This window comes from Mesoplodon mirus, assembly GCF_964341445.2.
Source record: "Mesoplodon mirus genome assembly, chromosome: 6".
Classification (NCBI taxonomy): domain Eukaryota; kingdom Metazoa; phylum Chordata; class Mammalia; order Artiodactyla; family Ziphiidae; genus Mesoplodon; species Mesoplodon mirus.
Window position 1 is genome coordinate 52,894,331 of NC_138982.1, and position 288,358 is coordinate 53,182,688.

Consider the following 288,358-nt stretch of genomic DNA (forward strand, 5'->3'; position numbering starts at 1 on the left):
GTGGCGCAGTGGTTGAGAGTCCGCCTGCCGATGCAGGGGATACGGGTTCGTGCCCCGGTCTGGGAGGATCCCATATGCCGCGGAGCGGCTGGGCCCGTGAGCCATGGCCGCTGAGCCTGTGCGTCCGGAGCCTGTGCTCCGCAATGGGAGAGGCCACAACAGTGAGAGGCCCGCGTACAGCAAAAAAAAAAAAAAAAAAAAAAAAAAAAAATGAAAATTTCGGGCTTCCCTGGTGGCGCAGTGGTTGAGAGTCTGCCTGCCGATGCAGGGGACACGGGTTCGTGCCCCGGTCCGGGAAGATCCCACGTGCCGAGGAGCGGCTGGGCCCGTGAGCCATGGCCGCTGAGCCTGTGCGTCCGGAGCCTGTGCTCCGCAATGGGAGAGGCCACAACAGTGAGAGGCCCGTGTATCGCAAAAAAAAAAAAAAAAAAAAAAAATGAAATTTTCAAGTCAACAAATATTTAATGATCACCAGCAACATGGGACAATCTGTACCAGGAGCTATAAAATTCTTACTCTCAAAGAATTAATTGGCGGTGGAGGGAGGAAAAGGAGACAAGCACTCAAATGCACAGCTACCATTTATTGAACATCTACTGTGAAAAACAATATGATTAAAAATTTATATATAATATGTAAAATATTTACAAATGCTTTGCAAGATAGATATTATCCTCAGTTAACAAAGAGACTAAATGTTTAGAATGGTTGAATAAATTGCTCAAAGCCTCACAGCTCAGGAGGAAATGAACCCAGCCCCCTTCCTCTTGCATTTATTGGATCAGCTTGATCCCAGGGGCCTCGTAAAGCAAAAGGAGCAAAAGGACACTCTTTTCCCTTCTACTTTCTCCCATGTATCTTCAAGAACACCAAGAGTTCATTGGCATGGATTTGGCCCTTAAAAGTAGAAGCTTTTAGCAATTGACTGCAAAGGAATAAAATTAGTTCCATCTTTGAAACTGGAATATCTGCTAAACCCCTTGTGGGAGAATTCACTCCTTGAGCGAAGACTTACCATTATCAATCCTTCTATATTGAAAATCTTTCTCCTGAACTCTCAGGAGCATAGGTAAATCAGCACTTAAAAAACAACTGCTTAATGACAGAATATGTAAAAAAGATTTAGCATTCTAAGAGAAGTTATATATTAAAAAAAATCGACTCTTTAATGTTGAAAATAACATATTGTGCAATGTGTTCAGAAGCCTAAAATGTTAAGATGTGGATAAAATTATGAGTTTTACTCTAAACATTTAATGAATTATATAATAAATCATCGTTGACTAAATAAAACTGAAGACTTGACCAGTTGTATGTTGATCAAATTTGGCATATACATGTATCTTTTTTTTTTAATGTGAGTAAAACAAGCTAAACACTCACTTTCTTCACTTTAGCAGTTAATTCTTGACTGAATTATTGAAAAATTAAATTTACACTCCTATTATTTAGCTATGGAAATTCAACTTACATGTTTTAATTTAAAAAAAATAAGAAAGCTAATGAGGCCACTAGATGTGAGAAGTCTAGGAATTATGTCTTCAGAGGTTCACTGACTCTGCTTAAGAGGACAGCAACAAGAGGAAGGTTCAGCCAAAGAACTTCACTGAAGTGAAAGAGCCACACAACTAACCACACCCCCTATTTCCTGTATATTCCCGGAAGGGGAAAATATCCAACAAACTGAACATGGAGATTACATTATAACACTTTTAGTGTACACAACACCAGCTTTCCTGAAAGTTGGGGGAAAGTTGTCCACGTTTTTCTTTTAGTAGCCAAAAAGGACTATGTTTAGAAGTAAATAATGATGCAATTTGGTCCATTCACATCTCTCTATATGTAGAGAAATTAGAGAAAATCATTTAGCACATTTAATCAGTTATTTGCTTTGTACAGAGACATACATGTATAGAATTGTCAAAATCCCCTCATTGTTAGGTAAGGCCTGGAATAAAATGGCAAAATTGGGGCTTAGCATCCAACCTGCTCCCTCTGGCCACACCCTGGGCCCTGGCCAGTGGTAGGTCCCAGTGGAGGAAGGTGTATCTAGTTCTAATTGGTCCACCCAGAAGAGATACAAAGACCTGGGTTTGCTGGCTGAGGCCCTCGATGGCCCTGGTCTCATGAGTAAGAAGGACAAAGGAAGTAACCCAGAAAGAGACTTTCTCATGCGGGCATAGGAATAACTGTATCAACTGGCCCTCCTGAGCTCTGTGCATTCTGGACAGCACGGATCTGAGGCTGCAGAGTATAGGGCCACATACTTGGTGCTTTGCTAGAGGGAGTGGGATGGACCTATTCCTGCACAAAACATGCAATTCTTTGCCAGAAGGTGTTTATATGACTGGCCTGGCTCTCAAAGAATATCACCTTATTTGTCTGCTGAAAACCATAGACCCCTGGCCAATACTACTTTATGGCTCTAATGGGAAAAATACTCAATAACTTGCTCTCTTCCCACCTCCTCATAGTTGTTTTCTTCCCCCTTGACCCTAAGTACTCCTTGACCTAGAATCCCAGGGTGTTAGAAATTGAGAATCCTTTGAGACCAAACCTGGCCACCTCTTGCTTTCTGCATGATAGAACTGAAGCCACTTTGCCCTTTCTGCCCCCACTTAATTCTTCTGATATCCGCTCATATTTTATATCATTCACAGCTTTTGGAAAATATGAGTTAAAAAATTTGCTTACTGCAAATCTTGCTCTGCCTAGTCTCAACCCAAAACTAAGGAGTATGAGAAGAGCAAGAAAGAACATGAGAAATCTACATGTTTTGAAAATTTAAAGCATCGGTGACATTCATTATATTATTTGTATGCCATACAAACCTTTTATTTCCTTAGTTAAAAACTTCTTTGAGAGTAGGGGCTGTGTCTTTTACATGATCTTTTAATATATATGGATTCTAGCACAGCATCATGAATGCCTAGGAGTATAATAAGTGTTATTTGTTGACGATGAGCCACTCTATCCCCTGGCCTCCTAGGAGGGTCCCACATAATCATCCCAGACAGACAAGAATCCATCCTGCTTTGAAAGACCTACAGGGAGTGAGAATCTAAACCTTCTTCCATAACTCATTTCAGTGTCTAATAAAGCTTAGTGTCTGCTGGAAGATTCTTCCCAAGAAGGTGGCATTTGGGAATGTTGCAGAGTAAAAGCTGAACTTCTTCTAAGGCCTTGGAGCCAGTCACTTGAATGACTAAGAACTATCCTGGGGGAATGGGTGGGTGCTGGTGGGGAAGGTAGTCATATGAGGAAGAAAAAAGGCAGAGATTAGGTTTCTTTGCAGCTCAGAGGAAGTGGCATTATTCACACTTGCTAGTAGAACTGCCCAGTGTTAAGGATTTGGGTTGGGTAGAAGTCAGGAAGCTGTGGAGCTGGGGAGAGCTCTATGATGGAGGAAGGCGAGTCTGCCACTGGCTACCCAGCTGTTTACATCCCTCCCTGGAGCTGACTATGATGATAAAATTGCCATTAGTATTCCCCATTAATATTCCATGGTCATCAGTGTTAGTTCCTGTTAACAGGAAAGGAATACGCATACCCTAGCCATGCTACAAATGAGATGAATGCTTCCTTTGCAGTGTGTGTGTGTGTGTGCACACACACATGTGCAGATGAAAGGGTTTGTGGAGGTGCAGACCTGGAGTGACAGGAGGTGAATAAAAGAAGGATTAGAAGGACGCTAGCAACCTCTCAGGCCAAAGCAGACTCAAGCAAGTGGTCCAAATCAGGGCTGAAAATCAAAGCAGATGCCCAAAGGAACTGCAAATTCAGTGGAAGCCTAGGACAGGAAGTGGGAGGGCAGACTTGGAGGCAGAATAAGGATTGAAGTGAGGAAGTGCAGGTCAGAGAAAGTAGGCCTGCTGAGATATCTGGCACTGGAAGGGATGAAACAGAACTGAGCCTCCAGGAAAATGGGTTGAAAGATGGAGTTGAGAAGTAAGTTTCAGCCCAATGGTTGGGATACATGGCAGGGCTTCCATCCACCCTGTGCCCGTGTCCTGGGCTAGTGGAAGGGCTCAGGAGTGCTGTGAGCAGAGGACCTAGGCTGAAGGAAGGCATGTTGGTGGCCAGGCCTCCCTGCCAGGGGCCTGGGATGAAATGCAACCAGATGAAGTAGGTGCCACTGGTTAGATCTGAGAAAGTATTTGGACCGGGAAAAACCAAGACAGTTTTCAAATTCTGTTGTGCCCTGATTGTCTGGAAGAGAGAACAAGGCCTGCATCTAGCTAGAAGCTTGTTTTGCGGTAGCTGAGACCAGGCAAGGTTGGGGCACACAAGGCCTGTGGAGGGAACTGGTACCTCAACGACAACCAAGTAATCAGTCACTTAGAATCTAAGTCAGTTTGGGTGAAAAGCGCCCTGGTCCACCGTGCCTTAGACAGTCCTTCTCAGGGTCCCCACAAACAGAGAAGGCAGCTGATTGGAGAACAGTAGGAAGCAGTGGAATTAAAACCCTAGGATAACACAAGAAGCCCTAAGTGGTATTAAGAGCTTGGAGAGGAAGTGTGGGTGGACGGGTAAGTCATAACTAGTGGCTTGTAAGCCTTCTAAGGACTGTCAACCCCTTGGAACAGAACAAAAGCTCCATTCACTTGTTCCAGCCCCTGTTTCTTGTTAGCTCCCACAAGTCATTTTCCATAGCCCTGCAGGAACCTGATGTTAGTTTGCTCAAATTGTAAATGATTTATTTTATGAATGCTGAATAACAGGACCATGCTTAAAGGAAATAATCTTCACATATAAGAATCCCTGATCTGCTCCCTAAACACTTTTCTTCCCTCCCTTGTGTGTGTGTGTGTGTGTGGTGTGTTGATTGGAACATCTGTTCTAGATATCAGCATCATCTTTATTTTTTTTTTTTTTTTTTTCTTTTTGCGGTATGCGGGCCTCTCACTGTTGTGGCCTCTCCCGTTGCGGAGCACAGGCTCCGGATGCGCAGGCCCAGCGGCCATGGCTCACGGGCCCAGCCGCTCCGCGGCATATGGGATCCTCCCAGACCGGGGCACGAACCCGCATCCCCTGCATCGGCAGGCGGACTCTCAACCACTGCGCCACCAGGGAGGCCCCAGCATCATCTTTAAAGCACACATTTTGAGGAGCTTTCACGTCAAAAACTTGAATTCAAGTCCAAAACTGGCCAGAGCCCTAAATACCATTCCTGCTTTTCTTGGCACTTTCCAATTTCTTTGGCAAATATCTGTGAAAAATAATGGAATACCATTTATTAAACATTTTGGTTATAGTGGGCCTTTTGTACATTTTTGCTTATGTGTTATTATGTACCTGTTTTACATTAAATCAAGCGGGAGCATTTAACATATTTACCAAATGCAAACCCGATCTGAGACAATACTGGGATTTCTATAACACTATATTAGCTCAAATATTTCCTCTATAAATCAGGGATATATTTATACCTATATATCTATAGATATAGATATATGAGATTATATGCTTTAGAAAACAATGTTTTACCACAAACTGATCTAGGCTTAAGAAATTGTGAGGGTGTGGGTATGGATCTTACTTATTACTACTATCCTGATCTCATATTTTTAAAAGATTAGAGAGAAAGGAATCCTTTTTCTATATTTTGGGTGCATTTTGTAATCCTCTTATTTAAGCACTTCTCAAAGTTCTCATCCTGCTACCCTTAATGGTAGAATGTGTGCCCCTGTAGGCTGACTGGGGTGAAGGATGGGGTTGGGGGAGTCTGAGGGGGGGCCCTACATTTGTTGCCCACAGATCAAAAGGTCTTTAGAATGTCTTTTATTTGAAAACTCCATAATATCTCTTGGTTATGCTATAAAAATACATCCCCACACACAATACACCCATGAATAAACCAACCCTTCAGAACAGTATACTCTGTTTATCTAAAAGCATTGTTTCTTATGTTCCTACTAATTTATCAGATGGAATAGTTTGGCATCATGCTTACGCATAGGTTTGGTTTTGTTTTGTTTTGTTCCTAGTCAATTTTGAAAGTGGTAAACTTGTACACAGTGTTCTAAAAGACTCCAAATGAAAAGCTGATCTACTGTTCATATAGACGTATATAATAATAACAGCTCACCTTGAGTGCTTTCTCTGTGCCTTGTACATTAATAAATAAAACAAGCATAATCTTTGCCATTAAGAAGTTCATGGTTTAGGGAACCCTCCTACACTGTTGGTGGGAATGTAAATTGGTACAGCTGCTATGGAGAACAGTACGGAGTCTCCTTAAAAACAACTAAAAATAGAGCTAACATATGACCCAGCAATCCCACTCCTAGGCATATATCCAGAGAAAACCATAATTCAAAAAGATACATGCACCCTGATGTTCACTGCAGCACATTTACAATAGCCAGGACATGGAAGCAACCTAAATGTCCATTGACAGAGGAATGGATAAAGAAGATGTGGTAGATATATAAAATGAAATATTATTCAGCCATAAAAAATGAAAGTGACATTTGCAGAGACGTGGATGGACCTAGGGGCTGTCATACAGAGTGAAGTAAGAAAGAGAAAAACAAATATCGTATAATATTGCTTATATGTGAAATCTAGAAAAATGGTGGAGATGAACTTATTTGCAAAGCAGAAATAGAGGCACAGATATAGAGAACAAATTTATGGTTACCAAGGTGGGAAGGAGGGAGTGGGATGAATTGGGAGATTGAGACTGACATATGTACACTACTATATATAAAATAGATAATTAATGAGAACCTACTGTATAGCACAGGGAACTCTACTCAGTGCTCTGTGGTGACCTAAATGTGAAGGAAATCGGAAAAAGTGTGGATATATGTATATGTATGACTGATTCACTTTGCTGTACAGCAAGAAACTAACATAACGTGAAGCAACTATACTCCAATAAAAATTAATAAAAAAAAGTTCATGGTCCAGTGGACGAGACAGACTGTAAATCAAATAATTAGACAAATGCACATGAAATGGCCACTGTGATAAGCACTGTGAAGGAGCAGAGACCTGTTATAAAGAGATCATATGAATAACGGGGACATTTGACCTTGTCAGTGGTCAGGAAAGTCTTCCCGAGGAAGTGATGCTTGAATTGAGACCCGGGGGTAGGAGTGAAAGTGCGGGGTTAACTAGGAAGAGGGAGGGTGCGGAGGTTAGCACGGGGAGAGCAGGTGGTCCACGCAGCTGTTACTGCAATGGCAAAGGCTTTGTGGTGGGAGGGAGCACCGTCCATGCACTGAACTGGAAAAACTCAGTGTGACCGCAACACAGCCCGGGGCAGAGGGGCACATGCAGGTGGGGCTTCAGAGAAGTTTGGGCATTAGAGGTTTTCAGCTGCTTCATGCAAACGTTTTGGAGGAAAGCCGGAAAGGAAGCAAAGACTAGGAGGTTATTGCAGATGAGAGCCACTGCTCCTTGGTCTAAGTATCAAATATATAGAGATATATATAATTCATAGGATATAAAGGGATCTCTAAGATAAAATGTATTTCAAAGCTTCCAAGTATTAATTTACCTAGACTACTCCAAGTAGATAATTATTTGTAATTTTAAACCTCCACAGAACATTTTCCTAAAATTTACTGTGGGGCAGTTCTCTTATTACTGTTTCTTGGTTGATAGGCAGTCTAGTCGACCTGCCTTGGTCAACACAGGAACCGTTGTCAGGGAGATTGCAATGGGCCACCCAGGCAAGGGGAAATGTAATGAATTCAGTAAGTGCTTCCTAGTGTTCCCTTTAAGCAGGTCCCAGGCAGGATTTGTGAACTAGGGGAAATTGTTTCTAAGACCTTTCTGCCCCAACCAGTGGCCACTTTCAGACCTCTAAGCCATGGTGGACCAAAGCTTCTCAACTGGATGTTTCTCTTGAACCCTTCCCTGTCTCATTTTTTTCTTCCCAAACTTCATGTTCCTACTGAAAACTTTTCTGTCCTTTGCCCCATATCAATAATCTTTCCCTGTATTCCATTATACATAGTCTCTCTGACACTTTAAATTCATGTGAAGTGTATTGGAACGTTCTAATAATTATTTAGATGCCATGATCTCCTGTAAATTTTTAGGTTAAAAAAAAAAAAGCGTTATAAGTTCCCTCCCCTTTTCCCACCTCCCTGCCTTAAAACTATGCCTTTGTGTTAAGAATAGCTTTAGTAAATAGCAGTTCAAATTCAAGGTGGGAAGAGAAGGACTGTTTTGTGTCTAGCTATGAGACAGATAATTTGGGGCAGATGGTAGGACAATGAGCTGCCCCTCTAATAGCAAAATATGTAAAGCTGCTTTTTTTTTTTTTTTTACCACTGAGCTTCCTTATTGCATATCTGGGCTCTTCAAAGGAGACATTATGACTGAAAGTCAAGTTTACTTAAAGGTACAGTTTCTTCCTGCTGAGGTCAGGCTCTTCTCAAAGACATTGGGACATTCCATTTTTGGGTACTGAGAGAAAAATTTGCTACTCCACTTTCCCTGAAATAGAGTAATACTGAGTATCATTGCTCTGCAATATTGTCTTGGGCATCAGTTCCCAAATGGAATGTGGCATGAAACATAAGTCTTGCAGAGTTGCTCATGTGTGCAACTGTGCATGGTATGATAATCCCCAGAGCAAACTTTCGGGTTGCCAAAAAGAGTTAATCCTGTAGCACCCCAGTGGAACATACCTCACTCAGATTTCAAGATGCATCACCAGGGTCAGAACATTACGCCCTTTTCCTCATCACAGTGATCCTCCAACTCCTTGGAGGGCCCTAGTTGGAGGTAAATGGCCAGTTTTGGAGAGGAGGGCAGGGTCCGACTGAGGTAAAATGGTGAGGTTTACCACTGATTTCTTTAGATCGGGAGTTGGCAAACTATAACCCGCAGACCAAATCCAGCAGCAGCCTGGAGCTAGGAATGGTTTATACTTTTTAAAAGGTTGGAGGTATAAAAACAAACAAACAAAACAAAGAAGAACATGGCCCGCAAAGCCTAAAATAGTTACTATCTAGCCCTTTACAGTAAAAATTTACCCCCCAGCTTCCGAGCCCGCCATGTCCCATTCTCTGCCCTCACTCCTCTGTAGCTCCTCTCTGACTCCTCGTTAGAAGTAAGCCTGGCCCAGCTCTCAGCTCCAGGGGTACTTACTCAAGAGAGCTAATCCTCCTGCCCAAAGGCAAACCCATTGACCTGGCCGCCTTTTCCCAGCTGGAGGGAGGACTGCAGTCTGCTTCTACTCCTCCTTTCCTCCTGCCCCCTTCCCCTGGCTTCCACCTCGTGCTATGGTCTGGAGCTACCCTTCCTCAGGCTGTGGGTGCCCCAGTTCTCAATGCCTGGGGCCAAGGGTTTCTGCCAGCCAGGAGCTTCTGGAGACCGAGGGTCTCATGCATCCCCCGCTAGAGTAGTGAAGAGGTCTGCTCCTTGAGACTTCCTCGGGTTCTAACACCTGTGGTCCTAAGAGAGGCCTCCCAGGACCTCCGGGCTGGCTTGTGACCCAGAATGCTCTCTGGCTGAAGCAGTTCCGTCCCCACCCCGCCCCTGCCAGGCTGAGATCTGCTTGCTGTGTGGAGTAGTGGTTAAGGATATGAACTCACCTGCCTAGATGAAAATCCAGCTCTGACATTTATAGCTAGGGAACCTCAGGCAAGTCACTTAACCAGCCTGTGATTTGGTTTCCTCATCTGTGGACGGGGGATAATAATAGTTCCTCATTCACCTGGCGGTGGCGAGGATTAAATGTTAATCTGCATCAAATGGTTTTGAACAAAAGGCCTAACACATGGTAAGTACTCAATAACGTGCTCGCTCTTACTACTATTTGATGTTCTGAGGTTAGCTGTGTCATGAGCTGGTCTTGGCCCAGGTCCCTACTCTTGCTACTGTTGTTACTCCTCTGGCTGTTGCTCAAAGTGACTTCTGCTCTCAAGGTTAGTCAGGCCACCCCCGGGGAAGTAGGCAAGCCTTCCAAACAGGTGAAATGTGTTTAAGAGGCTTCCCATAGCTCTTATTCTTTATACCTTTTATTATGCAGAATAATGACTAAAAATACCTTGCTTTTGAAAGGAGATCGTGATCTGCTTTCACAAACATTATTTCGTCAGAGGCATGCGACAGCCCTGTGAAATAGCTGGCACATGGTAGTCACCGATAGACGTTGACTGAGTGATGGAGATGGGCTGTGAGCCTGCCAGTTACCAGGGTGATGTGGCGTGGCCATGCAGAACTGGCCACTTTGGAGCAATCTTGTTAATGTGCTCCCTACTTTATTCACGAGGAAGCTGAGTTTCTGAGCTGCCTGTTGCTTTGTCTAAGATTACACACAACTCGGATAGAGCTGCATCTAGAACCCAGTTCCTCTGACCTCTACACTAGCCCCGTGGTTGTTATACCTATCACTAAATGTGTCCACAATCAAGTTAATTTTATTTGATTCAGTAATAACCTGGGTACTGGCCTACACAGTCTTTACTTTGTGTTGCTCAAGGAAGATCACAACATCAAAAGCTGTAGAAGGGGAGGGAGGTCCTGTGCCCCACGAGGAGTTCTCTGAGTCTCTGCAAAGGACAGTGACTTTCAAGTGTCGGAAGGAAGTGAGCACAGGTGCTCAGTGACTTCTCCTCTCTTATTGGAGGGGACTTGCCACGGGACACATAATTTCTCTCGCCCTTTGCCCCTGGGAGAGCAGTTTCCCCTGTGGGGAAGGGCTGTGACTATTCAGTTCTGTCTGTGGCTGGGTGGGATAAGTTTAGGGGAAGGGAAGTATTAGGAAGCCCATTTAGTTGTATATCTAAGCTTTGATCTCCAAAAAGTAGAAAAATAAAAGATCAAGAATGAAAATAAAGACATTTTACCAAGTTTGAACACAATTTACCAAATGCGTTCCACAGAATGCTAGCTTTGCAAGATTTTGAAAGGTACGTCTTTAAAAAGGGGGTTCAGAGGGTTTATAAGATTTTCATACTGCAAGGTTTCTCAGTCTTTAATATGCTAACGAATGTTGCAAATCTCTAGAAGGTGGATTTAACATGTGAGATATCCCAGACTTCTTTAATGTTGAACCTTTTACTCCCCAAAGTGCAGGCTATCTGCCCATGATGAGTGGAACACAATTTAAGAAATCTTAACATAAGGGTATTTGGCGTATTCTTATAAAGTGAAGTCTGCTCACTTTCTAGTGGCCATAATAAGGGTGTGTGTGTGTGTGTGTGTGTGTGTGTGTTCAGAACTGCAGAGCCAGCCACAGACATGAGAATGTGCAGTTAATTTCTGTAAGAATTGTAGTCCCATCAGAGAAGAAAAAAATACAAACAATTCAGAATAAAATGAAATAATTTATAAATTGGTTGAATTCATCTATGTGTGTCAGCAATCTAGCAGTAGGGGTACAAATACCAATCACTTGGAAGAAGTAGGTTCAGCCAGAATCTGTGAGCAGGAACGGTGGCAAGACCACTACCCACCTGAAGGCAAGAATTTGGGGTTCCCTTTGGCAGCATTAAGGAGGGTTCAGTATGTCTTATCAGCTGTGAGAAATACTACTCCGATGTCTGCATCTCCAGCCAGACCTCTCAGGACAATTAGCCACTTACCCTAACTCACCTGGGCCAGTAGAATTTTTTATTTAAAGCATGTTTCTTTTAGCCTCAGTAAAGCATAAAGTTAAATAAAGAGATAAGTATATCAATACTTACTTAAAGCTTATGTACTTAAACTTTTTAAGTCTACTAAAGTAAATTTTTTATTCTATGCTTAGAAATAACCTGTGCATATTTGTATTTGATGTTTTAAACATTTGTAATGTTTAAGATAATTTGATGTTTTAGAATGCCTGACAGGTTGTCCTTGTGGTGCCAATTTAAACCATTTATGTGAGCTCTGTAATTGATTTAGATTTGTGATTTCCAGTGAAAAGATATGAGAATTTTATTAAATCTGTATTTTTGTTATATTCAAAAGAACTTAAGATTCATCATATTTTATAATTAGTTTATCATATTTATGAGCATTACTTGTGATTCTTTTGTTTGTTGAGCAATGAAGTATTTTATCATTTATTTTATTTTATTTATTTATATTTTTTGTCTGCATTGGGTCTTTGTTGCTGTGCGCCAGCTTTCTCTAGGTACCACGAACGGGGGCTACTCTTTGTTGCAGTGCGTGGGCTTCTCACTGCAGTGGCTTCTCTTGTGGCTCGTGGGCTGTAGAGCACAGGCTCCATAGTTGTGGTGCACGGGCTTAGTTGCTCCACGGCATGTGGGATCTTCCCGGACCAGGGATCGAATCCATGTCCCCTGCATTGGCAGGTGGATTCTTAACCACTGCGCCACCAGGGAAGTCCAATGAAGTATTTTAAAAAGAAGATTGAATACATTAAATGTACAAATGAAGTTTAATAATTCAAAGGAATTTAATTAACCAGATTGTAAGCATTCACTTAAAAGAGAGATATGGAGCTTGAAACCTTAAAGGAAAACTAGGTTTTCAAATTTGTAATAAATAAAACTGAATTACAACATATTGCCTTCTTTGCCCACAAAACCTGTCTTCGAGAACACGCCACACCCAAATTGCCATGTGGGAGCACTGGAGGCGGTGAGAGGTAGGGAGTGAGTGGGGCAAAGGTCTTCCTCGTGTAATCGTTTCTTCCTTGTGTAGATGCACTAATACCTCAGAGTGCAAGTGACTGAATGCAGCTGGTTGATTATAACCACTGCATTCAATAAGCATTTTTTGAGATTCTGATCTAGCAGATGTGGGTCATATAAATGAGATTAAGATGTGGTTCCTCCCCTGAAGCAGTTTCTCCTTCTCTCTACTTTGCATTTCTCTCCTCCGTTCATGGAAGGACTTTGCAGCAAACACTTGCACTTTCTTGCCTTGACCTGCTTAGTTGCACTCAGTGGGAAAGCAGACAAGGCTCTCAGACAGCCTCGAGTGCAAATTCTTGTTTTGCCATTTGCCATGTGAACTTAGATAAGCTATTTGGTCTTGTTACTTTAGTTCCTCATGAGTCAAACTGAGAAAACAGTATTATTTACCTCTACAGGTTTTTGAGAAAATTAGGGACAGCAAAGATAAAAGTGCTTGGTAACAAGCAACAAGCTTCAATAACTGGTAGCCATTAATATGACCTATGGTTTTTTTCCATCAATGTCCTTGCACAGATAGAATGTCACCTTATATCCATCTGTGATAAAATATGTTTAGGCTTCTGAGCCCATCAAGAGCAAGGGAGACATTTTGGGCAGGAGACAGCTGAAGGTGATAGGGAACTCTTCTTTACCTACACTCACTCTCTAGCCACTTGCATCCAGATCTGTGATTTCAAATATCCTTACTTAACTGATGAGTCCCAACGTTATATTTTCAGCTCTGGTACCTCCTCTGAACACTAGATATGTATATCTGGCTCCCTATTTGACATCTTCACAGGGATGTCTGATTGTCACATCAAATTCTAAAACAAAACTCTCGATTTTTCCCTCATAAACTTTCTCCTCTCCCAGACCCTCCCATCTTGATAAATGGACATTCCATTCTTCTACTTGCTTGGTCTAAAATCTCAGAATCACCTTTGAGTCTTGTGTTTCTCTCGCATGCCACAAATATATTTCCTGATCCTTGTTTAAAATGTACACAGAGTTTAGCTTCTTTTAACCAGCTCTTGCCACCATCCTCCATGCTGCCAACCTCTCATTGGGATTTCTGCACTAGCCCCTAACTGGTTGTCCCCTTTCCACTGTTGCACTATTGCACTTAACACTCTGCATAGTAGAACAGAAGTCGCGTCAAGTCACTTCTCCACTCGAAACCTTTCAATGGCTTTCCATCTCATGAAAAGAAAAAGGCCTTCACATGTGGTCCCTGGCTCCCTCTCCCACCACTCCTTGGCTGACTTTGTGCCAGTCAACTGGCATCATTTTTATTCCTAGAATACAGCACGCTTGCTTTTGCCTCTGTTCTTTTGTATTTGACATTCCCTCTGCCTTCTTCTGATATTTGCCACTCATCCCCCAACTTCATTTCGTTTCCTGCTCACAGGTCACCTTAACTGAGCAGCCTCTTCTAAAAGCCCTGTCTAAACTAACATATGCTCCCAACCCTCTCCCCACCTTATTTTACTTAAGCTTGGTACCTGTTATTTTCCTGACTTACTAGCAGCTAGGTATGGTCATATGCCCAAGTTCTGGCCAGTTAAGTACGAGTAGATGTGATAAGAACAACTGCCAGGACAAGTCCTGAAAGAGAAGACAGAAGTCCTCTATTTCTCCTTCTTTCTGGCCCGGTAGCTGGAATTTGAATGTGATTGTGTGGGAGCTAGAAAAGCCACCTTAGACCACTAGGTAGGAGATACGTGTCGAGCTAGTAGAACAATCTGGGTCCTTGATACCTTATCCGTTCTGGAATGCTTACATTTGAATGGCCATGTTAGAGAATAAGCTTTTATTTTGTTTAAGCCATTTTTTATATTGTCTTTGTTACAGAAGTCAAACGATAGCCTAATGCAGACATATTTTTTGAAAGTCTGTCTGTCCTCCTAACCCCCACCTGACTGGACTAGACCATAAATTCCATGCGAGTAGGGACTGTGTTTGGTTTACTGTAAACAGCTTCTTGAACAGTATGCTAAGCATTCAGGAAAAGTTTGTTGAATGAATTAACAGCAAAACCATCAACATAATGTGAGGCCTTGAGCACTGCCTGAGGAAGAACATGGCTGGTCAGTATAAGTAAGTGATTGGTACAGCAGTACGCTCTGTGTGTGGCTGGTTTTCTATTCTGACTAATCACAAAGGCAGGATACAACCTGCTATTTCCATTATCTGAGAGGCATAAATACTTGCAAGATGGTTGTGTGTTGCTTTTGTAATTTAAATGAAGACTCCCAAGTAAAGTTCATTGTTGTAATGAAATAGGGTCACAGAGTCATGGAAAACTGTGACAAGGTTCACGCTGATGAGGAAAGGTCACACATCGCATGCTAAGCACAGATGGAGAAAAGGAGCTTGTGTGCTGAGATCGAGATGTGTGGCTGAGATGTGTATCAGTGTGGATGGCAAAAGCTGATGGCTGGAAGAACCACAAAGAATTGCACAAACGGAGTCAAAATGAAACAGAAACATGTCACAGGGTGCCAGCAAGAAGCTTGGGGGTAAATGCTGCAGACATAAAGCCACTGATTTCATGGGTGAGTAACAATATGAAAAAGAGTTACAGTGCCAAGATAATATTTTTGGTATCAAATACCATTTTCATGCTATTAAGTTTGTTTTGAATATTTTAATTACATAGATCAGCTAATATATACAACTTAAAACATCATGGTGACGTTAAAAATATAGTAATGAGATCCTGAGGTCTGGGATTAAACCACCTTAATTTTAAAGTGTTCTATTTCCTGAGTGATAAAAGTTGCAAAGGTATAGGCTATCTTGCCATACCACATAACCTGGGTGTAATATTACTGAAATAAAACAAGTCAAGATTTGTTTAGTCATTTTATAATACACATGTAACTTCTGGTAACAGTTACTGGTAAGAAGTTTCTCTTCCTTGAGAAGTTAGCTAGAAAGAAGAGAACTTTCTTCATAATGTGCCTCTTTGCTTTAAAATTTCTTAGTAACAGTAATTTCTCCTTTCTAGAAACATATTAACATTTATATTCAAAACATAAGGACGGCTTTTAGATTAGGACAAAGTACTGGAAATTGGTTGTTACCTCACTCTTGTGCCTAATTATTGCTTGCGTTTTGGTGAGGCCTCTGATCTGGTTTACTGGATGTGTTGGAATGACTAGTGGGTGGAGTAACAATACATGCGACCTTTGTATGGTGGCTCTTTTATCTGAGTATTTCATGTTGAAGCCACAATGTCTTATCAGATAGGTTCTGGAATATAGAAATCCAAGTGATCAAAATATGGCCTCCTTTAAAACCCCTTCGCTGAGAGAATCAAGGCTTTTCCACATTTGGTACTGTTTTTGTCCAAAGGGTGCTTCAAGTCTGTCTTCAGTGAACATAGTGGAGGAAGTTCACTTTACTGGAACAAGCTTATGGCACAGGTCCCCTTAGGTGACTTTTATTATGATATTCAAATAAAGTCAATTATGCACAGAAATACCTTGTAAACAAATGCATGGATTATTATTATCATTGTGATAATAACGATTTAGGAATTTCTGTTAGGAAAGGAGGCAGCTTGGTGTAGGGTATAAGAATTTCAGGCTAGAAGCCCGGGACCCCATGAACCTGAGGGAGGGAATGAGGTCATTTTGAAGGAAGGTAAGTCTGAGGTCCCAGGTTTGGAGATGACCCTATTAAGGAACGGTGTAGTTGGGAAGTCCTCATTCACTGGATGAGTGGTTTGATTTTATAGTAGCTGCTGCCTGGACAGGACCCACCCACACTGGTGGCACAATGTGAAACTTCAAAAACAAGCTAGGCCAGTAGATATGTTTCATTGGGTGGCTCAGATAATGAACCCTAGCTGTATTGAGATAGCTTAATAATTGAAGAGAGGATTATGCTTAGTGACATACATACATATGTTACTAAAAATATTGGAAAAAAAAGAAGATATATTCTCAGTGCTTCTGGAAAGCATCTTTGCAAAGGTACTAGTTCTCTAGTAAATAAGCCTAAGCTTTAGAATCTTACTGCAATGCAAAACTAGCTCTCTTTGTGCTGTTTCCCTGTACACTCAACACAAGTGTTTTGGAAACCTGCAGTTATCTGAATTCCCATCAGGTGACATTGTTAAATCTAACATTCCCTCTTTCATATATGAAAATAGCTCTAAGGACAAACCACCGAGATGCTTTGAACTCTCTTTCTGGTGGTTCAGAGGGAGTTTCCAATCTCACTCCCTTTCCTCTGATGATTTTCCTGCCCCTCCTGCCCCGCTCCCCCCCCCCCCCACAAAGGTCTGGAAAGGCCTTCAGCTGCTCCTCCTGACCCTCCTCCAAGAGCTCATCAGGGGCAAGAGCCTTTGACCTTGGCCAAAAAAAGCACCTGTCTCATCACTGAGCTTACTAGGCCACCCGGAGTCCAGACGTGTAAAAGTTACTTCTAATGAACTTTTTTTTTTTGGTGTGAAAATTTAGGTCTCTAGTATTGAGAGGAAAAGGCTATTGCTTCAAAATAATGACTACACCGATTTCCAAATATTGTTATGAAAGTACGAAAGTAAGAAAGCAGAACCCCTTACCTAAAAAGGCTGCAAAAAATGTTATTTTACTTTGAAAACAGCAATAACTGAAAATAACAACAAAAAGGTTTCTCCGAGGCCAAATCTTAAAATTAAAAGGGTAAGCTGCTTTCTTTACCCTAGGCTTATACAAAGGTCTGAGAAGGCTCCAAGATCTGCTTTTTGAGGACCTTAGATGAACACATTTGTTTCAAAAACTGTGAGGTGCCTTCCTTTTTAAAAACAACCCGCTGCACTCATCATATTGTCACATTATCACTCATCTAAGTTGTACTCTATAAACCGCTTTGATGTGCTACACACATGCAAGAAGTACACAAAGTGGATATACTTCTACTGTCTTTGCTGCTGTAGAGGTATATATGTTTAGTAAACATTTAGTTACATTATTTTATTTTTGTGAAACGCGAACTGATCGACCAAACCTTTCAAACAGACCCACCAGACGATAAATACCACCATATGTTTAATTCACAGTACATTTGGGCATAAACACTTCAATTACAGCTTTGTGTTTAGTATCAAAACCCTTTTCTTGTGAGTGTGTTTTCTCCACAGATCCCGTGCTCTGGATTACATTTTGAATATCGCTTATTACAGATAAAGCACCTTTCCAGGTACACTTCCGAGAAACATATGTATTTACGCACACAAAGGTGTGTGCAGATCTTTTCACAAACGTCCACATGATGCCTGCGCCGCGCTCCCCTCACATGCTCACCGCGTGCGTGTGGCCCACCGGCCACGCCGCGCAGCCCGGGTGCCCGATGGGCCAGGCCGTCCCCGAACACGCGGGAGCCCCGCCGGCCTACCCAGAAAAGCTAACCGGCGTTTCCCAACCGAGGCGACACAAGCCTTCCCGCCCCCACCGGGCCCGGGACCGCGCAGCCAACACCCAGGCTGCCCCGCACCCGGCCGCGCAAGGCGGTGGGGGCGGGGCGGCCGGGGGCCGGGCAACACCTCGGAGCGCCTGCGGGTCTGTCTTTCTTTTTAAAAGCCTGCGCCGCGCCCACCCAGCCCCCAGAGCCGCCGCGGCGGGCGGGAGGGAGAGGAGCGGGGCCGGCAGTGCCCCCCCATCCCCCCGCTGCGCCGCCGCCACCTCCTCCCCGCGTCCGCGGCGCCCCTCCCCCGCCGGCCCTTCCCCCGCGCACCCGCCCGCCCGCCCGGCGCAGGCCGCTTGGGTTTGTTTTGCTGCGCGGCCGCCGCCGCCGCCGCGGGCCTCGCGAGCTCATTTGTGCCTGGCTGGTCCCCATTCCTCTCTCCCCAGTGTTGAGTGTCTGAGCCGTTGGCTGCTCCGAACCGTTTGGCTCTTTCCCTTAGTAACAGCTTTTACCTTCTGCCTCAATTCCTCTCCCCGCTCGCGCCCTTCCCCCGCGCGCCGCCTCCCCCCGCCGCCGGCCGCGTGCGCCCCCGCCCCTCCCCCCGCGGCGGGAGCACCTCCGCTCGCCACCTGGGGACCCGCGCCGCGCTCCCCGCCCCCGCCCGCCCGGCGCCCATCCCCCGCGCCCTCCGCTCGCCGGGGTTATAATTGCCTCTCACCCCCCGGAGGGGTTATTTTGGGGGTGGTTGGAGGTGGCGGCGGCGGCGAGGAGGGGAATTTCCTTGTGTCTCCATTCCCGGGAGGGGGGAGCGGCGTCGGAGGCCACGGTTTCCAGGTAAGCGCCGGGGGCCGGACCCCGGGGTGGGGGCGGCCGCGGGCCCGGGCGGGGGGCGCGGGCGGAGGCGGCCGGGGGGCGCCGGGCCGCCGGGGGGGATGGGCGCAAGTGGAACATGCATTTTTCAACTTGGCCCTTCGGGGAGCTGGGGGTTTGGCGGGGGAGGGGAGGGAAGGCATTTAGGGTGCCCCATCCCCCCTTTTTGCTCTCAGGCTTCTTTGAAATGCTCACGTGCCTGCCCACCCCCTACCCTTTCCTGGTCCCGGGGGATCCTCACCCTTATTATGTTGTTGTCCCCGAAAATGTGCACCTCGGCCTTCTCCCCCCTTCCACCCTTCGTGCATTTACACCCCCATTGTGTGTGTGTGTGTGTGTGTGTGTATGTATGTGCGGGAGGCTTTCAGGAAAGAATTTGCAGCAAATTGAATCAAGGAGCCATCATGAGGCCGACTCCTTTATAGCCTATTTTTAGCAGGGGAGAGGGATCTCTTCGGTGCACGTTATTTTGTTAAACCTCAGGCAGCAATGGAAATCCGCTCCCCTCCCGCGGCGCGGCCCCGGGCCCGGCGCGGCGACCCTGGCCGGCGTGCTGGGGCTGCGGGCGGCTGTTGGGGCCGCGCGTCCCGGGCGGGGGCGGGGGCGCGGGCGGGGGAGGGGCGCGCGGCCGCGCTCCGGGACGTGTTTATTTGTAACTTAGTGCTTTTTATCGTCTTGAGGAGGTATTTGATAGAGCCTCTTTGAAGTTGGGTTCAGAAGTGTAGAATTGGCAAAGTTATTGCCAGCTTCCTGGTAAGTTTTGGGTGGCTCAGAGTCACATTATTTTCTGACAGTGTAAAGGCCACGTTGTGAGAGTGGTTTATCGGTAACTTCCTCTTTGCAACCGATGTCATTTTTTGAACAGAAGCAGACTTTTATAAGTGAAATATTAATCTGAAATGGCAGCTCGAGGGAAGACATGCGTGTGTTAGCGTGTTCAGTATTTTTGGAAGTTCCTAATTTGCTGGAACAGGCAGCACTTTGCAGTGGCAACCGAAAATAAATTTAGGTTGTGAAAATGGTGTGTTTCATGTAAAATTTGGGTTGTAGTGGCTCTTAAAAGACGCTCCCATTGTTAGGTTATCTAATAATATTCTCAAAAATAATTTGGTGATTACAAATGATAAAAGTGTTGGAACCTAGTTAAAAACTAGGTTTTTCCCTCATTGTCTGGAGTTTACTTAAAACCGTGGACTCTGTGGGCACCAAGGTGAAGAGTTTTAGTACTTATGTGATTATAGTTGACAGAGGGAAGTTGACTTTTGGCTTTCTTGTTTTCTAAACAAGACCCTTATGCTGATCTCAACAAGCTTGTTAATAAAATTTGGTGGGTGAAATGTGGGTTATTTTTAGTCTGAATGGTTTGATTCTCCCTCCCCCATATAATTAAGTAATCGTTTCTCTTTCCCCCCCTTTTTTTCCCCTAAAGACTTCTTTATCAGGTTGGATAATGTAAGGCCCTGGTGGTGTTTTCATCTACTTACCTTAAAAAAAATTGTAATAAATATTCTGGTTACACGTTGAAGATAGAGTGAGTGACTTTTTGGTTTTCCCAGTGTGGTTTATTTTCATTTTTTGTTAAATAAGACCCATGCTACATTGGTGTATTTTAGTAATCTTGACTTCCTGGAACTGTATGTTCTCACCATTTTAATAAGTTTGTAGTCTAGGGAAATAGGGCACCTTTGTCTCCATGAAAACAGTGTGTGTGTGCTGAGTTGTATCATGGGAATTCATGGCAAGCAAGCCTCAGAAATTATCCTTGAGTGCGTTCTAGAAATAGTTAGCGTTTACCTGTGGAGGAGGAACAGCAGAAAGAAAATATGCCTGAAAGTGGTTAGGCGAGTGATTCGTGTTTATACTTTTTGCTCTTAAATCGAGGTTTTCCTGCTTCTTTGGAGTATGAATTTTTTCTCCCAGTTCTGCTGTTATGCACCATGTGATATATGTAATCACAACCATTAAGTCTATAAGTAACTACTATTTTTTGTCACTTGAGTTGTTACAATCAGACCTAGAGGGCAAAATACTAAACTGTATAGGGGATGAAAACAATATGTATGTGGAGAAAGTTTTTCTTACTGTTAAGGAACTTAATTAAGGTACTTGTTAATGGCATAAAAATTGTTGCAGAGCTCACCATCAGTTTCTAAGATGTTTTTATTTCAACGTGTACCAGCTTTGGTTATTAACATGGGAGATACCCGTGGTAAATGGAATGGCCCTTTGTGAAGGTTGTATTTTTTCACTGGTTGCTTCAAAGAGGCAAATATTTTAATACGTTTTTACGCGTGTTTAGGAATCTTTGTTACCTGGTGTTCACACCATAAGATTTATCATGATTACCATGATACATGCCTATCAAGAACGAGAAGTAACTGCTTCCTTTGTACTGGGAGAGTTTCAAGCTAATATGCAGAAAGGGCAGGAGCTTACTATAAACATAGGGGTTACTGATAAATAGAGACTATAAACATAGGGGTTACTGATAAATAGAGATGTGACTAATGGACCTTTTAAATGACAACCTGTTGAACGAATACATCTGTTCATATATAACGATGAAACATAAGTACGACCTTGTCAAATGAGTAGCTAATAAAGGAGTTCTTCTCCAATATACTACAGCAGTTACTACTACAAACAATTTCTGACTTGACACATTTTGATGAAGAAATAATTTGTTGGGTTTGTTCATTTTCTGTGTTATTTGTATAAAAAGAATGGAGAAGAATGTGAATAGTAGTAAGTCGGGGAGAGAGAGTGGCAGAAATATTGGCACTTTGGGACTTTGTATTTTTCTAGTACATGGAATTTGACTCATTTCAAATGATGTTTATAGTATAAGTCATTGACATGCAAAAAGAGAAAGCAGCTAACATTGAGACATTATACATCCCCATAGTACAGAAGGGCTAGGACCCCAGGGCTGTGTAGTAAAGAATTGGTAAGAGTATAGGCTGGTTTGGAGACCCCATGGTGGGATCTCCTGCTCTATCACAAATAGATACTTGAATTAAAAAAAAAACCTGTGTGAGAGAGCTTATGCTGGAGAAGTTTGCTGTTCACCTCCTCTGGGATTGGACTCCCTAAGTACAGTTAACTGCCCTGTTTGCAGGAGTCCAAGGAAAGGGACTCTGCTTGGGCTATACTATAGGAAAGGTGTGAGGTGCTTTCTACGTCATTTATATCCCAGGCTAATCCTGAGGTGGGTAGTATTGGGCTCTTTTTGTGGATGATAAAACAGCAAGGTCAAGATAAGTTAATTCACTTGTTCAGGGCCACAAAAGGATCAAATGATGCACTAGGATTTAAACCTCGGTCTGTCTGAGCCCTAGTCCGTGTTCTTTCTAGCTGACTGTAGCTGTGCCAAAGTTTCAGCTGTTTCGTCAGTCTTTAGATATCCTTGCAAAAACTAGTGTTTCCAATCAAGTTTATAATTATGTACTTGGGAGCTGGGATCTCTACAAACTGGGTCAAGTGATTGCATGGATAAATGAAATTCATAGGGCTCAAATACCATTGGCTTAACTCTCTAGAACTGTTTAATAAGATGCCATCTTCTTGTCAACTGCTGTATTTCCTACCTTTAGATTCACAGCGGTGACGTAGCCTCTCCACATACTGCCAGCAGAAATAAGGAAATGTGGTTCCATACCTACAATTAATTAAGAAGGAAAAGCAAATAAGAGAATCATGTATTTCTGAAAACTTGTGTAAGAAAAATCATAAAAGTCTTTTTGTGCAGCATACTGATTCTGTCAGGGGTTCTCAAGATGAACTGCCCAGCTTCAAACTCAGGCACCATCCCTTACTAATTATGTCACCTTGGGGGAGTAACTCCGCTATGTCTCAGTTTTCTCCTCTGTGTAATGGGACGGTCAACTTCAAAGAGTTGAGAGGATTAAGAGAGTTGTGTGTGTGATGCAGGTGGAGATTATCATACTAAGTGAAGTAAGTCAAAGAAAAAGACAAGTACCATATGATATCACTTATGTGTGGAATCTGAAATGCAGTACAAATGAACCTATCTACAAAACAAAGAGACTCACAGGCATGGAGAACAGACTTGTGGTTGCCAAGGTGGTGCGGGAGAGGGAGAGGGATGGACTGGGAGTTTGGGGTTGGTAGATGCAAACTATTACATTTAGAATGGGTAAACAGCTAGGTCCTAATGTATAGCACAGGGAACTATAGCCAATCCCCTGGGGGTAAACCGTAATAGAAAAAATATATATAAAAAGAATATATATATGTATAACTGAGTCACTTGCTGTACAGCAGAAATTATTAGCACAATGCTGTAAATCAAACTATAATGAAAACCGTATGTGTAAGTTGCTGAGAACAGTAGCTGACAAGCATCATGAAAATGTAAGTTGTTGAGGATGATAATGGGTTTGGATTTGAAGTTTGTTTCTTTGTATTACATTTTATTTGCTTGTTTTTTAAGTAGGGGCATAATGTCATAGAAAGTATTTGGCAGTTTTGTTTCCTGAATTTTTGGGCAAAATAGTCGAAATAAGCTTGGCAAAATTTATTTACTCCTGAAGTTGTGATTTAAGGCTTACTTGAAGAATTAGGTTGGGTTTTATTTCATTTTATTTAAAAAATTTATTTATTTTTGGCTGCATTGGGTCTTCGTTGCCGCGTGTGGGCTTTCTCTAGTTGTGGAGAACGGGGTAACTCTTCGTTGTGGTGTGTGGGTTTCTCATCATAGTGGCTTGTCTTGTTGCGGAGCATGGGCTCTAAGCACGCAGGCTTCAGTAGTTGTGGCATGTTGGCTCAGTAGTTGTGGCTGACGGGCTTATTTGCTCTGCGGCACGTGGGATCTTCCCGGACCAGGGCTCGAACCCGTGTCCCCAGCATTGGCAGGCGGATTCTTAACCACTGCGCCACCAGGAAAGCCCTAGGTTGGATTTTAACACTAAGTGGAAACAATACCAAGTTCCATGGTTGGTGTAGGTAGTGGTGGGTCTTTTGTGTGTCTTTGTTGCCGTTCTTCTGTCACTTGGGCTTGGACTTTTTAAATCTGTTTGCAGCATTTGAAACATTTTCTAACTCTTTTTTTTTTTTTTTTTTTTTTTGCGGTACGCGGGTCTCTCACTGTTGTGGCCTCTCCCGTTGCGGAGCACAGGCTCCGGACGCGCAGGCTCAGCGGCCATGGCTCACGGGCCTGGCTGCTCCGCGGCATGTGGGATCTTCCTGGACCGGGGCACGAACCTGTGTCCCCTGCATCGGCAGGCGGACTCTCAACCACTGGGCCACCAGGGAAGCCCTTTCTAACTCTTTTTAAATAAAAAGTGATTTTGTTGTTCGAGGCTGGATCTGGCAGTACCTAGGATCTGCTTTTTAAAATTGGAGTGATTACTTTTTAAGTAGGTTATTGTTTTCTCCAGCCTCAACCCTTCATCTGTGTTCTTGTTCTACATTTTCAGCTGCTGTCAAGACAGTTCTGCTTGGAGGTGTGTTCCTCTGAAATATCTTTGAATCTTGTCTTATTTCCCTTCCCATTTTTTATCGTTTTTAATTCAGCAGTAATGTTAATGACTACTAGAGTTCTGTGTGTCAGGATTACGAAGTTTGCTTTGACAGGTACTTGTGACAATCTAAGCGACTGGTATCCTGATTACTAACAGCGTGGAGACCAAGTCTCAGGTAGTAAGGGGTGCAGAGAGGGGTTTAGGTCCAGTGTGTCTGGCTTCTAGGCCAGTGTTCTTATTTATTTAAATTTTTATTTGACTGCATTGGGTCTTATTTGTGGCATGCGGGCTCTTCTGTTGCGGCGCACAGGCTTCTCTCTACTTGTGGCACGCGCAGGCTCTAGAGCGCGTGCATGCACGCATGAGGGCTTAGTTGCCCCTCGGCATGTGGGATCTTAGTTCCCCGACCAGGGATCGAACCCACGTGCCGTGCATTGGAAGGAGGATTGTTAACCACTGGACCGCCAGGGAAGTCCCTAGGCCAGTGTTCTTAACTAGCAGTCTGTTTTCTCAGTGAGTGAAGGAGAAAATGAATGAATGGTTTTAGGTTTCTGGGTTATTGCATTACTTTTCAAGTAGGTTGCTCGATATCTTCTTCTCCATTCTATCTTCTCTAATCACCAACAGTGTAATTTATTTAAATATTGGTTTCATGACGTCAGTTCGCCTGCTGAAGAACCCATAATGGCTTCCCTTTGCCAACTGGATGTAGTTCATATGCTTCAAGTCTGGCTTTTAAGGCTCCATTCTAACCTATTCAGCTGTATTTCCCACTCTTCTCCACCTGAGATTCTTGCCTGCCTATCAAATACTGCAGTTTTGGCATACTCATTACTCCTCTGCCTTTGTGCATGCTTTTCCTTCCCTTTATCCTTTTAATAGCCTAGTTTCAGTCCCACTTTCGTGAAGTTTTTTCTGGCCGTCCTGACTCAGGATATTTCTTTGAGATTTCATCGCATTTAATGAGTATCACAAACTCCATAATTATTTATTGTTTTGTGAGTATGTGTCACATCGCCTCAACCAAATGTTACATTTCTTGAAGGAAAGGGCCACTTTCCTTATAGTACGTAGCAAAACTCTTGAGTTTTGTATTATACTATCTTCGTAATAAAATGGATTGCTTCTACAAGGGCCCATGTTAAAATAAGAACAGTGGCAGTCCTGTTTCACTCTTGTTGATGTGGCAGAAGCTTCTTTTTGAGTTAGACCTTCAAAGTTTAGTTGTACTATAGGCACATTTAACCATTAATTTGAATTTTCATGTTGGCAGTGTTGACAAGGAAGGGGAAAAAAATGTCTAGTCAACTTTTAGAGTGAAATGGAAATGGATAGTTTTATCCTCTTAATCCTGGAATAGTAGCCACAGTCCTGGTAAAAAACCTAGTCTAGTTGGGAATCATGTTTCACTAAGTTGGCTTTATCTGGTTATATTTGTGTTAGTTGTTATGAAACTTAAGATTTTGGATTTTATTTTTTTAATCTTTAGGCTTTTTTTGCTTGTTATTTTCTTAGTAGTATGTCTAAATAAGATAATGTTTTTAGCTCTGAATATGTGTGACAGCATTCTGACCACATTGGAGTCCCATTTGAGCCATTACTATGAATGTATTAACATGTATCTATCATATAGTATCACTGGGTTTACTCTACCAGAAGAATGCTGTTGTAACCATCTCTCTTCAATAGTTTGTTTTTTTGGGGGGCGGGGCACGTGGCACGGGGGATCTTAGTTCCCTGAGCAGGGATCGAACTGTGCCACCTGCAGTGGAAGTGGGGAGTCTTAACCACTGGACCACCAGGGAAGTCCCTCTTTAATAGTTTTCTGTGGTAAAGATGTGCCAAAGAACCTTGGTAATTTATTCTAAAGGCAGCTATTTTGGTATTATGTCCTTTTGAAATTTTTAATATTTAGAGTTTAAAATATGAGGGTTTCAGTGTCAAACAAAATGAGTTGGATGTTACCCTGCTTTTTGAGAGCTTAGATTCATAACTCAGAAATAATACAATCAAACTATAAGGGTCATGCTGAAAGATCAAAAATTAAATTTCAGTAAGCATAAAGAGTGTCCAGATTAAGTAAGATATTTATGCGAAATGAACAGTTTGAGGAATGAATGAGGAAGCATAAGTATTGAATGTTTAAACTGGGAAGTTTGCCACCTGTTTTCCTTTTATCTATTGGAAGTTTCTTTAAGGAGGTAGAATTTAAAATACAGAAAACATGGGGGCCAAGGGTCAGAGATGGTCATTTGGTGTCTTTTTTATATTCTTCTTTATGTGAAATTGTACTTTGGACTCTCAAACATTTTTTTTAAACAAAGGAGATGTTTTAAATTTTTAACTACTTAAACAGAGTGAAGAATTTTTACTTTCTAAGAACTAGATATCAACTTACATCTTGGTATCTTTATTTTGTCTGAGATCAAAGTTGGTACCAGTGCTTTCCTCTCTTCCCTCCCTCCCTCCCTCCCTCCCGCATTGTGTCTTTTTTAGCATACTGAATAATAGGCATCATAACTAGGTGATCAGCGACTTAATTGGTTTTTTTTTTGAATTTTATTTTTTTATACAGCAGGTTCTTATTAGTTATCCATTTTGTACACATCAGTGTGTACACGTCAATCCCAATCTCCCAATTCATCACACCCCCACCCCCACCCCCCGCCACTTTCCCCCCTTGGTGTTCATACATTTGTTCTCTGCATCTGTGTCTCAATTTCTGCCCTGCAAACTGGTTCATCTGTACCATTTTTCTAGATTCCACACATATGCGTTAATATATGGTAGTTTTCTCTTCCTGACTTACTTCACTCTATGACAGTCTCTAGATCCATCCATGTCTCTACAAATGACCCAATTTCGTTCCTTTTTATGGCTGAGTAATAATCCATTGTACATATGTACCACATCTTTATCCATTTCTCTGTCGATGGGCATTTAGGTTGCTTCCATGACCTGGCTATTGTAAATAGTGCTGCAGTGAACATCGGGGCACGTGTGTCTTTTTGAATTGTGGTTTTCTCTGGATATATGCCCAGTAGTGGGATTGCTGGGTCATATGGTAATTCTGTTTTTAGTTTCTTAAGGAACCTCTATACTGTTCTCCATGATGGCTGTATCAATTTACATTCCCACCAACAGTGCAAGAGGGTTCCCTTTTCTCCACACCTTCTCCAGCATTTGTTGTTTGTAGATTTTCTGATGATGCCCATTCTAAGTGGTGTGAGGTGATACCTCATTGTAGTTTTGATTTGTATTTCTCTAATAATTAGTGATGTTGAGCAGCTTTTCATGCGCCTCTTGGCCATCTGTATGTCTTCTTGGAAGAAATGTCTATTTAGGTCTTCTGCCCAGTTTTGGATTGGGTTGTTTGGTTTTTTAATATTGAGCTGCATGAGCTGTTTATATATTTTGGAAATTAATCCTTTGTCCGTTGATTCGTTTGCAAATATTTTCTCCCATTCTGAGGGTTGTCTCTTTGTCTTGTTTGTAGTTTCCTTTGCTGTGCAAAAACTTTTAAGTTTCATTAGGTCCCATGTGTTTATTTTTGTTTTTATTTCCATTACTCTAGGAAGTGGATCAAAAGAGATTTTGCTGTGATTTGCATCCAAGAGCGTTCTTCCTATGTTTTTCTCTAAGAGTTTTAAAGAGTCTGGTCTTACATTTAGGTCTGTAATCCATTTTGAGTTTATTTTTGTGTATGGTGTTAGGGAGTGTTCCAATTTCATCCTTTTTAGCTGTCCAGTTCTCCCAGCACCACTTATTGAAGAGACTGTCTTTTCTCCATTGTATATCCTTGCCTCCTTTGTCATAGATTAGTTGACCATAGGTGAGTGGGCAACGACTTGATTGTTAAGTGGATGTTTGTGTTTTTGTTCTTACTGCTTATCTACTTGAATGGTGACTAGCATTTTAACGTGAATTCAGTATTAAGGAAATGAATTTTTGCCATGTTTTGCAAAGCCATAGTTACATGGGTAAGTCATTTAGCTTCTAGAAATGTGTAAGAGGATCAGATGAAATGCTACTTAAAGTTTGCTCTTTCATTCTACCAGTACTTATACAGTCAGTTCCTGTATTAAAATTCTGAGATTTTTGTCATTTAATTTTGTGATTTGTTTTTTTTTTTTTTTTTTGGAGAGAGAGTTCTAAATTTTCTTAGCGTTTTTAAGGCCTGAAAATCTACACCTTATAGAATAATAGTCAGGAACTACTTGACATTAGCGTGAGCAAACACCTAGTCAGAAAAGTTTAGTTAATAGCATATTTTGGTGGTTACCTTCAACTGTTAATAGAACACAGCTTATGGGTTAGGAAGAAGTGTTTTATGCTTTCCCCTTAATTTAAAAGGGCTAATTGGGTAGACTGCATACTAATTTTGTTCTATTTCTGTTTTGTGGCTATCAGATGTCATTAACTGACAGTGTAAGGCAATTGGGTCATCTGCTTTGGGTTTCTGAAGTAAGGTAATGGGAATAGATAATGAATTTCCTTAATATTTAATAGAATTTCCTTAATATTTTTTCTTTTTCCATTTAATTCTTTTATGGGATAAAATTTATCATACGTGTGTGAATTTTTAGATGCTGTTTGTAGTTATAGCAGTTTTTTGGGGCATCTTTATTTTAAAATGTAATACCCCTATGTACTTAAAATTTTTTCACCCACTAAAGTGATGGATTTTCCTTAAATCACCTTTCTGTTTTCCTTAGTAAGCAATATACATTTGTGAGATCCTAGACTGGGGTTAGGAGTGAAGTCTGTTTCTGTATCAGGGAAATAGTTTTTTATTCTTGTGCAAAAACTCATAGACCCTCAAGGGGATTACTTCTTAGCCCTTGGACTTCCATATGTCCTGCCAGCAGAGGTCACCAGTTTTAACATCTGGTGAAAGATGTTTTGTGTGAATTGTTTCTTTACAGGTTTTGTTTAGATTTGATGTTTATGACTTTCTTGTTAGTATTTATAGGATCTTCTCAAAGGTACATTTAAATGAAAAAAAATGGAGGCAGAAGATCTTATATAGTCTTCTGTCATTTTAGCGCAAAAAGAGGGGGAGGAATGGAAAGGAGGACACACGGGATGGAGTGTGTGTGTATGTTTAGGTGTGTTTATGTGTTCAAGGTGACTCCAGGAAGATACACAGGAGATCAGTAACAGTGGTTTGGGGGGTGGGGTTGAGGTGGGGAGATCCTGTGGCCAGATGTGGGAAAAATTTATTTTCCCGTATAATCTTTGGAACTGTTTGAATCTTACTATGTTAGTGTTACCATTTCAAAAAAAGTAATGATTATGAAAGAACAATCATTAAGAATTCTTAATCTTTCTAGTTCTTTTGATTTGGATAGTCAAAAGAAGAGAGAAAACTATGTAAATTTCTCCCCTGCTTTCCAGCCAGTTCTTAAAGAGCTGGCACTGTGTATGTTTTTGCAAACACTTATTTTTATTTCTCAGATTTGTTGGCAGAATTAGAACCACTGAATATGATTAAAATGTGTTGTTTCTGTGTCATGAGTGGGTCATCAGACCAGTGGAATTATTTAGTGATAGTGAACTGATGATTTTCGAGTTCTATCCAAGGTTGATAATTAGAAATTAACTCGATGCAAACTTTAAAAAGTGATGTTGGTTGTTCAGAAGTAAATAGGTATTGCCTGATTTCAAAAGTGTTGTTTTGCCAAGGGTTTGGAAATTGGGTGAAAATGGGGGTTCTCATAGTTTAGTAGTTAATTTCAATAATTATGGTAGTCTTTGGTATAATGGGATTCGTGGAACTGTAGATTCTGATATTGCATGCATCCTAACATGACTTGTGAATTTGGATGTATGTGTTACTGACTTCAAGGAGACATATATTAGATTTTGATTCCATTTTGGGTTGCAATTGGTGTCACTTGTAATTGTGTCACTTGTAACTTAAGTTTTCAACTTAAGCTAGAACAACCTCCGGGAGAGAGAGCGCCTGTTTCTGTGCTTCCAATTCTGCTGCACAGACCTGACGCTAGCCTTTCCTGAGGGCAGTGCCTCTTTCTTCAGTGATTAGAGGGCTAAGTAGGGTCTGTGTCTGACCTTTGGCAGTAAAGTCTTCCTGTAGGGTGTTACTGTGGCAAAGAGCTCAGCCTCTGGAGCCAGGCATACCTAATTTGAATCCTGTCCCCCCAGCTTATCAGTTGTATGGCTTTGGGAAATTGTGTAACCACTCCAGTTGGTTTCCACTCTGACAAATGGGAATTTTTCTCTGTAGAGCAGTTGTGAGGATTGAAATGTGAATGCATGTAAGGCAGTTGTCATAGGGCCAGCACATAGGAAGTACTCAATAAATGCTAGTACTTGGTGCTTTTGTTAGCTGCAGCAGCAACAGCTGAGGAGAGAGGCAGAAAAGTGACACTGCTCCTGCAAACTATCATGGCTTTCTGTGGCAACTGCAGAGAATGGGATGGTTAACATTCCCAATTCAGAGGGCTACAACTGCATTTGATGACTGAGCTTTTGTTGCTCACTCTAAAATTCAAAATTGTACTGTGTACTATGGAGCTTTGCTGTGTCTCTGATACATATGTTTTACAGTGATGTTTTGTGTTGAATTTGGTCACATCTTGATGTTTAAAGAAAAAAAAGTTATTACCTTTAAAAAAAATAAAAGTCTTTTTGCTTTTTGGAATGGAATCGTTCTTCCTTTTCTGCAGTTTCTGGGAGATCCAGCACTGTTCTGGCTCTCAGTGGACACTGCTTGGATGACCATTGCAAATACACATTCTGAAAATTTTGAATTGTACTTTCACTAAGAAATACATATTACATAACACAGGGTATGTATATGTGTAAAAATACTGAAGTAAGTTTTCAGGAAATTATGCTTATTTTAATATGTGGTACACATTCATTTTCTATACTCTTTTATTTATAAACATGCTTCTATAAACTTGTAAACTGATTCTGTTATTTTACAGGTAATAATGATTTCATTATTCACTGGATTTAGAAAAGACTGGTTCAGAGGAGTGTGGTCTTTATGGATTTAGAATTAGTACTCAAAATTAAAAACAAAGTATTATTCTGAATGATAGCGTATAGGTAAGTTACATTTATTGGTGCTAATGTCTTTAGGTAGTATTCTGAGGCTCTGTTAGGATTCTGAAGTTCTAATGCCCCAGATTTTGTAAAGTATATGTACAAAGGATAAGGAATTTGGTTGCTAATAAATTTGAATATAAATGACTTTTTTTGGAGGGGTAATTTGCAAACAGCTCTTGATTAAGAACCTTGGATGTCTTTCATAAAGAGCAGTAATTATTAACAAAGGAATAACCATCATACTAAGTTTCTTATATCTCATTAGGAAAGAAATTTGGATAGTTGTTTTGTACTATTTAAGAACTAACATACATATCTTAACATATTGGCTGCCTGAAGTTACACGATTTGATTGAATATTAAGCATCTTTCTATGACATCTTTAAATTAACATCCTATGTCCACTGGTCATCTGTTTCTAGCACAGACCTCTACTTGATTGTTATTTGTTGACTCCGTCTCAATAGGCAGGGCCTTCCTTGAGGACAGTTGCATTTCACCCATCTCTATCCTCAGCATCTGGTCCAATTCCTGGCACGCTGTAGACTTTGCATTCATATTGAGTTGAATCCTTGAGGCTCTCTGAATGAGGTACAGCTTTCGTAGTATAGACCCTTACTTCTTTGAGGTGATTCAAATATACAAAAGTAGAAAAGGGATCCCTCCATTTTCACAAATTCATTGACCCTTGGATTCATCTTCTTACTGTAAGACTTGTGAGGGTCTGCTTGATAACCTAGCATTCTGTCTTTGGTGTCTGTAGAGACAATATGTTCAAAACCTGGGTTAAAAGAAACAAAGACCTTGTCCTGACGTTAGCAATTAAACTTGATTTTGGGGTGTTGTGTGGACTTGTCCGTGTGTTTCTGATACTCATGCACTTCTTCTAGTGTATTCCCCCTTTTGGTCTTTTTTTTTTTCCTAATTACCTGATACTGATAATGCCTTTCTTGGTTGGCTCCTGGTTCTTGATCTTAGCATGTGTGTTCAGTCTGATGCAGTCTGTGCATCTACTGGAGCTCTTCCCTTTGACCGTGGCCTTCCCTTAGGGCTTAGAGGAGATGCACACTCCATGCCCTTTGTCTCTTTAAACCAGCCATTGCGGTACAAGTGATTCTGTGGCCCAGATTGGGTCTTAATTCTGACCTCCTCCTCTGATCTGTAGCTACCCCCATTTTAGCATAGGGATATCCTATACTTTCTGAGTTTCTGCTATTGAGTGTAGGCTGGTAGTGGCGTTACATTTTCATTTAATGATATTAAGTCATGATGAGACAGAGGTGGAAGATAGAGGAGGGTCAGAGCTGAGGCAACATCCTCTACTTCTAGCTACTGTTGAAAATATCCAGGATAATCTGAGATATTGGGTGTTTGGAGTAGAGGTTGGAGATAAGTGGTCCTAGTAGCTGTGATTCTGTTATCATTTGGAGCCTTCCAAAGTGACCCCCCTTCCTCCCCCACCCCCAGCTTTATTGAGGTATAAAAGATGATCCTTTTGTCAGAAGGAGATAGTTGAGTTGCTTTCTGGAAACCAGGGAAGATAAGATTTTCAGTTTTAAACTTTGAACTACAGTGGTGTTTCAAGAAATATTTGTAGTCAATATGTAAAAGTTTAAAATTCATCAGCAGATTTAAAAAATTACTAAGGATAGTACATTTAAAAGATTAACATTTTCACTTTCCTCTGAACGTTGTTGAAACTGGCAAGGTACTATTAAATGGAATGAACAGATAATTTATCATAGAATAAGCTTTTGCGGTTTTTTACCCTTTGCTTGCTTGTCTGCCTGAGAGTACTTTTGTTTAAATAGATAACTAATCTTTCATATCCCTATGCTCTTTGCTTGTTGTATTAAGTATGTTTTCTAATTTCTTGCTTCTCTACTTGGTTTGTTCCTTTTTTGGGATCATATACTCTTGTGAATAACTGGCTGCCTTATTTTATCTAGTCTCATTTGCCTTTCTTGCATTTTCTTCATGCATGTTTTGCTAGTAGATAACATTGGTTGGTTGGTTCATTTGGTCTGACAAATAAATGTAGAAGTGACTTCCTATAAGTGAAAACTGGTAGTAACAGGAAAAGGGTTTTTTTTTTTTTTTGAGTTTGTGCATAACAGCATACTAATGATCTTTTGATAAATATTGTGATAAATACACATGGTATAATTTACAGGAATGCATATATGGTATTATAGAATGCATGGCAGAAACATTTGTACATACTATTTTGTAGGCATATGTAAAAAGTGTTAGTTTCCTTCCCTTTTCTCTTTGGGTTTTCTATCACACTCAGTATAAAATACAAATGTTTTTCCTTAGCCTGTGAGGGTCCCACCACCACTCTGCCCTTTGGCCACCTCACAAATCGTATCCTATTTCACGGCACCCTTCCCCTTATTCACTGTGCCCAGCCATACAAGCTCCACACCCACAGAACAAGCTTGTTCCTGTCTCAGCGCCTTAATTGCTTTGCTCTTTGCCTCAGGCTTTGCCCTGCGATTGTCATATGGCTAATTCTTTTATGTCATTCAGATTTCATTTCCAATGCCACCACCTCAGAGAGGTCACATAGAGGGGTCACAGTGAAGTAGCTGCCCAGTCTCTAGCCATTTTCTGTCACATAGCACTTATCTCTCTCTCTGATAGCCTTAAATGTTGATTTTTTTTTTTTTTAAAGTCACCTCTGTAATTTAAACTCCCTGAGAACAGGGATGGGCTCTGTCTTGTCACTCTGGACCTAAAACAGGACCTGGTACGTGTTCAGTAAATATTTGAGTGAATTGTTTTCTCAGGAATGTTTTCATGACCAGCTGATAGGCTTAAGTTAGTTTGTCCTTAGTAGAATACTGGAAATAATTCATTAAAAGGTCAGCATTTAGAGGAGTGTTGGAAGAGGCTTTACTATTGATATCTTGGTTATCTACGTTTGGAAGCCCAGGGACATATGTGAGTGCTGTCCACTTTTCTTGGAGGAACATACTTAAAGATGGTGTTTGAATCAGGAAAAAAAATGTAGATGGATAATTGAGGAACCAATTTGAGTATGTGCATGTGTTAATAATAAATGTTAGATTTAAGTAGGTTAGTACTTCACTTTAACATACATATTTCATTCAAGAAAAATGATGAGGGCTAGATACCCCCGTTTAAGTTTTGTGCAGGTTCAGGAGGTTTTGTAATTTACCTTTAGTTACATTTACCTGTGATTTTCTGTCTTGAGTGATCATGGTCAGCTTCCCAAGGCTGGTAGATGACTCAGAGCTCTTTTAGTTGTACGATAGATACACAGTTCAGACTAGCTTAAGCCAAAAAGGGAGATTTATTGGTATATGGAATCCAAAATGGATTGAATAACTCAATTATAAGGAAAAACATTGAGCCAGCTGGGCTTTAGGGGACAGACCCATTTGAAAGCTACCAGAAATCTTTGCTAACAACCTTGGTTTTTTTGTTTGTTTGTAGATTCATTTCATTTTCTCATAGCAGATTTGCTTTCTTTACCAGGAGGAAAATATAACGTGCCATTGCCAGTGTTTATCCTGTTTTCTCCTGCCGTAGAGTAAGGACTACCTCGTTCTCTTTTTCATTTGGAAAATTCTTGAAGCACTGGCGAGTTTGATTTGGGAAGGGGCCCACCATGGCCATTGGCTATATAAAAACTACGGCTGTCCCACGTACTCTGTGGAAGTGGGGGGAATGAGAATTGAGTGAAGATGGGAGTTCTGGGCAGCCTCTGCCCCTCCTGCCTCCCCCGCCTGTTTCACCCCTCACAAAATGTGTGTCCATTTATAGTTGGGGAGGTTGTGCCTTTAATCCACCATGGATTGTCAGATGAAATTTTCCTTTAACCAGAACTGGCACTTTTTTGGGTTTTTTTGCTCTGGTTTCCAACCTTTTCAAATACAGATCCATTTTTTTTTAACGAAAAATTGAGGTCCCTCATGTGGTAGCAATTGTAATTTTATGAACTCTGTCTCTGGCTAATATCGGTATTTAAATGAATTTGTTTTCTCAAAATGAGTTACATAGTAAACAACTTGATGCTGTTTATGTTGGCTTTGTTTTTAACATTACTTCTGCTAATTTAACAGCTAATAGAAGCCAATATTTGAGGGCAGCTGTTAGAAAATTATCAACAGGTTAATTATACATATTTAGGGGATATTTTAATTTCTGAGGAAGATAACCACCTTCCTCCTAATCAGTAGTTAAATAATTTTAGCGTGTAACAACATTAACAAGTTACATGTTCCCAACAATTATTTTGGGCAATATTTCAGCAGTTCACTAAAATAAGAAAATGGTTAGCCATGTAGGAAAAGCCTTTTGTGACCCAAAAGATAGTAGTCTTCCTGGACTTCAGTTGCTTCATCTTTAAAACATTGAACCAGGTCTCTGAGGTCTCTTCTGGAGTTAATGCTCTTTGACCCTGTGATTGCACATATAATTTAAAAATTAGGTCTGTGTTCAGCCAAATTAAATGGAAAATGTACAATACTGATCTCTTCAGGTTAATCATTACCTGAACAATTTTTGCTAAAGAAAATACTTGCATTTCTCTGATACCTTCTCAATTTTGAAAAAGTTAGCTATAAAGAAAATATTTTTTAGACGTCTGAAGAAGAAACTTCTGTTTAGTCCAGTAGTCTTTGAGTTCAGGTGCATTTGTTACATCTGATTTCACTGTAGAGTAAATTAAAAGAAATAGCACCAAACACATTTTTGAGAATGATTTTTCTTTAATGCCCTTAATTGTGTGATTGCTGACTGTCAAAGCCAATAATTTTTCAGGAGTTCAGGTTTTACTTTGCTCTGTGTACTACACATTTTAGAAGTTGTACCAAAAGTATATGTCTTAAGTACTATGAGAAAATGCTGTTCACATTCATAATTTTTTAAATACTAAAAAATAAGTTTCAAGTGTTGCCCATATTAACTACTAACTGAGAATCTATGTATATTAAAACAATTTACAATGAAAATAGTTATGTGAGTGATATAACAAAAGGGGAGGACATATGTTAGGGCATAAAGATGCCAAACATGTTGATCTTTTCTCGCAAACAGTTTGGTTTATGTGTAGCACATGATTTGAAAGCTGGAGAGTGATGAGAATGCACAGGATAGGTAAGTAGGGATCATATCATGAAATGACCTCTTTGCTGTGATAAGTATTTTGGACATTCTTCTGTGACAGGAAACTAGTGAAGGACTTTAAGCAGAACTGCAGGATTATATTTTATCCCTGGATATAGTGCATGAACGATGACACGATGGTTTCCGTGGGAAAGGGGCCAGCTCTGGACTGAAGGGAGAAAGTGGAGTTGGTAGTGTTACTGGTGAGAGTGACACCACGTATTTTTGAGAGTCTTGCAAACTCGTCAACATTTCTGAATTCTGGAAAAAAAAAAAAGGCAATTGGAAATTCAGGAGAGAATGGAGCATCCAGGTTTTCTTCTCTTTGGCTTGTTACTGCTCTTCTTTTTGTGGGGAACAGGGGTATGAAGACTAGGGGCTTGTGGGGATGGGGGATTAATTTGATATCCAAACGGTTAATGGACAAAATAGGGACAATGCAAGGAGGGGGAAATTGCCCTTGTCATCATGATATCTTAACTGAGGGATAACTAAATTAGGTACTTATTTGAGAATAGTCACAAAAAAATAAATTGGTATAGTACGGCTAGTTCATGAAGAGTCTAGTGGGTGTAATTTTTATTGAATTCTAGGTTAGTGACATTTTCATATATTTTCAAAGCTTTTAAAAAGAGTTTATATTAGTATAAAAGTCATTAGACTCTCAGTTTGATAACTAGAAGTTAATCTGAATTAAGTACTATTTAACATTACATAAATGTTGTGTTTTAAAAAACTTATTATTTTGAAATAGTTTTAGATGCACAGAAGAGTACAGGGCTGAGGTTATGGATACTTAGGGAAGAATACCACAGAGGTGATGTACCTGTCTTATATCAGGGGTACGTGTCAGTGTTTACATACAATAATACTATCAATTGTTATAGGTGATGTTAACCATGATCACTTGGTTAAGGTAATTATTACTGGTGATGTTAACCTTGATCACTTGGTCAAGACCGTTAACCTTTTATCTAGAATTGTTTAGACTGGCACTATCCAATTACATACACTGTGTACCACACATAATTTAAAGTTTTTAGTAACCACGTTGAAAAAAGTGATAAGAAACAAATGAAATTAATTTTTAACAAATATGTTTTATTAAACCTAATATAACTACATTATTATCATTTCAGCAGGTTTATTCATTATGAAATTACTGTTTTTCTGCTTTCCATACTCCATTCATTAGAAGTAAGTCAGTAAGTTCAGTCCTCATTTGAAGTGTGAAGGACATTAAGTTCCACCTGCTAGAGGGGAAGGTATCAAAGAATTTGTGGACATGTGTTGAAGTTACTACAGTTATTAAGAAATATTTTGGGGAGGTACTCTGAGGATTTTTCTGTACAAACGTGTTCCTTTTCCCTCATGTATTTTTTCAGTCGAGTATGTGCATGTGGATCCGTAGATATTTATTTCGTTATTTGGGTTATAAATTAATATCATTTCTCCTTAATTTGTTGCTCAGCTTGTTCCAGCTTTGGCCACTGGGAACTCGTCCAGGCTGCCTCCTACACCCTTTCAACATGACCCATCCTTTGTTTTTTTAATCACTTGCTTCCTGACATACAAGATGCTCCAGGTTCATCTTGTATTTTCCCTTTCCTAGCCCTGGAATCAGCCATTTTTCCAAGAAACCCTGGCTACCTTTTATTGGAATCACAACAAAATTTTATTCTAATTCTGGAAGTAATGTCTTTATATGGATCTTACAGAGTGTCAGTATTGGCTTGTGATTCTGCAACAGATTTTTCTTATGGTTTCTGAACCACGTTTATTCACTCAGCAAACTTTTAAAAAGTGTTTATGTGCCAGTATTCTTACTGGGGATCCAGGGTCAAATAAGACATGGACATTGATCCCAAGGAGTCTAGATACGAGAAAGCAGATCTTTTTTTTTCTTCTAACATATTTTATTGAGTGCCTCTTATGTGCCAGATACTGTGCTACAAGTGAACAGGAAATACTAAGAACTGGAGGATAGTGTAGGTTTCTTTTAGGAACACATGGGAGGGATTCTTAACCCAGTGTTGGGCCAGGTGGAATGTGGAACAAGTCTTGAAAAATGACTAGATATTAGCCAAATGTGGAATTGAGTGGAGAAGTAGGGCAAGGGAAGCTATTCCAAGAGGAGGAAGAGCAGTGCCAAGACCACTGGGGATGATGGTACGTGAGGTAGGTCTAGAGATCTCTGTGTGGGATGGTGGTGTTGGAGAAGATGGGAGCAAGTGGTGGCAGGATCCTGATCATGAAGGTCTTGTGGGTAAGCCAGGCTTTGGAAAGTTGAGGGACCTTTTCAAGGAGTTTGAGTTGGAGGGTAATGTGATCAGATCGTCCTGCTGGCACCTTGGAGGGTATGTTGGCTTTCTTGAGGGTCTTGCCATGGTAGAGGTGTGAGGTGAACGTCTTAACTGAGAACTGTGTTGGTAGTTCTCAGACTTCAGTGTGGATCACCTGGAGAACTTGTTAAAACATGTTTTAACATCTCTCAGCCCCACCCGCAGTTTCTGATTCAGTAGGTCTGGGATGGGGCTGAGAATTCACATTTCCTTGGACAAAGTAGTACTGATTATTTTCTGTTCAATTGTAATAAGTTCCGTTCAGACTCTTGATAGTTCTTAAGGATTAAAAATAAAACAAAACTTTAAACCAGACTTATTTAGGGGGAATCTAAGACCATTATGTATTTTATGTGTTTATACAAGTATATCTCTGTGTGTATAGGAAATGAAGCTGATAATTGCTTTGAAAGTGATTTGACTAGGTAATTTATTCACCTTGTTCAAAATTCAAAAGTGTTCTTTCTCCTGTGCTTCTCCAGTCCTCCAAGCCACCAGTTACTTTCCTGAAACCAAGCAGTGTTATCAGTTTCCTCTGTATCCTTCCAGAGAAATATCATATATATAAAAGCCAATAAGTGCATAATTTACATTCTCTTCAGTATTGTTTTAAACACAAATGATAGGATACTAGTCACTTTACTGTATTTTACTTTTTTCACTAATGTATTTTAGATCTCTCATCAACACCTGAAGAGCTCCCCTCCTCTTTTTTAATGGTGGTAAGGCGTTTTATTGTATGAATATACCTTAATTTATTTAACTTGTTCCCACAGTTGATGGATATTTAGGTGGCTTCAGTCTGCTGCTATTACAAACAATGTTGCAGTAAATCACCTTGCTGTATCTGTCTTATGTATGTGAGGATATCTGTGTGATGCATTACTTGAACTGGAACTGCTGGGTCAAAGGATATGCGTGTTTGCGAGTGCTGTTGCTATTGCCAGACTTACTCCAGAGGCTGCCTCAGTTCACACCGGTGCTCCCAATGTGAGTCTCTTTGCCCACACTCTTGTCAACATAGTGTTAACCAAATAAAACAGTTTTGCTTTTTGCTAATATGATAGTAAAGATGGTATTTAATGTCCTTCTAATTTGTTTTTTATTTTGATTGAGGTTGAGCATCTTTTCATATATCTGGGTCATTTCTTTTGATGAACTGTTGTATTTTGGACTCTTCATTTTTTTATTGTGGTAGAACTTGCATAAGGTAGAGTACACACATTTTAAACTCAGTAAACTTTGTTTCAGTTGAGGTATAATTTCCTGTAAAATGAACAGATCTTAAATGTACAGTTTTGATGAGTTCTGACAGCTTTATATGACCATATAACCAACCCACCCTAGATTTAGAGCATTTCCATCACCCAGAAAAAAGTTCCTTCAGGCTTCCTTTCCATTCAGTTTTCCTTTCTCCCTACCTCAGGCAGTCACTTTCTAATTTCTCTTACCATCAAATTAGTTGTGTCCATTAATTTTTAACATGTTATAAACCCATGTAACTACTAAGATCAAGATAGAGAACATTTCCTGCCATCCAGCAGGTTCCCTTGTACTCCCCCTGTAGTCAGTTAGTTATCTCTCCCACCAAAGGGAACCACTACACTGACCTGTGTCCACTCTAGATTCATTTAGTAAATCTGTGAGTCACCACTGTGTCGTGTCAGTGTTTTTGGTTTTTTCCTCATTGCTATGTATGGGAATATAACACTATTATTAATTTTATTTTGGATGGACAGATATTTGGTTTTTTCAACTTTGGGCTATTTGAATAAAACTGCGGTGAATATTCACAAATATGTATTTTGGCAGATCTAAGTACTTACGTTTTCTTGGTATATTAGAAATGTAATAGGTGGGCTATAAGTTAGTTATAGATATATGTCTATTTAACTTTAGTAGATACTGTCAAACAGCTCCTCAAAATGGTTGTACATTTACATTGCCAGTAGCAATGTCTGAGAGTTCTGGTTGCCTGTATCTTTGCTAAAACTTAATATTTGTCCTTTTAGTTTCAGTCATTCCAGTGCTATCTTATTGTGGTTATAATCTGAATTTCCATGGTGACAAATGATGTTGAGTGTCTTTTCATGTGCTTATTGTTGACACATGTTTTTTAACTGGGTGATGGGTCTTGGAATGACTTGTAGGAGTATTTTTTTTTTTTAATTTTACTTATTTATTTTTGGCTGCGTTGGGTCTTCTTTGCTGCGCGCAGGCTTTCTCTAGTTGCGGTGAGCGGGGGCTACCCTTCGTTGCAGTGCGCGGGCTTCTGTTGTTGCGGAGCATGGGCTCTAGGTGCACGGGCTCAGTAGTTGTGGCTCGCAGGCTCTAGAGCGCAGGCTCAGTAGTTGTGGCGCACCCGCTTAGCTGCTCTGCGGCATGTGGGATCTTCCTGGACCAGGGCTCAAACCCGTGTTCCCTGCGTTGGCAGGCGGATTCTTAACCCCTGTGCCACCAGGGAAGCCCAGGAGTTTTGTATATAGTGTGATAAGCCCATTGTGTTGAGTTTGGAAATACATTTTTTTGTTAGTTTGTAATGCGTCTTTTAGTTTTGCTTGCCTGGCAGAAATCACAAGGGGCAGACTTTAAATAAAGCAGACTTTATCTTGATCAAAATTTTCATTGTTTCAAAATTGCTTCTCTAAAAAAAAAAAAAAATTGCCTCTCAGTTTTGTGGTATACTTTTGAAAGGCTTTCTTCATTCTGAAGTTACCATATTTTAATGATTTTAATGTGTCATCAGATGTATGATATTTTGTTATTTTGCATATCCCCATAAAATAGGAAAATTGCTGTTAAACTAAAATTTTTTTCTTTACCTCTTAGAATCTGTATCTTATAGTGTTTTTTTGTGTTATATACTACTCTTCCAGTTAAATGAGAGGAAAATATACATGAAATAAATTGATTAGAGTATTTCCCCTAATTTTTCACTTTTACAGTAGGACTTCCAAGTCACTTTTTGACTTACTAATGTTTCTCCATTGTCTTCAGTGCCACGAAGAGTGTTGGTGGGGGTGGTGGTAGGAGCACTTCTTAAAAGAATCCAGAAAAGAACTAAAAACCATTGGTGCTTTGCTCTTAAGCTGACTTTGCAATTAGGTAGACCTAGTTTATTTTTTTATTTTAGCTTTAGGAACTGTTGTAAACATTTCTTATTATTCTCCAGCTCCTGCACCTCTTCACCTTAACTCTGATATGTGGGGTTTAAAAGAGTGGTCAACTATTGTTTCAGCTTCGCAAGTTGCTGACCTCCATTCTGCAAATGTTGATGCTGGTTGCGTAATTACAAGCAAGGACAGATATGACGTGATGCTAGCTGGCCAGCACTAATTGTAAGAAAATCCTTATTTTAGACTCCAAGTCTTACATTTAATGAGTACAGCATGAAATCAAAGAAATACATTTTTTTCTAGATTGATCAGTTTGAATTATTATTTCCCTAAGTTAAAGAAATAAGAATGTTTGTTACTGAACTAATCAAAATTAGTTCAGTAACTAATTTTTTGTGTATATACGTGAATATATAAAATTTAGTTCATGGAAGGCCAAAAAACCCACCAAACACCCTACTATATATGCTGCTGAACTATTCACTGCCTTCTGAATATTCACAGCCTTGGCCAGTGCTGCTTGGGGGAATCAGTCTGGTGCTGATGGTCATTTTACAATGATTACCTTTTATGTAGGATTATACATGTTTAGTGCTGAGGTCAGAGTCTCTGACTTGCATTTTACTAATTGAAAGTGGAATTTACCTAAGTGGTTCATAAGGTACATAAAAATGTGAGGTAGCTGCAGGAAATCATCTGTTTACCTACTGCTTATAGAAATCTTTCTTTAATAAGGGTTTTGGGAAAAAGAAAACTTAAAGGGCACATAGACCAGCTAAAATAGCCACATGAAAAGTGAGAAAGGCCAAGAACTGGCTTGGGTATCTGAGATAGTAGGTGGCAGAACTATCAGAAAAGTAGCAAAGCATAACTTAGTAACAGAAATGGAAAATTATGGTGTTAAACATTTATCAAAGTTTAAAACCCAGTGTGTTTGTGCACATTTATGTATGTGATTGTTGTTTAACTGGGTTTGATTGTTTAGTACTTAATTGTACATTTATAATTTTTTAAGCTTCTAGAGTGTTATAGACTAGGTTTGTTTTATGATTTAGGACTGAGTTTAAAATTACAAAACCCAATAACTGGGAGTTTGATGAAAAAGAATTTATTGGAAAGTATCTCATGAAATTTGGTGTGGGGATATATTGTGGAATTGGGAACAGAGTGAGAAAGACTCAGTGGACATTCTGGACATGTGATTCTTTCTTTCTGCAAACTAGATACTTATCTGGTCCACAAATCAGCAAAACAAAGCTTCCAGTAGCTCTTTAATTTATATTATTTGGCTAAGCTAGAGAAAAGCACTGCTACTTTTGTTCCTTCCCAATCCTTTTTTCTTTCTTAGATTAAGTAATGTTCTTGGATCACATGGAAATCTGACTCTAGCCATGCTCTTAACCACTACTTGATGTTATTAAGTTAAATTAGATATAAATTCTGAGGTTAGATACATGAACATGGTGGTATCAGTGACCGTGACCCATTGATTACACTTCTGAAAAAAAATTATTTAAATTGAAGTATAGTTGATTTACAATATTGTGTTAATTTCTGCTGTACAGCAAAGTGACTCAGTTGAAAAATTTAAACATGGTAAATTTAGCATGTTAAAACATGCGAAATTTTACTGAAATAAAATGTTGAGTCCTTGTGAAGATGTGTAACTAGTGTCTTTGAAACTCAGCAGCATAGCCACCTGTGTTTGGGGCTAGCATAGCTTGTCTTAAAAACATGAATGGTCATCATCAGTCTTTACCAAGCCCCATGTACCAGGTGGCTGCAGTAATGTTATTTGCTTAGAGAGGGCTTTCTTGGTGTCATAGAAATACTTCTCTTAGTATTTACTCCTGATTGTAATTATACATTTATTTGGGTGACTTTTTCCCTTCCATCTGTTTCCCACTAGAATGTTAAGGACTGACACACCTTTAGTGCTTGGAAGGGGTATTATAAATGCTTATATTAAGAAAGAAGAGAGACTGGATATAAACTCATGCTACTAAAAATGTGATGAGGATTTTTTGTCCTCGTGTTTTCAAGTAATTTTGATTAGACTTGTCATTTATGTTTGTGTAAATTATATACATTGACTTTTACATAGTTTTTCTTTTTAATAACACATGCAATTCTCATAACAGTGTCAAATGTGCTCTGTTTTCAAGTATAGGGTTTTTGTTTTCAAAAGTGATGCTTTAAATTGTGCTGTAAGTGGTAATTTACTTACCATTTTTGAAGGAATCTTTTTAGCATTAGAGAATTGATATAATTTCAAGAAGCTTGTTCATGCAGTTCCTCAGCAGCAGGAATCAGGCCCAATGTTTTAAATCCATGATGGAAATGGATTTCTTCTTCTTTCCCATTGAGAAAATTCATCTGGTGCCACATAAGTAAAAAATACTCTTGTCACTACAGGAATTTAAAAAGAATTCTTCCTGTTCTTTTTACATTTTAGAACTGGAAGTCTAAAATTCTAACAGGATATCTCTACACTGAGGCTATTTGTTTTTTTTTCAACTTTTTTTTTTTTTTTTTTGCTATCAGACACTTTTATCGGAAACATTATATGTCCAAAACGTCAACATTAGATTTAATGTTTTTAAGCAAACTTTTCATTTAACTACAACATGCATATGGAAAAGTACACAAGATTTATATTTGTTCTAAAACAATTACATCCTTGCAATTATAACCTAAATTTTAGTAAATATTGGATAAATGTTTTCTTCCACAATATTTTGTTTCATTTGTCACCATACAGTGCCAGTAACACCCTTTTACTTTTTGCATGAAATTTTGCCTTCCCCTAAGTGGATTCACTTCAAAGTGTTTTTTCCTTTTTCCCTTGTACACTTGTTCTTTTTTTTTATGAATATCTAATTTATTTATTCTTAACATCTTTATTGGAGTATAATTGCTTTACAGTGGTGTGTTAATTTCTGCTTTATAACAAAGTGAATTAGCTATACATATACATATATATATACCCATATCCCCTCTCTCTAGCATCTCCCACCTGCCCTATCCCACCCCTCTATACATTGAGGCTTTTTGAATGCTAATGATTTAAAAATTTTTTTATACCTTTAGTTTTGCAGGTGAGGAGAGATGTCCTCTTAGTGGCCTCAGTAGTTTAAATGTGGCCTATAGGATGGACGTTCCTGTTTCTTGACTTAATTGTATGTGTGTAGAAGAATATTTGTTTAGTATTACTGCAGGGAAGTGAGGTTAATTTTCTGGGTTTATATAACCTTAATGTTGTTAGTGGTTGCCCAGTGGTACCACAGATGATTCCCCAGTCACAGCCACACCCAGGTCTGTTGGGTTCTTAGCTCCTCTTAGTTACTGCTTCTGAACTGTCTTCTAGAAGCAACACCACAGCAACATGCAGGATTTTCATTTCTTAATACACAATATGGAATTTAGGAATGTACCACTGCTAGAGTTGTAACTTGTTCTAAATTCCTATACTTGAACTGGAATTTGCATCAGGTTTTTCTTTAGAAATAATGTTATAAAAAGTGTTTATAGTTCTCCAATGGTAAATACTATTTACTCCCTAGCCATATAAATCGTTTTACTGAAAACTGCCATAGTGGGAACTTAAAGTATATGAGAAAGATAGGTTGGAGTATTGAGGTTATGAGCCAACTAGAACAAAATACCGAGTAAAGATAGTATTTATGACTTTTACAATAAACAGTTGAGGCATACTTTAGATATAATAAAAGGTATCCATTTGAAGTATTTATATAGTTCACTGAATTTTGACAAATAAGTATACCTGTATAACCACCACAATTCAGGCCAAGGCTCATGTTCATTACAGAGTTCCCAACTGCAGTCAGTCCTACTCTTCACTCTGATCTGCTTTCTAACACTACAGATTACTTTTGCTTCTTTTAAAATTTTATATAAATGGAATTCCATTCTGTTTCCTGGTAGGCATAATAAAAGATGTCCATACTTTAATCCACAGAACCTATGTATTTTTTACCTTACATAGCAAAAGGGATTTTGCAGATGTAATTAAGGGCCTTGAGAAGCAGAGATTATCCTGGATTATATAGGTGAGTATAATCTAATTACTTGAGTCCTTAAAAACTAGTCTGAGAGATGACTACTGAAGAATGGTCACAGAGATACAATTTAGCAAAGTAGGCTTTGAAGATTGAGAAAGGGGGCCCTTGAACCAAGGAATGTGGGCTGCCTCTGGAAGCTAGAAAGGTCAAAGAAATAAATCTCCCCCTATAAGCCTCCATAGAGGAATGTGGCCCTACTCTTACATCTTAATTTGAGCCCACTGAGACCTGTGTCAGATTTCTAACCTACAGAACTATAAGGTAATACTTTTGTGTTGTTTTAAGCTACTAAATTTGGGGTAATTTGTTACAGCAGCAATAGAAAGTGGTACATACACTTTTCTTTTGTGCCTGCTTTTTTTTTGTTTTTTTTCTTCTGTTTTAAGATTCATCATGTTGGGACTTCCCTGGTGGTCCAGTGGTTAAGAATCTGCTTCCACTGCAGGGGGCACGGGTTTGATCCCTGGTCAGGGAACTAAGATCCCGCATGCCGCGTGGCGTGGCCAGGAAAGAAAACAAAGATTCATAGTGCTAATTGTCTCTGTCAGTAATTAGTTCCTGTTTATTTCTTAGTACCATTCCATTCTATGGATGAACCACAATTTTTTATCCATTCACCTGTTGATGAACGTTTATATTGTTTCCAGTTTTGAACTATTAAAAGTAAAACTACTGTGAATGAATATTTGTGGACAGGTCTTTAGACATAATGTTTTCACTTCTTTCCACCTAGGAGTGGGATTGCTAGGTCAAGTTGTAAGTGTATGTTTAATTTTATAAAAAACTGCCAAATTGTTTTCTATAGTCGTTCCAGTTCACATTCCTGCCAGTAGTTTCTCCACCTTGGAAGTTTTAGCCTTTTTAATCTTAGCCATTCTATTGGATGTTTTGTAGTATCTCCTTGTGTTTTAGTTTTCATTTCATTGATGACATTCATATATCTTTTATGAACTGTTTAAATATTTTGCTCATTATTTATTTGGGCTGTATGTCTTAACATAATTGTTAAAGTTTTTTTTTTTTTTTTTTCTTTTTTTCCTTTTTTTGCGGTATGCGGGCCTCTCGCTGTTGTGGCCTCTCCCGTTGTGGAGCACAGGCTCCGGACACGCAGGCTCAGCGGCCATGGCTCACGGGCCCAGCCCCTCCGCGGCATGTGGGAACTTCCCCAACCGGGGCACAAACCCGTGTCCCCTGCATCGGCAGGCGGACTCTCAACCACTGCGCCACCAGCGAAGCCCGTTAAAGTTTTTTTAATATGTTCTGGATATAAGTCCTTTGTCAGAATTACATAGAATACTTTTTTCCAGTATATGGCTTGCTTTTTCATTCCTTTCATGTTCTTTTTTTTTTTTTTTTTTTTTGCGGTACGCGGGCCTCTCACTGTTGTGGCCTCTCCCGTTGCGGAGCACAGGCTCCGGACGCGCAGGCTCAGCGGCCATGGCTCACGGGCCCAGCCGCTCTGCGGCATGTGGGATCCTCCTGGACCGGGGCACGAGCCCGTGTCCCTTGTATCGGCAGGCGGACTGTCAACCACTGCGCCACCAGGGAAGCCCCTATCCTTCATTTTTGAAGGGTATTTTCACTGGATATAGAATTATGTGTTGTCACTGTTGTAGCTGAGTACCTAAAAAAAGAAGTCCATCCATTATCTTCTTCCTTGCATTATTTCTGATTTCTGATGGGCAGTCTACAGTTCTTTGTTCCTATGTATTTAATTTGTTATTTTTTTCTGGCTGCTTTTATGATTTTTCTTTTTAGCACTGATTTTTTAGCAGTTTGATTATAATATGTTCAATTTTCTGTTTATTATTGTATAGTTTTTAAATTTTGCTTGGATTCTGCTGAGCTTCTTAGATTTCTAGATTTATACTTTAATAGAATTCAGAAAAACTTAAGATTTTTTTCTTTCCCACCTTACTTCTGCAACTTCAGTTATACCCTTGTTTGACTGCTTGCTATTGTCACACAGATTACTATGGCTTTCCTTTTTTTTAATGAAAAAAAAACCCTTAAATTTTTTTAAAAACTCAATTTAAATCTTACAGGATAGTTGTGGCTTCGGATAGATGCTGGGTATTACTGTTTTCTCCTCAAATTTAAAAACTTTTATATTGCACCTGTGAATTCATTCTGGCACTCTAGGGTGCCTCAGTGACCTGTTTGGGAACTGTAGGCCTGTGGCTATCTTCACAAGTTCTGTGAAGGTCTTGAGATACACTACTCATGTATATTAAGGGCCTGTTACTCTAGAATGTTTTATTATTGAAGACGCTCTTCATTATATACCAATGTCCTTTTCATGAGGACTTATGATAGAAATATCTTTGTGGTGTCAGTAACAGGGACTGATACACAGTCTTTTTTTAAAATTTAAATTACAGTTGTGAATTTTTTTTAGCAGTTTTATGTTCTTTTTTTTCTTTTTCATTTGCTTCTAGAAACCTGGATTTTCTGTGGTAAAATGCACTGAATATAAAATTTACCATTTTAACCAATCTTAAGTGTAGAATTCAGTGGCATGAAGTATATTCACAGTGTTGTGAATCATCACCATTATCCATTTCTAGAGCTTCATTATCCCAAACAGAAACTCTGTACCCATTAAACAATACCTCCTCATTCCCCTCTTCTCCCAGCACCTGGTAACCTTTATTCTACTATCTGTCTCTAAGAATTTGCCTATTCTAGGTATCTCATGTAAATTCGATCACAGAATATTTCTTCTTTTGTGTCTGGCTTATTTCACTTAGTATAATGTTAAGCATTCCAGCATATATCAGAATTTCACTTCTTTAAAAAAAAATTCTCCCGCAGTTTTATTGAAATATAATTCACAGAGAACGTTGTATAAACTTAAGGTATGTAACATAATGATTTGGTATATGTATCTATTGTGAAATGATTACTACAGTAAGTTTAGTTAACATTTGTCTCCTCATACAATGTTACTTTTCTTTTCCTCGTGATGAGAACTTTTTAAGATTTACCCCTTAGCAGCTTTTAAGTATGGAATATGGTGTTGTTGACTGTAGTCATCATGTTCTATGTTATATCCCCAGAACTTAATTTATCTTAGAACTGGAAGCTTGTACCTTTGACTATCAGTAAAAAAGAATTTTATTTCTTTTTATGGCTGAATAATATTCAGTTGTTTATGTATATACCGTAATTTGTTTATCCACTCATTTGTTGATGAACACTTGGGTTGCTTTCTTTTGTTGGTTATTGTGAATATTGTATACAGTTCTGTGAACATTGGTATACAAATATCTTGAGTCACTGATTTCAATTCCTTTTGAGTAGATACCCAGAATTGCTGGATCAAGTGGTAATTCTATGTTTAATATTTTGAGGAACTCTGTATTGTTTCCTCCGTGGCTGTACCATTTTACATTCTCAACGTACAAGTGTTCTAATTCATACAAATCCTTTCCAACACTTGTTAGTTTTTGTCTTTTTAAACTTTTAATATTTTTAATTGTGGCAAGGCACAACAAAAAATTTACTGTCTTAACCATCTTATGTATACTTTTTGGTCATGCTGAGTACATTCACGTGGTTGTGCAGTCAGTTTCCAGAACTCTTTTCATCCTGTGAAACTTATCGTCTGTACTCATTGAACAACTCACTAATCCCCCCTCCTCCTCCAGTCCCTCACATCCACTTGTTGTCTTTATGAACTTGACTACTCTGGATACCTCATAAATGGCATCATATGGTATTTGTCTTTTTGAGACTGGCTTCTTTCATTTAGCATAATGTTCCTCAAGGTTAAAGTGTTTAATAGTATGTATCAGAATTTCCTTCCTTTCTAAGGTTGACTATTACTCCATTGTATGTATAGACCACAGTTTGTTTATCCATTCATCCATCGATGGACACTTGGGTTGCTTCCACCTTTTGGCTGTTGTGAATTATGCTGTTAGGAACATGGATGTGCAGCTGTCTCTTCCAGACCCTGCTTTCAGGTTTTTTGGGTATATACCCAGAAGTGGAATTGCAGGGTCATATAGTAATTCAATTTTAATTTTTTGAGGAACTGCCATACTGTTTTCCATAGAAGCTGCACCATTTTATATACTCTCCAACAGTGCATAAAGGTCTCAATTTTTCCATCTCCTTGCCAACACATATTTTCTATGGGTGTGGGTTTTTTAATAATAACCATACTAATGGATGTGAGATGATATCATTGTTTTGATTTGCAGTTCCCTAGTGATCAGTGATGTTGAACATCTTTTCAGATGCTTTGGTCTTTTGTACATCTTGTTTGGAGTAATGTCTATTCAAATCCTTTGCTTATTTTAAAATCAGTTTTTTTTGTTTTTTTTTTTACTGTTGAACTGTAGGAGTTTTTATATAGTATAGATATTAATCTCTTAACAGATATATAACTTGCAGATGTTTTCTTCCGTTCCCTAGGTTGCCTTTTTTTTTTTTTTTTTTTGAGGAACAATTTCTCTATTTTATTATTTTTTTCTCTAGGCTACCTTTTAACTGTTGATCGTGTGCTTTGATGCACAGATTTGTTTTCTGTTTATTTGGTAATAGCTATCCTAATGGGCATGTGGTGGTATCTCACTGTGGTTTTGACTTGGAATTGCCTAATACCTAATGATGTTAAGCATCTTTTCATGTGCTTATTGGTCATTTGTATATTGTCTTTGGGAAAGCTTAAGAATTTAACAAGTGTTTTTGTGCAATAGCTTCATTACTACTTCCATTTATTTTTCTGTTCTTATTTGTATCATGCATTAGTGTTAAATTAAAAATTTTTTTTTACATTGTTCTCTTCATTTTTCTATGGCCCTCTGTTTTTTTTTTGGCCACACCACGCATCATGTAGGATCTTAGTTCTCCGACCAGGGATAGAACCCACGTCCCCAGCATTGGAAGTGCGAGTCGTAACCACTGCACTGCCAGGGAAGTCCCCTGAATTATTTTTGAAACAATGTTTGATAAAATTCTGGGTAAGGTGTATGCTTGGTTGGTGAACAGTTTCTCTATTGTATTAAATCTTGACCTTGCCATTATTCAGATACAAGGTACTGGGCAGATCAGTTTACCTTCTCTGGGTCCATAGCAGGTAGTAGTGTTACATGTGTTGGTTGTAAACCAGTCTTCAAGCGGGGGTAGCATCAGCTGAATAGGAATGTGAGAGCAGGAATTGTGAAGAGCAAGAGCTAAATAAACTTTGAGGAGAGCTGTGTGGAAAACGGAAAAAGAGCAGGGGGAAATGGAAGCAGTATTAGTTCATTTAGGGAGCAAAGTAAATGGGATATCAAACTCTGAGGAGGTTCTGTGAATGAGGACTAGAGAGATCTACATAGAAAAAAAGTAGAAATACGTAGAACTTGGGGCCAACTTTGCCTGAGTAGGTGAGGGAAATAAATATGGAGTAGAGTGGGGCTCAAATTAGTCAATCCTTTGGCTCTGGAGAAACCTGAAAGAGAAGGATAGTGGTCTGAGAGTGAAAAGTAAGATGCATAATCCAGAGTAAGATGCCTAATCCAGAGTGAGTATAGCAATTTAAAAGTCTGACTGCTGGGAGTATCTTTGGAAGAAGTTTTGCAATGCAGCCAGGCCAATTTGAGTAATCTAACAAAATTTTTAATTTGCTATAATTGTATTTAATTTATTTCTGAAGTTCCCTCACAGTTATCCATTTGAATCAACTTGGAACAAATTGTATTTAGTGGTATTTAGGACGAAAGAGTATCTAGGACTACATATAGTGGGAAAACTCTCTTTACTCTTGGGTGGTGAAAAATTATTCTGAGATTTCACCATAGGTGAGGCAGGGAGTATACCACAGGTGTTCTGGAGTGCAGCTGGTTTCTCACTCAACCTATTTACTACTTTACTATGTGAAACAACACCAACTAATACAGTCTAATGCAAATGTTTTTTAAATATTGCTTCTGATACATACTGATAAAGTTACACCATATTGGGATGTATATACATTAAAAAAATACTTGATGTGTAGAGATGGTGAAATCTGAAAACATATGGCTTTAATGAATCATAGATCTGGCTCTCTTACCAGTTTTGATTTTATATGTACCACGGTGACACTGGGCAAGTGACCCAACTTTCTCTTCACCAGAGCTGCGATATCTGTAAAATAAAGGAGTTGAACAACATCTTTAGTCAGCATTATATCTGATTCTGTGATCCTTTTTTTGGGAGGGTGGTTATTAGTTTTCTTGAGCTATCTTAGAAACAAGTATAATACATTATATATAACCTTATTCACTGGAGAGAATAGTTCTGAACAACCAACTCACGTTCCAAACCTTTTATCAATGGTAGAATTGTATTTTATTGTATATGGTGAGGTCATATCTCATGGATTCTCAAAAGTTGCTCCAACTTGTGTCTTAATTTTTAAATGAAGGTAAAGTATGAAACTTTGTGACTGTTTCTCCTTATTTAGAAGTAATTCCCTGTACTTTATTCTGAGCCTATTTGGATTATGTCACAGAATCCTTAGATAACTGATTTCTGTTAGTTGCCTTCCGAACGCATATGAATAAAGGCTTATACATGACTTATTCCACACAGTAACATCATTTTGGGGCCTGGAGATAGATAGAGCTAGAAATACTACCAATAGATGGGAAATATTTTTTTTTTCTAAAACGTTATTAAACTACATAATGGGAAAAGTGTTTGAATCTGAGTACTTCAAAGGGACAAATGATTTTTTTTTGCTAGGTAACTCAGTTCGTAGACGCTGAAAGAGGAAAAAAGAATCAGGGATGGGTACTGATCTGGTGACTTTTGGGGTCTGGATTTTGGCATGCACAGAAGGCACCCTGTTATGAGCATTTTTTAGCAGCTGCATGTTCCAGTCATGTAGTCCTGTTTGGGCTCATTTTGCTTAGTTTTAGGAATTGAGGACTTTTTATCCCCTGCAAAGCATCAACCCTTTGGACACTACACTTATTTGCTCCTTTTCTGTAATCTTGAATCCTGTTCTCCCCCCTCCTCCCCATAAAAACCTTAATGCCAGTTATTTTTTTTTAAAAAGCTCCCTTACTGCTGGCTTTCTCAGTTTCTACAGAAAATGAATAGTCAGGTACATTTGGCTCTTGGTGACTTGGTATTGTCCTGGAAATAACGTTTTTTAACACTATCTTTTAATTTGATGTGTTTGCCCTTGCTGTAGAAGCAGGTAAGTGACAGAAAAAAAAATTGGACTTCGTGGTTCAGCTTTAACTATGAGTTAAATTGTGCAGTGTTCCATGTCTTATGTTCTCAAAGTAGGTAATCAAGGATGATAGAAATACACATATATCTACTTTAACATTAGTTTACATTGGCATTTCCTCAGTTATTTTACAAGAATTTTAGAGCAGAGGTCGGCATACTGTTTCTGTAAAGAGCCAGGGAGTAAATATTTTAGGTAGCTACTCAAGTCTGCTTGTTGTACTGGGAAGGCAGCCATAGACAATATGTAAATGAATGGGCATGGCCTGTGTTCCAATAAAATTTTAATTATGATAGACACTGAAATTTGAAATTCGTGTAATTTTTAATATTCTCCCCCACCCCCATTTAAAAACGTAAAAACTATTCTTAGCTTGTGGATTGTACTAAAGCAGGTTGGATTTGGCCCATTAGCCATAGCTTGCCAACTCCTGCTTTAGAAGAATGATGATAAATTTGTTTCAGTCACTGTCCTGTAGTACTTAAGTAATTAATTGTAGAATTTGTATAATATAAAAGAGCAAAGTCTCAGCTTTCAAATCTGAGAAACCAGATATCAGCAGATTATCTAACAATCTAATCTTTCAGTTTTCTTATGTGTAAAATAGGAATAATACAAATACTGTAAATCATAGTTCTTTATAATGAACACAACTCACCCTGGCTATTGTAAACAGAACAGGGAATTATTAAAGAATATTGGGTAGCTCACAGAATAAGGAATTATTAAAGAATATTGGGGAGTGCTAGAGATACGGACTTTAGTCCAAGCCTCTGGGAACATTTCCCAAAACCATACTGCAGAACTAGGTTTGAGAAAGCTACTGTTGCTGACCACTGAGTGCCACGTACTTAACTTGATTGCAGATGGTACTACTGTTGGCTATGGTGCTTTTTCAGTGACAGGAACTCTATATTGTAACCACTGGAAAATGGCTGCCACCACCATCAAAAGTCAAATGTATCTGTTGCCTTGGGCTTGAGCAAAACTGGAAGTTCTACTCGTTGTTTACTTCCACATCAGAGTCTCTTGGAGGTTTATGTAATACAGAATAATGTGCGATGTCCTTAGCTGTAAAGCAGGCTGGAAATTTTAACTTCTATTTTCTACATTAGAGATTATATCAGCAAATTAGAAATTACATTAATATATTAGGCAGTAGATCATAAAATTTGTAGAAATACCCACAAATTAAAGCCTGTTGAAATTTTTAGTAGTGATGAATATGATGGGTGTCCACAATAGTAGATACGTAACTGTCCCTATTAGTATATATACCTCCTTTTTGTACTTAGACATCAAACAACTATAATAAGCTCTCACCTAAAAACTATAATTTATGAAAGGTTTGTGTTCTGAGTTGGTATGTGAATTGGTTTTCTAGAACCTAAAACGGATTCTCCCTTCAAAATAAGAAGGTAATAAATAATGGACTTGTTTCCAGGGTAGTCAGCATAAGGTTGTTTACAAAAGCCAAGTGTCTATTTCACAGAGATAAGTTCCTTCATGATGGAAAGATCCTGAGTGTTATCAGCTTGCTACCAGGTGGCTCTCTGTCCACAGTGAAATATGGTACTGTTTGGTGTGGACGTGAGAGGGACTCAGTTGCTGCTCATGGTAGATTGTATTATTCTAAACAATTTGATTCCCTTCTTTACTGGGCTTCTCTCTGCAGGGTCCCTACCTATGGGAGGAGTACTTCTTTCTTTCCATTGACATCAAGCTTGGCCATGGGACTTGACCAAAGTCAATGGAAGATGAGAAGTGGTACAGGTCATGTTTAAGAAGAAGCTTTGGAAGCCAATGCATGAATTTATTTTGCTCATTTTCCTCTGCCACAAGAAAAACAGGTGCCAGATAAAGGCTTTTTCTTCTGCCAGGATTCCAGAATGAAGAAGATACCTGTAACCAACCCAAAGTCAACATAACAAAAATGAGAAATATATTTTTGTTCTAGTAAAACAGTAGTGCTCAAAGTGCTATCTGTTGAGCCCAAGACCCTTTAAGGGTTAAAACTATTTTAATAATAATACTGAGTTCCTTTTTCATTGTGTTGACAATTACACTATGGTTCATAAGCTGTGGTGGAGAAAACTGCTGGTGCCTTAGGAAAAATCAGTGCAGTTACTTCAAACTGTGCTCTTTGTCACCATATATTTATAGTAAACAAAAAATATTATACCTGAGAATGTACTTGATGAAGCAGTGAAACTTACTAATTTAAAAAAATCTTGATCTTGAGTACGCATCTTTTTTTTTTTTTTTTGCGGTACGCGGGCCTCTCACTGTTGTGGCCTCTCCCGTTGCGGAGCACAGGCTCCGGACGTGCAGGCTCAGCGGCCATGGCTCACGGGCCCAGCCGCTCCGTGGCATGTGGGATCCTCCCGGACTGGGGCACGAACCCATGTCCCCTGCATCGGCAGGCGAACTCTCAACCACTGTGCCACCAGGGAAGCGTGAGTACGCATCTTTTTACAGGTCTTTTTACATGAAGCAGGAAGTGTTGATGAAGCACTTCTGCATGCTGAAATATGGTTGTTGTCACACGGAAAAGCACTTGTGATTATTTGAGTTATGAGCTGAACTAGCCTCTTTATGGAATATAATTTTCGCTTGAAACAGTGATTCACTAGGGTTATTTTGACGAGCATTTGACAGACATTTTGTCAGTTGAAGTGAGCCTTTACTTCAAGAAAAGCAACTGGCAGTATTTGTTGCCAGTGATAAAATCTGAGGTTTCAAATGTAAATTAAAATTTTAGAAAATTGTCAGGCAGTGTGTGCTTGACAGCTTCCCAGTACTTAGGCTTTTTCTGCTGAGCTTGGTAGTGATAGTAGTGAATGCAATTTTTTTTAAAAATTCGATGTTGTATAATGAAATGCCAACATTTGGGAGCTATACCAAACTCAGTGGACCAGTATTTATGATTGATTGATGAATGATGTTGCAAAATTATACATGGACAAAAGATTGATTCATGTTGCCAGACTGATGGATTTTAATGCAACAGTATGAAAGTTAATTGATAAGATTCTATATTTCAATGAACCTTTTAAAAATATTTTTTTAATTGACATTGTTGATTTATAATGTGTTAGTTTCTTCAGTGAACCTTTAAGACACTATTACTTATTGAGTTTTGATATAGAATCAAAGAATAATATTCATAGATATTCAAAAGAGCCATCAAATATTCCTCCCTTTTCCAAATACACATTGGTGAATTTGTATTTTTTTTCATGTATTTCAACCAAAACAACATATTGCAGCTAACTGGATGCAGAGGCAGATATGGTAATCTGATGTCTTCTGTTAAGGCAGACCTTAAAGAGATTTTTAAAAATACAACACTTCTTAAAACTTTATTGTTTCTTTTTTTTTTTTTTTTTTTTTTTTTTTTTGCGGTACGCAGGCCTCTCACTGCTGTGGGCCTCTCCCATTGTAGAGCACAGGCTCCGGATGCGCAGGCTCAGCGGCCATGGCTCACGGGCCCAGCCGCTCCGCGGCATGTGGGATCCTCCCGGACCGGGGCACAAACCCGTGTTCCCTGCATTGGCCGGCGGACCTCAACCACTGCGCCACCAGGGAAGCCCTGTTTCATTTTTTTTGAAAATGTAGTTTATTTTAAAATAATTTTATTTGTGTTAACATGTAGTTGGTTTATTATTTTAAAATTAATTTATAAATACACATTTTAAAGATTGTTTAATTTCTAATGTAGTAAATATTGTTAAAGCTCATGTAAACAGAAGTTCGAGAGCCTCTTTTTTTTTTTTTAATTAATTTTTATTGGAGTATGGTTGCTTTACAATGCTGTTAGTCTCCACTGTACAACAAAATGAATCAGGCATACACATACAGTCCCTGTGCTATACAGTATGTTCCCATCAGTTGTCTATTTTATACATAGTATCAATAATGTATGTGTCAATCCCAGTCTCCCAATTCCTCCCACCCTACCTCTTTCCCCCTTGGTATCCATATATTTGTTCTCTACGTCTGTGTCTCCATTTCTGCTTTGCATATAAGATCACCTATACCATTTTTCTAGATTCCACATATATGCATTATTATATGATACTTGCTTTTCTCTTTCTGACTTACTTCACACTGTATGACAGATAGCCTCGATTTTTAAGAGTATAAAGAGGTTATCAGCCCCAAATATTTAAGAACCACTGTTGTAAACTATTAAGGGTTTTAGGATTGTTTGTTACTACATCATAACCTAGTGAAAGATGGTACATTGGCAGGGTAGCTAAGTCAACCTTTTTGTGACGTGCAAGTTGGTACAATTTCTTGAGCCTCTTTTATGACGGTGGCTGTTTTTTGTGAGGCCATTGACTAGGCATTGAAGTTGCTGGTGAAAGTTGACTGACTTCCAAGGAATGGATTATCTTGCCTCATGATTCCACATGTTTATGGAAGTCTCCACCACAGCTGGGACTTTTGGTGAGCCTTTGCATGGGACAGAAATATTTTCACACTTTGTTAATCCTAAGAGGTCCATCTATCTCTTCCTTAAATCATTGTCCATACCTGTGTCTTTTGAGGACCTGAGCTTGGTAGTGATAGTAGTGAATGCAATTCACTACTAGCAACATGATTGCTCCCCTTTTAAGAATGGATATGAACCTCACTCTGTTTCCCTTTATTGACAGTGTGGATCATGAGATGTACTGCCCAGTGGGAGGATTTCTCTTTCTAACTTTCCTTAACAGTTACTCCAGATGGAGCAGTAGGATAGAAATAATCAATTTCTGGGTGATACCAGCATGTCGTGCAGAGTCATGTAATCCAGGGTCATATATTTTCTTTCTCAACTAGCTAGTCTTGGAGGATCCTCCATGTCGTGATAGGCCTTGTGTGAGGAGGAAGTTGCAGTGCATCAGGAATGGGCACACCGAAAATGTGAGCTATATGCTCGTGCTTCACAACCAGCCTGAATCCTGCTCTGCATGTATCATAACCGCTTGATGATGGAGTGTTTCTGTCACATCAGCTTTGACTTGGTAGATCAGATGATGACAGTTCCCGACGGGCAACTCAGGTTTTATAGTTACCTGTGGCCATGTGTTCATTCTCTGCCAGTACAAAAGGTACAAGAATTATTTTCAAAAGAGAGTCTTAGTTTGATAAAGAAAGTATGACTTTGCCCTAAGAACTCTTAGGAGTCTTTGCTGTGATTTTCCTAGAGGGATTTGCCAATAGTTCCTTATGGTATTGATACGTTGACCCTTGGAACACCATTGCAGTCAGAGGGTCATTATGGTCAAGTGACAGAGCTACTTGAACTGCAACCTGGATTGGCTAGGACATTTTCTCTTCCTCTGGGATAAATTTAAAACTGCTGGATCTCAGGTCATTCAGTAAATAGAGCAGCACACACAAATTGGTATATGTTGTTTTCAATATCCAAAGCGGGCCCAGCAAGCTTTCTGCTTCTTTCTTTGTTATAGGAGGTACAAGATAATGACTTGCTTTTTATTTTGAGGGAATATCCAGAGTTGCCACTCTCCACTGGCTCCTAGAACTCCATAATGGTGGCAGGACACCGTATTTTCTTGGGACTTATTTTCTGCCTTCTGGCATACCTGTCTTTTTAAGGCATATAGAGTATTGCTATTTCTTCCTCACAAGGTCCTTTTTTTTTTTTTTTTTTTTTTTTTCCGTACGCGGGCCTCTCACTGTTGTGGCCTCTCCCGTTGCGGAGCACAGGCTCCGGATGCGCAGGCTCAGCGGCCATGGCTCACGGGCCCAGCCGCTCCGCGGCATATGGGATCCTCCCAGACCGGGGCACGAACCCGTATCCCCTGCATCGGCAGGCGGACTCTCAACCACTGCGCCACCAGGGGGGCCCTCACAAGGTCCTTTTGGCTTCAGTTTATCAGTGTCGTGGACCAGTGTGTTGCCGAATGGTGTCATTAGATAACTAAGGTCATGTGAAAGTAAAAACTTGACTTAACCTGAGGCAATATAGTGAATATGTACTGCTGTCCAAGCGAAGTGAAAGCAAATTGTAGAGACAGAGACACCATTTGCCAGAACTCTAGCGTTATACCAGGTACTGCACTAAAGAGATCAAATTTGGATTGCCAGCTTTGCTTGTAGTCATTAAGTTTAAAATACTGTTCTTCTCTAAGAACATCTGTGTGTTCTGCATTAGCCGAACAGTTGTACTAAGTGAATATCTGCTAGGGATTCCAACCCTTGTTGCTTTTGATTCTTGGATAATTCCCCCAGGAATGCAGTTTTTGATTGGTGGGAGAGCTCCAGGGGTCTCTCTCTGACTTTTCCTGATATGATACTACCCCACTGTTCCACCTGTTCTGGCATAAGTGTGGGCTTTTGTCAGTTGGTAGTCAGCTGAGACTGCCCTTTTCAGCTGTATGTTCAATACCTGGAGAAATAAGCATAAGATGGGAGGATTGATCCACTCTCTGATAAATGGACTTGGGCCAAAACTTCATATATTATTTGGCTACTGTAATCCTTCATTCTGACACGTATGTCACGGTGGTGCTATCTGGGTACTCAGGATTAGTTTAAGAGTTAGATTTTATAGTCCCGTAAAGGTTGGGGTATTTCTCTTTCCCAAGTGTATGGCTACTCTGATAAGTGGCTGTTGATCTTTTGTGGAAAGCCAAGAGAAAAATCACAGTGCTCGTGATGCAGTCATAGAGCCTTTTTTGAAGGGTACTTTGCCTTACCCTTATTCGAGAGGCTCTGGGTCTGGGAACTTTGAGTGGCTGTGGTTTATGTTCCCTTGGTCAAGCCTAGCTGTATGCTGTATCTAGAGTTGTTTGTATAGATTAGGGATCAGCAAACCTTTTCTGTAGGGGGCCACATACTAAGTATCTTAGGCTTTGTATGCTGGACAGTCTGTGAAAAAACTACCTAACACAGCTATTGTAGTGCTAAAGCAGTCTTAGATAATACATGAGTAAATGGATGTGTCTGTGTTCCCAGAAAACTTTACTTACGAAAGCACTGCGGGTCAAGTTTGGACTGTAGCTTGTCGTTTCTGTACCTCTGGTACAAATGATACAGGATTATGGTGGGATTTCCTAATATCGTGATCTTAGGGACTTTCCAAGATTCTTGCAGATAAATCAGTTTGATAACCACTACGTTCCTGTTTCTTTAACGTTGCTTGATGTTATAATTAGGCAGTTAACAAAACCAGACTATGCATTTTGGTCTTGCAAGATCTAGGAGCAGGGGTTGGCAGACTATGGTCTGCAGGTCATATGTGGCCTACACTTGTTTTTGTATGACCCACAGCTAAAAATGTTTTTCACATTTTAAAGTAATTGGGAAAAAAATCAAAAGAGTGATACTATTTCATGACAAGTGAAAATTATATGAAATTCAAAATTTCATATATAAGGATTTATTGGAACACAGCCACATTAATTTATGTATAGTTTCTGGCTGCTCTCACTTCACAACAGTAGTTTGGTAGTTGTGACAGAGACCTTCCATGACCTTAAAAAAATGACTCTTTGGCCCTTTATTGAAAATGTTTGCTGATTGCTGCTCTAGAGTTTGGAGAAGAATTCTTTTATGTTGTACTTAGTAACTGCCTTATTTCTTGTCAGTGCTTTGAGTCAAGAATTTACACTGTGAATGTCACTTTCTTTTTTTTTGAACTCTCCAACGCTATTAGAAGCAATAGTCCGACTTCGTTTTCCTTGTATGTCTACCTCATCCCCTTCATAGTTTTGTACTACTGCTTCCACTTAGGCCCCAAAGCCTTCTTCGTTACAGACGACCACAGTTGATAATTTAATTTTGTTATAGCCTGAATGAACTATCAGAGACAGTCTTATATAGTTGTGTGTACACTGCATTCAGACCCAACCAGATTAGATAACATTCTCAGATTCCCATCACCTTGAAGGTTTGCTCATATACCTACCTCACAGAGTGATTATAGGAATTTAATGCTATAAATAATATTAGGCAATATTTTATTGAATTTTTACCATGTGCAAGGTTATCCGTGAGTAGTAAAGTACTTAATTAACTGTGTGCTATGTAAGCATTCAATAAAGGTTGGCTGATACATATATATATTTAAAATATTTATTTATTTCGGCTGTGCTGGGCCTTAGTTGTGGCACACGGGATCTTCGTTGCTGCATGCGAGCTCTTAGTTTTGGCATGCACGCGCATGTGGGATCTAGTTCCCTGACCAGGGATTGAACCCGGGTTCCCTGCATTGGGAGCGCAGAGTCTTACCCACTGGACCACCAGGGAAGTCCCGAGCTGATATTTATTTTTAATTAGAAATAAATTATCCCCCCTCCATACTTCATGTATTATAAGAAACTTCATTAACCATTAAAATATTTTTATAAATCACATTAAGTTTAAGTTGGAGTGATTGACCTAACTTAATTTTTTGGCTTATAATATTGCTCCTTAAAAAAAAAAAACTTGTAGATAAATACAATCAGTTCTCATTATTCACAGTAGTTAAGTTTATAAAGTTGCTGTGAACACTGAATTAGCAAATATTGAACTGTTGCTTCCTAAGGGAAATACAGAGTTAGGTTCCTGTGAGCCTCTGGTCACAGCAGTTTTGTCAGTGGATCAATAATAACTTTGTTTTGTGTTTAAAAGACACCTTACTGAATACATATTGTTGATTCATTAGCATTCACTCATGGGCAACAGCACTGTAACTCCTGCATGAATGAAGACCGTCTGCCACATGTTTTCTCCATAAGGCACATCAGGCCGCCTTGTGCTTAGGAACACTAGACAGCTTTTCAGCACTATGCTGGGGATATTTTAAATAGCAAAATCACCAACAAAAAGCACCAAAATACAAAAATGTGGCACTAAATGGACCACACAGAGGACATTTGTTTACAGAATGAGAGCTGAAACAATAAGGCAGAGTGCTGGGCACGTGAACTATGGGCAACTCAAATTTTTTGCTCTTCTATACATGTCTGAAGATTGCAGAAGTGTCACAAGTATTAATTTGGGGGTTGTATATAACTTTTAGCAAGTAGGCAGATCTCACAAATATGAAATCAGTGAATAATGAGGATTGACTGTATCTCCCCAGATGCCACAATTTATCTTTTATTTGTTTTAATTTTGGGTTTTTATCATTTGCTTTTGAACCTTATTTATTTATTTATCTATCTATCTATTTATTTATTTATTTTTGGCTGTGTTGGGTCTTCCTTTCTGTCTGAGGGCTTTCTTTAGTTGCGGCAAGCGGGGGCCACTGTTCATCGTGGTGCGCGGGCCTCTCACTGTTGGCGGCCTCTCTTGTTGCGGAGCACCGGCTCCAGATGCGCAGGCTCAGTAGTTGTGGCTCACGGGCCTAGTTGCTCCACGGCATGTGGGATCTTCCCAGACCAGGGCTTGAACCCATGTCCCCTGCATTGGCAGGCAGATTCTCAACCACTGCGCCACCAGGGAAGCCCATGAACCTTATTTATTTTTTAATTGTGGTAAAATACACATAACGTAATAGTTTGATTGCACTTGAAGATACTTAACTAATCTCCAGCACGCTTTTCATTTTTATACCCATTAAACAACAGCTCCCTATCCTTCTACTTTCTGTTTCTATGTGTTTACACTAGATACCTCTCCTAAGTGGCACTATATTATATTTGTCTTTTTGTGACTGGCTTCTTTCACTTTTAGCAAAATGTCTTCAAGGTTCATTCATGTTGTAGTATGTGTCAGAATTTTCTTCCTTTTTAAGGCTGAATAATATTCCATTTTATGTATGTAGAACACATTTTGATTATCCATTCATTCGTTAGCACACACTTTGATTGCTTCCATCTTTTGGCTGTTGTGAATAATGCTGCTATGAACATGGGTGTGCATGTATCTCTTTAAGACCCTGTTTTTTTTTTTTTTGTTTTTTTTTTTTTTGTGGAACGCGGGCCTCTCACTGCTGTGGCCTCTCCCGCTGCGGAGCACAGGCTCCGGACACGCAGGCCCAGCGGCCATGGCTCACTGGCCCAGCCGCTCCACGGCATGTGGGATCTTCCCGGACCGGGGCACGAACCCGTGTCCCCTGCATCAGCAGGCGGACTCCCAACCACTGTGCCACCAGGGAAGCCCAAGACCCTGCTTTTTAAAACGAGTTTATCTTTGATATATCATGCATACGTATGAAAATGAGTGAACCAGATAAACAGAACAGATGTATATTATAAAGTGACAGGTAAAAGTTCTCAGTTTGATCTTTTTATTCACTAGAGACAGCTAAAGAGTTTGGTGTGTATTCTTGCAAATGTGTTTTTGTGCACAGTTAAGGACTATTTTATATATATATATATATATATATAAATTGATATATGTATCATCTATATGTATATATAATTGAGAAAAATATTTACTATGACTCATTTACATACAGTTTAGTAGCAGTTGGGATGATAATGCATACTGTTCTGTTGACTGGATAACCTAATATTTTTAGAGTAAAAATTGCAGTTTGAAACTACTTAGTTCTGTGCCTCCTTTTTTCCTATAAGATCATTTTAGAAATTGAAAGAGAATTACAAATTGTTTAACTGTTTTTTACTATGTAATATTTATGAGGAGGAAGATACAAATACTGTCTTATTAAACGTTTGCTGTTAAAGGAGAATCTCCCACTGTCAGTGATAAGCACATCCTCTTTTATTTTCTTATTCATTTGTTATTTCTAGATCATACTCAGCTGCACTGTTTCTTCCATCTCATGTTGTGTTTTATTGGATTCCTTTTTTGCTTTGGTGCTGTATCTTTTGATTTTTTTCATAAGTAAAATTTAAGTTCTTGAATGTCTGAAAATGTCTTTATTTTGACTCTTGATGGAGAACCTGACTTGTGAGAGCGGTGCTTTCCAACTTTTTTCATACCATAATATGTATATAGAAAATGATAATATTTGTATGGTGAGTGAAATTGTTTGCAGCAGAGGCCTCTGGCTGTGCAGGCTACCTGGTAACCCATTTATTTGTAACACACATGTTGGTAAAGGTCTATAGGAATCTGGTTTCAAAATATCTTTCCCTTAGAATTTGGAGGATACTGCTCTGTTATCTTCTAGCATCCTGTATTTTTGATGAGAAGATGAATGTTAGAATGATTCTAGTTTCTGGACGCTTTCTTAGCATTCTGAAATTTTTCCAGCATGATCCTGGATATTGGTCTTTTTTCTTTTTCTTTCCTTTTGTTTTTTTTTAAACACTTATTTTTGTTGTGTTGTATGTCTTTTCAGTTTGATTACCAAATCTTTCTTTAGTTCTTGGAAAGTTTAATATGTCCCCCTTTTTGGATTAATTTCCCTCCACTTTTAGATGTCTTATGTAAGTGGATGTTGGGCCCCTTAGATCTCTTTTTTTTAAATACATTTATTTCTTTATTGGCTGCGTTGGGTCTTTGTTGCTGCGTGTGGGCTTTCTCTAGTTGCGGTGAGCAAGGGCTACTCTTCGTTGTGATGCGCGGGCTTCTCATTGTGGTGGCTTCTCTCGTTGCAGAGCATGGAGGGCTCTAGGCACACGGGCTTCAGTAGTTGTGGCACGCGGGCTCAGGAGTTGTGGCTCGTGGGCTTTAGAGCGCAGGCTTAGTAGTTGTGGCGCATGGGCTTAGTTGCTCCAAGGCACGTTGGGATCTTCCTGGACCAGGGCTCGAACCCGTGTCCCCTGCATTAGCAGGCAGATTCTTAACCACTGAACCACCAGGAAGTCCCACCGGGCCCCTTACATCTTAATTCACATTTTCTTTTTTCTTACAGTTTCCATCTTTGTGTGTGTGTGTGTGTCTGTCTGTCTGTCTGTCTGTGTCTGTGTGTGTGTGTCTGTATCTGTTTCTGTTTACCTTGAAAATAAGGTAAATTTCCCTTCCCTTTAAGGGAAAATCACTTCAACCTTATAGTATAGGTAAATAATTTGATGTTTAGTCATGCCTGTCCGTGTGTACCCTGACCCCCGCATTTTTGTTCTCTCTGTTCATCTTCCTCTTTTATGCTGTTAGGTTTCCCCAAGTGTTTGATGGATCATGGTTAATATTGGCAGTTGAATTGTGTCTGCCTCAGTGTGTAGTTCTTTCTCTACCAGGCCTCTATCTTGAATGGTAGTTTTGGTATGATGGATTCTTAGGTATGGACCAGCAGACCAGACCTCCTGTGGAGGGTGGTGGGTGAGGAGTGGGTGAGGCAGTGCCCTTCTCACCTGGGTAACTGCGGTGTCCTTAAGTACTGCAGGGGGGGTAGTACTCTGACAGATGTCACTCAAATGGTATTGAGATTGCTCCCTCTCCCCCTTCTTTTCCTCACTTTTTCCCTCCCCTCCCTCTTTATTTCTCTCTTTGTGTTAGAAGTTTGATGTTCCCTCCATCTTTCTGCTTTCCTTTTCTCTCAGGTCTGGCTGCTCTCATAGGAAGCCTAATCCAGGCAGAAATTCCTGCTTTATAGAGATCAGCTCCCTGGCTTTATCTTAAAGGCAGAAGCTGCCACCACCTGTATCTCTGTTCATAAAGTGAAGGGGGGAAGGGGGATCGTGTGTCTAGAGTAAGGTAATGCAGCACCCTGCTGAAGCACCCTAATTGTTTCCTCCTCTTTGGCGTTGCGATTAATTTGATTATAACTTGAACTTCTCTAGCGTGTCCTTGAAAAGACTTTGGTGTCTTACATGTGGTTTCATCCTTTTTTCCTTTTTTAATCCAGTCTTTCTACTTTCTATCCCCCCAGAATTCTTTAAAATTTATGATTATCGAGTGACGTCTTTTCTTGTTCTACAACAGTGCTATCATTTCATTTTAATTTAAATCTTTTTCCTGCCATTTCAATGGGACCTTGGGATGGAGGAAAGAGAGATGGATACGTTTATTCAGTCCACTGCCTTGTACTGTAATTGACTAATTTATGACTGATTTTTAAAAGGTAGGTAAGTTCTTAAACACATGTCTCTCTTAATGTGCATGACTACTTTTGTGCCTTAGAAGATTTACTAAATCATCTTTTTCCCCCAGTAATAAAGGACATTTTAATTTTCAGTCTAAGTCATAACGTTCATTGCTGTTCTTTGGGCATATGGCCTCTTGTAGAAGAAAACATGCATAGCCATAGTGACATTGCTGGCCATCACCTTCTGAATGCTTGTGTGTGTGTGTGTGTGTGTGTGTGTGTGTGTGTGTGTGTGAGTGAAGTCATCATCTTTTTTAAAGAAACAATATAAATTGGAGAATATCCAGTTACTCATGAAAATGGTCAGAAAACTGATAAAATTATGTTGTTACCTCTAGTGAAGCATAGCAAAGCAGGGAAACGTTTTTGAAAATGATTTAGTAAAAATTGAGGGGAAGAGAGTAAAAGAATAACTAGAACATTTTTGTTCTTTGCCATCTTGTATGGATGTGCAGTGTAGTTTAGCATACACTTTGCTGGAGGGGGAAAATATGGTACTTGTGTCCCCAATACTACCTTTTCACTTAACACCTTGTAACCCTACCCCACCCTCCCTTTTTTTGGTAGTGTCTAGGATATTGGGTGACGGATTTTACTGCCCAAATGTTTTTAAACATCAGGCTTTTGATGAAAAATTGAGAAGATATGTCAGTGCATACAACTGTAATAAAGACAATACTTATGCCCACGGCTTTCAGAATTTTTTGGTCTGTGGTCCACAATAAGACATACATTTACATTGCTGCCTTGTATGTGTGTGTAACATTGGAATTAGAGTTTCATTAAACAGTATTTACCCTTGATGTGATGTACTCATATTGTCTATTTCATTAACAAAAAGAGTATGACCCATTAACTTTATTTCATGATCTACTAATGGTTGTGACCTGCAGTTTGATAAACACCTGATTTAGATCCTGGTCTGTAGGAATAGTGAGAAACTGGAGGGATTTGGATTCAGGTAAACCTAGGGGGTTCTAGCTTAATGGTTTTGGGTAATTTCCTTCCTTGAATCCGTTTTTGCAACTGTAAATGGGAATAATAGTATCTTGTTACGTTGATTGTGAGAATTAGAAATAAATGCAAAGTGCCTGGCAGTGCTAGGAATGATGTAGATAGTTAATAATTGGAAGGTTTGTTATTATCTTTGTTATTTTTATTGCATGCCATCTGTCTTATTAAGTAGGCACTGAGATTCAAACGTTCTTGCTTTTAGGGAGATAGATAACATTTTATTGATATAGAGACCTAACCGTCCTACAGGGTGAGAAGGATGTTACTAGGGCTTCCCTGGTGGCGCAGTGGTTAAGATTCCGCCTGCCAATGCAGGGGACACGGGTTTGAGCCCTGGTCTGGGAGGATCCCACGTACCGCGTAATAACTAAGCCCGTGCGCCACAACTACTGAGCCTGCGCTCTAGAGCCCACGAACCATGACTACTGAACCCACGTGCCCGCGCGCCTAGAGCCCGTGCTCCGCAACAAGAGAAGCCACCGCAGTGAGAAGCCTGTGCACCGCAACAAAAAGTAGCCCCCGCTCGCCACAACTAGGGAAAGCCTGCATGCAGCAATGAAGACCCAATGCATCCATAAATAAATAAATAGATAGATAGATAAGTCGATAGATAGATAAATACATAAATAAACAAACCTTAGGAAAAAAAGAGGTATAGTAAACAAAAGGACGAAGTCAATGTTGGGAAATTACAGGCATGCCTCCCCCCCCACCACCACCCCTTTTCCCCCAAGGAACAGGGTCTCTCAAATTAGTTCCAGGTAAATGGGGTTTTTTACTTCAAGGATACATAAGGGAGGTAAGGAAAAACAGTCGTTCTAAAGCTGCAAAGCCAGGTGTTTCAGAGACTTGCAGTGCTGTTTTGACCATAATGGATTATTTTCATTTTCTGACTTCATGGATAATTGGCACATCTTCTAGAATATAACAGTCTTAGGGACTGAATTCTCATGTTTCCCTACAGTAGCAGCAACCTTGGGCCTCCAAGTCCAGTATTCTACCATTATGACTCAGTTTTGTCTCCCACTAGATCAGCTTCTCCTCTACTGCTACTGTTCTTTACGATTTCTGCTGTGGTGTGACTTCTGACCTTTTTCACACTCTTGGTTTCTTGACTCCTGTTTTTTTTTTTTTTTTTTTGGTTGTAAGCAACAGAAGTAGATTTTAGATAATTGAAGCAAAAAAGAGGAAAGATATGTGGTAGTTGAATGAAGCAAAGAAAAACTGAAGAGCAAGAGATCTAGGTCATAGGAATCAATGAGCTGGCTTGGCAGTAATTAGTGATCTGCAATTATTTTCTATGTAGTTTTTCTCTCTTCACATTCAGAGATCTAGGAGAGAATCTGATTTACCTACCTTAAGTTGTTTTCATTCTTTGGCCAGGGGAGGAGAAGATGCGCTGAATGAAAATCCAACCAAGACTCCGTGTAGTAGAAGATGTATTGTGTTTTAAAAGCAAAATTGGAGTGTTGTTCCAGAAGGAGACTGGACGTTGGCAGTCAAAAACAACAGATGTCCAATACAGCGTTACTGTGTGTGTGTGTTTGTGGAGATATATATATATATATATGCCTGCAGAGAGAAGTTGTGTCCAGTTCTTAATCATTATCCTATATGGAGTATGTTTACTGGGCATGCTGTGTGGTTTGAAAAAATGAACAGAACTTTGGGAAAGTAGGTGACTCGGCCTTAGGGCATATATTTTGAAACTGTGTGATACGAGAGGAGAGAGAATAAGCAAGATAATGTCATCCCCGGGATTGCAGATTCATTTATTTTAAGCTGTCAAATTATATGATTCTATTTACCTTTTAGAAAGTTTACTCTGGAGGCCTTGTAAAGGTTGGAGTGAGGGCGAAGGGCTGTCTAAACAGATAGAGGTAGCAAGACCAGTGAGAAAGCTGTCTGGTTAGTTGAAATGCACATTTATAAGGCCCTCTGTGATCTGATTTAATTTTCCACCATTTATCCCTTGCTTACCACTGTCTAGCCATACTTTCGCTCAAATCAAACTTGTTCTCACCTCAGAGCCTGTACACTTTATTGGAATTCTCTCACCTTTGGTTAGCACTTGCTTGGATTCAGCTTGTATTTCCCTTCCTCCTCTCCTGGCTATAGTCTCTAATCTCGACACCCCTTATGGCATTTCACTATCAGATTATTCTGTTTTATTTTTTTCATCACAGTTATTACATTCTGTTACTTTCTTTCTTTTTTTTTTTTTTTTAACCTGTTCGGCTAATAGTGGCAGTTAGTCAAGGTTTGATTGCTAAAGAAGACTCAAGGGACCTGAAATGATGGTGCTAATCTGTGGTTTATTGCTGAAAAAGGATGTAGTACAGCAACTGCATTGGAGTAAGGTTATGCATCACAACCACAGCTTGCCTCACAGTAATGGAGCTGAAGAGGCTGAGTGTGAACTGCAAGTGTCCTGCCTCTGTAGCATCATACCGGACATGCTTTCGCTCTCAGCTCAGGATCACTGAGGTGTGCATGAAATACCCTGCAACCAGGGAGCCCACGATGGAGTCTTAGCTGGGACTTCTTATGTCCTGCTGGCAACAAAGGCGTGTCTGTGCTACGTAACCCCAATGGCAGAGCTCTCTGGAGGTCTCACCAAAACCACGTGTAAACCATCAGTCTCACTGTTAACAATAAACATTGCTGACCAGCTGGTACAAATAGTCCAAAGCTCATTGGACCCATAGTTTCAAATCAGCACTATTAATCAGTATGTTTTATGCTTTGACCAGGCATGGGTGCCATGTAAGAGACTTATTTGAGGAATATACTCAGGCCAGTTCCAGGCCTGCTGGAATTAACCCTCAGAATGCTTTTTGTTTATATGTTTACTTATCTTTTTCTTCCACTAGAATATAAAGGCCAGTAGAGCAGGAATCTGTGTTGGAAGATGTCAGTGATTTCCGTCAAGTGTTTAAGATTTGACAGTGGATATTCAGAATGACCAAAAGTATCTTTTCCATTTAGTTTTTTTTTTTTTTTCCTTAAACTTTTAAATTTGGGACCTTAGTGTTTTGACAAGGACCAGGCACTTTATGCAGTGTTGAGGTCAGGAAGCAGTGAGTGATAAGAAGGAATGGGTATAGAAGTGAGTGTGATTGTCTTCCCCTTCTGTTACTCCTTCATCTTTCCCTAACCATATGCCCTTAAGGGTCTTCATGTCTAAGCAATAAGGTAGTTTCCCTTCTTTGTTTGTTGCTATGTGTCTTAGAGAGTTAGATACAAAAAATTTGAACTGTCTCCTATAAAAAGAATTACAGTATATTTACAGGCAGGGGAGGCAATAATAAATAGGTGCCTTTTTCTTGGGGGTGGGGGAATGCCTTTTATTCACCAGACATTGTACCAAGGTTTGTTGTTGTTTGATTTTTTTTTTTTAAACATTCATTATCTCTAATCTTTATGAGAATACTACAACGTGGGTAGTAATATCCCTATTTTATAAGGCTCAAAAGTTAAGTACTGTGCTCAAGGCTGTTCTTGGTAATTACTTGGCAGAGATAGATTTGGACCTAGATCATTGGGGCTCCAAAACCAGAGTTCTTCTCATTGTATGATGTAGTAGGAAGTAGAAGATAGCAAGAACCTTATAGTGAATGCTTACTACCATAACCTTTCAACATATGCTGGGGATATAGATCTTTAAAAATTCAAAGTTCTGCCCCTTTCAGCTTGCTGATTCCATATTAAACATAATTTCCGGGGGCTCTATCATCTGTTTCTGTTTCCTTTTATAGTTACGTATTTAGAACTGTATCATCTATCTTATTTGGATTCATGTCAGGTATGTTGGGGTTGGACATCTCTGATTTGCTAAGTTCTCTTTATCATATTCTCTGAAACATAGTTTCCCATTGCTACTGTATCACTGACCTCGCAATAAGCTACAGTAATTTGATTTCCCAGTACATCTAAATCCAAAATATTGTGACCTTTTCTTTTTAAAACATTTCTAGATAGTCCTTCTCTGAGAAGTGATGAATAATTGTTTTAATCTAGACTCTGATAATCTCTTTATGGGTTCCTATTTTTGCTTCCCTTTCAGGTAATTATTTCTTAGCTTCATCGTTCTGAACATTTAAACATTTTATACATGGCTCAAAGTTTAAAATTTACAGAAGTATATACATGGAAAGATCTTCCCTCAACCACTTGGTTCTCCTCCCTGGAGCAGCCAGTGTTATTTTCTTATACGTCTTTCCAGAGATGATGTTATATACAAACAAATAATATGCTTTCTCTCAACTTTTTTTCCCCTAAAATATTGTGTATTACACACACTGTTTTGCCTTTTTTCCCCCTTCCTCTTTTTTGCCTAACAGTATATCCTGGTGATCAGGACCTTATCAGTACCTGAGGAGTTTCTTCATTCTCTTTTTTTGACTGAATAAATATTTCAGTATTACCAAGCTCCTATTGATGGACAGTAGGTTGTTTCATTTCTTTTGCTAATTCTGCAGTGAGTAACTTTGTACATAGGTTATTTTGCATATATGCAAGCATATTTTGAATGATAAATTCTCCACAGTGGGATTTTAGTGTCAAAGGATATGTGCATTTTTAAGTTTCTCTGCCACATTGTCTTCATGGAGGTAGTAGTGGGCACTACTACCAGCATTGTTTACGTGTAAAGCTACAAAAGTGTTACAGCCCTTTTTATCTTTACCAAACTGGTAGCTGAATAGTACTGTCTTGTATTTTTTTTAAAGATATGCTTATTATTATAAAATACGTAATAAAAGGACACAAAATATAGCTTGCTGAATTTCACAAATTGGGCACACTCATGTAACCACTAACCCCAGTCATTGCTCCATCCCCAGCCCCTGGAAAGGTAAACATTATCCTGATTAATATTAATTCATTATTTTGATACTTCATTTAAATCATACAGTATGTGTCCTTATTTATGGTTTGCTCAGCATTGTATCTGAGGTTTAACCAGGTTGTATCAGAAGTTCTTGGTGAACTCTTAATTACATTTCTCTTACAAGAAGAGAATCTTTTCATGTTTCAAGCTTTAAATTTTTACGAGCATCTTTTCATGTTTTAGGCTTTAAAGTTTTTATTTTCTGTAAGCTATTTATTTCCTGTATCCTGAATGGAGGATCATTTTCTTATGGATGACTTTATATGTAAAGGAAGTTAATTCTTTATCTGGGATATGAGTTGTAACTGTTTCCTTCAGTTAGTCATGCCTTTTGATTTTGCGTATGATGGTTTCTGCGTGAAGATTTTTAAAAATTATGTAACTGAATTAATTTTTGTTGCCATTAAACTTTTCCCTCCATAATATTCCTTACTTGTTTTCTTCAGTAAGCGTACTCACTGTTATTTGAACATCACAGAACTTTTCTTAAGCCACACCTTAATATTAATAAAAATGAAAGTGTAATAAGGAAATGAAAAGTGATAACTCTGAAAGTGATATTTGAATCAGATGTAAATGGAGTTACTGAAGAATAGCATGTTGGCACTGTTCAGGAGACTCTAGATTTGCAGTCAGAGGAACTTAATGAAAGCAAACTTATGTATAAATGAGGAAAGTGGTTGTGCTGAAATGGGTGATGTCCAGAGGAAGTGATGCTGGCAAAAACTTCACACTGATGGGACTCTTTTGACATTGAAAGTGCAATGGATAAAATGTTAGAAGCTGGTCACAATTTAGAAAGGAATATGACAATTACCCAAGATGTATAAAAGATGCTCCCTCTGTACTGTAAGTTATACCATTAGATGAGACAAGTGCTCTTCAAACTACAGGATAAGTTTATTTATAAGCAAATAAAGCACTTTAGTTCACAGTGGTTCTCATTTCTTAAATTACAGTGTACTAAATGAATATTACTTTTACTATATTTTTATCTTCTTATACATTTGTAACTGACAGTTTTTAAGGTCATGGAACAATTTCCCCCATTAAGTTTTACTTGGCTTGGTTTCATCTAACATGGTCATTTTTATGGTCCCACACCACTGTACAAAATGAGGACTGCCTGTGTGTGGGGTTTTGAAAAATTAATTATTTATGCATTTATTTATTTTTGGCTGCGTTGGGTCTTCGTTGCTGCGTGCGGCCTTTCTCTGGTTGTGGAGAGTGGGGGCTACTTCTCGTTGCGGTGAGCGGGCTTCTCATTGTGGTGGCTTCTCTTTTTTTAAAATAAATTTATTTATTTATTTTTGGCTGTGTTGGGTTTTCGTTGCTGAGCGTGGGCTTTCTTTAGTTGTGGCGAGCGGGGGCTGCTCTTCATTGCGGTGCGCGGGCTTCTCATTGCTGTGGCTTCTCTTGTTGTGGCACATGGGCTCTAGGCGGGCGGGCTTCAGTAGTTGTGGCACGTGGGCTCAGTAGTTGTGGCTCACAGGCTCTAGAGCTCAGGCTCAGTAGTCGTGGTGCACGGGCTTAGTTGCTCCGCGGCATGTGGGATCTTCCCGGACCAGGGCTCAAACCCGTGTCCCCTGCATTGGCAGGCAGATTCTTAACCACTGTGCCACCACCATGGAATCCTCTTTTGTGTGTGTTTAAACAAAGCTTCTTCCTCTCCCTCTAAAACTCCTTAAATTGACCTGATATTTTTCAGAAAGTGATCCCTTCATTGTCTGTTCTGACCTGGGAGTCCATCATAGATTAAATAGGATTCCAAATATGGTATGTTAGTTTTTCTTGCACTTAGGACTTGAGTTGTTGAAGCTGCTCTGGATCGCATTTCTTCTCTAAATTGCCAAATGTAGATACTAATAGTCTTATGCACTTATATGAAGAAGAGTATGTGAGATCATGAAAGACACAGTGGTTTTGTGTATTTCTTGAGCACCTGTCATTTACTAGGTTCTGTGTTAGTTATTGGGGTATGAATAAAGTTCGGTTCTCTTTTTTTCTTGAAGGAACTCATAGTCTACTAAAGTGGGGTAACAGATGAAGGATAATATAATGGAGTTATGTAGAAAGGTAGGAGAATTATAGTTCATGATACTGAAAATTCAGATAACAGAACATTTTAAAAGTGTTGCTGAGGGCTTCCCTGGTGGCGCAGTGGTTGAGAGTCCGCCTGCCGATGCAGGGGACACGGGTTCGTGCCCCGGTCTGGGAAGATCCCACATGCCACAGAGCAGCTGGGCCCGTGAGCCATAGCTGCTGAGCCTGCGCGTCCGGAGCCTGTGCTCCGCAGCGGGAGAGGCCACAACAGTGAGAGGCCCGCGTACCGCAAAAAAAAAAAAAAGTGTTGCTGAATTCTTTGCTGTGTTCTGTGTTGTTCTCTGATGTTGGAGATACCACAAGGACGATTCTTGTTTGCAAGGAAATTGGTGGGAACTGTGTATACAAGTTGAGCCTCTTTATATAGGTCGGGTGGCGGCATATCTAGTATATGCTGTAACTGATGTATTTTTTATATAAATAATATAGAAATACTTGTACTTGGACAGCAGGTACATACTGATTGTAATCTATCTTTGGCATATTAATCTTGAAAGCAAATATCCTGATTTTGGATTGTGCATGCATTTTATGAGCAGAGTAGGTTAACTGACCAACTCGAGGGTTATATTGTAAGTTTCTGTTGGAGCTAGGTTTTGAGCCTCCGGTCCACTGTTCTTATTCCTACTCTTGTGCCTAAATTGTTAAGTATTATAATTTAGCATTATGTATAGTCATTTGAAAAGTGTTTGGTTCTCAATTCCTTACTCTGTAAAAGCTTGACCTACTGTACCTTCCTTTTTTTTCCAGAGATGAAATCAAAGATACAGATTCTGATTATTTACTGAACACATTTTTATTCAGTATTTTTGGAGAGCCTGTGCTAATAACTGAGGGATATGAAAATGTCTAGCTGTTGGCTATCATGAATTTTAGTTTAATTGATGACATAAGTCTTGAATACAAATAGCTAAACCAAATAATATAATACAGGCTGGCAGTCATTATCTTATGGGTGGTACAGGTGAGGACTTGGGTTCAAAGGAGTAAGCAGTTATTTACAGCCAGGGGAATCAAAGACTTCATGGATGCAGAATAGTTGATCAAAGACTTCAAAGATACTTCATGGGCATGTTAATAGAAGCATGTACCAATTGTTTGGTAAATGATGTTTGACAAATGATCATCAGATCATAAATATTACCAATTTTTGTTCTCAGTAGAATATTGTTAATATGATTCGGGATCATATAGTATAGTAGGTCTCAAAGTATGGTCCCTGGCAGCATCAACATCTTTTGATAACTTGTTATAAATGTAAATCCTTGGTCCCATCCTAGACCTAGCAGAAAGTTGGGGGTGAGGAAGGGGGAACCAGCAGTCTGTGCTTTAACAGTATTTTCTTGTTTTGAGAGAACCAGGCATTTATAGTTCATTATTATCTTTGGAAAAAATGCAGTATCTGTATCAGCTTTATTTGATAGAGCTTACTTTTTTGTACATGATCTTCCTTTAGAAGCTATTAATGATGATTAATCACCCATTCTGTAACTTTGATTAAAAATCATTGCTCTCGGGCTTCCCTGGTGGCGCAGTGGTTGAGAGTCTGCCTGCCGATGCAGGGGACACGGGTTCGTGCCCCGGTCCGGGAAGATCCCACATGCCGCGGAGCGGCTGGGCCCGTGAGCCATGGCCGCTGGGCCTGTGCGTCCGGAGCCTGTGCTCCGTAACGAGAGAGGCCACAACAGTGAGAGGCCCGCGTACCGCAAAAAAAAAAAAAAAAATCGTTGCTCTCCAGGGACTTCCCTGGTGGCTCAGTGGAAGAATCCGCCTGCCAGTGCAGGGGATACGGGTGCGAGCCCTGGTCCGGGAAGATCCCACATGCCGTGGAGCAAATAAGCCTGTGTGCCACAACTGCTGAGCCTGTGTCCCACAACTACTGAAGCCTGCACACTGCACGCTTAGAGCCTGTGCTCTGCAACAAGAGAAGCCACCGCCGTGAGAAGCCCGCGAACCGCAAGGAAGAGTAGCCCCCACTTGCCGCAACTAGAGAAAGCCTGTGCACAGCAACGAAGACCCAACGCAGCCAAAATTAAATAAATAAATAGATTTAAAAAAAAAAAGTCATTGCTCTCCAACTTAACTATTTGATTTTAAAATTTCTGTCACTTTGAAGGGTAATTTTTTTTCTTAAAAATTTGAAAATCTAGAAATTGAAGAAGTTAGCTGTTTTAATTGTCTGTCAGTGGTAAGTATAAAGAAAATTGCCAGCACATCTCGGCACATCAAGATATACTGGCTGCTTTATTCCCATCTAGAATTTAAAAATGATTTATTGTAGTCATTGGTAAAACATATAGAAACATGTCCTGATACAAGTTTTTCATTTTTATGAAATCTTTTAATGACACCTGTCAGTTTTACACTAAATAATTTTTTGAAATTTTCTAATAATTCATTTTTTCAAATGAAATGGTAACAATTGAGGAACTGCCAGAATTTTTCTAAAGTGGCTGCATTTTACATTCCCACCAGCAGTGTATGAGGGTTACTGTTTCTCCACATCCTCAATAACCATTATTGTTTTTTTGTTGATGTTGATAAGCATCCTAGTGGGTGTAAAGTGGTATCTCACTGTGATTTTGATTTGCATTTCCGTGATGGCTAATGATGTTGAACATATTTTCATTAGCCATTTGTATACCTTCTTTGGTGGAATATCTATTCAGATACTTTGCCTGTTTTTTTTTTTGTTGTTGTTGTTGTTTTTGTTTTTGTGGTACGTGGGCCTCTCACTGTTGTGGCCTCTCCCATTGCGGAGCACAGGCTCCGGACGCACAGGCTCCGGATGCACAGGCTCAGCGGCCATGGCTCACGGGCCCAGCAGCTCCGCGGCATGTGGGATCCTCCCGGACCGGGGCACGAACCCGTGTCCCCTGCATCGGCAGGCGGACTCCCAACCACTGTGCCACTAGGGAAGCTCTCTCATCCATTTTTAAGTAATCTTTTATATGGTATGAAGTAGGGTTTCAACTTCATTCTTTTGCATGTAGATATTCAGTTGTCCCAGCACCCATTTGTTACAATGACAGATTTTTATGAATTTAAAAAATTTTTTATTTTATATTGGAGTATAGTTGATAAACAATGTTGTGTTAATTTCAGGTGTACAGCAGAGTGATTCAGTTATACATATACATGTATCTATTCTTACTCAAATTCTTTTCCCATTTAGGTTATTACAGAATATTGAGCAGATTTTTGTGAATTTTTATCTATACTTCCTGGATCTTATTAGCAGTTGAAGAGATTTTTACTATTCCCACCCTGTTGTCTAAAATAAGAATAATTTTACTAAGTATTAAGGAAAAAATGCTGTGAATAAAAGAACTGTGTTCCATCTTAGGAGTCATATTTTTAGAAGGACACAAACTGGAGCAGCTTTTGTAATTGTTAGGTCACAATTTTTTAAAATGGGAAATAACAACGTTTGGCAATGAGACTGAGAGAAAGTCCTTCCATTCAGTACCTAAAGATTTTCATTTGGAGCAGTTAAGATTGTTTTATGTAGCTCTACAGGCCCTAAGTAGAAATTACAGGTAGATACATTTGAATGCTAGAGAGGAAAGAGCTTTGAAACAATTAGATCTGTCTAATAACATAGTAAAATGGACACCTAGGAGCTCAAGCAGAGGTTGAGTCATTTTGTCATTAAATTGACAGAGTGGATTTCTGCATGGAACAAAGGTTGTTGAAAGGGTTTCCATTTTTCTATTCTACTTTGCTTTCATATTTGTGAAGGGTTTTTCTCTTTAGGGTTCATCCTCTTCCAGACTTCTGTCACATAGCAAAATGAGAGTGAGTTAAAATAGGAGGTTAATGTTTTGAAGGATTAACTGACAGAAGCACTGTACTCCAGTTTTTGATTGGCTGATATTATGCATTATCCTGAAAACTGGTCTCCTTCTTGAGCTAATTCTTTTCTTTTTTGGCTTCTCCAATCCTGTTGGAAAACACAATGAACAGTGGGGATGAGGCACTGTAGCAAGAGGAAAAAGTTGGTGAGAACTAAAAATTAAAGCATTAGTCTAACATCACATTTGTGAATGGTTGTGATTTGTCAACTGTTGGTTGAAGAAAGTTTGCACGGATTTCAGGAAACTGTAAATTGTGATAGTGTAAATGGAATTTCATTGTTATCCTTTCAGGAAAGTCTAAAAGCTACCTTTTCTGATTCAGGAATTTATGCTGTTATTTTGTAAATGATCCATTAGAAGAGAATATAGTTAAAAGGAGAACATGTACTAGTACCTATTGTACTTTTGTGATAGGTGTATTTGAATCCTATGTTTTAAGGTGTGGAAGAAACCTGATCGTTATATAAGCTGATTGACGCAAATGAATTTAAATACCTGGCTTTTAGGCAGAATGATTTAAGGACCTTTTAGTGATAAAACTCTCAAACTGTGTTACTCAAAATAGAACTAGGAACTTGAAAAAATTAGGTGTCTTTATTTCTTTGAAGTGAGATTTTTGGAAGGGTTTTTTAAATAGGGGAAAACTTTTGAGCTTTGCCTGTTCCATGTTTTAAACATTTATCTTGTTTGCTCATTTTATAGGCTCTTCCTTATTTGAAAGACTATGCCAAAATCTCATTTTGAGCACAGCGTGGATCTTGGTAACAATTGGCTTAAAATAAAAGCTTTCTTTCTGTGATGTTGGTACACGTATGCCTCAATGCAAAGTAAAGATTTTATATGACTAACTTTTTAAGACAAATTAAAAATTTTTGTTAATTGTGTATTCTTTTATGCTTAAGAAAGTAAGAATACTGTTTTTAATATATATGAGTTTTCTCCTGAACTACTTACACATTAAAAAAAAAAAACCTGTTAAAGTATACTGTCAAGAATTTCATTTCCTTTGCCTGCTTTTGAATGGACCACCTAAAGGTTCCTACTGTTCACAGGTCTCTCTCTGTGACCCCACCAGAAGTTAGTAAAAGCCTTCACTTTTTCTCAGTTAATAGATATAAGACATATATGTGCAATACAGGATAGAATGTGGAGGAAGTGTTACACAACGTGATGTTTTCCTGTGGTTGCCTTTTGCTTGTAATGTTTAACAGCCCTATTAGCTAAATTTATTAGAGAGGGATTCACTGTATTAAAGAGTACCCTGCATCCAAGTAGAATTAGCTGCATTGCAATTTAGGAAACACTGTTGGAATTGGAAGATGAAGACATTGTGGATGCTGATTATTTGGTATTTGCAAAAGAGCTTGAAAAGACTGATACCTGACCACCAGTTTTTTCTGCATGTATGTGATCTGTGCTTTGATTCAAGCTACCACCACTTATTTAAAGAGCCTGTTGCTCTTTGCAACAGCCTATTTAGCTCTGTTAGACAGGAGCCATTGATCCAAAAGCTCTGCTTTTCCTCAAACTCGACTGTAATAGCGATATGAAAGCTAGCCCAGCAAAATTGAATTTCCAGCAGTGCGGCTTCACTGTTGGTGGACTTGCAGTATTTTAGGTTCTAACATTTCACCTCAGTCTTTTAGGTTCTAATATTTCAGGTCATGTCTTCTTCAAGTGCACAAGAGTTCAAATTAGAATGTGTAGAGCCAAATTTGACGTCTGTGTTAGAGGCTGATCTCATGACAGTATTAAGGGATTTGGATTAGTACTGAGAGCTTTTCAAGGGATACGCTGAACTTTTTGATGTTCTTCTCTCCATTCTGTCATCTCACCTCTTCTTTTGCTCCAACTTGGAGTGATACTCTTATCTACAGTTGTAGGTGCTTTGACACAAGCTTACAGTGTTCACCACGTGTCTTGTATAGCAGTTATGTCTTCATGTGTCTTATTTTAGAGGAGGAAATTTTTGAATTGTTGTATACCCTGTATCACCTAATAGAATCTACTTTACTTAATAGACAATATTGTGGAATACGTAAATTTGACCGTAGTGCTCAGAAGCAGAATTTGGGTGAATATGTCAACATTGCAGAGATATATTGTAATTTACGTGTATCTTCTCTTAATATAATAAAAGTTCACTTATTAACACTACTGTAGTTTTTCAACACGCTTCATGGTTTTGACTTCACATTGATTAATTAGGATGCTGGAATTAACCTCATTTCTTCATCTGTGGGATAGGGGATGAGGGTGGTTCTTGTAATTACTTCAAACCCTATCTTATTCTAGGTTTCTAGTAATCTGTGCTTCTTAATTAGTTGCAACTTCCATTGATTTTACTTCTTTAGCTAAGAAAATGTTGCAAAATCTAACAGTAGTCCCATATGAAGGCCTCTGTACCAAAACCAGGCTTGCCTTCCTTACACCTCACAGAAACAGGTTCAGTGAGGTTGTGAAGGTTTCCTCTCCCATGTACCAAAGAGAGACCTGAGTTCAGAGCCAGTGATGAAAGGTGCTACATCATCCTTTTAGGCCATGAAATTTATGTGAATCACCAGATAAGACCCTTTTTATCAAGGAGTTTAGAATTTAAAGAGAAAATTAATGCATCAGATTGTGACGTTTTTCTGGAGGAGGTAGACTGTAGAGGGAAGGAAGAGATTGACATATGGGAAGATTTCTCAGTGAAGGGCTTTGTTTTTAAACTTTTATTATGAAAAATGTCAAAATACATAAGAGACTAATGGCCAGTCTTTTGCATCTGTATCAGGGGTCAGCAAACTAAGGCCAGCTTTTTGTAAATAAAGTTTTGTTGGAACATAACCAAGCCCTTTTTTTTTTTTTTTTTTTTTTCTGTACGCGGGCCTCTCACTGCTGTGGCCTCTCCCGTTGCGGAGCACAGGCTCCGGACACACAGGCTCCGCGGCCATGGCTCGCGGGCCCAGCCGCTGCGCGGCATGTGGGATCCTCCGGGATAGGGGCACGAACCCGTGTCCCCTGCATCGGCAGGCGGACTCTCAACCACTGCGCCACCAGGGAAGCCCCCCATTTGTTTTTATTATTGTCTGTAGGCTGTCTTTGTGTTACAATGGCAGCATTGAGTAGTTGCGACAGAGACTGTATGGCCTCCAAAGCCTAAAATATGTGTTATTTGGTCCTTCACAGAAAATGTTTGAATATGCCTACCCATTCCTCTCTCAATAATATCTTTTTTCAACTTTTCTGTAAATTTGAACTGTCGCATACCTTCCAAATAGATTTACCAGTTTTAGACATTTTTGCACATTTGCTTTATATTATTATTCTTTTATCATTCATCTCTTTTATCATTTTTATTTATCTCATTATTCTTATTTTAGCTGAGCCATTTGAGAATAAGTCCTAAATATCATGATTTTTTACTTCTCAATACTTGCGTGTATCTCTTTTTTGAAAAATTTATTTATTTATTTATTTATTTATTTATTTATTTATTTATTTATTTATTTATTTATTTATGGCTGAGTTGGGTCTTCGTTGCTGCGCCGGCTTTCTCTAGTTGCGGGGACTGGGAGCTGCTCTTGGTTGTAGTGTGCAGCCTTCTCATTGCAGTGGCTTCTTTTGTTGTAGAGCACGTGCTCTAGGCGCACGGGCTGCAGTAGTTGTGACACGCGGGCCCAGTAGTTGTGGCACGCAGGCTCACTAGTTATGGCGCATGGGCCTAGTTGCTCCACGGCATGTGGGATCCTCCTGGACCAGGGCTGAAACCCGTGTCCCCTGCATTGGCAGGTGGATTCTTAACCACTGCGCCAGCAGGGAAACCCTTGTGTGTATCTCTTAAGAACAAGGACATTCTCTTGTTATAAGTAACCTCAGTGCGGTGATCTAATTTAGGGATATTGATGCAGTATTCATACAGTACTATTATTTAATGTATTTCATATTCAAATTTTGCTAATTGTCCCAATGATCTTGCTAACAATTGTTTTTCCCTGATGTAGGATCCAATCCAAGAGCACACATTTGACTAATCTTTAATCTGGCCTCAGGCTTTCTTTGTGTCTTACTACATTGACACTGACAGTTTTGAAGAATGTTCCTCAGTTTGAGTTTGCTTCCTCAGGAACAGGATCAGATTATGTTAACTGTGGTTTTAAAGAAAAGGATGGAATCCTATAAGAAGAAAAAGCTATAGATTATAATTGCAAGAATTCTGGACCAAAAACCAAGAATGAGCCTGAGTTCTAGTTACAAAGAAAATTGCTTATCCGTTGTGTGTGTGTGTGTGTTGGGGAGGGGGGTGAGAAGGAAAAAAAAAAGAATTGAAGTATACTATATTTGAAGAGCATATACTTTGGAGTGGTGACATAGTTCTTAATAGCAGCTGTTTGTGGAGTAACTGTTATGAATAATTGTTTGAACGTAAGCAAATTACTTAACATCTTAGGACCATTTGTAAAATGTGGCAAATATATTCCTGCCTTTTCAAGTTGTTTTGGGGAGTAAATGAGATAACACATGAAAGTAAAAAGGTGTTACATTGTGTGATACTGATTTAAATGTAGTAGGTTTGGAAAAGAGGGAAATTAATATGAGTTAGAGCTGTCAAAAAGAAACTTGAATAGAGAAGATTGCACTTGAACTATGATCTGAAGGATGGGTTGACTTTGGATAAAATATCATGGAGAATCCATTGGAAATTTTTAAAGGTAAAGCAATATGGTCAGATTAGTGTGGGAAATAAGATTAGAGAGATGAGACTGCAAGAACAGATAAACCTTGATTTTTAAAAAAATTTAATTTATTTTCAGCTGTGTTGGGTCATCGTTGCCGTGTGTGGGTTTTCTCTGGTTGTGTTGAGCAGGGGCTCCTCTGTTGCGGTGTGCAGGCTTCTCATTGTGGTGGCTTCTCTTGTTGCGGAGCACAGGCTCTAGGCACACGGGCTTCAGTGGTTACAGCATGTGGGCTCAGTAGTTGTGGCTCGCCGGCTCTAGAGTGCAGCCTCAGTAGTCGTGGGGCACGGGCTTAGTTGCTCCGCGGCATGTGGGATCTTCCCGGACCAGGGCTCGAACCCGTGTCCCCTGCGTTGGCGGGCAGATTCTTAACCACTGCGCCACCAGGTAAGTCCAAACATTGAATTTTGAGTATGAAGATCTGGATTATATTCCAGCCTTTGTCATTGGCTAGTTGTTTGAATTGGGGTAAATTACTTAAGCTCTCTGGACTGTATTTTCCAGTCCTATAACATGAATTGTAAATTGCCAGAGTTCTGCAGAGAGGAGAAACATCCCTGGTAGGTTGGAGTATTAAGGAAAGATTTTCAGCAGGAAGGAATTGAGCTTAGTCTCAGAAAATGGTTAGGCTCTGGATAGAATGAGAAGGAAAGGGAAAACCATTAGAATAAACATACTAAAGAAGGCACCGTTGAAATTAAACCTACTCTATCACAGGTTAAGAAAGGATGCATGTTGGACAGTAGTGAGAAACTAAGGTTCAATTCTAGGCTCTTATAAGTGGGATCTTTATAATTATGTGTAGCATTTAGAGTTGTGGAGTAGGAAAATGGCCCTGTCAGTTATTTGAATAAAGTTTGGTGAGACACGTATTGCAATATAACTAGATATAACTATAACTTTATGCAGCATTTTGGAATGATGGTTTGTGGATAGTTTGATGAGGGAGCCTGAGGGCTTTTTGTTGGAGAGGAGGATACCTCAACTCTCTTCTTCCAGAAATTTGGTGTTAGAGATACCAAGATTTAGAGGAAGGAAAGGGCAACGACAGCACTGCAAATAAAATGACCTTGAAGAAAATGCAGGACATTGAAATATAGGCCTAAGTAGTTTTTGGAGTGTTTCTGCATATCAGTTGATTTTGGAGCTTCTGTTGATGTTTCAGGAACAATGAATGGTTTTCGAAGTATAGCCGATTAACAATGTTGTGATAGTTTCAGGTGCACAGCAAAGGTTTTCGTCCATACATATACATGTATCCATTCTCCCGCAAACTCCCCTCTCATCCAGGCTGCCACATAACATTGAGCAGCGCTCCCTGTGTTATACAGTAGGTCCTTGTTGGTTATCTGTTTTAAATACAGCAGTGTGGACGTGTGGATCCCAGTCCCGGTATATTATGGTGTACTCATTTTGTGTGTATGTTCTCTTCTACTAGAATATAAACTGCAGGGAGTTTTCTTTACTGCTCTGTACTTATCATTTGAAATGATGCCTGGCATATAGTAGGCACTCAATACATAGTAATCAAATGAATGAAGAAATATGGTATTTCACAGCATAATGTGTAATTAATCCTAATAATAATTATGAATTAAGCCCCAAAAATGAGAATTCACAAAAGGATTCTTTTAAAGTTTCCCTAAAGTCTTTCTACTTACTCCCTTTTTTGTTCCCTCTTTGTTTATGGGCTTTGCTTTGGTCAGTGAAAGGGGAATATGACAGGTCACATTTTAATTTCATCTAGGAATCCAGTCATGCCTTTGGATAAAAATATGTTGGCCAGATTTTTAGCCTTAATTGGAAAGGACACGTAACATCCTTTAATAGAATAAAGCCAGCAATTTAAAAGTTTATATTTATACTAGTGATCATCTAAAATTTAAAACACATTTGGTAAAACTCCATACTTAAAAGTTTTTTACCCAAAAATTATATTAAATCTCATTAAATTACCAAATTACCAGTGATCGGGGTGTGCGAAAGGCAAGAGTAGTTAAATGTTTGTTATTTGCATAAAGGAAGTTTTATTTCCTGTCTTTGGATGACCTAGAAAATCGGAAATTTCAGTGCTTTTTAAAAAAAAAAAATACCGTGGAAGTAATGAATGCATGTAATAAAATAAAAAATAAAAGGGGGAGAGGACTTCTTTATTAGCGCTATCCTCAGGAGACAACGATGTTAAGAACTTTTGGTTCTTTTGCTGGTTGCCATTATTCATTCATTCATTCATTTTTTTTTTGCGGTACGTGGACCTCTCACTGTTGTGGCCTCTCCCGCTGCGGAGCACAGGCTCCGGACGCGCAGGCTCAGCGGCCATGGCTCACGGGCCCAGCCGCTCCGCGGCATGTGGGATCTTCCCGGACCGGGGCACGAGCCCGTGTCCCCTGCATCGGCAGGCGGACTGCGCCACCAGGGAAGCCCCTATACATTTATTTTTGTTTTTCTTGATCTGTGAGCTTTATATGCAATTTATTGTCTTCAACTTTTAAATGAAATGTCCTTGATAACGTTGTAGTGAAATGTGTTCTTTGAATAATGCCTTGGGGAGAGAAAGTTGTTGTAGACTGACATAAAGAAAACATGAGAATGTACAATAATAAGAGGTTTATCAGGCAGGAGAAATATTGGGAACTGTCGAGGAAAAGCATTACTGTGGTTTTCTTTCCTCACACACACAATACTTCTGACACTGCTGATCACCAAACGTGATCACCACACCAGTTCTCTGCAACACCAGCTGAGTGTCCTACAATTCATTTTAGTTCTGACACTGTGTACCTGGAGTTAGCATCATCTCACAAGTTAAGGGGTCAGTCCCACAGACTGCCCCCATTTCAGACGCCAGACACAAGTCCTAGGTTGTTGCTTCTGACGAACTGGCTATAAATTGGGGTTCCCATGACCCCCTTCCTGGGTTTGATAATTTGCTAGAATGGCTCATAGAATTTAGGAAACCACTTATTGACGTTTACCGGTGTATTATAAAAGGATTTGACAGAGGATACAGATGAACATCCAGATGGAAGAGATGCATAGGGCAAGGTATGGGGGAAGAGGTGAAGAGCTTCCATGCCCTCTACAGGTGCACCACCTTCCTAGTACCTTCATGCATTCAGCAGTCCAGTAGCTCTCTGAATCCCATCCTTTTGAGGATTTTATGGGGGCTTCATCATGCAGGCATGGTCAGTCCTTAACTCAGTCACCAGTCTCTCTCCCCTTGCTGGAGGATGACAGGGTGGAGTGGAAAGTTCCAAGCTTCTAATCATGGCTTGGTCTTTTTCCTGACCAGCCCCATCTTGAAGTTATCTGGGAGCTCACCAAGAGTCTCCTCATTAGAACAAAAGACATTCCTATCACCCAGCAAATTCCCAGGAATTTAGGACCTCTGTCAAACCAAGATCTAACATCAAATATTAGAACAAAAGACATTCCCAGTGCTCTTACCATTAGGAAATTACAAGGATTTTAGGAGTTCTGTGCCAGGAACTGAGGGCAGATATATGTATGTATTTTTTTCTATTATTTCGCAGTATCAAATGGATCAAATTAGCTGTAAGGTCATTCTAGATATACTTTGAACGAAAGTCTGGTGTTTCTCTGTGTTCTCTTTGTATACTTAATGCCAGTCTAAGAATACGTATCTGGGTGTAATTGGACTTCAGGGAGATGCAGTGTCTGCCAAGTCATTCTTTATGCACAGAATTCCTTGGGGACTTGGAGTTTGAAGCAGTTCTAGAAGTTTACTTTTGCATGTGTAGTATGGTTATAACTAGCCTGTTCTTTCACCCTTTACAATGTAAAGTCCATGGTGCTTAAATAGGCTCTGAATAAATGAATGAATGTTGAAGGACATTGAGAGTTTGAAGAGATAAGTGATTTTGAAAGAATAGATGTTTTATATTGGCTTGGAATGGAAAACGTTTCTTAGAATGTGGCTTAATGGTAGTCATGGCCTGAGTATTCAGCATGTGCTGAGTTTCTGACCAAGAACAATGGATAAAGTAAGTGAGGAAATGAAAAAAAAAAGTCAAAATTTATATACCTTTAAGAGATGTATAAAAGGCCATTGGTCCTAGACGACTTATTTTTTTTTAAATTTATTTTATTGAAGTATAGTTGATTACAATGTTCTGTTTATTTCTGCTATATAGCAAAGTAGACTTTGTTTACTACCTTGCATGGTCTAAAAAAGCAAATTGATGGGGTCATAATGTTCAGTGGTTCTTGGATGACATTCATCTTATACTAGCGAACCCATTCTGCTCTTCAGTTCTGCTTTTCTGTCCTTTGAACAAAATAACCAGCTTTGCTCTATATATCTCCCAATCATTGACATGGAAATCAAGCAGAATTTATTAAAGCTCCAAGTGGGATTTGCTGACTTCTTTCAATTTAGAAAATTAGTCTCTTACTAGTGGCGTTCGAAGTTAGAGTGAATCATACTGTTAACATCATTATTACTATACTAGAGAAGATGCATATAAATGGAATTTATAGAGCGCATTAAATTGGCCAGGGTAGCAGACATCAGGAAAACTGAGAGCTTACACTGCCTGTAGGGAACTTCCTGGAATGGGAAACTACAAGTTATTTCCTATTCATGTTTGTAAATTATTATTGATGTTATATCTAGAAAGAAAGTTTAGACTTCACAGATATTCAGTAATCTATATGACATTCAAAAACAAAATAAAGGTACTATTTTAAAATACTGTTTAATTATGGAGAAGGCTTAATGGAAGCCTTATTAAACTTACCCATTATTTGCTATCACTGAAAGTTGTAATTACCTGGAATTAAGTGTTGCTGTTTTAGGTAGTAGCCTCATTGCTTCTCAGCTACTGTTTGGAAGCCAGGGAGCAGGAATAAAAATGTTAGACGGATATTTCTTTAAAATGTGGACATTTGATTAATCCAATACCCACTGTAGATAATTGATAGTGATGTTAATTAAAAATGGGTATTGTTTCTTAGGGGCCAAAATCTTGACCACCCCTGCTTCATTGTTTGATAATCCTCTTTTTTTCTCTCATTTTATATCCAATATTTAATCCAGAAGTGATACCCCATTTTCAGAATGCCAATAGCAGTCTGTTTAAAAAAAAAAAGTTCCATTTTTGTTTTTATAAAATAAACTGTGCATAGCATTCATGAAAGCACGAAGTTTTCTGCATAATTAGGTTGAGTGTATTGATTGATAGTTTATTCCAGCAAATATCTTCTATTAAAGGACAGCTCAGTGTGTTTCATCACACACAAAATCTAGTCAAGTAACAGTGCTGTCATTAATTAAGTGCTTTTTATATCTCAGGTACTATTACATGCCTGATACGCATTCTCTTTTTTAGTTCTCATAACGACACCCCTATGTAGTTTTACAGGTGAGAAGACAGATTTAGAGAGGTTGAATAACCAGCCTAATGTATCATACTCAGTAAGTGGTAGAGTCACAGTGTTTTTGCAGTTCTATTCTAGTTCTGTGGGTAGTTTCTTTTGTCTTAAATCCAAGAATTTGGTGAAGAATGGGTGAAGCTGTGAAATAGAAGACAGTGTGAATATTTATTGAACGAATGCACTAATGTAATTGAGTAATGGTAAAGAACTAGACATTTGTTTTTTATAATCGTGTATTGTAAAGAAATGGCTTGGCATGGGGTTATTAAATAATACATCTGGGAAGGAGTAGGGAATTTGGTGTGGTTAGAAGAGAGCAAGGACATAAAATATTCAAATCACTCTGAGAGGGGAAAGCAAGAAATAAAAATGATAGGTATGAGATACGGATATAATTTCATAGTGGCCACGAATAAACCTAGAAGTTCTGAAAATGCCTAGACAGCTTCATTATAGTAAACACGTAAAGAACATCCATATTCTTTCAGATTTTATTTCCTCCAATGTTAGAATGCCAGTAGAGCAAATTTGTCTACCTTCCTTGTCTCTCTTTCCAGGATCTTGGGGTTAGAAACTGATGATGAAAGGAGTCCCTGCCTATTCTGTCCAGTTTTTGTCTGTAGAACAATGAAGGGAAAAATAGCAAACCTTAGACCTTTGTCAGCGATTCATTCACTTTAAGCTGTTGATAATTCCTTCTTTTTATGCAGTTGTCTTTTGCCCTCCCAGTTCCTCTAATCTGGCCTAAAGTGATCAACGGGATCAAAATCAAACCGTGAACCCTAAAAAGAACAAAACTAGGAAATTCCTTTTAAGAGTAGCCATTATATTTTAAAATTTGCATCTGCATTTGTAGCAGAGTGGCACTGCATTGAAAGGGTTTTACTAAGTTGTGATAGTTATGATCATGTGTTTGAGTAATACAGTATTTTAGAGCAAAGTGTGGTTGTTAAATAAGTGGTCATAGTTCTTATTTTTTAGCCTTGGAACAAAAATTATACTTCCAGGATTCTGAATTTCACATACGGTTTTCATTAGAATAACATTTGACTTCATTCTTCCTGAAATTGATTTTGTGAGGGAGTGAAAAACAATACAGTGATGTTATTGTCATAGATTATGGTACCTATGCAGATAAGGTCTTCATTTTAATCACCAACCCCCTTTTGTGAGAGGGGTACATTTTACCATATTTGCCATGCTTTGTTCTAGGCATTTTTTCAAGATAACATACCCTATATGGAAAGGAGACAGGCATATAAAATAAGTATCCACAGTGGTGGTAGAGCTTAGGTGGGATGTAGGTGATCGAAAATTTAGCTAGAGGATACAGCATGTCCAAAGTCATGAGGGTGTGGGAGGTTTGGGGAACTGAAAGCATATTTGTGAAGTAACACCCTAGAGATAGAAAGTAATGGTGTTTGCTGATTGGTTAAGCTGTAGGAGACGAAGGAGGAGGAGGAGCCATATTTCTACCTTGAGTGACTGGAGGATGGAGCCATACACAGAGGTAGAGAATATAAGAAGAGGAACGAGTTTGGGGTGGGAGATGAATTAAGTTTATATATAGTAAGTTTGAAATGCTTTGGGGACATCTAGGGAAAGAGTGATGTCCAGTTGGTTTCAAGTAACTGAAAGTACTATTTTAAACAAATTTTTAAAAAATAGAGAGGCAAGAAGTTGCTATTTTTTTATCCCATTGTCCTTAGTGGAAGGAATTTCATCAGGCTCATTGCCTCAGTTGAAAAATGGCTACTGCTTCAGGAGGCATTCTGTTAAATAATAAAGCAGAAGGAAGTGCTGCATCTGTTGTTTATTTTCAGGAAAGCAAACGCTTCCCTAGCCTCTTCCCTTGCCTTGATGGCTGCCCTCCCCAACCCCTGTTTTTTAACTTTTAAATACACATAGCATTTCAAGAACTAGTTAGTTGTATGAAATACTCTAGGTCAAAAGTATTTGGAAGCTGGGTAGGTGTGGGTGGCAAAAAAGTTGTATTTATTGGTGGGTGGACTTACACTGTCCCATGGTGGGGGTACCTGAGGTCCATACTGTACTTGACTCCATCCTACCTGCAGCAATAAGAATTTGGATATAGATCTCTTCCTCCTAAGTAAAGTGATACTTTCATTACAAATTATTTGTCGTGTTGGAGTAAGAAAACTCTTTTTGGAAACAAAGGTTTTGAAAATGGACTCCGGACACCTAGAGGAGGAGAGTGATAAGAGTTTATTAACCCCTCATCTGATGTCCCTTATTCTTCCGTTTATTAGTGTCGCGATCTTGGTCTAATAACTTCTTTGAGCCCCAGTTAGCTTGTTTCTGAAACAGAGATAGTAATACCTGCTGTACAAGTTGGTTATGAGATTTAAATGATACTGAGTGCATAAGCAATGCAGAGTTAAGTATTCATTTTGTTACTTCTGGTAAGAAATATTGAACCTCTGGGCCTCAATTTCTTTATAAACTAGACTGCTTTACTTTCTTTAACCTTCATATCATCAAAACAAATGCTCTATGCTATTTATAAGGTACTTTTAATTTTTTTGGCTGCACCATGAAGCTTATGGGATCTTAGTTTCCTGTCCTGGCCTGTGGTAGTGAAAGCGCCGAGTCCTAACTACTTGTCCTCCAGGGAATTCCCTATTCCCTGGGAATTTGGTTAGTTTGGTTAGTTTGGTTTTATGTCTGTGTTGCCTTTATTTTTCAGAAATCAGAGAGCCTGTTTTTTTGTGAGCCTAGTTCTTACTTTTTAAAAGACATCAAAGGATTTCACAGTTCAACCCAGTCACTGCTTATATAGGAGCTGAATTAGTCCCATAGAAGCTTTAAGTTACAGGTCCAAGACCACTGACATCCTAGAGGCAGAGTAGGGATAAGGACCCAGGTGTGTTGTGAGGAAAGGGTTCACCGAACCTTTCTGTTTCTGTGGATAAATGACCTTGGTTTAATTTTTAGCTGTGTTTCATGTGACACGTAAAGGTGGAATGTCAGCAATATTACCAGCCAATGTGGAGCATGGCAAAATGGTCCCTGACTTGTGAGTTGCATCTGGAGTGGGAGTGGATACCTGGTAGGAGGACGTGGTACATTCTTCTAACTGAGCATATCCCTTGATGGGTTGGGTCCCCTGGAAGCTATACCCATGAGACTCTTAAAAGATGGTATTGGTTCCTCTGTGGAGCTTAAGGTTTCCAAGCCAGGGTGGCTTCCACACCCCTCTATGAATTCTTGCACCCTTTTACCTGAGCAGTCATGTGGCGGTGGTAGGAGGGAGAAGTGCAAAGACAGCAGCTCCTGGATTGCATGTTCTGCTGTCTGATACCCTCATAGGCTTTCCTGTCCTACAGCCTTCTGAGTGAACAGGTTACAGCTGTGGCCGGCTTAGGTCTTGTGAATTCCTCTAGTCGGAATCATCAGGGTAGTTCTTTTCATCTGATTGTTTACCCTTGACTTGAGATCAAGAGGCCGTGAACAATCACAACAGATTTTCATCCTCTTTGATTTTCCTCAAAATATTCTTTAAACAATTTCTGGCTTATTTCCCTTCTTACCAGGAAGAGGTAAGATCTTGTTGGCACTCCACAAATCTTACCAGCACTACCACCCCCGTCACTGGAATCTAGAATTACATTTTCGGTATGATAGTGGGTACAAGCTATAGAGATACTCTTATTTTTTCCAGGATTTTACAGTTGAAATTATTGTTGTTCTACTAAAGAATATGGAACACAGTGGGAGGAGGGTGAACAAGACCAGAGACCCTTAAGCATTTGAGGACACCTTGGTTTACATCCACAGTTGTGTTTAGTTCTTTTTCTCTAGTTAAGTATTTTAAGGTGATGATGGGTAGGTAAGTGTATGAAGTACTAGGCACAATATAAGCATTTGGTGGATATTAAAAAATTGAGTCTTTTTTCTAAACTGTAGTAGGACTTAAGTGACCAGGCATTCCGTTTCAGTGACATTTTTCTGTTTTTCAGTATCCCGTGCCTTGAAAAAGTTTGAAGCTCTTTGATGTTAACTTTGTAAGAATGCTTGTATGAAAAATAATTTGACTGAACAGACTCTGGGCAACAGTTAAGGAAGGTTCTCTTATTTAACGTATCTTTCCTTTTGCATTTGATAACTTTTATGATGGCCTCCATAATATTATAATGCTAAATATTTAAATAAACCTGTCACTTATAATGCCTAATATCTATCCTAGGAATTATAGCTTCATAATACATAGTAGATGTAGGTAAGAACAGACATTTCAGAGAAAAAATTAGAGTAATTGAAATATAAATGACCTATTTTGTGAATATGGAGGTTCTGTTTCCAGCACTAAGCTGACAGCATCAAGATAAGGCACATCTTTTTTTTTTTTTTTTTTTTTGCGGTAGGCGGGCCTCTCACTGTTGTGGCCTCTCCCGTTGCGGAGCACAGGCTCCGGACGCGCAGGCCCAGCGGCCATGGCTCACGGGTCCAGCCGCTCCGCAGCGGCATATGGGATCCTCCCAGACCGGGGCACGAACCCGTATCCCCTGCATCGGCAGGTGGACTCTCAACCACTGCGCCACCAGGGAGGCCCAAGATAAGGCACATCTTCATGCTTGATTGCCTGAATACAAAACATAGAACGTACAATAGCTTCCTGAGGATCTTGCCACCTCTCTATTGAAATACACACCATTTCTGACCATCCTACTGCTACTGCAGTATGGGCACCAGCTCCTCCTTCCCCCAGAAGACTCCTAATTCTCTTCACCCTATTTGTACTTTTTCATTTTTTAAAAAATGTGTTTTCTGTTTTTTTGTTGTTTGCTTTTTGTTTTTTTATTTATTTTATATATTTTTAAATTTTTTTTTGCTGCGCCATGGCATGCGGGATCTTAGTTCCCCAACCAGGGATGGAACCCGTGCCCCCTGCAGTGGGAGCGTAGAGTCCTAACCTCTGGACCACCAGGGAATTCCCTTTTTCATTTTTCATAGCATTTATCACCTTTTACGTAACAATTTTAAATTCTGCTGGAATTTGAACTTTGTGAGGGCAAGGATCTTTACTGATGTATTATAGTAATTTTGTTCCATTGTTAATATTATGGATATCTAGTAGAGATGTTAATATTAATGTCAACAATATCTGGTAGAGATGTTAATAAAACTTTTCTTCCCCTTCTTTCTCCCCTCCCCCTCCCTTTTCCATTCTCTCCACAGTTCTGTTGTCTATTGCAGGATACATCTTAGAGTCAGCTTAAAAAAACAAACAAACAAAAAAAAACCCCCAAAACCTACTGTTTAACTTGGTTTAGAGATAAACATGGGTTTTAAATTACATTGCATCCTGGTCTCCTGAAGGAGACTCTGGCTTTCTTCTCAGTTTGCCTTTTCTTGAGTAACTGATGCATCTCTAATGGAGAGAGTTCATTTATAGCATGCGGATCCTTTGTTGTTGAGGGAACTTTTAGTTGCTTTGATATTAGAGAAGTGGGAGTAGATAAGAAAATTGACATTTTGTTTTAAATATAATTCTGTCTATAGATAATTGTATGAACTTGTTTCTAAAAAAAAAATTACAAATACACAATTTACTTGTTTCTTTCCCTGATTTATCTGTGAATTATATTATGATTTAGGAGCGTTAGAAAATGTGAAAACATCTTTTGCAGTAACAGTTTAGTTCACATTATAGAAGTGATTTTTGGTGTCCACTTATCACTAACCATGTCAAAAAAGTAAAATACAAGATCATTTTCTCTTAATTAAAAATATGCAAAATAATAATTCTTACTCAGTACTTGGTGAACATTAGCTAGTATTGGCAAAACTTATGGCCAACATTTTTTCTTGCTTCCATTTGCTCTGGCGAAGAGAGTTCATTTCCAGGACCACTTTGATATTTCTATGCCTTCATTGTTCTCTTTGTTGTTGTTGTTTTTTTAAAAAAAATATTTCCCATTGCTATTTTTATCTCATGGTAAGTCATAAAAGTCATAAAGTTTTTTTATTTAGAACCTAAATTTTTAATCTTTCAGTACTATTCTTAACCCTTTTATACTCTTACACTCTACAAGCAGTTATAAGTAGCTGATATTTATTAGTATTATTTCTGTGTGAAAACATCTTTAGAGATTTGATAGGATTGGTGCTCTCTTGTTTTTAATTCATAGTTGTTGTTTTTTTTTCCTTACAAAAACCCAAACTATATGTTCATACTTGCTGTGAAGCTCTCTAGTGCTCACACAGTCTCAGCAGAGTGTAGTCTTGTAGAATAGCCTCATTCTGCAGACGAGGACACTGAGGACTTGCTCATGGTTGTAAGGGTGTGACGTGAAGGACTTGTGTTTTTAAGCAGCAAGAGTAGAAATCTTTTGTTCTTTCCATTCTGCCTCCACTGCCTTTTAAGTCTGAAGATGGCAGAGAAATACTAGAGTTATTAATACTCTTCCTTTCTGATTGAACTTCATTATTATGTATAGTGCCATATAAGATAATATGTTTGAATGCGTTGGAAAATTACCTTCCCATAGAATGGTTACATAGTTTTAGTGGAGAATGCTTGAGTAATTTATTTTTGCTTGGTCTGTTTACTTTATTTGATTAAAAAATTTTTTTTTAAATTTTGTTTAACCTAAAAGTGTTATGCTCTGTCCTCGATCAGTAGAATTTTGGATGGTCTTGGGCATTACTTGAGGGGCAAAAAGTGTTGCCTGTAGCCCTTTTTTTTGTATGTGTGTTTTGAGTAAAGTTTTTGTGTAAACAGAAATACTCATTCATTTCTATATTGCCCTTGACTGCTTTGAACTGTAATAGCAGAGTTGAGTGGTTGTGAGAGACTGTGTGGTCCGCAAAACCAAAAATATTTACTTTCTGGCCATAGTGTCAACCTCTATACCATTGCATGACAGTGACTGGAAAGTCAGGTGGCACCTTTATAGTATTCATATAGTCTCCATTAGTGCTTTATTGTAATTTGGGTGGTGGGCAGGGAGAGGAGTAGTGTTTTGCATTGAAGTAAATAAATTGAATTACCTAAGAAAGGTGGTCTTCTTTCTTTTCATGACCTCCTGGAGAGAGTGAGTGTGAGAAGTGTATATGTGTGTCCCTATTCCTGTGTTTGTGTGTCCTGAGTGGATCAGGCAGACAACACAGTGTATTTGCTGGTTTAAATGTTTCATTTTAAATTTGGTGAAATTGAAAGCAGTTTGGCAAACCAACATCAGATGAGAATTAGGCATATTTTAGGATTATGAATATGTAATTTATTTTATAATATACTCAGAATGAATTATGTTAAAAGACACCCCTGATTTCTTAAAGGAGTGTATTTCTGACTGCCATTCTGATAGAAACATGGTAGTTAAATGAGCAATTTGTTTTAACTTACTGAAGGCAAAACATTTGTTGGTACTGTCTAGATTATACCTTAAGCTATATGTAAGGAAATACTCTTAAGACACAGAAGAGTGCCTCTTCTGAATCTGAGAAGAGATAGAAATGTAACATTTTAAAATTCTGATGCTAACATCTAATTTAATGTAAATATATTTTTTCTTTTTGTGTCTAGAGTACTTCAGAATGACAGTTTCATTTCAGTAACAATCTGCTGGCATGTTCTTAATTTTTAAAAAGAGTTAAGAAGCATATTCCTTTGTATTACAAACTGAAAGTTGAAGACTTAGTTTTGAAGAGGCTCTGCTTCAGTGTGTGTTCATTGTCACTCTGTGTGGTCACACTGGTTAAGATAACTGTCATGTTCATGCACACCGCAAATCTGTTGTAATTTAAGACTTTTTATCCATCATTACTCTTTTTTGTGTGTGCATACAGTAATGCTCTTATATCAGCTCACAGAAGACAAAGCTGGACTCTACAGTCATATAGCACACAGTATAGCAGAATATGAATGGGCAGTTGGTGTCCTGCACAAAAGTTCGCAGCCAAGGGGACAAGTGGGTGCTGACATTCAGGCCACACTCCGTCAGCCAAGCCATTTCCCTGGTATTGGGACTGTGTCTTCTCAGAGGAAAGGCCTCTTTACTTATATGTATTATTTTTAAATGATTTGAATTCTGTGCAAGGCACTGTTTAGCATTTTATAAATATTAAGTTTTTCAACTCTCATAACAGTTTATTTTACAGATGAGGAAACTGAGGCACTGAGAGGTTAAGTACCTTGTCTTAGATCATCTAGCTGTAATTTCAGAGCTGTGTGATTCCACAGTTCAGGCTCTTAACTCTCTGTACTGTAATATGCCTTCTCTTTTTTTCTCATTTGTCCTGCTGGTGTCTAATTTGCACAAAGGTGCTGCAGAGGTTATTGGTGGCTCTGATAGCATACTTGAATGAGTTGGAAGGAATTGGACAGGGCACACATACAACCCCGTATCATATCCCACTGTAATAACTTCCTTGCTGAGTAATAATCCAGGTTTTGTTTAAAAATTTCCATTGATTTGTAGAACAGTTTTTCATTAGAGCGAGCAGAAAAAAAATCTTTCTATAACCTCTATCTACTACTTAGCATTTTGTGACACAAAGCTGAGTCTCATTTGGTCTTTCTTGTGTCTTTATCTAAATGTAGGTATCAGCAATGTTCCTTTTGTGCCTTGTTAAAAGATAATTCCTGTTTTGTGGTCTGTCTGGCTCTCTTTCTGTTTGAGATGTCCTCATTATTATTGTCCTTCCTTTCCTAATTCATTTTTGGGGAGAAGGATTGAGTTTATCATTTATCTTTTGTTTCTTTTGTTAATCTTAAAATCAAATTAATAAAACTTATACTCAGTGTAGTATGTTTCCCACTCTAGTTCTGAGAATGAGAGGACTCACTTTGCAATGCTAATGTTATTGAAAGAAGTGATCCCTCTGTGCTTTCTCCCTCCCACCCCCAGCCCCATAGATTAATAATTAGACTCTGACTAGTAAAACTCCCCATCCTGCCCTTTCCTGCCACGTAGTCCAGTGGTTCTCTACCCCATTGGAATCATCTGTGGGAGCTTTTAAATTCAACGGATGTGCAGATTCTACCTTAGACCAACTAAATCCAAGTGAAGGACCCACTATGTCACAGGTTAGAATCTGGAAAGGTATTTCTGTAGGACAGATAATCAAAGACCCAACATCCCTGACAAAGCTGTTCTCGTTTCTTCTGGGAATGGATTGTTCAGCAGAATTTTTGTGTTGTCTTAGCCTAATTAACTATTCAAATTTTTTGGTATCTTGAATCAATTATTCAACCCTTGGGAAGAGTAAGTAATCTAATAAGATTTGGAATTATGTCAATTTTTTCTTCTAACTTGTTAAGTGCCAAGGTACCTACCTGTGTGGTCTTAGGCAAATTTGGAATACGGAAAGTTTAGGTTTTTTTTTTTTTTCAGTCCCATTATTTCTTAAATCCTTATGCTATTTCTATTGCCTCCTTTTACCTTTTACTTGTTTCTTCCTCCCAAACTACTTAAAAAAAAAAAAAAGATTTAGCTCCTATCAGCTTTGCCTTAAGAAGAAAACAATGTCAGATCTGTCATATTTCTAAGGCATCTGAAATTATAAGTTGCACCATTAATTTAGTAACTGTTTTTTGGGGGAGAAGGAAAAAAGAAATTAGTCACAGTTACACAATGTTGATGTTCTCGCCTTTTAAAAAAGTAAATGACAATAATATATTTATTCATACATCTAAAATTTTTTTTTAAATTGGAGTATAGTTGCTTTACAATGTTGTGTTAGTTTCTGCTGTACAACAAAGTAAATCAGCTATATGTATACGTATACCCCCTCCCTCTTGAACCTCCCCCCAACCCCACCATCCTCACCCATCTAGGTCATCACAGAGCACCGAGCTGAGCTCCCTGTGCTATACAGCACGTTCCCACTAGCTATCTGTTTTACACATGGTAGTGTATATATGTCAATCCTAATCTCCCAGTTTGTCCCACCTTCCCCTTCCCCCACTGTGTCAACATGTCTGTTCTCTACATCTGCGTCTCTATTCTTGCCCTGCTAATAGGTTCATCTGTACCATTTTTCTAGATTCCACATGTATGTGTTAATATACGATATTTGTTTTTCTCTTTCTGACTTCACTCTGTATGACAGACTCTAGGTCCATCCACATCTCTACAAATGATCCAATTTCATTCCTTTTTATGGCTGCGTAATATTCCATTTCATACATTTTTATATCACCTTTCTAGCATCACAACTTAAATTTGAGTCTGAGCCTTTTCTCATATTCAAGTTCTCTACCATTGAAAGTTAGTGAACTGGAAGCCTTTGATGGGTGGTTGTTAGTGCCTAAAAATAAATTTTACTTTTAATAACACTTGAAACTGCCCAAACCAACCTTTAATTTAAAAATCTCTGTGGCTTTGTATGAGAGAGTTTATTGTTTTTATTGTGTTTAATTGCATTGCTTACTTCCTGACAGGCAAATTTTGGGGTCCTTGATAGTTTTTTGTCTTTTTCTGCACAATAGTGTTTTTTTGGTATAAATTTAATATAAAATTCAACCACATGTGATACTACCAGTGAAACTAACTCAACTGAAGTAATAATTGGATGACTAGACACCAGTGCATGTTTAAATTTTTCTTTGTGTGTGTTTGTGGCCTTGTGTATTTTTTAGTTTTAGAAAATTCGGGATCATAATATACAACTTTTTAATTCGTTTTCTCGAAATCACTTAAATAACAAAGCGAAGTGAAAATCAGAGTCAGTGACGGCAGAGTTGTGTTTGACTTGACTGTTCTGCCTCTGAGCCTGATCTCAGGGTCAGTTTTCTTAAGATAACCCTCTGTCCCAACTCCTTCCCCCTTTTCACTCACCTCATCTTTTGGCTGCCCAGAATATTATCTGTGTATATGATTCCGTGGGAAATGAGAATAGGGTGAGGAGAGTGCAGGATATAATGCTTTAGAGCTTTGATGAATGTGTAGTATGTTACTTGAGATTGCCATGTTGTAGAAGGCAACTAACAAAGTCATTCTGTGTGAAATGGATCAGTGGAATTGAGAAGATTCAGTTGAAACTTTGATTTACAAACATATTCTTTTTAAAAAAGTTCCAGTTGGAGGTAATCACCATTTATTTATTGTGCTTTGAATCTTGTGCTAAGCAATTTAATTTGAACTTTATCTGTGACTTTTCTTTTGCCCAGAAGTTCACTTAACAAACACCTTTCTAAGCAGGTTAATTATGATAGCATTGTTATGTTTTTCTCTTAATTCTTGAGATGATTTCCCCCAATTTTCCAAATTTAAAAAATTCATTTGTAACTTCTGTTCCATAGGGATACCAGGTACACATTCTTGACTTTGATACTGACCAATAGGTTCTAGATTAGATTATGTCACTACTATAAATTATAAGCAAATTTTTTTTTGTTTGTACTTTTTTCTAGGGAATGGGCTCATAATCCATTAGCTTTTTTTTTCTCTTGAATTTTATTTTATTTTATTTTTTTATACAGCAGGTTCTTATTAGGTATCTATTTTATACATATTAATGTATACCCATCAATCCCAATCTCCCAATTCATCCCACCAACACCCCCCCCACCCGCTTTTCCCCTTGGTGTCCATACGTTTGTTCTCTACATCTGTGTGTCTATTTCTGCCTTGCAAACTGGTTTGTCTGTACCATTTTTCTAGATTCCATATATGTGTTAATATACAATATTTGTTTTTCTCTTTCTGACTTAATTCAGTCTGTATGACAGTCTCTAGGTCCATCCACGTCTCTACAGGTGACCCAATTTCGTTCCTTTTTACGGCTGAGTAATATTCCATTGTATATATGTACCACATCTTCTTTATCCATTCGTCTGTCGATGGACATTTAGGTTGCTTCCATGACCTGGCTATTGTGAATAGTGCTGCAGTGAACATTGGGCTGCATGTGTCTTTTTTTTTTTTTTTTTTTTTTTTTGCTGTACGCGGGCCTCTCACTGCTGTGGCCTCTCCCGTTGCGGAGCACAGGCTCCGGACACACAGGCTCCGCGGCCATGGCTCGCGGGCCCAGCCGCTCCGCGGCATGTGGGATCTTCCGGGATCGGGGCACAAACCCGTGTCCCCTGCATCGGCAGGCGGACTCTCAACCACTGCGCCACCAGGGAAGCCCTGCATGTGTCTTTTTGAATTATGGTTTTCTCTGGGTATATGCCCAGTAGTGGGATTGATGGGTCATAGGGTGATTCTATTTTTAATTTTTTAATGAACCTCCATACCGTTCTCCATAGTGGCTGTATCAATTTACATTCCGACCAAGAGTGCAAGAGGGTTCCCTTTTCTCCACACCCTCTCCAGCATTTGTTGTTTGTAGATTTTCTGATGATGCCCATTCTAAGTGGTGTGAGGTGATACCTCACTGTAGTTTTGATTTGCGTTCGTCTAATAATTAATGATGTTGAGCATCTTTTCATGTGCCTCTTGGCCATCTGTATGTCTTCTTTGGATAAATGTCTGTTTAGGTCTTCTGCCCATTTTTGGATTGGGTTGTTTGTTTTTTTAATATTGAGCTGCATGAGCTGTTTATATATTTTGGAGATTAATCCTTTGTCCACTGATTCGTTTGCAAACATTTTCTCCCATTCTGAGGGTTGTCTTTTCATCTTGTTTATAGTTTCCTTTGCTGTGCAAAAGCTTTGAAGTTTCATTAGGTCCCATTTGTTTATTTTTGTTTTTATTTCTATTACTCTAGGAGGTGGGTCAAGAATGATCTTGCTGCGATTTACATTAAAGAGTGTTCTTCCTGTGTTTTCCTCTAAGAGTTTTATAGTGTCCAGTCTTATGTTTAGGTCTTTAATCCATTTTGAGTTTATTTTTGTGTATGGTGTTAGGGAGTGTTCTAATTTCATTCTTTTACATGTAGCTGTCCAGTTTTCCCAGCACCACTTATTGAAGAGACTGTCTTTTCTCCATTGTATATCCTTGTCCCTTTTGTCATAGATTAGTTGACCATAGGTGCATGGGGTTATCTCTGGGCTTTCTGTCTCTGGGCTTTCTGTCTTTTCCATTGATCTACATTTCTGTTTTTGTGTCAGTACCATATTGTCTTGATTACTGTAGCTTTGTAGTGTAGTCTGAAGTCAGGGCGTCTGATTCCTCCAGCTCTGCTTTTTTTCCCTCAGGATTGCTTTGGCTATTCGGGGTCTTTTGTGTCTCCATACAAATTTTAAGATTTTTTTGTTCTAATTCTGTAAAAAACGCCATTGGTAATTTGATAGGGATTTCATTGAATCTGTAGATTGCTTTGGGTAGTATAGTCATTTTCACAATATTGATTCTTCCAGTCCAATCCATTAGCTTTTAAAAGAGATCTATAAATCAAATAAATTTGCCTTTGGAGACTGCAGGGTAGGATGTTTGAAGATCAGCCAAAATATACTGTTATGCTGTTTTATAGGATTTTTGCATCTTAAAAAAATCCTAATTATGTATAGGTGGTAGATTTAAGATGATGTCTGCTGAGATAGCAGTGTCAGTTTCTTTACTGAAAGATTAATACTTCATTTATTTTAGGTAAAATGTTCTGAAATACAGATTCTAAAAGCAAAGCTTTTTGTTTGGAGACAGAACCAAAGCCTACAAACATCTGTTTCATCACAAGAAGTAAAGCACATGGGTTTAGTTTATGTAGTACACCAAGTAGTTGGTCGCTGTACACATTTTATAATGTGACTTATCATAGAGTTTTTTTTTTAATGGCAAAAGATCAACCTTTATTGGCCACTTTCTGGAAGTGATACTAAAATTATTGGTATAGCCAGGCTCTCCTAAGTATTTTAAAAAAACAAAACAAGATTCACTGTTGAGTTCCTCCTTATCATTGTGATTTATTTGTGTTGTAGTTCAGTATCTACTGTGTTTTATTCTCGAGTATGTATGTACCTATTCCCACACATTTAGATACTATATCATTTTATCAACAAATGCATCTCAAGAACTGTGTATGCTTAGGGCACTATTCTTCTGTGGTGAGACAGATTAGATGAGCAGATTAGCCCCTGGCCTGGGGAGGTCTGAAAGGGGAGGCATGGTGAGAGAATAAGGCATTGCAGAGCTGTGGTAAGAGAGACTGGTATTTCTCTCTCAGTGGGTAAGTAATCAAGGGAGGAAGCTGATTTGGGCTGAACCTTGAAAGAGGAGGTGGACTGGGTTTGTGGGTGGAGCCACAGTAGAAGGACATTTCTGGCAGAGGAATGAGCAGTGTCATGGCAGCCTAAGAGTGCAGAGAACAGAGAGGGTGATATGCTGCAGCAAGCGTACAGGAAGTTGAGCAAGTGAGATTATAAAGGCATTTGTTAAGGATACACATGGTTTTGGTATTTGGACAATTTGATTCACTTTAGTACAAATAGCTTTAATATATATTCTATTGGATTATCTTAAATCACTTTAGATTTTTATAATTCCTTTGTAGAATATATAATTTTATCTTTTAAAATTCAGATACTCATTTTATAAAGCTGAAGAATTGTGGTGTATGCTTTAGAAATGCACTGCACAATGGCCAGGGCATAGGTAAATGGGTCGACTAGGAAAACATTAATACAGGAACCGAAATACAGCCCTGCATACATTTTTTAAAGTTTCCTGGGAATTCCCTGGCGGTCCAGTGGTTAGGACTCCACGTTTCCACTGCAGGGGGGGCATGGCTTCGATCCTTGGTTGGGGAACTAAGATCTGCAAGCCACATGGTGTGGCTGGGGGGAAAAATTCTCAGTTTTTCAGATTTTATTGTATGTGCAAATGGGCAGACCTGTTGATACACCATTTTCCACAGATTTATTCACCCTTCAGATCCTAGAATCAGATATTTAACCCCTTCAATATTTATTAAATCACCTTTGTGGCCTTTTCCCATAAGGAGCTGTAGTCTAATAGGAAAAGCTGAATGAGTGAATGAATGAATGAGGAAAAGAAGGGAAGAGAAAATAAGTTTAGAGAAAACTGAGATTAGAGACCTCTGTGAGAGTGATGAGAGAAGAACTCACCACAAAAAAGTAAGAGGAGAGAACCAGGGAGAGGAGGTAAAAGAAAGACTAGCAGCTGGAATGATCTGATTTAGTATTTCCCTAAGGTACATGTGTGTAAGTTTGTGTGTGTTGTGTGTGTACACACAACAATAGTAGTGAAAACAAATACCCATTGAGATACAGTGCGCAGCTACTCCATATACGTTCATTTGAGATTTTAAAAATTAAATATAATTAGTATTTAATATTGCGGTTAATTTGCACCTTCATTTGGCTGTGATGTCAGAGAGTCATGTATAACACGTGGTACACAACGGTATTCAAAAGAGTTGGGGGTTCCGCAGGGCAACAGTGGCATTCCCATTCATTCATTCCATTTCTGGGAATTGCCATGCATATGAGCTTATTAATGTATGTTTGCTTGTGTTTGATGATACAGATTTGTGGATTATATTATCCAGTTTTACCCAAACCCCACAAAACAGACTAATAATGTAAAGATTCCTGCAAAGAAGCTGAATATAAGAAACATGAATAAGAACAGAAAACAAGAAAATGGTAGAGCTGATACTTAAACTATTAGAATAAGCTTTTCATCTGCCATGATCTAATTATTTTAGAAGATGGCTGAAAAAATTGGAGATTCTCAAGAAAGGTATTTGACAGACAGGCATACGTTCACTATTAGTACTGATGAACCTTACTCTAAGACTAAATTGTGTCTTGTGATAGTAGTTAATAATGATATAAAACCATCATGATTAAGAAGACATTTAAAAGTTAAGGACCTAGAATGTTATAAACAAGATTGTATCACTGTAAATATGTAAATAATTTATCTTTATTTTTTACTTCGGTTTTGTGTGTTTTAAAATGTATGAAATTCAGTAGCATATGTTAATTATTTATAAATAATTTGAATGTATGCCAAACTACATAGCTTAGAGCTCAAAAATTCATGAAGAGTTTATAGTAAAATAATGGATGTTCATAACAAATGACCCTGAGTTAGACAGAGCCTAGCAGTAATCTAGTTTTTATTTGAACTCAATCATGATGTCTATAGGACGTTTCCCCAATAGGTGCTAGAAAATATCTACTAACTAGCTCACAAATGTTGTGTGCCAGAAAGCCTTGGGGCTCACTTACCTGTCTTGAATCCCAAAAGGCTGGTGGAATATCGTATGTTTATAGCTGTCTATAATTCCAGTTATAAGTGTGTGGCGTGTTTAATAAATATTATTTTAATTCCTAAGAATTAAAATTGGAATTATTTTAATTCCTGTTACTTTAATTTCTACAGCTCAACTATCTGAAAGTTACATAGAAGCACTGAAGTTATTTAGTGTGGCCTTGGAGTTGGTAATGAGCACAAATGAGGGTTCCAGTCAATTAAAGATAAAATCAGAGAGGAGCAAATTTCAAGGGATTAAATTCTTTCTGTATTTATTCAGTGTATTTGCTTAGTTATCTTTTTAGTGTTACTGACTTAATTCACCTTTTTGGTGTACGAAGAAGAGCTCTTGCATTTCTTTGTTTGGCATCAGCCTGTACTCCTGCAGAAAAGTGCACTCTGCGCTTGCACACGGCGGGAGCTGCCCTGGTCAGTGTTCCACCTGAGAGTCGCCACTCTGACAGCGTTGTGAAAAACCACTTGTATATTTGCAAAAAAGGTTCTTGGAAAATAATGTGCTGTGGCTCAGCAATTGAGAAGACTGGGTAAACTCCGTAGAATATAAATTCTGAAGAGATAAGGTTTAATAAGTTTTGATTGAAATTGTTTCAAAACCAATTAGGTATTTCTCTTTATTGTATTAAACAGTATATAGCATATACGTTTATACCATTCTTTACAGCTCCTGATGATAGATTATGAACCTGCTATACTGGGCCCTATTGCAGTAGTATTTGCATGAGTTGAGTTGAATGGGAGTGAGTGCCTCCTTTATGCAAATTCATCTCTTGAGTCTCATTCTGTTCATTGTGTCAACCTTTTAGGAATGTTGTAAAGATTCAGTGCCTGCCACGTACTACACGCTCAAAAGTTGCTGCTGTTTATGACAGCAGTTGTTTAGGAGGAGAAAGATACTCACTGGTTGGGACCTTAAAGACGTAAATACTATTTCATACATGTAAAAGTTGGTATGGGAAATCTTTTAAACTGGATTTGTTTTAAGACACACTGAATATTTTACTTTCCTTTTTCTTAGCATCAGCAACAGCAATTTGTGATTGGCAGTACCAGACATTCAGTTGTACATCCCCACATCAATGCACTGCCAATGGTAAGAATTCCTCCTACTCTTTTTGTCAGAGCTTGTTTTAATTTGTTTTTATTATTCTCTTATTTTTAAGAATCTGTTAAGAATTTTGGAAGTTTTTCACAATTTGACAAAATACATGTGTTCTCAAACTGAAGAAATGTTTTTGAAAATACGTAAGTTTTAAGGTACCTCAAATAATGTTTGATTATTTGTTTTTTTTTTAAAAAAGGCAAAACCTCTAATTTGAAGATTTCTATTATCTTGGCTATGGTTATCAGAATGAAGTGTTACTATACAGTTAAGATCTTATATTTTAACATGTGGACTATATTTTGTGAATAAAATTTTCTCATTAAACTTAAGTTAGAGTGACAGTAATGGCTCTTGTGTTTTTGTCCATCATCTTACTAAAATAATCATATTGGATTTCTCCTAATATTTATAGTTAATGGGCAGTTAAATGGCTAAAATTCTACCTGTCTTTAGTTAGTGGATAATTTTCAGGAGAACCATTCTTATTTATTTAACAAGGTCATTTAGAATCCTTTCTCTGTGGAATGAAAATGTCCACCATGTTATATAGCAGCAAGACCACTGGACTCTGTGGGAATTGGGAGTTGCTTTCTGCTGCATATGTCTTGGATGACTTTTGGCAAGTACTCCTGTAAAATTTGGTGATAAAATTGGACTAAATTTCTGATGTTTATTCTAGCTATAGGCTAAGTGATCTCATCACTGTTCATTAGAATTCAGAATGGTTTTTTACCTTACAAAAAATAATTCCTTATATAGATGGTATGGCCCTGTATTTGGGGCATCGATAAATAGCAGGAGAATGAATTTTAATTTTTTTTGTTTTTTTTAAAGAATTAATTGCTTAACAACTGTTTTCTATAGTGCATTATCAAAACTTTTAATTATTTTTACTTAAATTTTTATTTTAAATATTAAATCAGGGAGCTATAGAAACTGATTAAGGTTTATAGAATTTGGTGGGAAACTATAGATGCATCAGTCTGAAATAAAAAGTAGTAAAAATTAACCAGAACGAGGATGAGTGAGTGAGATGTGAAAGTTATCTGTGACAATATTCCTAGGTAATGATTCATTTTTAAGATGAACTTGTCAGTATGTCAATAAGATTTCCTCTGCCTAAACTATCTTCTGAATTCTTACTGCTGAAAAGAAAACGACCTCTCCCCCTCTCCAACCTCCCTTTCTTCTCCCTTCCTCCTTTCCTCCAGTAGTTAATGGGGAATGTTGGGGAAAATAAGGATTTTTGTTCTGGCTTTACCTAGCACGAAGGATGACACCGTTCTTCATTAATATATGAAAATACTTGCTGGGTTCTTTATGGTACCTGGGTGACTCATTAACCATCATTAAATCTGCTGTTTCTTCTGGAGCACTACACTTTCTCACGTAAGCAGCTCATCTTAGGCATTTTGAGTATCTGGCTTTTTTGAAGTTCACATTTGAAACCTGTGCATTTTTCTTGGTTGTTGGAGTCTTAGCTATTTGTGGCACATTTCCCCTGAGAAGTGAGTTGCACAGGCCTGTTGGGTGTCTGAGAGCCAAGTGCCATGCCACTGGCTCTCTCTTCTAAGTGCCTGTCCTCAAGTGACTTTGTAATGTGCCACTCACATAGCCGGCGTGTCGTTTTGTTTGGGGAGCAGCTTGTAGACTGTATTTTAAATCAGATTTCAGATTATCTCAAACACATTTGCCATCACAAATGTTTATGTTAGTGTTAATTCTGTATATGTGTTAGTGTGAAAGATGAAGAAGGTCAGGATTACACAAATTCGCTTATAGTCTAGCTGTGGACATCAAAGCCATTTCTACACATCTGTAAGATGTGCTAGTAAGTTTATAGATATTGGGTTCGTAATGGTGGTTTTCCCATGAGCCTGAGCAATGTAGTAGTGTTCGGGGTTAAATCTGTGCTGTGTGCTATCTCACGTGGTTTTCTCTGGAAATGCCATAAAGGAATGCTTTGTGAAAAGTCGCCTGTGCCACCCCCACACCCACTTCAACTTTGTTTTTCATATAAGAACCATGAATATTCTTTTTTTGCCTCACTCTTCATTTGCCTAAGTGCAAGCTATTTTAACTCTCTTTGCACCTTAAGTCACCATGATTTACAGCTACTTTTCAGTATAAATGTTTCATGCTACTTTCTGTAATTATCTTATTGCATTATCTTATTGTAATTATCTTATTCTGTCTTATCTTATTGCATTATTATTTATCTTATTATTACCTGAACCCAGTGATTAGTAGGTGTATATTATTAGTTAGTGTGAAAAATTTTAGATGTACACTAGAGAGAATGGCATGATGCGCTCTCACCCAGCTGCAGCATCACCAGCTTTGTGTCCTGTAACCGCTTTGCTCCCATGTTGTTATGCCTCGTTCTTCCCCACCCCCACCCCCATTTATTTTGGAGCCAATACATATGTCACATGATTACATTAATAAATATTTCAGTAGGTATTGATGGAAGATGTGGGCTTTTTAAAAGTATATACTACAGTACCATTATCCCACTTTAAAAATTGACAGTCATTTTTTTATTTGAAAAGGCATTTAAGTATACTTCAAAAAATTATAGTAGAAAACACATAATGTAAAATTTACCATCTTAACCATTTTTAAGTGTACAGTTAGCACACTTAAGTGTAGTGTTAACTATATTCACGTTGTACAACAGATCTCTAAAAATTTTTTATCTTGCAAAACTGACTGTCGTCTTTGAACAAAATCTCCTATTTCTTCCTCTCCCCAGCGGCTGTCAACAATCATTTTACATTTTGTTTTCATGAGTTTGACGTGTTTAAGTATCTTATATAAGTGGAATTATACAGTATTTGTCTTTTGTGACTGGCTTATTTAACTTAACGTTCTCTAGGTTTGTCTATGTTGTAGCTTATGACAGGATTTTCTACTTTTTAAAAGGTGGAACTTTTGTATGTATATATCATTTTCTTTATTCATCTATCAAAGAACATTTGGGTTACTTCCAACTTTGGCTATGGTGACGAATGCTGCAGTGAACATGAAAGTGCAGATATCTCTTTAAGATCCTGCTTTCAATTCTTTTGGATAAATATCTAGATGTGAGATTGCTGGGTCATATGATAATTCTAGTTTTAATTTTTTGAGGAAGCTCCATATGCTTTTCCAAAGTGGCTGCACCATTTTACATTCCCAACACTAATGCTCAGGGTTCTGATTTCTCTACATCCTTGCCAGTACCTGTTATTTTCTGTGAGAGTTTTTGGCTGTTGTGAGGGTTGGAGGGTTGGTTTGTTTCATTTTGGGGTAGTGAACACTCTAATAATGGGTGTGGGGTGATGGCAGTAATTTCTTAATATCACCATATATCCTTTTAGTTTGAGCTTTTACAGATTGACAACAAAATCCATACATTACGTTTGGTTGCTACGTACAGCTTATGCTTTTCTCTTTATTATATTTTCCTTTTTATTTGTCTTGCAGGGTTTCCTCGTTCTGTATTTTGTTAATTGCATCCCTGTAGTAAAATGCCTCTCTTTCCCTTGAATTTTTTAATTTAAAAGATTAATGTAATTCAGGGTTGTTTTTTTTTGCGTTATTTTGGGGTGGGGGTAGGATGGCAGAATATTTTGTAGGTGGTACTAAGTAATTCTATGAAGAGGCATGTAATATTTGCTTGTCTCTGTTTGTGATATTAGGTGACCATTGATGATCATTGCCTAGATCATCTCATTATTTATTATCTGTAATATTTCTATAAAGAGAAACTTCCCTCATCAGATATTTGGTTACTCTGTGGCACAGTTTGCACAGGAAAGGCATACCAAATTCTTGATTCTTCCCTTTATTTACCAATTTTCTACATCTGTAACTCTATTTCTGTTTCGTAGATAAGTTTATTTTCCAATTTTCAAAGTGCTAAGTTGTTTCCTAGAATGCTGGGAAAAGTAGACCAACAAAGACTTTTAAAAAAGTGTCTCTGTGAGCTTGGGGATTTAAATATTTGATATGTTATTGCATTGTAGTTTTTTTTCTTATTCTTAGGATACTCAGGTTGTCTTGGCCAAAGGAGCCTTTTTAAATTGACTTCTGAATGTTTTTGACACAACTCTAGTAGTCTCTGATAGCTTCCTTGCTTTTTGACATAACAAGATGTTCCTGAGCTCATCTTGCACATGTTCTTCTTCCTCAGTCCCCAAATCAGCTGTGTCTCCAGAAAGTCCAGTTCCTTTTAGTGAAAGCAGTATGTAGAGCCACAGTCTAGTGCTAAGGGTATTCGTTGTTTCTGGATGTCTGGTATGTCTGTGATATATCTGATAAAAATGTTGGATTTTAATTTTTCAAACTTAAATTCTTTGATTTCAATATTTCTATCCTTTCTCATGCTGAAAAATCTCTTTTTCTAATGGTATTTACATAAACTTGTTTCTTTTGTATATTTATATTCTGTATAATGTTATATATACTTAACATATAAATGTATAAAACAATATATTATTTAAAGGTATAAAGTACAGAATATGTAAGATATAAATATGTAAATATATAAAATAAATATGAAATCATTGTACATAATATAACTTGTATCTTTATAAATATATTTTTATATATTTAAACCAGTACCACCAATATGATTACTGAAAACTGCTTTTTCTTTGGCCCATGACCCACTGGGGGTTTACATTCACAGTATTTTGAAGTACTCAAAGTAAATCCACTTGTATGATTTTTCTACCAACTTGGTACAGAATCAGGTCCATTTGTTTCATTTTTAATTTTTAGGATTTTAAAATATTGATTTAATCTTATCATTTTATAGAAAACATTGATATTACTTCAAAGTGAAGTATGTACTTAGTTTCTTCTTCCCCTTATAGGTAACCAAGTTTAACTAGGTTGCTATTTTTATTTATTTATTTATTTATTTATTTTTTTCTTTTTGCGGTACGCGGGCCTCTCACTGCTGTGGCCTCTCCCGCTGCGGAGCACAGGCTCCGGACGCGCGGGCCCAGTCGCTCCGCGGCATATGGGATCCTCCCAGACCGGGGCACGAACCCGTATCCCCTGCATCGGCAGGCGGACTCTCAACCACTGCGCCACCAGGGAGGCCCTAGGTTGCTATTTTTAAAAATAAGCAAACCTATGTGTATATATATACTGAACATTTTGGAGATCACCTTATAGTAGTGTATAGAGTTAGTCCTCATTCTTTTTAATAGCTGTGGAGTAGTCCATTACATAGATGTAGCTTAGCTGTTTCACGAATGGCAGTTTTAGGTAGGAGCATAAATGTTCATGTAATTTTGAGGCAGTTTGCCAAATTCTTTTCTGTAGGTTTTATGCCATCTTATATTTTTTCTAGTAATGTAGGAGGGTGTCTGTTTTCCCACTTGTAAACAGTGTATAGTCAGAACTTTTTGGATATATACATATTTAATCTGATAGTTGAGAAATGGTGTCTTGATGTAGCTCTAATTTGCATCTTATGTGTTTTAGAACAATTTGTATGTTTTTTTTCTTTAAACTGTTCCAAAGATAGATTCTCATTTTCAAGAAATGTCTGTCAACTTTGTTGACCAATCCCTTTAGGCCTCCTCTTTTCTCTTGTTCTAATTCTACAGTTATCCCACAGCTTCTAAAACTTAATTTGGTTTAACAACAAGATTTTCCTGCTAAGAATAGAACCTCGCTGACCAGTTGTTTTAGGTTTGATTTCCGTGGAATCAGACTCTTGATTATAACCGTTTTATTTGAAAGCTGAACCCAGGAAGTTCCTGTGGGGAAATGAGAAAAGGAAGATAAGGAGGCCAGTACAAGATGCCTTTGAGTAAGTTAATATTTTAGGCTGTTGGGACTCACATCTTGTGGGGACCTCTGGGAGCCAGTATGTAGAACATGCCTCTCAGCTGTTCCACTCATGGGTCAAGAAAGCTGGGGTACTTTGTCCGCCAACTCCATTCCTTATTGGTGGAGTTATGCTTTGGGAAGGGCAGGGCACCAGCTCCTTAGAACTTCCCCTCTGACCTAACTGTGGCCAGAGATGACCCTCAGGTGTTTGCAGTAAGAAGCTGCCTAGTTCCTAGGGAAAACTGAGTGATCAGGGGTTATGGGCTGGGCACTGCCAGCCTCTGTTGCATCGATGAATATTCTAGTCTGCTGGCAACTATATTTCTCAGTGTAAATTAGTAAATCATTCTTCTCATTCATAAATTGCTCTAGTGTATTTTGTTAACATCTGTTCTCCTAGAACTTGATTATCCCAAGAGAACAGATAAAAGAAAATTATGGCTTGCCAGACTGAGGATAAGACCCCAGAGTTGTAACCCTACCAAGAGGTAACTCCCAGGAAGCAGTGTGGTGTGTACTGAGGAGCTAGTGATGTGTTCCCTTTTACTCTCCACTTCTCAAGCATGTCATCTGTAAAATAATTTGTTCTGTTCACTGTAGAGAAGTTCATTGTCATTATTTATCATATGTCTTTCACTGTCCTGTACTTTTGAAGTGTTATTACTAAATGTGAAGCATGAATGGCACTGCCATATAGACAAGATTGTGTGAAGTATTTATTTTATTTTGGTTGAGAATTTATGCTTCTGGAGAACTAATTTTCAAGTCAATAGTAAGAGGGTTACATTGAAAAGCTCTCTTAGTTTTGGGGATTTTTTTTTTTCCTTTTAATGGATGGAGTTGAAAATAGCTACAGGCTGAATTTCTTTCAGAGGGGTCTATGCCTTTGCTTATGTCTGAGCAAGTATCCCTTTGAAAATGTATGGTTTATTTTCTATTAAAAACAAAACAAATGATAAGCTGAAAAGAGCGGAGCACACGCACACTGGAGTTGTAGTTGACTGAATGCCTTCATCTTTACCACTGGACGTTTGTTGTGTGATGTGAGGCTGATACAACTGTCTAAAATGGAACCTGAATGACTGTGGTTTCATTCGGAAGGCAAAGAAGGTGTGGATTCTTTCATGAATTTAATCCTTAAATTAAATGTGATAGTAGAACTTGTTATGGTGAGTTGATGTTGCTATTTAAAAATTGATCTTCATGCTTCAGATAACTTGGTGTCTGTTCTACAGGTTCTTAGTATAGGCACCATGCAACCAGAAATAAAATGTACCTCTCTTTTTGTCTCAGGGAACCCAAAATAAAGTGAGCAAGAACTTCCACCTGCATAGAGGGATGAATATTTAATGGAACAATGTTAAAACAAAAGGTGTCCTGTCATTGATTATTTTCTGGCTTTATTTTTTTAAGTTTTTGCAAGTTCTCACTCTGTTAAATTCAGTTAACTCTGTTAACTGACCTCACTCTGTTAAATTCAGTCTTAATAGGGTCTGACACATTTAGGATTGAGCTGCCTTGTCTAATATTAGCAGTGTAGCCAGATTTGAAACTACAGGCCATATTTCATAGGTGTATTGAAGCCATTTGGGGTCTTCTGCCCCTTGCTTTCTTTCATCAATCCATCCATCCTTCCAGGGTATAGTATTGCTTTTTAAAAAAAATTGAGTTTTAAGTTTTTGCTCCAAAGAAAAACTAACATACTGAAGTTTGGTATGTAAAAGACAGGAGTTTCCAAATTTAACAGATACTGTTTGTTTGCTTCTTCGTGGTCTGTCCTCTTCTGTAAGCCAGTTCATTTCAGTCATATCTTTTGATTTTTCTCTTTGTTCTTTTTAACAGAGTCCCTTCATAATGCCTATTTTTCCTCCTATGCTACGATTACTATTTCCTCCTGTAAGGAGGATCTTTTTTTAAAAAAATGCTAACATTCTTATTTTTCTACATATTATATATAAAGGACCATCTTGATTTGACATTCATTTCCAGTCAGATTTTAATGGAATCATCTTGATTTCATTGTAATCTGATATTTTTAAAAAATGATTTAGAGTGTAAGGGTTTATGAGTTTAGAACAGAGTACATAGAAACATATTAAATGTGTAGGAGACACCAAGAGACATTTTGATTAGTTTAAAGTTTTTGATATATGAAAAAGTAAATTAAAATCAGACCCAAAATGGAAAGATGAGTGAGTGTTCTGAGAGAGAGAGTAGATGTCTTATTTAAATGTCTCTGTAACTCTGTGAGGCTGTTAATATTTCTGTCTTATAGATGAGACCATCATTCTTGTTTATAATCACCTAGATAATAAATTGTAGAGTCTGAACTCTGAATCAGGTCTGTCTCCACAGTTCTGTCCTCTCTTCTGAGAATGTGTATGTATTTCTGTTCTAATATGGAAATGATAGGAACTGTGATATGATGGAACTGGGGTGGGACTCTGGGTTCTTACAGAGATTGGTTATTGCCCTTTGTTTTACCTGAGGAACAATTAAGGAATAAAACTGTTGTAGAGTCCATTTAAAAAAAATTACATCCATGGAAAAAAAAATAGGGGTTTCGGTATTTGCAGATTTACTTAAGCTTTTTGTTATTTTCATTCAGAAGAGGGATTCAGTATTTTGGCTGAAATTTCAGAAGCTAAATAAGTCACAGCAAAGCATCTAAATTGAATATTGTGTACTTTAAAAATATATTTTGTGTATCCTTCACCAGTCTTTTTTTTTTTTTTTTGCGGTACGCGGGCCTCCCACTGTTGTGGCCTCTCCCGCTGCGGAGCACAGGCTCCGGACGCGCAGGCTCAGCGGCCATGGCTCACGGGCCCAGCCGCTCCGCCGCACGTGGGATCCTCCCGGACCGGGGCACGAACCCATGTCCGCTGCATCGGCAGGCGGACTCTCAACCACTGCGCCACCAGGGAAGCCCCTTTCACCAGTCTTTTAATTCATTTGATTGAGAAATGTATTTGTTTTATAAAGTCTTCTAATGTATTTCTTACATACTTTCCCCTCAGTTGTGGATAGGATAGAATAAACATTGGCTTTCATAAAAATAAATGTTCAGTACTTGTTAATTCATTTATTTTGAAATATACATAAGCCACTTTTTTTCTTTTAATTCAGTTTCTACCCATAGTAGAGATGGAACTTTATTTCAAAACTAGGCTTTCTCTGATTTGTCCTCCTGCCTGTACCATGGCAGATCTCATAACCATCAGTGGCATACAGTTTTTGTGTGTGTATATATAAGGCATATAAGCCATTGAGACACCTTGGGCCTTGTTTGCCATTGCCTCGCTTTCCCCTCCCCTCCCACCCCACATCTGCACCTGCACTGGGTAGTGTGGTGGCCACTCTATGTGTAGCTGTTGAGCACTTGAAATAACGACTGGTTATAACTCAGATGTATTGTAAATATAAAATGCATGCTGGATTTTGAAGACAGTTTTTTTAAAAAGTGAAATCTCAATCTTATACGGATTTCAAGAAATGATAATATTTGGATATATTGGATTAAATAAAAATACATTATTAGAATCAGTTGCCACCTGTTTCTTTTTAAGTTTTTCATGTGGCTACTAGAAACTTAAAACTAAATATGTGGTTTGCATTGTGGCTTGCATTGTATGTCTGTCGACAGTGTTGTTCTATACCTTGCTGGTCATAGCTACCAGACCTAAAGATTCTCCTTGTCTGCCAGAAACAAGTAATTAGAGCAGTGAAGAACTTAAGATCTGGGGAAACTGGACTGACCCTCAGAGTTCCTAAAATAGATCATGGGACTACATTACAAAGCTAAGTAGGTTGTCATTATTTATAAAATGAGAACCCAAGGCTTAGAGAAGTGATGCCAGATCACGTACTTTGTTATAGTGGAGCACCAGGACTTGAACCAGACCCCCTAATTTGTAGTCCAGCTTTCTTTTAAATTCTGTGTTATACAAACTGTATAGAATTGGAATATTCTTCAAAGGTGAATCATGCATGCTTTCACAGGACCTCAAGAGGAGACAGAATAATAAGGATTAAGGCATCTTGGCTAGAGATCTCTAGGTTTTTTTCCCCACTATAGTTAAGAGTTAAAGGTACAAACTGTGAGGAAATTCTTCTTTTATTAAAATTAGATTTTTATTCTCATCAGTTTGTGTTAATTTCTTATTCAGGAAGATCAGTTATTCAATGTTTGCTCTCCTTTGTCCATACTTATTTTCTTGTCAAATCACTTTTCCCCTAGATTTTTCAGTTATACAGTTTTCGTTTGGTTTACTTCTGAGAAGTTCTGTCTTCACCATCATTTTAAGTGCCTACCTTTAGCCCATGGAGGATGGATAAAATAGCTGCCTTAACGTCTTTGTTTGATATTTCTCACATCTAGATCATCTCAAGATTGGCATCTGTTATTGTCTTTTTCTTTGAGAATTAGATTTTCTTGATTCTTTGTATGTTGAGTAATTTTTTATTGTATCCTCTCAGGAGATGATGATGATGATGATGATTTTTTTGTCTGTTTGAAAACAGACAGGTTCATTGGAAGTTGTGTTTGTGTCATGGACAGTGGTTCCACTGTGAGTTCAGTGTTCAAAGCCTTTGCTCCACTGCTTTGGGTGTACTCCTCACGTGCATCCCTCGGTGTTAGTGTGGGATGCTGCCGGTGGCTCATATCTTCAGTTCTCAAAGCCTTTGCCTTTTTGAGTGTGTTCTGCATCCACATCCTGGGATGAACTTGGGACCTGGGTTGATGCATATACAGAATTACAGGATCCAGCTCCCAGAGGCCTCTTTTTCCTGGTTTAGTTTGTCTCTTTTGAATCAGGGGGACTGGCTCAATCAGGGTCTCGGGGGAAAAAACATGAGAAAGGGGGTATGTCAATTACAGTCTTGAATAAGTGTGTTCTTAAGAATAGTAGGGGGTTGGGCTTCCCTGGTGGCGCAGTGGTTGAGAGTCCGCCTGCCGATGCAGGGGACACGGGTTCGTGCCCCGGTCCGGGAAGGTCCCACATGCCGCGGAGCGGCTGGGCCCGTGAGCCATGGCCGCTGAGCCTGCGCGTCTGGAGCCTGTGCTCCGCAACGAGAGAGGCCACAACAGCGAGAGGCCCGCGTACCACAAAAAAAAAAAAAAAAAAAAAAAAAAAGAATAGTAGGGGGTTATAATTTAGGGTAGTGGCTCCTATAGGACAAATCCTCCCACAAATAGTGACTGCAATCTCTGGACAACATATGAAAAAAAAAAAAGTGTGAGGACACTGTAGAGCAAACAGAAACAAGAAGAAACTGGTCCGGAGTGGTATCTTAAAAGAAGGGAATGGCTTTGGGTGAGCTTCCCATTGCGATGGTGTTTTGTCAGAGGGCAGGCTCCTGTGGGCTGGTTTGCAGTCTTACTGGCTTGAGGAGCCACACTGTTCAGAACTACCACAGTGGCTGCAGAGCAGTGGAGCCCAACAGGAGGAAGAGGGGGGAAGCCTAAGAAAGGAAAGAACCACAGAGGTCGAGTACCAAATTCTGTGTATAAACTGTCAAATAGGGGGGCTGACCCCTAAACTGGAAACAGTCCGGGTGTCTATCAACAAGAGAACAGATACACAAGCTGTGCTGTATTTGTGTCACAGAGTACTACTGATCAGTAGAAAGGAGCAAACTATTGGTACCTGAAGCAATCCTGACTAATCTCTGAGACATTATGCTGAATGAATGTAGCCTTACATACAACAGGACATGATGTATGATTCCGTTTATAAGATGTACTAAAAAACAGGCAAATATCTATTGTGTATTGGGGTGGAGGGTGCAAAGCTAGTTGATGTTGGGGGGCAAAGTCATTGGCAGGGTTTAGAAATGGAGGAATGGGTGCTGGGGACAAGGATTACGTAGGAAAAGACGTGTGGGAACTTTCTAGGGTGATATGGTAGTATCCTATGTCCTGTTAGGGATTAGAGTTACTTGAGTTTACGCATTTGTCAAAACTCATTGAATGGTACACCTTGTAAGTATCCATTGTATTTTGTTTGCATGAAATTTTTTCTTTAAGAGAAAAACCATACTAAATACTTTATTATAGTTAATGATAGGCAATAATGAAGTTATATATGGGGGAAGTTTACCGATATCTGTAACTTTTTTTGAAATGCTTAAAAAATTAAGATTAATTAATAGATGTGGTAAAACAAGTAGAAGGAAGTGTTAATTTTAAAGTCTTGGTGATAGCTATGTGAATATTTGTACAGTTCTTTCAGTTTTTCTGAATGTGTGAAATTTGCATAATGAAACATTATATTGAATAAAAGATACTACTAGGCAGTATATCTCTAAACTAGTTTCCTGTTGTTAGTACGTTGTTTTTAGTGGCTTTCATAAAAATTGATATTTCTTTGAATTTCAAAAATAGGTTAAAGAGTTTATCATTGACATTTTTCTGCCTATGCACTAAGCTCTGAACTGTTTAGGATGTAGAAAAATATAGAAGTAGAAATAAACAACTAAAGTGGGAAGACAAACATATCCACACAATAATTTGATTACTTCAGAGTGATATAGCAAAATCTCACTAAGATCATTTATAATACATAAATTCTGAGGGAATGGATACATAATTAGAGTGTGATCAGAGTTAAATGTAATTAGTGGGAGATGGAATCCCTGGGGTTGCTTATTTTGAACAAGTTTTGAAAATGCTATTAGAGGAAATTATTAGATTCCCTTTCCATTCTTTTAATTGGCCAATTGTGGTTTATAAAGTATGGTTTAGGACACATTTTTTACTGTGTTATATTCATCCTTCAGAAGAGTAATGCTACGTGATTTTTATGCTAAAATTGTTAGATTGAATGATGAGAATTTATTTTAAAAAATAATCTGTATTTTAGGAATATGGTAATTGTATGTTAATAAGCTGTTCTATTAAAAAGCAAATGATCATTGTTCCAGAATTTTGTAATTCTTTTATAAAGTTTTGAGAGATAAGTATAGTGCTATTAAAAAATATTGACATAATATCCAGTATTAAGTATAACCATTCTAAAATACTGTTTCATTTTTTATCCTCAGTTTACTCTTCAGAAATCTATTCTGATAGACTGAATTTTTAGATGTATATATCGGAATAAATTATAAGTGGATAAAGATGAGAGAAAACTGAAATATTAAACTATAAATTGTAATTATGAAATGTGAGATTTTTTTAGCCATTAATTTGATTATCTCAATTTCTTTTTATTGGCAGTTTTTTCTTCCCCAATCCTGAAATAACTTTGAACAAAACTAGGCAGTTATTAAATACATTTTAGAAAATAAAAAGTTATATGTAATTAATTGATGTTTAAATGGCTTGATAATTTCTAGTGAGCAGAAATTAGTCAGGTTTGGACTTATTTTTGGTCTTTTGTGTGTTTATTTTTCCAATTATATTGCAATAATAAAAAGAATGACCATTTCTATTAAAACTTTCTCAAAGCAAATGTGCTGCAAAAACCCCCCCAAACAAACAAAAAGCAAATGTGCTGCTGTTTTGTGTGCAGCATCTAGCCACTTATAACTGTTTCTACAATTTTGTATTATTGATCTCTAAATGAGGCGTTTTGGTCTTTGGGAAAATTTTACTGTATGCTGACTTATGTAAGTGGTAGGAAGAATAACAAATGTGCTTATGTTCTACAAATTGAAATTTAGTGAGGAACAATCCAGTGGGCTTCTTGCCACATACCAACTAGTTATTTAAACATCAAATTCTCCTTTAACTGCTAATCTTGGTACCAACGCCTTCCCAAAGGAGAATAATACTTTACCCAGTACAGTCATCCAGTCCTGAATTTTTGAGGAGCTGGTTTACATCTGTTTGATATTGGCTAAAAACTATACTGCTTATAGTAATCATTAGTAATAGTATTTTTATTAGTAAATAAGCATAATGTTTAAGTGTCTCTGAAAAAGTCATGGGGGGAGGGGGAAGTGAGGTAGTTGGAGTAATTGCTGAAAACAGCTTAGGCTCAAAATAGCATCCTAAAGTATGCTTCACATATCATACTGATTTCTGCTGTGTGCAGCTAAGTGTAAGGTTATTTTAATCAACTCATTAGGGCTGTAAATCAAAATACTCAGATTAAAATCGAAAATATATTTCATGTGAGGGAAAGTTTTGTTTCACAGATTTTCTGTCTCAGAGATACATGGATATCAACTATTTTAAGACTAGCCAAGAACAAATTTCATTACCATCAGACTGCTTTATTTTTGCCTTTGTTTCTACCAGACAGAGAGAAATTTTATTAGTGATTCTGAATAACATATTAGGTATTATATTGCCAGGGTGAAATGTTCAAGTGAATAATTAATGGAATTGTGTGTATGCCAATTTATTTTATAATCACTATGTAATTTGCATAAAGTAAGCTTTAAAAACAAGTTTTTTTTATTGACTGTTTCATTTTATCTTTAAATCCTTTAAAAGATATAGATTACATCCTTTAAAAGAAGAGATTTTTGATAGATTCTTGATTGTAGAGGTATGTTTATTGGTTCTCATATACCTAGAGTTTTAAAAATCTGCCAGGTGAAAATCATAGCATTCACATAAATTAAAAAATAAAGTATAACATCAGCTGATCTATGAACTTAAAACTGAATTTATTAGACCCTGGATGATTAGCTAGGACCAATCAGTTAATTACCTATATTTAGGAAATTGCAGTTAGGAAACCACAAGTTTTTGAGGCACCAGAGCCTTTCTATTATTTGTTACTTGTAGAAGCTTGATTTCTTTCAGTATAGAAAACTTAAACAAAAGATACTCTTCTCTTTTTATATTTCTGTGTCACCAGTGGAAAAAAATGTCATTTATTTCAAATTACCTTGTTGTCAGAAGAAGCCAGGTTCTATTTTGAGAGCTAACCAGGAAAGAAATTATTATGCATAGGGAAAATACTCTCATTAACAAAAAAGGATATCATAGCATAATTATTGTTTTATTGCAACTAAAAGTAATTGTTTAATTTACTCTAATCATTTTTTTGTGTCATTTTACTCTTTGTTCAGTTACTTAATTGTGGAAAGTTATGAGGCATTTTATCACCTTAAGTAATTACTAGCCCAAAGGTGTTCCTGTACTGTTTCCAAGATTTACTTGGGCATTCTGGCTGGTGAATAGGTTTTTTGAGGTCATAATTTGGTCACTCACTGCTAATCTAGTTTAGATGATAATGTTACTTACTAAGGCTGGTATATTGTAAAAACCTTTCTGGTAGTTAAAAGTTATGAAATAATTGCTTTCTGCAGTTCAATATTTGTGAACATTGTTTTCATCCCTGTTCCACCTGCTGTTTGTAATGTTAACTTTACTGTTAACAAAAATCCTGCATTTTATTGCTTCTTCCTAAATTCATCTGTAGAATCCCTCAATGTTAAAGCTAGAGGAGCCCTTTCAGATTATCTAATTCAGCACCCTCATTTTACAGATGAGGAAACTGAGGCCTTGGACTAGAACAGAGGTCTCCTGACTCAGTCCAGGACTCTTTCTATTACATCATGCTGCCTGATGTTTGTTTATGGAACTCGGCAACATCACATACAGGGTGAGCTTTTTTTTTTTTCCCCCCCAAATGAACGCACAAAGTAATTAGCTACTTATCAGCTGCTGTTCATCATTCTTAACTTTCATTTTCCTTTTTTACCCATACCTATTTTAATCCATAATATAGCCCAATTACTCATGACTTTATTTTGCTGCTACTTCTTCTTGGCATTTAACCATTATTTTTAAGAGCTAAACTCTTAGTAACAAGGTTTCTTATCAGTAACCACGGTAGCCTTACCAGGCACTATAGCAACAGTAGATTAAAATTCATAACAGGAACGATTTATGGAATCTTAGGTTTAGATTTTAAAAGTGAATTATAAGTAGGTAAGTACAAGAGTGTGTATATGAGATCTGAGAGCAGATGTGATACCAAATATGAAAGCAATTTTTTGGTGAAATAACAAAATGCCAAGAAATATTAGCCAGCAGTGTGGCATGGTTGCAGTAAAATGCCTTGTCCTGTGAACTCATGGATTTAAACACAATTGGGTTTTAGATTATTGAATTATTTTCTGTATTGATGTGCATATTGTCCCATTTTTGGCTAGTGAGAGCCTCTTCAGGTTGGTTCCTTTGTCCTTTAGATAAGACCTTGGTTTTAGGTAGCTGTCTTGCTTTTTGGTTTGACAAGTTATTACAGGTTTGTATGGTTTTCAAAGGTAACTCAAGGACTTCTAAGTTCTTATAGTTAAGTTCAAGATTTATAAGTTTCTTGAGGGCCAAAGTATCATTCCACTCTTCCATTTTTAAAAAAAGTTGTTGTTTTTTTTTTTTTGCTTGCGGTACACGGGCCTCTCACTGTTGTGGCCTCTCCCGTCGCGGAGCACAGGCTCCGGACGCGCAGGCTCAGCAGCCATGGCCCACGGGCCCAGCCGCTCCGCGGCATGCGGGATCCTCCCAGACCGGGGCACGAACCCGCGTCCCCCGCACCGGCAGGCGGACTCTCAACCACTGCGCCACCAGGGAAGCCCCTAAAAAAAGTTTTTTATAAACACTGTCCATCATTAATTTTGCTTTTTATGAAATTAGGAAAAGACAAAATCTTTCAGCCTAGACAAAATTAACATGCTTCTCTTGTATATATTTTTAAAAATCTCATTTCATGTCACTGAAATAACCATAATGTTAACCTCTAGAATTTTAGGGTAGACTAAAGCACTAATGCTCAACTATGAATGCTGGATAAGTTTGTTGGATTGGTAGAATACTGCCATCATAGTCACACCTTAATCACTTACATATGTATTATATATATGTGTTACTGGAATTCTTTGACTGCTTAGCTATTAGCCATTTTAAAGGGTCCCTACCCACCTGCCAGTTAACTAATTGTGTTTTGTGTTTCAGGTGAACTAAATCAGAGGTCCAGAAATATTACGTGACAGTAGTTTTTCTGAAAAGATATCTGTGGGGAGAAGGATTGTAGGATGTTTTACTTTGACAAAGTCATAGAACATCAGTTGTGCTTTGATTATATTTCTTACGCATGAGAGCTATATTTTATGTCTTATGAAGATGTATATATATATATATATATATTATATAGCTATTATGTGCTGAGTGCTAGAATATAAAGTACAGACTGCCTCTTTTTTTTTTTTTTTTTTTTTTTTTTTACGGTACACGGGCCTCTCACTGTTGTGGCCTCTCCCATTGCGGAGCACAGGCTCCGGACGTGCAGGCTCAGCAGTCATGGCTCACGGCCCTAGTTGCTCCGCGGCATGTGGGAAAAACTATGCTTTGGGGTACAGGTGGAAAGGAGGAAGCATCTTTTTCAAGGTTGGCGTTTGAATAGGCTTCATAAGGAGATGACATTTGAAGAATAGAAAAATTTGAACACTTGTAGTTGGAACAGAGAGCTTAAAAAGCAGAAATGTGGGAATTGGGGGGATGTTAGAATGATACAAATATATTCACCTGAAGGTAGAGTACATTCAAGGAAGGTGCTGTACAGGTAGATGGATACTTTGAGACCATATGGAGAAGGAGAACTTAAATGCTTCGATAAACAATTTAGAGTGAATGTGGAAGCTAATAGATAGCGATGAATACATATGACATAATCAGGGTTATGTTTTATGCATAGATGTTAGAAGACAGTATGAAAAAACCTAGGAGACATTGAAGTTATTGTAGTAATACAGGTGGTAGGTACTGCAGAAAGGAAGGCATGGATGAAAGTGGTGTTGTATAGGTAAGAGAAGATGGAATCCAAAGGATTGCAGGTAAAAGCTGAGATAGAAAATTGAATCCAAAATAATACTAAAATTTAAAGTGTTGGTGAATGATGGAATTAGTGATAGTTACAGGCAAGAGGAGAAACATGTTTGGGAGTATAGGGCATAAGTTGCCGCCAGTAATGCTGAGCGATGATATCTGAAAGGACATAGATATTTGCACATCAGTCAGCTGGAACTGGAATGTTTGGAATGGGAAAGATGAGGGGATGTGTTAGAGAGTGGCACGCAATGGGAGAGATGGTGGTTTTGTAATTCTTCAGAGTGGATGAGATCCTTAGTTGGGGTAGTAGAGTGAAGATCAGAGGGCTAAAAAAGAAGTCAGCTGTACACATGTTAGGGCAGGAAGAAAAATCAGTAAAAAAGAGAGAAGAGGACAGAATCAGAAAGTCAAATGTTGGAAGTTTAAAGATTTTTTATTTCAGTCTTCTCAAATGCTGGCAATGGCAAGGAGTGTGAAGTAATGAAAGAGTATGAAGACCTGTTGAATTTCGAGTTGATTAGTAACAAAGTTATTTAGAGTCCATAAAATTTTAACAATAACAAATGTTTTTCTTCTTTATATGTGTGCATGTATTCTTTTACTTAAATGTGTGGATATGCTTATACTTCTTGTTGTGTACTTTTTTCTTTTGCTCCCTCCTCCATCAGTTTATTGTTTTTTGATGACTTTATAATCCATGAATATTATGAATGTACCATGATCTTGTCTTGATACTCCCCTTTAATGGGCATTCACTGTATTTTCTCCCCCCCCAACTTTTGCCACTAAAAAAGTGTTCTTAAAATAAACATCCTTAGGAACTTGTGCTTTTATTTCTCTGTGTTGTAGAGTATATGTATTAGTTGAACTACGTGACATTGCAACTGTGTGACCGTTGTAACAAACAAACAAAAAAAGGGAAATTCTTACGTTCCAGTCTAGTGTTTTTACTTTTACTAAAAAGTTGCCAGATTGTTTTCCAAAGGGATTTTTTTCACATTTCCTCTTGCATTATGTGACCTATCCCCACATTCCTGCCAGAAATAAACATTCTAGATCTTTTAAATTTTTACCAATTTTAATGAGTATAATTTTACTCCATGTTACTTTGATATGTATTTTCTTGATATCTAGTGGATCTTTATGTACTCAGATATAGCTGTCTTTTCTTGTATAGTATTTGAGTTTCCAGTCTTGGTTAAAAAGATTTTTTTCTTGCTCTCTAGATTGGACATGTAGCCTCGATGTTTCATTAAGATGTGTTGATATATGTGAAGTCTCTGTGTATATTTACACACATACACATATATACACAAACATACACATTTATGTGCTTTAAATATTTTGGAATTAAGTTTTGTCTAGAGTAAAACATGTGGGCCCACTTTTATTTCCTTTCAAATGCATAGTTACTTGTGACAGCTCAAGTCTGCACAATAATGCAGCCTTTTCCTTTGTTCAGATCTTTGTATTTTTCAATTGAATATTATGTTTGGTCACATAAATCTGTGCCTTTCTTGTTAGTTTCTTTTGTAAATATTTAATAGTTTTTTGCTCTTATAAGTGGAATATTTATTTTCTCATCTGTATTTATAGGTGCTTACTACTGGAGCAGAGAAAAGCTATTGTTTTTGTTAGCCACTGTATTAAATTCCTTTACAAAGGGCTAGTGATTTTACTAATTATATAGTATATGTAGGAAACCCAACAAATTACAGATTCAATGTTAGAGACTATTTTTTCTCTTTTGTATCTTTTTCTACTACTTCCTCAGAGAGGTAGCACAAGATAATAGGATGAATAAAAATAAAGATTTTTGAATTGAGCAAAAAAATCAAGGAAGTTCTAATAACTTTTACCAAAGAAGTAAAGCCACCTGAGATTGAGAGGCTTTTAGTGAGCTGGGGTCCCTAAGAGAAGTTAAAATTTTTGAAAATCCATGATGGCAAATCTGATAAGGAAGTTAAAAACCTAATAAAATGATTGCCAAATAGCTCAGAGGTTGCAGAATGGTTTTAGACACAACATGGTTTGGGATTTACATAAGTTACATTGCTTGAGTTGGAATTGGTAAGACTACGTGAGTTAAATGTCACAGTTCTTGAAATGTCTGATCAGTAGGTTTGCATGAAAATGGAGGGAATGCAGATACAGTTCAGGAGGATGATATGGGATTGGAGGACACTGAGAAGCATGAGTAATGTTATGTTATCTTGAAAATCTGTTCAATTAGAAACTGAGTAGAGAAGGCAGGCAGCAGAAGCAAGAAGAACTACAGTTCTTTGGCCTCTGGAAGGAAAACCACATTCACAGAAAGATAGACAAAATGAAAAGGCAGAGGACTTTGTACCAGATGAAGGAACAAGGTAAAACCCCAGAAAAACAACTAAATGAAGTCGACATAGAAAAAGAATTCAGAATAATGATAGGGAAGATGATCCAAGACCTCTGAAAAAGAGTGGAGGCAAAGATGGAGAAGATGCAAGAAATGTTTTACAAAGACCTAGAAGAATTAAGGAACAAACACCTAGAAGAATTAAAGAACAAACAGAGATGAACAATACAATAATTGAAATGAAAACTACACTAGAAGGAATCAATAGCAGAATAACTGAGGCAGTAGAATGGATAAGTGACCTGGAAGACACAGTGGTGGAATTCACTGTCATGGAACAGAGTAAAGAAAAAAGAATGAAAAGAAATGAAGACAGCCTAAGAGACCTCTAGGACAACATTAAATGCAACAACATTCACATTATAGGGGTCCCAGAAGGAGAAGAGAGAGAGGAAGGACCCGAGAAAATATTTGAAGAGATTAGAGTTGAAAACTTCCCTAAAATGGGAAAGCAAATAGCCACCCAAGTCCAGGAAGCACAGAGAGTCCCAGGCAGGATAAACCCAAGGAGAAACACGCCGAGGCACATAATAATCAAATTGACAAAAATTAAAGACAAATTATTGAAAGCAACAAGGGAAAAATGACAAATAACAGACAAGGGGACTCCCATAGGTTAACAGCTGATTTCTCAGCAGAAACTCTACAAGCCAGAAGGGAGTGGCACGATATATTTAAAGTGATGAAAGGGAAGAACCTAACACCAAGATTACTCTACCCAGCAAGGATCACATTCAGATTCAACTGAGAAATCAAAAGCTTTACAGACAAGCAAAAGCTAAGAGAATTCAGCCCCACCAAACCAGCTCTGCAACAAATGCTAAAGGAACTTCTCTAAGTGTGAAACACAAGAGAAGAAAAGGACCTACAAAAACAAACCCAAAACAATCAAGAAAATGGTAATAGGAACATACATATCGATCATTGCCTTAAACGTGAATGGATTAAATGCTCCAACCAAAAGACACAGGCTCACAGAATGGATACAAAGACAAGACCCATATATATGCTGTCTACAAGAGACCCATTTCAGACCTAGGGAGACATAAAGACTGAAAGGGGATGGAAAAAGATATTCCATGCAAATGGAAATCAAAAGAAAGCTGGAGTAGCAATACTCGTATCAGATAAGATAGACTTTAAAATAAAGAATGTTACAAGAGACAAGGAAGGACACTACATAATGATCAAGGGATCAATCCGAGAAGAAGATATAACAATTATAAATATATATGCACCTGACATAGGAGCACCTCAATACATAAGGCAACTGCTAACAGTTATAAAAGAGGAAATCGACAGTAACACAGTAATAGTGAGGGACTTAAACACCTCCCTTACACCAATAGACAGATCATCCAGACAGTAAATTAATAAGGAAACACAAGCTTTAAATGACACAACAGACCAGATAGATTTAATTGATACTTATAGGGTATTCCATACGAAAACAGCGGATTACACTTTCTTCTCAAATGCACATGGAACGTTCTCCATGATTGATCACATCTTGGGTTACAAATCAAGCCTCAGTAAATTTAGGAAAATTAAAATCAAATCAAGCATCTTTTCTGACCAAAACACCATGAGATTAGAAATCAATTACAGGGGAAAAAAACGTAAAAAACATAAACACATGGAGGCTAAACAACATGTTACTAAATAACCAAGAGATCACTGAAGAAATCAAAGAGGAAATCAAAAAATACCTAGAGACAAATGACAGTGAAAACACGACGATCCAAAACCTATGGGATGCAGCAAAAACAGTTCTAAGAGGGAAGTTTATAGCAATACAAGCCATCTCAAGAAACAAGAAAAATCTCAAGTAAACAATCTAACCCTACACCTAAAGGAACTAGAGAAAGAAGAACAAACAAAACCCAAAGTTAGTAGAAGGAAAGAAATCCTAAAAATCAGAGCAGAAATAAATGGAATAGAAACAAAACAATAGCAAAGATCAATGAAAATAAAACCTGGTTCTTTGAGAAGATAAACAAAATTGATGAATCATTAGCCAGAATCATCAAGAAAAAGAGGGAGAGGACTCAAATCAATAAAATTAGAAATGAAAAAGGAGAAGTTACAAAGGACAATGCAGAAATACAAAGCATCCTGAGAGATTACTACGAGCAACTCTATGCCAATAAAATGGACAACCTGGAAGAAATGGACAAATTCTTAGAAAGGTATAGCCTTCCAAGACACAACCAGAAAGAAATAGAAAATATGAACAGACCAATCACAAGTACTGAAATTGAAACTGTGATTAAAAATCTTCCAACATACAAAACCCCAGTACCAGATGGCTTCACAGGTGAATTCTGTCAAACATTTAGAGAAGAGCTAACATGCATCCTTCTCAAACTCTTTCAAAAAATTTCAGAGGAAAGAACACTCCCAAACTCATTCTATGAGGCCACCATCACCCTGATACCAAAATCAGACACAGATACTACAAAAAAAGAAAATTACAGACCACTATCATTGATGAATATAGATTCAGGAATCCTCCACAAAATACTAGCAAACAGAATCCAACAACACATTAAAAGGATCATACACCATGATCAAGTGGGGTTTAACCCAGGGATGCAAGGATTCTTCAGTGTATGCAAATCATTCAGTGTGATACACCATATTAACAAATAGAAGAATAAAAACCATATGATCATCTCAATAGATGCAGGAAAAGCTTTTGACAAAATTCATCACCCATTTATGATAAAAACTCTCCAGAAAGTGGGCATAGAGGGGACCTACCTCAACATAATAAAGGTCATATACAACAAACCCACAATAAACATCATTCTCAGTGGTGAAAAACTGAAAGCATTTCCTCTAAGATCAAAAAGAAGACAAGGATGTCCACTCTTGCCACTATTATTCAATGTAGTTTTGGAAGTCCTAGCTTCGGCAATCAGAGAAGAAAAAGAAAAGGAATACATATTTGAAAAGAAGAAGTAAAACGGTCACTGTTTGCAGATGGCATGATACTATACATGGAGAATCCTAAAGATGTGACCAGAAAACTACTAGAGCTAATCAGTGAATTTGGTAAAGTCGCAGGATACAAAATTAATTCATGGAAATCTCTTGCATTCCTATACACTAACAACAAAAGATCAGAAAGAGAAATTAAGGAAACAATCCCATTCACCACTGCAACTAAAAGAAGAAAATATCTCGGAATAAACCTACCTAAGAAGGTAAAAGACCTGTACTCAGAAAACTATAAGACACTGATGAAAGAAATCAAAGATGACACAAACAGATGGAGAGATATACCATGTTCTTGGGTTAGAAGAATCAATATTGTAAAAATGACTATACTACCCAAAGCAATCTATAGATTCAGTGCAATCCCTGTCAAATTACAAGTGGCATTTTTTATAGAACTGGAACAAAAAAATCTTAAAATTTGTATGGAGCCACAAAAGACCTGGAATAGCCAAAGCAGTCTTGAGGGAAAAAAACAGAGCTGGAGGAATCAGTCTTCCTGACTTCGGACTATACTACAAAGCCACAGTAATCAAGACAATATGGTACTGGCACAAAAACAGAAATATAGATCAATGGAACAGGATAGAAGGCCCAGAGATAAACCCATGCACCTATGGTCTACTAATCTATGGCAAAGGAGGCAAGGATATACAGTGGAGAAAAGACAGTCTCTTCAGTAAGTGGTGCTGGGAAAACTGCACAGCTACATGTAAAAGGATGAAATGAGAACACTCCCTAACACCATACACAAAAATAAACTCAAAATGGATTAAAGACCTAAATGTAAGACCAGACACTATAAAACTGTTAGAGGAAAACATAGGAAGAACACTCTTTGACATAAATCACAGCAAGATCTTTTTTGATCCACCTCCTAGAGTAATGGAAATTAAAACAAAATAAACAATTGAGACCTAATGAAACTTAAAAGCTTTTGCAAAGCAAAGGAAACTACAAACAAGACAAAAAGGCAACCCTCAGAATGGGAGAAAATATTTGCAAATGAATTAATGGACAAAGTATTAATCTGCAAAATATATAAACAGCTCATGCAGCTGAACATTAAATAACAAACAGCTCAATCCAAAACTGGGCAGAAGACCTAAATAGACATTTCTCCAAAGAAGATATACAGATGGCCAAGAAGCACATGAAAAGCTGTTCAGCATCACTATTAGAGAAATGCAAATCAAAACTACAATGAGGTATCACCTCACACCAGTTAGAATGGGCATCATCAGAAAATCTACAAACAAATGCTGGAGAGGGTGTGGAGAATAGGGAACCCTCTTGCACTGTTTGTGGGAATGCAAATTGATACAGAGCCACTATGGAGAACAGTATGGAGGTTCCTTAAAAAACTAAGAATAGAGATCCAGCAATCCCACTACTGGGCATATACCCAGAGAAAACCATGATTCAAAAAGACACATGCACCCCAGTGTTCATTGCAGCACTATTTACAATAGCCGGGTCATGGAAGCAACCTAAATGTCCATTGACATTTGAATGGATAAAGATGTGGTACATATATACAATGGAGTATTACTTAGCCATAAAAAGGGCCTAAATTGGGTCTTTTGTAGAGATGTGGATGGATCTAGAGACTGTCGTACAGAGTGAAGTAAGTCAGAAAGAGAAAAACAAATATTGTGTATTAACGCATATATGTTGAACCTGGAAAAATGGTACAAATGAACCAGTTTGCAGGACAGAAATAGAGACACAGATGTAGGGAAGAAACGTATGGACACCATGGGGGAAACGTGGCGGGGGTTGGTGGTGGTGGGATGAATTGGGAGATTGGGATAGACATGTACATACTGATATGTGTAAAATAGATGACTAATAAGAATTAAAAAAAATTCAAAAAAATAAGTAAAAAAAATTAGTAGATCAAAGATATAAGGAGTTAACAGTGAAAAAGAGGGTGTGTGTGTTCTGTTTTGTTTACAGTTACAGGATTTAAAGATAAAGACGTTTTTGAAGTGTGTAGTGTGATGCCGGCATGGTTTGTATGACCTGAGGAACTTGTTAAGATCGACATGCCTGGGGTGTACTTCTGACTTGCTGACACTTAATTCTTTTCCGAGTTGTCACAAAGTTTATGACATTACTTTGAAGAAGCTGCCACAGGTGATTTTGATATACCACACTAAGCAAGAGTCACTAGTGGGCTAGAAACTGGAATGTGGCCTTTTTCTTTTTTCCACCCCTTTATCCAAAAAAAAAAAAAAAAATGGAGATACAAGTTATTGAAGTTGAGAGGGTAATAGAGATCAATATAGGAGTGGATGAGAAGGAACATTGAGTTGTAGTCATCACTGAAGATTATTTTTTGGTCTTTTTAAATACTACTGACTAGTGGGGGGAAAAATGTTACTCATTTATTTTCAACATAATAATTGGGTGCCTCTTATGAATCGGGCTATATTTCAGGCATAATTAGTGAATGTTAAGGGTTAAGTGTGTCCTTTCTCATAGCTTGTATTTTTTTAGCTTTCATTTTTAAATAAACATGAATAAGCTGTCATTCCTAGAGTATTTAATTGCGTCACCACAGTGTTTGAAATATCTAACCTATTCCACACATTGTATGATCCAGTCTGGTTTCTTTAGCGTAGTGGTCTATGTAAATAAAAAATTAATTTTGTAATGAATGTTTTCACTTGCTGCTGTTCCCTCTAACTGCTTTTTTATTGTTGTAAGTATTGCCCTGAAAGTTTCCTTTACCACTAATATAAAGAGGGACAGAAAAAAGAGGTGAATCCATTTCCATTACATAATGGAAAGGAGGAGCATTCTTTCAGTTCTGGCAGTCTTGAGCTTCCCCACAGTATGCTTCTTAAATACAGAACAATTGAAAGGAAAATAATTCCAGACTCTTACCTACTGGCTGTGAATAGGTTGAAAACCTTTCCTATATTAGATAACCCTGTGATAACTGATCGAGTAACCAGAAACTGAGAAAAGTGATGGAGGTTCTTCTTTGTTTCATCTTCTCACTCTTCCTCTCCAAACCCAAATCTCTGTATAAGTTTTGATAATAGCAGATGCTTTGTGCTCATGTCTGTTTTGCAATCACTATTTTCATGGGTTCAGTTTTGCATACTGCTCATATCTAGTACTATAGCCATCCATTTTAGGTTTTTTTAAACCAGTTTTTTAAGGAGAAAATGACTGTATATTTACATGTAAATGTTTTGAGGTTTTAATTAATAGGGGCAACCTAAAGCAGGAGGAGAAAAAAATCTCTTGTTCCCTTCAGCTCTAAAGCCTATGATTCTTAATATTTTATATATTATAGGTTGTATCAGTTAACAGTTATTTTATACCAGCAGGCCCCAAAAAATAGTACTATTTTCCTGATTTGTATTATATTTATTATAATTTATATTTTGGGCTTTTAGGTCAGTAGAGTACTTATAAAATGCTGAGAAACCTTTCAGTAGAGTGAAAATAGGTATGATTTGTGGGAACAATTTTATTCTTAAAAATTTATATGACAGTTCAAATGCTTATTGTTTCTAACTTATGTATTCATTTTCATTATAACATATTTTATATGTAACATTTTTATCATAACAATTACTCTTTTTATAACTATATAGGTATTTTAATTGAGGTTGAGTGTTTTTAGATCAGTGGCCTAAACAGAACGTCATATTTTTTTGAAAGAATGTTTCTTTTTCCTTTTGTTCAGAGAATTGTATAAGAAAATTCTGCTCCAAAAAGCAGTTTTTAGTTACATAATTGAGATTAAAAACAAAGATTAACTTTTCCACTGTCCCCGAAGCACACCATGCTCACTCTGAGCTCCAGGCTCCTACTAAGCTAGTGCCGCCGTCATCTCCTCCAGTCCCCATCATGATTATCTACCAGGACCTCACGAGCCGTCATGAGATGTTCTCTGACATCTACAAGATCCGGGAGGTTGCTGACAGGCTGTGTATGGAGGTGGAGGGGGATGATGGTCAGTAGGACAGAGGGTGACATTGATGACTCGCTTATTGATGGAAATGCCTCTGCTGAAGGACCCAGGGGCGAAGGTACTGAACACAGTAATCACTGGTGTCCGTATTGTCATGAACCATCACTTGCAGAAAACGAGCTTCAAAAAGGAAGCCTACAAGGAGTACATCAAAGATTACATGAAGTCAGCCAAAGGGAAACTTGGAGAACAGAGACCAGAAAGAGTATAACCTTTTATGACAGGGGCTGCAGAACAAATCAAACACATCCTTGCTAATTTCAAAAACTGTCAGTTCTTTATTGGTGAAAACGTGAATCTAGATGGCATGGTAGCTCTGCTGGACTATTGTGAGGATGCTGTGACCCCACATACGGTTTTCTTTAAGGATGGTCTAGAAATGAAAAAATGTTAACAAATTTGGCAGTTACTTTGGATCTGTCACCTGTCATCATAACTGGCTGGCTGCTGCTTTTCATCCACACAACACCAGGACTTAGACAAATGGGACTGATGTCATCTTGAGCTCTTCGTTTGTTTTGATGGTGATTTATTTGGAGCTGAGGCATTGCTTTTGAGAAAAATACGTCATGTAGTTTGTCTAAAAATAAAATGCATTTAAACTAAAAAAAAAAAGGATTAAATATCTGATGGTAATCAAGGGGTTTTACTATACTAGTAAGAAAACTTACTACTAATTCCTTGATGTTTTTGAAGTAAACTGATTCTGAAGTTGATGTCTCTGGGTATAGACAGTATTCTCTTTTCCGTGAATGTGTTTCCTTCTCCAAAAAAGAGATGAGGTTGAGAGCAATGAGAAGAAAAGCACTTTCACTCTCTCAGTTCTGTTTTGTGTGTGTGTGTGTGTGCAGTTTTTTTTTTTAACTATTTATTGAGCACCTAGCATGCCTTTGCATCATATTGAAGGAAAAAGGCTATTCTAATACCTGTACTTGAGAAGCAGAAAACTGATCAGCAATTTGATAGTCTGGTGGAAACCCTTGGAATATGTCTAGATGAATTTATACCAAGTCATCTTATCTGGAGTTGTTTACTATCCAGAGAAAGAGTCAAGCCCAGGATTTCATATTCAAATCAGGATCAGAAAACTAGGATACATGTTGAGTATGAAATAAGTCATTGTATTGTCTCTGCACTCACTACCCTCATCCTTATAGATTTCCTTATCCTTTCCATTCATTACTGTGGAGAAAAGGCTAGGCTTCATATGTTACAGTGGTCTAGAAAAGATGAAAGGCTTATGAGAAACTGGAAGAGGTAAAGAGAATTAAAATTTTTCTTTTGCCTTCCAAATGACATTTTCAGATGGTTACTTTTAAACAGAATCCAAACAAGGTCTGCACACTGCTTTTGGTTGCTAAATTTCAGTCTCTTCCACCTGTTGGTAGAAAAAAAATTGTCCTGTCAAATTCCCCACATTCTGGATTTGGCTAATCACATCCTTGTGGTATTACTAATACATTCTACTGTCCTCCTGTAACTTCTGTAAAGTGCTAGTTGAGGTATGATTAAATTCACTTTTAATTCTTTGATCACGAAGTCTTCTTTTTTCTTCCTTCTGCCTCACACCATGAGGCATACACCATCTGGTTGTATCACTTTCGGTGGTGTTGATGTTGATTAGTGGATTCAGTTGTTGTTAGTCTGATCTATCCATTATAAAGTTCCACATCAGATATTCCCCTGGTGGTCTTAGTGTCCATTAATGATTGTTGCCTAGATTCTTTATTTTCTTAGGGATAGAAAATTGTTGTTTTAATTATATCATTGTTTTTGCATTGATTAGCTGGAATTTTGTGAAGAAGGACTCTTCCTTGTCAAGTATTGGGGATACTGAAATAGAACTTGCACAGCAAAAGCAGGGTATGTGCTTGAGTTGTTTTAGTTGTCAGTTTTTAGACTGATGAGTTGGTGGTGCCCTCTCAAGGTGACCAGTGATGTGAAGTTTATTTTTAATTTTTATAATCTCATGGATTAAGAACTATTTTTGAGGTGTTTTAATCCGTTGCGGTTCCTGTCTCCTTTTGACATGACACACGTGGCCTTCGGTTGTTTCCTTGCTTTCTTGCATGGCAAGATATTCCAGGTTTTCTGCTTCAGCCCTGAAATTGGTCTTTTCTCCAAAGCATTCCTATTTTTATGAGAAGTGTTTATTTAGAGACTACAATGAAAGCATAGAGTGCTTTTTACTACTAGGTTGTCATTAATTGCTGCTAGGCCTTTTTAGAACAAGGAAATGTGTATTTAGTAAGAGAAATAAATCACAAATTTCTGTTTATATTTCAATTCAAATTTAAGATTACTATAAGGTTTTAAAGCTTGATTTGTGAATTTTATTGAAAATACATCTGTATTTTCATTAAACATGAAAATAATTTTAATTTTTTGTATGCAGTTCTATCAGATAAGAGATTTTTATAAAAGTAAAATGGCCAAACTTATTTATTATCAAGAAAAATTGTTCCTTGGGATAATGTGACACATTCATCCTCTGCCTTCTCATCCTGCCTAGCATATTGCTATATATCTTTCAGGTGTAGCCAGCTTGAGGAGTACAGACAGTACTATACCATGAAGAGAAGATGAAAAGATTTTTACTGCTTCTCTATTTGTATATTTTTTTTTCTTTCTGAAAATTTTGATTTGTAATGGATTTAACATAATTTATTTGTTTTATATATATTTATAAAAATATTTAAATTAGTAATGCTAAAGAATTACTATAATAAGACTACAGAAAGAAGTTTAAACTTTCTTTGTGATTCTTTTTTGTCCCTAGGTTGTATCCTCTAGGGATATATGAAGTCAAAATACTACTTTAAAGTATATTAGTTTTCTTTATGATTATAAATAATTTCACTGGTTTACAAAAATAAAGATTTATTTTCCAAATATTTTGCATGTAGATAATGTGGGTTGGCTGTGCCTCTGTTCTGTGTCTTCTCATTTGGGGATCCAGGCTTTTGGAGCAGGCCCCATGTAGAACATGCTCATTCATGTGGCAGAAGAAAAGAGTAAGAGCACTGGCAGATACTTTTTTTTTTTTTTTAAGATTGTTTTGATGTGGACCATTTTTAAAGTCTTTATTGAATTTGTTACAATATTGTTTCTGTTTTGCTGTTTTGACCATGAGGCATGTGGGATCTTAGCTCCCCAACCAGGGATCGAACCCGCACATCCTGCATTGGAAGGCAGAGTCTTAACCACTGAACTGCCAGGGAAGTCCCTGGCAGATACTTTTAATACCTCTTAAAGCTGTGATTGGACAGCTCATCTACTCAGTTTCCATTGGCCAAGTTATGTCACATAGCCAGGGTCCAAGGGTACGGTGGGGATGAATAACTATTGCAGGAAAAGAGAAGAGTGATTAAAGTCTGAACAGTAATACATTTGATGACATAAAGTTACTTAAATTATTCCATGCATGTTGATGCCATCATAGTTAACATAATTAGTGTTGGTCTGAATTTTGTTTTAAAGGGATTTTATCTGATAGCCAAGCTAGAGAGATAACTGAAGGTCAGGGGAAAAGGCTTTTGTTAGCCTTTGTTTACAGCTGCCATCTACACTTTTGGAGGGGTAAAATAATGGCATCTGTGTTTCCTAATCCTGGGCTTTCTCTGCTTAATGACATAGGTTGAATTGTGTCTTATGAAATTCATTAGTTGAAGTGCAAACCCCCAGTACCTCAGACTATAACCTTATTTGGAAATAGGGTCTTTACAGAGATAATTACGTTAAAATGAGGTTATTAGAGTAGGCTCTAATCCAATAGACTGTTGTCCTTATAAAAATAGGAAATTTGGACACAGACACACAGGAAAAACAGTGTGAAGAGCCACAGGGAGATATGGCAAGGTGGCTAGAGTAATGCATCCAGGAGCCAAGGAAGCTAGGAGAGATCCTTACTCAGCACCTTCAGAAGGAGCCCTGCCAACACCTTGATGTTTGGACTTCTGACTTCCAAAACTGAAAGGCAATAAATTTCTGCTGTACGCCACCTTATCTGTGGTACTTTGTTATGGCAGCGCTAGGAAACTAGTACAGTGGTGTAGTTTGACAATGCTGTCCAGTTTGGCTTGATTGTAAGGGATTGGAAGAAATATAAGCTATACCTTTAGGTTACTATATCAGAAGGGACTTTATTGTCAGGCTAAAGAATTTTGGACTTTGCTAAAGGTGTGCCTTAAAATAGAAGTTTGGCAGTCAAGGCTAGAAGAAACTAGCTTGAGGGTAGTTTATTATTTTAACCTTTATAGTTTAATAATGGAGTAATTTGCTGCTGAGGAGATGAAAGGATGGATGCTCTGTTTAAAGTACCTTCAAATCTGTTGTCCTTTCAAGCTCTGAAAAGGTGCAACATAGTTGAGTTAGTTCTCTCTAAGCTGGAGTTCTTTGTTTAACTGCATAGCACTAAATTTTATAGTTGATTTGTTAGGGAAGTTTTGAAAGTTAAGTGTATGAGTTGAATTATGTCCCCTCAAAGATATGTTGAAGTTGTAACCCCTGGTACTTGTGAATGTGACCTTATCTGGAAATAAGGTTTTTGCAGATGTAATTAAGATGAGGTCATTAGGGTGGGTCCTTTTCCCACTGTGACTGGTGTTCTTATAAAAAGAGGGAAATTTGAACATGCACCTAGGAGAAGGGCGTGTGGTATGTGAAGACACAGACACAGTGGGAAGATGGCCATGCAAAGATGGAGACAGGGATTGGGTTGCCACAGGTCAAGGAATGGCTGGGGCTACTACCCAAAACTGGAAGAGGCAAGGGAAGATCTTCCTCTAGAGGCATTGGAGAGTGCATGGCCCTGCCAACAGCTTAATTTCACACTTCTAGCCTCTACAACTAAGACAATAAATTTCTGTTGTTTTAAGCTACCCAGTTTGTGGCACTTTGTTATGGCCGCCCTGGGAAACTCATACAGAAGGACACATGGATTTTGAAAGTACTTTGTGTGTGGTCTGAAGATCTGCTTCTCTTAAGTCATCACATTTTGCACAAATTATCAGAGTGCTTTCAGTTGGGTAAACAAGGACTTCCCAAACTTTGCTCTGCCCTGTATTCACCTGGAAATCTTTAAAAAATATTGCTATCTGGCTCCCACCTCCAGAGATTGTGGTTTAATTAGTATGGGATGCTACATGGACAGCAGTCTTTTTAAAAGTTCCCCAGATGATTTAATGTGCAGCAAATTTTGAAGAACCATGGGGCTAAACCTTTTAGCTTAGTCAGATATTCTCCCAGGTCCCTCTACACATGCAGTTTTGTGTTCATTTAGTTTTGATTAGCCTCTAAGTAATACACTTCCCCCTCCCCCCACCAAATTTGTTTGTGCCTTGGCCTGTCATGATTTTTTTTTTAGTGTTGTATTCTATTCTGTTCTTGCCAGCTGGTTAGGCATGTGATTATATTCATCTTCATATATGATGCATTATTTATAAAGTTGTTCTAAGATGTCTATTTGTATTAAAACACCAAATACATTTAAAAAACTTCTAAGTCATGTATGTATATCTGCTTTTGAAGGTTGAATTATATTAGTGTTACATAAGTTGCAAGTAAATGAAAAACTAACTTAAATTTGTGTTGAAATAGACTTGCATTTCATGAATTATATAAGTAGTATAATTATTCAAATTATTATTGACCATTTCCTACAAGATTATATTAGGAATGATAAATTGAAGGACCTGAAAACATCTACCTTCTCGAACATTTCTTTTTGTTTTCAGGTCTCCCACTTCATATCATTTTTTTTCACGTTGCTAGATCACAAAGTGAGTAACATCCAACATCTATAGATATATTCTGGGTTAGTAATTTCTCCATGAGAAATTAAAAAAATTTTTGTCCATGTGGTAGTCTAAAAATAAAATAATATACATAACACATTTTAGATCATCTGGGTGGCCACTTTGTAACAAAGTAAGACCATTCGTGTTTATTTTAATCTTGTAGTAGACATTGTACATAAAGTACCTTGGTATTTTATTTTTTTTAATTTTCTTTTTTAATTTTGGCTCAGTTGGGTCTTTGTTGCTGTGCATGGGCTTTCTCTAGTTGCAGCGAGCGGGGGGCTACTCTTCGTTGCCATGCTCAGGCTTCTCATTGCAGTGGCTTCTTTAGTTGCAGAGCACGGGCTCTAGGTGCGCGGGCTTCAGTAGTTGTGGCTCAAGGGCTCTAGAGCGCAGGCGCTCAGTGGTTGTGGTGCATGGGCTTAGTTGCTCTGCGGCATGTGGGATCTTCCCAGACCCCAGGGCTTGAATGTGTGTCCCCTGTATTGGCAGGCAGATTCTTAACCACTGCGCCACCAGGGAAGCCCAGTACCTTGGTATTGATAGGTAGTTTTTTTTTTCATTTTATAGTTGGAAGTGCCTTCAAGATGAGGATCATGCCTAGTGTTTTTATTTATATTTATATGTTAGTAACATAATAAAATATACAAACCAACTCTTGGGACTAGTGTGTTACTTTGTTTTCTTATAGAAGGTACTTGGTATTACTCAAATTTGAGAAACACTGAGTTAAGGTAATGTAATTTATGCATTTGTTATAAGTTCCTTGGAAAGCAGAACATCAAGCCATTATTATTCATTAACATTTTGTTACATCAGATTGTTAAGGTTGTCATCTACCTGACTTTAAGGGATGAAATGTATTTGTTGGCTGTGTTGGTTGGGGACGTAGTGTAAAAAACCTAGAGTACAACTACCGACTGAGGAGGGCAGGGGCTCAGCTGGTTTTAGATTGTAGGGGGTCAGAGGTGGGGCTCAGGGGGAAGCTGGAGGGAGTTGTCAAGGCAGAGAGTTTCATTGGTAGAGTAGTGCTAAGTATTAGAGTGCTCGGAAAGGAGACTAGTCTGGGGAAAGGATGATGGGAGATCCTGGGGACAGCTGTGTTTACCCAGCAATTCTGCCTGGGCCTAGGTTTCCCTACCTGGCAAAAGGGTGGTAATGGCTTATATACAATTTCAGAAAGAAGGGAAACCCGATTAGCTTAGGCTTGAATTTCTTCTAATATATCCATGGCAGTTATTGATATGGTTTGGAGTAGCAAAATGTGTGGAATAGTTACTTGCCATTATTAAACACAGATGTGCCTCTGTTCCCTGGATCTCCACTCCCCACATCTCCTCTACATCTTTCTTTTGTGTCCTCACAGTGCAGAGGGGCAGGTATGGAATTTGTACCATGTATAGCCTGGAAATCTGACTATAAAGAATTGCAAATTTGTTGCTCAGCTAGCTGTCTCCTCTTATTTCTCATGTAGCTAACAGATTGAGTATATGATTTAATTGATTCTGTAGTGCCAAGGCCCTGCATTATTTGTTTCCATGTATATGGTGAAGAAGGCTGCCATTGTTTGCAGTGTTGAATGTATTCTCTTTAGGAAACAAAGGCTGCAAGACAGAGACCACCTTCATGTTTCAGTTGTTGGGGAAGGGATTGAAGCCCTTTGGAACCTACCACTTAACACAGATGTGAGGCTGGGTGGACATGCAGGATAGTGGGAATCCACACCATTGGAGGAGAAACTGTCACGGGGGCAGTACTCCTTTACCACATCCTCCACACCATTTCACAGCGTTTTGTGAAGGAATTTGATAAAAATATGGGATGCAGCCTGGAATTTGGCTGTGAAGACTATTCTGTACAATATCATTCTTTGTATTAATAGATTTCTGTATTATTGCAGCATTCAGGGCGTAGAACAGTGCCAGGCTTATATTAGCACTCAGTAAATGTTGAATGAAGGAGAGAGAAACTGAATTTCAGTCAAATTATTGAAATTTACACACAAGCGGGTGTATCTGGAAAGAAGTTCACTTAGAGGTGTAGTCTCAGAAAATGTATAATTTTCACTCCTCCATATTTTAGTTAATAGATTCCATATGTTTTATCAAAACTAGAACTTTAACATGAAGATGTTTATGGCTTTTAAGTACCTTTTTTGTTTATTAGGTATAAATTTACAGGATACCTAATGTAATTCCAATATGAACATAACAGAAATCATACCAGTCATGATTTAGGTCACATTATAGTATGAACAATATTGTGGCATAAGAGGTCTCTTTCCCCAGGGAAACTCTTGAATTTTTCCAGAAAACATTAGCACCAATATTGCCAAGAGGGAATCAGTTTTTATACTAGCAGGTCTAAAACATTTTAGACATAGTACCTCATTACATTCTTTTTTTTTTTTTTTTTTTTTTTGCGGTATGCGGGCCTCTCACTGTTGTGGCCTCTCCCGTTGCGGAGCACAGGCTCCGGATGCGCAGGCTCAGCGGCCATGGCTCACGGGCCCAGCCGCTCCGCGGCACGTGGGATCCTCCCAGACCGGGGCACGAACCCGTATCCCCTGCATCGGCAGGCGGACTCTCAACCACTGCGCCACCAGGGAGGCCCATCATTACATTCTTAATTTATTAATGACTCTAGAAAAATTTTCTTTAAATGGGTTATAGCTGTCAATATATACTGCATCAGAAATTAACACTGTGAAGTTTTATAGTACTAATGCATTTTAACATAACAGTAACAAACCCATCTATAACATGTTAACACACATAATACGTTTTATGGAAAATAATTTCCAAGACAAAAAATTTCCATGAGAAGAGTGGCGTTGTTTTAAATTTTTGAAAGTCCCTGTTTAATCTCTGGTTTAATAGAAGACATCTGGGTTCTCACATCTGCTTCTGCATTCACATGTTGAGATACATTGTTACAGTGGAAACTTATGGGAAAAATGACCTTTCAAGGATAGATAGATGTAAATTTTTTAAATCAAAATAAAAATTCATTTTTCCAATAAATGTGGATGTTCTTCTTTGCTACTACACCAGATCTCAACAAGTGGATAGTTTCTTAAGGGTTAGTTGCAGTGCAAGTTCTGAAATTGTATCAATGAACTTTTTGTATTCTGTTATATTAAAATCCATTAGTCTCTCTTGAACTTTGAATGGATTGTTTTCATCATGCATAATCTTACGCTAGTCATTGGGAAAATATTTGTTCACTGAGTTATACAGATCTTCCAAATGTTCATTACACAATAGAAAAAACCAGAGTCATTAACATCCCCACTGATTTCATCACAGAAATTTTGGAGTAGTATCAGGAAGCTCTCAAGCTCATGGTGGCTGATAAATTTTCCAAATCCTAATTATCTCTTAAAAGCTTAAGTTTTATTCTTGCCAACAAATATTGTTAGTTGTTTTCTTAAAAGTGACAGTTTCACTTTGTTTATTTGCAAGAAAATGTCTGCCAAATTCTCAATCTGAAAAACCATACTTTGTGAGTTGTTTGAAGTAAAAATGGTGTTCCATGAAAAAAGTAGCTAGTTCAGCTTGCAATTCAAACATTTTCACAGTGCTTTTCTTTGAGACAACCATCATTTTAGTATGCAACAGAAATACTGTATGTGTACTTTTTGTTACAGAGGATACTGAAAAGGTGTATTTCAGGGTTAAGATTTTAATAAAGTGTTTTTCCTCCTTCATCAAGGAACCTCTCAGTGAAGAATTTTTGTGAGTTTTTTTTTAAGTGCCTAGTGGTGAATAGTATAATGACTACTAATACTGTAAGGTGTTAGTGCCTTGATTCCTACTAAGGTGTGAGCAGTTTTACCAACTATTGGTTTGTAATATCAGTGTAAATATCAATTCAATGAAAAAGGCATATTATTTTATAACAGTATTTTATATTACTGTAAAAATAATTTTGATCTTTAGGACCCCTTAAAAAGTCTTGACCTCAGGGGTCTACAGACCTCATTTCTGTACTAAATAAAATAATCAAACTTTGTCATGGGCATGACAAAGATAATGAATCTGGGTTTTAGTTTTGAGCACTTTGAATAGTGTTAGCCATTGAAGTACGTGTACTATGAAACAGAAAGAAGCATCTTTTAATGAGATACTATTAAAAGTCTGTCTTTCATTTAAGTGAAGTTGTGAAAGTATTTGAAGAGATGATTAGAGAGGAGGCGTAAGGAGGTGTGAGGAGACCTCACGGGTTGGGAGAGCAAATTGACTTAGATCCTTGGGTTGGTTTGGAGGCGCTGCGGGCGTGAGGTTTGGGGTCATGATATGACAGTGAAACTAATCGACCCGGTTTTGTTGTTCTCCAGCCACGTCCGGCCGCTTGGAGTGGCCAATGAGTTGGTGTTTTTTTGTTTTTTGTTTTTTGGGGTTTTTTTTTGCGGTACGCGGGCCTCTCACTGTTGTGGCCTCTCCCGTTGCGGAGCACAGGCTCCGGACGCGCAGGCTCAGCGGCCATAGCTCACGGGCCTAGCCGCTCCGCGGCATGTGGGATCTTCCCGGACCGGGGCACGAACCCGTGTCCCCTGCATCGGCAGGCGGACTCTCAACCACTGCGCCACCAGGGGAGCCCTGAGTTGTGTTTTGATCTTGGAGCGCAGCAAAGGGAGGGGGCAAGGGAATGGCAGTTCTCCGCCATGGATCCAGAAATGATGAGACGTGAAGGGACATGAAGGGCTGGCGGCAGTGGAAAGGTACTGTGTGCTCTGAATTGGAGATCCCAGTGGAAGAAATGTCACCGGAGCCAAACGGTGGTAGAGCAGGATACTTGAAACAGGGTGTGGAGGGGGCCGCTTTTTGAATACCTATAGGCTAGGCGTGACCACAGGCAAGGGTAGAAAACCGTCTTCCTGTTGGAGAGGGAGAAACTCAGAGGCCAGGGCAGTGAGGGGCCACCCTCACTGATGTCCTACCATTACTCCTGATGTTTTCACAGAGAAAAAAGCTGAGAACCAGACGCTCAGAATATTTAAGGACCCTTGGGCGTGGTGTATGGGAGGGACAGTGCGTGACTGCAACAAGGAAGCATTTACTTGGAAGGACCTGGGGGTTGAGGGATGAATGAGGAGGAATGAGGGCATCTTTCCCCACTCCCCGCACCCTGCTCTCTGTGTATTTGAATATATGCAGAACATAAGTCCAGGAAGACATACACTGAAATTTGGCAGTGGGAAAGGGCATTTATTTTTATTTATTTTAATTAATTAATTAATTTTATTTATTTATTTTTGGCTGTGTTGGGTCTTCGTTGCTGCAGGCGGGCTTCCTCTAGTTGTGGCGAGCGGGGGCTACTTTTCATTGCGGTGCCTGGGCTTCTCATTGCAATGGCTTTTCTTGTGGTGGAGCACGGGCTCTAGAGCACAGGCTCAGTAGTTGTGGCGCACGGGCTTCGTTGCTCCGCGGCATGTGGGATCCTCCCGGACCAGGACCCAAACCCGTGTCCCTTGCCTTGGCAGGCAGACCCTCAACCACTGCGCCACCAGGGAAGCCCCGGAAAGAGGGCATTTATGGGTGGTAGGGTTTAACAGTGCTTTGAATGCCCGTTATACTTTTTTGAATTCCTTAACTTTGTATTTTATGATGAACATGTATTTTCTCTTACCCCCACCACAAATAATAGCGCTGTTTACATTTTGAAAGGAAGGCCTCCTCCATGGCTTCCCCAGTATGTGCTCCTGAATTCAAAGACATTACGGTCTAACGGTACCGGTGCAATACCGAGCTCTCCTACCTCACCTCTCCCTGCTTCTTGTTTAGAACTTAAGGGACCACCAGCTGAAAACTGTCCCATGCCTTTTGTACCTCTGCGTATGCCACCCCCATACCTCAGGTCTTTGTCCAGGCACTGAGATTCAGATAGATATCACCAGCTTCAAGCAAGCTTACCTGCGCCCTCCTCTTCTCCCGCTGGCCTTTCTCCGCTCCCAGTACCACACACACACAAAAAAAAAAAAAAAAAAAAAAAAAAAGTCTGTCTTTGCAGTTATGAAGTCTATATAACCTGACTAGGTAGAGTACTTACAAAGGATGGACACGGGAGACCCTTCTCCCCGTGTGGTTATGGAGTGATGTACTTGATTTGTTTCTCTGTTGTGTTTTTTGTCTGTCTGTTTTTTAAACAGAAAATCTTACAGGATAGTTCTACTATTTTCTCTTACCCTGTGAAATTGACCTATGAGGTTTTCATGGTGGAATCCCTTCTCACTCCACCTTTTTCAAGAAAACTTTGGAAGCCTACCTCAATTCACATATATCAGCAATTTCTACTCCATTTTTCTTTTGCCTTTTGTCTTCAAGATTTACTCATAGCTGGGTTGTGTGTGTGTTGTGGGGGGTGCGTGTGTATCAGTCTCCTGAGTTTTAAACTTGGTTTTACATCATCTTCTCTTGATTTGAACAAGCATGTATTGCCCATTGGGATGAATGTGATCTCTTTACGTCTTTTTCCCATACTTGGACACCTGATCTATATTAATCATACATCTCTGCTACCAGAACAGTCTTCTGCACATTTTTACTACTGCTCTCCCAAAGAATTTACCACGTATCAGTATAACCAGTCCGTGGACGCTTGTTTTGATTCACTTAGGGCTTAGTAGTCTTAGTTTTTATCTACTTAGTCTTTTTTTCTTTTGAGGAACCAAAGACTATCTATTCCTTATTCAATAAATTGTTTCATAAATACTGTTATAGGTAATATTTGTTTACATCTCCATGAGTTTGTTACACCTGGTACCTTATTCTGTTTATTTCGCCTGCGATATCTCAGTTTTAAGCCAAGTATCCATTCATTCAGGTGACTGTCGTCTTAAAGTTTTAGCTGCATTCCAGTCTTACGGGTCCTTATAACATTTCTGCTCCAAAGCCAGAATAGTAAGTTTTTAAGCTGAGAAAATCCTTTTACCATTCTTATATTGGTTCCCATTCCCACAAACTCAGAGCTTTTCTTGCTAGTGGGAGGGGACTAGGGTCTTGATTTTTATTTTCTTACCTGACTTTCATTTCCAGACTTTTCCTTCCCAGACTGACTGGGAATGACTAATTACTGCTCAATAGTTGAAAAAGATAGACCAGAACTATGGCCTATCTTCTGTTTCCTTGGTGTTTTAATTTCTTGTCCTTCTTTATTCCCCTGTCAGCATACCTTGACTATTAATTTATTCAATCATTTAACACATGTTTATTGAGTCCATCCTTGAATCATATAGTTTTATATTTTAAAGGGATTTTAGAATACATCTGTGTGAACAACCACTTTTTTATATGTTTGGGAAGTTGAAACCCACACTTGTGGACTATGAAGCAGCTCTTCAGAGGCTTTTTGGGTATAAAAAGAAAGAGAGCTGTAGCGAATGTCGGTTGAACTTTAAAGTTGACTCATCACATAATGCATGCTAGTTTACTCTTCTCAGTCTAGAGAGCTTCGCTGAGACTCTTAAAATTGCTTAATTGGGATTCAAAGTTAGTGTTCCCTGTCATCAAATCAACGACACATGTTCTGTAAAAACAGTTCATTGTTTTGTGAAAACCACAAGGTATTGTGGGCTAAACAAAAATGGGTGATGGGTTGGAATTTACACACAGGCCAAAGTTCGTAAACCCCTGGTATAGATCACAGTTGAATCAAATGATTGACATTAGAAGTCTCAGTTGCTAATGAAAAATTGGTTTGATATACCATTTGCCTATGCTTTTATATGTCAGTATTTATAAAGGATAGCTGGTCCTAATAGGCATTATGCATAATAAGTTCTTAAATATTTCTTAATGAGGTGGACTCATTTATTTTCCCTTTTCCTAATTCCTGGAGATGTCCATCTGAGGTCTGACAGTTTTAAAAATCCTCTCATGCACTTGTAAGCCTATTAAAAAATGCTCTATTAAAAATCACTACGTGATCTGGTACTCTCTTAGCCTGCAAGATTTACATGTAATACTCTGTGTACTTGTACTGACTCAAATCATTGAAGTTTAAAAGTGAAAGAGACTACCATCTGCTTCACTTTCCTCATTTTCTAGATGAGGAAACAGGCCCAGAAGATTTGTCTAAAATCATACAGGATACCTGAGATCTTATTTCTCTCTCATGTTATCTTTAATTTACACGAGAGCTCCGGATTCCAATGGAAGAGGAAAGGAAAAGCAATTTAGAAGTTTATCCCTTCTCAGTTATGCTTTAAATTCTTAAGATTCACCAACTTTGTTGACCATTAATCTGGTAACAAAACAAAGCAACAACAACCAAAAGAAAAAATTCTAACAGCACAAAAATTGTCTACAACTACAGCCATACTTCAGAGATACTGCAGGTTCTGTCAGACCACTACAATAAAACAAGTCACATGAATTTTTTGGTTTCCCAGTGCATATAAAAGTTACCTTTATACAATACCTTAGTCCATTAAGTGTGTGATAATAGCATTATGTCTTAACAGATATATACCTTAATTTAAAAAATACTTTATTGCTAATAAATACCGTCATTTTGACAATGCAGGGTTGCCACAAACCTTCCATTTGTTAAAAAAAAAAAAGAAAAGAAAAAAAACACTTAAGGACAATAAAACAAGTATGACTGTGTTAAAAAAAATAAGAAATCAACATTTATGTAAAATATACATATTGCCAGGTACACTCTTAGTAAAATTATCTGAAAGATGCTCATGTGCCAAAATTGGACGGTAAAAGTCAGTGCTAGTGCTTGCTAGTTTCCCTTCACCAAACTATCTTGTCTACCTTTTTTTTTTTTTAATTGTATTTGTTTCTCTTGGGTGGGGGTGGGTACTATAGACTTTTTCACTAGGACATTATATTCTAATTATTAAAGATACCCTTAAAAAACTTACATAAAAAATGAGATACAGAGCTAATTATTTTAAAAGGATATTTTCTCCTTTTTAATAGTATGAGTAAAAATTATCTCATAAGATTGGGTCTTTAAAAATATAGTTTAGGGCTTCCCTGGTGGCGCAGTGGTTGAGAGTGTGCCTGCCGATGCAGGGGAGAAAGGTTCGTTCCCCGGTTCGGGGAGATCCCACATGCCGCGGAGCTGCTGGGCCCGTGAGCCATGGCCGCTGAGCCTGCGCATCCGGGGCCTGTGCTCCACAGCAGGAGAGGCCACAACAGTGAGAGGGCCTGTGTACCGCAAAAAAAAAAAAAAAAAAAAAAAAAAAAAAAAATATATATATATATATATATATATATATTATATATATACACACATATATATAGTTTAAATTCAGCATTTATCCTAATGTCAAGAGTGGTAGAATTTTTGTTTGTTTTAAGGAAATGCACTACTGTGCTTCTCTTTGGGCTTAATGTTACAGACATCCATGAAAAGACATCCTTAAAATGTCTGACAAATAAACCATGGTTGTAGTCCAGGGCTAATGCTCTATAAAATGTATGTCTGCTGCTGTTGTCATTAATGCTTTAAGAAATCAGTCAAATAATTTGGTTTTATTGTACTGGGTTTTATATTTTGTTTTAAATTTGGGTAGTATTAAAATATGCTGAAATACATATTTCAATTAGAGCTTAATGTTTTTTTCTTGAGATTATGTGTTTCTAAATCCTGATTTGTTGCATTTTATAATTTACAAAAGTAAGTTTTGTAAACATGATTTCACTTAGTCTAATATAATTTTGTGAAATCTTTTTAAATTTAACATTGCAAAAGTTCAGAATGTACTTTATACACATTTTAAGCTATATTGCCAAAGACTTCAGAACTAAGTCTCAGAATACACCTTCCTTCATTGTACCATATGTTATGAACACAAAAGTGTTATTACCTAACATTAGTAGGATTTTAATTACTGTTTTTAATGTAGTGGGACATTAAGCATAATGCATTTTTTTGGTGCTGTTCATGAGAGTGTTGCATGGGGAGTGGAGGAGACAAGCGGGTACTGTGGGGAAGAGGATTATGAAGTGTTAATGCATCCTGTTAATGTCGTCGTCTTTGACAATTACAGGACAGGATAGGTTCCTAAAGACAGGCAAATTTTCAGAAAGGCAGAGCCTAGCAATCGTGAACTTAACGTTGGTAGTTTTAAAGTTCTCCAATGAATGATCAGAGTTTTACAGAATTTGTGATGATGGGTATGTATCAGTTTACTAGGGCTACCATAACACAATACCCCAGACTGGGTGGCTTATAAAACAACAGAATTTTATTTCCTCGCAGTTCTGGAAGGTGGGCGTTCAAGATCAAGGTGCCGGCAGGTTTGGTGTCTCCTGAAGCCTCTCCTTGACTTGCAGGCAGCCGCCTTCTCCTTGCCTCCTCACGGGGCCTTTCCTCGGTGCACATGCATTCCTCATGTCTCTTCCTCCTCTTAAAAGGACACCAGTCACGTTGAGTTATATTCACATTATTAAAAGTTTACCCTAATGGCTTCATTTTAACATAATCACCTCTTAAAAGACCCCATCTCCAAATAAAGTCACGTTCTAAGATACTGGAGGTTGGCCTTCAACGTAGGAATTCTAGAGGGGTACAGTTCAGACGTGAGATGGTAATAACCACCAATGACTTAGCTAATGGATAAATTGATTTAATTTCTTTCCTCACTCTATTTCATTTCCCTTCCATACACTTTGTTTTGTTGTTGTTAGTGGTCCTAGTTTGGTATTTTTGCAGTGTGTCCTGGTTTTAACAAGACAATTTGACAATTTCCTATGATGACCCATTGAGATAGCACGGCAGTGGATGAACTGTAACTTTACTTCACAGGCAGCTTGAGAATTTATATCCAACAAATTCTGATACATGATTCTTTGTGAGTTTAGAAGCTGTTATTTAGCAGGGTATTATAAGCAGTTTGTTTGTGACTGTAGTGGTGGCTGACCATTTAGGACTGCCAGTCATATCAAGGTGCATGTAAGCTGTGTAGTGATAACCTGTGCTGTACATTTATCCTTGGCAACATATGTCATGGCTTGGAATTAGCAACTTCCTAGGACCTCCTAGTGCTAAGAATTTTGATTCTTTTTATAGTTATTACATTCTTTTACATTATACATTCCATACGTTTTTTTTTCCTTCTCTGAGGAGAGTCAGCATAGTATTTGAGTAACATTTCTGAATGCCCAGATCTGTGTATAAACATGTAATTCTCATGTGTCGGTGCTCTTGCGTTAAAATGAGGAAGATAATACTGAAGAGGAAATTATATAATGTGTGTGTGACCTAGCCCCATACATAGCATGTAGCAGCTACTCAATAAATGCAAATAGTCTCCTGTTTCATTTTCCTTATCAAATTAATGAGAAGCAGTGTACACACAGATGGGAGCAAAGGCAACTTGGTGTGCTCCAGACATTTTGAATTAAAAGGAAAATTAGTTCTTCCAACACTGTGCCTATTACAGAAACCTGTAAGCCACCCACATTTTACATCCTTCACCTGTCTGCACCCCCAGCCTCAGGGTGTATGCTTTCATAATTTTCTGTATTTTTTTCTTATCTAAGTTGGAGTTAATTGTTCTCTATCTTCCCAGCAAGATCTGGTCCTGGCATTGGGTAGCCATGTCTCTAGCACCTGTCATAGTGCCTTACACATTGGAAGTGCTCATCCAGTTTTAAACGAGTGAATAAAATAAATCTGTCAGAAAAGTAGTGCTTTAGTGCATTTTCCCCCCATAGGCTTTGTTAATTCATCACCATTGTAGTGTTTACTTTTCACTTGTCATTGCCCCATCCTCACAAATGTATCTAGTCAGCATTTGTTTGGGTTGGTTTGTCACCCCAAAGTAATATAAGTAACTGGAAGTTTGACATTCCTGTATGAAGGGAACAGAACCAGAGGTACCGCTTTCCATGAGCAGTGAATTGTAATATTATACTCTGGAGCATTTCTGCTGGGGTGTCCTCTTTTACCTCTAGTTTAACACATATAAATTGTGACTCCCCAGAGGCCTGTGCTCTCTAGGCAGCCCATTTCTATAGGTAAGTCTCTCCACTTTCTAGTCTGGAAACAGCTGGGAATTTTTGGATTCCACCCCCCTCTCCACTCCTTATCTCTCCAAATATAGTCTATCACTGACTTTAGTCACCTTCTTGTTTTAAAACATTTCTTGGGTTGTCTGCTCTCTTTAGGTTGCAACTGACAAATCTTCACTGGATTATACAATAAAATTCATTTTTCACTTCTTCAAAATACTGTGGTAAATTAACTTCAGATAATATTTGATCCAGTTGCACAATAGATATTTAATGTCATCAAGGACACAGTTTCTCTTGTCTCTGCTCTGCCCTCCTTCTGTTTCTCTCTGATAGCTCTGTTCTAACCTCAGTGATGCACATTCATCCCAGGCTTCACAGGGTGCCCTTGTTGCCTGCCCACTCCTGTGAAAGGAGTAGGTTGACTTTCATAGAAACCAGCACACATCTTCTAATGTTTCACTTACTGGGAGTGATTGAGTTGGGACACGTGGGGTATGGTGTGAGTCTGTGGAGGAGGAATGTCAGCCCTAAACCAAAGATATGATTTGCTGGTTGGCTTAAGCAAATAAATGCCTTCCTTTGGACCAGGAGGTCCATCCCATTTAAACCACAGGGCTGAGAATGGAATAGGTCTCCAAATGGAAGGCAGTAGTGGTAAAGTAGTACTGTCTTTCGCAGATAGTGTCAGTGAATGCTACAAGAGGCAAGCCACAGTTTTCTTCATCTTGCTAATTATGGTCACCCCATGTCTCAGCTGCTGAGTTCCAGAGAAGCCTGAGTCATTCTTTCTGCTAGATGGACTCCCAACATATCAATCACCTTGGGCCCCTGTGGGTCATTAATGTTTATTAGGAAGGGTATCCCAACATGTCCAGGGTTACATTGTTTGATAATTATTTGTCAATATTCAAACAACTGTTATTTTAACATCAGAGTTCTTTTAACAGCTTTTAATATTGTTGCTCTTTTTTTCAACTATTAAACAGCTATGGCTAGTAGTTGTAGATACTGTATTTAAAGATACAGTTTCTCTTTTGTCACCAATCTTGATAATATTGAGTATTTTATTTATTTATTTATTTATTTATTTATTTATTTATTTATTTATTTATTTATTTATTTTGCGGTACGTGGGCCTCTCACTGCCGTGGCCTCTCCCGTTGCGGAGCACAGGCTCCAGACGCGCAGGCTCAGCGGCCATGGCTCACGGGCCCAGCCGCTCCGCGGCACGTGGGATCCTCCCAGACCGGAGCACGAACCCGTGTCCCCTGCATCAGCAGGCGGACTCTCAACCACTGCGCCACCAGGGAAGCCCTTGAGTATTATTTTTAAATGTTTGCTGATGTTATGGCCAACATGTTTTTGTTGTTGCTGTTGTTTATTATTGGTTAAGTTGAACATTTTCCTAATGTTTCAGCTTGAGGGGTCCTGAATTGGTTGTCTTTTGAGTGGATCTAATTTGTTGGTATTCATTAAGAATCACAATAGCTATTTAGCTATACCCTTTGTCCAGTAATTTACTTGTAGGGACTTTTCCTGATCTTGAGGACTGTTCATAAATGCACACCTACCAAGAAGAAATGGAAGAAGAAAACAACTTTAGGCATAAATATTCTTATATGAGTCTTAGAATAATGAAAATTTAGAATCATCTAAATGTTGAACAAAGCAAAAGTGAAACTAATGTGTCTGTTATGGGATACTATGCCACCACTATACATTTTGGACTAAATTATTTTTGTAAGATAAAGAAATTTTGATCGTACATTTGATTTTGGATAATGCAAAGGGTTTTCAGACCTCTAAATAGTGTGTTGTAAGCAGGAGATTTAAGAATATCTTTATTGTTTTTTTTCTCTCTGTCCATAAGTTTTACTGTTTTTTCAATCTTGTAAATTTAAAATAATGTGATTTAGGATCATAGTTGGGCCCTGGTATGCTCCAGAAATGGTATCAGAAAAGAATATGGTATGTGTCCTATTTGAGGCCAAAGGCAGAAATACAGTGCTAGATATATAGAAGAACAAATGAGGAGATGGTTAATATTTGGAGCAGTTATTATCCAGTTTGTGAATGCTGAACTCAGTTTTGTGGTGCTGAAAATGCCATACATATTCAGTTGAAGGAATCATATCTGAATTGCATCAGCAGTCCTGTTTTTGTAATATTTGCTAGATTGTTGTCTATAAAGTCTTGAAGTAAAATATTTCATACTAAACATTTAAAATATTAAGCATGCTTTTAAATATAAACACTTGGCTAAATATTGGTTAAGATTGTAATTTTTGGTTTTACTTCTGGCTACTTTAATATAGCTGTGGGTCTTGAATTAAGTAATTGATTGCCTGTAACTGATGGAAGTTTTGAATAAAAGCTTTTATGATTTTACAAGCTGTTTCTGAGACTTAGGAAAGTACAAAGGTATTTAAATTTTTTTTTTTTTTTAGAACTCAGTCATTTACTATTTAAGGATGAATAGGTATGATCCAGCAGAATATACAAATAAAATGCTGTGTGATTTTAGGACGTGTTGGTTTATTTTGGATATCTTGTTTAAGAGTCCATCAGCTCCTTGAGGGCAGGACTTATTTTACACATAGTAACCTCTACCAGGCGTGACATTGAGGCCTGGACCTCTTTGGTATAGGGTAAAGATTGGATGAGTGTCTCACTGTTGTTTTGTGACCTTGTTTAAGGGTAGTTGTTCTGAAAGATACCACGATGGAGGAAGTACAGTGCTAAGGTTTTTATGTGCACCTTGAAAATCGGTGATAGCTGGTATGAGTATCTGGTCTTCACCTGAGGCAGATGAAGGCTACATCATATTATAGATGTATAAACAAACAAATCAAAATGGACCAGCTCTGCAAAGCTATAGTGAGTCCATTAATGAAAGTGGTGGCATTTTCTCTAATTTTGTTCTCTGGCATACAGGTTTTTAAGGTGTTTTGAAAGTGAATACTGAAATTTTCAAGCAGGGAATGTCTTAATGTTTGTTTATTTGTTCAGTGGAGTATAATTGCTTTTTACAGGGTTGTGTTAGTTTCTGAAATGTTGTCTAATTTCCTGTTCTTTTCAGGTGACCTTTTGATGTTAGAATTTAAATAGACCAGTTTCATATGAAAGCATATTCTAGAATTAAATGTCTTTGAAAGTGGATAAACTCAGGTCTTTACAGAGTCTATGTAATTTTATTGCTACTGTGACTGAAACTTTTAATGCAGGATTGCATTGACTTTGCTGGGTTTCTTTTTTTTTTTTCTTTTCAAGGACACATTTGTTTGTATGTTTCTCTTCACTGAAAAACTGTCAATTATGCAAGGCTTGGGACAACTTTATTTCGTCTATCTATTCCTAGCTCTTAGCACAGTGCTTTGTCCATCCTAGGGATATACTTGGTATAACGGAAAACAGTAATGTTCTTTCTCTCCGGGAATATAAGAGCTAGCTGAAGTAGGACTAGAGCTAGAATAACCCTTGAACAATTTACCCTTTTCCCTTTAAAAAAAATTTGGTTCTGTAATTTTTGGTTACAGAAACTAATCTGGTACCATGATCAATGTAATAAACCCATTCATAGCAATTTGAACAGATAAGAACTTTCCTGTTCTTCATGTTTAGTGTTTCTTGTTGACTTTAAAAAATATACCACCAATAATATGTATTTATTATGGGAATTTTTATAGATAATAATCTATATCATTTTGACTTGTGTTTTTCTTTGCCCTGGAATATATTAGGTGATGCAGAAACACCCATGATCACTGCTTTAAGTTGGAACATTTTGGGACCTTTGCTTGTTGGAACCAGGCATTGTTGAAAATTTTTACATAGGTACTTCAGTGCCATTATTCATTATTTGAATATTGGACTGAATGATATATTAGAGAAAAAGAATACTTACTCTGTTTTCGTTACCAGTTTTGTACTAGAATTCCACCTAACCAATCTCATTTTGTGAAATCCTCTTCATCAAGCAGTGACTCATTGTTCCCCTGACAGACAGATACCTATGTTTGGTCAAGTTGTGATTTAATTTCTTATAATGATAATATGGGTGGTGTGGTTTTATTTTTTAAATCATTCAGTCAACAGGCTTTCAAAATTGACTATTGAGTACCTACTACATGTGCCAAGCACGTTATTACACATTACTGTGGGTCAGGATAGAATTGAGCAAGATGTCCTCCAGAGCACAAATCATCTGCTGTGCCACAGGGACATCTAGACAAGGAGTCTTGAGCCACAATTATCATAGGAGTATTTACCTTTATCATTCTTTTAAGTGTGATATATATGTGTGTCACATTCAGGTGATTAATTGTAGTATTTGAGTTAAATCGGGGCGGGGGTGAGGTGCTTTTTTCTTCACATGAAGGTGGTCATTACTTTTCCTCCATGGTTTCTCATCTCAGTAAATGAAGTACTACTCATCCAGATGTCCTAAAAGATTCTTCCCTTTTCCTGAACTCTGTGTCCAGTCAATCACCCTTGAGTCTGCTTCCTAAATATCTTTGGAATCCTAGTATTTCTCTTCAGCTCTAATGCCACAGTCCAGGTTTTTAGTCTTCTCCTAGGTTACTCCAGCACCCTCCTAACTTGGCTACCTTTCCTTCTAGTCTGTTCTACGTATTAGAATGCTGGATGATCTTTTTAAAACGTAAATGTGGTCATTCCCCCTCCCTGCTTAAAACCTTTTAGGGCATTAATTTTCTCTTAAGTGATGGTTTCAAGGCCCCTCTCGAGCCTTACTTCATGTTTTCTTTCTTTTTCTTTCCCCAGCCCTTCCACCGACTGTTGCTGCTCACTGGATTGCTTCTGTTCCTTGCCTTCCTCCCCAAATATTCATGTTCTCAGTCTCCTCCCATCTATCCTTTAGGTCTACTGTTGGGCTCTGAACAGGAAAAGTTTGCTGACCTTTGCTTTAAATCCTTTCTGTGACATGAGAACGGATAAATATAATTAGGACATATTTAAGTTATGTCTCCCTTTCCTTCTTTCCCTCCTTCTGAGAATATCATTTGAGTTTTCAGAACTGTACTCTAACTCTAACCTCTCTGCCTTATACATTCCTAGAGCTTTTTTAAACTTCAACATTGCAGATTAGATGTTGAGAAGTTAAAGACTTCAAATTCTACTGAATTACGTAGACAAAACCAGCATGGGTGGCTCATCCCTCATCCAGTAGTCTAAAATCAGTCTTTTCCTAAATAATATTCTGATTCTTAAAATATACTGTTCTTTTACAGTTAAGGAGAAAAAAGGAATGACTTTTTTATGCTATTTGATATAATCATTAAAATATGATGCCAAAGGCCCTTTTGTAAATTTTGAATCATTTTTGCCAATATGTTGCAGAAAAAGAGACTCAGCCGTATTTTGGTTGTATAATCTATTACTAATTATTGGAAGTAACTTTATTTGTTAGGGTTTATTAATAGGCAATATCTAACCTTCATTTTACATTATTTAATAAAATAAAATGGTTTTTACAACATTGTTTACATTTTGTTTAAAATATTTTATTGAGAAAATACTTAATTAACTTTGTTTTATTTTTAGGGTTATATCCTGTGTTGTGACCTCATGGTTTAAGTGGGAATAAAGATGAGTATAAGCAGTGATGAGGTCAACTTCTTGGTATATAGATACTTGCAAGAGTCAGGTGAGTACTTTCATAAAGTAAATAGGCCTCAAATTATTTTAATATTCTCAAAATAACTTTTTATGCATTTGAAATTTGTACCAGTCCAAACTGTTGAACTTTGTATGTTTCCTTAATGTCTGGACTGCCATTTTAAAGCTATGTGTTACTGCATGGTTTAACTCTCTGACTCTTTCAAATATGTTGGAATCATCTCAGGCAAATATTTGTAACAAGTGGTTTGGCTTTCACTGTTCAAAGACCATTTTTATAATTTGTAATGAAGTGAGATTATTGCACATGGTTGGTAGGAACATACAAATTCTCAGATACGATCAATTTGATAATGTATATTCAGAATCCTCAGCTTAATGTTACTGGTCCTAATTGCAGTTAGCATTTCAAAAGGTAAATTAGCCATACTTTTTTGTAATGCTTTCATAAATGTCATCCCAATTGATTAAATATGTCTTTGACCTGAATTTTACTAATGTATTTCATTGGGGGGTGATTAGTAAATATAAGTCATTGAAAGTCATTTGTAATCAATATTAAGTCAGTGATCTCCAAGTTTTCTAGATAGATTAAGAGGTGTTGTCATAAAACAGAAGGAAAACTACTAGGGAAGATGTGGGATGGATTAGGGGAAAAAATGTAAAAGTAGAAGAGGGAAAAACTTGGGTTGGATGGGATATAGGATGGTGGAAAAGATTGACTGCAGTGGTAAGTTAGGTTGTTAACATGAGATTGAATCATTTGGTGGTTGAAAAAATGCTGGAGAGGTGGAATTTTAGAAATTATAGTTTAAAGTTATTGAGATGTTTAGTAAGGTATGGTTTGGTATAAAAAGATAATTTTGGTAGTCACTTTTTTTTTTTTTTTTTTTTTTTTTTTTTTTTTTTGCGGTACGCGGGCCTCTCACTGTTATGGCCTCTCCTGTTGCGGAGCACAGGCTCCGGACATGCGGGCTTAGCGGCCATGGCTCACGGGCCTAGCCGCTCTGCGGCATGTGGGATCTTCCCGGGCCGGGGCACGAACCCGTGTCCCCTGCATCGGCAGGCAGACTCTCAACCACTGTGCCATCAAGGAAGCCCTGGTAGTCACTTTTGAGAGGGGATGGAAGGAATAGAGTAGAATGTTGAGCCTTCAATTTTGGTTTGAAACTCTAGTTATTCTTCTTATAGGGCTTAGTTAGTTGTTCTTTCTTTTGCAGGGAATGTAAACAAGGCCTTAGATCTTAGATTCTCTGCTTGTTGAGATGTTCCCAGCTGCACTCCAGTTCTGAGCTTTTCTCTTGGCCATGGGGTTTTCTATTCCCAAGCACCATCACTTCTCTCTGGCTTGGAACAGCTGAGAAAATTATGTCCAGCAATGGCAGGGACAGAAAAAGGGAGAAGAAAGTAAAGTGACCAAGAATGCAGAATAACTTGTTATGAAGCTTTGAAATGAATAGATCTTATTTTGTTTTGTTTTATTTTCAATTGGTATACTGGTATTGAAGGCATATCCAAAGAGGACATCCATAGACTATTTTGCATAAGATATAATGATTAATAAAGTGGAAAAGGTAGTGATTTAATGACTGTTACATATGTAACATGTATGCTCATGTTTGGATATTGTTATATAGTACTTTGGACCATTTGGAAAGAATTTGTTGGGTCAAAACGAACTCTGGTTTTTCTGCCTTTGAATCTGACCACCAGTTAAGCTAGAGCTTTGAGGCCTTAGACACTAAAGCAAAAAACAGTGTGAAACATTAGTGCATGGGAAGTATATTGTAATGGCTTGTAGATGTGTTGTAGAGGCAGCTATTTAGGTTCAACTGTATGAAGCTACTGTTTCTGGAGATGAGAAGCAGTTGTAATGCTCAGCAGCATCCTGTGGTTCAGCCTACGCTGAGGTGAAGTAGGAGAAGGTGAAGTTAGAGATATGAATGAACGCTCAAATCTTATTTCCAAACAGAAACCCACAGATTGATGTTTTATGTCACTATAAGAAAATACAGCAAGTGAAAGGGACAGTAAAATAATACTCTGGATTAATTTCTGAAAGAGTGTCATCCAGTGATTAAATATTATCAAAAGTCTTAAAGTTGCTTATGTTCTCGGAGGACATCTTTCTAAATTTCATGTTTTAAGGTATTTTATATTGCAGTAAACATAAAGCAAGAATAATATTTTTTTTTACAAAAAACTTTGTATGGTAGACTGATATTTATCTTATTAAGCCTGTGTAATTGTGAACTGTGTTCCTAGTTGTGCTTTGTGTATTCTTTAGAAAACTTTATACTTTACAGTCATACTGGTGATGAAGTATGATGTTAAGCCACATCTCTAAAAATGTGAACACCAGTCCCTTTATAAAATTGGTAACTTCCTGTTTACATTATGTTTTATAGGGGAAAATCAGACTACACTGATGACATTTTTTTTAATACAGAAGTGACTTTATTATGGGTTTACATTGTAAAATAACATTGTCTTCCAGCAAATTAAAATATAAAACAACTTGATAATAGTACATGGTTGCTAATTATTTACAAACTCACTTTAAAAACTCAAAATCGAAGATTGTGCCATTTTTCCCTAAATCTAATTCTAGTTCTTGAAATCTTTGATTATGTTGAAATTGTTTTCTCCTGCATGAACTATTAATACAAAGTTTTCTCATTCAAATATAACTTTTTAAATAATTTTTTATAGGCAAGGTCACAACATAAATTTGCTTTATAAGCTTGAATATATAGTACACACATTTGAAAAGTACATGTTTGTTATTCTCAACACTCAGAACTTTGTATTAGGCAGTGGTTTCCATCATATTTGCTCTGGCAGTTGTTTCTTAAAAGTCTTTAATTTTTTTGTTTTCTCCACACAGAGGGAGAAATGACACCCCTACCCCCTCATATCTCTGCTTCAGAAAGACTCTGAAACTGCAACAACCAAAATGATAAACTACTGAGGAAAAAAGCCCACTCAAATTGATAGGTTCCAAATTCCTTAACTCAGCTATTTCAGACTAATTTTAGGTGTGAATAGCTCATAAGTGGTATTCTTTCATGCCAGATATGTCCGATTTATGATTTTTTAAAACATAATTGCTGTAAACGTGGGCAGTACGCAGCCTTCGTATAGGTTCTGATAGGAATAATTGAGTAAATTTCCCACTTTGCCTTATTAAATTACACATTATCTTATACTGCGTAATGTGGTGAATCTGGTGCTCATTTGAAAAGGAAGGAGGTACTTTTCAGAGGAGCTTGTGTTTTGAAGACTGTTGGGGAACGGAATGAGAAGTCAGCATAGTAGTACTTCCAGTTTCCTTTTCTGGCCCTGTCACAGAAAGGATGGACGCAGTAAGAAGGTCAGAGATAGAGGGTGTGTTCCAGGGAGAGGGAAGGGGACCTGGTAGCACTGATGACATTTTGACTTTGCTCCACTGGTGGGTTGACATGCTCCAGGTGGTTCTTAGGCTCTATTAAGTTTGAAAGCCACTGGTCTGTGTTAGTTGTAGGACAGTTAGAACTTGACAAGAAAGTGTTGCATGTCCACAATATCTTTTTTTTTTTTTTTTTAAAGAAGATGTTGTGGGTAGGTGTTTATTTATTTATTTATTTATTTTTGCTGTGTTGGGTCTTCGTTTCTATGCGAGGGCTTTCTCTAGTTGTGGCAAGTGGGGAGGCCACTCTTCATCGCGGTGCACGGGCCTCTCACTATCGCGGCCTCTCTTGTTGAGGAGCACAGGCTCCAGACACGCAGGCTCAGTAGTTGTGGCACACGGGCCTAGTTGCTCCGCGGCATGTGGGATCTTCCCAGACCAGGGTTCGAACCTGTGTCCCCTGAATTAGCAGGCAGATTCTCAACCACTGCGCCACCAGGGAAGCCCTGTCCACAATATCTTGAAAGAAAAATTATATTTAGTAAGTATATGAGCTAAAGTAGAAAGCCTGAAATGTACATATTGAGGTTTGGAGTGTGAGAATATCTCCTAAAGAGGGAGGTGCCCCTAAAGTGGTGTATTTTTATTTGTAGGCAAGGTTTAGCAAGAATGATGAGGCATGTTTATGACATAAAGGATACCATGAGACATTCATTTGAAATTAATTCCAGAGATAAGAGGAAAGAGTTTAAGAAACATCCGTCAACTCAGGACAGGTTTCAGATAGAACTCGGAATCTAACCCATCTTAACACTTGCCACTTATGATTCTGATCTCTAATTATACATAAAAATGGCCACTTTTGTAGTGGATTGTAGTTTTTGGAATCACCTAGTCCAGTAATTCCTTCTCTGGGTTGTTTTGGGGATTCAGTATTTATTTATCACTGTAACTTAAAAGAATTTCATACTCTTACGGAGAATTAGTTGTTAAATAACTAAGAAAAAATGATGTAAATTACTTTCAGGCCATAGTTATTTCACTTGAAAGATTTAAAACAATGCAGAAGAAAGTAGAATCTTAATATTGCTACCTTCCCTCTAAAAGAGGCTGAATCGGATTAGGAGATAGGAAGAAAAGAAGTATTTACAGCAAGAAAGTATCTGTGCCAAGACATTCAAAGGGCTTGTTTTTAAAGACCTGCCACAAAGGAAAATAAAATTTCCTTCCTGCTTGTCTCATTATCTGAAAAGTTCTCAGAAAGTCTAAAAACACCTTATGAGGGGCTTCCCTGGTGGCGCAGTGGTTGAGAGTCCGCCTGCCGATGCAGGGGACACGGGTTCGTGTCCCGGTCCAGGAAGATCCCCCATGCCGTGGAGCGGCTGGGCCCGTGAGCCATGGCCGCTGAGCCTGCGCATCCGGAGCCTGTGCTCCGCAACGGGTGAGGACACAACAGTGAGAGGCCCATGTATGACAAAAAAAAAAAAAAAAAAAAACACCTCATGAAAGTGTTCTTTTTTGATAAATGTGTGATTTAGAAATAATGTTTCCAGTAAGAGCGTCTCATATTCTCTGCAGTGTTTAATGTTGACTGGACTGTGGTATCCATCTACAGAGGAAATAAAATCACTTAAATTGTTTTAATCTTAAATACTTTATACTGTGTACTAAATCTTCTATTACGAATATTATCAGCACTAGAAAATATTACCTGTTAAAAGTACCCCCCCGCCCCCAGATACATAACTTCTCGAGCTCCCCATTTTCTCATTCATAAAATTTGTTACTTGTTGGAAAAGGACTATAGTGTGATAGCCTCAAATGTTTTATAAACTTCTCTTTGAAATAAGCCATCCTTCCCTATTCATTAAAATTAATTAAGAGGAAACTTTATTTATTGTGGGATGGTTTTACTGTGTTGGAACTTTTGTCTTTCTTATTTTTATCTCTAGAAAGTTCACCCTAAACATATTACTTTGGTTATCATCATCATTTTGCACTATTATGAATTAGACTTTTCATATTTAATACATATTTCCTGGGGAATAAAATTTGTTATTCTTTTTTTCTTTTGAGATAACTTGGAAATTGAGTGTATTTGACATGTAGTACTGTAAGTAATGATGGATTTGATTTAGTATGCTCCCTTTAATTAGCATTCACCCAAGGCCATTAATAATTTGATTGCCCTAACAACTCCTGTCTAGCAACCATATGCAGAATAAGTACTAAGTGGTACATACTATAGATAGTTGTATATAACAGAACCTGATGCAGTGTTAATTTTAGAAGAGCTAAGCTGGTTTGCATCTGTTAAATTTTCCTTCCCCCCATCTGCTCCCCCTTTGTATCACTTGACTCTCCTGTAGTTATTCACAGGTTTTTTTTTTCCTAAAGAAAGTGTTCCTGGCAATTATTTGTGAACTTTGTGGCACCCGTCTTTCTTGTTACTTTGTTTAAGATGAAATTTTATTTTGCTTAAATTATGTATTTGGTTTAGGGGAGAACTCTGGATTCTAGATTTAACTGTCATCTGTTACATGTTTAGGAACTCAGTAACATATTTATGGTGAACTTGAATGTTGAATGCTATGAAACGGTTGCATCTTATGATTGAAAACTAACTGGAAAATGCAGAAACAACATGTGCTTGTTACTGAGTAATTTTCTAGATTGTGATTCTGAGTACTGTTATTTTTAAAAATCCTCATGTTTTTAGAACTAAGATTCATCTTGCCATGTAGTCTCCATTTATGAGAAGGTGATGATATATGTAGGCTTAAAGCATTTGCTTCATGAAAGATCATCTTATCTCTACTGCACCCCACTTCTCTCCACTGTTTCCTAATCATTTCAAAGGGATATTGTGTCTCCTAGGAAATAGGCCTTGTACCACACCACTTCTTCTGACATGATGCTTACTTAAAATGTTATATTTGTTTTTAAGATCACACATCAAACACACACTTAATTTGGAAATCTAAACATGATCATAGTGGTCACAAACTAATCTGAATGTTTATGTATAACATTAAGGTTCTGATTTATAACACCAAAGAGCCCATTCATTTGTCTTTTTCATTTAGTGACTTTGTATTAACCCAGACAACGGACAGTAAAATATCAGCAATAAAATGACAGTGTAGTTTCTTTTGACTCAGAACTGGGCTAGATAAACATTCCTTCCTACATAAGCCCTGCTGGTGCCATTTATAAACAGATTTTTACAGCAGGCTGGATGGAGTTAGGTTAAACTGGCTGTCAGTAATGTGCCTCTAGCCGTGAAGAATGGGAGTGAGGGGAGCTCAGCATCTGGTATGTCCACCGTGAGTCTTTCAGTTTTTATGAGTAGATGGTCAGTTACAAAAGTGTAAGTAGGTATATAGTTTTGCTTTATAATAAAATAAAATATGCAGTAACATTGATTTGACACACAGAGTTGTTTTATACGTGACTCCTTAGCAACAAACAGCAAGCAGTTGTCATAAATGCTGGTAATTACTATAATTTTATACTTCCAAATCAGTTTTTCTCTTCTTTTTGTAAGCTATTTTTTGCTGATAAAGGAAATTCCTATTACACATTCCTACTGACATACTTGTTAAAAGACAAAAGTGCTTTAATAGTTGCCAAACAGAGAACTTGTTCAATCTTAATAGTAATCTTTTTGTTTTTTTAGGAATAGCCAGCGTAGCAAGGGTATAAGGAAGCATAAATTGCTGATGGCATTATAAATTTGTACAATTTTTTGGAAAAGGAATTTGGCAATCATGAACTTCCTTTAAAATGCTGATGTCCCCTTCTACTTTTGAGGGACTCCATCCTAAGGAGAAAAAGATATATGTGTGTGTGTGTATATATATATATATATATATATATATATATATATATATATGTCAAAAGCCTATACACCTAGATATTTGAGGTAAGAGTCTTTTTCAGTAGTGAATATTGGGAAAGTCCAAATGTCCAGCCATAGGATGAATAATTTACTAGCTAAGTTCATTTATTGGCTGAATATTATGATAATAAAATTATTTCAGAAAATATAATTCATATCAAATGTTCATAGTTATATAGATATATATTTTTTAAGGGCACAAAACTGTATAGCCAGTGTATTGTGCTGGAAAGAAGGAAATAAAAACTTTTTTTTTTTTTTTTTTGCGGTACGCGGGCCTCTCACTGTTGCGGCCTCTCCCGTTGCAGAGCACAGGCTCCGGACGCACAGGCTCAGTGGCCATAGCTCACGGGCCCAGTCACTCCGCAGCATGTGGATTCTTCCCGGAGCAGGGCACGAACCTGTGTCCCGTGCATCGGCAGGCAGACTCTCAACCACTGCGCCACCAGGGAAGCCCGGAAATAAAAACTTTTTAACAGTTGTATTTGGGTTTTGGTATTGTAATTTTTTTCTTCTTCTTCTTCTTCTTTTTTTTTTTTTTAAGTGCTAGGTCTAACTCTTCAACATATGAGGTCCCCTATAGCATTTTTTCCTCTACTTTTTTTTACCTTTTCTAAAACCGCTTTAAGCATTTAAGTAGGGAACTTTTTATAGTAAACAAAGCTCTGGGTCTGTAGGACAGAATTGGAAACAGATTTGGGGGCAAGGGAGTGTTATGGTGATGGAAGCAGGGATATAACTTTCTGGGCTTTTCTGACCTGAAGCTTAAAAAGGACCTTGGATAAATCAGATTTTGCTTCCAGACCAGGGCACTGTGCTGTGATAGTAGTTAAGCTTTGCATTTCCCCGCCCCCCCAGACACCCACTTGTTCAGACACCCTATGCCATAACCGTGTTCAGGGCCCCTTTTCATGGTCCTGTATTCTCAATTTGCAAAGTAGACAGGCTCTAGAGGACTTGACTTCCCTTTGAGAATATAATCCCTGTCATCCCAAGGGAAAGCACTCCTGAAACAAGCAATATGTAGAAAATGGTTGTCTTGTGACCTCATTTCTTACATGGGAACAGTGCATGGTCTCAAGGGTAACTCCACATAGACCCCCTACCACTGCTGGTCTTTATCACTGAATGTCACTGAAGTACTGTATACTGAGCTTTGTGGTTTTCAGCCTTACTCCTCTCTGGAATTCCTTTTCTACCTCCCAAATCTTAATCACTCTAGTGAATGTGTAGAATATTTGATTACAAAATCTTTATACAGAGTATTATTTATATCAGATTTGCTTCTGCCCCTGGAAAGAAGGGATGCTGTATTAGGCAAGCAGGCTAGACTTCAGCATTTCACAGATTTAAGTTGATCCTTTTTGCCTTTTACCATGTAGATCAAAAGTTGTCCCTGAAAAAGTATTGCCTGCGTATATATTTACAGATAAATGCAAATAAATATATTTTGGCATAACCCTGGTTCAGGTTTTAGTTTCTCAAGGGAGATTTAAGTCGTATGTTTTTTCTGGATGCATAGATTTCCTGATGTGCTAAGATAAATTATAGTAGAATTGCATTCTGACTTAATAAATGTTTTTTGAGCGCTAGTATAATTAGGTGACATCAGTTTCCCAGAATTGAAAGATTACTAGACATAAACCCCATCCTCAGGCAGCCCAGTCTGTTAGTCATATACATACACACAACCCGTAGACGCTATACATATACAAGTTATAGGATTAGCATAGAAGAGAATGATCAATCCTGGAGCAGCAGAAAGAAGGACTTCACCTCTATTCACATAGGAGAAAAGAGCACAGGAACCCATAAGTCCCAAAGGCATGAGATAGCACAATATATTCTGGGTGTTACCTTGTAGTTGGCAGTCACTTGAATTTAATGTGCATTGGGAAGAGTGGGAGGGTGGAATTGGGGAGATGAGCCTGGAGAGATGGGTAGGGTCAAGATTACAAAAGTAACTGTGTGCCACACTTAGGAGTTTGGCCTTGATTATGAAGGCCAAAAGGATCATTGAAAGTACTCAGGAAAGGAGTGGTATGATCAGTTTTTTTGGTTTGTTTTTAAACATACTTTGTTTTTTAAAATTTATTTATTTAATTTATTTATTTTTGGCTGCATTGGGTCTTCGTTGCAGCGCGCAGGCTTTCTCTAGTTACGGCGAGTAGGGTCTACTCTTCTTTGCGGTGCGTGGGCTTCTCATTGCGGTGGCTTCTCTTGTTGCAGAGCATGGGCTCTAGGCACGCGGGCTTCAGTAGTTGTGGCTCGCAGGCTCTAGAGCGCAGGCTCAGTAGTTGTGGTGCACGGGCTTAGTTGCTCCGTGGCATGTGGGATCTTCCCGGACCACGGATCGAACCCATGTCTCCTTCATTGGCAGGTGGATTCTTAACCACTGCTCCACCAGGGAAGCCCAGCATGATCAGTTTTTGTTTTACAAGTAGTAGTCTGGCTATAGTGTAGCAAGCGTACTGGACTGGGGAAGAGAGGAAAGAGAGGAAAGGAACTTACGACAGCAGTAGTCCAGGCAGAGGATGATGGGGGACTAAATTCCACATTCTGGCACAAAAGGAAAGCTGATGACAGGGACCAGAGAGGGAGGATTGATAGGATTTGGCAAAATGGTGGAATGCCAGGGGCTGAGGTGGAAGTTTAGGATGACCTTCAGGTATAGCAAAGTAAGGTGAGAAATTTCTAAGGAAAAAAATTTCTAAGGAAAAAGAAGTTTTAGGGAGGGAAAGAAGAAGAGTAGTTTTGAACATAATGATTTTAAGCAGTTGTGTAATGCTGTAACTAGAAATAAAAAGTTATAGTTGAGTTCAGCATGTATTTAAGCAGAGCATTTAAGTATGGACCTTCTTTAGGGTAAACATTAGCAATAAGTGCCAAAACAGTGCTAATGACTGCTTTAGGGTTATTTTCTTGCTATTTGAGAACATTCTAAGCACATACGTAATAACTTGAGATGGCAGTGAGCACCTGATCTCACAAAACAAATTTGGGATATAGGCAACATTCCAGCCAAAAATTGACATCGTTCTACCTGCAACTCTTAGGATATTCTTTGACATAAGTTTGAACTCTACCATCTAATTAAACAGGGTTAAATGTAATTAATGATTATTTAAATTGTACTTAGGAGTTGGAGTATAGAAATCACAGACACTGTTACAATTTAGAAGGCTTATGAAGATCAAAATAACTTGCTAATAAAGTGTCTTAATGTTTCATGCACTACCGATGCCACTTTCTAATACCCTGAGATGAAACAAGAACAATGATGCAGTCTTTTATTTTTTGTTAATAAACAGGAGCTCACTCTGCCTTAACTTTATCCTTGACCATATTCTAACTGTTCAGTAGGACTGGAGAACGCCGTGGTGACGGCCATGGTCCCTGAATGAGTCCTTATTGTCTATGTGACTGTTTTCACATCTGCTAATTCAGATAATAAAGTAATAAAAGTATATGTGTGTGCATGGTATAGGCCCTCTATAAGTGGTATCATCTATCTTGAAGTCTTTTTAAATCCCTAAGCCACTTGGCTGTTTAGCTTTATTTTTCTATTTATGATCTACTGCAGAATTTATTTGGGGAGGGATATGAAATTGAGAACAGGAGTCTCCAACCTCACTGCTCATGGATTTCACTGCTGTATCTCTCACCCTTTCTCCCCATCCTTCCCAGTCTTTTTTCTCAGCTTCCTATCCTGGTGATCTGGAGTCTACTCACGCTCAAGTAGTTGTGGGTTTCCTGACAGGGACAATGCAAAATGGTGCATTTTTTATTTGTATGTTTCTTAGCCTTCCTTGTGAGCTCAGGTTAAGTTGCAGACTGTACATGCGTTTAATAATGATCTTGTCTGTGGGCGAAATCAAGAAGTCAAAATTCAAGTCTTAAAGGTAACATCTTTTTACTTCTCACTATGGGTATTTACAGGAATGGTTAGGTGTCCCAAAGAGGTAAGGAGCACCCCTAAGGAAAATCAACCTTGGTGTACTTTGGCTCTCTATTAACCAATTAAAGTTTCTCCTAGCCACATGCTATTTGTGAGCCCACAGTATTTTATTATAGACTGTTCATAAGTGCCACAAGGAGCCTGAGAGTGGGAGCACAAAATGGAAAAAGACATGGACTAAGCACTAAACAGCTAGGCTAGACAGGCTAGATAACACATTATATGGATTAAATTAGTTTAACCAAGACCCAAATAAGCCCATGTTCATTTACTTTATTTAGTATGAGAGTTTCTTAACATTCTGTACAGATGTAGAATTGAATTATTTAAAATACATTAATGACAGTTCCTATTTAATGATAAGCTCTGCAGAGGATGATAATGTTGGTAAAAAAAATAACCACCCTTGGGTCTATCAGTTTACTAGAATTTTACTTTTGAATTTGGACTTGACTTTAGTTAAAAAAAATCAAGGCCAACGTAAAGAGATTTTTGTTATGTGAATGTTTTGGTTTAAGTATTTCAAATTAAAATTAAAGAATTGTTGGACAATCACATTGGATTTTCACTGGCCAACTCTTCATTTTCTAAAGCTTTCATTTAGATGGGTTATTACTAAGTAGCAAAGAATTAGTAACATTTTTTTAACACTTAATCATACATACAATGAAATTTAAGCATACAAATTATTTTTCATTATTAAATTTCAGTTTTCATTCTTTATAGTAGTTTGCTTTTAATTTCCTACATAGTTTTTAAAAATAACCTGCAAAATACTGAATTTATAAGGTGTGTGATGATTTGTATGTAGAAATTTAAATATACTACAGAAATATTAAATGTCAGTATACCTTGGGCTAAATTATCTTGAGTGAAGCAGTTGAGTCACATGGTCTACAAAGGCCATTTTCCAGTTTTAAAGTTTGATACTATTTGTTGAGGAAAATTATGTGCCACCATTATGTAATTAAGGTGAAAAGGAAAATACATAAAGGTTAACTTGTTTGGATTTTGATACTTACTTTGTTTAAAAACATATTTGACCTTAGCTAACAGTCTGGGATTTCAGATGGGTGGAATGTGATTCTGAAAGACTGTAGAGGTCTTTCATTTGTGTCACATAGCATGTTGCCACTTGGAGAATAAATTGTTATACCTTTTCTTTTGCTTTCAGGATTTTCTCATTCAGCGTTCACCTTTGGTATAGAAAGCCATATCAGTCAGTCTAACATAAATGGTGCCCTCGTCCCGCCTGCTGCATTGATTTCTATCATCCAGAAAGGTCTACAGTATGTAGAAGCAGAAGTTAGTATTAATGAGGTAAGGAAGACTTAGTTCAAATACTGATTCTTACTCCTAAATGTTTCCTTCAGTATCTGATATCTTGCTTACTCATTCATTATCTGACTTCAGCTTCACCAGGTAAACAAGATTGAAGGGCATTATTCCTAATGTGGTGGTCAGGTCATACAGCCAAGGCATGTTGGCTCCCAACTGTAAGAGCCATTATCTTACTTCTCTTTACATGGTTTTTATAAGTATACAGTAAGAAATAATTTTCTTTAAAATAAGAAAATTGTGCTGTGGCATACTGAGAGCATAATTGATTGAGAAATTAGAAATTCTCAGGTTATTTGGTTATAACTGATTTTGGAAGGAAGTTTATAATTAAAGACAACTCTTGATACTGTTACCTAGGTCTGTATGGTATAGGCAGTTTAACTCATGCGTCAGCCAACTATGACCCATGAGCCTAATCCTGTCTTGCTCGTTTCTGTAAAGTTTGCCTGGGACTCAGCCATGCTTCTTCATTTTCATAGTATCTGGCTGCTTTTGTGCCACAGTGGCAGCATTGAGCGGTTGTGACAGAGACCTTATGGTCTGCAAAGCTCAGAATATTTACTCTCTAGTCTTATACAGAAAGAGTTTGCAAACCCTGGTGTAGCTGAAAATTTTCATATGTGGTCAGGATTTATGATAAGTGGAGCTTTTTTTTAGCTTATTTTCATTTCAGAGATTAACATATCCCCCTTTCCTTATGCAGGTATTTTAAAAACTGAAGCATCCATGGTTTCTACATCACTATTTATTACTATAATTATATAGTCTGTTAAATTGATTATTTTTTCGTTTCCTCATCTCTATAACTGAAAATCCACTAATACTAAATTAAAAGTGTCCTCATTGTCTTTTAGCACTTCTCTCCCAACAGTATCCTTTATTGCAGAGGATGATAAACAATTTGTACCAGTGGCCAGAGATGAAGTCTCATTTTTTCTGAAAAATTTTTTGTAGATTTAATATAGTACTCCACAATGTAGCTGTATTGGTTTTAATATTTTTAAGTTCCTTATAAGTTTAAGTACTTTCTCCTACTCCTCAAATACTCCATTACAATTGGCAGTTCAGAAAGATGTGCTGTGTTTTGTAACTCGGAGCACCCCATCACACTGCTGTAGATTATCAATAGTGCATGTTCACTAGCTTAAGTGAGCCAGGCTTCACATGTGCATATTCCTATCTAATATGCACTGTTTCTATTTCTGACTTGCTCTGTATCTGTGTCTCTTCTTGTGCTTGCTGAAGAACTCATTTTGAACTTCCAAATATCAATGAGAGGAGCTTTGGAAAATTATAGCAACTTGATAAAATTAAAGAGCATTAGCCTGTGAGTTATGGCGGTACTTCTCAAATGTTAGTGTGCATAATACTCCCCCAGAGAGCTTGTTAAAACAGGGATTCCTGAGCCCTTCAGAGATTTTGATTCTGTAGGTTTGAATCTACATTTATAACAAGTTACCAGGCGATGGTGGGAGTGTTGGTCTTTTGATTGTACTTTCAATAGCACCAGTTAACAGATTCCAGCTGCCGTTGACTAGCTGTGGAACTGCAAGTCTTTAACCTTGTGGTGCTCATATTTCAACATTAGTAAAATGAGATGCTTGTATAACGTAATATCTGATGTATATTTCTGTTTTAATATTTTAATCAAATCACAAGAAACTTTTGAGTTCAACGAAGCTATTTTAAAAGTTTTTAGTTTTAAAGAAGTATTGAATATTACTAAAATGTGGCACCAAATCTCTTATCATTGTATGAACTATTCCATATTGCTTTTGACTAACAGAACTTTGGAATATAATTAATAAGCCTTTTTTTAAAATCATACACGCCTACTTTTTTATTTCTTTGAAAATTTCAGCTTTAATCTGTGCAGCATTTAACAATATGAACTCTGTGAGGAGGATTTAAGCAGCTGTTTGTGGTGCATCTTGTAGGTTCCTTCTTCCCTCCTGATTCCTTTCCTTCTTACATGCATTCAGAAAATTATCTGAAAGTATTTTTTCTTGGAATGAAGATTTCCATTTCTGCTGTTGACTTCTATGAATACAAATTACTCTAAATGTGTTACCTTTGATTTTTCTTCTCACAATTTTTCAAATCCAGGATGGTACCTTGTTTGATGGTCGACCAATAGAGTCTCTGTCACTGATAGATGCCGTAATGCCTGATGTAGTACAAACAAGACAACAAGCTTACAGAGATAAACTTGCACAGCAACAAGCAGCAGCTGCTGCAGCTGCCGCAGCTGCAACAAACCAACAAGGATCTGCAAAAAATGGAGAAAACACGGCAAATGGGGAGGAGAATGGAGCACATACTATAGCAAGTGAGCTGAGAGAAGAATTTTTTTAAGTTCCTTTGCAGAAAAAATATTTGCCTTATGGGGATGCCTCATTTTAGCTGAAATAACATTATCTATTTCATTTTTGCAACTTGTTCCCCTAACTTGTATCACACGATTCAGATTTTTAATGCCTAAAGCTCCATAAGGCTGGATTTACTTTCATGAATTTTATTTTCTTTTTAAAATATTTAGAAACCATTTTTCTATTGTTAAGTGAATGTCATATCTGCATTTCATTTCTAAGTATAATCTGTAACACTAGTCATTAACAAAAACAATGAAGCTTTGACATGGAGATATAAAGGCAACTGTGATGTTATATGAATGATACCAGCAACCCCTACTGGCAGAAACTCAGAGTAGTGTTGGCATAACATTTTCTCATTTTAGCTATGTTTGGGTCTAACCTCCTTTCACAGTCTTCCTCTACTCCTGCTCCCTGCAAACCCCATCTCTGAACACACACTTAGATGCACATCTCTTTTTGAAAAAAGTATGTTCATACTTAACTAAAGATAGGAATTTATTTTTCATGTGATAAATACTGTGTAGTCATTTTCACCATTACCTGACATAGTGGAAGAAAAAAAGTTACACTGTATTATGAAGGAGATATTTGCTAGTTAAGAATTCTTTTTTTTCTCCAGTATGTTGTAATATTACCTAACTGGAATTTTCCATTTATTTCTCATGATGCAGATAATCATACTGATATGATGGAAGTGGATGGGGATGTTGAAATCCCTCCTAATAAAGCAGTTGTGTTACGGGGCCATGAATCTGAAGTTTTCATCTGTGCCTGGAACCCCGTTAGTGATCTCTTGGCATCAGGGTACGTTTCTCAAAGTGAAAGTAAAATGGATTTCTAAAGGTATCTTACTGAAATATTGCATATTTTATAAATACATTACGTACATTTTCAGGTTTTTGTTGTTGCTTATTTGTGGTCATTTTGCCTCTGTAAACCTTTATTCCTTCATAAAGTAATCTTAGAAGTTTTAATCTTAAAAGTTACTACCTCAGGAGTGTTTGGCCCCCCCCCGCCCGCCAAACTGGAGACTGAGAAAAACACTGGAAATGGAAATCCATCCCTGATAGTCTAGTTTTTATTTGCCTTATTAATATAGAATGTAAATTTGTTGCCTTGATTCTGGAATACTTGAGAATATCATGAGGATTTAACATATGTTGCATACTTTATAGGTCTGGAGACTCAACAGCAAGAATATGGAATCTTAGTGAAAATAGCACGAGTGGCTCCACACAGCTAGTACTTAGACATTGTATACGAGAAGGAGGGCAAGATGTCCCAAGCAACAAGGATGTGACATCTCTAGATTGGAATGTGAGTATCACTGTACTGTCCGTGATGGGTGTAGTTACTAATATACTTAACCTCTCTGAGCCTCAGACTAATCGCAGGGCATGTCAGTTTGTTCAGATATTTTTGGATTTCACCAATAAGAACAACAGACTAGAAGTCCCCACCCCCAAATGTGTTAAAAACAAAGACTGGCCCTTGAGCACTCAGACCAAGGTTTATCTTCCAGCTCCTAGTTTATCTAGCTGTAGAACCTTTGTATAACTGGTGGTCGGTCACTCTGTACTTCATTTTCATCACATGCAAAGTAGAAGTGTAATGGTCCTATGTAAATGAAGTAATAGATGAAAATCAATAACAGGCACATACTGAGTTCTTAACTACTAAGTCCTTTGTTGGGGGTATAAGAGAAATCTATATAATAAAAACATTCTTGTTTTCTTATTTTGCTGTGAACTGATGAAAACTTCATCGCCAGCTGCCTTTTAGGAACCATTTGTCTAGATTACAAGCTTTATCCTAGCTGTAGGAATCTTATAATTCTCTGATTCTATATATGATTCAACATCTTTGACTACTCTGACTTACCAGGAAGTTTGATTTCATTATTGATAAAGCTTTACCCTTTCAGTTTCAAATACATGATTAACAGCTTTGTTTGTTTCCATTCCCATGATTACTTTGTGGAAAATTAGCATTTTTAAAGTTTCTATACCTTTTCCTTTATTCCATGTTGCCTTTTTTCTTCCTTATAACTTTGTACCCATTTTTTAATAACCCCCCACTGCACCACCTACCCCCCCACCCAATTCTAAGAAGCCTCTTAGACTATATCAGTGTTACCAAGAATTTTAGGGGTCAGCTGTCCTTTCCTGCGCAAGTGGACATCCTTTCCTTCTCTGGCCTCTGTTTAACAACTTTTTGTGGGGCTTTCCAAAGAATCTTCCAAATCTCATTCCAGGAAATGAGATCTATCTTTAAAAATGATTACACTAGCTAAAGTTCTCAGTTTCTATGAAATTTTTCCAGACTTCATAGGTAAGGATTTTTAGTGTTCTTAGTTCTAAATTTCCAGCAATGTATTTATCCTTCCCCTCCTATAAAGTTGAGAATTCTAAAAATGAAAAGAGGTTTAGCACCTTTCAGTATTATTTGATTGTAGGGTCAGAGCTAAGAATTATCTTCTTAATATGGGACCTTACTGTATCGTAGGTCAAAGGCGTTACAGCCTTCTTAAGCTGTTTGGCTCAGAGACCATGTTGATTTAATGAAATTTATAGTTTTACACTGAAAAGGATGGTTAACAAATGGTTTGTTGAGCTTGGTGGTTCTGAACTGCAAGTTAAAGTTTTTAAAAGTGTGGACTTTTCAAAGATTTATTATTCACTGTGAACTTAAATCTTCTGCTAAAAGGGGAAAATGTTACTATTGATTAATGGCTCATTTCCATGAATAAAGCAAAAGCCTGTGAGATACCTGATCTTCAAAGTATTCTTTTCCTACCTTAGTGGTCCGTGATGTAAAACATTTGGGGACCATTAGTTGAAAGGAAACTTTACATCGTGCAGAGTCTAGAAATAAGCTTTTGCTGTTGGCTTCGACATTGCTCCCTCTTCCTGAGATAGAACTAGAGGGGATTTCCAAATCCTAGCAAAACTGCGTCTACAACCCCTAGAACCAGCATTTGTTTGTCACTTACTTGTATAGCTAGATGGCTTGAGAGGTCTGAAAATGGTGATCTTGTTTTCAGTGCCCTACCAAAAAGCATCAAAAAGTACTGAGTAAGGCAGGATTTCATTCTGTCTCTCCAGTAGTGTTTAATCATCCCAGCAGTAGTCTGTGTAATGAACTCTGTAACTTGCATTTCCATAGAATAAGTTGGATCTTATCAAGTCCTTCTGTTGTACCATTATTCAAGGCACAGTAGAGGAATATAAGGTTAGAGAAAACGGTATGGATTTCTTCTCATAGTAGAGTAGTTCCTGACAGTTGGTACTCACTTCATTAACTGTAAAGTCAGCCTACACTCTTTTCTGGCTGTTTTTCTTGTGTTGCTATTTTTATTGGTAAGGATTTCATATTGGGAAAGAATTAACAAAAGAAAGAAACATTTAGTGATACTTAAGAATCTAATCATCTGAAACAACAATATTGTTTGGAACATACATATACACACACACATACACAGTTTAGACAGTAAAGATTTAGAGGGAGAATCATATAAAAACTTCTAATCGTAATGAAATATTTTGGAAGATTTTGCTTTTTACTTTTATAAAATCATCATAAGATTATGATTTTGATGTCCTTCCCAATCCACCCCCCCACCCCCATCTTTAGTCATGTGCATCTATGAGAATGCAGCAGACCTTAGCATACATAAGAGTGATGTTGATTCTGCTTCAGAGCAGTTCCTGCCATTCTTGAGATTTGGGTATGAGGCTTGCACACTGACTGAATGCTGCCAAAGTACTAGCTTCACAGCAATGAAGGGTGTTTTGTAGGCCTTTTATGGCACTTCCAAATAGACAAAGCTGAAGATTCTGAAGCGGAGAATGTCACGGATCTGCTGTACTTAGGATTTAAACATAATATATTTTAATAAAAATTAAACACCCTTTCTGGATTATATAATTGAAAGAAATGTGTTTCTCTGACAGAGTGAAGGTACACTTCTAGCAACTGGTTCCTATGATGGGTTTGCCAGAATATGGACTAAAGATGGTAAATGAAGCTTTTTTTTCTTTTTTTATTTGTTGTTATTGTTGATCTAAGTTATAAAGCTTAAAGTAATTTTAATGTTTTTCCTTTTGAATATTAGGTAACCTTGCTAGCACCTTGGGGCAGCATAAAGGCCCTATATTTGCATTAAAATGGAATAAGAAAGGAAATTTCATCCTAAGTGCTGGAGTAGACAAGGTAAAAAGAATATTTAACTTCTGTAAAGGTTAATTTGTTAAAGAGTATAATTGAAAATAATGTTTTTCTCTTCTAATCACATAAACAAGAAAACATTCATATTTGGTAAATTCATATATAAATTTATGATAGGAATAGTAATGATTTCTTAGATTTTCTGTCAGCTCATTCCTGAATCTACTCATTCAGATGCCCTTTATTCTTTATCTGTGTGACCACTCCTCATTTTTTGGGAATTTGAGCCATAATGAATGTCATACATCCTATACTTCTTGTGTCCCTTCTACAGTTTCTAGTTAATCTCATCAGTGATTATGGCTCTGGAGAGATTGCATGGGAAATCTTAGAGCCAGTCTGTTAGCTGAACTCTTAATGTTTAATTGAAAATGTAAGAAATGCTGGATCTTTCCAGCTCTTTTCACCTAACAAGACTGGTAAATATGGATAGGTTGAAATCATGGCCTTCTTTCTCCTTCATTTTCTTAAGTTACTGCCTTTACCACACCTCCCAAAATGAATACAGATTTAAGATTATTTTAATACAGGAAAGTACACACTCAAAGTTAACTGTATATTGTCAAAAAGGGAAGTAGAAAAAAAAGGAAGAAAAATGAAGGAGGCCAGGAATGGGAAGGAAGCACCCTATTAATAGTTACTGCCATTCTACAATATTTTATGACCCCAAAGTTATAAAATTAGTGATGGGAGGGTATTAAAGGAATTGTGAATATATCTATTCAGATTTATGTGTCATACTTTTATGTAATATAAAAGACATTGTTTTACTTATTATCAGAATTCAAGCTGCCTTTATAGGTAAATGTGAGTGTTAAAAATCTTAATATTGGAAATTAACTGATTACTTTATTAACCAAAAATTTGCCTCCTTATAGCTAAGCAGCTATAAAAATCTTACATTAAATACACTATTGCAATGGAGTTTCTTAAGCAGTCTAATATAATGTCTGGTACTTTCTAGACAACAGTTATTGTTATTTGAAGTAAGTTGACTGATAAAAAGTCACCAGGGAAAAATTAAACAGCTTAATAGTCATCTCTCTCCTCCCCTTCCCCCGAAGTGGAATATAGCCTCGTTGTACTAAAGGTAAATGTTATTAAATTAAATGCACTCTGACATTTCATATTGCTTTAATATAATTAGGCATCTGATTTATGCATCTGTGATAAACGCTTTCTAGCTTCTTAGCAGTATATTTTTCTCTTCTATCTCAGACTACAATTATTTGGGATGCACATACTGGTGAAGCCAAACAACAATTTCCTTTTCATTCAGGTAAATCTTCATAATTTACATGAGAATTAGAACTTTCTTCTATTTTTCTAATTAAACTTTTAATAGCATATAATTCATCTAAAATCTTAAAATATCCAATATTAGTCTTGTTACTAGTCCTTTGAGGAGTTGATGTTCTTTGACTTTCAGATAGTTAATTGTCAGAGGATCATCAAACGTTTTCTGTGAAATGTACCATAAAAAAGCATTTGCAGCCTGGTGCAATTAGAGTTGGTAATATTTAATGGTAAGAACATAGATTTTTGAGTCAGGAGGTCTAAGTGTGAATGTCGATTCCACGCCACTTAACAAGCTTTAAGATTGAGCAAGTCATTGAACCTTTCTGAGCCTTACTTTCTCTATCTGTAAATGAGGGATAAAAATAATACCATTTGTTAAGAGCATAAGATATATATGAAAATACTGCATAAACTCCTACAAATTTAGATAGTCATTTTTCATTTTGAATTTATGTATCTAAATCAGTCCACCTGCTTACCTAAAATAAAAATTATTAGGCTTTCCTGGTAGTGTTGGAACTTCGGTGCTTTAGATGTTTTTCTCTTTTAAGAAGTAATTTGATACTTAAACCAAATAAATATGATCCCCAAAATAGTGTGCTTCTTTCTCCATGATATACGGCCATGCAACAGGGCATCATACATCCTGATGTGTAGCGACACCTAGATTTTAGTACCTACACTCTTGTGCAGCCTAGAACTGTTGTGCCTACTTTCAGGGAGGTTCCTGAGGACAGGAACTGATGTTGAACTGGAACAAGATGCTTAATAACTATTAGAACAGTAGTTTTTTAGTACTGCCTGATTTAATTGCATTTTGCAAGATTTTGTTGTGGTTGGGTAGAGTTTTGCATTGGAGGCTGACTTAAGTAACTCTGGTTATTTTCAAATCTTTGGTACCATACTTTTTACAAACAGCCAATGGCACAGTGTTACCATTAAAATCGAAATATATAGCTTCTGGCATTTTGCTTTTTTGTATTTCTCTATTTAGTGTGATTAAGCAAGCCAAATAAGGTACAAAAATGATTTTTCAGTAGTATCTGAGTAACATAATTTTGCAAGTATTATGTTAAACATTTCAGCTTGATTAACACTTACCACATTAATAAGCATTTACACGTCAGTTTTTGTTTACCTGTTTTAATCCCGTTTCACCTTTGCCTCTAGTCCTCACCCAGACGGAATTCTCTTAGCCCTCTGGCTGTTCTGCCTAAAGTTTCTCCTACATCCTAGGAGTGATGGAAAATTGAAATAAGTGTGTGTGTGGCACTGTTACTAGCTGCTATATAATGTGTACCACCTTTGTGTTGGAGATGATGCTCTTTATATACACGATCCCGTTTAGTCTTGGCTACAGCCCAATGAGGTAGATGGTGTTGAAGTCATTTTACAAATAAATAACCTTTTTACCCATGGTATTCTTTCCTGTGATGCTTTTTTGGTTTTTTAAACGGCTTTATTGAGGTATAATTGGTGTCAAATCATCTATACATATTTACATTGCACAGTGTGGTATATTTTGACATATATATACACACACACACACACACACACACACACACACACACACACACACACACACACACACACACACACACACACACACACGCACACCACTGAAACCATCACCACACTCAAGACAGTACATCTGTTAGCTTCAGAAGTTTCCTCCTACCCCCTTGAAATCATTCCCTTCCCCTTCCCCAGGTAGCCACTGATAGTCTTAACTGTCACCAGAAACTAGTTTACATTATATAAATAGAATCACGCAGTATGTATTCTTTTTGTGTCTGGTTTCTTTCACTCTGCATAATTATTTTGCATTTCTTTTGATTTATAAGTAGTATTGTATTATGTTGATATACCAGTTTGTTTATCCATTTACCTGTTGAAGCAAATTTGAGTTGTTTCCAGGTTTTAGCTATTACAAATAAAACTGCTATCAACATTCATGTGCTTATCTTTTTATGAACTTGTTTTCATTTCTCTGTGTAAAGACCTAGGAAAGTTATGGCTAGATATATGGTAGGTCTGTGTTTAACTTGTTAATGCCCAACTGTTTTCCAAAGTTTATGTTTTCCAAACTGGTTTACATTCTCAACAGCAGTGGGTATTCCAGTCCCTCCATTTCCTTGCCAGCACTTGGTATGTGGTCAGTCTTTTTAATTGTAGCCACCCTAACAAGCGTGTAGTCGTATCTCACTATGGTTTTCATTTTCATTTCCTAATGACTAATGATGTTGAGCATCTTGTCATGGTTTAATTTACCATCTGTATGTCTCCTTTGGTGAAGTATCTGTTCAAATCTTTGGATTTTTTTTTTTTTTTTTTTTTTTGAGGTACGTGGGCCTCTCACTGTTGTGGCCTCTCCCGTTGCGGAGCACAGGCTCTGGACGCACAGGCTCAGTGGCCATGACTCACGGGCCTAGCTGCTCCGCGGCAGACCAGGGCACGAACCTGTGTCCCCTGCATCGGCAGGCGGACTCTCAGCCACTGCGCCACCAGGGAAGCCCAAATCTTTGGATTTTTAATTAAACTTTGTTGTTTTCTTATTGAGTCTTATGAACTCTTTATATATTCTGGATACTTATAAATACTTGTAAATACCTGTAAATACTTATCAAGTATTTACAAATATTGTCTCATAGTCTGTGGATTGTCTCTGCATTGTTTTGACAGTGTGCCTCAAAGATCAGATATTATCAATGTTGATGAATTCCTTAATTTATTAATTTGTTCTTTTATGTATCGTGCTTTCAGTATCAATCTAATATGCTCTTTTTCTTTTTGCTTGATGTAGAAGTTGGGGTCACTGATTTGAGACCTTTCTGCTTTTCTAATGGGGATATTCAGTGCTATAAATTACTTCTAACTACTACTTAGTGACATCTCACAATTCTTCAAATGTGTTTTCATTCAGTTCAAAATACTTTCTGGAGTAATTTTGATTCCTTCTTTGACCCATGGGTTATTTAGAAGTGTGTTAATTTCTGAGTATTTGGAAAAATTTTAAAGATCTTTGAAATATTGCTTTCTAATTTAATTCCATTGTTCTCATAAATGTCATTTAGGTCAAGTTGTTTGATAATGTTCAAATCTTTTATGGCCTTTACTGATTATTCTGTGTACTTAGACCATCTGTTACTGAGAGAGGGGTATTGAAATCATTAACAATAACTGGAAAATACAATAATTTCTATTTTCTTTGAAGCTCTGTCAATTTTTGCTTTATGTGTTTTGAAACAATGTTATTAGGGGCATGAATGTTTAGGAATGTTGCAACCTCATGTTGAATTGACCCCTTTATCATTTTGTTAGCGACCCTCTTATATTTTTCCATTTTATTTTTTGTGCTCTGAAATCTACTTTGTCTCATATTAATGTATCCCTTCCAGTTTTCTTTTGGTTAGTGTTGGCATGGTATATATTTCTCCATGCTTTTACTTTTAATCTATTAATTTTGTTATATTTGATGTATATTTTATATAGGCATCATATATTGCTTGTTCATTCAATATCAGCCTCTGCCTTTTAATAGCAATATTTAGGCTGTTTACATTTAATGTGATTATTGATAATGACTGCATTTAAATTAATCATATTTCTATTTATCTCATCTTGTTTTGCTATTTTTCCGCTTCCAGTTGGATTCATTGAATATTTGTGTGATTACATTTTTCCTCCTTTGGTGGGTTATTAACTGTAAATCTTTTATTTTAATGGTTGCCTTGGGATTTATAGTACACATCTTTAACTTACCACCATCTACCTTCAAGTGATATTTTAAAGGGGTTAGATAATAAAATTTTTTACCCGTAGTTACCATTTCCAACTCTTCATTCCTTTGCACAGATACGTAGTTTCATCTGGTATCATTTATTTCCTGCCTGAACTGCTTTAACATTCCTTATAGTGTAAATCTTATGTTGATGAATTCTTTTTGTAGGTATTAAGAAGTCTTCATTTCACCTTCATTACTGAAAGATATTTTTGTTGGGTATAGAATTCTGGGGTTGACAGGGTTTTTTTCTTTCAGTACTTTAAAGAAAATGTTGCTCTGTCCTCTTCTTATTTACACTATTTTCAATTTGAACTTGCTACCATTTTTATCCTTATTATTCTTGTCTTGTTTTCTCTGGCTGCTTTTAAGATTTTTCTCCTTATAACTGATTTTGTGCAATTTGCATATGTTGTGCCTTGGTTTAGTTTTCTTTATGTTTTTTCTCCTTGGAGCTTCTTGGATTTGTTCGTTCATAGTTTTCTTCAAATTTTTGACCATTATTCTTTAAAAAATATTCTACCTCCTTCCCACATTTTTTTTAACTTGAAGTTCTGATTATGTTTATTAGTCTGCTTGGTGTCCTGTAATACACTGATGTGCTGTTCATTTTTTTATCCAGTCTTTTTTATTTTTCATAATCTCTGCTGTTTTCAAGTTCACACATCTTTTCTTCTGCAGCATCTTATCTACAGTTTATTCCATCCAGTACGTTTTTTATCTCACGTTTCAGTTTTAATCTCTAGAAGCTTGATTAAGGTCTTTTTTATATCTTCCATGTTGCTCCTTAACTGTTTGAACAAATCATATATAGTTGCAAGTGCTTTAATGTCTAGGTCAGTTTTTATGATTTGATTTTTCTCTTCATTTTGGTCATATTTTCCTGCATCTTCGCATGCCTTGTTACTTTTGATTGGAAGTGAGGCATTTTGAATTTTATGTCGTTGGTTGCTGGATATTTCTGTATTCTTATAAGTATTTGTGAATTAATTCTGGGACATAGTTAAATTACTTGGAAATGGTTTGATCCTTTTGGGTCATGCTTGTAAGATATGTTAAATGGCAGTGAAACAGTGCTCGGCGTAAGGCTATTTATTTTCTGGTAATGAGGCAAGAACCTAGATATAGTCTAACCAGTGTTGCATGAATCAAAAGGTTTTCTAGTCTAGTGGATTTAGACACTGTTCCCAGCCTTGAGTATCAGTCATTGTTTCTTCTAATTCTTTTGAGTGGTTCTTTCCCAGGTCTCAGCTAGTATCTTCAGATACTTGTGCTGATTCGTACTCAGCTAATTGTGTGAATAGGGCCCACTTCAGGTCTTTAGAATTCTTTCTCTGTCTGCATAGCTCTGTCCCTTCTAGTATTGTGAATTCTAGCTGCCTTCAGTTTTCCAGATTTTGAGCTTTATCTCTTCCACTCAGGAATTAATCTCTTCCTAGGGAGATTCCTCTTCCCTGTGCCAAAATCTGGACATTTTTCCAGATCATATGTTTGAGCAGTTATAGAGGCACATTGTTGGTTGATTTCCCTTCTCTCAGGAACCACGGTCCTTTATTGCCTGGTGCCCAGAGTTCTGAACTATTCTTTCATATGTTTTGTAATTTTTTGGGTTGTTTTGGGCAGGAGGTAAATTTGGTCCCTGTTACTCCATCTTGATCAGGAATGAAAGTCTACCATGCTTTTTAAATTACCATATTTTAATTCCTGTACTGTATTTTTGTCCATATACACTCTTACATAAAGCATAAATCATGATTATAGATGAGTTAACCACTTCATATTCATTAGGATGGCTATAAAACATAACAGTGTTCACGATGATGTGGAGAAATTAGAATCCTTGCACTTTGCTAGTAGGTATGTAAAATAGTACAGTCGTTGTGGAAAACAGTATGACAGTTCCGCAGAAAGTTAAATAGAGTTACCATATGACCCAGCAATTCTACTCCTAGGTAATTGAATTGAACGCAGGGACTTGAACGAATTCATGTCTGTCAATGTTCATAGCAGCATTTTTCACAGTAGCCAAAGGGTAGGAACAACCCACTATCCATTAGCAGATTAGTGGAAAAACAGAATGGGTCTCTATATACAATGGATTATTATTCAGTCATAAAAAGGAATGAAGTTCTGATACATGCTACAACACCAGAGAATTTGTACATGTTATGCTAAGTGAACTAAACCAGACATAAAAGGACAAAGAGTATGATTCTACATGAGTAGAATCTAGAATCATTCTAGAGTATGATTCTAGGTATTTCACGAGTATGAAATGTCTAGAATAGGCACATTCATAGAGACAAACGTAAAGATTCAAGGTTACAGAGGCTGGGAGGAGGGGGAAATGGAGAGTTACAGAGTTAATGGTTAATGGTTACAGAGTTTCTCTTTGGGGTGATGAAGAACTTTTGAAAATAGTGATGACTGTACAACATTGTGAATGTAATTGATACAACTGAATTGTACAGTTAATTAAATGACAAGTTTTATGTATGACCATAATATTTTAAAATTATTAATGTAATGTACTAAAAACCATTGAATTGTACACTTTAAATGGATGAAATTTATGGTATATGAATTATATCTCAATGAAGCTTTTTTTAAAAAAAAAAAGCAAATGAATATTAAATGCCTTTTTTCCCTTCCCTCATAGGTTTGTTACCTCTCTAAATTGTGAAGGATGCATAGGTTAACCAAAAAATAAATCAGAATTGGAGGACACAGAAATGGAATCTTAGCTCCAGGAATTTTTTTCTTTTTTTTTTTTTGCTGCACTGCACGGCTTGTGGGATCCTTGTTCCCCAGTCAGGGATCGAACCGTGCCCCTTGCAGTGGAAGCATGGAGTCCTAACCACTGAACCGCCAGGGAATTCCAGCTCCAGGAATTTAAAAGATTTTGTAACCCTAGGCAAATTAACTTTTCTTAGCCTCTTTCATCATGTGTAAAATGAGACTAGTAATAGTAAACACACCTCTCACATATTACCTACATAAAAATACATTTTACATTAAAGGTGTGTTTTTATCCTAAAGAACTTGTATTACCTAGACTCACTCACTCACTCACTCACTTATTTATTTATTTATTTATGCATGCATGCATGCATGCATGCATGCATGCGGTACGCGGGCCTCTCACTGTTGTGGCCTCTCCCGTTGTGGAGCACAGGCTCTGGACATGCAGGCTCAGCGGCCATGGCTCACGTGCCTAGCTGCTCCACAGCATGTGGTATCTTCCCAGGCTGGGGCACAAACCCGTGTCCCCTGCATCAGCAGGCGGACTCTCAACCACTGCACCACCAGGGAAGCCCATTTTAATTTATTTTTTGAATTTTATTTTTTTTTTATAAGCAGGTTCTTATTATTTATTTTACACATAGTAATGTATACATGTCAATCCCATTCTCCCAATTCATCACACCACCACCACCCCGCCCCCGCCCCCCTGCGCTTTCCCCCCTTGGTGTCCATACGTTTGGTCTCTACATCTGCGTCTCTATTTCTGCCTTGCAAACCGGTTCATTTGTACCATTTTTATAGATTCCACATACATGCATTAAATATATTTATTTTTCTCTTTCTGACTTACTTCACTCTGTATGACAGTATCTAGGTCCATCCACGTATCTACAAATGACCCAATTTCATTCCTTTTTATGGCTGAGTAATATTCCATTGTATATATGTACCACATCTTCTTTATCCATTTGTCTGTTGATGGGCATTTAGGTTGCTTCCATGTCCTGGCTATTGTAAATAGTGCTGCAGTGAACATTGGTGTGCATGTGTCTTTTTGAATTATGGTTTTCTGTGGGTATATGCCCAGTAGTGGGATTGCTGGGTCATATGGTAAATTCTATTTTTAGTTTTTTAAGGAACCTCCATACTGTTTTCCATAGTGGCAGTATCAGTTTACATTCCCACCAACAGTGCAAGAAGGCTCTCTTTTCTCCACATCCTCTCCAGCATTTGTTGTTTGTAGATTTTTTGATGATGCCCATTCTAACTGGTGTGAGGTGATACCTCATTTTTAAATTTTAGGAATAAATATAAAGTAAGGGAGGTATGGGTTCTTAGATTATACCAATCTGTTATCATTGTATCTTATGAGCCAGGCATATCACAGAAGTATTAATCATATAACTCATGTGGCACCATTCCCCAGCTTCCTCCACTTATCTTTACCTGGTTATACAGTTTGTTTTTGTTTTGTTCTGAACCTATTGGTATATTTGTTTGAATGCTGTTTCAAATTTTCTCAGCCTCCTATTTAACATTTTGCAGATGACTCTACCAAATTAACACCCTGGTGGAGCATGGCAGATACTTGGCTTTCTTCATAGCATTTTGTTATACTTTTAATTGTTCTTTAAATTAGTTAGATTTTCAGGCCTTCCCCCCACCCCCCACTTCTTAACACTATAACAAAGTATTTACCAAAGGAACATTTTGTTAAAATTGTTTTTTTTAAATTACATCTTAATGCTTTTTTTTTTTTGCACGGCACGCAGGCCTCTCACTGTTGTGGCCTCTCCCGTTGCGGAGCACAGGCTCCGGATGTGCAGGCTCAGCGGCCATGGCTCACGGGCCCAGCCGCTCCGCGGCATGTGGGGTCTTCCCGGACCGGGGCACGAACCTGTGTCCCCTACATCGGCAGGCGGACTCTCAACCACTGCACCACAAGGGAAGCCCTTAATGCATTTTTGACCAGGGATGTATTACAGCCACAGCATAGTTAGATTTTCAGGCCTTTCCCCCCCAACTTCTTAACACTATAACAAAGTATTTACCAAAGGAACATTTTGTTTAAATTGTTTTTTTTAAATTATATCTTAATGCATTTTTGACCAGAGATGTATTACAGCCACAGGCGTTAGTTTCTACAAAAGTCCCCTGGTCAGTAATGTGTTAAGTAGTATTTACTGTGAAAATGAAGGTGTTGTCACTGAATCCAGTTCCAAAGCACAAAAACAAAATCTAAACCAGGTAATCCAAGAAAGGGAGCATAATACAAGGAAACAGTTGCAGAAGTACTGGAAGAGTGAAAAATAGAGGAGGATGAGGTAACTCAAGAGTTTAACAACTGCAGTAAACCTAAGACTGTAGAGAAGAAGATAGGATCCAACTACCCAGTGGGGATGGGAACCTCAAAGGAGAGGCTGCCTGGCAAGAATAGGTACTGTGGAGCAATCATAGTCACTGCCAAAGACCCAGTCTAAAAAGAGAGAGGACCACAGAAATTGCCTGTCTACCTTCTTTCTCCTGACCTTGAACTCTAGACAGTGTCTTCCACTGAATGAGCCCATCTGGAACCTGCAGGCACAGAGGCCTGGGATATGTAATTTGCAAGTGTCAGCCCCCTGCGTGCAGAGCATAGCAGGGCAAAGCGTGGTGAGAATGGACTGAAGATAAGCTGATAGGATGGTCGTCTACATTGCTCTAAGAAGTAGTGATGCACACAAACAGCAGCAAATCAAACATAGTGCTGATCACAGTGGGCCTGTATTTTTGTTCACTGACTGATTTAGTTGGGATTCTCCCAGAAGCAGGATAGGAAAGAGGGAAGGAGCCGAGAAAGGGAGCAGTTGCTGGTGAAGAAGGTTCAGGCTCAACCTGATCCAGACAGGGCTCTGGAATGTTTGTTGCACCTCAGGGTTTTCCTCATCTTGAGCCAAGGGTGCTTGGTTTTTGAATTTCACCTTTCCCCCCAACTACCTACTACCTACTCTAAATCCAGTGTTTTTGATATGCTTCTGTTGCTTAACCCAGTTACTTGCTACATTACCTTAATCTGCCTTGCTAATTATAGAGAGGCTTTGCACTTTGCACCAGGGGAAAATGAAAGAATCTTTAATCATATCAGAGCTAAAATAAATATTAAATGCCAGCCAGCTTTTGGGCCTCTGAGGTTTTAAATTCAATGATGTAGATTTTAAGAGGTATTTGACAAGAATCACTTAGAAGAAAAATGTTTTTGCAAATCATGCAATATTCCATTTATCAGTTGAGTAGACAGTGGAAATGATACTTATTCAGTGTAACCTTTGTCTGACTTGTAATTTACAAAGTATTTTCCATACACATAATCTCACTTGATTTTCACAGTATCCTTGGGTACTAAGCTTAAAGGTTTTATCCCCATTTTAAAATTATTTTTTAATTTTTATTTATTTATTTATTATTTATTGCTGTGTTGGGTCTTCGTTGCTGCACATGGGCTTTTTTTTTTTTTTTCTAGTTGTGGTGAGCGGCGGCTACTCTTTGAGGTGGTGCGCGGGCTTCTCATTGCGGTGGTTTCTCTTGTTGCGGAGCACAGGCTCTAGGCGCACAGGCTCAGTAGTTGTGGCTCACAGGCTCTAGAGCTCAGGCTCAGTAGTTGTGGCGCAAGGGCTTAGTTGCTATGTGGCATGTGGGATCTCCCCAGACGGAATCGAACCCCTGTCCCCTGCCTTGGCAGGCAGATTCTTAACCACTGTGCCACCAGGGAAGTCCCCCCATTTTTTTTAGAAGAGAAAAATAGCATGCGAGGTGACTTGCTTAGGGCCCACTAGTTAGGGAGTAGCAAAACAAGGCTTCTTATCCATTGAACACTCACAGAATTTCAGAAACAAAAGGAAGTGTAGCATCACATTTAATTTTATCATTTTGCAAATGAGGAACCAAGAATCCAATGCTAGTAATTTACAGGGCAAGCTCTCAGGAACCCTCATCTCCTGGTGACCAGGCCAGTGTACTTTCTATTAGTCTGTGTCTCACATGGAGACAACCAAACGGAATGTATTAATATTTGTAATATTTAAGTACCATAATTTAAAAAATTCTATTAATACCATAAAAAGTATAAAATAAAATATTTTAAGTTCCTATTAGCATACTTCATGTCTAACCATGGTTTAAAATTAAAGCTCCTAGATTTCAGTACATGTGGAATGAATGCAAACCTTGCCTGTTTTTCTTTTCAGCGCCAGCATTGGATGTTGATTGGCAGAGTAACAACACCTTTGCTTCTTGTAGTACAGATATGTGCATTCATGTCTGTAAGTTAGGACAAGACAGACCTATTAAAACATTCCAGGGACACACGGTGAGAAACCTTTTTTTCCCTCCTTTAAAGTGATTATGATGAATAAGTAATGTTTCAGAGTGGTTTTGAAGTATGCATGTTTAATACCCAAAGAACAACCAAGTCTATGAAATGAAAATGTGAATGTTCACTGTTACTTTTAGAATGAAGTAAATGCTATCAAATGGGACCCAACTGGCAATCTCCTGGCATCCTGTTCTGATGACATGACTTTAAAGGTAATTCAGATAATGGGGAGAAATGGGGTTGAGGAGTTACACAGTGTGGCTGCTCTGGCTGTTTTAAAATTGTTTAGAATGTCTCTCTTATAGTTGGGAATTATGATACTGAGGTTTGTGCTATTATAAATTGTCTTCACTATTAGGGAGTCATATATTGGTACAATTAAAGGTTATTTGCACATGTAAGGATATGACTCATAGGTAGCAAAGATCTTTGTAGGATTCATGGATTTGACTGAAATTCTGAGAATTGTGTTAATTGGATTTTGCTGTGGTGTGAGTATATATCACCCTTTCTGGGAAACTGATATATAGTAGATACATAGCTTAATCGGTGAGTGAGTATAGTTGACATGTCAGTATTCACATCTCAATATGAATTTATGTTTTTCTTGTTGCATAACTAAAAGCAAAAACTAACACCTAGCACCTGCACGTATGACATACCAAAATTAAAGAAGAAAGGCATTTTGAGACAAAGAATAACATAATACTAATCTTCAGAATTAGTGAAGCTTGCACCCTATGCTTCACCATGTTAACTGTATGAAAATAATTTATCTTTGACTTTACAGTGCCAGTGACTGCAGACGTGATGACCCTTATAGATAGGATAATCATGAAGGAAAACTGCTTTTCCTCTTCCCATGAACAGACTAAATGTAACCTTGGTAACCTGGTGGTTTTTTTCCTTAAATACCTGCTGTGTTTTTAGTTAGATAGTTTTTTCAAGCCTGGACTCCTTTGTAAACGTTGCTGGTAAAAATGCTTTTCTTCACGCTCTTGTTTGTGAGATTACTTTGCGTGCACATGCATTATGCTTATAAAATGAAAAACTTCTGGAACAGAGTATGGCACATACGACGAAATGAAAGAAGGCTGATGGCTATAGAGAGCCTACTGTCAGGGACTGAGTTGCAGCTAGAGAGAGAAGTTTAAATTAGAAAGTGTTAGAGAGCTTTTTTTAGTTCTAAGAATAATAAAAGGTCATGGAATTTTAAAGCAGAAGCTAGAAGGATGGATAATGTCTAGTGAAGCCATTTTTGAGAACAAGGAACAGCAGATGAGTGAGAAGATTATGTCCAGCTTGGACAGTGCCTTTGAGTCCTGCAAGTGGAGGTGCCAGGTCGGTCTGATGCTCAGAGAACAATTCTAAGCCTGACATAAAAAATTTGGGAATTCTCAATAGGCGGGTAGTCATTCAAAGCCATGGGCATGGACAAAATTGTGTAGGTAGAAATGTACAGAGTAAAAGAAGAGGAAAGCTTAAAAAAGTCTTAAGAAACTCTAGCATTTAGCAGCTCAAGAGGAATGAGACTCCAAAAGGAAATTGGAATGACCTCAGTGGAAACAGTGTGTAAAGAGAAGAGTACTTCAAGGGAGGTGTTGGATGAGAGTGGTCAGTGTTATCATTGCTATCGAAAGCTCACATGAAATATCAATATGTTTTGGAAACATACCTTTTGGATTTATTTACATGGAGTTATATATACCTAGGTTACAAAAACATGATGTTATTGCTTCATTATCTCATTAGTTTCATAGCAGAAGTGTGAATGAAGCACAGCTAATTTTTGTTTCTTTGCTGGTACTTGGGTTTGGTGTATGTGTGTTTGTATTTGGCAAGGTTTCCCCCCATGTCTTTACGGAATGATTTAGTTAGAAATAATGTTGGTGTAGGTTTCTCTAAATTTTTGCTCAAAAATAATACGAATTATTTTTTAACCTGTATACATAGGCATGTTTTCAACTCTAGAAAGGCGTATTCTCTACTCACCATTTTAACTTTACTGCTTTGTTACTTTTCACGGTTTCTTGTATGTGAATCATTTACAATTTCTGAATTTTATATGGGAAGAATACTTGACATGAGATCTACTCTTAACAGATTTTTAAGTGCACAAAACAAGTGTTATTGTCCATAAGCACAATGCAGTGAGGCAGATCTCTAGAGCTGAGATTTTATGCTTGTTGATTAGCAGCACCCCCGCCTGTGACCCCACCACCTCTGGCAACCACCATTCTTTTTTTTTTCTTTTCCATTATGTTTTTTTTTTCTTTTTTACACCAATAATTTATTTTTTAAACATCTTTATTGGAGTATAATTGCTTTACGATGAATGGTGTGTTAGTTTCTGTCCTTTATGGTTTATTATAGGATACTGAATACAGTTTCCTGTGCTATACTATAGGACCTTGCTGTTTATCCCCACCATTCTTTTCTTTGCTTTTATGAGTTGGACTCTTAGATACATCACGTAAATGGAATCATGCAACATTCGTCCTTAAAATTTATCCATGTTGTCACATATTGCAGGATTTCCCCATATGTTAAGGCTGAATAATACTCCATTGTATATATATGCATTTTCTTCATCCATTGATGGGCACTTAGGATGTTTCCATATCTTGGCTTTTATGAATAATGCTGCAGTGAACAAGGGCATACAGATGCCTCCTCAAGATCCTGACTTCGATTTTTTTTTGATAAATATCCAGAAGTAGAATTGCTGGATCATATATAGTGGTAGTTGTTAAAATTTGGGGGAGCACCTCCATACTATTTTTCATAGTGGCTACACCATTTTGCATTCATTTATCAACAGTTTACAAGGTTTCCAATTTCTCCACAACCTTGACAACATTTTTGAAATTTTTAATAGCCATCCTAACAGTTGTGAAGTGGTATCTCATAGTTTTGATTTTCATTTCCCTGATGATCAGTGACATAGGGCATCTCTTCATACACCACCTATTGGCCATTTGTGTATCTTCTCTGGAGAAATGTCTATTCAAGTCCTTTGTCCATTTCTAAATTGGGTTATTGGGTTTTTTGCTGTTGAGTTGTAGGGTTTCCTTACATATTTTGGAAGTTAACTCCTTATTGGATATATGGTTTGCAGTATTTTCTCTCATTCCTTAGTTTGCCTTTTTACTTTATTGATTGTTTCCTTTGCTATGCAGAAACTTTTTAATTGTATGTAGTACCGCTTGCTTTTTTTTTTTGCTTTGCTTTCGTTGCCTATGCTTTGGTGTCAACATGAATCATATTATATTTATCTGTATGTTGCTTATCTATTTTCTCTTCCTGATAGCAAAATAGTTCCTGATTCTAAATTCTAAGAGGAATTTATAATGTAGATCTTTTATTTTAAAGGACAGCATAAAAACTAATGCCTTAAACATTGTAGGATCATGAACTGAGGAACTTACTGAATGTTGAAGTTTGTACCATCTGAAGCTATCAAAAGTAATCTTAGAACTACAGTTAATTGAATCCTGAAGCCTCACAATGGTGAATATTTAGAAAGGACTTGAAACTAATTTGTCATTTTTAAAAGATAAATATTAAATATTTTCTACATTTTAATTTATTTGTATGTATTCTCTTGATCTCTATAATTATTGTTCTGGTTACACCGCTATATTTTGGATTGGCAAGATAATATTATAAAAGTACCTTTTGTATGGAAAAATAATTACATACCTTTTTCCTTTTTGCTTAGATATGGAGTATGAAACAAGACAACTGTGTCCATGATTTGCAAGCACATAATAAAGAAATTTATACTATCAAGTGGAGTCCAACAGGGCCAGGGACAAATAATCCAAATGCCAACCTCATGTTAGCAAGGTAACATTTCTGTTTTGCTTTTCCTTTATGAGTCTCTTACAAAGAAAACCTCTTATAAATATGACAGAAAATTAGGAAAAATTCTATGAAATGGGAATGTATCCTACAAGGAATGTATTTTTTTAATGGGAACCTTTAGACACAGAGTTTTATTATTATTTCAGATCATAATGGATGTTTGTATCTGGAGGTAGCAAATAATTTACTGATAATATCAAATATTGATTAAAACCCAAGTAATTGAGGCATAATGCAATAAAGTTTTTTCAGCATTTAAAAAAAATAAGTTAAAAACATATTTAATGTAGCATTTCAAAACCGTGGGTCAATATAAAGGAGTTATTTAAAGAGTAAAGGAATACAGTGAATTAGCTCATTTATGTTTTCCAGTTTACAGACTTGGAGATGCCCTTAATGAAGCTGCCATTTCTCCGATTAGCTTTGTTTCCAGAACACTTTCTTCCTAACAGCACAGTCTGCTTCTCATGAAGAATTTGTGGCTAGCTATTAGGAATGGCTGAATATTGTAGATTGGGGGTGGGGCTGAGAGTATTTCATTACTTATAAAATCTTTTTTTTCCTCCCTTGTTAGTGCATCCTTTGATTCTACTGTTAGATTATGGGATGTAGACCGAGGAATTTGCATCCATACTCTGACAAAACACCAAGAGCCTGTGTACAGTGTAGCTTTCAGTCCTGATGGCAGGTATCTGGCGAGTGGTTCTTTTGACAAATGTGTGCACATCTGGAACACACAGGTATGTCCAAGTTATTTAAATAGTCAAGTATTCTTATATAAGAAGCATTTGTCTAAACAAAAGGGTTTTTTTTTAGTTTTGGTTGTCATTCCTTTTGTGTCATTAATTCAGTTCTTCGTTTTTATATGAGCACTTTTTTGGAGGAGTTTACAGCTAAGTAAAGATTGAAACCAGCTGAAGTGAGATTTTCATAATATGGACCAAAATTTAGAGTCTCTTATTTTTTCCAACAGTTTTGCAGACATGAAATGTGAGAGTTTAAGATGCATTTATTTAGATAAATGATACCATTTCTTTATTTTCTAAAAGAATTGTCTTCAGAGAAGGTATATATGAGCAGTTAAAAAAATGTGTTAAAGGACAAGATTTTATGATTGATCACATAATTTATCAGAAATAAACTTAAAACTAAGTACCACCTTTTTAGGGACAATGCTACAGAGATCCTTTCTTAAAAATGGAGAAAACAGTTTTGTTGCTTTCATTACTTTAATCTTTTCAGTGTTTTAGTTTTTACATGCCAAATACTTTTTCTTTAATATCAGACACGTGACTCTCCCTGCCCCACCCCCTGTTCGAAAATCGTATCTTTGCTGCTTGTATTATATGCACAATAAGTTATTGTGGATTGTTTGTTGCTGACCACCATAGTTGGTCAGCCTATTTTGCACAAATCATCATTTTCCCGTATTATTTTTGATTAAGTTATACATTCAAATGGTCTCCAACACCCTCCCCCCATTATAAAAAGGTAAACACTGAGAAGTTTTGCTCCCATTTTTTTCTTGATCCTCTACAGATAACTATTTTTATCAGTTTCTCTTTCATTCTTCTTGAGGTTTTTTGTAAATAAAAGCATTATGATTCTTTCATTTTATACTCCCACTGTTTTATTTTTTCATTTATATTATACTCCCTTAGAATTGGTTTTTATATATGGTGTGAGGTATAGTTCTAATTCTGTCTTTCTTTATGGATCGCCAGTTTTCTTGGCACTATTTATTGTCCCTTCAGTTTCAGAATGTCACTTCTTTCATATACTACGTTCTTGTATGTTTTGTTCATAGATTCTCTTGTATTCCATTGATTGATACATTTGTATGTACCTGCATTGTTAGTTTAATTTTAATGACTGTAACTTTGTTATTCCCCCTCAAGTTTTCTTCTTTTTCCTTCAGTAGAGTTTTATAATTTCTTCATAAAGATCTTCTTTTTTACAAAATGTATTCTGAGATGCCTTATGGATTTTATTGTTACTGTGTATAGCATGTTTTAAAAAATAATATTCCTTTTACTTACTGGTGGTTGCTTATGTTTGGAACATTATGAATTTTGGCATGTTGATGTTGACTCCATCAAACCTGCTGAGCTCTCTCATTACTTCTAATTACTTCCCAGCTTGCAGGATCTTAGTTCCCCGACCAGGGATTGAACCCATGCCCCCTGTAGTGGAAGCACAGAGTCCTAACCACTGGGCCATCAGGGAATTCCCAATCTTTCTGTTTTGATTGAATAGCAGAGGCTTTATAGATAATCTGCCGGTTGTATACATTTTCCATCACTCATTCACTCCATTTTGAGTAAATTAACTTAAAATAAAATTCAGGTATAGAACTGTAGAGTTCTAAGGGAAGATACTGCTAGACTTCTAAGGGCATTTGAGTAACCATACTGTTTTGTTGTATCACTATTGTGTATCAAAATGTCATTTTACTTTTTTTCTTTTAAGTTTGAAAATAGCAAAATGCATCTTGTGAGTTTTCAGTGCAGGAGAAAGTAATTGTCTTTTTGTCAATATGTACATCTATTTTTTTCTTTCATTACTTGGATGATATGTTATCTAAGCATTTGACAGTTAAATTGTTACAGTCTGGTCAGAACACAGGTTTGAGTAGATGCTGAGGATCCTTTGGCTTTTGTTAATGTGATAGCTCTGGCTTGTTGACCATGCTGTTGCGGTTCAATTATAGCCTGATTCAAGCTTAGAAATTGGTAAGTACTGTTGAAAGACAGTGTCGGTTTTTAACCCCAAAGTTGACAATCCTGTAGATTTTACTCTCTATACAACAGCCTATCTTAGATCTCATTGGCACCACTCCATTCTCTTCTAATTAACTGTAGATAATTAAGGCCTCCTGTACTCGTGCTTGTTCATTAATCTCTTAAATTGTGAGAAATTTTAGGTAGGAGGGAAAGAACAGTTGAGACTTCCCATTGTGATCTTCTAGCTTAGTGATTAGCTTAGGGCTGGCTGTCTCAGGAGGTTATGTCTTGGTGCCATGTTGTGTTTAGGTAGTTCTGCTACTTCCAGTTTGAGTTTTTTAGTTCACCATGAAGCTGAGAGATACTTTTCTGGTTTGTCAGGACAGAACACCAGAAGCATATTTTTTCATTATTTTTCATTTCTCACAGCAGAACCTCTGACCTTTGCCCTGTTTAATAACTGGTTTCCTAGGAGAATACATTTTTGTACTAAGTTTCAGTTATTGAATGGCAGCTGAATGATTTTGGTTTCCATTGCCGAAGGAATAAAATAATTGAGTTACATTTATGAGTCGGCTAAACTGATGATGAAATTGGTAGTGTTCCTGGTTGTACTTTGTTTTCTTTTAACTTAAAAACATCTTTCAATAATAATGTACATATGCTCTTTTAGCTTCTTTGATAGTTCTCCTAGCTTAGGGGCACTTCTAGGGTCAAAGAGACCAAAGATACCTTAGCTAAGAAGCCGTGTGTGTGTGTGTGTGTGTGTGTGTGTGTGTGTGTGTGTGATCTGTTGAGAGCAGACTAGTGCTGTCTGTTTAAAAGGATCATCATTTTACGTTTCTGGTATTTCAGAACTTGTTTATTTTGAAGTTGAAGCTAAATCCTACATTGGATTGCTAGAAATAAAGCCATATAATATTTTTACCTCAGTATTTGAACATATATAATAATATATTATTTTTTAAGATTCCACTTCTCATTATTTTAGACAGGTGCTCTAGTTCACAGCTATAGGGGAACAGGTGGAATTTTTGAAGTTTGTTGGAATGCAGCAGGAGACAAGGTTGGAGCCAGTGCATCAGATGGTTCAGTAAGTATATAATGAAGTGTTTCCAAAGGGTGTGTGTGTGTGTGTAAGAAAGAGAGAAAGCATAGTGAATAAATGTGGCTTGTTGTGGTAGTGACTACAAGAGTGTTCTTCTTAAAAAATAAATTTTATGATATGGGTATTGACCTTTTTTACTGAAGGCTCTATACTTTTCATGTTCATTTCATTCAGATAATGTAAACAGAATTTAGGCTATCTTTGCCAGAAGAGTACCTTCATAATCAAGAAATGGACAGTTATTTTTAGTGTAAAACTTCATCACTGAAATTAAGTGTGAGAGAGACTTGAATTTTTAATGCCTATTTTTGCCTTCTCTTCCTTGCAGAAGAGTGTTGGCGGCCCAGGGAAGGGGAAATAGAGGCAGTTGGGTCTGCTTTGAGGAATGTGTGAAACCAAGAGACTTTCAGGATGAGGTTGGCCATGTATTCACAGAAATACTACTTATGGCTTCTAAAGTTCTGAAAGCAAAGGGAAGATGGAAAGGGGATAGCTATCAGCTGTTTACTGAAGCAATAGCTTAATGTAATCTGTAGTATCTTTCATTAAGATCCAAGAGATAGAAAATGGTCTATTTTGAGTATATTTTCTCTACTTTTTAATTAACAGAGAGTAAATCTTCAGCATGTTAGCCATGGTTCTTCCTTTGTAGTATTAACCCATGGTTGTTAACTCCATCTACTTTCAGACAATTTATCTGATTTCTGTTGGTGCCCATTGCTATAATTACTTTTGTTTTACCGGTTTCGTGAACTTGGAACTAAGAAATAGATTCCAAACTGTATAAAAATGTACAATGAAATTCTTTACACACTGGTTGATTATTTTAATTTCTTACAGGTTTGTGTATTAGACCTTCGGAAATAGCGCTACTAGTTGGAAGCCATGGACCGACTATGAATGTGTATATAGCCAAAATGACTGTCCCTGACCCAAGTACTGCTATAGTCCCACTTGAACCATGGCCAGTCCACTACAGCCAAATCTAAGAGAAATATATACATATAGTGTATATAAACAAAATTGCACCCTGAAGATGACAGAATTTTGTCACAGCTTGTGAATTCTGTTCACCAAGTGCTGGAATCTAATCTGCTGTGCCCCTAAAATAGCATTTAGAAGTTTTGGATATGAAAAACAGAAGAGAGAAAAAAATAAGCGTTATAAAAGCAGCCCATACATGTACGAGTTTTTGGATACTAATGACAGCCTTGTTTCTCCCCTTTGAATCAGCAGACACCATGGATTATATTCTTTTTTCCCTTCAGTAGTTTAGCAGTTTGTATGTACAGAGAAAACGGACTTACAAAAACTTGCAGCAGTAGTTTGTTCTTGCTTTTAAACTTTGTTTTTGGTTTAGTTTATGGATGCATGAAGTAAGGGAGTGAATCAGTTTCTTGTTGATATTTTTTTCACCTTTTAAACAAAAAATTCTTAAAAATATTTTACTGCATTCTTTTGAAGAGATAGATGTTTGGTACATTTATGGCTCCCAGAGCATATATTCGATTGGTGCATGTTGTAGAAGGGGGAATTGGAAATTAAATGGAACTATATGACTTTGGTCATGTCAATCTGTAAGACACATCAGTAAAAGGGTATTATGCTCTGTTTTTTTGTTTTTGCTTTTGCTTTGTTTTTTTGTTGTGAGGGGTTTTTTGTTTTGTTTTGTTTTCTCCTTGGTTTTTTTGTTTTGTTTTTTGGTGATGTGGCTTAAATGCAATAGTTTCTTTTTTGGGACATATTTCTGCCAATTAAAGACTAGAAGGGCACAAACATTTTTTTAATACCATAGAGAAGATGCATAAAAAAAAATCTTCTGATGTCTTGTAGCCATAACTAAATTATGGTTAAAATGTGCACTATTGTGAAAAGGAGCAAAGTAGGTTTGAGTTTTTTTTGTTGTTTGTTTATTTGTTTCTTTTGCTTTGTTTTTTAAGAGATTAAAATGTTTCTGGATAAGGATTAGCTTCTCAAAGTGTCCATCATTCTGTGTAGAAGCTTAAATATGTAATGTAACCAAACTCCAGTATTAAAAATCTCTCGTTATTTTTCTTTTTACAAAGCAAGATAACAACATATAACACTGCCATTACATGGCAAAATGTTTGCTACCTTAGTTTAAAAACAATCTTTAAAACAAAAGACTTGCTTCAAGGTGTTTTCACATAGCAGTGATTCAAATTTTTTTAAAAAGGTATAATTGCACTAACCTCCCTGCTGCTCTAATTCTGCATTTGTGGTACTTGTGACTACATTTTTTCAAATAATAGATAGATTTAAGCTGCTATGTTTTGTTTTTTCAGTAATCACTACTATATCATGTCTTTTACTCTGTTTATAATATCACGTATTTTCTTAAAGGTATAGGTATCAGATCAAAAACCTCCTGTGCTCATGCAACTAAAAGCTAAAATATACAGAATCTACAAATGATAGCATGGGGCTGTGTTTATATGTGTGATTAACAGGGTTTGTCATGATTAATGTAATAATCCAGAAGTGTCGGTTTTGAAGAGAATAGTTGTCAAATTTATGTCTCAAAGATTTTAATTAAGGAATATCATTTATTATCAAGCTTGGCAAATTTATAACACTGTCACTAATTATTTTGAAGCTTTTACTGCTAAAATTTTAACCTATGTTTTAAGTTTAAGTAGAAACTGATTTAACCCAAGTAATGCAGCTTTGATTTTCAGCATTTGTTGCTTTGCTATTTTTACAAAACAGCATTGATTGAAGCAAGTCTTGGTTTTACTAAGGTAGGATAGCATTTGCTATTGGTAAAGAGAATAAATACACTTAATTTCACAATACATTGTTATGTGTACCCCAGTTGTTGTTAGTGGGGACTATGATACTGTAATAATATTTTTTAAAATTTACATCCAGAGAGGCAGTCATTCACGATGGTTTTGTGCCAGCTGTTTTTAGGGTTTTCGATCACATTATAGATATTTAGAACTATTACCCTGTGACTTACGTAGGAAACCTAATACGCTGAGTATCTGGCACTTGAAATCCTGCTTTTATTGCTGGAGGTCCACACCTATGGTTGACCTCTGTTGTTGTTTTAAAAAAGTAAATAAAATTTTAAAAATCTGTGCAATAATTTTTAAATGTGCTCCCAGGAATAGACACAAATGTTTTGAGTATGTTTAAGCTGCATTTTCCTTTAGCGATGCATTTGTCAATTGCACTGAATTTAAATCTGAAAGTCAGAGGTGATTATTGATAGTACTTTTTGTGTTTTGATATGGACAGTTTATTCATTTGCATACAGTTATTGACTTTTTTCCCCAGCTGATTAAAAGATAGTCATGAAGTTCTGCAGTATAGCTGCCAAAATAGACAGCTACATGTTTATGGTGTTGTCATCTTCTCTGTTTTTTGGGGGTTTTTTTTTTGTTGTTGTTTGTTTGTTTTTTTATCTTTAGCTATTTTACTTAAGCATAATAGCCACAATAGGACATAAAAAAGATTATAAATACAGAGCTTTATTATCCTGAAGTCTTGGGTCTTTTAAGTATAAACTATCAGAAAGGTATCCATTTTGTAGGCTTGGGTTCTTTGTGAGCATACAGTTATTTCTTTTTGCTGCTGTTCTCACCATCATCATTGCCTGCTGATGTGCCACGATGCTGCTCCAGTAGACATAAATAAGATTGCCTCTAATTTGAGCAGTAACATGATTATAAGAGACCAAGTTTCACAGCCTGTAAAGTTCTACTTTTGAGGTTCTTGCTTATTTTTCCTTCCTTTTTTTTTTCTAAGAACTTATCTGAAGATCTACTGATTCCAGTAGATTTTCTGTGGTATTCATTATATATCATTGTTGTATAGGCTACTGTAAGAAACTTATAAGGAAAAATAGAAAGGAAAACTTGAATGAATAGAATACTCATTGATTAAAATAGAATAAGGAAAGAGCAGCTGTCACTCTTAAACATCGTAAAGGAATATCTTTTTTCTTCTCCATGTAGGAAGTCCCCTAAGTTCTTACATTTGTTCCATTCCCAATTTCCTGTCATTGATCAGGTACCATCATTGACTTTCAAGTGACTTTTAGAAGTGGTTAACTTTTAATTTCCTAATAGGTCTTAGAGTGTATTGAATTCTGTTTTAATTAATTACTCTCTAGGTAAGTATGTTTTAGGATTAAACACCTTTTACAGATACTGAAAGTGCCTCCTTTTGTGGTGTAAAAAACAAATTATGGTGCAAAAAGTAATCATTAGATTGAATTACATGAAGGTTTTTTGCTTTTTGACATATAAAAATGTCAAGAGAAAGGCCAAAGATTTGTACTTTTTCACTTAACTTATAAAGCACTCCTTTTTTCCTTAAACTTATTTCTGTCAAATTAGATTTAATGAGAGAGTACTATTTTTAAGGAGCTATCTGTTTATGTAGAATGATTTTGTTAAGAGTAATGTAAACTATTATTGAGTAGAGGCCTGAAGAGGAGTATGCATTTTTGCTGTTTAAAGGAATCACAAATGACCATTCTTATGTCAGCAAAAATGTTGTTTTACTAGATAAGTAGAAAAAATAAATCTCAAATGCAGTGCTATTTACTCTTTTCAAACAGTTTTCATTTTCTTAAGCACATTGTACATTTCTATAGAACCCGCATTTATTCTCACATGCTAAGGACGGTACTTGCATTTGGTGAATTACTATTGACAGTTTCCACAGAAATCCTATTTCAGTGGACCAACATTGTGGCATGGCAGCAAATGCCAACATTTTGGGGAATAGCAGCAAATCTACAAGAGACCCTGGTTGGTTTTTTGTTTGTTGTTTGTTTGTTTTCTTCTGAATCAGCAGGGACGGAAGGGGAGTTAGGGAAGTTATGAATAACTCCTTCCTGTAATAGCTCTGACGTGTCACATTCAATATCAGTTTTTTTTAAAAAACGTGATTCTAACTAAATGTAGAAGAGAGAGCAAAAAAAAAAAGAGAAAGTGTTCACTTTTTTAATACACTGATTTAGAAATTTGATGTCTTATATCAGTAGTTCTGAAGTATTAATAGCATTCTTTATTTCCGCCTTTACGTTGACAGTGTTGAAGCAGGGTGAATAACTAGGGCATATTTTTTTTCTAGTAAGCTGTTTCATGATGTTTTCTTTGGAGTTTCTGGATAAGTTCAAGAAAACATTCTGCATGTTGTATCTAGTCTAATGTACTTTTCCATCTCATTAAAAACAAAAACAGACAGACTGCATTCTGTAGCTCTGTAATCCCTAAATACAGAAGTAATTTTCTTCTTTCCTGACTTTGACATTGTAGTTATAATGTTCTAATTTTGATTTTTACAAATCCTTTGGGTCTAATTCTGTGAGCCTACTTATAGCACTGGATTAAAATGTCTGCATCATTTCTTTAGTTATCCAGTTAACTTTAAAACTGTTGTACAAGTGTAAACCAGCCCATGACAGTTTTTTGTACATGTTAAAGAACTTTATTGTTCAGTTTTCATGATTATTGTGTAAGGAAGACTGATATAGATGTTCTATGCTGTCCTGGACCATGTTAATTACACTTATGATGTATTTTGGTTCCACATCACAATGATTTGTCCCCGATGACCCTTTTCTCCTTTCTAGGCACATTTTTTGTTGTTGTTGTTGTTGCAGTTTCCCTTTGCATTGTATTGCTTTGACAACTGTAATTTGAATCAGATCTGAAAGAGGTCCAGAATAAAATATATTTTGATATTATGCTGGCTGTGTACATATATAAAACCTTTGATATCTATGTAGTTTGTATAGACTATTTACTAGTCAAGTAAAGGGAGAGGGATGCTATTTCTTGTTTACAATTTCTTGTTTACATTTTATTGCAATTACTCCTCCAGTGTTCTTTTGTAGAATAAACTTTTTTGCTCTGACTTAGCCTTCATAACATATAGCATGTCTATTCTCCCATACTGGTGTTACCAGTTGTAACAACTGCCATCAGAACCCAAACCTCTGTATTTCATAAATATATTGTTTTACAAGATAGACACTTTAAAGTAAGCCCATAGATAAAATTACAAATTTTACTATTTTATTACTTCTCATAGGAGATAAGATTTTTTAAATGAAGGGATTACTTACTATTTTTATTAACGACTAGTAGAGCATTTAATCAGCTAAGGAATAACAATTACTTTTGAATTATTTTAAGAAATCAATGTTGTACTTAGAAGACATTGTTTCACATAAACAGAGACAGATTCATTTGCTTAGAGTCCATTTGAGCACAAAACAATGTGTACATGGCGCTGAAGATTTTTAGGACAGGGTGCTCAACATCCTTAATGCCCTTTTTTCTTCATAGAAACCTATTATAATTTAAAATTTTTTTTCCTTAGCTAGCGGCTTATGTTGCTAACAAACCTTATAATCTGTGAGGAAAGATACTAGGCACCTTCCAGTTTTAATTAATCCCAACTCCTTTAGAGTTACCTAGAGACTTTTTTAAAGAATCATTGAGCATATTTTTTTGTTTTCTTTTGTTTTTTTAAAAAACTTGTATTCTCCAGATCTTCTACATTTCCCTATACCTTAAGTATAAACTACTTATGGGCATATAGCCTTGTCATGTTTTATTAAATGATAAGCTACTGCAGTTACTAGAACTTTCTGACAGCCTTTCATTTTCAAAGGGTTAACTTTTATTGCATGGCATAGATTGTTAATACTGTTCTGCATTTTACACTTTTTCCAAAAGTGTTGGACAACTAAGGATTATAGGCTGTATAAGTTTGAGGTAAAACAAGTGCAGAAGGGGTTATTTGAAATTTCCTAGTTCTTACACTTTACAGTAGATCAGATTTCTTACCTATTATAATACATAGCAGGTCAAATTAAAGTTTACTGTTTCCCTAGTATATACGCTTGCAAATTCAGTGGAGGAAAAGACACTATGGACAGTAGTTTTACGGTGCTTTTCTCTGCTGTACCAAAGCTCTGTCAACAATGAAATGTTAACCCTATGCTACTTTTTCTGCATGTTTCTTCTCTTCAAATGTCATATATCTCAATGCTTACTTGTCCTAACTTGTAATATTTTTGTATTAAATTTTTTTAGGAGTTCCTTGTAATTTCTTTATAATTTAAAATATATTAAACACAAAGTGTTTAGTAAAGTAAGAAGACAATTATTAATGTTTCTTGGTTGTTGGGTTTGTATGATCAATTGTGCAAACAATTCACACTTCAAAACTAGGACCAGTGGGGTGTATTCTACACAGAAAAATATACCACAATTCTATTAAAAAACAAGCCATCTTAATAAGTTATACAATCCAGTGGCAGATTGGGCTGCTTTAAGAGATACTGCACTACCAGAAATACCAAAATCATAGGTCGGAGGGCTCCTGGACTGCTGTGGAGGGATTTAAACACTGCATGGATACCTCAAGTAGTCAACTCTTCTTATATTAAAAATCCGGTCACACTGAACTCAGTCTGAGATCAGACATTTGAAAACATCAGCTTCCAGAATCTCACACATTCAAATTTAGGGGATTTTGAAAAGTCTGCATATTGTCAGGTCCTTCTCCACATAAGCTTTTACTGACTTAATTTATATACACTACTTGACCAGGTGAATTATCTGTTTTCCAACTTGGGTACCTGAGGAACAGAATACCTCAGGACAAGGAATGGCGACCTACACGTCTGGCGTGGGTAGTATCATACTGAAGGCCCAGGGTCATCAGATAACTCGAGTTTAATATGACATAAAACTATAGCTGTGTGGTATGTTTTTAAATGACTCCAGTGAAATGGTTGAAATAAACTTAAGTTTGAAGTTGGACAAGTGTGTTGAAATAAGTGAAGTCTCACTATAATCAAGACTAAATTAGAGGTAAGTAAATTTTACTTTTTTAAAAACAATGTTGACTTAGAATCCCTTAAAACCCTTTTTAAAGTAATATGCCTGGCCCTACCTTAACCTACTTGCTAATATGATAGCGCTAGGTATGTGTGCCTTTTTTTAATGTTTGTGTGCCATAGATGATATTCATAAGTACACGCTCATAAAGAAATTGAAAAATTCCCATTTCCAAACATCCAACCAGTTCTTCTGTGGTTACACAGTTACCGCTTTGCTATGTGTCCTTCCAAACATTTTTAATACATGCGTAAAGAAAAAGACAGGGTTGTAATATTCACGGATTTGAGAAACTAGCTTTTTCGCTGAACTGGTCAGGGCCTTTTGTGCCATCAGTGTACATAGGCCCCTCTACTGTAGATGTGGAGTCTACCATAGAGATTTAGGGCATAAATTCTGCCTGACTGTCTGCGTTGAATCCCAGCTCCACTCTTAAGTTGTTTGACCTAAGGAGTTACTGTCCTGGCTTTCCCATGTGTAAAATGGGGCTAGCAATAGTACCTACCTCATAGATTGGTTATGAGGATTAAAATTGTTAACGTATATAAGGCCCTTAGAGAATCATGCCTGCTTGTATAAAGCATACTATATGCTACCTTTATTTTGATTTTTAATGGTTGTATTGTATACCATAATTTAATTAGCCCCCTATAATGTATATTTACTTTTTCACTGTTTCCTATTATAAACAGTGGTGCAGTAAACAAATCAGTAGGGCAAACTCAACAGTTGATTCTGATGTACACTCCTGGTTAATAGGCATTTTCAAAGAATCTAAAAAACTTGCTACCCACCCATTTTCTGGCATTAACTGAATATGTTATTTTGAAAAGAGTCACTTGGGAATTTGTGGAAGGGAGATTTCTTGGGGAAAATGCTCTGGATATTTACTCAATGTACATACAGGAACAAGAGAGAAAATAATTTAGACCAATAAAGGACAATCATGTGGCAGGAGTTAGCAGAAAACCACTAATGTTTTAAGCCTATGTTACTAGTCATTAAATGTTCAAGATATGAATAAGATTTTGTTTAAACATGGAAGAATATTTCTGCCACGGAGCAAGATACATAGGTTAAATCCAATTATAAAGTTACAGAACTACCCGAATATTTAGTGACATATACTAATAATGCTGGGAGCCAAATTCCTAGTCCACGTGCTAGAATAGCAGACATTTCTTTTTTTATAGGACTTAAAAAAATTCTATCGTTACACATTTTACCTTCTCGAGTCGTGGGACTTCTTTTGTTACTTTTTCAGCACATATTTATTTGTTGAAAATCTAGTATGTCCCAGGAAGTGCCTTTCCCACTACAACAGTAGTACAATGGTGAGCAGGAAAAGATAGGCTCTGCCTTGGTGAAGTATTGTAATTGAATGCTGTAATAGGGAATTAGGTTGAAGCTGTTTTTCTAAGTCAAAAACTACTAAACACTGGAAGTTTTAAAAGGTTCAGCTTAATTTGAGGTACTGTTTCTAAATGGCAAGGGGTTTCTAACAGTTTGGGTTGTTGACCCCTTAGACTAGGTGAGCTCATCTGGCTATATATGTCCCAGTACGGCCCTCTCTGTGTTGCACGTGTAATTACTTGTTTTGTGTCAGTCTTCTAATGCTATTAAAATTTTAAATAATATGTATTTACCTCATTTATTACTTAAAACAGTGTCCATTGATTCCTTACCTGGAAAGCCAGAGAAATTAAGCACTTCATCTCTTCTCACCTCAAGAGCTCTGTTATGATTTTCACTCATTAAAGGTGATAGGCCTATTTTTGCTGTTACAGTCAGGAACTCATAAATGTTGGAAATGTGTGCCAATCTGTGTCTCAAACCTCACCCCTACCAGGTTTCCAAAGGCAGTTACACATAAACAGTATATGAGTCAAAGTACCTCTTTTTTAATAGCTACAGGAGCTATACTTGTATTAACCCATTCAGCTCTAGAGGGAGGCTGCTTTGAGGTTTGTGGTTTAGGGTTTTGCTACTCAAAACTGGAGCCCATAGGCCTCACCTGGAAACTTGTTAGAAGTCATCCCAAGTCCCACCCCAGGACCTAATGAATCTGAAGCTGCAATGTAACAATATTCCCCCCCCACACACACACGCAAGTAAATTGCATGCACATGAAGATTTGAGAATTACTGTAGGGTCCGAAGTCAAACTAGAGGATCTTGTACCACTTTCCCTCTCCCCATGCCTATCCTGAAGTCCTTGAGACTAGCAACGTATGTTGGGACACCATAACAGTTGCTGTTCATGATAGGGGTAGAGGTCCCCAAAGGGACTCTAAAACACAGCTTACTGATAAGGAGTGGTAAAATTTTAGGGTATTAAAGGGTTCTCAAACACAGTACTCCTACTCAACTTAATAATATCCCAGTATCTCAGGCTCTGACCAATCAACTGGGAGACCATGGGCAAGATACCCTGTCTCTGCCTATGTCCTTACCTGTAAACGAAAATGACAGTCACCTGTCTTGGTTGTAAGGATTAAACGAGATGATGCATATAGTTTTGAGTACCATGCCCAGGTCATAGTTAGGCATGAGGAAAAGTATAACCATTGTTCTCTGGTGGTGGTGCTAATGGAGGGTGCTAGGATGATGCGAGGAGCAGAAGCTCCTATACCTTTATGTTGAGATGTATGTGATTTGAATTGTCTTCTGTATACACATCTGTTTATATTCAGTTTTATATTGCAGTAAGTTCAGTACTCACTTTGAGACCGTGGCTTCTTTGTTCCTGAGTTTATTTGGACCCAGTTTTTAGTTGTATGGATTTCATCTTCGTGTGGTCCTAGTGAGTTCTGTCTTCCTTGAATCCTTGTGCATTTGAGGCTCTTGCTGCGCTGTCCTACACAAAAATGAATACTTGATAGAGTATATTATTCTTGCATCACATTTTCTTAAATCTCAGTTGATCAGCATTAAAGTGGAAGTCAAGAACTCCCAACGTGAGAATAAGTGGTATTTCACCCAGGACCTGCTGAATCAGATTGCATGCAGAGTGAGGATCCTCAATCTGTGTTTTATGAGGATCCCCAGTCTGTGTTTCCAGAAGTTTCTAATGCACAGGAAACCTAGAGAACCACACTGTGCTACTGGCCTGTCTTCTGGCAATCACCGCTGCTGTGCTGAAGTGCGAGACCACCGTGACTTTTGTCTCAGGTAATTATTTTCTCCTGGATTCCTAAGGATTCCTTGTCCTTGAAATTCTGTAACTTCTCAGGATATGCCTAGGTCTTGCTGCCTTCTGAATCTGTTCTGGAACGCAGCAAAACCTAGTAAACAGTAAGTCCACAGTCACGTTTTTCTTTACTTCCAAAAACCTTATTAAAATGTTGAATCTGTTTTTCCTTTTCATGGTATTTTGCTGAGCCTTGCAGCAGTCCCAGCTGAAGTTAGCAATCATGACTATCCAGTGCCACCAGTCTACACACCCTTGTGTGCTTTTTCTCCATGGTGCTCAACAGGCCTGGGGAAGAGGATGTCTTAGGTGGTGATTAAGACTAGCAGGGTCAAGGAGCTTTCAACAGTTCACACCTGGCCAGAGGGTTAGCACTCCCAAGTACTTCCAGGACACGGGGCCCTCTAGTCAGGATATGCCTGGGACAGAGTGAGGAGCACTTGTGAGAAACCTCAGGTTTCTGGAGACTGGAAAGGTTTCCATGTGTCTGGAAGGAACCATCATGACCCAGCTTAAAGGCACAGGTGATAACTGGCTTAAGTATGCCTGGCGTTCATGCTTCCTGGGAGATAGTGGAAGTTGTGCCGCCATGAAAGAGCTTGTCCGATGGGTTAGAAGGTTATGGTTGCTCAGAGCTGTCAATGAGAATACGTGACAATGCCTGGGAAGGGGACTGTGGAACAGAGGCTAAGTGTGGGGCGGGGCAGGGGAGCAGGGTCGGTTTAGCAACGTGAAGTTAGGTGGCTGAGGCAGCTTTGTCTCTTGGATTCCGTCACATTCTTACCTAGCTATACTGAAATAGATGCACCTCCTGTAAGGTTTCTTCTCCCCTATAGTCATGTAATTCCTGTATCTGGAATGCCTTCTCCCTTGCCTAATTCCTAATTATCAGGTTCAGTCAAGCCAAGTGCTTCTCGGAAGACTGGCCGTTGCCTACTGCCTGCCTTCTGCCTCTGCTGCTGCTCTGGGGTCGGTGCCCCTGCCACTCTCAGTGCCCTGTCCACAGCTCTGGTGGTAGAATGGCTTCCTAGGCTGCCCCTACTAAACTGAGTTCCCGAAGGGCAAAGCCTGTCTATTGTATTTCTCTCTGGATTCCCAGAACCTAGGATAGTGCCTGGGGGAAATAGCTGTTTGGTTGATTAATTCGAGAGATAAGGGGTGGAAGGCACTCGTGGAGAGTAAATTGTGAAAATGAGAAGGTCACATACTATAGTGAAGAAAAGCATTACCTTTTTCCTATGGATGTGAGCTGGAACAAGTTTCTTTATATGTGAGCATCAATTTCTTATGTCTGAGAAATATCTATGTAAGGTATCTTGCTTTCAAGGTAGTTTTAAGGATTAGCAGTCTTGTAACTTGTTTAGCACAGTGGCTGGCATAAATTACGCTTTTATATGTGGCATGATTATTATTGTTGCTATTTTTACGGTTATAAACATGCCAGAGAAAACATTTGTTTGACAGGATCATTTGTTGAAAATAATTAGTGGTAATTAGATTTACAAAAGCACTATTATGGACATGAATGTGGAAGTAGTTATTGAACAAGCTGTTATTTACAGTTGCATTTTGTTATGATGATACATTTTTAAATATGTAATTGTTTTTTTTTTTTTTTTTTTTTTTTTTTGCGGTACGCGGGCTTCTCACTGCCGTGGCCTCTCCCGTTGCAGAGCACAGGCTCCGGACGCGCAGGCTCAGCGGCCATGGCTCATGGGCCCAGCTGCTCCGCGGCATGTGGGATCTTCCCAGACCGGGGCACGAACCCGTGTCCCCTGCATCAGCAGGCGGATTCTCAACCACTGCGCCACCAGGGAAGCCCCTGTAATTGTTTTTTATATGCAACCTAGTTGCATGATGATGATGATGGCTGTGTGTCTGTGTAATCAGTTCCCTTGTGTTACTTCATCTGTGTTTTTTTCTGTCTTGCCCTTAGTCTCCACTAAATTTTTTTTGGGGGGAGGCATTGTCAAAAATTGGAGAATGCACTTTTAAACGCAACTCTGTGCCAAACATCTGTTTTGTGATCTATTATTTATAGAAAAACATCAGAAATGGCATCAATATTAAGAACCAAGGTTCTAAAGGAGTAGCATTTCACATTTCGCTTTCTTTTGCCTTGATTTCAATTATCTCACTTAGACTTCAATTTCGAAACATTAATCAAGGTCAAAATAGCCCTCTACTTCTGTGTGTTTGGTCACCTTCATTTTTCAGACATAGACCGTTTGATCTACGTAATTGTTTTTTTCCTTATGGTAGTAATGTGTGCTCATTTTAGAAAATCTTTTAAGAAAAAGTGTTGAGGTATATGTGTAAATAAAGAGAAAAATCACAAGTGTAAATTTTATCTAGCTTTGAGCAGGATGCTTAGGTACTGCTAAATATAGGCCTTTCTGCCATTTCAGTGAAGAGTAGGGCGTCCTGCTGACCTCCATGGGATGCATAACATGAGTAAGAAAGATTAATTGTTATTTCAGGTTACTGAGATTTTGGAGTTGTTTGTTATTGTAGCATACTCACTCTTACCCCTACCTCTGACCCACCTGGGCATTCTCTCCTATAGTAGTCTCTGTTAGCTATGTAATATTCTACACACTTTGCTACGTGTTTATAAACATAAACCAATGGTTGGTTTTAACATAAAGGGGATTATGCTGTACTTGTTTTTCGTGGCTTGAGTTTATTTCATTTAGTATATTAAAACATCTTTCCATGTCCTTTTTCAAAACAGCTTTATCGAGCTCTAATTGACATAAAGTACATATTTATTTATTTGTTTATTTTTAAAGATTTAATTTTATTTTTGGCTGCGTTGAGTCTTTGTTGCTGCATGCGGGCTTTCTTTAGTTGCAGCGAGCAGGGGCTACTCTTCGTGGCTGTGCGTGGGCTTCTCCTTGTGGTGGCTTCTCTTGTTGCGGAACATGGACTCTAGGCGCGCGGGCTTCAGTAGTTGTGGTTCATGGGCTTAGCTGCTCTGCGGCATGTGGGACCTTTCTGGACCAGGGATTGAATCCGTGTCCCCTGCATTGGCAGGCGGATTCTTATCCACTGCGCCACCAGGGAAGTCCCAAAGTACATACTTAAATTGTACAGGTTTATGTGTTTCTACCTATGTATATACCTGTGACATAATCACACTTAAAAAATGGACCTATCTATCCCCTTCAAAGTTTGCTTTTGCCCCTTGGGAATCCCTCTCTCTCAGCCATCCCTGTCCTGACCCCAACCATTCTCAGGTTATCTTCTCCCAGCAAAGACGTGTGGCAACATGCATGGAGTATCGCCAACCAGGAAAACTTGTCCAAGCCTTGGTGTTAATGCCGAAAACTCGGCCTCTGTGCACTGGTGCCGAATTGGATCTTGGAGACAAGAGTTTGGGGGTGAAGTAGAGAAGAATAGTTTTATTGCTTTGCTGGACAAAGGGGGACACAGCAGGCTCGTGCCCTCAAAAACTGTGTCCCAACCCGGGAGGATTTGGTGAGGAGTTTTATAGCCATGGTTCAAGGGCAGAGTTGCTGATAAGGATCAGGGTGCGTGCAGGGCCTACACCCCTTTAATCTGGCCTCAGGTGGTCTCCTGATGATCAGCTTCTTTGCAATGAAGAATGCTAACATCTTCCATTTGTTGGGGAGGTTCATGCTGCAGAAGAGCTCAAAGATATTATCATGTGTATCCCTTGAGGCAGAACCAGGATCCTGCCCCAAGCCTGCGCTTGACTGCTCCTTCCTTGCCTCCGCATCCCCTCCCTTCCCTGATTAACAACCCTTTGAACCTGCCTCTTAGAGCTCAGGGAAGGTCATGGAGGCTGAAGCCTGTTACCTACAAACCAGAGACGGGGAACAGAAAGGCTTCCATGCCCAGGAGCCCCACAGGGTCCTGCTCGATTTCAGTGGTCCAGATCTTCCTGAGGGCTGGGTCACAAACACGTAGTTGACCACCCATGTGGTTGACCTTAGTTTCCAGCCCCTTTGAAGGCTGAGCTGATAACTGTCTGGCCCAAGCCCCTCCCCCCACCCTAACCATAAATCACATTGTTAGCATAGATTATCTGGCATGGCCCAATGCCTCCAGGTAAACAAAGGCATCTTATCAGGCAGGACACTGAAGAGCTTGTAAATCACCTCCCAGGAGCTAGAGGCAAAGGCCAAATCTCTTTAGGCAAGGTTAATCCTTTACTGCTCAACTGGTATTGACTTGCAAATATTTATTTTATTCTTCAGGTTAGAATCCAATGCTGTCATCATCTATTTTGATGATCACATCAGTCCTTATTTGGCCATTGAGAGGTCTTTCAGGTTGGCTTCTGTGCTCTTTCAACATGCCCCAGCACTTTTTTTTTTTATAAGTACTTTATTACTTTTTGACACTTAAGTTTGTTCCAGGTTCATCTAGTATTTTCCCTGCCCCCACCATAGAAAAAGCCATTTCTTCAAAGAGCTCCATTTTCTTTTACTGGAGAATGGTATTTAGGCTGTAGGTGTTTTCATTGTTACTGTCCCTGCTTCTAAGTCCCCCTCAGAGCTAGTACACAAATACATGGATGTATATTAACCCATGTATACTTGTATATCTTGATTTATTTCTCTAGCTTTACATGTATTAAAATAAATGTGAGTTTATACTGACATCTGACTTTCTTCTAGTACCACTTGGGTTCCTTCTAGTCTTTCCCCCTTGCCTACATGTCACTTCACTCTTGTAACCTGCCTCTCATTATCTATAATGTATTTGCATATTGATTTAACCCTAGTATACATATAGTTTCAGAATTACTAAACCGTGCCCCTGTGTAAAAAAAAATTTATGAGCCATAATATAATGTTGTTTTGTACAATTCTTTACATTTACAGTGTCTAGTCAAAGCAGTGTTATCCAAAGTTAGGTAAGTTCCTTTTTTTCCCACCCCTTCAGTGAAGTTATGCATTTGTAATATAATTGAATTTATTTTTCAGCCTGGATTTCATACTGACATCCTACTTGAACTATTTCTTAATTCGCATGCAGTAAAATTCACTTTTATGGTATAAAATATGGGTTTTGTTAAATGCATAGTCGTTTATATACCAACCACCAAAATACCACAGAGAAACAGTTCCATTACCCTGAAACTTAGCTGGGCAGCTACTTTGTAGTCAGCTGCCCTCCCCTCCCTCAGCCTTCAAGCAATCACTGATCTGTTTTCCATACCTGTAGTTTTGGCCTTTTTCAGAATGTGATATAAATGCAGTAATATATGTAGCGTTTTAAGGCTGCCCTCTTTCAAATTTTTAAATGCATATGTGATTCATCCATTTTGTTAGATGAATCAATAGTTTATTCCTTTCTATTGCTGACTAATGTTCCATTGTATGGATGTACCACAGTTTTTTAATTCATTCACCCATTGGACATTTTGGTTGTTTTCAGTTTTTGGTGATTATGGCTTAAAGATGCAATAAACACTTACATACAGGTTTTAGTGTAAACAGAAGTTTTCAAATCACTTGGGTAAATGCATAGAAGTGGGAAGAAACAGTCAACTGTTTTTGCAAAGTGGCTGTCCCATTTTTTTATTCCCACCACAACTGAATGAGTTCTTGTTGTTCCACATCCATGTCAGCATTTGTAACCATTAAGCTTTTTTAAAAAGCCATTCTAATAATTGTGTAATGGTATCTCAATGTGGTTTTTTTTTAAACAAGTTTATTTTCTTTTTTTTAAATTAATTAATTTATTTATTTTTGGCTGTGTTGGGTCTTCGTTTCTGTGCTAGGGCTTTCTCTAGTTGCGGCAAGCAGGGTCCACTCTTCATCGCGGTGTGCGGGCCTCTCACTGTCGCGGCCTCTCTTTGTTGTGGAGCACAAGCTCCAGACGCGCAGGCTCAGTAGTTGTGGCTCATGGGCCTAGTTGCTCCACGGCATGTGGGACCCTCCCAGACCAGGGCTTGAACCCCAAATTCTCAACCACTGCACCACCAGGGAAGCCCTCTCAATGTGGTTTTAACTTGCATTTCCCTAATGACTATCTTTTCATGTGCTTATTTGCCAGCCATATATCTTCTATGGCAGTGTCTGTTCAAAGCTGGCCCATTTTTTAATTGGGATGCTTGTTTCCTTTTTTATTGAGATTTGATAGTTTTTCATATCCTGGATATGAGTCTTTTATCAGATGCTTTTTTTTTTCTTTTAACAGTGTCTTTCTAAACGCACATATTCTTAATTTTGATGGTGTCTACTGTATCATTTTTTAAGCAGTCATTATTTGGTGTTGTATCTAAGAATGTCATATAGTTGGAATCATATGGTATGTAGTAGCCTTTTCACATAGTCTTCTTTCACTTAGTAATATGTATTTAAGTTTCCTCCGTATCTTTTCATGGCCTTATAACTTATTTCTTTTTAGTGGTAAAATTGCATTGTATTGATGTACCACAGATTTTTTTTTAATTAATTTATTTTTATATTTGGCTGCGTTGGGTCTTTGTTGTGGTGCGCAGGCTTTCTCTAGTTGCAGTGAACGGGGGCTACTCTTTATTGCGGTACACGGGCTTCTCATTGCAGTGGCTTCTCTTGTTGCAGAGCACGGGCTCTAGGCGTGTGGACTTCAGTAGCTGCAGCACATGGACTCAGTAGTTGTGGCTCGTGGGCTCTAAAGCGTAGGCTTTAGAGCGTAGGTTGACAAAGTCTTTATTTCTACTTCACTTTTGAAAAATTATTTTGCAGGGTACAGAATTCTAGGGTCTTTTTTGTTCTTTCAGCACGAAATATTTCATTCCACTTTCTTCTTGTTTGTGTAGTTTCTGAGAAGTTGCATTTAATTCTTGCCTTTCTTCCTATGTAGGTAAGGTGTGATTTTCCTCTGGCTTCTCCCAGGATTTTTTCTTTATCTTTGATTTTCTGTTTGAAAATTATATACCTAGATGTAGGATTTTTTCAGTTTTGATTTTGGTTTTGTTTTGTTTTATTTGTATTTATTATGCTTCATGTTTTCTGAGTTTCCTGAGTCTGTGGTTTGGTGTCTGATATTAATTTGAGGAGCTCTCAGTCATTATTGGTTCAAATATTTCTTCTATTTCTTTCTACCTTTCTTCCTTGGATGCTCCCATTACATGTATGTTAACCTTTTTGTGGTTGTCCTACAGTCCTTGGATATTCTGTTTTTTTCAGTCTTTGTTCTCTTTGCTTTTCAGTTTGGTAGGTTTTTACTTTTACTGAGATACCTTCAAGCTCAGAGACTCTTTCCTCAGGCATGTCCAGTCTACTAAGCCTATCAAAGACATTCTTTATTTCTGTTACAGTGTTTTAGATCTCCAGCATTTCTTTCTATTTCTTTTTGAGAATCTCTGTCATCTCTCCTTATATTACCTATCTGTTCTTGCATATTGTCTACTTTATCTATTAGACTCCTTACCATTTTAATCAGTTACTTTAAATTCTCAAGTCTGACAGTTCCAAAATCCCTCCATGTCTGAATGTGATGCTTGCTCTATCTCTTCAGATTGTGTTTTTCGCCTTTTAGTATGCCTTGAAATTTTTTCTTCATAGCCAGACATGATGTGCTGGGTGAAAGGAACTGCTGTAAACAGGCCTTTAGTAATGTGGGTGAAGTGTGGGAGGAGAGGAAATGTTCTATAACCCTATGATTAGGTCTCAGACTTCTAATGAGCATGTCCCTCTGGACTCTGAACTTCACGAGCGTTTTTCAGTTTTTTCCTCCCCACTTAGGTGGGACAGGTTGGCTAGAGCTGACTTGAGTTGGGTATTTTCCCTCCCCCAGAAGGTTAGGCTCCGGTTAACTAGTTTCTCCTGAGGGCAGGCCTTGTTAAGAAGCACAGAGTGCTCTGGCGTATTTCAAAATGGTTCCTTTTCCCCTCCCACTGACAGAAGCACAAGGGAGTTTTTCTCAGATTTTTACTGTGAGAACCTAGTTGAGCTCCTTCAGATGAAACACAGAAGTGTGGGGGGTCCCCTATGACTGGGTCCCCCTGGAGTTTTTAAACCTCAAACTTACCCTCACTGAGTCTCCAGCAATTCATCAATTACAGTTCAGGTTTTCCTACCCTGGCACTGGATCCCCTGGCTGTTTCTGTTTCTTTGTGTCTGCTTCCGTAAGCTGTGATGACCTTATTCATCCAATCTGTCTCTCCATCTTGGAGGGAAACATTTTACCTGTCTCCTCATCTCTCTTATGGGCCCAAGAAGAGCTGTTTTTTCAGTCTGTTCAGCTTTTTACTTGTTAGGACAGAGCAGTAACTTCCGAACTCCTTACACATGGGACTGGAAACCAGAAGTTTTATCTACCACTTTTAAAGGACCCTTTATTTACATTGGGTATACTTGAAAAATCCAGGGTAATCTCTCTATTTTAAAATCAGCTGATAAGCAACTTTGATTCTGTCTGCAACCTTACTTCCTCTTTGCCATGTGGCATACTGTCATCACTGGTTCTGGGGATTTGGATGTGGACATGTTTTGGGTGTCATTACTCTGCCTACCACACCCCACTGTATCTCTTTAAAATATTTTAACAAAGATGAAATGTTGAATAGAGGGATAGAAATCACTCTTACTACTGCTAAGCAGCTATTGTTATTTTTGGATAATATTTAGACGTACTAAGCTATGTCCACCTCTTTCTTTGATTCCAGCAGGCAGCTAGCTCTGTGTTCATTGCCTCAGGGAAAGTATACGGCAGTGCAGAAAAATTTTCTCCAAGTCTTTCTGAGTTAGGAGAACTTAGTGGATTTGGAGTCATAGTAAGAGTATGACCAGGAACCATGAAGAAAGATTTTCTCCAGACTTCATGGCTAGTGGCAGGGGGCTGGGGAGCATATGGGGGCAGAGAGAAAGAGATGAAAAGAATGAAAGGTCTGTGTGTTCCAAGAGCAGAGAAGACCATTTCCTGCTTCCAGACAGCACTACTGTGTGGTCCACGTTATCCTGAGAGGAACGGCACTAAGCTATGTCTAGGCACATGGGATCTGTGTGGCCAAGCAGATTTCCATCTTCTGTCCAAGAAGAGCCTAGAAGGAGCAGAGAATCTCTAGGTCTAAAGAGACTATAAACTTCAGGAAAAGTGCTCATCTTTTGCTCCAACAAAGGATTATCTGAAAATCACATCTCTCCCCATGCTTTGGCATATCCGAGGGGCCTGGAACTGTAGTACCACCCAGAGGAGGAGGGTGGTGAGAACTTCATAAAGTACTAGGGTACTTTTTTCTTTGACCCTGTGGCATGGGGTAGACTGGAGGGTGGCTCAGAGTCAGAAATTAAGTTTTGTTTTATAAAAATTCTACTTTTTTATAATTTTGTCGAATGGCATTCCTGCCTGGTGCTTTGTAGTTAATTTACCTGAAAGTCATTTATTCTGCCTGAGTTCACATAGTAAACCGTTTCCGCGTTCAGCTGTGTTGAGAAAGAGTAAAAATGAGTTGTCTTTTTTTTTTAATGTGTGTCTCTCTTAGCAATCCTAAGACAAATGAAGCTTACTTAAAAATCTTCAACTGCACAATATCATAAAAGTCCAAATGTAATTTATACTGTGGCAATCAGTTGGTTTTGACATTTTCGGTGAACAGTTGTAGTCAGAAAGATCCAGGGAGGTTTTAATCTCACCTAGCTTAAAAATTTCTGCTCTAAAGTCTCTCGAAATTTGATAACATTTTTACAAATTCCTTACTTTCCCTTAAAAGAAATTCTTTAAAATTGCTTCTTGACAGGTTATGACAGCATTTTAGACAAGTAGCCTGAAATGATGTTGCTTCACCTTCAATACTGTGTTCCCAAATGAAATTAGAGTTCTTTAGCATGAAGATTACTTCTTGAATACTCAGATTTAACTGAGGAAAAATAGAAAACATCTCAGTAAATCTGAATGGAATGATTTGAGCATCCTTGCATCATCATCACTCTGTACTAAGGAAGTAAGTTCATGAAGAAGGTGCTCCCTGGGGACAGGTGCTTCTTAGTGAAACATTTGAATGCTGGCCCATTACATACAGTAGTCTGATGACTGTGGAAGCAGCCATTATAAAAACCACAAGCTCCTCCCTACCAAGGACCATTCTTTTTCATTTTATATTTCCAGAACCTACCACATGTTTTGAATGAATGACTGCCCGAATAATTGAAAAAATCAGTCATTTGGGCTAAGTTTGTATCAGTTACATACAGGAGAGGATGTGGCACATGGTTGGTACTCAAAACTCTTTAGTTGCATGAAGGAAAGAACAAATAAATAAATGAAATAAACATGGCAACTCATGATTAGTCATTAGTAAGATCTAATGTTTGCTATTTTCACGCAGTAGAGATTTCCTGTCTGATCAATCAGCTGTTCACACTTGCACCAACTAAGGGCCTAGGCTCGGCCAACTCTCGACTAGTTTACAGGGCTGCCGTCTTTGAATGGAGCAGACAGGAAGGAGAGTCTGGGTGTGAATGAGTGGAGCCTTGTGCATTTCACCTAACCTCTCAAAAACCGCTCCCTCATTTGCAACATGAGAACCACAGTGCGGATTTAACAGGGTTGCTCTGAGGATTAACCAAAAATCATACAAAGTTTTGGCACACTCTGCAGATGTTAAATATTGTTATTTATCAGGGGAAGACAAAGGTTCTGGGATTATAGCAGTGCTTACCTTTTTAAAAAAATGTATGTGCGTACCTAATGGTTTTGTTTCTGAAACTAATGTTTAATTAATTTGGATCAGTTGATTTATTCACTATACTTTCTACGGGTTACTGTTATGCAAATTCAGTAGAATTTTGTGTTCCTATCAAACTTTGTTATTGTCAGTCTCCCTTTATTACCCCTAGCTTTCACTTATTCAAAGTCATTTAGCCAACTTCTTAAAAACTTTGATAATGGGAAAAAAATGAAGCATGGTTATCATCAAGATAGGTTAACCTAATTACTTCTGGGACTTCAAACCAGTCTCCATTAGTAGCTTCTCTGCGCATTTACTAAGACACTGAGAACAGTAAATTACAAAATAATGAAAATACATTAAGGATGAAATTGAAAATACATTTTGCATAAATATTTGAACCTACATGGAACGTCAAGATTGAGTTTAAAGACCTAAGAAGAGTTAGTGTTAAAAAATTAGAAGTGTTTTGTTGAGAAGATTAAGATGACAGATTATACTCTATCTTGACACAGGAATTTCAGAATTCAGAAGGAATATAGAGATAACCTTTAAACTTAACTGCTGTTTTTTTTTTTGTTTTTGTTTTTTTTAATAGATGGAAAGACTGAGGCCAGGAGAGGGTAAGCGGCCTATCCAAAGTTTAACAGGGGAAAGTAAATAAATATATAACAGCTGTTAATAAACATCGAGGTAATGATACAAGACATGAATTCTAGAGAGTAGGGGCTAGACCTGTGGTATATGTAGTAATGTTTTGTTGCTTCATAAGTTGAGTCAGTGAAAAAGAGCCACATAGTAATATTTGGTCCTGGTTAATATTTCCTCCAATTAATTATTCCCTTAGACTGTGGTGGTATAGTAGAAATCTGGTTCTGAAAGTAATGATTTGAATAACCTCAGGCAAATCTTGTGGTCTTTAAAATTCTGTGTTGTTGCTTTTTTTTTTCTTTTAATCTATATAGTGGAAATAATCTGCATCACCTATCTGGTTATGTACAGAACCACTTAGGAAAGAAGAACTGACTCATGTCCAAATGAAATTTTTCCATTAACAACACCCTGCCTCTAAGGGTGCTCAGGTGTTGGGCCAAGTGACCATGACCTTAATGGACTGACACATGTTAGGAGGCATCTTAACATTTGGTCTTATGATGAGTTAATGTGGTGGTGGTAGTCGTCGTGACACGGGGACAGCTGTCTGAGGTCCTTCCCCCTGTACCCTATAGCTCCCTGTTGTTGGGACACTGTTAGCATTTCCTTTCCCTGGGGTCACCCCAAAAAGCCTGCACAACAATGGTGAATTTACAGTGACAGTTCAGTATCCACAAAGATGGAGGTCAGCCCCAGTTGAATGATTATAAGGAAGATCTATTTAAAAACATACTGATTCTGATACTTGAGCAGCAATCAACTCAGAATCTTTTCCTCTGTGTCCTTTTCATTTTTACTGGAGTGGGTTTCAAGAGGAGGAGCTCTTGTACTGTCCCCTGGAGACGCTGGGGAAAAGATGGGGTGTTGTCACAGTGACTGGGTGACACTATGTGTGTTACTGCTGACATCCTATAGCACGCCAGAAAGCCTTACACAGGAAGGAATGGCCCCACCGCAGAGAGGAGCAGCTGCACCTTTCTCTGAAGAAGAACCGTCATAGCAGCCCTGAATCTAAAGACCAGGGCTCTTCTGAGTTCCGCTCTACGGAGACAATGTACTTCAGTGCAAGAGTCTGCATTTTGCTTTTACGTTACCTCTGGTTTTGCAGCACAGATAACCTCTTCCCAGCTGCGTAACTTCAGCAAGTTCCTTCATTTGTTGAATGCTCCCTTTTCTCCCACGTATAATGTTGGGATAATAATACTGACCTTTTAGGGCCTGCTGTAAGGATTCAACAGCATGACGTATATATGAAGTGCTTAATGCCCACAGGAGCAGCTTGATAAATGTTTGTTTCCTTCTTTCCATAAAAGAGATGCCTGCTTTAGAAGAGAATGGAAAAGTGAATCAGCTGTTTGTTTAAAACTGCAGAGATTCAATTACAGTTCCTACTGGGCCTCCTTGGTCCTTCCATGGCAGACTGGCTGAAACCCCACTGGCTGTTTTTGGGAAAGGAGGGCAGGATCAAGCCTTCCTAAAGCGAAGTGGTCCCCCTGGGTGTGTATGACGGCGATTTGAAAGGGTCCCCCTCCCCAGCCTGTGGGCAGTGAGTGCTGTAACCTGTGTGGAGCTCCTGGGCTTCCCTTTTTTGGGGGGTGCCAGTGTCTTCCCAAGAGTAGTGAGGTTAGAGACCAGAGCAAGTGGAAGGTACCCTCAGCTGGGGCTGGGCTGGGGTACAGGGGCAGGAGTGGGGTGGGATGGGGAGGGGAGGGGAGGGCGGGCCCGAGGCTGCGAGCTCAGGCCAAGCTGGGGGCCATGAGGTCAGAGCCAGGCTATAGGTCACCCTCACGTCCCAGCCAAGGTGAGGGTGGGGCCCATGTTCTGAAATGTCCCTGAAATGTGGGCCAGCAGAGGTTTAGCACAGGCGCAGAGCTCATTGCTGGCCTCAGGATAATATCCATATTCTTTCCAATGGCTTTTCATTGCCTTATGGGGGTCTGGCCAGAGTTCACAACTCCAGGGTCACCCCCTTTCCCATATAGATTATGCTTCAGCCACAGTGAAAGGAGTTCTGTCCTTTTATCTCAAGGCTTGTTCTTTGGTCCTTTGTTCTGTTTTTTCTCCTTTGGATGTCATCTTCACCCCCACTTCTGCCTTCAGCAGCTTGCAGGCTACCTCTTGACATCAATTTCTAGGAAAGCCACACTCCTCTCTGGATGTCTCTCCCATGTGCTTTCACTGTAGTAATTAAATAATTGATTAATCATTGTTTAGGTCTCATTATGTAGTAAGTATGAATATTGTCCCCCAACTAAGGTACACTAAGACTTTATTTTCTAATACTCAACTTCATGTCTGGCTTCACGCTCCATATCCACCAAACTAGAGGAAAAATTTAACCTCAGAACTTTTCAGAACTTTCCTCCAGAATCTGTCCCCCACCCAGGGTTGAGCTACAGTTCCAGGATCCAAAGCATGAGGAGGGCCATGCAGTCCTTGGTACTTGGTGCTCACAGGCTGTTCTTGAGTTGCTTACTGTGCCTGCCTCTCTGGTCCCTTCTGGTCCAGCTTCTCCCTGCTCCTCACATGCTCCTCAAGGACATGGGAGCCTTGCAAGGCTGACATCGTCTTCCTGGCCTTGACATTCCACACTGCTGACTCCGCCTGCATCACCGAGGAACAGGGCAAGGGTTTCTGCTCCAGTCACCAAGGAACTCTCTATCTCTTCACCTCCAGCCCAGGCTGGGCTCCTGCAGATCTGGAGGGATGTCCTATCCTCCTTCCTCACTCTTTCTCCAACACCAGTGATTTAAGCTTGGACATTCTGTTTTACTTTTTCTCCTTAGCAAACTCTGGAAATTCTCTGACAGATTTAAGTCTTTTGGAAAACAAAGGCTCCTCCTCTGAGGCAATGAGTACACACCTGACTACCTATCTGAAGGTTGAATGCAGAGAAAAAAACAGAGGGGAGAAAAAGCCCTTAATATCCCCAAACATTACCCAGCCACAGCTGTATGCTGTTCACTGCTGAGCATAGAGACATAGGCTAAGTCAATGTACAACTAAAACATACCCTATACTTACCCCAATCCTAGAATTTATCACACAGTAACAATTATTTCACTACTTCTACTCCAGCATTTATTTTGGGGCTGCTCATGTCCCTTGTTACCTTCTCCAAGATCCTCTAAATATCCCCACACCAGACTAATCTATTTGGACAAAGCATATATCCAAATTAGGGTATTAAAAATAATGGAGAGAAGGAAACCAAGCCAAAACTCTCTTCCTAAAGACTATGCATATGTTGATTTACCTTTTCTGTAAAAAAAGTAAAAATGTCCCCATTACAAATCAAGATATGGAATAATTTCAATTTGTATTAGGGGAAAAGGATATTTTTTCCACACATTCTTTTTTTAGTATCATTATTTTACTGTTTTCCAGAAAGGAAAAAAATAAACAGCAATAAATACATGAATTAAAAGTTTTTATTTCTTCTTAAATTATACGTTTTGTTGTTTTTAATTATCAAGTTCAATATTACAGCATACAAAGTTTTTTTTTTTTTTAGAAAATATTATAATCACTTAATGTAGCTCATTTGTCTGTTCATATATGCAGTCTCGCTCTGGCAGCTGTCTGAGGCATGGCACTTCCTGGGGAGGCACTTGTATCGTGTTTATGTGCATATTAATGAAACTCTACAACTTTCCTATTTTAACTTAAACACTTCGCTGCCACTTCAGCTGATTATGGCTTTGGATAATTGCCACAGTGAATCTTGTATTTAGTGGAAACAAAATACATTGATGACAAACATGTTTCCTATCAAAAGCCAGAAAGATGGATCTGAATTCAGATTGTGCAGTAAAAAGAAGTATGTAAACTCATTAGACAGACAAGATTCAAATTTACAAAGCCTGAGAAAAATGTTGAGGACAGCTTCAAATCTGTGGGAAGAGGTAGCGTCAGGCCTCATAACTGTAAAAGCTTGGCTATAAAATAGAGTTTTCAGGGCATGCTTGTGTGGCGGTGAATATTAAATTATCAAGTCCCCTGCGTGGTAAAAGAGTGAGAGCCCAGTGACTGTGGTGGAGCAGCTTAAGGGGCCGGAATGACTGTGATCATGATTGTCACTCCTTGTGTTTGCTTTGTGGTCCTGCCTAAGCAGAGGATTGAACCAATAATTTAAGCCCATGAGTTTCCTTTTTATACTGGCTAGGTGGCTATCTTAGTCTGTTCCAGGTGCTATAGCAAAAATACCATAGACAGGGTGACTTAAACAACATTTTTCTCACAGTTTTGGAGGCTGAGATATCCAAAGTCAGGATGCTGGCAGACCCAGTGTCTTGTGAGGGTCTGCTTCCTGGTTCACAGATGGCCGTCTTCTGGCTATGTCCACCCATGGTGGAAGCTGCAAGAGAGTTGTATGGAGTCTCTTTTATAAGGGCACTAATCCCATTCATGAGGATTCTACCTTCATGACCTAATCACCTCCCAAAGGTCCCACCTCCATATACCATCACATTGGGGATTAGGTTTCAACATATGCATTTTGGGAGACACAAACGTTTAGTTTAAAGCAGTGGATTTACAAGTTTTCACATACTATGCACCTAACCTCAGTTAAATGTTCTGTAAATATAGGTGTCTTCGCTCAAACCAAGCCTCTAGGACTACTATGAGAGAGGGAGAGAGAGAGAGAGGCTAAATTTTAATTATCTTTGAAGCCCTACCAGAAAAGTACCTTATGTGGTAGGCCAAAAAATGACTCCCCAAAAGACATCCATGTCCTAACCCTTGGTACCTGTGGACGTTACCTTATATGACAAGAACACAGAACTTTGCAGATATAATTAAGGATGCTGAGATGGGAAGATGATCCTGGATCATCCAGGTGTGTACAAAATGCCAATACATGTATCCTTATAAGTGGTAGGCAGAAGGGAGATTGGATACAGAAGAGGGGAAGGCAATGTGACTATGGAGGGGGAGGATGGAGTGATGTGACCACAGGCCAAGGATTGCTGGCAGCCACCACAAGCTGGGAGAAGCAGGGAAGGGGTTTTCCCTTAGAGGCTCTAGAGGGAATGCAGTGCTACTGACACCTTGATTTCAGCCCAGTGAGCCTGATTACGGACTTCCGGCCTCTGGAACTGTGAGAGAATACATTTTTGTGTTTTCAGCCACCCAGTTTGTAGTGATTTGTTTTCATGGTGATGTAAACATATCCAGCTTCCTTCAGACAACTTCTCTGACCTCTCAGTTGGGGATGGATGCCCTTGTATACGTTTGGCAGCACACAGTACTTGGTGTGTCATGACACTAATGGCCCTGCTAATGATTTCTTCTGTCAGGGTCTTTTGCCTGCTGGATGGAAGCTCTCTCAGTGTAGGGGCCCCAGTAGTCTTGTTTTTACTTCCCCAGAGCCCAACATTGTGCTTGGCACCTGGTATTTTTTGGCACCTGGTATTTTTTAACTGAGAAATTTTAATTTGCTGACATCATATTACTTAAACTTCCAATATTTATTTACTTTTAATTGAAGTATAGTTGATTTACAATGTGTTAATTACTACTGTACAGTTAAGTGATTGTTATATATATATATATATAAAAGACTGTAGAAAAAAGACTAAAAAATGACTGTAAAAAAAAAGAATGTATATATGTATATATATATACATTCTTTTTTTTTACAGTCTTTTTCCTAACTTCCAATATTTAAAATTGGGCATCTTAGTTTTCTAGAAGGTGTCTGTGTGTCTCATATTAATTGTAAAGGACCAAATCCCAGAGTTCCTCCAGAAAGTTGCAGCATAAAAACAAAAACCCTACTGTTGGAAATTTGCCTATGTTTACAGAAGAACTGACATTTGGGAAATAATTTTGTATTATAAAATCCTGAGCAACCTTCAAGATGGCAGAGGAGTAAGATGTGGAGATCACCTTTCTCCCCACAAATACATCAGAAATACATCTACACGTGGAACAACTCCTACAGAACACCTACTGAACGCTGGCAGAAGACCTCAGACCTCACAAAAGGCAAGAAAGTCCCCACGTACCTGGGTAGGGCAAAAGAAAAAAGCAAAAACAGAGACAAAAGAATAGGGATGGGACCTGCACCAGTGGGGGGGAGCCGTGAAGGAGGAAAGGTTTCCACACACTAGGCAGCCCCTTCGTGGGCGGAGACTACTGGTGGCGGAAGTGGGGAGCTTCAGAGCCACAGAGGAGAGCGCAGCAACAGGGGTGCGGAGGGCAAAGTGGAGAGATTCCCGCACAGAGGATTGATGCCGACCAGCACTAACCAGCCCGAGAGGCTTGTCTGCTCACCCGCCGGGGTGGGCGGGGCTGGGAGCTGAGGCTCGGGCTTCAGAGGTCAGATCCCAGGGAGAAGACTGGGGTTGGCTGCATGAACACAGCCTGAAGGGGGCTAGTGAGCCACAGCTAACCTGGAGGGAGTCCTGGAAAAAGTCTGGAACTGCCTAAGAGTCAAGACACCATTGTTTCGTGGTGCATGACGAGAGGAGATTCAGAGCACCGCCTAAACGAGCTTCAGAGATGGGCTCAAGCTGTGGCTATCAGAGTGAACACCAGAGACAGGCATGAAACACTAAGGCTGCTGGTGCAGCCACCAAGAAGCCTGTGTACAAACACAGGTCACTATCCACACCTCCCCTCCTGGGAGCCTGTGCAGCCCGCCACTGCCAGGGTTCCGTGATCCAGGGAGAACTTCCCCAGGAGAACGCACGGCGTGCCTCAGACTGGTGCAAGGTCATGCCAACCTCTGCCGTTGCAGGCTCGCCCTGTGTTCCATACCCATCCCTCCCCCCAAGCCTGAGTGAGCCAGAGCCCCCTAATCAGCTGCTCCTTTAACCCCATCCTGTCTGAGCAGGAACAGACGCCCTCAGGCAACCTACACGCAGAGGCGGGTCCAAATCCAAACCTGAACACCAGGAGCTGAGCGAACAAAGAAGAGAAAGGGAAATCTCTCCCAGCAGCCTCAGGAGCAATGGATTAGATCTCCACAATCAACTTGATGTACCCTGCATCCAAGGAACAATTGAATAGACAATGAATCATCCCAAAATTGAGACGGTGGACTTTAGGGGCAACTGTAGACTTGGGGTTTGCTTTCTGCACCTAATTTGTTTCTGGCTTTATGTTTATCTTAGTTTAGTATTCATAGCTTATTATCATTGGTAAATTTGTTTATTGGTTTGGTTGCTCTCTTCCTTTTTTTTTCATATATAGATATATATTTTTTCTCTTTTTGTGAGTGTGTATGTATATGCTTCTTTGTGTGATTTTTGTCTTTATAGCTTTGCTTTTACCATTTCTCCAGGGTTCTGTCTGTCCGTTGTTTTTTTTTTTAATTTAATTTTTAGTGCTTGTTATTCTTGGTGGATTTGTTTTTTGGTTTGGTTGCTCTCTTCTTTCTTTCATTTTTATTACTTTAAATTTTTTTAAATAATATTTTTTAATTTTAATAACTTTATTTTACTTATTAACTTTATTTTATTTTATTTATTTTCTTTCTTTCTCACCCTTTTCTTCTAAGCCGTGTGGCTGACAGAGTCTTGGTTCTCTGACTGGGTGTCAGGCCTGAGCCTCTGAGGTGGGAGAGCCGAGTTCAGGACACTGGTCCACCAGAGACCTCCAGGCTCCACGTAATACCAAACAGTGAAATCTCAGAGATCTCCATCTCAATGCTAAGACCCAGCTCCACGCAACAACCAGCAAGCTACAGTGCTGGAAACCCTATGCCAAACAACTAGCAGGACAGGAACACAACACCACCCATTAGCAGAGAGGCTGCCTAAGATCAGAGTAAGTTCACAGACACCCCAAAACACCACTGGATGCGGTTCTGCCCACCAAAAAGACAAGATCCAGCCTCAAACATCAGAACACAGGCACCAGTCCCCTCCACCAGGAAGACAACACAACCCACTGAACCAACATTACCCACTGGGGGCAGACACCAAAAACAATGGGAACTACGAACCTGCAGCCTGCAAAAAGGAGACCCCAAATACAGTAAGTTAAAAAAAAATGAGAAAACAGAGAAATACACAACAGATGAAGGAGCAAGGCAAAAATCCACCAGACCAAAAAATGAAGAGAATATAGGCAGTCTACCTGAAAAAGAATTCAGAGTAATGATAGTAAAGATGATCCAAAATCTTGGAAATAGAATGGAGAAAATACAAGGAACGTTTAACAAGGACCTAGAAGAACTAAAGAGCAAACAAACAATGATGAACAACACAATAAATGAAATTAAAAATTTGTTAGAAGGAATCAATAGCAGAATAACTGAGGCAGAAGAACAGATAAGTGACCTGGAAGATAAAATAGTGAAAATAACTACCACAGAGCAGAATAAAGAAAAAAGAAGAAAAAGACTTGAGGACAGTCTCAGAGACCTCTGGGACAACATTAAATACACGAACATTCGAATTATAGGGATCCGAGAAGACGAAGAGGGATAAAAAAGGACTGAAAATATTTGAAGAGATTATAGTTGAAAACTTCCCTAATATGGGAAAGGAAATAGTCAAGTCCAGGAAGTGCAGAGAGTCCCACACAGGATAAATCTAAGGAGAAATACACCAAGACACATTGATCAAACTATCAAAAATTAAATACAAAGAAAAAATATTAAAAGCAGCCAGGGAAAAGCAACAAATAACATACAAGGGAATCCCCATGAGGTTAACAGCTGATCTTTCAGCAGAAACTCTGCAAGCCAGAAGGGAGTGACAGGACATATTTAAAGTGATGAAAGGGAAAAACCTACAACCAAGATTACTCTACCCAGCAAGGATCTCATTCAGATTTGATGGAAAAATTAAAAGCTTTACAGACAAGAAAAAGCTAAGAGAATTCAGCACCACAAAACCAGCTTTACAATAAATGCTAAAGGAACTTCTCTAGGCAGGAAACACAAGAGAAGGAAAAGACCTACAAAAACAAACCTAAAACAATTAATAAAATGGCAGTAGGAACCTACATACTGATAACTACCTTAAATGTAAATGGATTAAATGCTCCAACCAAAAGACATAGACTGGCTGAATGGACACAAAAACAGGACCTGTATATATGCTGTCTACAAAAGACCCACTTCAGACCTAGGGATACATACAGACTGAGAGTGAGGGGATGGAAAATGATATTCCATGCAAATGGAAATCAAAAGAAAGGTGGAGTAGCAATTCTCATATCAGAGAAAATAGACTTTAAAACAAAGACTATTACAAGAGACAAAGAAGGACACTACATAATGATTAAGGGATCAATCCAAGAAGAAGATATAAAAATTGCAAATATTTATGCACCCAAAATAGGAGCACCTCATATATAAGACAAATGCTAACAGCCATAAAAGGGGAAATCAACAGTAACACAATATAGTAGGGGACTCTAACACCCCAGTTTCACCAATGGACAGATCATCCAAAATGAAAAAATAAGGAAACACAAGCTTTAAATAATACATTAAACTAGATGGACTTAACTGATATTTATAGGACACTCCATCCAAAAACAACAGAATACACTTTCTTCTCAAGTGCTTATGGAACAGTCTCCAGGATAGATCATATCTTGGGTCACAAATCAAGCCTTGGTAAATAAAAGAAAATTGAAATTGTATCAAGTATCTTTTCCAACCACAATGCAATGAGACTAGATATCAATTACAGGAAAAAACCTGTAGAAAATAGAAACACATGGAGACTAAACAATACACTACTAAATAACCAAGAGGTCATTGAAGAAATCAAAGAGAAAATAAAAAAATACACAGAAATAAATGACAATGAAAACACGACAACACAAAACCTATGGGATGCTGCAAAAGCAGTTCTAAGAGGGAAGTTTATAGCAATACAGTCCTACCTTAAGAAACAAGAAACATCTCAAATAAACAACCTAACCTTACACCTAAAGCAATTAGAGAAAGAAGAACAAAAAAATCCCAAAGTTAGCAGAAGGAAAGAAATAAAGATCAGATCAGAAATAAATGAAAAAGAAATGAAGAAAATGATAGCAAAGATCAATAAAACTAAAAGCTGGTTCTTTGAGAAGGTAAACAAAATTGATAAACCATTAGCCAGACTCATCAAGAAAAACGGGGAGAACACTCAAATCAATAGAATTAGAAATGAAAAAGGAGAAGTAACAACTGACACTGCAGAAATACAAAGGATCATGAGAGATTACTACAAACAACTATATGTCAAAAAAATGGACAACCTGGAAGAAATGGACAAATTCTTAGAAAAGCACAACCTTCCGAGACTGAACCCGGAAAAAAGAGAAAATATAAATACACCAATCACAAGCACTGAAATTGAAACTGTGATTAAAAATCTTCCAACCAACAAAAGCCCACCACCCGATGGCTTCACGGGGGAATTCTATCAAACATTTAGAGAAGAGCTAACACCTATCCTTCTCAAACTCTTCTAAAATATAGCAGAGGGAGGACACTCCCAAACTCATTCTACAAGGCCACCATCACCCTGATACCAAAACCAGATAAAGATGGCACAAAAAGAGAAAACTACAGGCCAACATCACTGATGAACATAGATGCAAAATCCTCACAAAAATACTAGCAAACAGAATCCAAAGCACATTAAAAGGATCATACACCATGATCAAATGCGGTTTATCCCAGGAATGCAAGGATTCTTCAAAATACGCAAATCAATCAATGTGATAAACCATATTAACAAACTGAAGGATAAAACCATATGATCATCTCAATCGATGCAGAAAAGGCTTTTGACAAAATTCAATACCCATTTATGATTTTAAAAAAACCCAGAAAGTAGGCATAGAGGGAACTTACTTCAACATAATAAAGCTCATACATGACAGACCCACAGCCAACATCATTTTCAATGGTGAGAAACTGAAACCATTTCCACTAAGATGAGGAAGAAGACAAAGTTGTCCACTCTCACCACTATTATTCAACATAGTTCTGGAAGCTTTAGCCACAGCAATCAGAGAAGAAAAAGAAATAAAATGAATCCAAATCGGAAAAGAAGTACAACTGTCACTGTTTGCAGATGACATGATACCATACATAGAGAATCCCAAAGATGCTCCCAGAAAACTACTAGAGCTAATTAATGAATTTGGTAAAGTAGCAGAATACAAAATTCATGCATAGAAATCTCTTGCATTCCTATACACTAATGATGAAGAATCTGAATGAGAATTTAAGGAAACACTCCCTTTTACCACTGTAACAAAAAGACTAAAATACCTAGGAATAAACCTACCTAAGGAGACAAAAGACCTGTATGCAGCACACTATAAGACACTGATGAAAGGAATTAAAGATGATATAAACAGATGGAGAGATATACCATGTTCTTGGATTGGAAGAATCAACATTGTAAAAGTGACTATACTACCCAAAGCAATCTAGATTCAATGCAATCCCTATCAAACTATCAATGGCATTTTTCACATAACTAGAACAAAAAATTGCACAATTTGTATGGAAACACAAAAGACCCCAAATAGTCAAAGCAATCTTGAGAAAGAAAAGCAGAGCTGGAGGAAACAGGCTCCCTGACTTTAGAGTATACTACAAAGCTATAGTAATCAAGACAATATGGTACCAGCACAAAAACAGAAATATAGATCAATGGAACAGGATAGAAAGCCCAGAGATAAACTCATGCACATATGGTCACCTTATCTTTGATAAAGGAGGCAAGAATATACAATGGAGAAAAGACAACCTCTTTAATAAGTGGCGCTGGATAAACTGGACAGCTACATGTAAAAGAATGAAATTAGAACACTCCCTAACACCATACACAAAAATAAACTCAAAATGGATTAAAGAACTAAATGTTAAGTCACACACTATAAAACTCTTAGAGGAAAAGATAGGCAGAACACTCTATGACATAAATCACAGCAAGATCCTTTTTGACCCACCTCCTAGAGAAAGGGAAATAAAAACAAAAATAAACAAATGGGACATAATGAAACTTAAAAGCTTTAGCACAGCAAAGGAAACCATAAACAAGATGAAAAGACAACCCTCAGAATGGGATAAAATATTTGCAAATGAAGCAACTGACAAAGGATTAATCTCCAAAATTTACAAGCAGCTCATGCAGCTCAATATTAAAAAAACAGACAACCCAACCCAAAAATCGACAGAAGATCTAAACAGACATTTCTCTAAAGAAGATATACAGAGTTATCACACGAAAGGATGCTCAACATCAGTAATCATTAGAGAAATGCAAATCAAAACTACAATGAGGTATCACCTCACACCAGTCAGAATGGCCACCATCAAAGAATCTACAAACAATAAATGCTGGAGTGGGTGTGGAGAAAAGGGAACCCTCTTGCACTGCTGGTGGGAATGTAAATTGATACAGCCACTATGGAGAACAGTATGGAGGTTCCTTAAAAAACTAAAAATAGAATTACCATATGACCTAACAATCCCACTCCTGGGCATATACCCTGAGAAAACCATAATTCAAAAACAGTCATGTACCACAATGTTCATTGCAGGTCTATTTACAATAGCCAGGACATGGAAGCAACCTAAGTGTCCATCGACAGATGAATGGATAAAGAAGATGTGGCACATGTATACAATGGAACATTACTCAGCCATAAGAAGAAACGCAACTGAGTTGTTTGTAGTGAGGTGGATGGACATAGAGACCGTTGTACACAGTGAAGTAAGTCGGAAAGAGAAAAACAAATACCGTATGCTAATACGTATATATGGAATCTAAAAAAAAAAAAAGGTTCTGAAGAACCTAGGGGCAGGACAGGAATAAAGATCCAGATGTAGAGAATGGACTTGAGGACATGGGGAGGGGGAAGCGTAAGCTGGGACGAAGTGAGAGAGTGGCATGGACACATATACACTACCAAATGTAAAATAGATAACTAATGGGAAGCAGTCGCATAGCACAGGGAGATCAGCTCGGTGCTTTGTGTCCACCTAGAGGGGTGGGATAGGGAGGGTGGGAGGGAGGCACAAGAGGGAGGGGATATGAGGATATATGTATATGTATAGCTGACTCACTTTGTTATAAAGCAGAAACTAACACACCATTGTAAAGCAATTATACTCCAATAAAGATATTAAAAAAAAAATCCTGACAGTATCGACATGGTTCAGAATGTGCTACACCAAATTTTGGTACCTTGGCATTTGAAGTTTCAAGCTGAAGGGATTTGAGAAATGGGAGGTGCTGGAAGGACTCTCTGACCTCCCTTGTCTCCCCTGAAACAGGTCAGAAGACCCTCACTGGAGAGGCACACTCACTGTACCTGCAGGGAAAAAGCATTCTATCTCCAAGATTAGGGATGCCCAGAGGAACCTGAATGAACAGGCCTTGCTATTTCCCCCAGTTTATCATCCTTAGCTCATAGCCTTTTGTCCCAACACATTTTCCCACAGCTTTCCACTCTTCATTAAACCAAACATAACAACACAGGTGTAGCTGCTTCTTCAGGTCTTCATTTCCTTATGAAGATTCTCCTGTTACCTAAAACTTACATTAAACACATCTGTGTGCTTTTCTCTTGTTAATCTGTCTTTGGTTAGACAACTCAGCCCAGAACCCTCCTCAAAAGGTTAGAAGGAAAAAGAGCAGTTTTTCACCCCTAGAGTGTAAGGAAGTACCTCTAAGTTTGAGTAGGACAACTATACATCTACTCGTATTATTTAAAGTGTCTTATGTTTGGTTTTCTAACTGGTCTCTGTCTCCCTCTGCCTTTCCTGTCCCATCACCATAGGGGTAGTGTTCAAACTTGATAGAGGTGCGATCATTCCAGAGCCTGGCCCCATCTGCTTTCATAGCCTCATTTCCCACTGCTCACTGATATATAACTTCTCTGCTGCAAATCAAAATCATGTCATCCCCGGGGTGCAACATGGTGTCTTGTTTTGTTTTGCTCCTCCTGGTATTCTCCACAAGTTAATTTCTCTACATTTGGGGCTGTTTTCTCTCATCTCTGCTTCCCCAAACCCCTATCCTTCTAGAACCTGATCAAATGTCACTCTTCTGAAGCTTCCCCACCACAGTGTTGAATGACTCATTAGAAATCTGATTGCGCTTAGCTTTATCTCATATTTTTATTTCACTAAATGGCAGGAATCTTTCCCTGTATGGATTCTGTGTCTTCTCATCTGGCCTAGAAATGGAAGTAGAAGGTGTTCTATTATGCTGCTTACAATAGACATTCAACAAATATTGTATAATAGATGAGTAACATCCAGCAACTCCTTGAACAGCCTCACATTATTTACTGAGGGCTCAATAGATAGCTAAAGAAGCATGTTGTACAGTGGTATCATTTGACTGAAATGTTGAGCAGCTGATCTCATAGGATGCAGCATCCACCTCATAAGTCAATGAAATTTCCTTTACTTAATGCTTTCCCCCTCCCCTCAGTCTGGCACTGAGCTTACTTAATAAAATGCTTTTGTGACAAAATGACCATGTACATGATAAAATATCTCAGAGTTTGAGAAATGTACCAAATGTCAGGCTGTGGTTTTGTCTTTATCATGTTGTGGCTCTGGGTTCCAGACTGCACCCTGTGGCGACAACTGAATGGATGTTGTCCCTATTGGTTATTGTGGGAAGAGGTAAATCCTAAGACAGTGAGAGGTGGACCGTGGTGAGGAAGGACTTCTTACTCCCTGGGACTGGGAGGGAGCTGGACCCAACCTCCCAGGCCTGAAGAAGCCTATATGGTTTTAGGAGGGGACTGAGCTGCTGCTGGCGATCTGAAGGCGAGCGGAGGACATCAGCCAGAGCGAGCCTTTGCTTTTCGGCGGCACTAACACTGTGGACACGGCAGATGCTTGTCAGCTTCTGGGAGTGAGGTTAGTCATCAGTTAGATGCATTTCACCTTTAACTTGCCCTCACCGATCATACATAATAAGATGTTTGCCCAAGTTGTTTTCTAGGAACTTGGAGTCAGCTGTGTCCAGTTTGAGCTCCAGCTGGTTAAGACTTGTTAAGACCACCGACCATCCAACTGAGCATGTGCGAGTGGCCGCTGGGTGACCTTTTGACGTCAGAGGGCCCAAACTCCACCCTCGGTTCGTGTTAACTTCTGTTTTATGAGCACGTATCCCATGGAGGGCCGTGGAGCTTAGTTGCATCTGCGCAGGATGGTGATGACCTCACCTTTCTCCTCTCTCCAATTACCTTTCCTCGTGCTCCCCACACCTGGGCTTTATCCCACAAGCGCCTTGCGCCCTGCGCTTCAGGCAGTCAGAGCTCTGCGCTGGGCTGAGAACCTTGGCGTCTTGGCGTTTGGCTTGCTGTGCGGCCACTGAACCTCGTTTGTTAGCACTTCTAACAAAGCCAGGACCTGGGGAAACGCTGGGGAAGTCTTCCGGTCGCAGGAAGGTATGTTTGATTTTTGGCTTCATCAGTAACGGTAAGAATAAGTTGGGGTGTGCATGAAGAGCTGTGGGGATTTTTGGACATGGGGGAAGGGAGCTTGGGAATGACCAAACTTTCTGCTTGTCTGGTATACGAGGTCTTAAAGCTGGCACACTTTGAGAACAGATTTTTTTATCCTAAGCCAGTAAAGGTGGCTTTTTGGACCATTGTAATCGGTTGGGTTGTTCAGGATTCCTACTAGGTTTAGTCAAATTTCCAAACTCTTTTCCCTGGTACCAGTAGCCAGATGATACCTCCTAGTATTTTCTCTTCCTCTCCCATCACTCATATAATGGTTATTTAGTGGCCATATGGTGAAATTTGTGCCAGTGGGCCTTAAGTAGGATTGATATTTATATCTTCTAAGTACTCTTTCTAAAAAAGAAGCTGCTATCCTTGGACTTTGTCGCCCCTCCATCGGCTGGTATATAGATGTAGTCGACTATACCGCTTCAACCGTGAAGAGCAATGCCCTAGGGTAACGCAGAACAACAAGATGGAAGGAATGTGAGCTCCTGGAGAAGAGCTCTAGCGTAGACCTCCCAGGCTGTTTCATGAGAGAGAAATAGAAGTCAGTCTTGTTGAAGTCACTTGCTTTTGGAGTCTCGTTTTTTGCAGTGTCATTCTTCTTCTAATTAATACAGATATTGGTGCTTATCATTATAAAAACCTTAAATATGTGGTGTTGCCCTAGATGTTAGACTGTGGGCAGTGAAAAAACAGGAATTTCAGATACTGGGAAGATGATGAACTTTGTGCTGTCAAGGCAACATTTGGTAAGATTGTCTTCAGTTTTTAGAAGAAAAACCTCATGTGTGTATAATCATTAGTCCTAGAGAAAGCAGTTGGAAGTAACCAGATTATTTGTACCTGGGCTGCTCTTTGCTGCTTTCCACAGGTGGTTATTAGAAAGAAATGAGCCCAGGGAAGAATTGGCCAACTGGCAGGAAGAGTGGGAAGATAATAGAACCCCATGGGGTTGGAAAAATCAACTGTTATTAATCCCACAAAGGCAGAAAACTGTTACGAAGGGTGCTCTTCAAAGTCCTCCCATTAAAAGATTCTCAACTGAACAAAGGTAGTCCTAGCAACAAAGATCAGATTAAGTCTACTGTGTCAAATGGCCTCAAGGGAGTAGCCTTTTAAGGGAGGAAAGAGTCATGGCTAAACTCAGATGCTAGAAAATAAGGCGGGCTTAAAAAATAATGCCCAGTAAAAATTCTGGGTGGGTACTGACATATTAAATCAGAACAGAATCAAATAGACCAGAAATCTACCATTGATTGAAGCAAACGTTGTTGCCAAATGAACCCCTGGGTTGTGAATGTTCAATCCTAATGTAATCCTCAGGCTCACTGCACTGGTAGGAAGCAGTGTAAAAAGTGAGCATCCTTGAAGGAGGGCTCATGAAAGAAATGTCTGCAAACTCTGATGTGGCCATGAGGGACAATGGGCAAGGAAGAACCACTGAGGCAAAGCCACAGGCTCAGGGGACAATGGACAAGGGAATGCCCCCAGAAACAGAAACCAAGATCTAACCATGAAAATATTCCACTGCCCGGGCAGGTCCCTTTATAATTACTGCCCAGCGCCACGCCATAATTGCTAAGGACCAGTGGCTGCTGTGTGTTTTGCTTTTTCTCTTTTCTAAGAAGAAATGTCTATTGTGCATGTCTTGTCTTACCTAACATTGTTTACTGAGTTTGTTGTGGGTACAGGGATGGGTAGGTGGGACATGGGGGAGGGAATGAGCTCGTAACTTCTTGGCTAGGAGACACATCCAGATGTATAGAAGAGACTGCATGTTGTCCACATATCTTGGACTTGAAGCTGTGTGCCATAGCAGGATGGGACCTGTCTGTTTTAGGGTAGGGGTAATGTATTCTGTGTGAGGGCGGAAAAGGGCATGCATGGATATTTGGGTGATCAGAGAGGTGGGCTTTGGGAAATTGCTATGTATCCCCATGTTCTCTTTCCAGCTGGGTGCGGACATGCGACTAATTTTTGGCAAATAGAAAGTGAGCTGAAGTGGTATGTGTAATTGGGATATAATTTGCCACTTAAAGACAATCATGTTTCTCTGGATTTTGGCTTTCTCCCCCTTCTTATAGGCTGTAATATGGATGTTGGGGCAACCTAGCTGTGACGGTATAGATGAGCATGCTGGGGAGGAAAACATTTTCCTCTACCCATCTAGGTTCTTATGGCTGGTCTAAGAATTAAATTGACATGAGACAGATGAACAGAGAAAATCAAACAAAAGTTTAATAACATGTATACGTGAGAGACACCCAGGAAAACTGAGTAACTCGCCAAAATGGTCAAAACCCTCACCTTCAATAACATCTTCAGCTAAAGTTAACAAAAGAGGATGTTAGGGGTAATGGTTTGGGACTTCGAAGGGGAGGAAAACAACTCACATGAAAATGGAAAAGCGTATTTTTGGTAAAACAAATGTTTGCTGGGCCATGCAGAGAGGATGGGACACAGAGGACTCTGATCTCTAGGTCTTGTTGAGTCTCCCCTGACACACCTGGTCCATATTCTCTGCAGATACCTCAGGTGGTAGCTGTATTGTGGGAACAAGCCCATTATGTGAATGCTTTTAGGCAGTTAAGGGAGAGGTAACAAGAAAAACTGAGTCTTCAGTTTCTTAAACATAATGAGCCTATTCTTTTCTATCATGGCTTATCACAGAATATTGAATATAGTTCCCTGTGCTATACAGTAGACTATAAAATACATATGTGTAATTGAATCATTTTGCTGTACTGCAGAAATTAACACAACTTCGTAAGTCAACTATATTTCAATAAAGAAAGAATAATTTTTAAACATCAGCCTAAATTGCTCGCCGTGCCACAGAGACAGGTTGGGGTGGCAAGTGTTGCTGCTCTACAGCTTCCTGTGTAACTGTCTACTGAATGTACACAGGAAAACTGTTCTAGATTATACATGGCTGGTTTCTAAAGTTAGAGGTCTGGGGACTTCCCTGGTGGCTCAGTGGTTGGGAATCCGCCTGCCAATGCAGGGGACATGGGTTCGATCCCTGGTCTGGGAAGATCCCACATGCTGTGCAGCAACTAAGCCCGTGTGCCACAACTCCTGAGCCTGTGCTCTAGAGCTCGTGAGCCACAACTACTGAGTCCACACGCCACAACTGCTGAGGTCCGCGTGCCTAGAGTCCACGCTCCACAACGGGAGAGGCCACTGCAGTGAGAAGCCTGTGCACTGCAGTGAGGGGTGGCCCCCGCTCGCTGCAACTAGAGAAAGCCCATTCACAGCAACGAAGACCCAACGCAGCCATAACTAACTAACTAAATAAACAAACAAACAAACAAACAAACTTAGAGGTCTAGATTGCTTAAGACCTGGGACCTTCCTCACAGTGTTACCTGAGTGGCCATTGCCACAGACCAGAGGAAATAGGTGTCAGTCTGTTCAGGCTGCTGTAACAGAATACAACAGAATGAGTAGCTTATAAACAACAGAAATTTATTCCTCATAGTTCTGGAAGCTGCAAGTCTGAGATGAAGGGTGCCAGCCAACAAGGTCGAATAAGGGCCTCTTCCAGGTTGCAGAGGCTGGTTGTGTCCTCCCATGGCAGAAGGGCCCAGGGAGCTGTGTGGTCCTTTTGTATGAGGGCACTAGTCCCAGTCATGAGGGCAAGAGGCGTCACCTTGAAGTTAGGTTTCCGATGTGAATTTTGGGGGGGACACAAACATGAAGACCAGAGCAGTAGGTGATTGTTCTCAGACATGATTCTGAAAGCCCATTTGGGGGGAATGTTAGGACAAAACAGAATGTTGAAGAGGAAAAGCCTTCTGTAGTTCTCCTTGCCATGGTTCTCATGCATTGCCATTTCTGCAGCGTTTACAACCTTGACTTTTTCCTTTCAGAGATCTTAATTTAGTCCCTAGGGATTCCTCCGGCACGTCTAAGTAATTTGCAAACACAATGGAACAAATCAGTGTGAGATCCCCTGTAGGTCCCAAACCCTCCAAAATGTATCAGACGTTAGTGAGAAGACATCACTTAAAGTCCTGCTTGTACTGGCTCCCTCTGCTTCAAATCCTCTCATAAACGTTTTCCCGTGGAAGCTCCACAATTCCGGTATCGTGATATCCGTAAACTGAATCACAGAGAAGTCAGTAGGTTACAGTCTAAAAATACTTATTTAAAATTTTGTACACGGGCTTCCCTGGTGGCGCAGTGGTTGAGAGTCCGCCTGCCGATGCAGGGGACATGGGTTCGTGCCCTGGTCCGGGAAGATCCCACGTGCCGCGGAGCAGCTGGGCCCGTGAGTCATGGCCGCTGAGCCTGCGCGTCCGGAGCCTGTGCTCCGCAGCGGGAGAGGCCACAACAGTGAGAGGCCCGCGTACCACAAAAAAAAAAAAAAAAAAAAAAAAAAAAAAGTTTGTACCCAGTTTACTACCCTGATTTGCGAGGAGGTTTCCTGATGATGGAAATCATGGGGAAGTAGGTGGGCTTCCTGTGTGGGATCTACCAGAACCCCTCCCTAGTTCACTTCTTTCCCCGGAGTGCCTCTGGCACTTTCTTGCCTTTGCTCTTAAGTGTGAGAGGGTGACTTAACTAGTCTCCGTTGGATGACTCTCCTTGGATGTGTGGTGATAACTAGATGCAATCACCCTTTTGTTGGTAACTAGACCTTAATCCTTGCCCTGAGTGTGAAAGAAAATCATTATCTAAAAGTGTCTCACTGTGCTTCTAGTTCTAATTTTATAACAACGCTTTGTGATCTTAAAACCTTCCAAAGTAGATTCTAAAAGCATTGGAATTTGGAGTATTCCTGTCACCTTGGATGTTTTTAGGATGGGGCTGTCTCTTTCAATTACACCAGGCTCCCTTTCTTCTCCACGCACTGGGTTTACTCATGGTCTCCCAACATTTGACTCCTTGTCCATCCCCGCTTTTGTTTTCATCACTCCTATTTTGGAGACAAGGATTTGTTGTGGTCCCAACTCCTCATGTGTTCAAGTGAACATCCCCCTCTGACTTTGCTTTTTTCCTTTGCAAATAAATACATAACCTGTATGATCATTTGGTATTGTGTTCCATATCTTTGGGTGACATAATTTAATTTTTTATGCGAATAAGCATCATCCAATAATAAAAAGTGGTAGATGTACTTGAATTGAAAGCTTTGATAATTATACAATCTTTAAATTAATTAATGAGCCAAAGGCAGCTAAACATTATCATTTAGAAAGATCTCTACAGCATCAGCTACTAATGAGTTCATTTAGATCCATCCTGCCACCCGTTTTGGAATGCACAGACCATATTTAATCATATTCAATCAGATCTAATATTGAAATTATGAACACAAGGCATTGTTGAGTGTGAAATTACCATAGAATTTTACTTGTTAAACACATTTCTTGTTGGTGCTCCTAGATGAATGATAATTTGATGATGAAGTAGGTAATTTGTATACAATGGACCATTTATGGAATAATAAGGAATTCTAAGGTGTCTTGATTTGTGTTGATCATTCACATACAAATTCTAAATTCATTTGCCTCAGCTGCTTCAGAGGTTCTACTGCCCTCAGGCAAGAAGGATGTGCTTTTGGACATCTTTTCCCCTTGAGTGTGTAATTTCTTTTTTTGAGAGGTCATAGAAAATTTTAGAAATGTATTATAGCAATTGACTAAGATCATTAAAAAATCTTTAAAAATGTAATAATAATACAAAAACACCCCCCCCGTTCCACTTGGCTTCTTTTTAGTCATTACCCACCCTCTTATCCTGACTTCTAACATAATTGAAGTGTTTTGCCTGTTTTTGTACTTTATATAAATAGACTCATATAGTATATATCTTTTTCGTCTGGCTTCTTCTGCTTAACATTATCTTTGTAAGGTTTATTCATCTTGTTTCATGTCACAGGTCATGCATTTCTCATTGCTGTGTAATATTGCAGTGGGTGAACAGCCCACAATTTATTCATTTTACTGTTGGAGGACATTTGGTTAGTTTCCTGTTTCCAGCTATTATAATTTGTGCTACTCTGAACATTCTGATACATGTTTTTGTTTTTATGCTTAATTATGGTAAAATACATATAACATAAAAATTACTATTGTAACCATGTTTAAATAATTCAGTGGCGTTAAGTACATTTACATGGTTGTGAAACCAATCTCTAGAACTCTTCATCTTGCAAAACCAAAACTCTATCTCCACTAAACAACACCCCCCTATTCCTCATGCCCTTGGCAACCACCATTCCTACTTTCTGTTTTTATGAGTTAGACTACTCTGGTTACCTAACCTAGAGTGGAATTACACAGCATTTGTCTTTGGGGACTGCCTTATTTCATTTAGCATAATGTCCTCAAGGTTCACCCATGTTGTAGCATGTGTCAGAATTTCCTTCCTTTAGTAAGACAATATTTCATTGCATGTATGGGCCGCATTCTAGTACGTGTTTCTGATGCGCATATGCACATATTTCTGATAGGAGTATATGTAGTTGGGGTCATAGAATACTTAAAGATTCAGCTTTTATAGATTTTGCCAGTGTTTCACAGTAATTGTACCAATTTACATTCTTGCCAAACATGTGCGAGTTAAGTACCTTTTAATGCAATTAAATTGTTTCTTTTACCTATGTACACTACAACCGTGGCCAGATGCCAGTTATAGGATTGTATTGTTTATTTTCCTTTTTAAAACTCATGGTATTAGTTATGATAACATCAGCTTCTGCAGTAGATTCAGTTTATTTCTCACTCACTGAATAGTTTCGTGTGGGGAACACCCAGTAAGGCAGTCTCCTCTCCTCTGAAAAGTGATTCAGGGATTGAGAATTATTCCATTTGGTGGCTCCACCATATTTGACATGTGCCTTCCAATGTCACCCTGAGCTTCGACATCCAGAGGAGTGTGGAGAAGGCACACTGTCTTTTAACTATCTTAGCCAGGAAGTGACACAGCCTTTCTGTTCACATCCCCTTAGTAGGAAAATGTCACGTGCTACATCTAGATGCAAAGATTGGGGTCGGGGGTGTGTGGAGGAGAGGAAAAATGTTCCCTGGCTGGGCAGCTGCTTCCATTAGCAACTCTACACTTAGGGAAAGGAGCACAGATACCTGCTGGGCAGCTGTGTTTGCCACACATGCCTTGGCATTTTTGTGTTCCATCCTCTCAGAGACTCTTGTTCTTAGGATCCCTGGCTGAAAGCAGTGATGACAGAACAATAGAAGAATCTTAGAAAACTTGCTGGAAAAATTTGTCACAGACAAACGTAATCCGTTGAGACCCAGTTCATAGAAGTATTTTATAAATGCTTGTGTACTGTGAGCCCGTCTGCATGGTAACATCTTAAATACTCCTCTCACTGTTTGACGTCTTCCTCATAACTTTGAACCAGAAGTAAGCAAGGAGGAGGAGAGTGACTTGCAGGGAAATTGAGAAGTGAGGCTGCAGAAGGGCACATTTGTCCTCTATGATCTCACCCAGTGTCTTGATAAATCCTTGATAAGCACCAGGCGTTCAATATTTGAAAGTCCCGATCGGAATCAAGGCCTTGGATTTGGGCCCCCTGGAGAAAGCTTCAGGTCAGGCAGGCCTCAGTCATGTCCAATATCTATGTCTCAAGCATAAGACAAAAGTGCAGATCACATACATCCAAGGTAACAAATAGGAAGAAGGGGGAGGGCCCAGGATTCGTCATCCATTCTGAGGTCATGATGATTTTGTTTTACAAGATAAAAGGGTATGCAGTTTATTACTGAGAGCATTAGCATAAGAAAGGAAAGTAGCAGTCTCTGCCCAAGGTGACAGAGAGAGCTATCTGGCTAAGACCTGTTTGGAGAATATACGAATCTCCCATCGCTCTGATCCATAACCAGAGTGACCTGTGTACTTTGCTAGTGCAGCTTCTTTTTCATCTGCTTCCTAAAATGTCTCTCAGTTATGTTATGAGGCTGTTTTTGGTTGAACGAGTTTTGAGGTTTTAAGAATGAGTAAATTGCCATGTGGCACTGAAATCTGTATGCATAAGGGGTGGTGTTGGGGAGGGGGAGGATGGAGAAGTCTCCAGAAATAACAGCTACATGGGTGGAATACTACGCAATGTGCAGTTACTATGTGCTACACACTTTATCTGCACTAGTCCCTTTAATCCTCACATGGAGAAGGAAAATGAGGTTCAGAGAGGGTACTGCTCATGGCCACTCAGCTAATAAGAGGAGGAGCCACAATGTGAGCTGGCTCTGACTCCTAGTCACAGGCTCTACAGGGAGCAAAGAGGTCCTCTAAAGGAGGCGCTGAGAAACCTGAGAGTGGATACAGCAGCATGGATTATCCTTGGAGTCACAGACTTGCCTTTTATCAGCCTCCCCACCACCCCAAAATTGGCATCCCCTCAGTAGTGAGGGCGCACTGCCATTCACATTCATCACCGTGATCTTTTCTGGTGGTATGGAAAATAAGCAGAAGCTAAAAAGCAGTCACACTTCTCAGGTGCTAATGTCTAAATATTCTTTTCAATTGTAATTGATTTCTACATGTGCTAGTACACAGTGAGCAGTCGGTTCAAATCCTCCCCAGCTTTCATGATTAAAATGTTAACAGCCATTCCTATACACTAACAATGAAAGATCAGAAAGAGAAATTAAGAAAACAATCCCATTCACCATTGCAACAAAAAGAATAAAATACCTAGGAATAAACCTACCTAAGGAGGTAAAAGACCTGTACTCAGAAAACTATAAGACACCGATGAAAGAAATCAAAGATGACACAAACAGATGGAGAGATATACCATGTTCTTGGATTGGAAGAATCAATATTGTGAAAATAACTATACTACCCAAAGCAATCTACAGATTCAGTGCAATCCCTATCAAATTACCAGTGGCATTTTTTACAGAACTAGAACAAAAAGTCTTAAAATTTGTATGGAAACACAAAAGACCCCAAATAGCCAAAGCAATCTTGAGAGAAAAAAATGGAGCTGGGGGAATCAGACTCCCTGACTTCAGACTATACTACAGAGCTACAGTAATCAAGACAATATGGTACTGGCACAAAAACAGAAATATAGATCAATGGAACAGGATAGAAAGCCCAGAGATAAACACACACACCTATGGTCAACTAATCTATGACAAAGGAGGCAAACGTATACAGTGGAGAAAAGACAATCTCTTCAATAAGTGGTGCTGGGAAAACTGGACGGCTACATGTAAAAGAATGAAATTAGAATACTCCCTAACACCATACACAAAAATAAACTAAAAATGGATTAGAGGCCTACATGTAAGGCTGGACACTATAAAACTCTTAGAGGAAAACATAGGAAGAACACTCTTTGATGTAAATCACAGCAAGTTTTTTTTGATCCACCTCCTAGAGTAATGGAAATAAAAACAAAAATAAACGGGATGTAATGGAACTTAAAAGCTTTGTCAAAGCAAAGGAAACTACAAACAAGATGAAAAGACAACCCTCAGAATGGGAGAAAATAGTTGCAAATGAATCAACAGACAAAGGATTAATCTCCAAAATATATAAAGGGCTCATGCAGCTCAATATTAAAAAACAACCCAATCCAAAAAAATGGGCAGAAAACCTAAATAGACATTTCTCCAAAGAAGACATACAGATGGCCAAGAAGCACATGAAAAGCTGTTCAACATCACTAATTATTAGAGAAATGTAAATCAAAACTACAATGAGGTATCACTTCACACCAGTTAGAGTGGGCATCATCAGAAAATCTACAAACAAATGCTGGAGAGGGTGTGGAGAAAAGGGAACCCTCTTGCACTGTTGGTGGGAATGTAAATTGATACAGCCATTATGGAGAACAGTATGGAGGTTCCTTAAAAAACTAAAAATAGAATTACCATATGATCCAGCAATCCCACTACTGGGCATATACCTACGGAAAACCATATTTCAAAAGGACACATGCACCCCAATGTTCATTGCAGCACTATTTACAATAGCCAGGTCATGGAAGCAACCTAAATGCCCATAGGCAGATGAATGGATAAAGAAGATGTGTTACATATATACAATGGCCTATTACTCAGCCATAAAAAGGACCGAAATTGGGTCATTTGTAGAGATGTGGATGGATCTAGAGACTGTGATACAGAGTGAAGTAAGTCAGAAAGAGAAAAACAAATACTGTATATTAATGCATATATGTGGAACCTAGAAAAATGGTACAGATGAACCAGTTTGCGGGACAGAAATAGAGACACTGATGTAGAGAACAAATGTATGGACACCAAGGGGGGAAAGTGGTGGGGGGTGGTGGTGGTGTGATGAATTGGCCGATTGGGATTGACATGTATACACTGATGTGTATAAAATAGATAACTGATAAGAACCTGCTGTATAAAAAATAAAATTCAAAAAAAAATGTTAATAGCCAATCAAGGGTGTATGCTCCAGGTTTTTTCACCACATCACTGGAAAGGTAAAAGCTTGTTTTCTAGAACTGTAACATAAACCCATCCCTAAAGCAGGGTGCTGGTCACGGTGACTGTCTTGCAAGTGATGGATGGCAGTGGTGTTTGGGAGCTATGCTGGTGTTATTTGTTTTGAAAGTGCTCAGACGAGCCGAATTTCACAACCATTAGGAGTATTGGGTTGTTCCAATAAATATCAATAAGAGATACAACTGCTCCAGGGAACCAGTGGATTTTAGAAAAAGTGGCTTTATGCCTGTGTATTGTATGTCAGGTTGCCTCAAAATGATAAATTATTTACCAGTGAGAGAGGTGAATTAATTCTGTAGTAAAAGGGAGCTTAATTTGTTACCCAGTCAGAAGGAAACTGGAAATATCAAACTGTAACTATATCAAGAGTTTGTTTCTTTTAGATACCTATTTTTCTTCCCAAAGTATTGGCCACTATTTGACCTCTGCCAGACAGTTCTACCAATTTAGGGAACATTCACATTTTCCAATTCTTTTCCGTCTGTTTTCAATCTCAATCCTCAATTTACTGAATTCCATAACAAACTTAATTAGAATTCCTTTACTTAGAGGCATTAGAGCCAGTTAAATTAAAGATTCAAGTCCTCAGTTGTACTAACCATACATCAAGTGTTCACTTGGGGCTAGGGGATACCGTATGAGATAGTGCAGACGTGGAATACATCCATTATTTCAGATAGCTCATTGGACAGCCTTGTCTTCATCCACCTGGCCAAAGGGGAAAGCAAGTGAGCCGGAGGCAGGCTTTCTTTTAAAAAGTCTTGACCTGGATGTGGCACACATCACTTCTGCTCACTTTGGTCGGTGGAAGTAAGTCTTTTGGACTCCCACACACTAGGGCCTGGTGTCTTAGTCCATTCGGGCTGCTGTAACAAAAATGCCAGAGACTGGGTGGCTTATACAACAAACATTTGTTTCTCACAATTGTGGAGTCTGAGAAGTTCAAGATTAAGGGGCCAGCAGATCCCACGTCTGGTGAGGGCTCGCTTCTGGCTTCAAAATATAGCTGTTTTCTCACTGTATCCTCACATGGTGGAAGGGGTGAGAGAGCTCTCTGGGGTCTCTTTTATAAGGGCAGTAATGCCATTCATGAGAGCTCTGTCCCCATCACCTGATCACCTCCCAAAGGCTCCACCTCCAAATACCATTACTTTGGGGATTAGGTTTCAACATATGAGTTCTGGGGGGACACCAGTATTCAGTCTATAGCACCTGAGTAGCTACAGTCCTATACTATGGACAAGAAGGACTGAGTTTTACCAGGCCATAGCCACTGCCACCTCACTAGACAAATTTAATAATGCAAATACGGCCCAGAGGAAAAGCCTTTGGAAATAGGCTTGTATTCAAGTCCTTCTTCTGCCACTTCCAGACTGTTTGACATTGGGCAAGGAGGAAGCCCTGACTCAGCTTCATCATTCTTAAACGGCAACCATGATAATACCTAATTCCTAGAACCTTCATCAGGATTAAATATTAAAATTATATCATGTAGATGTGCTCACTTCAGCAGCACATATACTAAAATTGGAACAGTACAGAGAAGATTAGCATTGCCCCTGCGCAAGGATGACACACAAATTTGTGAAGCATTCCATATTAAAAAAAAATTATGTAGAAATGCAAATGTACTTTAAATTTCAAATGTGTACACATGTGTGATAGATTGTCTCATGGACCACAGTTCATCTGTCCCTGCAGCCTTGCCTTTTGCTATGTGACTTTGCAGTATAGTTTCCTGCCCCTTGAATCTGGGTTGACCTTGTGAATTGTTTTGGCCAATGGGATGTGGTGAGTGTGTCACTGTGCCAGTCCTGAGTCTAGGTTTTGAGAAACCTTGTAGGTTTCTGCCATCATGAGGAAAACCTGCCTAGGGTAGCCTCCTGGTCCCAGGAAGAGGTTGATAGGAGAGTGGTACTCTCCTATCAGCTAGTACCATGTGGAAGAGTGGTACGAGTTGGCCTGGCTTAGACCAGTAGCTTAGACCCTCGGCAGAGGCATGATCTAAATAAATGCCTATTATTGTATGGCAGTGAGGTATTGTTGCTTGTTGACTATTGCTATAGTAACAGTAAACAACTAAAACTAGTTTGTTCATCTATATCTCTTCACTTGAGCAACTTTTGATGTTTAATTAATCTAAAACAGTAAATGTCAGTAAAGGAAAAGTTTGGGTTAAATTTTAAAAACATTAAAAACTTTTTTTTTTTTTTACATTGTCTGGTACTTTTCATATGGTGACTCAGAAAAGAATTAAAAAGCAATAACAAATGAGATGAGATAAAAACAATGAAGAGGGCTTCCCTGGTGGTGCAGTGGTTGGGAGTCTGCCTGCCGATGCAGGGGACACGGGTTCATGCCCCGGTCCAGGAGGATCCCCCATGCTGTGGAGCGGCTGGGCCCATGAGCCATGGCTGCTGAGCCTGAGTGTCCGGAGCCTGTGCTCCGCAACGGGAGAGGCCACAGCAGTGAGAGGCCTGTGTACTGCAAAAAAAAAAAAAAAAAAACAATGAAGAAAGAAATAATTATGTGATCATTACTGTTTTTCCCCTTCAAAATTTTTTTTTTAATTGAACTATGGTTGACTTAGAATATTGTGTTTCAGGTACAGAGTATAGTGATTGAGAGTTTTTTTTCCCCAGATTATATTCCACTATAGGTTATTTAAAGATATTGGTTATAATTCCTTGTGCTATACAGTAAATCTTTGTTGCTTGTCTGTTGTATTTATAGTAGTTTGTATCTGTTAATCCCATAGTCCTAATTTGTCCCTCCCCTACTCCTTCTCCCCTCTGGTGACCATAAGTTTCTTTTCCATGTCTGTGAGTCTGTTTCTGTTTTGCATGTAGATTCACTGGTATTATTTTTTAGATTCCACATATAAGTGATATCATAAAATATTTGTCTTTGTCTGACTTACTTCACTAAGCATAATATTCCCTAGGTCCATTCATGTTGTTGTAAATGGCAATATTTCATTCTTTTTTATGGCTGTGTAATATTCCATTGTATATATGTACCACATCTTAAGCCAGTCATCTGTTGATGGGTACTTGTGTTGCTTCCTCATCTTGGCTGTTGTAAATAGTGCTGCTATGAACATTGGAGCACATGTATCTTTTTGAGTTATTTTTTTTTCCAGATACATACCCAGGGGTAGAATTGCTAGATCATGTGATAGTTCTGTTTTTTTAGGGAAACTCCAGGCTGTTTTCCATAGTGGCTGCACCAATTTGTATTTTCAACAACAGTGTAGGAGAATTCCCTTTTCTCCACACCCTCTCCAGCATTTATTATTTGTAGACTTTTTGATGATAGCCATTCTGACAGGTGTAAGGTGATACCTTCTTGTGGCTTTGATTTCTCTAATAATTAGCAATGTTGAGCTTTTTTTCATGTGCCTGTTGACCATCTGTATGTCTTCTTTGGAAAAACGTCTATTTAGGTCTTTTGCCCATTTTTTTTTTTTTTTTGCTGTACGGGGGCCTCTCACTGTTGTGGCCTCTCCCGTTGCGGAGCACAGGCTCCGGACATGCAGGCTCAGCGGCCATGGCTCACGGGCCCAGCTGCTCCGCGGCATGTGGGATCCTCCCGGACTGGGGCACGAACCCGTGTCCCCTGCATCGGCAGGTGGACTCTGAACCACTGCACCGCCAGGGAAGCCCCTGCCCATTTTTTGATTGGGTTGTTTGTTTTCTTGATATTGAGTTGTATGAGCTGTTTGTATATTTTGGATATTAACCCCTTGTCAGTCACATCATTTGCAAATTTCTTCTTCCAGTCTGTAAATTGTCTTTTTGTTGATGGTTCCTTCTGCTGTGCTTTCAAGTTTGATTAGGTCCCATTTGTTTATTTTTGCTTTTATTTCTTTTGCCTTGGGAGACTGTGTGATCAGTGTTTTTAGGTAAAGGACTAGATAGTAAATATTTTCGGCTTTGCAACTTCTCAGTTCTGCCTTTGTGGTGTGAAGGCAGCTGTAGAAAATATGTAAACAAATGAGTGTAACTCTGTTTCAATAAAACTTTGTTTACAAAAACAGGCAGCAGGCCAGATTTGGCCCACAAGCCATTGTTTGTGGACTCTGCTCTTAGACATACTAATTATTGGTATGGAGATAAATATACTTAGACCCATGTCTCATTTCACACACTGTAAAAAAAAAATGAAATTACATAAAGAATACAAAATTATAAGACATGAGAAAGGATTATTCTGGTTATAAAGGGCAATAAGTTTAGAGCTATTGTTGGGTTGAATTTAAGGCTAATGTCTACTACATTAGACAAATTAGACTTCTAATTTAAGTCTTCAGCTTAGTATTTGGCACACAGGACATGCTCTGGGACTGTGAACTATATTAATGTGAGAGCAATATAAAAGTAGTATAAACAAGCTGATGGGCTTAATTATATAAATATAAAATCCCTCAAATATGTGCTCAATAAAAATCAGTTAAGGTAAAATGGAAAATCATATAAAAGAGTACACATAAGCTCTGTAAATACAGTGTACTATTGCTTCACCAGCCTTGAGTACTAATAAGGCCATATCTCACTATCAAGAAATTCTTTCTTTATCCTTTGGAATCCAGATAGTTTCATCCATAGTTTTTGCTATGGATGTTTTTACTCAGTCCAGATATTAGTCTATAATAGTTTTTACTCAATCTAGATATTAGTCTACAATATGTTGACTTCTTTGAAAGAAAACTGAAAAATCTAACTAGTCTCCAGTAAGCCCTGATGCTATTACAGGGAGTTATGTGAGGCCCTGGGGATTCTGCTATTAGCTTTATAACATGTAGTGTCTGATATGTCAAGCTGCTTCAGTGTTGATGGCACCAGAGCTGGGACGAGCTCCCTTTGTACTGGCTACCACCTATGCTTCCACAGAGCTGCTGCTAACACGGTTATGGGGAGTGGGGAACACAGGGTGGGAGGTCTGGGAGTACTGCCCTCTTCCAGCTGCCTCTAAGACCATATTTTTTCCATCATCGTCTTATCGTTCCCAAAGTCTGTTTGAAGTGTGCCCCACCTCCATTCCTACTCTTAACATCTTTCTGGTCCTATAGTTTTGCTACTCAAGGCTCCTTATTGGCATTTTTGAACAGTCTGACATAAGTGGTTTCCCTAAGCTCTGGGTTGTTCAGAGTTCTCCAAGGTCACTGTGATGGTTAATTTTAAATTTTATGTGTCAACTTGGCTTAAAAATGCCCAGATAGCTGGAATAAACATTATTTCTGGGTGTGTCTATGAGGATGTTTCTGGAAGAGATGGGTTTGATTCAGTAGACTGAGTAAAGAAGATTGGTTACTGCCCACCCACATTGGTGATGGCAATCTGATGAGGGTCTGAATAGAACAAAAAGGTGAAGGAAGGGTGAATTCTCTTTCATTGTGAGTTGGGTCATCCATCTTCTCCTGCCCTTGGACATTGGTGCTCTTGGTTCTTGGGCCTTCAGACTCTGGGGTTTACCCTCTACTCCTCCCCTGGACTGGGAGTTACACCATTGACTCCCCTTGCTTCTCAGGCCTACTGACTTGGACTGAGTGGCAACATCAGCCTTTCTGGTTCTGCAGCTGGTAGACCACAGATTGTACAGATTGTGGGATTCTTGGCTTCCATAACTGTATGAGACAATTCTTATAAGTTTCCTCTTATATATATCTATATATATCCTACTGGTTCTGTTTCTCTGGAGAACTTTAATACAGTCACATTACTATATAAATATTATGAATAAAGTATTAATATTAATAACATAAAGTGAATGGAAGCCTATACAGATAATACTTAAAATCCACTGAACAAATGAATAAATACAAATTCTAAATCTTTACTGTCCCCTGTGGGATAGAATTCAGTTGCTGGTCCTTCCTCTTTTGTTCAGCTCTTTTTTGTGGCCCTTAATGTTGAGGCACTTAGGAGAGAGAGGTGAATTTGTATTCTTGCCAAAAGAGGGACTTTGAAAACAACAAATGCCACAGGCTTCTAGCCAGAGATATTGGCTAGTGGTTAAAAACCTGTGACTAAAATGTTCACTTTTTAAAAGAAATTTAAGTGCCTGTTCTAATAAAACCCCAGAGAAATAAGCTTTGATAGGTGATATTTATCAAATGGACCATAAACAGATTAGGGCGTATGACTTTGAAAAGCTCTACAAGGTGATATTTGTACTCAGTGGTTTTAAAAAATAACCCCCTTCCCCCCTTTATGTCACTAGTAATAAATTTTTTTTTATATGAAAGAAGCAAATACAAAAAAGTGCTAGGTTAAGAGCCTGGGCTCTGAAGTCAGTTAGCCGAGTTAAATCCCAGCCCTGCCACTTACCAGTGTGACCTTGGGTAAGTGTGTTAACCTTTCTAAACCTCAGGTTCTTCATTTGAAAAGAGAGAAATAATGGTCTCTCTCAGGGGGTTTCTGTGAATACTAGATGAGGTCATGCTTGCAGAGTGCTTTGCATGCAATGCACAGTGAGCACTCAGTGTGAGTTATTTCTATTACCCATAATACCACTGCTTAGAGATCACTGCTGCTAACATTTTGATGTTTAGGGGGTTCTGATTATCTGAATATTTTTTTTTTTGACTCACAGCAGTTACAAAGTTGTTAGAATATAGCGGCATAAAAATATTCACTAATTTAACTGACCAATTATAAGATGTCTGCTGTTAGAGATTTCCTGCTTAATCCTTGTGTCCAGCCACCCAGGGTATCAGCGCTCAATGTTCCAGTGCAAAAACAAAGCAAACTGAAATGTGAAACTGCAAATTTTACAGAAGATGGGGGATTTCAAGTAAGTGATGTTGGGGGACTTACACTGAGCAATGAGTATCTGGCAGAGTTAGACCAGTTAACAATTGAAGAATGGAAAATCAGCTGCGATAGTGGCCTCAGAGGCCCTTTGAAAGGGAATAATTTGGATATCAAAGGGCTCAGAGAGGCCCTCAGGATAATTGAAGCCCTCAAATATTTCTGTAAAAGAGACTCTTCAATCTTGCTTTTTAGACAGGAACTAATTTTGCTAGATAGTTTTTCTACATGGGCTCCATTTCTTCACTGTAGTTGTATCTTGCTATGCCCATGGCCATCAAAGTGTGACTGTTAAAGTGGGTTCTCCAACATAAACCCTGTAAATATTGATGTAGAAGAGTTGAGGTCTACGGTGACATCTTTTTGTCCTCCCCTTATCCCAGACAGGGGCCTTACATAACAAAAAGAACTGTGACTCTGGAGAAATATGACCTATTTTATTTTAAAAGATCAGATCTCTTTGCTTTTGCGGGGGGCAATCTTTAGAGTTTTTGGTAGTAGAGCTCTATGTTTTTAGTAGTAGATCCCATTGAGAAACTGATAACAGTTAATTATGCTCATCCCAGAAAAATGAACATTTGTATCCACTGTGAAAATTTTCATACAATTTGAAGGGAGGCCCAATGGGATCCATTTACAGATCACAGGTTCAGAAACCACGTACTGTTGTATTTCAATATCTGAAAGTATTTATGCTTTTTAAAATTTTCAGACTTGCATGAACTTTAATTCAATACACGTTATTGAATATTTGCTCTTTTATCTGTAGGAGAGAAAGGAGAAATATTGGACATAACTCGAGTTTCAGCTAGACCAAGGGAACACACGGAGGTGCAGACACAGGATATGGTGAAGTAGAGAGAGACTGTCAGTCTACGTAGGCAGAGTTACTCCAGAATATCTACAGAAGGTATTAGGAACCAGCCTATAGTGAGGGAAGGTAAGGGTAGGGGCCCAGCTAAAACTTCTATCCAGATCAGGATACGGAAAAGTGTGCAGCTAAGAAACAGGAAAAGGAAGGCACTTGAGTCAAGAAGTTCTTACATGTTCTCATTCAGGGCCAGACTGATTTCAAGTTTATAAAGAACTGGCTTTATCAGGCAGCCTACTCATCTGCCTCCTCAGTCTAGGCATCCCTATGGTGACGACAACCATCATGGGCTTCTACCTTGTTAAATGTACCTGAAAAAGTTTTTGTAGTGAAAATAAAAACCAAAAGTGAGTGAATATATATGATCAAAAAAACCAAAGTGTTTACTTAAACATCACACCCATATCTGTATACATACGTACAGGATTTAAAAATAATTTACAGGTGTAGCTGCTGGCTGGTGCTGGTGTTCCTCATGAATTCCTCCTCTCTAGGATATTGTGGAAGCCATCAGCCAGGCGCCATGACTTATTTCTGCACAAGTTCTAGGAGGTGCAGCTCTCCTTACTATAAATTTACTGTGCAAAATGCAGTAAAATGAATTCTCCCTCCTACTGTGGCTAGGGGGGTCTCACAGGCTTCTAGCTTCTAGCAGGGAAAGGATTGACTATTACTTAAAAGAATCCTTCTCTGTGGCTTTGTGTCTCCTTCCTCTCTTTTACTATCTACTTTTTTCTACTTGTAGTATCAAGTGTTAAAAGGATTCGGCTTGCTGCCTTGCCAAAACTTTGCTGTTGAGTTACTTAAATTTCAGTACAAATGGATCCCACCTGGAGATTAACAGACATACCTGGCTTGGTTGAAATAAGGAAGAGTGAAAGGAACTGAAGACAAGACCAACATACAATAGAAGCCAGTATATGATAGTGCATGACCAAATGCTCCATTATGTGATAATGGAATATGAGCAGAATCACACGGGGAGGCTTTGAAACAAAGCAAGGTGTGAGTGTGGCATTGAAGTCCAGGTAATAATCACCTAAATTTGATGTCTAGGCTGGATGTGGGAAGGAGAATGGAGGATGGAGGAATCATATATTTCCTAGGAAGGCAATGTGATGCAGAGCAAAGAGCATGAAGCTACAGTCCTTTCACTGCACAAATATTTAGTGAGAGCCTACTATGTGCAAGCACTGTTCTGGGTCTAGGCATGGAGTAGTGAACCCAAGTCCCCAGGGCACTCATGCTAGGATGAGACTTGTATTTAAACCTGGCTCTACAAATTATCTTGTTTACGTGGAGAACACTTCTTAACCTTTTCGAGCCTCAGTCTCCTTGTCTATACAACTGAATTATACTAATTCCTTCAGTTCGGTTTGGAGTAGAATAAACCAGTTTAGGTAACTGAATTACTTAATAAGCTATAAAATTCAATGCCAAATTTTAGTTACTATTCCAACTAGCAAGTGACAGGATGTATGATTTTTTGAATCCTGAATTTTAGAATATGAATTCTTGGAAGAAGAGAACATTGTCCTCTGGCTGGAGAAGCGTCCAGTAAAATGCTGGAACCGAGCTCACCTGGCCCTCCTCTACCTGAAAGCTGGTCTGGGATGACAGCCTTGGCTCTGGGCAGAATTAAAGGGAAATGAGCAGAGTGAGAGGAGAATAGGAGCTCAGTGTAGAACGAATGGCTGAAGATGGTGTATGAAACAATACGGGGGAGACAACTGTTCCCACCAGGTTATGTGGAAGATACAGAGATCTCAGGAAAGGTGCCACTCAACTGTGGACTGAAGGATCTGGTGTGCTATAGCTCTTGGATGAGGTTGAAACAGTGTATTTTTAGAAAGTTCATCATTAATAGTGCTGTTTCCTGAAGCCCACAGTGTATAGAATCAACTGCAAATACTATATTTCTGCCTAAGAGCTTAGGCTTGAAAGCTATGGCTTTCTTTCCTTTATGTCTTTAGAATTTTCTACATGGTTTATGGGTTGTAGTGACCTAAGTACCATCATCAAGCTGCAGTTAAGTCCTTGGGACTGAGCCATGTGCGTCTGTGGGAGATAATTATAAAAGTTGGATTAATTTGCCATTGAATTATTTATGTAAAAGTAAATATTGCAGAGGCAATTAAACCTCAGGTATTTCTTAAGGCGTAGATAAATCAATTTACATTGTGTTCCTCCAGTTCATTTCAAAGGAAATGTTTGACAGGAAATAGAAATCTTTGTCAAAAGGAAAAATACCCTAAGAATCCATCCCTCCATTAATTTTCTTTGCTCTCTAAACATATCCTGTAAAGTAATTTTGTGTTTTATTGTAATTCTTTCCAACTGCCAGAGATAATAAGTCAAAAGACATTGAGAGTTTTCTCTCCTAAGTACCAGGAAGTCAATCTTCTGTCTATTTCGGTATAATTTAGTACAGTGAGAATCAACTGATTTCACAGATATTAACTTTATCGAGTATACACATGGAAGTGTTATAGGGAAAATAATTTCTTAGTGAACAGCAGAGGTAACTTAGCAATCAGGAAATGCAATCTCCTTTTAGTCTCAAAACTTAACTAAGTCTGGAGCACGCCTGGAATCCACCCCCCTTCTCCCCCGACAAAGCAGTGATTTAACAGAAATGAAACCTGCAGGATACGTATTATGCAAACGCTCTGGGGAAGTGAATCATAGCACAACCAAACTAAAATTGATGGAGCCGCAGCAAAAATAAAGTTATTAAATTTGTGGTGAAGGGGAAAATGCAAAAGGTAACACTCTAACGGTACCTCATATATGAAACCAATCAGCTACTTCTGCAGAAGTCGTTACTTGCAGTCATCACATCCTCTGCCCTTCTTATCCCATCATACTTCCAGCTCTGTCTTAATTTTTGGCCTTCTCTCGTCAAGCCAGTCAAGATTTCAGATGCTTTATTTTTACCGCAGCTCCAGTTTAAGCACTGTGTCTCATATATTTTTTTCCTTATATACAGGGCCACCGAAGCCAGTTTACAGCCCTCATTCAAAGCCACCCTGATTCAATTTAGGTGATATCTTCCAGAGCAACTGAATTTTCCACAGATCTAAGCCATCTTTATCTAGATCTTTCCTATGGTGGACACATTGAGGTATCCTAAGCAGAGAAGTGAAAGGCTTAAAAGATGTTAATTGAAATGAACAAATTTATAGTACATTGAAATAGAAGCTACAGGAAGGTAGGGGCTTATTACTGATTCAACAGTGAGAATCAGATTTGATTCAGATTGGTGCTTTGCACATTATTGGGAATAAATGACACATGACACATTTCAAGGGCCTGGGTTGCGTTATGTGAGGGATGCAAAAGAAGGTGTTAGATGTGGAAGAGACAAGCTCAAAGAATTTACCCTAATCTCAGGTTCTGTGGGAAGCTGGAACGCAAGGTCTTAACCCCATTCTGGTCCATCCTCTATCACATAAAGAGTGGCTTTGTTGGAATGCAAATCTCATCGTAGCATTTCTTGGCTTAAGACACATTTTTGGCTTCCTACTGCTCTTGGTCTAAGGGACCAAATTGTTAATATGGACTGACAAGGCCCGGCATGGCCTGGTCCCTGTCTACCTGTCCAGATTCATTTAGCTCTGTGTGCTACAGCCGTGCAGCTACTTCCTTGAAAACCCTGTACTTTTTCCCTGTGCTGGGCCTTGCACGTGCAACTTGATCTGCCTGGATGCTGCTTCTCTCCCTGCTCCAATCCACTAACTCATACCCATTTCTCAGGTCTCAGTACAAACTTCATATCTTCAGGGAGAACTCAGATCTTTGCAATATGGGGAGACAGTTCTCCATGAATTTCTTTCATGCCTCATTTGTCCAAGCCTTCTGAGCAAAGGGCATGTTGGAATAGCAAACAGCCTAGGAAGCTAGAGATAGTGTTTCCCTAGAGAGAGATTTGGAGACATACTGCCTGGAGACACCCTGGGAGTAAGCTCTCTTCTTCCCCTCCCTGGAGACATTTGCTTACATTCCAGAGCAGTAATGATTTGTCCCCTTCTCCTCTGGAGGAGATTTAATTTACATTAATCTCACTTTCTCTCCCGAGGCATGGATGGGTTGGATGGACAGCCTTCTAATAGCCAGTGTCCTAGAATTCGAGGCTCCTTTCCTGTGGTGTACCTTACTACAGGAGCAGGTAACATCTGGCCGAAGCCTCTTGCTCTGTGGAGACTGGGGAAGTGATACAAGATACTGCCCTGGATGCTGTTTTGTTATGAGGAACCAACAATTAATATCACTGTTTCTTACCCAGGAGTCTTATCTTGGGTCTTCTGTCATTATATGTACGTAAAACTGGCAGGCTATCTTGTTAGCTTGCGGGTTGGATAACATTTCAGAGCCTTTACAGTTTCTGACTTAACACATGGCTGGTCAAATACCCTCTGTCCTGGCATCATGTGCCACTCATTTATGGCATATGACACAATCAATTTTACATTTATCCATTGATGATTTGAGAAATGTTTCTCTCTCCAAGTATGTTGTATTTTTTTCCGCTGTTGTATATCTTGCTCCTAAAACAGTGCCCAGTGAATGTTTTATTTGTTAAATGTGGAGAGAGAGCTTAATTCTAACTTAGAGGATGAGGAAAGACTTCATAGAGAAGGAGACACGTGAAGTGGGCAGAAAATAGACAGTTGGAAGCAGAGGATGCGTGTGTCTGGCAGTGGGAACAGAGCAGTCAGGGCTGGATAGAGCACTGTGGGCTGTAGGACCAGTTCCTTGTGGCTTGGGTGTGGACCAGTGTGTGGGGGGGGTAATAATGAAAAAGGAGCCATTTTCTTGGCAAATGTCACTCTATTTCTGAATGTAATAAAACATAGAAAATTCTGAAGGCTAGTGGAAATAAAAGACTGGTGTGTTTATAGGGATTTAATTTCATGAGGCCAAATAGAATCAAGAAGGGAAGGACTTAAAGGTGCCTAAGGAGTTGGGTCTTATTTCTTTTTTTTTTTTTTTTTTAACATTGCTAGGGAGGAAGATGATTTATATCTTAAGTTTTTTTTTTTTTTCTTTTCCTTTGTGGTTTATGGGAGAAGGAGGAAGATGTTAGCTGAAGTATACTTTGTTCTTGAATTTAGTGTTGGTTAATCCCAAGGCATTTTAGGACTAGGAGGAGTAAGAAAAATATTAGGACACAAAACAAAATAACTAACTCTGGAAGACGACAATAACTCTAGTTCGTAAATGAGAAGGTGGAGGCTGGGGGTGATGCCGCAGGCTGTTGATGTCCATAATGACAGCCCCTGTTACATGGTTTCTCTGAGTTTTAGGGCTCTTCACAGAGAAGGGATGTTGGTGTGTTCCTTAGGACGTGGTGAGGCAGCTATGCAGTAACTCCTCCAGGTACAAAATTAATGAATGTATTGAGCTTAATTTCAACATTTCTGACAGAATTAAAAATATTTTCGGGGACTTCCCTGGAGGTGCAGTGGTTAAGAATCTGTCTGCCAATGCAGGGGACACGGGTTTGAGCCCTGGTCCGGGAAGATCCCACATGCTGCAGAGCAACTAAGCCCATGTGCCCTGACTACTGAGCCTGCGCTCTAGAGCCCGTGAGCCACAACTACTGAAGCCTGGGCACCTAGAGCCCATGCTCCGCAACAAGAGAAGCCACCACAATGAGAAGCCTGTGCACCGCAACGAAGAGTAGCCCCCGCTCACTGCAACTAGAGAAAAACCCATGTGCAGCAATGACAACCCAATGCAGCCAAAAATAAATTTATTAAAAAAAAAAAAACTTTTGTGTTTTCTTTAGTTGTTCCTTTATTTAATTCAAAAATAGAATTGGGAATTAAGTGATCTCTCTGGGATTCTCTTAAGGAAAAACTATAAGAATATGAAATCATGTCTCAAAAACCTAAAAGAAAAGCTTTTCTCAGAGATTGTCTTCAGCAATTATAAGTACAAAAAATTATCTTTAATGGGACTGTCATGAATAAGCCTCTATCCTTTTTAATATTTTAGGGACCTCATTAATTCTTGAGTTCTGAATTTGGTAAAAATCTCTAGGGTTTTTGATTCATATAATGCTGCTTGAATGGCCACAGATAGCTGTGCCTCTTGAAAGTAATAGGGTTGACTCTTTATGACTTTTCAGTTTCTTACTTCAATTTCTGTTGCCATGGGTATACCTGGTTTGATTCTAGCCGCATTTTTTCCCTTTCTATGCTGTGGTCATTCATCTTCTTTGGAAGGAGAGTGCAGATGAAACAAGCTGGTTAGAGGTATGTGTAAAGCAAATGCAGATCAGCTATGAGTGATGGCCTAGGGAGCTGGATCAGTTAGGATCAGGTTGGACTGCACATAATAGAAAAATCCATAATACCTTTGGCTTAAACAAGATATGTTTGTTTGTCACATCATATAAATCAGGAAGTAGATAATTCAGGGCTAGTATGGCACTATGGCAGATTTTAATTTTTGAAGATGGCCGTAACGATATCTGCTGCTGTTCTTAAATTATGATCTTGCTGTTCCCTGTCCTCTTCCCCCAGAGGTGAATCTGAGACCCCTCTCCTTGAACCTGGGCAGAACTTGGGCTTGCCTCAGCCAGTAGAGTGAGTACAGCAGAAGCAACACCATGTATTTTCTGAGGTCAGGTCATAAAGGGCTGTACGATGACTGCTCGTTTCTGCTGCCGTGCTGTGAGGAAGCCCAGGCCACGTTGGGAAGCCATGGGTAGGAAACCCGGCCAAGAGTAAACATGAACCTTCATATGTTAGTGAAGAAGTCTACGTGATGACTTCAGCCCCACATGAGCAACCCTGAGCAAGAACTGCCTCACTGAGCCTAGTCAACCCTTAGAACCATGAGAGAAAATGATAGTAAATAATTGCTGCTGTTTTACGGCACTAAATTTTTGGTGTTTTGTTACTCAGAAATATAAGACTGGAAGAGGGACCCAAGAAAGTTATTAGTGACCTGGGCTCCTTCCAGCTCTCTGCTCTGTTATCTCTAGCACAGAACTATCATCCTCATGTTTCAAGATGCTGCTGGAGTTCCAGTCATCATATCTGTATTCCCAGCAGCAGGAGGAAGGCATAGAAGAAGAAGAGTGTACTTCTTTTCAAGGAAACTTCCTGGAATCCCGTACAATATTTCTAGGTTTTAGTGGTCAGAGTTTAGTCACATGGTCACTCTTAGCAGCAGGGAAGGCTGAATAATGAATCTTTTATTTTGGGTTGTAATGTATGCAACTAAAAATTGGGCTGTCTGAGGAGGAAGACCCAAATGGCTGTTGGATTAGACAATTGGTAGTTTTCAGGCCTTTTCAAGAGCCAAGTGTATGAGTTTTAATTCACAGAAGCTGGCACTGTTTTACTGCATTCTCAGTATCTTTGGTTGTTGGTTAGGTGACTTTTGTACAACTTTCACTGTAACTGGGATGTCAGTATGCTTAATCTGTTATTTCTGTGTTGCTATGGTAGCTGATAAGCAATGCCTGATAAGGCTCCTTCAAATTTCCTCTTAAAATACCCACAAATAACGACAAATAAAATTGGCACCAAAGCCATAAACTGAGGAAAAAACAAAAATAGTTGAGTCCAGATAGATCGTACTTTTACTGCAACATGCTTGGGTTTAGATTTTGAAAAACATTGCATGGTTTCACATATCCATCCACTGAGCCAAAACAGTGGAGAGAGGAGAAGACTTGGATGAAGGCCAATGATCTCCCTTAACTCTGGGACTCTGAGTCCTCCACAGTCAATGAATCCGGGAACTGGCTTTCATTTGCGTATGAATCATCTTCTGAACCAGCAACATCTGTTCCGTGTTCCCCAAATCTTTGCCTCTCCATGACTCTTCCCCTCTGACTTTCATTATGAGGGCAATTTGAGGAATATGACTTCCAGGATTCAACATAGCTGGTAGGAAATCTTAGAGGATGGGCCATGAGAAACTGCATCATTGGAGATCCCATCACTTTAGAAAGGCCCATGAAAACGCAGAAGCAGGGAAAGGAAGAGAGGCCAGAGCAGACCACAGTGGGGTGGGCCGGCATGGGCTGGCTCGGCTCCTTAAGAAAAATTCTGCTGAAGGACTCAGAACACATGTAGGAGAAGAGTTCCCTTGATGAATGCCTATAGGCTGGGCACACTAACCTTCTCCCTAGGTCTAGATCATATAGAGGAATGTATTTAGTTCTCAAGTGGTCAGGGAGGGAATGAAGGAGCCTCTCACCCTCCTCCCCCCTGTGTGGAAAGAGAGAGAGCATTTATCTCACTCACAGAACAGTTAACGAAGTTCCCTTAGACTCAACCATATGGAGAAGATTCACAAACAAAAATCATACCAAACTGATATCAAATATTTATTATTTTTTTAAAGGGCATAGACAAAAAAACCTTATGGGAGTATCTCAGGGCCATTAAAGATTCTGTCTAATCTGTTTGCTATGATGAGAACTGATGTTCAGCATGAGAACCCACAGACACTGCAAGATTTTCAATCATCAAATATTCAATTATGTTCTCTATGTTCTATTTACTAAGGCAGGGAAGCAGACATCAAAAAAAGGATTTCCATAATAAGAATTGGTTTTAGTTTCAGACACTGTACTCTCCTGGTTGCGTTTGTTCGCTAGAGTAATTTAGAGTCCCACCAGCAAGGAATACAGACAATGCCATGAACAAGTAGAAGATGTTGAACATTTGCTTTTGGGTGACCTAGAAACAGAATAACATTAAAAAAAAAAGTTTAACCACTCTACAATCTCCAGTCATAGCCTTACAATCCTCCATTTGTCTATCCATTTATTGTTATGTGCACTATCTTTTAACATGGGTCAGTGGACATGAATGGTTATAGAATATGCCGTATTACTGCTCATTTTATTTATGCCATTCAAACATTTTGTTACAAACTGAATGTTTGGGTCCTTCAAAATTCGTATGATGGGCTTCCCTGGTGGGGCAGTGGTTGAGAGTCCGCCTGCTGATGCAGGGGACACGGGTTCATGCCCTGGTCTGGGAGGATCCCACATGCCGCGGAGCGGCTGGGCCCGTGAGCCATGGCCGCTGAGCCTGCGCATCTGGAGCCTGTACTCCGCAACGTGAGAGGCCACAACAGTGAGAAGTCTGTGTACCGCAAAAAAAAAAAAAAAAAAAAAAAAAAAAAATTCGTATGTTGAGGTCCTAATCATCAATGTAATAGTATCTGGAGGTGGGGCCTTTAGGAGGTAATTAGGGTTAACATAGGTCATGATGGTGAGGACTCAGGATAGGATTTGTGGACTTGTAACAAGAGGAAGAGAAATATTTCTTTCTCCTTTTCCCTGCCTTGTGAGGATCCAGTGAGAAGGCAGCCATCGGCAAGAAAGGAAGACAGCTCTCACTAGGAATTGAATTGGCTGGCACCTTGGTCTTGGATTTTCCAGGCTCCAGAACTGTGAGAATATAGATTTCTGTTGTGAAGCCACCCAATTTATGATAGTTATGGCAGCCCAAGCTCACAGATTTCTATCTAATAATGATGATAATGATGATAGTATTTTGGATTCTGGCTATTTGCTAGACATTGTCTTAGGTGGTTTATGTGCATGAGTGCTTTTAATCTTCACACCAGCACTGTGGGTCAGGTATTATTCATTAGTCCCATTTGATAGAGAAGCAGAGGTTAAGTTACTGAACCAAGGCCCTGTGGTCAGTAAGTGATAGAGCTGGGACTTGAACCCAAGCCTGAGACTGGAAAGACTGTCCTTTTCCAGTACTAGGTGCAGTACTTCAGTTCTGAAAGCCGTCGTCAGTTAATAACTGTCGTTGGTGTGCATATTACGCTTTGTTTTGTAAAGTGTGTGTCTATTTGCATCTGCTTCTCACAGCATCTCCAGGAATAGGTGTTACTGATCTTGCCTCAAACATAGACATCCTTGGGTCACACCTAGTGCTCTTTCCCCTGTGCCCCGCCCGCCACTTCGCTACCTTACAGATGCTGCTAGTACCCACCCTGTCCTTTCAGACCTTACCATGTCACTGTATTGTAGGTCAGCTGCATTCAATGCCAGGACACATCTCCCTCACTGAGGGCTTTTCTGGCTGCTAGAGTAAGTCTGCTCATGTGCCCAGCAGGTCTGAACTGCCAGTGTTGATGCCCTTCTGCTTCCCTCAACCAATGGCTGATGGGAGTTGGGGTATAAATTCCTTTGCTCCCCCGCCTGGGTGGCGTGCTTCTGAGGGGTGTGTCCCTCACAGGCTCCCAGGTTTTCCTCCTGTGTGATGTGATGCTCTGATTGCTTGTAGGGGTAATTTGCTTGAGGACACATCCTTTAGTGCCTGCCTTCTCTTCCCTGTCCCCGAATAAAATACCTGCACTTGAATTCCTTGTCTCACGTTCTGCTTAGGGAGGGACACAAACCAAAACAGCTCTGCGTTTATTTTTTTTAAATAAAATTCTTTTTTTTAAATTAATTTTATTTTTGCCTGCATTGGGTCTTTGTTGCTGTGCGCAGGCCTTCTCTAGTTGCGCCGGGTTGGGGGGGCTACTCTTCTTTGTGGTGCGCGGGCTTCTCATTGCAGTGGCTTCTCTTGTTGCGGGGCACGGGCTCTAGACACGTGGGCTTCAGTAGTTGTGGCTCGTGGGCTCTAGAGCGCGGGCTCAGTAGTTGTGGTGCACAGGCTTAGTTTCTCCACGGCATGTGGGATCTTCCCAGACCAGGGCTCGAACCCGGGTCCCCTGTATTGGCAGGTGGATTCTTAACCACTGTGCCACCAGGGAAGCCCAGATCCGTGTTTTTGGATGACAACCATTATGTACTTTACCTGGCACTTTACCTCACCACTATTTTATCTCCTCTCCCCAGTCATATTGTGAATATATAGTTTTCCTTTCATGACACCTAGACTCTCGTGTGTTTTGAATTCAAGAGGGATGTTAAGTAGATGGACCAGCCATTCCTTGGAACCTCTGGGGATAGGGCTGGGCTCATGCCAACTCACTGTGGGCTCTTACATCGACTCAGGTAGCCCTTACTGTGTATCACTCATTCTCTCTCTCAATCACATGCTCTCTTGAGATGCTTGATGACTTCTTGAGTGTAGGTTTGGTCACCCATTCAAAGCAGTGGTTATCTGGAAAGCAGCAGCTGTCTCACCCTGATTTTGAACTTCCCCTGGTACTGAGTGCTTCGTAGATACTTCTAATATGCTTGAGTTTGGAAGTGTATACACTGCTTTTGACTTGTAAGTTATTCCATGTGTGCTGTGTGTGCTTTCCTTTGAATATCTGTGTCATAGCTGAGATCGTTGTTTATTAAAAGTTCATTTGAACTTCTTTAATTCCAAGTTTGTGTTAGGGCTAAATGCAGACCAGAGTCATCTTTGCACTACCTATTAGGTAAAGAGGGTCTATTAAGTTTGGCATAAACAGTCTTGTCTGGGAAATACTTTCTAAGTAAGAGAAGCTTTTCTTTCATTGTTTAAGCTACTATTTCACATACACTTATAAGGAAAGCAGAAGCAAATGGAGACTTGGCTTTGTTACAGTTTTTACAAAGCATACTTATTTACTAATGCAGAATGTTTACCAGGTGACATTGGTGTTTGAATGAGTAAATACAGGGGGGTTCATTCATGGCCACGGTGCATGACACGTCTCTGCACTCACGTTGGTGTCATCCTGGGCTGCCCTACTGGAATCTGGATTCTGTGGTGCTGTTTTATCTGTGCATGTGCTTAGTGAGGAAAGGAGAATTGCTTAAGCATGAAACTTCCCATTGCACTCATGGGTGGTGTAATGGACTTTTTTTGGGTGGCTGCCTAGCTCTCAGTACTCCAACCTGCTCTGATCCATAGGCAAGGACTCCCAGCTGCCATCTGCCGTGTCTGGTCCAATATGACCTTGCTTTCTCTGCAATGGCTAATGTTTTTTTCAGTGAATATAAACTGAGCCACTTAAATTCTCTGTCCTGGGGATTTTATTTATTTATTTATTTATTTTTAAATATTTATTTATTTGGCTGCACCGGGTCTTAGTTGCAGCACACGGGATCTTCGTTGCTACATGTGGGATCTAGTTCCCTGACCAGGGATCGAACATGGGCCCCCAGCATTGGGAGTGTGGAGTCTCAACCACTGGACTACCATGGAAGTCCCTGTCCTGGGAATTTTAGAATTTGACCTAAAAACAGTGGACCTGGAAGTCATCAATGTGATATTAATTCAACATTCCAGAGGTTCTCAACCCTGGCTACACATTAAGATCAGCTGGGGAAATTTTGAAATATACTTATTCATGGCCCCACCCCCAGAGATTTTAATGTAATTTGTCCTAGTAAAGCCAGTACATTGCTTGTTTTTCACATTTACCCATGTGATTCTATTATGTAATCAGTGTTACATAATAAGAAATAAGAAATTGCCAATGAAGCCCCTGGAGCGTCACAAAATCCTACTAGTGTCCGTCTAATAATTTTTTTCTCTCTCTCTCCTTCCATGACTCTGAATCTAGCCAGAGTCAGTATTTATTTCTTGCTACTAGAAGAACCTTACTTAATATAGATGATATCAGTGTCAGAATTACCATCTTTGGAATTTTGTTTATGGAAGCCACATGACTTCCTATTTTTCTATTATGCATCTGGGTTGTTTTTTTTTTTGGGGGGGGGTACGCAGGCCTCTCACTGTTGTGGCCTCTCCCATTGTGGAGCACAGGCTCTGGACGCGTAGGCTCAGTGGCCATGGCTCACGGGCCTAGCCGCTCCGCGGCATGTGGGATCTTCCTGGACCGGGGCACGAACCCATGTCCCCTGCATCGGCAGGCGGACTCTCAACCACTGCACCACCAAGGAAGCCCTGGGTTTTTAAAAACTGCTATTTTAAAAATTTCCAATATTTTCTTAAAGAGTCATGCATATTCCCCTAGAATATGACTATTTTGTTTCCTTTGGGTTTTCAGGCACTAATTCTATTCCATTATTTTAGCTTCCTATTTTTGTGTCTGCATAATTCTTATCACAGTGGCCAGACTGTAACTTTTGAGAGTGAACAATAAGTATAGACAGCTAGTATATGTGTGTGTATTTTAGTAAAATTGCAGTGCCAGTCCTCACACCTTAATATACTGTAAAATACCTCATTTACCTTCTTTTTCTGGCTTTTTTTTTCTTATTTGCTTCACATGATTACAAAGGGATGAGAAACTTCATTTATTTGAGCCTTTTCTTGCTTACTATCAGTCTGAAAAACAATTGCCAATAGACTATATTGGTTTGTATCATCAAACGTACATAGATTCACACATACACATAGTCAAATTTTAGTGTAATCAAATGGCCAAATATGTCTTTGGCACGGCTGCCTTGCCAGTGACCAGCTGAGACTTCTGATCCCAGACTCAGTATGTGTGTGCTCCCCAGCTGTACTGACCAGCTGGCATATGACACCATGCTGGCACAGCGGTCCTGTCAGCCCACAAGCATGCCATTCCACCCAGAATAGAACCAGAGGGCCCGTTTCTGCCTCTGCACTGTCAGCAGAAATGTCCTTTCAGAATGGCTTATGATAATTTTGTAAGCATGAGGGAGATCCATTTAGTAGTATAACTTACTTCATAGCCTTACTTAAGGTTCAGAGAACCCAGTGGTTTTTTAAAAATTGAAATATAGCTGTACAATTGGTGTACAATATTATGTCAGTTTTAGGTGTACAGATAGTGGTTCAACCTTTGCATACATTATAAACTGATCACCATAAGTCTAATAACCATCTGTCTCCATACAAAACTACTACAATATTATTGACCATATTTCTTATGCGGTGTATTGCATCTCCGTGGCTTATTTATTTTCTTTTGTACCTCTTAGTCCCCTTCAACTATTTCACTCAGCCCTCTACCCCTCTCCCCTCTGGCAACCATCTGTTTGTTTTCTGTATCTATGAGTCTGTTTTTATTCTGTTTTTTAGGTTTCACATGTGAGACTACATGGTATTTGTCTTTCTCTGTCTGACTTATTTCACCTAGCATAATACCCTCTATGCCCATCCACGTTGTCACAAATGGCAAGATTTTTTTTATGGCTGAGTAATACTCCATTGTGTGTGTGTGTGTGTGTGTGTGTGTGTATGTATATATATACCACATCATCTTTATCTGTTCATCTATTGATGAACACAAGTTGCTTCCATATCTTGGCTATAGTAAATAATGCTTCAGTGAACTTTGGAGTGCATGTATATCTTTTTGCATTAGTGTTTTTGTTTTATTTGGGTAAATACCCAGGATTGGAATTGCTGGATCATATGGCTGTGCTATTTTTAGTTTTTTGAGGAGCTTCCATACTGTTTTCCATAATGGCTGCACCAATTTACATTCACACCAACAGTATATGAGGGTTGGGAGAACCTAATGATTTCTTTTTTTTCTTCTTTAACATTTTTATTGGAGTATAATTGCTTTACAATGGTGTGTTAGTTTCTGCTTTATAACAAAGTGAATCAGTTATACATATACATATGTCCCTATATCTCTTCCCTCTTGCAACTCCCTCCCTCCCACCCTCCCTATCCCACCCATCTAGGTGGTCACAGAGCAGCGAGCTGATCTCCCTGTGCTATGCGGCTGCTTCCCACTAACTATCTATTTTACATTTGGTAGTGTATATATGTCCATGCCACTCTCTCACTTTGTGCCAGCTTACCCTTCCCTCTCCCCATATCCTCAAGTCCATTCTCTAGTAGGTCTGCGTCTTTATTCCCACCTTGACCCTAGGTTCTTCATGACCATTTTTTTTTATATTCCATATATATATGTTAGCATATGATATTTGTTTTTCTCTTTCTGACTTACTTCACTCTGTGTGACAGATTCTAGGTCCATCCACCTCACTACAAATAACTCAATTTCGTTTATTTTTATGGCTGAGTAATATTCCATTGTATATATGTGCCACATCTTCTTTATCCATTCATCCGATGATGGACACTTAGGTTGTTTCCAGCTCCTCCATTTTCTTAATTGTTTGGGTTTGTTATTGTAGGTCTTTTCCTTCTCTTGTGTTTCCTGCCTAGAGAAGTTCCTTTAGCATTTGTTGTAAAGCTGGTTTGGTGGTGCTGAATTCTCTTAGCTTTTGCTTGTCTGTAAAGGTTTTAATTTCTCTGTCAAATATGAATGAGATCCTTTCTGGGTAGAGAAATCTTGGTTGTAGGTTTTTCTCCTTCATCACTTTAAATATGTCCTGCCACTCCATTCTGGCTTGCAGAGCTTCTGCAGAAAGATCATCTGTTAACCTTATGGGGATTCCATTGTGTGTTAACTTGTTAATTTTTGATAGTTTGATTAATATGTGTCTTGGCATGTTTCTCCTTGGATTTATCCTGTATGAGACTTTCTGTGATTCCTGGAGTTGATTAACTATTTCCTTTCCCATATTAGGGAAGTTTTCAACTATAATCTCTTCAAACATTTTCTCAGTCCCTTTCTTTTTCTCTTCTTCTGGGACCTCTATAATTCTAATGTTGGTGCATTTAATGTTGTCCCAGAGGTCTCTGAGACTGTCCTCAATTCTTTTCATTCTTTTTTCTTTAATCTGCTCTGCAGTAGTTATTTCCACTATTTCATCTTCCAGGTCACTTATCCATTCTTCTGCCTCAGTTATTCTGCTATTGATCCTTTTTAGAGAATTTTTATTTTCATTTATTGTGTTGTTCATCACTGTTTGTTTGCTCTTTAGTTCTTCTAGATCCTTGTTAAACGTTTTTTGTATTTTCTCCATCCTATTCCCAAGATTTTTGATCATCTTTACTATCATTACTCTGAATTCTTTTTCAGGTAGACTGCCTATTTCCTCTTCATTTGTTAGGTCTGGTGGGTTTTTGTGTTGCTCCTTCATCTGCTGTGTGTCTCTGTCTTTTCTCATTTTGCTTAGAAGTCTCTTCTCTCTTCGGCACCTCCAGACTTTTTCCCGGACTCCCTCCTAGCTAGCTGTGGTGCACTAACCCCTTCAGCCTGTGTTCATGCAGCCAACCCCAGTCCTCTCCCTGGGATCCGACCTCTGAAACCCGAGCCTCAGCTCCCAGCCCCGCCCACCCTGGTGGGTGAGCAGAGAAGCTTCTTGGGCTGGTGAGTGCAGATTGGCACCGATCCTCTGTGCGGGAATCTCTCCGCTCTGCCCTCCGCATCCCTGTTACTTCGCTCTCCTCCGTGGCTCTGAAGCTTCCCCACTCTGCCACCCACAGTCTCTGCCCACGAAGGGGCTGCCTAGTGTGTGAAAACCTTTCCTCCTTCACAGCTCCCTCCCACTGGTGTAGGGCCCATCCCTGTTCTTTTGTCTCTGTGTTTTCTTTTTTCTTTTGCCCTACCCAGGTATGTGGGGAGTTTCTTGCCTTTTGGGAGGTCTGAGGTCTTCTGCCAGCATTCAGCAGGTGTTCTGTAGGAGTTGTTCCACGTGTAGATGTATTTCTGATGTATTTGTGGGGAGGAAAGTGATCTCCGCAGCTTACTCTTCTGCCATCTTGAAGCTCCTCCCCAATGATTTTTTATTGAATATATTGTCACAAATGAGTTTTAATAATGTTATTCCTGTATTGAAATTCCATTACCCAGGATTGTGCCAAAGAGCTTTTGTGAGTCACTTGGATTCACCAGCTGCACTTTTGATTTTGAATTACTGTGCTGCCTTGGATCCAAGAAGGTGCCCGCTATTCTTTTTGTCTTTAGCAAGTGACATCCTTTCTAGTTTGTTTTAAAGTGAAGGATGGTAAACTGGGTTCGGAATCAAGAGATAACCAAGGGATAAATATAATCAAGAGATAAATATTTGGATTACGTTTCTACCACAAGGGTTTGAGTGACCTGTGATTTAGTTAGGCTGGGATATGATGGTAATTCACTGAAAAGATGCCATACCATTCGTCACTGTGTCATTCAAAGATATCAGCCTTTGGGGGCTTCCCTGGTGGTGCAGTGGTTGAGAATCTGCCTGCCAATGCAGTGGGCACAGGTTCGAGCCCTGGTCTGGGAAGATCCCTCATGCTGCGGAGCAACTGGGCCCATGAGCCACAACTACTGAGCCTGCGCATCTGGAGCCTGTGCTCCACAACAAGAGAGGCCGTGACAGTGAGAGGCCCACGCACTGTGATGAAGAGTGGCCCTTGCTTGCCGCAACTAGAGAAAGCCCTCACACAGAAATGAAGACCCAACACAGCCAAAAATAAATAAATAAATAAACAAATTTATAAAAAGAAGAGTTATCATTCTGTTGCTACTCACAAGCAAACAAAACAAAATATACTCAAGGCCCATCTCAAGTATAGTTGGGAATCCTATTATCTCTGTAAGGGGGGGCTGGGGAACTAAACTGTTCCTAGCATGTCTTCCTGTGGTTTCTTCCCATTTATGCTAAATTGTTTACTGCCCTCCATCTGACCTCCTGGTCTGTTTTTTCCCTTCTATTTTTTCATCAATTCCATACATGGAAAACAGTTTTGCCTTCAATTTTTCACCACATTTCTCTTATCTAAGACAGTGTGTCTAAGAGACTTTCACTGAAAATCTAGAGGTAGAGAGTATGGGTGGGGTGCATGCATGTCATGGGCTGAATTGTGCACCCCCAAATTCATATGTTGAAGTCCTAACCTCCAGTACCTCAGAAGGTGAATGTATTTGAAGATAAGGTTTTTAAAGAGAGAATTAAATTTAAAGGAGGTCAAAAGGGGTGGTCCTAAACCAACATGACTTTTGTCCTTACGAGAAGCGAAGATTAGACACAGGCATATACAGAAGAAAAGACCACATGCACGAAGACACAGGAAGAAGATGACCATCTACCAAGGAGATGGTCTATCAGCCAAGGAGAGAGTACTCAGAAGAAACCAACCTTGTCAACACAGCGATCTCATACTTCGAGCCTCCAGAACTGTGAGAAAATCCTGTTGTTTAAGCCACCCAGTCTGTGGTGACTTGTTATGGCAGTTCTTGAAAAATGAATCCTGGGGGCTATTTCAGAGCAGAACACTGCACAGGAAACAATTTACCAGTGAATAGTAACCATCTTTATTTCAAAAATGTCTTGGCTCCCCTCTTATCGTTCTCTGATTTTACCTCTGAGGAGGAACTGACTTTGGCAAGGAGAAATGGACTTCTTAGGGAAGCACACAGCAAGTGGGGGTTCTTGGGCAGAGAGGCCTGGCAATTCCTGCTGGGCTCCACTACTTCCCAGCTGTAGGGTTTGGTGTAGATTACTGAAGATCTTCATTCATAAGTATACTTACCTATAAATTGGAGGTTTGGCACTTACCTTTCCTCAGTTGTTTTGATGATTAAATAAAACAGTGCATGTAAAGCACTTAGCAGAGTGCTGAGCTCAACAAATACAAGCTGTTATTATGTCGCCATCCCATCAAGTGGTGCATAAGTGGGTGTAGCAAAAGGATGATAAATTGATGGTGTCCAACCAGCCTGTGTATAAATACTAAACAAGGTCACATTGACTTTGATGTACAACTGGACCAGTCAGGCCTTTCTCTTTGAATTAGTGCATCTCTTCTTTTACAAGCTCTGCTGTCTTTCTACTTGGGGCTCTGGTTCAGGCACTAGCAGGTTCTTTGAAGGCCTGACAGTAGCAGAGCGGGCTGAGACAAGGGAGCCACTGAACAGTTGACTTGCTTGCCTGTGGTACAGCTCAAGATGTCTTTTTGGCTCACAGAAGGTCCAGCCTAGGTCACAGGGTAGGAGAACAGAGAGTTCAGAGCAGAAATCTTAGTTAATAATAATGTCTGTGTGTATGTGCATATTTCTTGGGGACCTGGTGTGGCTATAAATTGCAGGATAGGATTCAAGAATACAGAGAACTGACCCTTTACTACAACCAATATAACGTTGTTGTTGAGGCATAAGTAGAAACAGCCTATGCTAACCTGCTGGCATCAGCTCATTGCGAGATAGACCAGCCTGCACTGTTGCCATCCCCATGGCTGGGGATGAGCCCCATTTATAACTCAAAAATAATGAGTGAAACTATCTGTTAGGAGCCAGCAGCCAGAGTGCCCCCCAAAGATGTTCAATCCCAGAGAGATGGCACTTCAGGCACACAGGGCAAGGACAGTCCCAAGTGACACCAGTCTGTGGCCATCAGGGATGTAAGTTGTGTAACAGCATCTGTACATTCTGCTATCGAATCTTGATTTCATCTCCTTGGAAAGCTTTCCCTTTTATGTGTAGTTAATAAAAGGCATTGAGGAGAAAGCACTGTTCAGGGCTTGACTTTTTGTCTAATGTGAATCCTTACAGTTTCTCACACAGAGCTTTTAGGGGGGTAGTTATTAGTTACACACATTATGGATTATACAATCAAAGGGCCTGAATTCCTCTAAATTATCCCATAATTTGATCACAGAGTAACCCAGTTAACAAGGCAGAAATAACTTTTAAATGATGTCTAATTACCACCCTAACCGCCAGATGTCAGTTTTTAAATGCAGGTCACTGATCAAAAGGCATTTTTCACAATTGTAGGGGAGGGAACAGTGGCTGGTGAAGGAGTTCAGCAGTTGTGGTCCATGGCTTCCTGGGGAGTGTGTTTGGGGATTAGAGCAGAGCGGCAGGAATGTCATTTCCATTAGAACACTGCTGCCTAGTGATGGAGTTTGTGTCTGTGTCCTGTATATCATAGTCAGACTGTAGGGTGACCCTGATCAGTATATGCCTGGGCCCCAGAAACTATCATAAGGCCTCCAAACATGTGCTGAGTTGAGTATCCGGGGGTGGTGCTGTTTTGTAGGTGACAGAGGTGGACACAAAGTGCCTGTGGCAGGGGGGGTGTGGGGAGGTCTGTGAAGCATCTCCCTTGTCGTCTCTCTCTAAGCGGCACCATCACACAGAGCAGCAAGCAGCCCAGGCACTGTGTAACTTTTTAGTAGAGCGCCTCAATCCAATTTCAAGATAAAAGCCTCAAAGCTGCCTTGGTGTTATTTTTTCTCACGTATGTCCAGACATTAACATTTTGGTGGCTAATGAGCAATGCCATCATTTTCACTGTCATAATTCTATTTAATAACTAGGTAATGTGAAATGTGAAACTGCATCTTCTTCCAACCAAAGATGGTCTCTCTATGGGATCAGGGAAGCTGTTGTATGAAAGAAGATGTAGCCTTGTCATAGACGTTCCTGTTTTTCTGAATTGACCCTCATATATAAATTGACGTACAGCCCGACTGGCAGGCTCTGGAGGTGATGTGGAGCTCCTGCATTTCAAAGAGGCAGAGAAGTGTGGTAAACGCAAAGGCATGTGGTCTGTGAAGTTGTAGGAACTTGTGTTCTAATCACAGATTTACTATTTTTTTTATGCTCTGGGCAAGATAAGTTCAGGGTAAGATGTGGATTATGATACCTCTTTCCTAGAGTTCTTTTTTTTTTTTTTTTGCGGTACGCGGGCCTCTCACTGTTGTGGCCTCTCCCGTTGCGGAGCACAGGCTCTGGACGCGCAGGCTCAGCGGCCATGGCTCACGGGCCCAGCCACTCCACGGCACGTGGGATCTTCCCAGACCGGGGCACGAACCCGCATCCCCTGCATCGGCAGGCGGACTCTCAACCACTGCGCCACCAGGGAAGCCCTTTCCTAGAGTTCTTATGAAGATTATATGAAGTAGTGTAACAACGTGCTGGCACTTGGTAGGTCACAGTTACCTGCAGCTGTCACAATCATCAAGCATCGTCATCAGCGTTGTCCATCATCATAACCATCTTGTTTGCTCGTAGTTTCATAAACATATGAACTCAATTCCTGGCCTGCAGTGCTTGCTTACCCCCTTTCCACATTCTCTTTGATCTTTTAAATCATACCTGGCTTGACTCTAACTTTCCCCCTTCACCCCACTCTTCCTGCCCAGGACACTCCTCTGTTCCACCCTGGGCTAACTTTGCTAGTGTTTGCTGCCCTATTTTCTAACTTCTTTTCGTATTTGCCTTTTCTCCTCAGTGAAGGTTCTGGAAAGCAGGTACTTGCCTCACCCTTGTGTTTGTCTTATCCGTTCCATGCCGAGTAGAGCCCATACAGTAAGAGGTCAATACTTGAATGATGAATAAAAAAGTGTGTGCAAATTGTTAAGTATATTCACTTGGTGATGTGGGTGGGTCAGGATTCAAACGCACAGAATGAAGAAATTGGGAAAGACCTCTGAACTCATCTAGTCCATCTTTTATTTAATAAGTGGGGAAATTGAGACCCAGAGGAGCAACCGACGCTAGTATTCAGAGCTTTAACTTAAGTGTGTCCCTTTGCTTGAACTGTATCATGTTCAGTAAAAGTTCAAGAACATTTATGTCCTAATAGACCTAAAGATGAAACTTGGCTATGGAAGCATATTGGGTTCTTTGTATGTGGACTGCTGGAAGGTGTCCCCGTAAAATTATTTCAAGGATTAAAAAAAGTGATGAACAGTTCATCATATTGATCTTTGTTTTCACAGCTCAGACCACTACATCTCTGTGTTCTCACGAGAGTGGGGACTTTGAGCTTCCTGCCTTGCCTCCACCCTTTGCCTTTTTTTTTTTTTTTTTTTTTTTTTTTGTGGTACGCGGGACTCTCACTGTTGTGGCCTCTCCCGTTGCGGAGCACAGGCTCCGGACGCGCAGGCTCAGCGGCCATGGCTCACGGGCCCAGCCGCTCCGTGGCATGTGGGATCCTCCCGGACTGGGGCACGAACCCATGTCCCCTGCATCAGCAGGCGGACTCTCAACCACTGCACCACCACGGAAGCCCCCCCTTTTCCTTTTTAATGAACCTGAGTTGTGTGCAGGTCTACTCTCCTCCTTCATACAGCCCATAGGACTCAGAGGAAGCTGACCCTATTTGGCCCCAGGGACAGATCATGATTAATCTAAGACTCCAAACCAATCAGATTAATCTTAGAGGCAGCCAGTTCAAGAATGGATACATTTTAGTATCTTGACCAATGAGCCAAGAGAAATGGTTTGTCAGGCGTTTATGGGAAAATCCTTTGCCTACCGTAGGATCCTCCTGAGAACCATTCTTTTTCCCAATGAATGTGAATAGCATGCATTATGGCCCAGATTTCTACTGAAAACATTATAAGATCCCAAGAGTAACCAGCTTCGGGATAAAATAACATTGTGGACAGCAGAGCAAGGCATGAAAAGAACATGGGTTCTTTTTTTTTTAAACATTTATTTATTTATTTATTTGGTTGCACTGGGGTCTTAGTTGTGGCATGTGTTCTCTGTAGTTGTGGCTCTTCATGATAACTGTCCAGCTGCAAATCAGCAACAACATTAGCTCTGGACTTCATGTTACATAAGACAAAGTTCCTTGATGTTTAAGTCCATTTCCGTGGGTGTTCTGTTGCATGCCTAGCATTCTAACAAAAGCATTCATGGGTAGGTGTGTCCCTGCAAGTACAGAATGGTTTCCTGTCAGGTAACAAGGTATTATGTCAGCTGTAATACAAATGAAAACACTTGCGAAACCCTCCAGTGAGTTTTGAACTGTTTAAGTGCTTCAGAGTACTGTTAGAGATTTCCAGAACAGTGACTTCTTAAGTATCACACTGCAACTAACAGCTCTAAGGGTCTACGAGTTTTGAATGCTAAAGCTTACTGGACACCGGTTTGGAACCAGCACTTGATGGAAGTGGAGAACTTTGTAGGCTGGGAGTTGATGGCAATGATAATAGAGAAGGAAGAGCTCTTAGCGTGCTTAAGGTCTTTATTAAATTGCCGAAAACCCCTCACTTGAGTTTTAGAACTTACTAATAATGGTCATAATATTAATTATTATGCACTTACTCTGTGCCAACTACTTTATAAACATTTATTTGCCCATTTAGTTGGTCTAACTACTTTGGTGTTATTATCTTTATTTAATAGATCAGCAAACTGAGGCTCAGAGAAATTAAGAAATATGACAAAAGCCCAATGGAAGATAGAAGAGAGAACCACAGTTTCAACTTATGTTCGTTTGTTTTTAGAACTTAGTTTATTAGCCGGTGCACTAAAAAAACAAGTGCACAAACGTGTGTCTGTGTGTGTGTAATGCTTACACAATGTAAAATGTAATGACAAAAGCCAAAACCTCTTGTGTGATTTCCTTACAAAAATAATAACATCTAGTGAGGCAAACTGTACACCTAACAGAACTGGTACATTTTGGTTCTAGGGAAAAATGCTGTCAGAGTTAGATTGCGAAAATGAAGTCTGTGGCTCTTAGTGGGATGGTGCAATCTTTAATGCTTGCCAGTAGGTGGCATTCATGCCCTATAAACATTAGAGACAGGACGCTGATTGGCACTTCCAGCTTACAAAGAGACTTAGGTTCTTTGATTTTATAATGCTAGAGCTTTCTATGCTGTCTAATTATCTCTGTTGAACGGGTTGGGTATATGAAAGACTTAATCAGTGCAATTTGAAGTACAGGTAATGTGGCTGTGTAATTTTGTGACAATTTATACAACTTTTATTTTAACGTAGTCCTTAAAGTGCAGCACATTTCGTTGAAGCCTATGGATTATATTTATATTCATGACAAACAATACACTGCATGATGAAAATAGGATTATGGAAGTACAGCATTTCGCTAAATTATATGGTCAGAACACACTTAGAGTCGAAAATCTAATAAAGGTTTCACAGTGGAAAATGGAATTGAAAAATAAAACCCATTCCTAGAAATTGATATGCCTTTTAATCAAGCTTGCAAAGTTGTTCTGATAATCTGCTCGGAATTTTTGCTACTTTAAAGGAAGGTGAACATTGCAATCTGCTGGATTTAGAAAGAAAAGACATGCACATTTTGAGCTTTGATGAAAGACCTTTGGTATTAGCCTTACCATCATCCTTGTCATTTTTCTTTCGAAATTAGGTTGAGGGGTTAAAACAGGTAGATTTGTAGCACAGGGGCATCATTTGGTCTTTTCAAGCCACACTACTTTTTGCAGTAAGTGATTGAGCCCCAGTCTTGGATGAAACCTGAGATGGAGAAGTGAAAGGATTTTTAAAGGAGGTGTCTCTCCTGCTGCTTTGCTAGTGTTGTTAAAAGGCGCAGACACTGGGCCTTCGAATGCATCCTTCTCACTTGCTAGTCTGTAGCCTTCTGCATTTGCTGAGAATGTTATTTGCTTTCTGTCAGATTTATTGTTTGAATTGCAAGGAAACATCTTATTTTAAAAGCCTCAAACCCCTTTTGTTGCATTGTTAAGAAGCTATCTGTCAATTAGTATTCACAAAAGACATCTTGCTGGTGTGTGCAGCAGCCAGTGAATGTGTGACTCAGTTGCTTTTGTGCTGAAGACCTGAGGATGCTAGTGCTGTCTCTTCTACATCTAATCTGGAAATAATTGTGTTTTAGGAAGTTGCTAGATTTTTTTTTAAAGGAAATACCAACCTCTTATGTGTTTCAATTGCTAGCCTAGCACTGTGCTATTATATTACTCTGAAATTACTGTGGATATATTTATTTTTGTTTACTTTCTTTCCCTCTCTGGGGTGTGTGCCTGTTAATCTCAGTAATAATAAAATGGCATCTTCTTGAATTAAATTTCATTTAGGAAGTTAAAACCTGTCCTTTACCTTTTTTCTTGGAGGCTAGCAGGAGAGTATAAGGAAGTTTTCAATCCCTAGAGGGACTCCGTCTCTTTTCTCAGATCCTTTCTGTGAAGTTGGCCGCTCATCTGTCTGTAGTTCTGGTTCTTTCTTAAGCTGGATTTAGTCCAATTGTTCACTATGCCAAATTCGTCTAAACAAAATCATGTCTGATGCCTTCCACTTCTACCCTAACTAAGCCTTAGAATTAAAAAAAAAAAATCCAGAATTTGTTCCTGATAGACTTTTAAAAACCTCACAATTTGTTTTTCTTTTGCTGCAAAACCAAAGGAAAAAAAATAAACAACTGAACTAGTAATAACAACCTGTCTTGAGCTGGAATTAAGGTGGGAGATGAATTAAAACTGGGCAAAATGTCTATATAAAAACAAAAAATCTTTCTTTGATTTTGGCTTAGTGATCGTCCTGAAGGTCTTAACCTAATGATACTTGGGTAAGAAATCTCAGAGCATATGAGGACTGTCAATTTAGAATTCTTTGCATAAGTCAATTCAGTGCTGTTCCTGGGACTCTGTTCGCAAATGCCAGGGAGAGGTTTCCTCCAAAATGCCTCGGTAAAAAGTGGATCAGGGTGGGAGAGCCTTTGATAGAGCAGAAGCCAAGAAATTAAAGGTAAGTCACTTGTGCGATGTGGCATTTCAACAAGAGTGACAGCCAAAGAGCATAGTTTCTACTCCCTGCCTTTACTAAATGTATCTTTCTTGGAATGCTAAGGTGGAGGAAAAAAAATCAACATTGTTTATAGCTGGAAAGAAAACCTTTTATGAAACCATGGAAAAGTGGGGACACAGGGCAGCTTTCTGAAGCCTCTGAGGAAAAACAGCACAGCTCACTGCTTCTAAATTAGATCACAAATTTTCTGGCTGATAGCAGTATCTTAGTGCTCGCCCTAAAGGCAAAGATCTGAACAAAGTACATTTTAATATCTTAGGTTCATTTATCCCTGCTGAGATCACACAGAAGCAAAGAAATACACATACATGGAAATCCAATAGGCCCGAGGGGCTTGGCAGCAGTGCTGGAAAGAGGGTAACAGTGAAAGTGATATGAAACCTCTCTGTTTCTGCAGCAGGTGATATACTCCACCTTACACGTGTCATCGCTCTGATAGAGCACACCCCTCTTGGGTACAAAGGGGCATGATGGATTTAAGAGCTAAACTTTGCTTATTGAAATGTTCATGTAGTTAAGTGCTTCAACCCTCACTTTTTCCCCCTACACATAGGAAAGATGCTAATGTTGACCTAAAACTCAAATAAAATGTTTTTGTGAGAGTATAATGACTTCGGAGGATAAACGCAGGAAAAGGTAACATAAGATGTGACCAGATTGGAGAAGACTTTGGGCTGGGTTAAGGCATTCCATCTTTATTCAACAGATCTTGGGAACCACAGTATATCTTTCAGAGTGGAAATGATTACTATGGAAGAGGCATGTATTTTACGTGTGGATGGTGAAATGGAGGCAGATCATTTAGGATACTTTTGTAATGCTTTGGGTTAAGAGAACTATGACCTAAAAGAAGGATGAGAAAGCGGAGGAATGGAGATAAGAAAATTGAAGAAAGGACAATCATGAACTGGTAGGCTTGACAGCTGCTTGGTTACAGCAACCAAAGAGAGAGAGCTTTTGAGCCTGGATCACTCTCCGACTGGTGGCGCTACTGATAGAAATAGGAGTGGAAACAGGTTTGGGAAGAGACGAATATTGCATTTTCAGTATGGAGATGGAGGGACATCTGGGAGAGCCATATGGAATTGTCTATGAAGACAGTGAAAATGTGGAACAGGAATGAATGAAGGCCTGACCTGGAGTTGTTTGGGGAGGGGAGAGTTAGGGCATAAGAAGCAAATTTTCTTGGAAAGTTTATGCTTCATCTAAAAATTCATTTTAATTTTGCATTTTATTCTTCGATATATATATTTTTTCCCTTAACATTGCTTTACAACTGAGCCTGACAAGTAGTTAAATGAAAAAAATCTTAAGTGTATAGATTGATATTTATATTTGTTTTTAACATGAGAATAGGTTTTAATATTAGTTACAGTCAAGAGGCATCAGTACTTCTGGGTATTGGCTTGTACTCTACCATGGACCCCAAGGAGTATGTAAATGAGCATTTGACTTCAGTGGTCGCTTTTAGTAACGGAAGAAATGGTCAAAGGAGAGAAAAGAGAAAGGAGGCTAAAGGGCTATAGCGACACATTGGGGACAAATCTATACCTAAGAGAAAGAGGAAGATAAGCCCAAGAGGTTGATGAGAAAATTCAGAGAATTTGTGTTGCTGGCACCGGGGGGAGGAGGAGATTAAAACATGAATGGTCAGCTCAGCCAGATGTTCCAGAGAAAGCGTCAAGAATGAAGAAAGGATCTTTAGATCAGAAGGGGAGGTTGAGGGAAGAGAAATTCCAGCAGAGCAAGGAGAGTGGAAATCAGATGTCAAGGTTAAGGAGTAATAAGTGGATTAGTGAAGAAGTAGAGGAAGGTGAGTTTCGAATGAAAAGACTTGCATGTTTGCAGGCTGATGAGACCAAAGCAGTTTCCAAGGAAGGATAGAAAATACAAGCGAGACAGAGGAGAACTTCGTCTGGGGGAGGCAGGAAAAGGGGATGGGTAGAAGGAAAGACTTAAGCCCGGATGAATCCACAGATGCTAGATCCTGTTTCTCTCCTCTATGTTTAGCACAACTACAAGGAATTTAGTGGTTAAGAAAAAAATCCTGTTTTGTCAAGTCATGACAGATCTAGGTTATACAAAAGGCAGCGTTTATTCTTGTCGGGAAATGAGCTGTGGGGAATCCAGTCTGCTCAGATGGTCTTGTTGCACGCTGATGGAGGAGCAGAGCATTCCAGAAGCTCCCTCCTTGCCAATCTGGGGTTACTGGAACGTGTCTGCTGTGATACAGTGACCAGCTGTGCCTCATTTCTCTCATCCAGTGGATTATTCTAGGCCATGGAAGCATGCAATTTAATGATTGCTGGCCTTGCTGGGAGATGTTCTCTAACATCCTTGGGCTTAAGAGCTATCATGGAAAGCATGGGTTAGGTTGGCATTTGACTTTGCTGAGGTGCCAGCATTGCAGGATGCATATCCTGTTCCTGGAGAAAACGATAAACCTACTTGCCAAGTTTGCTAACTATGCACAAAACATTCTTAAATCCGTTAGAGGTTGGGCATACATTTCTTTTGCCAGTATGGCCAAAGCAGCATGTATACTTCTTTTCCAAGCTGAGGAAAATGAGCAGACTTTACCCAGTTCCCTAGAGGGACGGCTCTGCCCGTCAACTTGCTACTTTTACTTATACCTCTCATCAGATGTCAGTGTTAATTATGACTGATTAAGATGAGCTGGATTTGTGGACAGAATATCTAATGTAGCTAATCCAATTTTAGCTACAAATTTTTTTCCAAGTTAATTTTGTAAATGTATTCCAACTGAAGCACCATGGGGTAAGAATCTTTCTTGTTGCAGCTCTTGATCTATCAAAAATAGGAAAAAGAGATAGACTGTTGTATTGTACCTCCCTTAAACTGCTTAGGCTTGTGCCTGAGAAAAGCAAAGAAAGGAATTCCTGGGGGAACAGACCAATCTTCAGAGTTGTATGTGAGGTCTTTGCTGTGTACGTATCAATGAACACAACTGTTCTCAGATGCCATCTATCCTGGGATTGATTACTCAAGAATTCCTTATTTGCAGCTGCGGAGTTTATGGAAGGTCACTTAGTGTCATGTCTGAAAATGTAAACTCAAATCCATTTCACTTGGGTGAACTAGGAACATCTCCTTGTGTTAAATGGAGGTATGTCAAAACGCTGCAATATTGATGTTGACACTTTTGAACTAATAGTGACATTTTGATATCCATGAAACCAGAGCTGTAAACTTCAACAATAAGTAGCTTCCCTTAGCAAATGTAAATATTCTGATCTGACAAAGTAATATAAAATTAGTTTAAATCTAACCTCTTAAAAAAATCCTCACCAAAGTCACCTTAATACTTTTCTTAGAGATGTGTTTTCCATTTTCTCAATTCCATCTCCCCGCCCCAAGGTGCTATTTGAGTATGCTCTCCCCTTGGCCATTCTAGGATTTGAGTGTGAAGTTTTTTGTGTGTTTTTTAGGTTTTTTTTTTCCTTTGGTCAACTTAAATGCCATATTCCAGTTTTCAATGGCAGGAGATTTGATTTATATTAAACATAATTTAAAGAACATTCAAGGCATTATTTACATAGTATTTCATTTTTCCAAATTAAACTTAATCACTTAAAATGGTTCCTATTGTATGTATACATTTTTGTATGTGTTCTCATATACAGAAACCCAACCTCATGATCTCAAAGGTTATCATTAAAATGCTTATTTCATATATATCCACAGGGGATATAGAAAGACCAAGGATTTCCATAGTTAAACTTCAGAGGTTTGACTGAAGTTAGTAAGAAGGCTATGAAATATGTGAATTTAACCTTTGCCTATTACCATGTAAATCATTTAGTTTCAGAATGTTTGCCCTGGAATGAGTGAAAGTTTGTATTTTCTTCTTGTCAAAATGCCTGTGAACTGGGAGTGAAACAGTGATGTTTGTAAATGTCAACTTTAATGCCTGTCTGCTGGATCCCAGGCAGCTGCTTTTATATGTTTAAAAAGTTTGAACCTTCTGGATGTAGTTGAAGTATGAGCAGTATGTAAAGGTGGTTTTTCAAAAAAATTTTGAGTGTATAGTGACCAAATGTGAAAATCAATGTCATTCCTGCTCTACTTACCACCAGAAAGCAGGTAAAATGAGAAAATTATGCCCTTTATTTTGCCATAAAACCACTTCAAAATAAGTGTCATTGTTGAGGTATTTTCTTCCAGCACTATCTTACGTCTTTTCCCCAATGAAACATGTTCATTCCTATGTTTACAGCACGGCATTTGAGATGTAATTTCTTCCAGGAAACTTAGAAGCTTTGGGTTATGGTTCTGATCTCATTAGAAACCCCTTCTACCCAATAATTGCTATTGGTTTCACATGGTAAAAATAAGTTACTCAAAACAGCAGATGACAGACGAATGGTTAAAATTCTTGCCACAGTGCCGCCTACTCCTCCAGGAAAGAATTCTAATATGCTTTGCATATCGTTGACTTCACTAAAACTCTCATTAGGGGGATACATTTTATAAGTGTGGGAGAAATGAAATGACTAGATTCAATTTTAATATAGTAAAAATAAGTTTTTGAGTGTTTACTCTCTGCTAGAGACTGTTCTAGGTACTTCCCACGTGTTATCTCATTTGGTCCTCAGGAAAGCTCAGCACAGTAGCTATCTTTGTTTTTCCCCTTTTACAGATGACTCCACTGAGGTATTCCTTCCGAAAGTTTGAGTTCATACAGAGTGAATACAAATGAATTCAAAGATATTCTGAAAGTTGGCTGAGTTAAAGATTCTGCTTAAGCCTTAATCTTTCCCCTTAGCTACAGTAGGGATTCTTTCAGCCTGAACTCCAGGTTCGCTGAAGATAATAAATAGCTTGTCCCATCACTAGGAGAGGGAGGATAGGAAAGATGTGACTGATGGTTCCTGCCTTCCAAAAGGCAGGTGGCTAGTATGCCCTCTGTGGGGGGGTTAGAGTTACTGGAGGTTTCCACAGGGAGGTTGTAGGATTGTAAGGTAACACCCATACTAGCTATTAGCTCCCATCCTTTGAGAGGTGCTACCTGGGGCAATTGCAGCTTCAAATTCATAGCAGATTACCAGCTTTAAGCCCCTCTGATACAAAATTTTGCGGCCCCCATCTGCCTGGGGGTCTTGAGAGCAGGGGTGTTCAGCCTTTGGCTGGATATGGACAGCATGTGTAGTAGATGTGAGCTGATGCGAACCAGCAGAGAAGAATGGTGGCAGGGTTCACGGATGCTGCATGAAGGCTACAACTCTGGCAACGTGTGCAGGATGGAGAGGAGGAAGGATAAGAACAAGTAAAGATTTGCCACCAGGGCAACAAAGGCCAGACAGGGAGTAAATTCAGGACGGGGGGCCCCGATTTTTCAGCAATGTACAAAAAACAACTAAAAGCAAAATAGAAACACCGGCCAAGCTATCCCTGTTCACAGAAGATTGATCTTTCTGTCTGAGAAGAAATCAGTGGTCAAAGCTAAAATCACACTTGTCTTATTTAACTGAAGGATTCTATTTTTTAGAATAATTAGTTCAGTTAATAATTTAGCAACCACAATAAATTTTCTTTTGGGGTCTTAAGTTGTGATTAAAAACCAGAGCTATCTATTTTTTAATCACATCAGATTTACCTGAATCTGACCAATGACTTTTTGATTATTGGACCAGTGTCTGACCTGGGAGGAACTTTCCCCAACCCTGTGTCCCTGATCTTCGACCTTCCTGGAAAAGAGGAAAGGAGGCCCTGAAAAAAATAGTAAAACAAAGCCAGAGACTTGGGTTATTTTCTAATATTGAATGTGGAGGAGGGCTGCGAATCACTGAGACAAGATTATATTCCATCTGCATGAGTGGGGGCAGAGAAATTTGCTGGAGGTGTTTGTTTAATGTAGCTGTTAGTCTTTGGCTTGCACTACTTAATAGCATGGCTGTCACTTTGTCTCATGGGAATGTGGTATTTCTAGTAATTTGCAAGAATATGTGAGCTAAACTTTGCCAGATCTCATGGCTGGGATAAAATTAACGTATGTGATCAGAGTCTTCCTTTTGAGGGTCTTAACCCATTAGGACCAGAATACTAAATAACCTGTTTAAATATGCTCTGTTGGCTATCAGTTTATTTTACAAACTACTTTAAAAGTTTAGGCGAATATGTCTATACCTATGTATCTACAGACACGCATACGTACATACGTACACATACATACACATAATGTACCTTTAAAATACATATTTTAAAGACAACATGCCAAGAATTAAAAAGCAGAAAAACATAAATGCAACTTTAAATCTTCTGTTCAAAGCTAAGCTTTAGAAAAAGTATTTCTTTTTCCCTCTCCTTCTATTTGCATTCTGTGTTCTACTTGATTACCCCAAATATTCATGAGTTTAAAACACTAGGTGTCTGTTATACAGTTTCTTGTAAAGTGCATTTGATATGCAAATTGTTATAGTGAACCATCATTCATAAGCTCTTTATGTTCATTTTGATAGGGGGAGAAGTACCCTGTCTCATTCCATATAAAGTCCTCTTTGCAGTCTATCAAATACAGAAAGATGCTTGAGATTAAATAAATGTGCTACTAATGTTAGTGAATATCTGATGCTTGACATATGTCAGAGATTTTTGGACATTTGTACTCACATTGCCCTAATTGCTCTGGGAATTGGAGACAAAAATGAGTGATGTGTAGCGCTTCAGATAGTGGTCTCCATGGTCCCTCGTCTCACTCCTAAAGATGACTTACTTCATAAAGAGACACAGGTCAATAAGTGGAAAAGAGAAGCATTAAAAAGGTGACTATCCAGGAGACAATGAAACAAGCATTCCTTCCTTCCTTTATTTAATGTTTGTTAATGGTCACCACCTCTGCTGGCGTGCATGAAGACGTGGCTCCTACTCTCAATATACTGAGAGTCTAGTGGGGGGTCAGACATGTGACACAATGAGTGCTTCTTGCTGTCTCACCTTAACCTTAACTCTTGCTACAGAGAGCGTGTTCTTTGCTTCCCTTCTGTAAGCATGTGTCATGGTGCAGCCACCTCAGTTCTAGGCTGTACAGCTTTCCTGCATCTCTTCATCTTAGGACTGGCTTTCCTCCAGACGTTAGGAAGGACCATCCGGCCCAGTGCTTCGCGTCTATACATGCTGCTTGTTACACTCTCTGTTTTTGTCCATTTTGAGTCACTGGAAGAGCAGCAGCATTGCTTTCTGTGAGAGTGGAGGACATCTTTTCGGAATGCTGAAAACCCTCGTAAACCTGGTCCTGTCAGTTGATGGTGGAGGCGATAGCATTCTAAATGTGACAGGTCTCCTGGGATTACTTACGGCAGCTCTCACTGGCCTTACAGATGGATTTTTACATCCTCTTGCACTTAGCTTACAAACAAGAAGCAATTTTTTTTTTACTTTAATAAATCAGGCTGATGGTTGGTTGCTGTGAAGCTTAAGGGTATAGTTTATACAAAACTAGAGACAAGTTTGTGCTGCACACCCCCAGGCATAGGCACCATGGCCCCAGCCGAGGAACTGGTTCCATCCTATTTTTTCCATTTTATGTTTTAAAATACTTCTGTTTTCATTATAAGAGAATTTTCTGGAGATATATTTAAGTATTGGAGATTCCATTGGATAACTAGCAATTTGTAATTAGTAATGTTTTTTAGATCAAGGATTCTCACTTTTTGGGAGCTTGTCAGGGTTGTAATGCAGGTTGTGACACAACATAGAGTTTGTGAAGTTGTTTGTAGAGAGTGTAATTCTGTTCTATAGGTGAATAACTATATGGCGACACATACTATATTTCTGATAAAAACGATACAACAATGTGAACGCTAAACAGTTGGTGAGATACTTAATATTTCTAGGTCAAATGATGATGTTGGCTTTGTTTTCAAGACAATTGCCTTCCAAACATATGAAGATGTTAGCGAGAGAGGAAGTTGGTAATGGTGGGAAGGCTATGTTCACAGATTTGTTTTTAAATATATCATTTGTTCCCTACTGATAACACACGTAGAAATCTTTTTCTTTGAGTAGCCTTAAGATGGAAAAGGAAAAACAGGTTTTAAAGTCAAACACACCTAGGATTCGATCTGAGCTCTGCTGTTTACTGGCTGTATGACCTGGGTTAGATAAACTTAACCTGGAGTGTCAGTTTATTCACCTGTAAAATATGAGTGAATATACACTTCTTAAAGGATGGCTGTGAGTTTACATTAAATCATGTATGTTTGGTATTCATCCCAGTCTTGCCGCAGGCAGGTCATCAATAAATGTTGGTGGATGAAGGGGTGCAACCTTAATTGAGCTAAGATGCTTCACAAGTGATGGGGGGCCTTTGTGGACAATGCATTACTGTTTACTGAGCACCTTTTGTGTGTTGGACTCTGGGCTAAGCACCGGGCTACGGAAATGTTGAGCCCCAGGTTCTCTCCTCAAGGAAGTCCCAGTCTGCTGGGGAAGGCGAGCCCCCGCATCTGCGTCACAGTGTCATGCAGTAGGAACGATGCAGTGGGGCACAGCAGGCGTCCTGGCAGCCTGAGGAGGGGAGGCCCATTTGGGAGAGCTTCCTGGAGGGAGTGACCCTTGAGCTGACTATGGAAGGACAAGTATGAATCACTTTAATGTATTCAGTAAGGGAGTGAGAAAGGAAGAAAGAGCGGGGAAAAGGCCACTGGGGCCTGAAGTCATGTCCAACTTCTCAGTTTGGGGTAGAAGTTATATGGATGAAAACATCTTCCTTTTTTGTGGAATTCATGCATTTTCCTTTCTCTCCCTCTGTCAGCACAGGAAGATCTGAGGAGGGGGGGGGAAGACTACAGGGCACACCACTGTAGGCCTCTGATTCCCAGGTTCTCCATTCCAAATGGCGTCATTGGGGAGGTGGTGGTGTATTGGTCATTTCCCATGCCTGGGGAAGCCTTGCTGTCTGTTTCACAGGGGGTGGCAAGTGGGAGGGCAGGGAAGCTTGGCAATGGTTACCCCACTGCTTTATATGTGTGTGTGGTGGGTGCATCACCGAGTAATTACATGGCATTGGTGATCACTGTGCCCCATGCTCCTGCAGGTCAGGGAGGGAGCTTTTTTTTTTTTTTTTTTTTTGTGGTACACGGGCCTCTCACTGTTGTGGCCTCTCCCGTTGTGGAGCACAGGCTCCGGACGCGCAGGCTCAGCGGCCATGGCTCATGGGCACAGCCGCTCTGCAGCATGTGGGATCTTCCCGGACCGGGGCACGAACCCGTGTCCTCTGCATCGGCAGGCGGACTCTCAACCACTGAGCCTCCAGGGAAGCCCTTGAGAGGGAGCATTTTGATAGCAGGATGGCTGCCATGCTGGAGTATGAAGGCTCCTCCCGGCTGTGTCCTTATCTCAGTGATTCCCACCTGTCTCCAAACCACCCTCTCCCAACACCCCATGGCAATCATATATCTTCTGGGAAACACACGTACCTAAAATACTGTTACTTTCATCACCAGAATGTAAATCACTCCTTTGCATTCCTGGGTAGGTGGAATCTCTGAGGCCTGCAATTACCAAAGTTATACAAACAGCCTCTTTTTAAGATTTCCTTAGAGTATGTGCTGCACAGGAAGAAGATGCTATGTGGAAATTGGGCATTAAAATTGCCTTGAAAATACATTTATAATTACATATAAAATAAAATGTCCATGTGAGCTGTGTGGTTTTATTTTTAATTATCTGATTTTTAGTAAACATTCCACTAAGATTTCAAGAAATAAAATCCCAGGGCCTCATAAATAAATAAATAAAATATGAGGCATAATAAAATCAGATGATATAATGCACATGATAAATGGAACAAGAGGAATATAAATAGAAAAAAAAATATATATATAGTCTTGTAAGACTAACACTGTGCTCCTTTATGAAATATCTCTGGAACATTATAAGCAAACAAGTTTTAAAATTTAGAAATGCACTCTATTATTTTATCTTAGGTTTTATATCTAAACACGAATGTATTTATATTTCTTTTTGTTTTTATGAATCCACTGAAGCAGCCTTTAGCTAATTTCCACAACCAAAATGTAGTTCACAGATGCTATCTTTTCATAAAGAAAAGAAATAAATTTGTATCTCGTGATGTGGCTGTATTATTTTCAATGAGAGGAGTTGTATTGTATTAGATTTTTCCATTCCTGTGTAACGTAACAGTCTCAAAGTCTATAAAACAGCCCCACAAATAATAACTATTATGGAGAAAAGTAGGTCGCTCCGCATTAATCCATAGAGAAAATAGGTCGGCTCGAACGCTGGTCAGAGAGACGTAATTAGTGTAAGTCACTGCTTTAACGCTGGAAGAAGTTGCTACCGATTCCTGTCCTCCTTCCCTTCCTCACTTCCCAGCCTCTTGTGTCAGCAAACACTGAAAAGGCAAATAAAAGAGCTGTTTCAGCGGTTCTGAGAGAGGCGGCCAGGTGGAGGTCTGGGGTTAATGTGACCGCGTTTCGAGGCCCAGCAGACAATGACTGCCCGGCCGCGGAGGTTGTGTGGCAGCCGGTTCCCTCACCTGGAGCCGCAGAGATGCCGCTGCCCTTTCTTCTCTCGAGGAAACTTAAATCCAAATACAAAAATAGGAGGGTCATCAGACAGTCACGTCTCCCGTGTTTGTTGCTGATGTTTATATCTCTTGGGGCCGGTATAACTGTACTTGTGGGTTTCATTAGAATAATGAACTTCTCCACTAAGCTGGCCTTTGGTCCTCAGAGAATCATCCTGGCCATCTGTGTGGGTGGTGGTGAAGTAGTTTTATTTATGGAAAATTCTCAGGTGTAAATCGACATATCTAGGGCATAGGTGGCAAACTCGTTGTTCCAAGATGTACTTTGTTTAGGGTGCCTAGTATTCTGAATTATTTTTCAACACTTAAAATTCAGAGGATTTGGTGTTAAAAATATCCAGATTTCTGGGTATTTTTAACAAATCAGAAAACGTGACCGCAACCCGCCCCTATTCCTTCATGGCAACAACTGGCTGGGGCAAGGTATCAACAGTTAAATACACACCCACGTGTGTGGTTTCCGGCTCCCCAGGGAGCCCTACTGTTTCCCCGCATTGCTGCCTACCTTTTTGTTTTTGGACCAGTGGTTGGCAAAACTGGCTGCATATTAGAATCACCTGGGGAACTCTTTGGCCTTGGCTTCACCCCCAGAGATTTGACTGTATTGGTCTGGCGTGGAGTAGTTTCAGCAGCACCTCATGAGATGCTAATATACAGCCAAGGTTGAGAAACCACGGCCGAGGGGGTATAGAAAGTGGGCACCGGTCACCTTCTCATGAGGTCCCAGGGGAACCATTGCTTGACCTTGTGATGTTCATTAAAGAAATTTCTTTCTTGGTTCTTCCAAGGAGAATTGATTTAATTTTCTCTTCCTTTTTAATTTTATGGTGGTCGTGAGATTCACAGTTTGGTGCCGCTGGCAGGGATCAAGGATCTCGTCTGTTAAGCAGTCACAGATGTTGAGACTTACGCTCTTGGTTTTCCCATCTTACAGAGCACGACGTGGAGAGCTGTAGCTTGCTCCCCCGTTATCTCTTCCTTACTCTGGAGGAGGGATGGGGGGTGTGTCTCTGGAGTATGTCATGAGATCAACCTTTTTAATGCCCATAAAAAGACAGGATGTCAGTTTAAAGCCTCATCTGTCACAAATGTTTTCAATCTTGCAGTGATTTATGAAATACTGTAAATTGCAATCACACTGGCCCATAACAACCTGGCAGCTCCTTCAATAGCAAAACTTGATGCAAAAATATGGCTCTATAGGTGGAGTAAAAGTTTCAGAAAGGGAGTGTCGTTTAATAGGCAGGTGCTATTATCATGCGCTTACCGACAAGGGAAAGGTTTCTCAGTAAGAAATGTTCTTTTCCACCCACACAACACCCTGCACAAAGCGTGGTGAAGGGGGATTCTGCTGTGCAGTTTCGTGCATCTCATGAGGGTGGAAGAGTTCAAGGAAGATATGTCAGAAAAGGCAGGAGGAGAATTGAAGCTTTCATTTGAAATGAACCATCCAAGGTCCTCTTCACTGTTGTCTGTATTTTCGCCTGCAGACAGATTTTCCCCGCAGTCCTGTGGGAGAAGAAGGCAGGAAGCTGTGCAGAACCGTCCGAATGGGCCAGTTTGATATGTAATGGGTTGGCAGATTTAAGATAAAAAAATGCATCTGTATGT

General features: G+C 38.7%; 1 protein-coding gene and 1 pseudogene across 2 annotated transcripts; both read left to right on the forward strand.

Annotated features, from left to right (window-relative positions):
• The first annotated feature begins 19,534 nt into the window (after positions 1-19,534).
• Positions 19,535-200,693, forward strand: TBL1XR1 (TBL1X/Y related 1). Its single transcript, XM_082626063.1, has 17 exons — positions 19,535-19,613; positions 105,396-105,470; positions 120,761-120,877; positions 155,830-155,932; positions 168,326-168,471; positions 170,599-170,821; positions 171,539-171,671; positions 172,043-172,184; positions 174,821-174,884; positions 174,982-175,079; positions 176,313-176,373; positions 187,143-187,264; positions 187,408-187,482; positions 190,992-191,119; positions 191,712-191,877; positions 194,852-194,953; positions 195,809-200,693. Exons 4-17 carry the CDS (start codon positions 155,875-155,877, stop codon positions 195,833-195,835), a joined length of 1,545 nt encoding a protein of 514 aa, XP_082482189.1. The 5' UTR covers positions 19,535-19,613; positions 105,396-105,470; positions 120,761-120,877; positions 155,830-155,874; the 3' UTR covers positions 195,836-200,693.
• Positions 132,359-133,106, forward strand: LOC309806483 (translationally-controlled tumor protein-like; annotated as a pseudogene). The gene has a single exon. The product of its transcript is annotated as a translationally-controlled tumor protein-like (transcript).
• Positions 200,694-288,358: the final 87,665 nt, after the last annotated feature.

Coding starts and splice junctions, on each gene's coding strand:
- TBL1XR1 (XM_082626063.1), top strand. CDS start 155,875: ATGAGTATAAGCAGTGATGAGGTCAACTTCTTGGTATATAGATACTTG. Junction 168,472..170,598: donor CAGAAGTTAGTATTAATGAG/GTAAGGAAGACT, acceptor TTTCAAATCCAG/GATGGTACCTTGTTTGATGG. Junction 187,483..190,991: donor CTGATGACATGACTTTAAAG/GTAATTCAGATA, acceptor CTTTTTGCTTAG/ATATGGAGTATGAAACAAGA.